The 288,358-nt window shown below is 43.5% G+C and overlaps 1 long non-coding RNA gene across 3 annotated transcripts; it reads left to right on the top strand.

Moving 5' to 3' along the window:
- Positions 1-137,348: 137,348 nt before the first annotated feature.
- LOC308584510 lies at positions 137,349-287,950 on the top strand. Of its 3 annotated transcripts, none has more exons than XR_014006862.1 (3): positions 137,349-137,540; positions 196,379-196,522; positions 287,294-287,950. It is a non-coding gene; the product is annotated as an uncharacterized lncRNA (long non-coding RNA). The 3 variants fall into 3 exon arrangements; XR_014006863.1 differs by lacking the exon at positions 287,294-287,950 and adding an exon at positions 240,677-241,022; XR_014006864.1 differs by lacking the exon at positions 287,294-287,950 and adding an exon at positions 228,630-229,398.
- Positions 287,951-288,358: the final 408 nt, after the last annotated feature.

Genomic DNA, 288,358 nt, shown 5'->3' with positions numbered 1-288,358 from the left:
TTCCGGGTCATGTGGCCAGCATGACTAAGCCGCTTCTGGCGAACTAGAGCAGCACACGGAAACACCGTTTACCTTCCCACCGGAGTGGTACCTATTTATATACTTGCACTTTGATGTGCTTTTGAACTGCTAGGTTGGCAGGAGCAGGGACTGAGCAATGGGGGCTCACCCCGTCATGGGGATTCGAACTGCCGACCTTCTGATAGGCAAGCCCTAGGCTCTGTGGTTTAACCTGCGTCCCTAGTAAGTGTACCTTTAGGATTGCAGTTTTAGTCTGGGTCTAACCCATGAAGCTTTTGCTTCAGGATAAAGAAGAACAAACAAGAGAAGGATCATGTGTGTGTGTGTGTACAAGCATTTCCATGTTATTGATTCGCTTTCTAGGTATGGTAGCGCATAGCTACTCTAGTTCACTTTACGCAAATTAGCCCTGGCACATGGGAATGGTGACGGAACAAAGAATAGAGATGGGGCAGGAGCAGCAAAATAAAAGAATATTTAAATGATTTCAAATGGATTGCAAAGTGTTGAATCATAAAAGGTTGGCAAAAAAAAGAAGCCCTCTCCTCATGAGGTCTGGCTAATATTAGGAATTACTGCCTCAAACGCTGCAGGTGTGGGCCCATTTCTTTCACTGTGAGCAAATGGGGTTGCAACTGCCTTTGACAATGTAAAAGCTGCAGAAGCCTCGTGCCCCGGGGCAGACAATGATGTTGGGGAGATGCTGATTTTAGGACAGAAAATTACAATGGTTATGTAGTAAACAGCACCTGGAAGTTTACTAATGATTTTTACAATTAACAGCAGCACAGTGGTCTTGATTATTCATGCATGCTTTCTATGAAAGAAAAGAAAAGAAGCAGATGTTGACGAGAGTCACATGGGCTGCGGGTTTTGTTGCCGGGTTTTGTTGTTGTTGTTTTTTGCAACCGGAGGTAGAACCTCCTTCCTGTTATCAGCTTATTCCAGCAATAACGTGCAGAAAGCAGAGATTGGCTGGCTTTAACATGATTTAATGCCATGTTATATATTCTTAATAGATCTTTGTGTATGAGCTGGCACGTCGGATGCATCCAGTGGCTTGTTTGTTTTTCCACTACAAATGGGGTTTAATGTGGAGACAAGAGTATGCGGCGCTCAGGCTTACCCCAAATGACATAATCATACAAGTCTCTTGTGTTCGCACAATGATGAGATGCTTCTGGAATAATAAGTCCGATGATGCCTGGAGACTCCTTTGGAAAGTTCACCAGGTGTTCATCTGCTGCCTTGGTTAATTTTACCAGGCAGAGATGCCCTACCCTATGACTTGCAATAGACATTTGAAATTACAGCAAGGTCTCGTGGAACCTCAGGTTTTGCCAAGGCTATTGTTTTCTCATTTATTTGCAGGGGTCGGGTTTGGTTTACTGGGAATGTAATCTGTTTCCAAATGGATTTGTAGTTTGGAGGAGAAGAGGGACGAAAACAAAGATATGCTGACTAGCCTGGAATAGGACTAGTCAATAGCTTGATTCACCTACTCTCAAAGAAAGGTATTGCAAAGGAAAAACCATATTGTTGTCCTCTTGGTAAATATGAAGGATTTTCTACCCAGGGGTAAATAACCAGTGGCCCCCTAGATGTTGTTAGACTTCAACTCCCAATAGACCCAGCTAGTATGGCCAGTAGCCAAGGATGATGAGAATACAATAAAACCATAGCAAATGATTTGCATATCATAATACAATAAAATGATTATTTATTATTTCCATCTATAGACTACTTTACTATCCAAATGATACTGAAGCAGTTTACATACATAATAAGCACAGGAAAACCTTATTGAGTTATCTGCAAAATAAAATACATAAAATTTATAGCAAAATACATAAAAATGTATTTGTTTTGTTTTTATGTCTGAAGTCTTTACAAAGCTAAATGCAATTGTTTAGCTGTTACATTTGCTACACTGTTATGTTTCATTTACCAAATGGGTTTTGACTGTTAAATTTGATGTGTTAGTGGATAGTCACTAATAAAACAAAGAATCAATCAAGCAAGACAAACCAAGCCTATATATGATTTTTCAAAAATGAAAGTTTTTGAAACTTAAACTTTGAACTTCCCCAAATCATTTACTTTTAATAATCTCCTTGGCAGTCAACACTGGTTTGTGTCAAAAAATACCAAATAACTCTCTTGCTTCTGGTGCACATTAAGCTACCCAATTAGTGAAATTATATTTCTGATTTTACTGTTAATTGTACATTTTTAGAAACACATTTAAAAATTGATGCTGGGAAATTGTTCTAACTTTGGCATTTTAAAATTCATTTTGTAGTGGAGAACCTTTGTTTTTAGGGATTATAGATTTTAAGTTTTTAACTTGAATCATATTCTTTAGTTGTTAATTCAGTGTCTACTTTAAACCATTCAGGGGAATGATCTATCAGTGTTCTATGATTCTGTGATTCCATGGTTGGTATTCAACGTGCTCCATTTCTTAGTCACTTACTAGTGCAAAATTCAAGCATGTGGAGGCCAAGATTAATGCAGAGACTTACTATAGAACACAGCAAGTTGTTTTCTTTCAATGCATTCAATGGGGATTCTAATCAGTTAACAATTGGACAATTGGGGTCTGTAGAGATTAGGACAGTACTTCAGTTTGCTTTTAAGGTTGAATCCGCCCAATTCACACTTCCTTGAAAGTATATGCAAACTGAAACACAGTCATTCTTCAGAATCTAAATATTAGGGGCCATCTAATCTAGGCCACTGAAAATATAATGTTGCATGCCACTCCAAACTCAGAGTGGTGTGAGATTCCGGGAGTTCCAGGCTCCTATGCAGGGTTCGTGTTTCCTCTGGAAAACTGTGGTGTCTTTATGATATATGGTTTACTTACACACACATATATAACCTGAGCCTACGATGGAGGGGCTCACAGCATTAACACCCCAAGAAGGTCTTGTTTCTCCCATAGCCACAGCCTTCATTTCCAGGCTGCAGCCTACAGCCTCCTGCTTCTAGCCTCTAGCCCACACACATCTCAACTCTGGCTTTTGTCCTTCTAACTACCAGCCAATTGAAGGAGCGGGACCTAGCCATCTGTTCTCTGGCACAGAGCCACTTCCTTTGTTACCTTAACAAACCATACTTAGGCCATTATCTCACTAAGAAGCTGGACTAGCTATTCCAGTAATTGAATCCTTGCTGGATCCAGGAATTGGAAGGAGACTTGGGCATACAGCCCATACCAGCTCACAACAACGTGCTCTTAACAGTAATGTTTCTTATAGGTACAAAGCAATGCTTCAAAATAGAATTGGCCATCTCCCCACAGTACTTCATTCTCATGGGATGTGGGTGGCGCTGTGGTCTAAAGCACTGAGCCTCTTGGGCTTGCCAATCAGAAGGTTGGCAGTTCGAATCCCCACAACGGGGTGAGCTCCCATTGCTCTGTCCCAGCTCCAGCCAACCTAGCAGTTTGAAAGCACGACAGTGCAAGTAGATAAATAGGTACCACTGTGGTGGGAAGGTAAACTGAGTTTCTGTGCACTCTAGTTTCCATTGTGGTGTTCTGTTTTGTTATGCTGGCCACATGACCTGGAAAGCTGTCTGTGGACAAATGCCGGTTCCCTCAGTCAGAAAACAAGATGAGTGTTGCAACCCCATAGTTTTCTTTGACTGGATTTAACCGTCCAGGGGTCCTTTACCTTTACTTCATTCCAAACTTCGTTCTACGGCATGGATGGGGAACAGGTGGTTCTGCTGGACCACACCAGCATCACTGACCATTTAGCCATGGTGGCTGCGACTGGTGGCAGTCAGAGTCCAACAACATCTGAAGTGCCAGAGGTCTCTTATCCCAGTTCTACAGGATAAAACCACCACTGCAAGCCACCAGCATGCTAGGATGGGACAATTTTCAAAGTGTCTCTAACTACTTTCAAATGAATTTCTCTCCCTACTGTATTCTCCTGACCTCAACTTCTTTGATCTGAAAATGCTTCGTGCAGCAGGCTGGCACATGTGCTATGTGCAAACATGTCATGTTCTACTTACCATCTGCCTTAGCTAGATGTGTACACACATCTATATGGGCTATTTAAAAATGTATTGGACAGACGCTGTTCTGTGAGAGATGTTGGGAAGGAGCTCTTTCAGCTGGGAGAAGCAAGGCAGGTATAAAATAATTGGAACCATAGTGACAAAAGAGAGGTTTTTCAAGATGTTAGATATAGTATATACACACCCACCCCACTCCTGAAGAAACAGCCTTCTCATTCACTGGACCCTACTGTTTTCCTCGAAGGATTGTGAAATGTTTCTTCCTTGCTTGGAAGAAACAGGAAGAGAACAGATTTTGATCTTCTAATGAGAAGTCAAATATGGTGTCAGTTAACACCATAGATTTTAGACTGATAAACACAAGGCTGCTACCACAGAAGCAGATGCTAATATAAGCACATATCAAGGATATAAATGCTTCTCTGAATATTTTTATGGCACCCGTTTTTGAAACACCTTATCGGACCTGTGATCGCAATGTCTACTCTGTTATGAAGGTAGCCATTACAGGGAAGTTCTTGAAGGGACACAAAGGCTGGGTTTGAATCCCACCTTTTGGCATTAATCTCACTGAGTGAGTTTGGAAAAAGCTAATGATTCACAATCCAACTCCATCACAGGGTTTTTTGTGAAGTTAAATGATAATTACAATAGCCAAAAGTTTCTATTTAGGACATTTCCAGCTGTCAGAGAGCTGTCACACTTTTGTACACTGAAAAGTGGCATATGAGCAGAATCTACAGTTAGGTTGTTTTTTTAAAGGCTTCCATGTTTGATAAAACATTTTGCCCTTTAGCACGTCTGAGTTTCAGGAGAAAATCTCACCTTACAAAAATTCAGTTCAGTGCCAATATATTTTATATCTCTCATTCATTTAGGACGTTGGGGCTGTAATCCTTAACACAAGTATCTGGGAGTAGGGGTGTGGGGGAAAGTTGATTCAGTTTTCATTTAAAGGAAAAGCCTAACTGATTCACACTTTCTGAAACAATCCGTGTAGGATTGCAATGCATGCTGGGGGTATTGCTTTCTATACCACTGAGCTTTACAGTGGTACCTCGGTTTACGAACTTAATTCGTTCCGGAAGTCTGTTCTTAAACCAAAGTGTTCTTAAACTGAGGCTTTCCCTACTGAGGCCTCCTGCCACTGGTGCCATTCCACCATTTGGCTTCTGTTCGTCTTCCAATGCAAAGTTCGCTAACCGAAACACCTACTTCCAGTTTTTAGGAGTTCATTGCCCGAATAGTTCGTTAACAGGACTGTTCGTAGACTGAGGTACCACTGTATAAAATCTAGTAATAATCATTCCTATCCATCCATGATGATTTTTTTTTTGAGGGGGCTTGTTTTTTTGTTTTTAAAATGCTTTTCTTTGTTTTTAATTTGCTTGCTAATATGAGTTACCCAAAAGTTGAGCTGTAGTACTAATTGCAAGTTTCTGAAATGAGTCCTTGGAGACCGCTGCAATCTCCGTCTCTCAGGCCCCCTGTCAAATCAATAGTTTACAGAGTGCAGCAAACAGAATATTTTGCAAGGTTGAAGAATGTCACTCCACATTTCAAGGTCTTTCGGAAAAAGAAATGAAGTAGGATGACAGGTCCTGACACTTCACTCCCACTCACTTATTAGGGTAGCCTTTTACCAAGACTGGAGCCTAGTGGAGAATATTAAGTGCATCTTCCTAATCTGCATAATCAGCTGTCATAGTCTTATTGTCACAAGATATGGGGTGGGTGGGTGTTGCCTACTTGGAGGGAAAGCAAATCTAGGCCAAATGCGAGGAGCGTTTTCTTAGCCCTTGGGAACTTCTATTACAATATCCTTGGGGATTTCTATTACTGAAAGTCCAGCATCCAGTCCAAATATTTTTTTTTATTACATTAATATCATCCAAGGTTTGTTTTAATGTCCTCCAAGGAGCTCAAGGTGCTATAGGCCTGAGTTCTCCTCACGCACACACATTTTTATCATTGCAGCAATGCAGGCGAATCACTGCTTGTTTGAATAGTGTTGAACAGCAACACCTTACTCTCTTTGGAGCAACCTAGCTTCTTCCAGTGTTGCCTCTCTGATATGCTAACTTCTGGGCATCAAGTTTACATGCAATATGAAGGGGATCAGAGTCACTTCCAGATTTTGGAGTGTCTTTGGGCAAAACATCTTCTATGGATCCTCTCCCTCCACAGAGATGAGCTCCTCACAGTCATGGTTTTTCTCTTCTGCTCTTGCTCCCACCTCACAATTGCTACCACTTTTTCATTTATCGGGCAGAAAGCCGGCGAACAATCAACCAGTGGCATCTACCGTTGGCGGCCATTTTGCATGCATCCGATTGACACACAGCTGCCAACATGTGGGCCCTTTTGGACCCTGAAGATGGCAGAATGGGGCAGAATGGATTAGGGCGGGCCAGGAACTGAACCCCCAAACAAAATGATCACTGCTGGTACCGCTTCCCACTGCTTTCTGCACCTTCATGAGGGGCAGATGAACAAGCAGTTAGATTGTGATGGTGGAGAGAAGACTCAGGACCAGGGGACTCTTGTCAATGCCCCATCCCAATTAGTGTTTCAGTTCATGGGAGATACCTAAGCATCCCAACCCTTGATGTCAGCCTTGTGAAGGATCAAACACACCATCCCACTTGTATTCTGAAGTGGTACAGTCCTGTTGTTGCCCCTCCCATGTGTTATCAGCACTTAGTTGGAACTGAATTTTCACTCCAGGCTTCTACTAAATATTACTCTGATGCTGAAATTGCTTTCTTTTGGATGAGCTATCACACCAAGGTCCTGATCATTTTCTAATTAATGATCTCTTGTCACTTTTTCTATTAAAGATCTCCTGGCACTTTTCAAAAGAGATAGCGCTAGCCTCAGTGCATTGGCCTAATTCCAGCTCGGGTAATTACATCCTGTGTCCCTAAGTACTTTTGGCAATTTAAAGGAGATGGACTTCTTCTTTACCCTTGCACTGACCCTGTCACATTTCTTTTGGTTCTCCTTTGACTCAAACTCTTCTGGATTTTATTTTTAATGGTGATATGCTGCTTGAATTTTTGGATGTGGAGTAATGACTTTGCAGAGGTAGACAGAGAACACTGTGACTAATTGTATTTCTGAGAATGTAAAGATGAAGGGCTGGGCATGAACTTGCCCTCCAAAGAAAGGGATGACAGAAGAGGTCAAAAACTTGTTCCCTACAACTCTAGAAGGTAGAACTAGATTGAAAGGGCTTAAGCGCCAAAGGGGCAGATTTTGGTTGAACATCAGGAGAAGCCCAGCAACAGCAGCATGAACCACCAGTAAAAGTATGAAGTCTCCGTATTTCTGAAGTATCTATTCACAGTAGACTATGGGGAGGATCATGTTTGTGTTGCAATATCTCTGCAAGGTCTGGTGTTGTATCATTTCTATCACCTTACATTGGCTGTTTCCAGCTGGCCTAATCAGAGCAGGGCTTTTCTTATGTCCTTATGTTCCATCTTTAGGAGCAAGAGTGGAACTTTGAATATAAAATCCAGCAATTTGTTATCTCCATCTTTTAATAGTGATGAGAATTTGACAGATTCCTTGCAAAGAAGCAAATGAAAAAAACCAACAATATAGTACAGTGGTACCTCGGGTTAAGAACTTAATTCGTTCTTGAGGTCCATTCTTAACCTGAAACTGTTCTTAACCTGAAACTGTTCTTAACCTGAGGTACCACTTTAGCTAATGGGGCCTCCCGCTGCTGCTGCGCCACAAGAGCATGATTTCTGTTCTCATCCTGAAGCAAAATTCTTAACCCGAGGTACTATTTCTGGGTTAGCAGAGTCTGTAACCTGAAACGTCTGTAACCCGAGGTACCACTGTAGTCCTTTAAAATAAAAACCAAAGCATCACTTCGACAAGCGTTTGTTCTTGCCTGTAATTTTGGAGTTGCTGTCCAATGTTTTTATTTACTTATCAACGTGCCATTCACTCACTATTCATTTCACTGATCTTTCATTTGCATAGTTCCAGAGCATATTATTTCCATTGTATTTTTTTAAAAGTACCCCAAGCTGTTGCTATACAGAAAAATAATAAAAATTGCAGAGAAGTCTGTCATTACAACATTAGCCTGCAATCATGACAAACAAAATAAAATGCTACATGGAGGAACCAAACAGCAACAGGATTATTATTTAAGCAGATACAGGAATCTGACTACCAGAAAAGAGTGGGTTTGGGGCGGGGAAGAGAAAGAGGGAAAGAGAAAATCTAAGCCAAGACTGACTGGCATCCCTGTTTTGAATAATAATCATGTCAAATGAAATCACAGAATCCCATTGAGATCCTCAGAATCTTATACAGGGATGCGGAACCTTTTTTTCCCCATCTGAGGGCCACAATACCACCTGGGCAACCTGAAGAGGCTTGAAGAGGCCTGTGGGACTGCATTCGCCCCCTACCCCTGATGTAGTTCCTTCCATTTATCTTCTTGAGAGTCTGGTGTTCTCACGGGTCATGATTACACAATGTACAGTGGTACCTCTGGTTACATACTTAATTCATTCTGGAGGTCTGTTCTTAACCTGAAACTGTTCTTAACCTGAGATACCACTTTAGCTAATAGGGCCTCCCGCTGCTGCCACATCGCCAGAGTGCAATTTCTGTTCTCATCCTGAGGTAAAGTTCTTAACCCGAGGTACTACTTCCAGGTTAGCAGAGTCTGTAACCTGAAGTGTTTGTAGCCCGAGGAACCACTGTACCTGGCTGTATGTTTGCTTCTGTTGTGGCTGCAACATGGAGATGGGAGACAAGTCTGTGAGGGTGCAGAGTTTTGGCAACTATCCACACCAAGAGTGACAGACCCTCCAAGCGTCCCTATTTTCCAGAGACAGTCCTGGATTTACAGAAGCCGATCCAGTTTCTTATTTCATCCCAGAATGTCTTGCTCTCCCTTAGGACATCCCTATTTCAACTGGAGAAATGTTGAAGGGTATGGAGTTAAGCGACCCCTGAGCCAAGGAGATAAGTAGCTACAGTCGTACCTTGGAAGTCAAACGGAATCTGTTCTGTAAGTCTGTCTGACTTCCAAAACATTCAAAAACCAAATCGCAGCTTCTGATTGGCTGCAGGAAGTTCCTGCAGCCAATCAGAAGCTGTGGAAGCTCTGTTGGATGTTTGGGTTCCACCCCCCAAAAAACCCCACATGTTCACAAACCAGTTTGCGGCATTGGGGAGACAAAACGTCCAAGTTCCAGGGCATTCAACAACCAAGGTACGACTGTATTCACCCTTTAGGAGACATCTGAAGGCAGCCTTGCATGGGGAAGTTTTCTGATGTTTGATGTTTAATTATGTTTTTATATATGCTGGAAGCCTCCCAGAGTGTCTGGGGCAACCCAATCAAATGGGAGGGGTATAATTATAATAATTATTAATATTGTTATGGAATACGACGTCCCTATTTTCATAGGAGAAATGTTGAAGGGTATGAAGTAACATAGAATCTTAGCATTGTAGATTTAAAAGGCACTGTGAGGGTCATCTAGTCCAGCTCTCTGCAATGCAAGACTCTTCAGCCCAAGGTGGGACCCCAACCCTCAACCCTGAGATTAAGCGTCTCATGCTCTACCAACTGAGCTACCTCATGGTGGTTTGTTGTTTTTGTTTTAACTACTTATTTGCATTTTTGTCTTGTATTTTTATCTTGTGAACTGCCCTGAACTCTGTTGATGGAGGACTATCTATAAATCTAAATAACAAGAACAGCAACAGCAGCAATAACATGATGTGAAGTATCTGTTGACTGAGTGACTTCTTGTGATTAAAACATTTGTGGATCAAGTGAATAGGGAGGTAATGCAGACTGGCCTTGGACCGTCCTCTCAGTTAAGCACTGGGAATATCTGTTCAGGCAATCTGGTTCAGAGTTTAGCAGTCCTTTGGAATGACTGGAGAATGGACAGAATTTCCTTCATTTTTAGTTCATAGCCAGCGCACACATCCAGCCAGGACTTATTAAATCATTAATATACCAAAGAAATAATAAAACTTTGCAGAACACAATGCAAATGCATTCCTCAATATATTAAAGGGATTTTAATCTCTCATGGAACGAGAGAAAGTAATTTAAAAGTCACTCTTTATAAAATAGTACTACAGCCTTATTAAACCAATTACGTTTCTGTGTTTTAAAGATAGAATTACTCTTATATTAATGCCTGAAGCACATTATATCTTTGTTCTTAACCAGGAGATTGCTTTAAATCAATTATATCCTATGACAATGGTCTTTTTGTTTGTGTGTGTTACTATAATACGAATAGATCTGCAGCAATGTTGCCCCACCAACCCAGTATTGGCTTGTTCCAAAGCAAGGCCAAATTAAACTGTTCGGGGGCCCTGGTGCAGTTCTCAGAATAGCCCCCCTTCACTTCCCAATAGAGGGCTGCCTTCAGATGTCTTCTAAAAATTGTGCAGTTCTGTTTGTTTTGCACTGATAATTACCCTCCTTTTGGTCCTTCCTCAGAAGAAAGCCAAGGCTGCAATCCTGTACCCACTTATCCGGGAGTAAACCCCATTAAACACAAAGAGACTTACTTCTGAGTAGACATGTAGAGCACTATTTTGTAAGTTAATGCCTGCCTTGACTTCAGCTACTTATTGTGTAATAGCATCCGCAGAAACTTAACTTGCAGAAAGTACCTGATCTCAGATGAAACCACCGTGTTTTCGTTCAGTTTGATAAGTGGAATATGGCCATTGAATGTACATTGAGTGTGTGTGTGTGTGTGTGTGTGTGTGTGTGTGTACCCTGCACCTCTCCACCCAGCAGCAAAGTTGTTGCTGTTTACCAGGCGGGTACAAGAGGCAAGGAGGTAAGGAGTTTGGCACTGTGCAGGTGCGTCAGCAGGAGTAACAGTAACAATAATTCAAGAAATTATTGGTGAGTGTGCCAATACTCTGAACCTGAAAGAAGACTATGCAATTGAGACTAATTAATGTACTTGCTGTCTGAGAAGCAGGCAATCGCTGTCAGCCGGTTTCACATTCAGTCAAGCTGTCAAGTCATTCATTCAGGCTGCGTGATCCTAGAAGCAATTGTACTTGCATTTCAGAAGGAACGAGGCCAGGAGAATATCCCCGAAGCTTTGGGGCTCAGGGGAATTTCTTTCTGCCAAATTCAATGGGAAATTTTCTATTAAGTTTTCCATTTTTTTTACCTCGCTCTTCAGCTGAAAAAAAAGGTTCCCAGTGAAGCTTACAAATAACAATAATAAAAAAGCCCTCGCCTTCAGGTTTGCAATCTATTCTCAAGACTGAAGTCATAGACCCAGCTAGCTGAATACTTCTCAATACATTTCCCTATAGCAGAAGTAGGGAATCTTCTTCACTCCCTGTTAGGGAGCATTGCAGGGGCTGAATGACAGTGGCAGGTCGGGGCAAAGGCCAAAAGTGGGTGTGGCCAGAGGAAAAAAGTGAGTGGAGCAATGGTTTAACTCTATCAACTCCAGGAGCAATACCACCCCATCCTGCTACAACCTGCAGGCATTTCTGGTGGTTGAGCAAAGGGGCATTTTCACCCATAAGACTTTTCCATCCTGTTTCCACTTTTGTATTTAGAACAAAGAAATCCTGATAAAAATTCAAAGTTAAAAGTTTTATATTAAACAGTAGTACATCTTTTAAAACTTTCATTCCTTGCAGAATATGCCTTTTTAAATGTACCATATTTTTCACTCTATAAGATGCACCCGACCATAAGATGCACCTAGTTTTAGAGGAGGAGAACAAGAGAAAAAAATATTCTCTCCCTCTCTGTGCAGCACCTCTCCAGCAAAGCGGGAGGAGAAATGGAAGGGGCTCCGTTTCTCCTCCCGCTTTGCTGAAGGGGCGCTGCGCAACTTTCCCTCTCTGCGCTGCACCTCTTCAGCACTGAAGAGGCGCTGCGCAGAGAGGGAAAGCTGTGCAGCGCCTCTCCAGCGAAGCGAAGTCAGAACAGCAGCGGAAGCAGCGACCCCCCTTGCTGTTCTGGCTTATGGGATAGCCATGCCAAGCCTCTTCAGGGCAGGGGTTGTGTTCATCCCATTGCCCTGAAGAGGCTTCGCATGACTATCCTTGAAGCCAGGAGGGCAAGAGGGATGGGTGCTCACCGATCCCTCTTGCTCTCCTGGCTTCAGCAATAGCTGCACAGCCTGCATTCACTCCATAAGACGCACACACATTTCCCCTTACTTTTTAGGAAGGGGAAAGTGTGTCTTATAGAGCGAAAAATACGGTACTTATTCTCAAAATACACATGTTAAACAAGCTTTTCCACCTTCAAAATAAAACTTTCGAAACATTATACATTTTAAAGAGCTGAAAACTATATAAGAAAATTCAGTAAATGATAAGGCTGGTGGATAACTAAAACTGTGATTCCTACAATCAGATCAGATTTCACAAAGAATGAATTCCTCAAACATTTTAGCTGAACAATCCTTTTGTCATTTCCATCCATTAAAAAAACCCACTGCCAGTTTAAATCCTCCCGTGCATATATTTCAATATAGATATCCAGAATTTTAGAAAAAACAAGAAAGCACATTGATGAAGTTATTTTCCATCAAGAGCTCATGTTTTATATACCGAAATATAATCCTCACAAAATTCCAGTACAGTTTTACAGTGAGAGAGGAGTTAAGAGAATAAAAATGTCTTGGGCAAGAGGAAGCAATTTATTGAATATGATCCAAGTGTTTGCCTAAATTATGGGGGGGGGAGATTACATCCAGGTCAAGATTGTGTCAGATAAGTGCTGAATTCTCTGTGTAGACTCTTATTTTCTTGAGATTTGGTTTCTTTTTTAACCTAGTTGCACACAACTCAGAACAGTTTGAACAAGAAATGGTATCTGCAGTCCAGATGTTCTGAAAATTTTATCACAATGAATACAGTGTCTGAGTTTCATAAATGACGTTATGATAACAGAATGACAATATGTAAATGCTTCAGATTTTGTAACACACATAAAGCTCTTCTTCTCTTGAGGGAATAAAACACTGTTTCCCTCTCATTCTTGCACCACAATGCATTGGTCTGAACTCACTTTTTCTCAGCAAGATTGCCAGGTAGTATGAATAGTAGCAGTGCTTTTTGATGGGGAAAAAGGTGGCAGAATTATCATGAAGTTTGTTTGTTTGTTTGTTGCAGGCCCAGTCGCAGTCCCCCCCCCCCCAAGCTGGGCAGTGGCAAAATGTAAGATGTGAGTTATAAACTCAAGCAGACAATGATCTTTATTGATTACAGATTCATTATTGAATTATTCAATTTTAAAAAGGTAATGGAACCCAGTTCCCCCAAGTTCCTGCTCAAAAACCAATAACACCCTGTGTGGTAGTCAGTAGACCTGTTGAAATTAATGAACATGAAAATGAGGTCCATTAATTTCAACAGGTCTATTCTGAGTAAACTTAGTTGAAGGCCACCCTGCTGAAGGGGAATACCCAGGTACGTCAGCCTTCCAATTTTTCACTCATATATCCTTATGAAACCTCAGGCTCAAGGGCTGGACCTTGAATCTGGACCTCTGGGCATCTCTACCCAGCCCTCAAGACTCTGTCCAGGTCACTGTCCTTGTCCCCAGGCTGCGTCTTTCCCTGGTCTAGATTGAGTTACTGAGACCTTGTGTTTGGATGGGATGTGTCCCTGAACTGTGATGCTATTGCTTACTGGTGTGGCTGGAGAGATATCAGACGATGGTTTAGAAACCTCTGGCTTTTGCATGGTTGGAACACAGCCTATTGTACCAAGGTGAGTTGCCTCAGGGACCTTCTGTCTTCAAAGCCTCCCTCCATATGTACCTACCCAGACCCTGAGATCATCTCCTGAGCCCCTTCTTTGCGTGCCTCCTCCATGAGAGGTCCTGAGGGTGGCAACACGAGAATGGGCCTTTTCTGCAGTGACTTCCCCTTCGTGGAACACTCTCCCCAGAGAGGTTCGGTTGCTGCCTTCATTATACACCTTTAGGCGCAAGGCAAAAACTTTCCTCTTTAACTAGGTCTTTGGCTGATTGACATGGAATGCCCTTTTAAAATATGCTGGGAAAAGGGGGTGGGGATATTGGGTTGTTTTTGTTTCTGTTATGTATTTTATGTTTCTTTATTGTGGTCTTATCTTCTGAACCATAGAATCATAGAATCATAGAGTTGGAAGAGACCACAAGGGCCATCGAGTCCAACCCCCTGCCAAGCAGGAAACACCATCAGAGCACTCCTGACATATGGTTGTAAGGCCTCTGCTTAAAGACCTCCAAAGTAGGAGACTCCACCACACTCCTTGGCAGCAAATTCCACTGTCGAACAGCTCTTACTGTCAGGAAGTTCTTCCTAATGTTTAGGTGGAATCTTCTTTCTTGTAGTTTGGATCCATTGCTCCGTGTCCGCTTCTCTGGAGCAGCAGAAAACAACCTTTCTCCCTCCTCTATGTGACATCCTTTTATATATTTGAACATGGCTATCATATCACCCCTTAACCTCCTCTTCTCCAGGCTAAACATGCCCAGCTCCCTTAGCCGTTCCTCATAAGGCATCGTTTCCAGGCCTTTGACCATTTTGGTTGCCCTCCTCTGGACACGTTCCAGTTTGTCAGTGTCCTTCTTGAATTGTGGTGCCCAGAACTGGACACAGTACTCCAGGTGTGGTCTGACCAGAGCAGAATACAGTGGCACTATTACTTCCCTTGATCTAGATGCTATACTCCTATTGATGCAGCCCAGAATTGCATTGGCTTTTTTAGCTGCCGCGTCACACTGTTGGCTCATGTCAAGTTTGTGGTCAACCAAGACTCCTAGATCCTTTTCACATGTACTGCTCTCAAGCCAGGTGTCACCCATCTTGTATTTGTGCCTCTCTTTTTTTTTGCCCAAGTGCAATACTTTACATTTCTCCCTGTTAAAATTCATCTTGTTTGTTTTTGCCCAGTTCTCTAATCTGTCAAGGTCGTTTGAGACCTGTGGGTATAGGGCGGTATATAAATTTAATAATAATAATAATAATAATAATAATAATAATAATAATAATAATAATAGCTGATGCTATACCACTGAGCTACAGCTCCTTCCTTTCTGTTTTACATCATTATGCTGAGGGTGGGCTCGATTTACATGACAAAGGTTACAGCAGCCCCCTTACTCTGAGAACGTTATTCAGGTTCCTATGATACCAACATAATCCGACCACTGTTATCTGGAAGCAAGTCCCGTTAGCTTTTATGGAAATAAGTTCCACAAGAAAGTAAGTGTTCATAAAACGGCAGTTTTAAAAGCTGAATTTCTGTGACAGTTCACAGGGACTCTTCTTGATATCAACAGAATGATCAGAGATTAATAAAAAAGACAATGCCCCCAAAATAGCATTTCTTTGGTTTTCTTTGCCGTTCATGTACAGAGAGATGTAGATAGCAACTGTTATCGGAGACCACTGAAAAATTATTCAAATGGCACATTTTCCAAGATACACCGCTCAAACAAAATTAGAATTATTAATTAACTGCATGGGAATAAATTTGAATATATTACTCTCTTTTTTTAGAGTCTTTGCTGTTTTATATCTCAACACTTATCTTTTAGGGAATTTCATGCCTCTGCAACAATCCAATTTGGTGGGTTATCTCAGTGGAAGAAGGGGCTGCATGCGAGTTTAAAAGGAAGAGGCTCAGTTAATTAAAAGTGTATTAGCTCCTGCTCATAATTATAATCAAACTACAACTGGAATTTGACAGGTGCTTGGCCAGAAAGGAAGTACTAAATATATGGCAGGGAAGGGGGGGGGAAGGAGAGCTCCAAAGACATTTTGAGGGCATTTTATCATAGATTTTATCCTGTTGATGGTATTTCAGATATGGTTTCCTTTCTCCTAAATCATTTCAGTTTTCGCATCGTCTATATAGTAGGGGTTAACTGGCGTGCTGCTCCTTTCGATTACTGACAATCCTATACAAGGTGTGTTCAGCAGTGTGAGGCGGGGGACGGAATTGCTTGCTGAAAGGAAGACTACAGGTAAGGGGGTCTAATAGAGGGCTGGATGTTGGGGGTTTGTCAGTTAAACCACTTACTGGTTCTGGGAGAGGACAGGCTTCTCAGGCTAGGCATTGATGGAGGAGATGATATCTTCTGCTTTGGAAACTTAGGAAAAGGATGAGAAGAAAACAGACATATCCAGACAAATTTGAAGTAATGCTCTCCAACAAACTTTGTGTGATATTCATCTTGTATTCTCTCATAAATGAAATCTGTAAAATTGTTAATCCTGGTCTGCCTTCCATAGAATCCGCATGTTATGGTATGGGTTGAAGGCACGTGAGACCACCCATTCGCTGAAGCAGATCTCGGCCTGGTTAGTGCTGGGATGAGGCTACCTGGGGAAAATATGCATTATTTCTATTTTGGAAGATAGGATATAAACATAAAAGAATTAATAATAATAGTAGTAGTAGTAGTAGTAGTAGTAGTAGTAGTAGTAGTATATCCCTGGTCATATTCACTGGCTAACTTCTACATCTGAAGCTCTGAAGGAGAAAAAGGTGTCAGCGTGAATTAGTTTTAGATGTTTAGCATTCTTATTTTCATATACAATCTTATTTTCGTTACTTCATCTGAGTGCAAAATTTCTCCTACATTCTCTCCCCTGCAGACCGCCCCCCCATCAATTAATGAGTAAAGAAATTGCATTTGAAGTTACCAAAGGAGAAAATATTTGCAAAATTCTCATGGCTGAGGGGCAAAAAGCCTGCTGCCCTTACTTCACCTCTGAAGTGCCCAAGTGGGTATTTGTGGGTCCTTTCATTCTGCAAATCATCTCACTGGCAGTCTTCACTTTGTAGCCTTTCCAGATTCCTATGTTTCAATCCAAGCCCAGAAGAAGCCATCACAAGATAACTCTTCCCACAGGCTTTTTCATATCAGGAACTGTGGGCAGCCAAGGAGACTGCAGAGTACTAGAGAAATGTTTATTTGAAAGAAAAATGTATACTCCCCCCTTGACCACCTCACACGATTACAGCAAAACCTCACATACTGACTGAAATTCTTAAGAAGTTTTCAGATGAGCTGAGAATGAGGCAGAAAAACAGAAACCTCACGCATATGTTAATAAAATAAAATAACATTATTAGTTATACCCCGGCCATCTAGGCGGCTTCCAGCACATCTACAAACATAATAAAATGTCAAACATTAAAAACTTCCCATTACAGGGCTGCCTTCAAATGTCTTCTAAAAATTGTGTAGTTCTTTATCATAAAGAAACCATATTCCCCACTGTGCTTCATTTCCAAAAGGAAACACAAAGCCTGGAACCCCTGGAATCTTGCACCGCTTGGAGATTGGGGTGACATGCAAGAATATGTATTCTTCTGTGACACAGCCATCACCAACACAGGCCCAACAGCAACTGAACAGAGATAATTGACTGTCAGCAAATAACTCCATTATTATATTCATTTCCTTCAATGGTGAACAAAGGCCATTTGTTTCCATCTTACAGACTCGAGGAAAGTGAAAGAGCAGCCTGTGAGCTTAATTGCTAAAACGATCGCCTCTTTTATTTATTTAGGCTGAAGCCTAATCTAAGTTTTAGCAATGACCCTTCTCACACAACCTCTTAGACTGATACGGGATCCTATATCACTTCTTTTCAGGCCATCTTTTAACCATTCCACTTCCTTTCCTCTTTCACTTGTGGCGCTCTAGGTGCTGTCGGACTCTAGCGCTCATCAGCCCCGGCTAGCAATGGTTGGATCCTTGAAAGGTGCAAGGACATTGTACCATGTACCTTCAGAGCATTCCATGGGTCTGTTTAGGGCCAATGTCCCCCTTTCTTTACAACCTCTACCTCCTTGTTCTCCTGCCCCCTTTTTTTCCATCCAACGGGAAACCCACGCAGCTTTTGTAGAGTAGATCTACAGCACATCTGATTTGAAACAATTTTCTTTTCCCTCCCTTTGGGGATTTCTAAAGATCCTTGTGAGTTGTGGTTTTGTGAAGGTGATTTTAATTCTACACCAGAGGTCTTACAGGACTTGAAGCTCCTACTCATGAAGCATGATGGGTAAACTGGATTGAAACCAGTTGAGTGAGCATGTCCTTTGTCTCATAGCAGTTTTATAGACTCTGGCTTTTTGAGGTGTAAATGCTGCTGGTTGTGTGTGTGTGTGTGTGTGTGTGAGAGAGAGAGAGAGAGAGAGAGAGAGAGAGAGAAAGATTTGTTACTGAGGGGGAGGAGGGACTTCAGATGAGAACCTCTTTCCAATAAGCAGAGATATTGGTATCCTATCAACCCGAGAAAAATTCTGACTAAATAGCAACACCCACACACATCAGCATGGATGCTGCAAAGAGATTTTCACAGGTATTGCGGTGGCAAACACGGAGCGCTTTATTTCAGCAGGAATCTTGAATCACAGTGAATAGAACACACAACACCATTCCTATTAAGAACTTAAGCAGCAGAATGCCGGTGCTGAGACATTGGCCACACATTTGAGATGCCTGTGAACCCTTTCATAGGCTCTGTTTCTAAATGTCAAGGAAATAAATGCCCTGTGTACCTCAGAGTGTCGTCCCCCCCCCCACTAAAGAACGTATGCTTTAGCTTGGAAAGGGTGTAGCTAATTCGAGGACCACTGCTGGTGCCATTATGTTTTCCATCCAGGTCACCTTCGGAAAGTAATTTTAGTTCAGCATGAAACAAAAGCTTGTGATATTGGGGGTGTGGGGTTGGCTGTTGCAAGAGAGAAATATTTCCAAAGCCTTCCTGTTTATTAGTTCTGAGAAAGCAACAGAATAAAGCCACAGCTGGCAGGCACTTATTCCCCCCCCCAATCCCCTTTCTTAGCATTTAATAATAGAATTAATTGGCAACTGTAATGTTTTCAGGCCATTTCCCTGCTATACATTGCCCTCTGCTATCTTTACGAAGAGATGCGGCAATCCAACACAAGGAACATAATTGAATAATCAGGGAAAGAAAAGAGAGAGAGAGAGAGAGAGAGAGAGAGAGAGAGAGAGAGAGAGAGAGGTTTTGTTTTTGTGACGGGGATTCTTCAAAGTTAAAAGTTAATGAGCTATTGAAAAAAAAGGCATTTAAAAAAGTGGGGTTAGTTAGCATAAGTTATTTTTAAGGAAGATAATGGGCTTTGTCGCCTCAGCCTTCATTGTGCCATGCCCTGTTCTTCCTGATTGCATTCAGTTCAACACTGAGGGATTGTCACAGGAGGGTATCAAGCTTCTCCCCACAGTTCTCAGGCCTTTCCATTGTTATTCCATCTCTTTTCCTGCTCATTTTGACCTCCGTGGTGTGCGCCCCCGTTTTCAGTCATCTATCTTTTCCTGACTGCCTTACCAACACAGACATCATAAGTGTCAAAAAGGCTTCACCTGCATAAGTTCCAGAGCAGCTAAAAATGTTGCTTAGCTCCCTGGCAAATGGTTTCACAAAGCACAGCCTTTCAAAATGGCAAAAAAGCGTCCTGTAGCAGCAGCTTAGTGGTGGCAAACTGGTTTATTGTGGCGTGAGTTTTGAATCTGGTGCCCTTCACACCCACCCACACCCATAGACATCGGATTAAGTAGGATGTTTTTTAATATAACATTATTATTATATATTTATTTATACCCTGCCTTTCCCCCTGACTAGAATCATGGTGGCTCATCGATAAAAACAAGAACCATTAAAAGCATAGGAAAATAAACAACTGAAATACAATTAAAAACATTGATAGAATTAAAACTATATACATACAGTGGTACCTCGGGTTAAGTACTTAATTCATTCCGGAGGTCTGTTCTTAACCTGAAACTGTTCTTAACCTGAAGCACCACTTTAGCTAATGGGGCCTCCTGCTGCTGCCACGCCATCGGAGCACGATTTCTGTTCTCATCCTAAAGCAAAGTTCTTAACCCGAGGTAATATTTCTGGGTTAGCAGAGTCTGTAACCTGAAGTGTATGTAACCTGAAGCGTATGTAACCTGAGGTACCACTGTATATAAAATCTGTTTAAAATGCACCAAATTTACAGCCCTTCAATTCCTCAAAGCCTGTGGAAAGTCTTAACCTGCCAGCGGAAGGACAGCACGGAAGGAACCAGTTCAGCTCCTCTGAGGGGAGGACGTCCCATATTGTTAAAATGTAAAGAAGCCCAACTATTTTGAAATGCTTTTGCACTACACTCTGCAGAAAGTATACATATTGATAGTTTAGTGAAGATGCTTATGGTTCCATCATTCCCACCACTACTACCGTTGATGTTCCTCTGTCAGCATTTATTTAGCCTCGGAGTGTACGAGAGACCAAAGTAATAATTCTCGCTGAATTCATTGTGACTGTTCACTGAGTACTGGTACAGGCGTTTTTGTGAAAAAACAGTGTTCACTTGTGCTGCCCAGCTATTGGATGAGGTACACTCATTGAATTTTATGTGTAAACAGCTGTACAAATGGGCAGTTCAACTGCTGCGTATACAGACATCCAGACTGTACACTCATTGAACGCAACATGGGAACACCCCCTTTTAAGTGTCTCATTGTCAACTTTATATCCCATGGATTTCAGGGGGAAATAATCACACTTAACTTAATTTCTTTTTTTTAAGGAGGCAGCCCATGATTTGTACTACTCGTTCTACATTAGACTAACCATGCTACACATTTCTCAAGTTGGGATGCTTTGTGTGAGGAAAAAACTAGTCTTTCTTTCTTTCTTTCTTTCTTTCTTTCTTTCTTTCTTTCTTTCTTTCTTTCTTTTTCTTTCTGTTTGTTTCCAAGCTTGCTGACTCCTCTGGATTTTTCCAGACACTGTGTTTTCCTGGGTGGACGGCACAGACATAACTAATTGACACAGATGAGGTAGCCCAGCAAGTGTTCTCATTATCTGTAAATCACTGTTTCTCAGCATTCAAATTGCTCACTGTGGTTTCTGGGAGCCAGCCATTATTGCTCCAGCAAGGCCAATGATGGCACCATGTTTTTCTATGTGGATTGCGGCTGATGTCATGGGCAGCTATTGGATGGTGTCTGTGACGTCACTGCTCTTTTGAACACCAAGCCTATTTTTGTTTTCCCCAGAGTTTCCCTCCATCCCTCCCTCATTCCATCTGGAAGCCATGCAATCATCGTCTCCACCACTTGAGTTCATGTTTCCTGCAATTAAAACACACACAGAGACACACTAAACAGTCCAGCATCCTAAGCAAGGCTGACTCCACTACTTTCCCTTATATAGAGATGGAGATATCACAATAGTGGGCTATTGCCAGTACAATGCTGAGAGAGGTTCCTTCAGGCCTTGCCTTGTTGTGGGACATTTTGATAAATACGTTTGGAGGGAAGCTTCCCACTTAAGGGCTATCCAAACGCTATTCACTGACCAGCGGATTACAGTGGTGCCTCGCAAGACGAAATTAATTCGTTCCGCGAGTTTTGCCGCCTAGCGAATTTTTCGTCTTGCGAAGCACGGTTTAAACGGCTTAACAAAGTCGCAAGATGTTTTCGTCTTGCAAAGCAAGCCCATAGGGAAATTCGTCTTGCGAGGCAAATCGCGGACGAAAAAACCTTTCGTCTAGCGAGTTTTTTGTCTTGCGAGGCATTCGTCTTGCGAGGTACCACTGTGTATCTTTCTCACATTGTGTATATTTTTCTAACATTTGTTGTTGATTTAGTTTGTTAGTCAGCATTTATTCTATTTAATTATAGCTTTATTTATTCGATTTATATACTGCCCTTCAGCATAAGATCTTGGGTTGGCTCACAGAATAAAATATAGGCTAAAAACAAGTAAATAATTAAAAACAAAACAGCAAAACCATAACCCACACACATTTAAATGGCAGTAGAATATTAATCAGCTGAAGGCCTCATTGAAGAGGAACATTTTCACCTGGTGCCTGAAAATCTATAATGAATGCTGCAGGTGAACCTCCCCGGGGAGAGTGTTCTACAAATGGGGATCCACTACGGAGAAGGCCACTATGCCACTCTCTGGATCTCATGTGGAGGAGGCACATGAAGAAGGGCCCCAGATGATGAACACAGAGTCTGGGATAGTTTATATGGGAGAGGCGATCCTCTCAGCACCCTCACTATTCTGTTTTGGAAGATTTAACACACAAATACTAATGAACATTCAGGTATGTGGTTGGTTGATGCACCAGTGGCATAGTGTGGACCTACACAGATGGTTGCCCCGGGCACAAGATTTCAACACCTGGTGCTGCCTCAATACAGCTGCACACCTCCATTGCTGGGCTTCATTGAAAATGGCTTCTCCATGTGAACCAGGAAGTGACCTCTTTAGACAAAGGAAAAACTGTTCTTTTCTTATCTCTGCAGCTGTGATCTCCTGGGTGACGCGAACACTGACACTGTAAGGCAGTTGAACGTACATGCGTACTCTGTCCATTCCCCCCCCCTCTCTCTCTCACCTCACCTCCTTCTGCACCGCCCTGGGCACTGGCAAACCACACTACACCACTGTGATGCACGATTGAACTTCTTTTATGAATCTGGACATTCCTTAATGAGGAGTTTCTTTAGAAATTGAAATGCTTGGTTGTGATGGAAACCCTTACTGGAGGAAGAATGACACAGCTACAGTTGGGCTGATCTCTTAATACGCACAGGATAGCAAAGGTTTTTAAGACATAGCCCAGTCCAACTGACCCACAACCTCTGGTCCCTGCTCCACCCATCTAAGATAGGTTTCTCATCACTAGTTTGAGGTGCTATTTTTTTCAGCAGCGAGCTGGCATCACTCATATACGAAGCTTTGCATATCCATGCAGCATTAAGCAGCAACTGACTGACATGTTTTATTTAGCAGTAAACTGCTTTTAAGAAATGCAAAATCATCTCGATACCTTTTCAGATTTACCCAGGCGTATTAGATGGTTAAAATAATGCATAGGAAAATGTGCTGGGCTGACAGTAGCGGCTCGTCCGTCTCATTACACTTCTGCTGGAAGGCGATTTTTATCACATAGCATTACTTATGAATCACTGCAATGTACAGAATATTTGAAAGCAGCTTGTGGCCATTTCTCCCCCTTCTCTGTGTACAGAATCGTACGTGGGGAGGGAGACTTAGGCCTCTGCTTCTACGCCAGGGTTAGATGATTTATCGAATTTCCTTGCCCGATTATATTATACTGTTTTATATGGCAACTTATCACCTCGGAGAGTCATTTTGTGTATACAGAGCCCAGGAAAATGCTTTATAGATTGCAACCCTCAAAATATTTTTCATATTATATTAGACGGGTTGCCATTTTCTAAAGGTCTCTGCAGTGTTGGGCAAAATACGTCGTAGATTCAATGCACAGAGGGACCAAGGGAACTTTAATTCAAATCTGATTTGAATGATTTTCAGCAATGCAGACTGGGTTTGCTCTTGATATATTTGTCGCTTGAATTTACATCCCGCCTTCACAGCAAGGTCATATGGTGGCTAGCTGCAACCATATGCATAATAAACAATCAACAAACCATTTTAAAACCCTAAAGATAGCAGATGAAAACAAAGAAGTGAAGAATCTAAAAGCCATTAAATATCATTAAAGGCTGAAGAAAACAGGAAACTTTTCTCCTGGTAACCTTAAAGCACATTATCTCCCTGGGAACAAGAATTTCCGGCACCCTTAACAAACTACAGATCCCAGGATTTCCCATGACTGTTAAAGTGGTATAATAATGCTTTAAAAGTATGGTACGGATGTGAACTGACTGACACACTCTTCTTCCTCTAGATTCGAACTCACCACAAGCTGCTTGTTTGAATTTCCCAGAACCTCTGATCAGTGTCACATTCTGAAGACAGGGGAGAGAGATTTCTAGGCCATTAAGGAAAACATCCCCAGTCATTAAAGAACATTAATGTTCTTCCGAGAAGCCCCCAACAACCCATTAGTCTCCCAGGCAAAAACTATAGTGATCGGGCCATTCTTGCTAATCAAGACAGCAAAATTCATAAAATATATTCAACACATTAGCACAACTTCCAATTAAGACAGGGGAAAGGGTGGGAGTTCAGCATCTTTTGCTAATGGAATCATCAAAGAAAGCTTGTGCTTGTGGTAATACAGCCACGTTGTAATTGCATTTGCGTCACTGTCAACTTTGCGGCGTCGGAGGGGGATTGTTTCATTTGAGAGCCAACGCAAGAAGCCAACATAATAAATATACGGGCAGCAAAATGCGGTGCATTAGAGCAAGTTCGCCTACGAAAGACGGGAAATACAGATGACGACTTTGGACAGGGAAACTGGCATCAGAGATCAAATGCGCAGGCTGAGCTTTCCCATCACTTCACATCAATAAACTCAAAGTCAGCGCAGAGTTCTGTGTGCTCAAACTCATTGATTTTAAGATTGTGTAACTCTGTGCTGGATTGCGGCTAACACGTCTCGAAAGAGGCAGCTCATACATGCGTATGCGATTTATTGAAAAGGGGTGTTGATGCGTATGTGAACTGTATGCAAGAGCCTAGACATACTGTTCCCCCTCCTCCCGCTGTGGTACAACAGCTAAATAGCCAGGCGTTCCATTGTACCAAATCATCCTCTCTCTTTTCCTTTCTGTGATTTTGAGTCAAACCAAGGATGCCCTCAATAGGTTGTTGGATCTCAGCACATACCAACCTCAGGCAATACAGCGAGTGGCCCTGGGATGATGGGAGCTCTTGGAGGGACACATTGTACCTATTGCTGGATTAGATGACGATCCACAGTGAAATAATTATTGAATTTGACATGTCTGTCAAGTACCTCTCTCAAAAATTATTCCCTCTTAAGGCTGTTTGGCATAATGATATAGAAAGGTTTGTTTCTGTCACCTGGTTGGATCGAATAGTTTTCTGTCACCTTCCAGTTTACCTGTAGGAACCTCTATGACTTGCATGGCAAGATTTTATTTTATTTTATAATTCCGCTTACAGAAATGTGGGTGTTCCAGTTTAACTTCTGCTGTCACAGACACACCATGGTCGCGGTTGGTGCGGGGAGGGCCTAAAGAATGGAAACGGGAGACTGGCATTGGGTTGAATTAGGTCACAACTTTATTGATTACAGGAAAGTGTAGGTTTGGCTAAGGTACTGGGCATGTATCCAGCATCAGGCAGCCCACCTGCTACCTGATAGGAACCTGGTGAGGTCAATCTTGTGCTGGGGAATCATCCCCAACATGGATTGGTGCACGACCCCACACAGGCTGCCATTGGGAGAAGTGTATTGGGCCATCAGTCCTCCTGTGGACTCCTAGACAGTCACTCCCCCTTTCTTTAGTTTACCTGTAGGAACCTGTGTGACTTGCACGGCAAGATTTTATTTTTTAAAAAATTCTGGTTACAAAAATTCTGTTGTCTATTTTCCCCCACTGGAAGGGAAAGCTTGATCCATAGCTCAACGGCTTCGGGCAACAGCAAAGCTATGTTTTCTGTTGCAGGTTCATAGTGCAGTTAGGGATCAAGCAGAAATTTTCATGCAACACTTCCCAATCCACACCTCCTGAAACAGTACATGCAACTGAAGTGGAGCTGTCCTTCAAAATGCTCACCTTCCCCATTTTTGCTAGGCAGTTCTCTAGCCAAATACTGTGTGTAAAAATAATGTGTATACTGTGTGTAAGAAATGTGTGTATCTAAATGGAAAATAGCATGCAGTAATGCATGAATTATGCGTGCAGATGCGTGTATATCTGTAGAAGTTCATGCTAAAATGCTGATGAATTTTCACGAGAACTTTTTTTTAAAAAAGGAAAATGTTCACAAGCTGATGTGGAACTGTGAAGAATGGAACATAAGACAGGACCAATGAGAGAGAGAGAGACACAGAGGTTGACAGATGCATCCGTCTCTAGACGCAACCAAGGTAGCAGCTGGGCCTCCAGCTGTGTGGGGCTATCCAGGTGGCCCCTTGTTCCTGCTGTAGCCTTCAGAACTGAGTCCTCTGTGCCATCCCTGCTGATCTGCAGCTGGGAAACAGCTAAAAGTTTGTTAGAAACACATACGCATCCCTTTGCATTTGCAGACTTTGCTGCCACCTCTAAGTCAAACCAAGAAACTTTGCACAATTTACTTTGGCATGCATGATAGATTCTTCCCACAATATTTTTGGTTGCCTTTCTTGCAGAACTTGGAAGCTGTTCAGTTCAGAATTCATCAGGGCCGGATTACATGGTTTTAGAATAACTGTTCAAACAGCCTTTTTAAACCATGTAATGGTGGCCCCGATGAATTCAGTTCATTGTGTTCTAGCTGAGGCTGAAATAAACAAGACTGTGACATGGGAGCACGAGGGGATTCTGCTGAAAAGATGCCAAGTTCTAATTCTTTTTGAGGATCAACAATGAATCCCCAGCATAAATGTCAGGTGTTTGATGAACTGTACAAAGTGGCAGAATCCCATACTTAACATCTTTCTCCATCTGGAAACAAAATCCTAATGTTTGACTGTTGTCTCTGAGGTTAGGTGGTTCAGTATCAACTGGTTTGGTGCAATTATCAGGCTTGCTGGTCACAGTGTTTTCTTGCAAACAATCCCTCATCTTTTCCCGCAATAATACGGTGAGGTGACAAGCTGCTCCTGTTGAAATTCCCTTTTTTACACAAAAGATGCTGGAGTCCTATCCACTTTTTCACCAGACCATCCTGTTGCCCACTGAATTTGACCTTGTGTAAACTGCTTCACTGGTAGATGCCAGTTAAATACTTGGTACTTCTGTCATCAAGTGCAATATTTGCAATTGCATTTTCATATTAAACTTCCATAGAATCATTTCATAGAATAATCAAACTGTAGGGTTGGAACTGACCCCAAGAGTCCGCCACCTTCCAAGGTAGTCAACCACCTGCTCCTATCAGAAATACCACCAGAAATACAATTTCTTATGTTCCTTATAATCTTTATAACTTTTGAAGGTAATTTTCAGTGAGGAAACTATGGGAGGAAAGGGTTGAAACCTCCTTTTCATGGGCAAATCTGTCAGCTTTGGCTTCTCTCATTTTCTAATTTTCATAATCTTAAATTTAGTTCCCAGATTTCTACATCAGTTTGCCATTTTTTTAAAAAAAAATCCACATGAAAATTCACCAGCATGTTAGTGCAAATTTCTCCCAATGTGCACATTATTATTATTATTATTATTATTATTATTATTATTATTATTATTATTATTATTATTATTATTATTACAATTTTGCCTAATCTATACACTTGCTGTCCCAGTCCCAGTGCCATCCTCCCCTAGCAGTGACTAAAGTGAGGTGTGATAAAAGAAACTCAAGCAGACAACGATTTGGATTTTTTAAAAATGGGCACAACTTTGTTGATTACAGATGTAGGTGGAATGATGGCTCAGGCATTTGGTGTATATCCATTTTGGCCTCCTGCTAGAGGGTTGTGCCAACAATTATGGCCTCCCCAGGATGCTTATCTACTGAGGTGGCTGTCCCAAGGCCACTGCTCGAAGCTCTTTGTCCATCTGACCGACGCTTGGCTTTGGGACAGAGACTTCCACTAAGAAGAAGTGAATACGCTGCTGGTTCAGGACAGGGTGATGTATCACTTCTCCCAAAAGCTTCAAGACTAGGATTCCACCCAATGCCTGAACAGGCAAACGTTGTGCCGTTTTGCTACGGGGAAGGCCAAACCTCTAGACTGGCCAATTGTCTACAGGGAAATTCCTTCCTGGCTCCGAATATGGCAACCACTGGCAACCATAGCAAGGTCAGGAGGCACAAAGCATCAGAACTGATTAAACAGAATAAAACATAGGGAATAAAGCAAGGTTAAAGCAGAAAGGGGCACGGCTGGCGCTGTGGTCTAAACCACAGAGCCTAGGACTTGCCGATCAGAAGGTCGGCGGTTCGAATCCCCGTGACGGGGTGAGCTCCCATTGCTCAGTCCCTGCTCCTGTTCAAAAGCATGTCAAAGTGCAAGTAGATAAATAGGTACCGCTCCAGCGGGAAGGTAAATGGAGTTTTCGTGCGCTGCTCTGGTTCGCCAGAAGCGGCTTAGTCATGCTGACCACATGACCTGGAAGCTGTACGCCGGCTCCCTCGGCCAATAAAGCGAGGTGAGCGCCACAACCCCAGAGTCATCCGCGACTAGACCTAATGGTCAGGGATCCCTTTACCTTTACCTAAAGCAGAAAACTGGAGAGTGAAATATGTTTAAAATGCATGATAAGGAATTGACCTAAAAAGCAACAAGCGATTAATGATAAGGGAGAGTTTGCTCTTTGGCCAGCTGAGATGTGGAAGGCATGCACAGCTGGCTTTTATGTGTTGCTGCCCAGCTGGGTGTGGCAACAGCCAATGCCTGGATGGTCAGCAAGGCGCTGCCCATTAGGTGGGGCCTCTGAATGGGCCATTCGGAGCTAGCCTACTGGCAGGAAATCCTGCGCTGTGATTCCGCCAGTAGGGGGAATTCCCACCAGCCAGCAAACACATGATTTTGGCTATCACGGATGGCGGCCAAGGGCGAAGGGCTGCAACTGCTGCCCACCTGAGAAAGAGGTGAGTGGCCATTTGTGCAAAGCATATTTCCCCCAATATTTCTATATGACAAAATGCACACCTTACCCTAGTACATGTAATTTTGTAAAGATTGTTGGACTGGAGAACTGCACTGCAAAATCTGAAGAGCTGCAGATTTTGAAAAATGACTGGTTTTTGGTTTGCATATTGCAGGCTTCCTCAAACTCAGCCCTCCAGGTGTTTTTGTGCCTACAACTCCCATGATCCCTAGCTAGCAGGACCGGTGGTCACGGATGATGGGAATTGTAGTCTCAAAACATCTGGAGGGCTGAGTTTGAGTAAGCCTGGCATAATGTTTCAGAAAGTGTGAATTAAGTAGGTTCACCTTCAAATGCAAACTGAATTGAACTTTCCCATCCCAGCTCCTGCCATGGCCTCAGTCTGGATTGAGGTACCCTGTGGCTCCTTTCTGTTAAGAAAGAGACACAAGAAGGTCCAAGTACGCTATTACATCCCCCCCTTTCCAAAAAGGCAATGAACATAATGTGTTGTTGGCCCTAATAGTCCATTTTCCCTTCCTCTGGTGCATGAAACCACTTTCTCAGTACTTCAGCAAAGGTCTTCCAGCTTTATGTGCCCCCATATCACAGATCCTGTCGACGTTATGGATGATAATGCTAGCTTGGACTCATAGACCCGTTTTTTAAAAAATAGCTGTTGTACATTATAAAGGCTCCCCTTTGTTATGTGTGCCCTGTGGTTGGTTCTAATTAGAGCACCAAATTACTTAAGAAAACAGAAGGAGTTAGGTTGTTCTCAAGCTTGTAATTATCTAACCACTGCATGAGCTTCACAACACCCCCACAGCTCAGTGATTTCTACTCCATCTTCCTAATGCACAATCTTTGAAAACTCTTCCACATGTTACTACTCACAAACTTTCATACTGCCAAGTCTTCAGCCTTTAATTCTGCATTGTATGGAAACATAGCAGAGACAGTAGTGCATTATTGACTTGAAGCAATGCTTGAATTACAGTGGTACCTTGGGTTAAGAGCTTAATTCATTCTGGAGGTCCGTTCTTAACCTGAAACCGTTCTTAATCTGAGGTACCACTTTAGCTAATGGGGCCTCCTGCCACTGTGCCGCCTTTGCACGATTTCTGTTCTCATCCTGAAGCAAAGTTCTTAACCTGAGGTACTATTTCTGGGTTAGTGGAGTCTGTAACCTGAAACGTCTGTAACCTGAAGCATCTGTAACACGAGGTACCACTGTACTGGAGTCTGCAGAGTGACGATTTATCACCCTTACTTTTTGTGTTCTTGTTCTTAGAAGGCAAATGTATGTGTGTGTGTGTGGTGTGTGTGTGTGTGTGTGTGTGTCTGCCTGACTGTCTGTCTGCGTGATTTAGGCAAAATTGCAGAAAGGCGGGTGATACGTTTTGCAGATTTTATTAATGGTTCACCTGCTCCCCCCTCCAATAATTCAAGCACTGATTGATTCAGAGTGCTTGAAGCAGGTACCTTCTGCAAGACATTGGCACAGAGAAGCAGCAGGATGACAATTAGATTTTCCTACCATTTCAGACATTCAAGTACAGTCATACCTTGGTTGTCGAACGCCTTGGTATGTTTTGGCTCCCAAACGCCATAAACCCGGAAATAAGTGCTCCGGTTTTTGAACTTTTTCGGAAGCTGAACATCCAATGCAGCTTACGCTTGAGTACAGGAAGCTCATGCAACCAATCAGAAGCCACATCTTTGTTTTCAAATGGTTTTGGGAGTCGAAGAACCGAGGTTCCACTGTATAGGATGATTAATCTGTAGTTAAGCATTTATCGGTACCATAGTTAGTGCAAAGAATCTTGCAAGAGCAGATTGATGACTTGTATAGGTAAAGGACCCCTGGACGGGTAAGTCCAGTCGAATTCGATTATGGGGTGCGGTGCTCATCTTCACTTTGAGGCCGAGGAAGCTGGCGTTTGTCCACAGACAGCTTTTCCAGGTCATGTGACCAGCATGACTAAACCACTTCTGGCACAACAGGACACCATGATGGAAGCCAGAGCACATGGAAATGCCATTTATCTTCCTGCCGCAGTGGTACCTATTTATCTACTTGTGCTGGCATGCTTTCGAACTGCTAGGTTGGCAGGAGGTGGGACGGAGCAATGGCAGTGTACCCGGTCATGCGAATTCGAACTGCCAACCTTACAATTAGCAAACCAAAGAGGCTTGGTGGTTTAGACCACAGTGCCACCTGCGCTTGTAATGCAATGTAACAGAGGAATCCTGTGCAAAGGCTGTGCTAGCAGAGAGAGTTGTGAGCTATCTGCTTACACAGTCTTTTGTGCAACAGCGTTTCAAAACATTTCACATTGGACACAAACCCAAATAGGTAAGCTTAAAAGCTAATGTGTGATGTTTCCATCATACCAGTATTATGAGGCTACGCACGACTTCTGAAACCAGCTTTGGTCAAGTACCTAATTGCAGCATCATATAAAGCTGTTCTAGGGTACAAGTACAGGTTGACTTGCCTGGGGGGCTTTTGTCCTCTATCAGAATCATCTGTCTATCAGCAGACTGGAGACAGTTAAAAAAAAAAAAGTTTTGAAGACAAGGGATCACTGCTCATTCTATTTTTGACCGAAGGTAACCACTAGATTATACAGGGTTTTGCATTATTTCAGAAGCTTGCAAAACCTCTTTGACCAGCAACAGTGGATGTGTGTATACAATGGGAACTGACACAACTGTCAAACCACTTTCAGCTCCCTTTAAAGCTATCGTCTCTTTGTCCTTCATGTGGTAGCACGCTATTAACAGAATTCAAACTGAAGCGGCGTATCAGTAGGGGATTGCTTCACCTTTCCTCATCACACAGGAAGTTGCCCTGATAAAGTCTCTGTGCACCGCCACGATGTGGGCTGATCTCAGATATTTTTAAAGCGTGAGCTATCTCCTTCACTTTTTGCATTCCTGAGAAGTGGCCTGAAAAAGTCAAGGTATAAATTTTCTCTCAAGGCAAACAGATCTGGAACTGGTCAGCCGAAGGAGATACTGTCTGCAAACCGCACACTTACAAACTTCTGAGCCCTTTGGAGGGAGTTGTTGTTGTTTAGTTGCTTAGTTGTGTCTGACTCTTCGTGACCCCATGGACCAGAGCACGCCAGGCACTTCTGTCTTCCACTGCCTCCCGCAGTTTGGTCAAACTTATGCTGGTAGCTTCGAGAACACTGTCCAGCCATCTCATCCTCTGTCGTCCCCTTTTCCTTGTGCCCTCCATCTTTCCCAACATCAGGGTCTTTTCCAGGGAGTCTTCTCTTCTCATGAGGTGACCAAAATATTGGAGCCTTAGCTTCAGGATCTGTCCTTCCAGTGAGCACTCAGGGCTGATTTCCTTAAGAATGGAGGGAGAGCAAGCTCCAAATGCGATCAATAATAACATTAAGGATTTGTAAACCCTTTTTGTCCTGGAGAAAATGCTTATGCACTGCTTGAATAAAGAAACTCCAGGAGAATAACTAAACTTTATGCCCAGGCAATATGATGGTGCTGCTGATTCAACTGTGCTATGTCAACAGATGTTCTTTGCCCATTGAAAGGATACTGCCAGTGTAATGCTAGATGATACCATTTGGTCAGCCTTTATTTTATCTGTCAGGTGCTGAGAAACTTCCCAAACTCCTTTCTGTATAGTCAGCTGCTCTTCACCTACAAAACTGATCCATCTTGTTACATATGCATATGACAGCATTAGAATTTAAGGGCATCTATATGAGGGCAAATCTGAAAAATCCTGGTTCAGATAAGTACACCAAAGGGTTTTTTATCATTGACTTCTGGGTCTCTTTCAAATGTAAATTGAGTTACCAACACAGCAGCTCTGTTTATGAGTTCTGCCATATGAACAGGTGCTGTTTTTTTTTTTTAAAAAATGTGATAGGAATACAGGTGCAAAAGGCCCTTTCGCAAAGTATTCTAATATCGTCCTGATTTTTTTTTCTCTTTTCAGAATGGGGAAATGCAGTCATTTAGCGAGAAAATGCAAAGCTGGTAGAGAACAGGTTTGACAGCAAATTGTGGCCTACTTTGCAAACCAGGGACAATCCCCGCAGACCCATCTCTGAGCAGGTTAGAACCATATGTTTCTCTACATTTTCTCTTTATCTCCTTAGTTACACCAGTGGAGAAGGAGTTCTTTTTTCCTTCTTCAAAAAAATCCCCTCTAGCATGGTTACAGCTCCCATCATTTCTTGTCTCCCTATTAATAAAATGAAGCAAACTAATTAACTAATTAAATTAACAGGTGCCAGTCATTCAAACCTAAAGCGCTACTAGATAGGCAAGAGACAGGGAATTCTTTTTCCAGAAGTGTCTGTACTTCAAGTTTTAAACATAATGATGCTGAAACAACTGACTAGGACTTCTTCTTTTCTTAAATACCACTCTGATCAGTACTTGAGGCGCTCACCTGTGAGGCAATTAAGATTGCTGTTCCTACATTTAAATATGTTGGCAGCTTTCCCGCCAAATCCTCTTGATGTCCCCCTGGGTCTCAGAGGTCTTCAGGAAGATAACGGTTGTTTGTACAATGATTCTGACAAGCTTCTGGTTAGAAAAGTGAGGGGGGCTTTGAAGACTTTGTCCATTTGATAGTTGTTTGCAAATGTGGGGGGAAGTAATAGATGCGAAGGAAGGAAGGAAGGAAGGAAGGAAGGAAGGAAGGAAGGAAGGGTGGGTGGGTTTCTGGACTTCCTTTTACTTCTGCTGCACTGCAAGAAGAAAGAAGAGAATAGGGGAGACATGTAAAAGCAACAGAAGGGACTGTTCACCCTCCCTGTTTGCAGAGGGCCGGCTTTACAATTTATATCTTTATTTCAGCATTAAAAAAAATATATTGTAAAGCATCTTGGGGGTCTTAGCTGAAAGGCAGTATATATATACAATACCATATATGTGTGTGTTTGTGTGTGTGTGTGTGTGTGTGTGTGTGTGTGTATATATATATATATATATATATATATATATATATATATATATATGCAGGTTTTGGTGTCTTCGGGTGTCTTCCCGTGTAAGAGTTGGGGTGTCTAGGCGACGTTTCGACGAGGTCTCACTCGTCATCTTCAGGCTGGTGCTTTCGGCTTCTTGTTACTGGAACAGAGCAGGATCTCAGTGTTTGAGTTCCTATAAATACTGTTGAGGGGGTGTGGTGTATAGCCTCCAACGTTCTGGGCAGAGAGGAAGTTTCCAGGTTAGTGTGCCTTTTCTTCTTTTGTTCATTAATTACTTGAGGGATATCTTGAGTGATTTCTTGAGTGATATTCTGAGTACCACTTAGGAGGGTCATTAGGTGTGGATTAGTTGCTAAAGCTTTCGTGTCTTGACCTCTTGAGCTTGTGAAGAGTTTTTTTCTGAGAAGATGGCTGTACTGCACTTAGTTGTGCTCTGGCTTGGCTTCGTGTATAGGGGCGAGCTGTGGTTTTGTGCCCTGTGCCAGCCAGATCTGTGTAGGGATTGCAGGGGGGTGCAGCATCCGGAGGTGCCACTATGGTTTGGCTACTGGATGGTGTCTGTAATTTATCTGTGGAGAGGGTCTGGGTTTGGGTCTGGTGTGGTTGATTGGAGATGGCGTTCTGTGTGCCTCTGGTTCTGGTGTCGGTTTTTGTGGGGAGGGCTAATTTCCAGATGTCTGGCAGGCGGGACATGTCGTCACGCTTGTTCATGTTGTGAGGGTGTTTCTCTATCTCGATGGCTTCCATGATTATTCTCTTGTGGTGATGTTCCATGTTAAAGAGCAATTTGGAATCTGCAAAATTAATTTCGTGTCCTGTTTCTTTCATGTGTTGGTAAAGAGAGGAAGTTTTTTCTTCTTTTTTGACGGCATTCTTGTGTTCTGCGATACGTGCATTTATTCGTCTGTTTGTTTGTCCAATGTACGTGGCTGGGCAGACTTTGCAGGGTATTTCATAGACCCCTTGGTTTTCTAATTGGATTTTATCTTTGGGGTTTCTGAGGATATTGGCTATTTTTTGGTTGGTGCAAAAGGCTGTTTTGATATTGTGTTTATGGAGGATTTTGCTGATTTTATCTGTAGTGCCCTTGATATAAGGAAGGAGGGCCATGCCATTGTTTTCTTCTGTGTCTTGGTTTTTGGGGGGTGTTTCTTTTTGGATTAGCTTCGTAACCCTGTTTTGCTGGTATCCGTTGGCGATTAACACATTTGAGAGATTCTGTAACTCAGTTGTCAAGTGGTCTTTGTCAGCCAGGCGTTTGGTTCTGGAGATGAGAGTCTTGGCTACGGAGTTTATTTGTGCAGGGTGGTGGTGTGATTGTGCATGTAAGTAGCGGTTGGTGTGTGTTTTTTTCCGGTAGATAGTGTGTCCTAGGGAGCCATCAGGTTTTTTGTAGATTAGGACGTCAAGGAAGGGAAGTTGGTTATTGGCTTCTATTTCCATAGTGAATTGTATTTTGGGGTGTAGGCTGTTGAGATGTGTGAGGAAGCTATCTAGTTTTTCCTTCCCGTGTGGCCAAATTACAAAGGTGTCGTCAACATATCTGAGCCAAAGTTTGGGTTTGTGTTCTGACTTGTCTAAAGCATTGGTTTCAAAGTGTTCCATGTACAGATTTGCGATGACCGGTGAGAGGGGTGATCCCATAGGTGCTCCTTCTATCTGTTTGTATCTTTGTCCATTGTGGATGAAGTACGTGTTGGTTAGGCAGTGGTTGGTCAGGTCCAGGATGTATTCGGGGGGATTGTATTTGTTTTGAATGGCTGTCAAGGCTTCATTAATGGGCACTTGTGTGAAGAGAGATACAACATCGAAGCTCACAAGTAGGTCATCGGGATGTAGGTTTTGCTTCTTTATTGTTTCTATGAACTGGAAGGAGTTTGTAACGTGTGAAGCGATAGATTCTGCATAGGGCTGAAGTTGCTTAGCGAGAAATTTAGCGAGATTTTGTAGAGGTGAGCCTATGGAGCTGACTATTGGTCTGAGTGGTGTTCCTTCTTTGTGTATCTTGGGGAGACCGTAGAGTTTGGGGCATCTGGATGATTTTTCTCTGGGGATGATTCTTAGCTGGATTTCTTCACTGATAGGAGAGGCTTTTATTTTGGATTTGGTGGTTTTTTCCAGATAGGTGGTGGGATCTGTTTTTATAGGTTGGTAGGTAGGGTCTTGGAGTAGATTTGATAGTTTTGCTTGGTAGTCCGATGTGTTCATCACAACAGTGGCATTACCTTTGTCTGCTGGGAGAATGATTATGTTGTTGTCTTTCCTCAGGTTGGTGAGTGCTTTCCGTTCTTCTTTGTGTAAATTGCTTCTGGGTGGTTTGCTGGAGCAGAGGATGTTGGTGACTTCAAGTCTGATTTTATTGGCTTCATCTGGGTTGATTTTGGTTAGGCTAGCTTCGACTCCGCATATGATGTTTTCCGTGGGGATGCGTCTCGGGGCGACTGCAAAGTTGAAACCTTTGGAGAGTACTTTGGTTTCGGTTGAGGTGAGGATCCTGTCTGATATGTTATGTACTGTTTGTTTCATGGGTTGTTGTGGAGGGTGGCTGGGCTTCTGGCGTTTCTCTAGTTTGTGGAGTTTGTTGGTGTGTGTGTCCGTCTTACGTGAGGACTCAGTTTCAGCTCTCCAAACGGCTAGTTGTTTGCATTTGTCCCAGAGTGCAGGGTGGATTTTGTTACAGAGTTTGAGGTGAAGAGTGAGCAGATCTTTGTTGGTTTGGTTTAGTAGGTATCTTTTTTTATGTAGTTCGTTTCTGATTAGGGATAGTTCAGTTCGTTTCAGGATCCTTTCGGTAGCTGGGGTTTTAGAGTGGAATTTAAGTTGGAAGCATGTGGGAATTAAGTTGTTGTCTCGGCAGTTGCGTAGGAACAAGAGATCACATAAGATGGTGGCTCTTCGGATTTCTAGTTTCTCGTAGGTTCTTGTCAGCTGGAAGGTTTCCTCCCCGTAGAGGTGAGATATTTGCTTTCGTAGATTTTCACGGGTACAGGAATGCAGGTTTTGGTGTCTTCGGGTGTCTTCCCGTGTAAGAGTTGGGGTGTCTAGGCGACGTTTCGACGAGGTCTCACTCGTCATCTTCAGGCTGGTGCTTTCGGCTTCTTGTTACTGGAACAGAGCAGGATCTCAGTGTTTGAGTTCCTATAAATACTGTTGAGGGGGTGTGGTGTATAGCCTCCAACGTTCTGGGCAGAGAGGAAGTTTCCAGGTTAGTGTGCCTTTTCTTCTTTTGTTCATTAATTACTTGAGGGATATCTTGAGTGATTTCTTGAGTGATATTCTGAGTACCACTTAGGAGGGTCATTAGGTGTGGATTAGTTGCTAAAGCTTTCGTGTCTTGACCTCTTGAGCTTGTGAAGAGTTTTTTTCTGAGAAGATGGCTGTACTGCACTTAGTTGTGCTCTGGCTTGGCTTCGTGTATAGGGGCGAGCTGTGGTTTTGTGCCCTGTGCCAGCCAGATCTGTGTAGGGATTGCAGGGGGGTGCAGCATCCGGAGGTGCCACTATGGTTTGGCTACTGGATGGTGTCTGTAATTTATCTGTGGAGAGGGTCTGGGTTTGGGTCTGGTGTGGTTGATTGGAGATGGCGTTCTGTGTGCCTCTGGTTCTGGTGTCGGTTTTTGTGGGGAGGGCTAATTTCCAGATGTCTGGCAGGCGGGACGTGTCGTCACGCTTGTTCATGTTGTGAGGGTGTTTCTCTATCTCGATGGCTTCCATGATTATTCTCTTGTGGTGATGTTCCATGTTAAAGAGCAATTTGGAATCTGCAAAATTAATTTCGTGTCCTGTTTCTTTCATGTGTTGGTAAAGAGAGGAAGTTTTTTCTTCTTTTTTGACGGCATTCTTGTGTTCTGCGATACGTGCATTTATTCGTCTGTTTGTTTGTCCAATGTACGTGGCTGGGCAGACTTTGCAGGGTATTTCATAGACCCCTTGGTTTTCTAATTGGATTTTATCTTTGGGGTTTCTGAGGATATTGGCTATTTTTTGGTTGGTGCAAAAGGCTGTTTTGATATTGTGTTTATGGAGGATTTTGCTGATTTTATCTGTAGTGCCCTTGATATAAGGAAGGAGGGCCATGCCATTGTTTTCTTCTGTGTCTTGGTTTTTGGGGGGTGTTTCTTTTTGGATTAGCTTCGTAACCCTGTTTTGCTGGTATCCGTTGGCGATTAACACATTTGAGAGATTCTGTAACTCAGTTGTCAAGTGGTCTTTGTCAGCCAGGCGTTTGGTTCTGGAGATGAGAGTCTTGGCTACGGAGTTTATTTGTGCAGGGTGGTGGTGTGATTGTGCATGTAAGTAGCGGTTGGTGTGTGTTTTTTTCCGGTAGATAGTGTGTCCTAGGGAGCCATCAGGTTTTTTGTAGATTAGGACGTCAAGGAAGGGAAGTTGGTTATTGGCTTCTATTTCCATAGTGAATTGTATTTTGGGGTGTAGGCTGTTGAGATGTGTGAGGAAGCTATCTAGTTTTTCCTTCCCGTGTGGCCAAATTACAAAGGTGTCGTCAACATATCTGAGCCAAAGTTTGGGTTTGTGTTCTGACTTGTCTAAATTAGCCCTCCCCACAAAAACCGACACCAGAACCAGAGGCACACAGAACGCCATCTCCAATCAACCACACCAGACCCAAACCCAGACCCTCTCCACAGATAAATTACAGACACCGTCCAGTAGCCAAACCATAGTGGCACCTCCGGATGCTGCACCCCCCTGCAATCCCTACACAGATCTGGCTGGCACAGGGCACAAAACCACAGCTCGCCCCTATACACGAAGCCAAGCCAGAGCACAACTAAGTGCAGTACAGCCATCTTCTCAGAAAAAAACTCTTCACAAGCTCAAGAGGTCAAGACACGAAAGCTTTAGCAACTAATCCACACCTAATGACCCTCCTAAGTGGTACTCAGAATATCACTCAAGAAATCACTCAAGATATCCCTCAAGTAATTAATGAACAAAAGAAGAAAAGGCACACTAACCTGGAAACTTCCTCTCTGCCCAGAACGTTGGAGGCTATACACCACACCCCCTCAACAGTATTTATAGGAACTCAAACACTGAGATCCTGCTCTGTTCCAGTAACAAGAAGCCGAAAGCACCAGCCTGAAGATGACGAGTGAGACCTCGTCGAAACGTCGCCTAGACACCCCAACTCTTACACGGGAAGACACCCGAAGACACCAAAACCTGCATTCCTGTACCCGTGAAAATCTACGAAAGCAAATATATATATATATATATATATATACACACATACATACACACACACACACACACACACACACACACACTCAGGACTTTTTTACAGCTGGAACTTGCTGAAACTCAGTTCCAGCACCTCTCAGGTGGGTGCCTTTGCCATTCTAAGAGAACAAGGGAGGTGTTCATGGTGACTTCCAGCACCTCTTTTTCTGGAAAAATACCGCTATATATACTGAATGGCAGTATATAAATGCAATATATAAACAACTTCATTTGCGTAGGCAACGGAATTGTTGCATGCAGTGTCAGAAATGGCACCTACCAAAATCTCACCGTTCTATATTTTCTCATCCGTGTTGACTCTGTGGCTTATCCATACTTCCTCTTGTCCCTCTGCTAGGGAAAACTACTCTTTATCACTCAACCGGAGCAAACAGCATTCAGGTTTTCCATGGGATACCATTTGTTCTGATTTAGAGCTAAAGAGCAGACTTTCTCTGGGAAAGCAGCAGGGCAGGGGGGAAACCACTCAGACCCCTGCCTAGAAAGCACAGGATAAGTTGAAAACTGATTGGGTCTATACTTTCTGGGCAGGGGATGAGCCCTTAGATGGCCATGGAAGGTGGCCTTCCTCTGGTGAGTTTTTGGCTTGCCCTGATTACATTCTACCTTTTCCTTCCTGTCTGCTGCTCTGGTTAATCTGACTCCCAGATTGTTTCTTTTATTAGAGGTGCCATGAGATTTCACCTGTGCCTGGCTAGGTTTGAACCCACAGGGTTCAAAAGACCCAAGTCTAAACTGGGCGCGATCCTTCCAAACCCCCAACTTCCTCTCCTGAGCACTCAAAATCTGAGGGTTCTATCTAAGAGTGCCCTTCCTCCACTGATGGAAGGTTCTTTGATCCAACAATGGCTTTCATTGCAGAACTAAGAAGGAGGCAACTTTGGCCAATTCAGCCTCTCACACCACCTCCCACACAATTCCAAAGGGCTTGCCCATCGCACTGGAGTTGATTTGGGGAGTGCAAGAGTGTGAAGGGGGCAGGAATCCATGTAAACCTCTCTCGCCTCTTGTTCCATTGGTGGAAACCAGTGCTGGGTCAAAGTGCCTTCCATCAATGAAGAGACACCACCGGGTTAAGCCCTGTGCATGAGATTGTTATATGAGAACAAACTGCTGGTTGTTTAGGTCAACAATTCTACAGTACTTTTATTAAAGAGGATAGAGGATGTTAAAGAACAGTTCTAGGTTCATTTATATAATTTAAAGCATACATGAAATCTGGTTATTGTTGTTTTTCAAATAAAAGCATGGAGAGGTGCCTTTGGATTCAAGCTGCTCCTCACAAAATTGCAAGTTTGAATGCCCAAATGTGCTGAAATGGCTTGTGTCCTGGTTACACACAGGTGTCAGTCTTCACTTTATTCATTTGTGTTAACCAAAGCATGTCAGCCTGAAAAGTGGTTTATTTGCTGCAATACAGGTAAGACTAAAGGGAGCAAAATGTGGAACTGATAAATATATGAGCAAAAAGAATTCAGGTGCGTCATGCTGACACCCACAGAAGCTTCCTAAAAACAACAAGAAGAACTACACATAACAATGAAGCTATTATTGTTGCTCTTATTTTTTAAAAAACAAAGAGAGTGGCATAATCTATACTCTTAAATATTTAGCTGATTATTCACTGGGGAATAATTTTAATCAGTGAGGCTGAGATCATCCCCCCCCCTCGCTGCCTTAATTTCTAAGGCTATTTTAGTCCTGTTGTTTTATTTGGAAAGGATATGGGAAAGATGTATTCAACATGGCATTTTCTTCTGGCCATGAGTGATACGTTTTCTGCAGTAAATTATTAGTTCGATTAAAATCCTTCATCATCCTGAAGATGCACGTAATAGTGTTTCAGTGATATGCAAATGCATTGAAATTAGATAAATTAGCTGAAGGCACCACAACCTCCAAAGTCTTGTATCAGTTTCAGCCCTTTCTTTTGAATATTGTCATGAGATTTGTGACGTATCGTCTATGTTCAAATATGGGTTCATTGGGAAAGTTGGGGCAGTATATAATGCTAGCACTTTTGCCTCAATTTCTAATGTCCCATTTGTGCTGCAATGCCTGTCGCATGACGTTATGCTCAATGTTAAATGGTGGGAAAGAACTCTATGCTGGGATACTGCCCCAAATTTGTTACATGAAATTACAATGCAAAACTCCCAAGATCTTTCAGAGTTAACTGGGGTGCAAATGGATTATGTTTCCTAGAAACCGCTGACACAGACATGAGTGCTGAACTAGATTCCACTAGATTTCCAGAATTGGCTTTATGTCATGTGAAAGATCACTCAACGCCCTCCCATCAGATGTCAAAGCGATAAACAACTACCTGACATTCAGGAGACATCTGAAGGCAGCCCTGTTCAGGGAAGTTTTTAATATGTGACATTTTAGTGTATTTTTCATCTTTGTTGGAAGCCGCCCAGAGTGGCTGGGGAAACCCAGCCAGATGGGCGGGGTACAAATAATAAATTATTATTATTATTATTATTATTATTATTATTATTATTATTATTATTATTATACAGAAATTAATGTGTAAGGAAACAGGGTACCTTCTGCATGCAAGGCAGATGAGCTACAACCTTTACCTACATAAGTGTAAGAAAGAAAGCATTGTGACATGAAAAGCGAGGCGTAGGCTTGGGAAAAAACAAACAAAGCAAAGTATTTCATTAGGTGAGCTCCTCACAAAATATTTGCTTCATATGATGCTTCTGAGGTGTCAAATGTGTCTCTGTTATGATGGCCTCTCAGATCCCTCCCCCCAAAAAAAAATCCAATTTGGATATCAGCAGGTGTCGAGTCTAGAAATGTTTTAATCAGTCATAGGACTGCTTAAAATCAAATGAGTGGCATATCCATGATATACAAAACACATTACGTTTTATGGAGGGGGGAATACAGTGAACCTAATGACCCATTTTAAGATCTGCCCCACTTAATTCCTACTGACTTGCCAGTTGCCATCGCTTGGCCCTCTTTCCAACTGAAAAGGATTTCCTTTCCGCAGAAGTCAGCATAGCATTATTCACATTAAGCATTATTACCCGCTGGATTCAATGCTGAAGTTGCTGACCAGCTGGCAAAAGAAAGATGGCAAATCTGAAAAAAATAAGTGGTTTTATATGCTGCCGTAAAACTCATTTTGTAGCCCATGACATACAGGATCAAAGAGCTATTCAGCATGCACAACTGCTATATGCTTACATTAATGTCTAGTCTTTTGGAAGGAAAACTTGGGGTGCACAGAGATATCCATTTCCTATAATCATTGTTAGATGCTGCCTGAAGTCAGACTTTCTGCTGATGCAGTGGCTGAGGAATTTGTTCAGTCTGCTCGGGGGCAGACCTTGAGAATACGGTGCCCTCTGCAAGGCAGACATTTAACACACACACACAAACACACACAGAGGTGCTGGGCTTTGGAAAGGAGGCACAGGGCTCTGGCAGGGCCCTAGAGCCCTCCGGCCTCCTTCCCAAAGCTGAGCAAGTTCTAACTCGGCTTTGGAGTTGGAAGACTCTTGGACCCTGTCAGAGCCCTCATGTCTCCTCCTTTTGAAAGCAAGTACTTACTAGGTTTGGGGAAAGAGGCAGCACCGTGTGCTGGGGAACAGGTTGTACTGCCCTATATCAGCCTCTGATCTGCTTTTCGTAGTGAACTGACCTGATCTGACACTCCTCAACTTGCTTGCAGAGTGGAGTGCAGCTCTCAGGCAGATTGGACACTTCTCCAGATTTTTGGATACCGTTTCGGTGCACATAAGAGATGTACGGAAATATGCATTCCATGTGAAAAATGAGTACAAAATGGACATTTTATGGAAAACTGCATTGAAAAGTATTCAAAATGTGTACAAAGAACATAACATTCAAGTCTAACTTTGGATTAGATTTGTTAATACCAGTACAAGCTGAATTTAAAAAACTGCAAAAAAAGAAGATCCTAAATGTATATATGTATATTTGCAATAGTTACAATTTGAGGTGTCTGTTTGGTTTTGATTCTTTTGATTCTTCTTTTACAACTCTGTTAGCATGGGGGGTGGGGGTGGGGAGAGGAACCACCAGAAATATTTCCACAGCATGCAGATAATGTTTTTTGTTTTCATATCTTACATCCTTTTAAATTAATGAAGCTAATTTGAAAACTTTGCTTAGACGAAGAATAATGAGAAGCAGGGGATTGGAAATGTTTTGTGGCATATTTGGGAAGAAATACGTTATATTTTATTTCCTCAGCAGAATTATTTTCAAGGGTATTGTAGCCCCCACTGATCCCTGAATGCCATTGATTTCCACTGCCCTTCTCTTAAAAGAATTTATAGGAGAAAACTATCTGAGGCCTGTATTCAGCGCCTCCTTCTGAATGGTGAAACAGTGCTGAAACATATGGTATTGCAGTGCTGCCTGTCAGCTGTGCTTTTTGATAATACAATACTTAGTAGAGAAGTAAACTTGTCGGGAACAGAATATACAGTTGCTTCAACATAGCCATTTAAGGCAGCATGACAGTGTTGTATATTCTTGCATTTTGGAGCTTTTTCAGGTTTTTAAATGTAGGCTATAAATGGAGGTCATTCACTTCATGTGTGCTGTTTGATTTAGGTTGTGTGGGTGTGGGGTGTGGGTGTGCATGATTGCAGATGGTAAATTGAAGCTCCCAGGTTGTGAGGTATTCTCGAGCTGGTATGTAAATGTATATGGGCATACTGAGGGTGTCAACTACAAAACCCCCCTATGCTTTTTGACAGTGCATAGGTCCACCATATCACTGAAGCTTGGTGCTAGTAGACTTAACTGAAACTGAGCCAAGCAGAGCATCCACATCTAACCGGCTGCATTTTAAATAGCTTAATTAATTAAAAGATATCTGTGATCAATTATAATAATGAAATCTGAACTGAGGTAGAATTTTCTGGGGGGGGGCAGGGGCAGTACAAAAAATATGGCTTATGCAAAAGTTCCAAAAGTTCCAGTGTAAATTCTAGAGTAGATGTTTAGGTATTGCAGGATGTGTGCGACAAAAATGATTATAGTGATTGTTATTTACTGCACCATCTATGGGCCCAGCACCGTAGACAGACAAAAGCCACAGAGTAGCATCCTCAAAACTGAAGCTAACCAGCGTGAGGGAGAGCCATAGAAAGAGGAGGAAAGGAATAGATGTAGTCGAAACAAAAGTTAAACACATACAGGTAACACACTCTTGGTTTGGGTTGCTTTTTCAGCAGTAATGCTTTGTGGCTGATTTGTCGCACCTCTGTGTTCTTAAGAATACAGTGGTACCTCGGGTTACATACGCTTCGGGTTACATACGCTTCAGGTTACAGACTCCGCTAACTCAGAAATAATACCTCGGGTTAAGAACTTTGCTTTAGGATGAGAACAGAAATTGTGTTCCGGCGGCACAGCAGCAGCAGCAGGCCCCATTAGCTAAAGTGGTGCTTCAGGTTAAGAACAGTTTCAGGTTAAGAACGGACCTCCGGAACCAATTAAGTACTTAACCCGAGGTACCACTGTATTTGGTTTTCATACATTTTCATGGGTTTACAGCCCTTCCCCTCCCACTGTGAAGCCGTCTCCTTCCTGAGCACAGAGCACAGTTTCTGATCCAATACACACATTGAAACAATCTCTACTCCAGAATCCCCACTTCTCCATATTTTACAATGCAGTTCCTCAACAACAAAAAATAGACATTGCGATGAATATATTTGGGGAAAGTGTGCACAGAAACTAGAGTAAGGGCAGCAAGTTGTGTCTTCACTCCAGTGCAGAAAAAGGGGGAAATAGTACAATGTGGCATTATAAAGCATGGTTGCTCCCACACCAGAACCAGAAACGAACTGTGAATATGGACTGAACAAGGGGAGAAAGTGGAATTTTTGTGAAACTTTTCACAAAGTCCATCTCTGTAGCAGCAAACTTTCGTTGGAGCTCAGCCCAGACCATTGCTTCATAACTGACAATAACTTTCTGAGGTCCAAGAGGCAAACCTCTTTTCTTTTACACCCATACATTACGAGCAGAAATTGCATCTAGATCTTCTGAATGAACATTGTAAGCTCTGCTACTGAATTATATCCCATGGCTGTTTATAGGTGAAAATTCTTGATAGGCCTTGTTGCAGTGTACAAATGTTGTTCTAGACATTTTGTTTCCCTATACAGAGTTTGCTCTTTCTGCAGGAAAGTATAATATAAGAAGAAGCCTCTAAAACCATAACCTGACAGAATTTGCACAAGCAGAATACGTACCAGCAGATGTTAAGCTTCATAAGTAGTGCAAGAGTCAGGAAACTGTGACCCTTCAGAAATTGCTGGACTTCACCTCCCATAATCCCTAACTCTTGGCCATGCTGGCTTGGAGTCCATCATTAGTGTCCAGAACCGGCTGGAGAGTCACAAGTTCCTCACCCCTGAAATGGTACTTTCCCTGTTGTATTTATCTTATTTCAGCATTCGCTTCAAGCAGTGTAACCTGTTGCAGCTGTTAAGTCAGGGCCTTGATTTCCTACTGTTTTGCTTGTGAGAAGAATTCCACTCTGCCCCTCCCACCCTCCAGAAGTTTATTTGTGACTGGGGCGCTGGATTCCCTTTTTAATGGTTTCCTGCTATTTTTATGTACAGTACTTAGTTTTCCAGACTGATGAGAAGGAGCCTCATTTGTGCAGATGGGAAATGCTTATTATGCTAATAGTGTTCTGCATTGTTAGCAGAGATTATTAGACTAGTTGTAAGAATTGCCTCCAGTGGAATTAAGTAGGTGACAAGGTAAAACGAAGAGATAAATGACAGCAGCCGAGCAAATGGATTGCACTAAAAGAACGCGGCTCGGAGTCGAGAAGTCAGAGGCTGCTCAATTTCTTACAGAATGGGTTGATCAATACTGCCCTTTCATGCACGCGAGGAGCAGGTTCAGCTGAAAGGTAATCGACTCGACCACTTCATGGGTTACGATGAATCTGCGAGAAACGGGGCTGTACATTTTAAACCCCATAGCCAAGACAGATTGCAATGAGTCACTAACAGTGATGGATTCTTCTGCCAGAATAGCTCCATAAAGGGCTCTCTCCTGTTAAAGATGTAGGACCTTCCAGGACAAGATGCCGAGAAGAACAGGTTGCAGCAAGGCATCCTGGCCATAACATTAAGCTTGAAGTCACTGCAGCATCTTACTCATGTCCAAAACCCTGGTAATATTTGAAAGGAAGGAAATCTAAAATGTCAGAATGGTCAGCAAGGAGGAAAACCAGAATACTTAAAACATGTTCTTGTTTTTCTTATTTTAAGGAAAGACAGCCAGATCTTTTAAATAGTCGAGCTATCCTGCCAAATATTTAGAACATGTGCTTTGCAATTGGGTTGGCTCCCCCCTCCCATTTAAACCAATGAATTGTAAAAAGTACAACTCAACTCGTCAGGACTTATAAGAAGTTGGAGAAACCTTTACATTAGCGGCAGGTGTGCTGGCTCACCATATCAACTGTGTTGCATCGCTAAATTAAAGGTGCACACACTACATCTAAGTTTTTTCCACAATTATCTTCACTGTTCGATAGAGGCTATCAATTTAGAGTCATTAAAAGCTCGTGGTATATGATGCAGTGCAAAGCTATTGCCTGCTAGCCCAGACCACTCTTTTTAATGTGTGTGACTCCTCAGCAGCAAGGAAGAGAAAGCAGTGTGCTCCTCAAACTAGCAGTGAAGATGTGTGTGCATGTAGGGTCACCGCTGGAGACAGTCAACATATATTTTATTTCCCTGCATTTATCACCCGCCTCTCCTCCGACATTCCCCTATTTTAAGTGACTATGAGTAGTGTTAGAAAGGTGGGGTAATAAATCCCGGTGTAGAACAAATTCATGACTTGAGGGTGGATGCAGTCTTGCCTTCCCATGGATGGAAGAGATCCTTCCAATAACAGAAGGGCCCTGTGATCCAGAAGGGGTTTCCCATGGGAGGAAGAGGATGGAGGCAATTCCCCCTGAGGTCCTAGCACCAACTCCAGTGCGTCTCCAGAGGGTCTCCCAACACCCCCAGAGAGCCGCTTTTGGAGGGGCAAAAGGGCCTACGCCACCCTTTAGTGGGGGTATCTTGTGATAGGAGCAGCACTCGCAGGAGATTTGGATCCAACCCCCTGGAAATTTAACTACTGTATGCATTCGACAAAGAGACCTGGGGGCCAGCAGCCCAGCCTGGCAACAGAGGAGAGGCAAATCACCCAGTGTCATGTCCGTGCTTGATTGAAGACCTTTGGGGCTTTGCAGCTAGCTGCGGGGCCACTTATTCAGCTGCAAAGCAGCATTTTGATTTGTCTGAGGAAGTGGACAATTGAATAAAGAGGTGAAAGAGAGGCCATCGCACTCTCTCTCTCTCTCTCTCTCTCTCTCTTTCTCCTTTTCTCAGGCACAGAAAGGTCAGGCTTCATCTGTCATGCTTAATCAGCTGATGAAAAGTCTGCAGATGCCCAAAGTTCTGGCTCCTCTATTTTCGGCATAAATCTTAATGGGAGAATCACTCTGTAATGTGTTACTTCCTGAAATGTGGAGCTGCTCTTTTGAGGAGTGTGCTGGAGGCTCCTGGTAGCGTGGGGAGTCTCCCTGGGTGCCACACTTTGGTCTGGTGATATATGTGACAGCTTCCTGAATACTGATTTGCTTATGATAAGGCTTGGGTATTCAGCCTTTGGTGAGGGATTTTAACAAAGCGAAGAGCTGTCTCTGCCTTGCCTGGAATGTGAGGCAGATAGTTTAAACATTGTTAATTAACAGGCGGCTGCTTAACGAAGGAAAGAAAAAAACAAGAAAAAACCAGGAGGCCGACTGACAGGAACCCTATGTGGGGGACCTCTCTTTAATTTAAAACGACAAAGGAGTGACAGTAACGTCTTCTGACAACGCTGTGTACAGTAGGATTCCAGAGATAGGAGCAGGCTGGTTGAACAATGCTCTCTCTCTCTCACACAGAAACTCTTCATGTTGACTGATGCCCTGATCCCAAACCTTCTTACTCAAAGAATGCTACAGATTGCAGTGGGATTTAATATGAGTTGGAACGATCGTGTTGTCGTTGTTTTATTTAGCCAGTCACTTAGCAGTGAAAGCAATAGTTACGTCAGCATTATAACCCTATGTGGTTATTGCTCTCACACAAATAGGGTCACCACCTTATGAGGACCCACATTTGCCTTCCCTCCTCCAGCATCAGGAGACTAAAATGGCTTCTTAAGGAGATAATGGAACTGAGACTTTTTATGGAGGTAACAGGGTCCCATGCCTATTGAAACCCTTTCACATGTGGAGTGAGCAGTGTTTAGCTACTGAATCTTGGCTGGAAAGCAGACTTTGCCTGTTCGTTTATTGCATTAATATCACACCGCCTTCTCCAAGGAGCTCAATATGGTGTACATGATTTTCCCCTCCTCATTTAATCCCCACAAGAACCCTGTGAGGTCGGTCAGGCTAAGAGGCAGTGATTGGCCAAAGGTCAGCCAGGGAGTTTCTTGCAAGCACATACAGTGGTACCTTGGTTCTCAAACTTAATCCGCTTCAGAAGTCTATTTCAAAACCAAAGCGTTCCAAAACCAAGGTGTGCTTTCCCATAGAAAGTAATGCAAAATGGATGAATTCATCCCAGACTTTTTTAAAAAACCCATAAAACAGTAATTTAACATGAATTTTACTATCTAACGCAGGCTTCCTCAATCTCAGCCCTCCAGATGTTTTGAGACTACAATTCCCATCATCCCTGACCACTGGTCCTGCTAGCTAGGGATCATGGGAGTTGTAGGCCAAAAACATCTGGAGGGCCAAGGTTGAGGAAGCCTGATCTAACGAGACCATTGATCCATAAAATGAAAGCAATAAACAATGTACTGCAGTCACACAATCAATCAATCAATCATTCATTCAATCAATCAATCAATCAACCAACCAACCAACCAACCAACCAACCAACCAACCAACCAATCAGTAGCTGAACTGGGTTCCACACAGTGACAAAAACAAAACAAAAAACCCCACAAAAACAAATAGCAAAACCAGATAGAGCTCAGTGTAACACTCAAAATGGAAGTGTGGCACTCAAAAAGGAAGTGTGGCACTCAAATCGGAAGCATAACACTCAAAATGGAGCATGTTCTGCTTCCGAAAAAAGTTCGCAAACCGAAGTGTGAGAAGAAGAAGCTGTAAACAGGGTACAACCTAAGATGTATCAATCTAAACAAGATTGATTGTTTAGTGACAGGTCAGTGGCACAGAGATAGTCTAGAAATGTGGGTGTCCCTCATTTTATCTGAGGTCCAAGAGGCAACATAAAGGTAAAGGTAAAGGACCCCTGACAGTTAAGTCCAGTTGCAGACCGCTCTGGGGTTGTGGCGCTCATCTCGCTTTACAGGCTGAGGGTGCCGGCGTTTGTCTGGAGACAGTTTTTCCGGGTTATGTGGCCAGCATGACTAAACCTCTTCTGGCGAAACCAGAGCAGCGCACGAAAACGCCGTTTATCTTCCCGCCAGAGCGGTACCTATTTATCTACTTGCATTTTTGGTGTGCTTTCGAACTGCTAGGTTGGCAGGAGCTGGGACCAAGCAATGGGAGCTCACCCCATCACGGGGATTCGAACTGCTGATCTTCTGATCAGCAAGCCCAAGAGGCTCAGTGGTTTAGACCACAGCGCCACCCGCATCCCAAGATGCAACATATATGCATATTAATTAAAGTTTTGTGGAAAGATACATTATACTACGGGATATAGGATGCAAAAATGCTTACTTTAGGCAAAGCTGTATGCAAAAAAGTATGTATTAAGATGAATGTTCTAAAAAAAGAATAAAATAAATCCATATAACAGCTTCATGTAGAATTTCCTTTTACAAAATTCACAAACTGAGGCAAAAATTGGGCAAATGGAATTTCCAATTGGAAAAAAATGAGAAATAGAGAGAAACTGGGAAATGCTTCCATTCCTGTTCCTATTTTGTGCACAGATAGGACAGAAAGTGTTGGAAAAGGGTCATTTCATCATGTGTGTGTGTGCATGTGTGTGTGGTGTGTGTGTGTGTGGACAGGGGAGTAGTCTGTAGTGGCTACATGGGTTGGTCGTTAGTTTCCCAGAGCTCATACAGCCAGAAATAGTGAATGACATTCCATCGTGTCCATTTGTCTCAGCCTTAATAAAACACAGTACAATGCCTAGCAGTCTGTCCTTCATCCTGACAAGTAGAGGTAGCTGCGATCAATGTGATTTAACCCTTTCTGTGCCCCTGACCATTCCAATGTAGGACAATGGTGGTCCCAACCACAGAAAAGTTAAAAACAGGTCAAGCTAGAAGCATAAACAAGGTAATACCCACAGCCATGTAATACCCTATTGGCAATGCATATAAAACACTGGAGCTGTTTTCTTTCAGTTTTGTTTTGACTACATTCACTTTGGCCGGCAACCGTTGACCACCATCCTTTGGACTGGCCTGTAGGACTGTCATCATTTGTGAGCATTTATTTAATAGTATTTCAAAGGTTCCATTTCCTGCCAGTTCGTCTCTATTTCACCAGCTCCACCCACATCCTTAAGTATCATTTCCTTCTACACTATCTATAGCAAATATCTTCTATAAGGTGGCAACCACAAAAGAGAAGTATTATCTCTGTGCGCAGCACCGTTTTCAGGAAGTGTAGCATCAGTTCTCTCCCCCCCCCCTTTTCTTTTGACACAGCCTTGCTATTAAATTCAAAGAAGACGTAAGCAAATACTGGACTAAATTTGTGTGTGGATCTCAGGGAATTCTATAGAATCAGATTAGCTCCTTGGGTCTCATTCAGAACGAAAGCTGAATGGTGAGAGGTCCATGTTTACTCACAGCATTACTACGTCCAAATGAAGGAAAACCCCATTACTTATACAGGCAGTGAAATAATGCAGTCGTCCCAGTAAAATCAAATCCAGGTACTCATCTCCCACCATTGTGATAACTATCTACCTATTCAAAGTGTTGGTGTTGACCTTTAAAGCCCTAAACGGGCTCAGTCCAGTATACCTGAAGGAGTGTCTCTACCCCCATCATTCTGCCCGGACACTGAGGTCAAGCACAGAGCGCCTTCTGGCGGTTCCCTCACTGCAAGAAGCAAAGATACAAGGAACCAGGCAGAGGGCATTCTCGGTAGTGGCGCCTGCCCTGTGGAATGCCACCCCATCAGATGTCAAAGAGATAAACAACTACCTGACATTTAGAAGACATCTGAAGGCAGCCCAGTTTTTAATGTGTGTCATTTTAATGTATTTTTAATCTTTGTTGGAAGCCGCCCAGAGTGGCTGGGGAAACCCAGCCAGATGGGCGGGGTACAAACATATTATTATTATTATTATTATTATTATTATTATTATTATTATTATTATTATTAGAAAGTACAGGAATGTGCACCATTCTACCCTCAAATGTTTTGCGCTAGTGGCAAAAAACTGCCCTCTACGCAGCGGTGCTTCAGTGTTTGCTGGTGCCAGGTGGTAGCCAAGCCCTTGCCGCCGATGCTGCTGGGAGGGAAGGAGTGGGGTGCCTGCCCAGCCCACACCACTGAAACCAAGCAGGAGCACGCTGACTGCCTACCTGTGCAGGGAGGAGTCTGGCTGGCCAACATGGCCCTTGGCAGGCGTATCCCCCTGACGCTGGCCAGGTGGCTGTGGCGATCACACAGGGTCCCCAGACGTTTCACCGTCTATTGATCCCTGTGCCACCTCTTTATTTCTTGCTGCCACCACCCCAGCCCTACCTGGGACAATACTGAGTCCAGTCAGGGTTAAATTGAAACATAAACTTTTGTTTATTTATTGCAGTTTAACAAGCATGTGGTTTCATAAACAGTATCAGTCAGTTACATTCATGGGGTGCCTATCCAGTCCTATAACTTTCGCTACCTGCTCTCACTCACTAAACCACCTCTCCGATATTTACCTGTCTGCCTAGCCCCTAACTGTTTCTGACTCAGCCTATTTCGTTACACTAACTCAACCTCCCCACAACTCTAGCCCAATTCACTCCCACTCCAACCAACCACCCAACTCCCAATGAACTCCTCCACGAACTCCCCCCAGAGCTGGTTTTATAGTCCCTCTGACTCCACCCCCCTGGGTCCTGATTGGGTAACCTGTTTAACTATTTCACCTCCAGCACTCTTGTGTTAATGTCACAGTGGCCATTCAGAAAGGGGATTGGGGATGCAGCAGCAAAGCCAGGCCAATCTCCAGGACCCAGAGACTCGTGGCGGAAGGCAGGATGGGATAGGGATCCCTGTGAGGGGCACTTGGTTCATGCCCCCTCAAAATTGTGCACCTGGGGCTACAGCCCCCCCCCATGCTACGTCCCTGACCAATATAATTCCCGATTCCGCTTCATACCTGAGATAAAAGCTTTTTTTCCACCTGGTCCATTAGAGCATGATGGCCTGGATACTTCTAGTGCTAATGTCTGACTTGGAGCTTGTCTGCCTGCAGTAGTAGGTCAGGATGTTTATTTCGTTCCAGCTGCTTCTTGAAGCATGCTCAGTTCCCCCCAAATGCTGCCTTAGACCAAAAGGGAAAAAAGAAAATAATAACCGTGAGCGTTAAACCATCATTAGGAAAAATGGTGACAATTAAATGTAATTAATAAACACTCTCCCATGACAGGGCATATGCATGCTGTGTGTCTTGAGTGGACAATACACGGAAATCGGCACACCTCATTACCCAAATGAATGGCTATTGCACAGCCCATCTTCTACTATAAATAATGTACTTGAGAGAAATCTTCTATTTTCTCAGGCATTTCCCACAATATTAGGCTCTTTCTAGTTACAGGATGCTAGGAGGTACCTTGCTAATCACAACGGTCCAGATGGTTGGCTCTCTTCTTGCCAAGGAGGAGCACTGGGTATCCTTTTAATGTTCATTTACATAAGTTGCGTGTTAAGGAAGGCGCCTCTTCCAACCCAACTTGGTTTTTTGGATTCAGTCCCAAAATGTGTTGCGGGCAACCTGAGAAACATAAATCACTGGCAGCCACTGAGGCAGCCTTGCAGAAGCTGGCGTCAACGTACCTTTTAAGAGATTTACTGCTTCTTTTTAATGGATCGCTATCTACCTTTTTGGGGTTATAAGCCTTCTTGGGTGCAGACATGTCAGTCTCGGTTAGAACTTCATCGCCAGATTGATGCTCATGTTAAAACTCAGTAAAACCAAGGTTGGATTTTTCTTACGGCCTTGGCTGTGATTTGTATTGCCTGACTTCCTTTCCCTAAAACAAAGCCAGTTTTTAAAATAAACTAATAATAAAAACAGCAAGAATAACAGAATTAACCCCTTAAGCCGCACACTGAATGATCCCTGCTGTTGTGCTACCGACAAGGGTCTATTTCTGGTCTGTGCCAGCTTCAGATGTTTTCATAAGTCTGACCTGTCCCATTTCAGCACCGGCCTACAAAATCTGCTTAAAATCGCACTGAGAAACAGTCACATTTTTTGGTCTGTGTTTCAGCCCCAAATATGCATCTAGATGTACATTTTTTGAGCCAAGAAAGGTAGTGAAAGTGCAAAAACTATAGGATAAGTGCATTTGAATCTCCCATATTAGTGCAGTGCTAATCAATCTGAAGACAGGAGTGCCTGGCGTGCTCTGGTCCATGGGGTTACGAAGAGCCGGACACGACTAAACGACTAAACAACAACAATCAATCTGTTTGCTTGAAAATGTCGACTGGAGTGATTCCTTCAGCATCCGTACATTTGCGTTATAAGGGGGACCTGGAGACAAGACGGGTTTGCATAAATTGTGACAGAAGTAGTGACCCATTCAGAGGCTCAATTTTATGTATTTATTTATTTTACTGCTTGCCTGGTATTGCAAACAAATCAACCAACCAACCAACCAACCAACCAACCAGGGCTGTTGTCAGGCTCCTGTCAGGGCATGTTCCATGACTGCATCTAGCTTCGTGGGTCACAAGTGGTGCACGCCTAAGGGGAAGCTGTTTGAGCTATTTTGAAGCAAGCTTGTGTCTGGTGTTGCATCTTGTTTCAAGGGGTAATATTTAGCAAAACATCGGGAAAATGTTCCTCCCATCCACAGAAAGATCTGAATGATTTGTTATCACCAGGGGAGAATTAATTCACATAGCTACTTATTGTGCTGCCGCTAATGCTCCTGTTGCTCTTACCTCTGTCATGCTGCAGAGCTGTGATAGCGCTACATTTTAATCATTTTAATTAAAGAAAAATCTAATGTACTACTTTTCTTTTTTTTAAAAAGTAGAAGGACAAACTCCAAATTATCTATCCTGGTAGGATGAAGTGGTGATGAACAGCAGGGAGGATGGGTAGGTTCCCCCACTCCCTCCACCCTGGGGAGGAACAGTGATGCCACTCCTGAGAGACTATTTCTGAGGCACCACTGGCAGTTCCTGGCTCCACCTTTGCCTAAAAGAATTGGCCAGGGATGGTAGGTACTGTTCATAGAAACTTCTCTCCTTTTTTTGCTGTAGTCAATTCCTGACACATTGGAGGGTGAAAGGGGGTCGCCAAACTTTTTGGTCCATGCAAACAAGTGAAACTGTTGTGGGCAGGGCATAAAAAAGGTAAAGGTAAAGGACGCCTGGATGGTTAAGTCCAGTCAAAGGTGACTATGGGGCTGTGGCACTCATCTTACTTTCATGCTAAGGGAGTCGGTGTTTGCCCACAGACAGCTTTCTGGGTCATGTGGCCAGCATGACTTCTGGTGCAATGGAACACTGAAAGAAACCAGAGAGCACGGAAACGCTGTTTACCTTCCCACTGCAGCAGTACCTATTTATCTACTTGCACTGGCGTGCTTTTGAACTGTTAGGTTGGCAGGAGCTGGGACAGAGCAACGGGAGCTCACCCAATTGTGGGGATTCGAACCGCCAATCTTCTGATTAGCAAGCCCAAGAGGTTCAGTGGTTTAGACCACAGCACTACCCGCGTCCACAGGGCAGGGCACAACACAAGTACCCACCACCACTATTATATGGCCAACAACAGAATGCTTCTTTGAGCCTAGTTTCAGTGGGCAGTGGGGAGCCTGTGGGCACCAAGAAAGACCTCTGAGGGTGCATGTGTGCTCACATGTACTACATTGGCAACCCCTGCTAAGAACTTTGATTAGTAGTTAAATCGCTACAGCATGTGGTCTGCATCAGGGCGACTCATTTTGTGAGAGGAGGGCAGCTACCAGCTATAGAGCAGAAATATTTCATTGTTTTAGATATTATGGCTGACAGAAATTGGACTTCACCGACAGCACTATAGGAAGCCTACGACACAACTGGAGGGTAGATTCTATGCCTGGATTACTCTCAGGTAAATACTGCAAGAGGAATTATGTGGTCAATTCCACTTTCTTGGCCTCAACCAAAATATTTCCAGGGAGGGCAGCTCTGTCAAAATCCAACCAGTTCCCTGAGTTCATTAGTACCTCAGTTTTTCTATCTAAACCAGGCCCTGAGCAATGCTTTCATTCAGGGACAGCCCAAAGTAGAATAGCAAATGGTCTCTCTAACCGCAAGCCAATGTGCATACAGCTGAAGGCTGGCCAAGTTATGCTGGCACCTGAGGCAGAAAATCCCAGAAGAGCTTCTGGGAGTAAAACTGAAACGACAATCAATTAAATAACTATCCATTCACCGCCCATTTGTGACACCAAAAATCAGCTGCCTAAGGTGTCTGCCTCAATCTGTCTAATGGTAGGGCTGGTTTTGCTCTCACTTATAGATGAACTTCATCCTTGTTTTTGAACTCTTAAACCTATATAAACACAACTTCATCATTGTTATGCATGTGTCTTGAACTCGAGTTCCCCTGTCAATATAAACTGAACTTGGAGCAGAGTTCATCTCTTAGGGTGAAAGTTACTCTTGGGGTCCAATGGACCTATGTAATGTATAGTAGTGGCTTTGTTTTTTGTAATCACAATAATGTATAGACTAGTGGGGAGGGGATATAATTCACTGCTCTGAAAGTGATCTGATCACATAAAAATGGAATTTGTGGTAAAGGGTTTTCCCTACCCTATTTTGCGAAATTATTGCAGCAGAATGGACCCCAGCTAGCTTAGCTATTTCACAGATTCAGGTTCTATTCATTTCAATTGGTTAAATTATTGATAGTTGATTAGTGAGTTTTATCTATTTTTTAAGGCCAACATTCTAGGCATTCTTGGCTTTGTTCTCTCTTCTGTAATGAGCCCAATATTTCAAATATGCTTCTCTTTAATTTTCTCCTCCAGGGCTTCCTGAGAGTCAAGTGAGGAACTGAGGTCAGCACACCAGTTTTGCATTAGACTAGATGGGGAAGCGTTGGTCCTCCAGATGTAGAGTTCCATCAGTCCCAGCTAGCATGGGCAATGGTCAGGGATGCTGGATGTCATTCTCCAGCAACATCTGGAAGGCCACAGTGTTACATTATGTTAGTCTAAAACAGCTGTTAGTCTTTGCTCATTGAATGTGGTGCATATAACATCTTTTGCTCCTTGCTGTTGTTAAACTGGAATAACTTTGAAAGCAATTAGAATATTAAGTTCAAGCTAGGATATCAAAGGGTCTGTTGGACTCAAGTACTCTTAAAAATGATACTCTTGATACTCTTAAAAATGAATGGTGGAGGATGGTTAAACAGATATTTGCACAAAACTGAGAGATACTGAAGAATCTGGTGAGAATCTAGGAATGGTATGGCACAAAATGGTTCGCTATCATGACAATGCATAATATGTAAGCATAACAAAAATAAATAAATAGATGTTTTGGTTGTCCATAGGAGCAGGATTCGGATTTGCTAAAACTGCAATATTCAAACCAGATATTTTCTGTGGCATTCTTGCTAAGACCACATATTAATTGGACCACTTATTAACACAGGACAGGCTTGGTTAAAAAGAAGCAATAAGGGAACAATATAAAATAGTGATATGCTGCATGAGTTAAAAACCAACCAACCAACCAACCAACCAACCAACCAACCAAACAAACAAACAAACAAACTCAGAACTCTAAAATTTCATATCCTTATGGGGGGAGTTCTCGGAATTAAACCTATATCTTTCAAAAGCAGAACAAGAGGTTTAAATACTCCTCACCACCACCATGAACAGAGTGAATAAGGTGGATTTTATTATCACTTCTCTGCTGCAACTGACTTCCCCTTTTGTGGTGGTTAAACTTTTCTATTTGGCATGCAAGAGAATCTGAAGAAAATACTTGCTTTGCCCAGCCACTTTCCACCAATAGGAGGATGAACAGTAGTTCTGTCCAACGCTGTCTAACTGTCTGCATTTAACACTAAGTTTTTTCTTTTTCTTCCTAAGGGAAGAGATGCTGTTTCCCTTGTTCATGTCTAAACCATGCGAATGTTGATTTCCTAACATTTTAGAGTTACTTTTCACTTTTAAAACATCTCTGTGACATTAAACTCTACACCTTAAAAACAACAACCCCAAAAATCCACACCAAGAATGGTTTTCTTCAAATCTATTTCTGTCTTGCCTTAAGTGCTAGAAGATAACCCCTGAACTGTACTTAAACAATAAACTTTACAAAAGTCCAACAGAAGCTCATTAAAGCCAAGTAAAACATTGTTATATTCAACACATCCCCTGCTATATTTACATATTTCCTGAACAGGATGTCATCAAGATGCTGGTGCTGATAGCACATACAATGCTATAATATACTTGCCAACAAGTGCAAAATAAAACAAAAATATCCATGTCTTAAGACATAGCAATCATTTATTGACTAGGCAAAAATGTTACTTTGCTATTGTCAAATGAGTTAGCCAAAATCACAGTAGCATGCGTAATCACAGCAATGAGAATAAGCAAAGTTCTACATTTGCTGAAGTCCAATGTTCTACAGTGATTGGGTTGGCTGTCTCTTGGAATTGATATGTGTCCTAAAAGGTGATATGTTGGTGGACTTAATAGTAATGATTTTGCAACTTTTCAGTCCCACTGATTGTTAGATTGCACATTTCCCCAAAGCATAGGAACCGGTTGTCTAAAACGATTGTAACCTAGATATTTTTTATATATATATTCTAAAAAAAGTATTGCGTGTTGTGTGTTGCTTCCAAAGGAACACTATAGATGTAAAATTAAGCCACTGCGCATTAGTTTTCAATAGGCCTTGGGCAAGGTCTTAGAGAAGTAACCCAGAGCCACTGTGGAGTCCCTATTCCCCCACCTGGAAAACCAATGTATAGTTCTTAAACCTGGAATGGTGATCAGATAGCTGTGGGCGCATCAAAGGATTATTACATTGCCCAGTGTTTGTTTGGGCTAATCTTGGAGTGCGGTTTCTGACAGGATGAGGAGAAAACTGGGCTTGATTACAGTGGTACCTCGGGTTACAGACGCTTCAGGTTACAGACGCTTCAGGTTACAGACCCCGCTAACCCAGAAATAGTACCTCAGGTTAAGAACTTTACTTCGGGATAAGAACAGAAATTGTGCAGTGGTGGTGTGGCGGCAGTGGGAGGCCCCATTAGCTAAAGTGGTGCTTCAGGTTAAGAACAGTTTCAGGTTAAGAACGGACCTCCAGAACGAATTAAGTTCTTAACCCGAGGTACCACTGTCGTTTCTTTCAGTTTTGCTGGTGGGCCAGTTCTAAGGAAATCATTATGTGATTGACAGAAGACCTGTGAGGTGCCATGGTGCTTCTCTCCTCAGTCTTATTGATCTGTGCTTCTGTATATCAATTTGTTCCTGGTGTCTCCAGAAGCAGGGCCAGCTCACCCATGAGGCAAAGTGAGGTGACCACTTTGGGTGGCAGGATCCACAGGGGCAGGAGATAAGGTCTCCAAAGAATTCATCATGTGCTGCAGCATGTTCCATGGAGGCAGGATCTCGTGGCAATTCCCATCCCATGCCACTTCTACAGTGGCCATTTGGTTCCCAGTGTAGATCTATTTCCCCAGCTTGCCCACAATGCACATCTTCACTCATCCCTTATTCCCTGGCAGGGGGGTGGATTTTGTGTTTCGCCTCAGGAGCCAAAAAGTCTTGGGCTGGCCCTGTCCAGAAGTAACTGGGCTCTGTTTTCTTGCTTTGCCACCACACCTTCGCTACCCTCTTCCTCCTGGCCCAAAGAGCTCATTCCCCCCATGTCCCTAAATAACAACCTTTCAGCTATTTTATTGTTGTTGTTGTTGTTGTTGTTGTTGTTGTTGTTGTTGTTGTTGTTGTTGTTGTTGTTGTTATTTCAAGATCTCACGGCCCTCTCTTCTGCCATTGTGGTGATGTGTGAACAGAGAGAGAGAGTGTGTTGCTCTAGTTGAAACTGGAGTAACTGTGCTTTTCAAATTCACATACTGTGAAAACCTTTAAAAAAAATAAAAATCCCCAAAGCAGTTCTGAAGACAGACAGCCATTCTTCCTTAGGAACCAGCTGCTAACATCACAAAACAAGAGACAAAGAGAGAAGACAAACGTAATGGATTTTCTCCCAATGAAAGATCTTTCAAGTGTCTATAATTGAGGCCCATAAACACAGCCTGTTGCATTTGATTATGGATTTTAAGTGTGATTGACGTTGTTGCATGCCATGCATTAGCGTCACAACATAGTTGTGTGCGGAAAGGCCATGTCAAATCCCACATCTTTGAGGAGTGCTGAGAAATCAGCCCGCTTGCAGGAAGGTGTGAAGGATGTTTTTAAAAGCTGCAGAATTTTAGCAAAGGTAATGAGGTGGGCGGCGGCACAGATGATAATGTGTCAGTGTTGCTGCATGTCACACAGATGTGTGGGTGTGATGAAGACTGCTAGATATGTGGGCGGAATGAGTCTTTTTGCAAAAGGATGTCAAAGCTTCAGCATCCTGTCTTGGGATTGATTTTGTAAAAACCAGACATAGAAAATGCTGCTTTCTAGCAAAAGAAAAATGCCGCTTTTGTGCATTTCAGCATTTAAAACCTGATGCAAATACATTGTGGTGTTTATGGGAACCTTCTGCAAATTCCTACCTTCATAAGAAAGGCATCTGTTAAATTAGAGATTGCATAAGAAGAGCTATATGAGCAGAATAGTAGCTGGGAATGGAACGAATGCTTTAGACTTCCTAGAGCAGCGGTAAGCTAATGTGGAGCCCTCCTGGTGCTGTTAGACTCAGGAATAATTGGGAACAATGGGAGATGCAGTCCAATGATGTCTGGAAGGCACCATTTTGGCTACCCATCTTCTAAAGTGCTAAAATGATTTATTTAGGAAATCAGAATAATGGAACTTCATCAATGTCTTACACTGTGCTATTTTTCGAGAAAAAATGGTGCTGGAAATTATAGTGGTACCTCAGGTTACATATGCTTCAGGTTACAGACGCTTCAGGTTACAGACTCCGCTAACCCAGAAATAGTACCTCCGGTCTGTACTTAACCTGAAACTGTTCTTAACCTGAAGCACCACTTTAGCTAATGGGGCCTCCTCCTGCTGCTGCTGTGCCACCGGACCACGATTTCTGTTTTCATCCTGAAGCAAAGTTCTTAACCTGAAGCACTATTTCTGGGTTATCGGAGTCTGTAACCTGAAGCATATGTAACGTGAAGCGTATGTAACCCGAGGTACCACTGTAGATATGGCATTGGGTATGCATCAGGCAGTGAAGGATCACTAATTGTATTGTATAATATCCAGCATTTTAAAACCAGTCTTCCCAAGTTGGTGCCCTCCATATGTTTTGCACCATAACTTCCATCAGCCCCCGCCAATGAAGCTAGAGGGCACCGGGTTGGGGAAAGCTCTTTTGGAAAGACTAAAATAAGTCTCATACGTTATGGCCCAGGGCTCCCAACAAGGCCTTTTGAATTAAAGTTCTAGTTCCACGGGTTCAAATTCTCTCCTCCGCTTCTCTTTTCCACAGACCTGTTTGTTTTTTTGTTTTTTTTAAGCTGAAATGATAAAATGGAACATATGTATTTTTCTGAAATGAAATCTCAAGGAAATAAAAAAACCCACACCAGTCTTCCAAATCATTTTTCATATGTTTTGAAGTTTCTAAAGAGAGCATCTTCCAGGAATTTTATTAAATGAAGCCCTGGGTAGAGAAAAATCTCCCATTAAATGTCAGTTTCGGGTTACTACAAAATTGCTTCCAGCACAATATATCAGATCGTGCATTATTTCTGCATTACCCTCTTCACGTGTTTCTTCCTCACACACCATGGCGTTGCCAGGCCTGGGGCTTTGTGTTTTTTTGTGGTGTGTGTGTGTGTGTTGGCCTTTGCTCAAGACACTTAACATTTGCCACCTACTGAGGAAGGAAAGGCCACTTCTCTAGAGCACAGTGGCAAGTAAGTCACTTGGGTTATGGGGGACTGCAGTCTTTCTGAGATGATGCTTTCATCTCAATGAGCAACAGTTATTCGTTCTTCTGCTCACACAGAATCAGTAGATGCACTTAATGGCTCAGTGTTTAATCTTATTTCATTTATTTATTTGTTACCCAAATTGCCACACCTCTCATCTCCTTACAACGGTGATGGGGAACCTGTGGCCTCCAGATGTTTATTTTTATTTTACAATGGTACCTCGGGTTAAGAACTTAATTCATTCTGGAGGTGTGTTCTTAACCTGAAACTGTTCTTAACCTGAGATACCACTTTAGCTAATGGGGCCTCCTGCTGCCGCTGCACAATTTCTGTTCTCATCCCGAAGCAAAGTAACCTGAAGCATCTGTAACCCGAGGTACCACTGTATTTGATTTTGGAGCTTATATCCCACCTTCCTATGGTAGATTGCAATAGATAATTAAATTCACAGACATAACAGGGTAACTTAGCTTGCAGAAGCTTTATGCTTCCAAATTATTTAAAGTACAGTCCACCTGCAATGTTAGACCACAACTCCCATCATCTCTGACCGTAGGAATATTGGCTGGGGCTGATGGGAGTTGGAGTCCAACAACATCTGGAGGGCCACAGATTCCCCAGCCCTGCCTTAGGCTGAGCTTTTCCAACATGCTGAACAATTATAAGGATGAGGAATGTTTGGCCGTCCAGATGTTGTTGGACTACAACTCTTCTTATCTTCAGGCAGCATGTTCAGTGGTCAGTGAAACTGAGAGCTGTAGTCTACCAGCATCTGGGTGGGTGGGCACTATTTTTCCATCTCTGTTTTAAAGGGAGTCTATTTCTTTGTAGGTCTCATACTGACTTACTTGCATAATGTTTGACCTATGAGACATGACTCCCAAAAGAAGCTTCAGTTTTTGCTTTGATTGTGTCTGAAATTGATATTTGTGTTGGGCTTCTCTTGTTGAACAGAGGATAGGAGTATATGAGGCTACCTTATACTGAATCAGACCATTGGTCCATCTTTTGTGGCACTGCCAGATTGTTGTTGTTGTCCGACTTCGTGACCCCATGGACCAGAGCACGCCAGGCACTCCTGTATCCCACTGCCTCCTGCAGTTTGGTCAAACTCATGCTGGTAGCTTCGACATCACTATCCAACCATCTTGTCCTCTGTCATCCCCTTCTCCTTGCGCCCTCCATTTTTCCTAACATCAGGGTCTTTTCCAGGGAGTCTTCTCTTCTCATGAGGTGGCCAAAGTATTGGAGCCTCAGCTTCAGGATCTGTCCTTCCAGTGAGCACGCAGGGCTGATTTCCTTCAGAATGGATAGGTTTGATCTTCTTGCAGTCCATGGGACTCTCAAGAGTCTCCTCCAGCACCAGAATTCAAAAGCATCCATTCTTCGGTGATCAGCCTTCTTTATGGTCCAGCTCTCACTTCTATACACCACTACTGGGCAAATCATAGCTTTAACTATACGGACCTTTGTTGGCAAGGTGATGTCTCTGCTTTTTAAGATGTTGTTTAGGTTTGCCATTGCTTTTCTCCCAAGAAGCAGGCATCTTTTAATTTTGTGGCTGCTGTCACCATACTGAGCCCAAAACCTTTTAGGGACCAGTTACAACAGATCAAAATAATATTGATTTGATCTTGAAAGAAAATTACAAAAGTGTAATCGGAGATAATTTGCAAGGGGGCGCCCGAGATTTCGACTGCCTAGGAGCCTGCACAGGGTTTAATCCTGCACTGCTTTTTGGGGGGGAGGGCCCCCTCTTTTGTCCTCTCTTTTGGCAATGCATTAATTGGCCATCCCAGTTATAAATTAGGAGCATTCTTAGAACTTGTATGTGGCAGAGCAGTTTTGGGAATCCTGATTAATGGAACTGAAACTGAAGAACCATTGAGTATGATATACTGGAGAGTGAATCTCCACATACCTTCGTCCTGTTGTAAGAAGGTTAGTGGCTGAGTAAAGGTATGAGCTTGTTTTGAAACTGGTTGTCAGCAGACAACGCTGAAGGTGGTCGTCTGCCAAATGGGAAGTGATTCTGTAACTGAAAAGTGAAGTCAGGAAGGACAATCAAATCATGCAGAAGTGATCTGATTCCTTTCCTCTTTCTTCTTCCCCATAGGACCCCTCTTTTGGAGTGGGATGATGCTCTGAATTAAGCAGCAGAAAGACACTTCCTAAATAACCCAGGACTCTCATTTCTCACAGCAACATTTAGAATGATTCACATTTTTTTTTCTATTTTAAATTGATTATACATTGTCAGTGATGGGATTAAAAGGGGGTTGTAATCAAATGATTTCTACTCAGGGCAGACCATTGAAAGTAATGAACCTATGTTAGTCAAGTTCATTCATTTCAATGGGTCTGCTCTGAGTATGACTAGCATTATATGCAGCCCATAATATTTACAAATAGTTCAACAAAGTTTCTTCATCTGATTTGAATCCCTACTTAAAACACGCACATTAGCATAATCAAAAATCAAGCTGCAGCTTTTACTTTTCATAAATTGTCAACTTGCCTTCACCCCAAACCATGGACTCCACGACGATGTACTCTCCCTGTGCGTGTGTAATATGTATTCTCTAACACTATTTAGAGATTTTTGAAATGGCATATAAATGCTTTTAAATAAATGAAGTTAATAAACTATTAAAGGAATTTTTTTTTTAAAAAAAGCAGAACAAAATCTGAGAAATAAACCAAAAGCTATCTAACGAGCTAAGGCAATACAGTACATGTGGAAAAAATAAATATTCAGAGATACAATTCAATAACTACAATCTCCTTTTAGATACAATGCATATATATGAGCTGGTCAGAAAGTTCCATCTTTATTTATTGTTTTGAAAATCTTGCTCTTCAAAATCAGAGAGGCATCTGAAAACTGAGCAATCTTTCCTCCCTCCCCCCTTCTCACACAGAGGATTGTATAGCTGGCAAGTAAAACTATAATTTATTTTTTCCCCTTTTCGGTGAAATTTCAGGGATAAGCTGAATTGGAGGGTGCTTTCAATCGGCAGAGCAATTGAGGCTCCCTTTGCTTCTGGCGATGCTGAGAACTGGATGGAACTGTCTCTTTGCTAGTCCTGTCAGCCTTCGTGGCCCTCTGGGAATGGGGAGGATCACACAATGGCATCAAGTTCAAGGTGGTCCCATTACCTTGGACCCAGGTTGCTGCGCATAGCTGTGTTGTGGATGGAAGAATGGTGGTCCTAACATTCTGTAAAGTGTTGGTGGGTGGTGGGGTGGGGTCCAGTTTGGATTGCTCCCTACACCATTTTGTTGTTGTTTAGTCGTTTAGTCGTGTCCGACTCTTCATGACCCCATGGACCAGAGCACGCCAGGCACTCCTGTCTTTCACTGCCTCCTGCAGTTTGGTCAAACTCATGCTGGTAGCTTCGAGAACACTGTCCAACCATCTTGTCCTCTGTCTTCCCCTTATCCTTGTGCCCTCCATCTTTCCCAACACCAAGGTCTTTTCCAGGGAGTCTTCTCTTCTCATGAGGTGGCCAAAGTATTGGAGCTTCAGCTTCAGGATCTGTCCTTCCAGTGAGCACTCAGGGCTGATTTCCTTAAGAATGGAGAGGTTTGATCTTCTTGCAGTCCATGGGACTCTCAAGAGTCTCCTCCAGCACCATAATTCAAAAGCATCAATTCTTCGGCGATCAGCCTTCTTTATGGTCCAGCTCTCACTTCCATACATCACTACTGGGAAAACCATAGCTTTTACTATACGGACCTTTGTTGGCACCTACACCATTTAGCCACACACAAACATGAAATGCACCCCCTTTCCTTATTTTTCTGACCTTTGGTGGGATCAGCTGGACAGGAGCTAAAACATTCCCTTGTGGCAATCCACCGCAACATGCAGCAGAGCCTGATCCTCTTGGCGGTTTCCCTCCATTAAAAGTGGCACTTGCAGCCACATTACAAAAGGCAATCTGCAGCATTATGCTCAGAAATGCTTTGCCACTGCCAGGGGGAAGGGATCCCAATTTCACAGCGAAGGAGGGGGGTGTCTCCCCTACTCCCAGCCATATAAAAGGTTTTGCTCCCTGAAACGTCACCTCTTGACAAGCAAACCTCGTGGAAATTTGGGCCGGCCCTAAATATATCTTTGTACGAGGATACTTGAAACTTGGCAAGGGTTCTTGTAATATCACTGATTCCATCTCTTTGCCATGTGAGGATCATCCACTTGGTAGGCGCTGGCACAGAAACAAATTTCAGTCACAAAATACAGAGGCTGAGAGAGGCCCAGGAATGGTTCCAACATGCTGGCAATGAGTATCCTAATAGATTCACAGCAGCCCACCTTCCTCTTTCTTTCAGAGAAAATCTCCATTGTATTAAAAGTGCTTGGAAAGGTGTTTGTGATTGGTTGCCATATTTTGGAAGACGGCACTTCAGCAGATAATATTATAGGAAGAAACACGGGGGGAATGTCATTTCCTCAATTAATTTTGCTAATGAATGAGCAGTGCCATTCTGTCCGTGTCTACACAGATGCTGTGGTCTAAACCACTGAGCCTCTTGGACTTGTCGATCGTAAGGTCAGCAGTTCAAATCTGCATGATGGGGTCAGTTCCTGTTGCTCTGTCCCAGCTCCTGCCAACCTAGCAGTTCAAAAGCATACCAGTGCAAGTAGATAAATCGGTACCTCTGTGGTGGGAAGGTAAACAGTGTTTCTGTGCACTCCAACACTCGTCACGGTGTCCCGTGCACCAAAAGCAGTTTAGTCATATTGTTCACATGACCCGGAAAAGCTGTCTGTGGACAAATGCCAGTTCCCCTGGCCTGAAAGTGGAATTGAGCGCTGCACCCCATAATCAAATTCGACTGAACTTAATCGCCTTTACCTTTTACCTTTACCTTACTCAGAGCTGAGTCCCTCTGAGTAAGTCCCCCTGAGTAAGTCGGCTGCTGGATTGCAGCCGAACATGGCCTTCTGTAAAGTAATATCTCATTTTAGGCACATTTTGCTTGTACAGTTTCAACCATACACATTTTAAGGCAGGCTGGTTGAAATTGTCCCAAGCAAGGCAGAGAGCTTAAAAGCTCTATTTGCACCCAGTCTGCTTGGGGTGTTGTTGGACTGGGAAGGAATCTGAGTTCCTGTGACATCTCATGCAAGCATCGCTGGCCTACCAGAATCAGAATGCTGAGTAAGCCGTGCCCCCCAAGCAAGGCAAATACAGTCATACCTCATGTTATGTTTGCTTCATGTTGTGTTCTTTCAAGTTACGTCCCGCGGTGACCTGGAAGTACCAGGAAGGGTTACTTCTGGGTTTTGCCGCTCGCGCATGCGCACAAGCACCAAATTGTGCTGTGCACCTGCGCAGATACGGCACTTCAGGTTGCGCTCTTTTCATGTTGTGAATGGGCCTCCAGAATGGATCCCATTCACAACCAGAGGTACCACTGTATCTTAAGACCTTGTATTTCACCGGGTTTTAAGCTTTTGAGCTTTCCCCCTTGCTTTCCTGACAAGGCTTACTATGAATCACACGTGCATTTAAAACTCACCTGAGGAATGACAGTTGTCTTCCTTGGTGGGATAGGAGATTGCTCTGCACAGGGCAGGATGGGGTGGAGGGATAAAGAAAAAAGGCAGAAGGTCAACTGGGCAAATAATTGTGATTATGCAGTAGCTTAATTGGTTCGTGAAGTATCACTACCTCTTGAATTGGATTTGGAGATGCCACCCTCAACTTTTTGGCAAATACATCTATCCATTTGTGGGGATAAAGACTCCAACTGCCTTCAGATACTAGCTGCATGAAAGGGGTTCCATGTGTTGAATGGGATTCAACATGTCACAATAGATGGTTAGTTTAGGATATCACAAGACTCTGCTGTATTCACTACTGTAGACTAACATCACTACCTGTCCAAAGCTGAGCAGATAAAGAAAAAGTTGTTGCTAGACCATGGATGCTTAGAAATGTCCTTGAGATCACCGCGTTTACTGATCTAATCTAGTAGTTGCCAAAAGTGCTAACAGAGATTTAAAAAATCATGATTGTGGAATATTGAGATTATTTGGAATTTAAGGCCAGAATTACACCTTTAACTGACTTGCAAAGGATGCATGAAACAAATTCTCCTATTACTATCTATAGTATTAGGGAAAATAAGAAGGATGAGATAACTGTTGCTACTGGTAACCTCTCCCTTTGTTAGAAAATTTGTCCAAATAGGTGAAATACTTCCTCATGTTGGGAGATTCTGAAGTTCACCTGCGCCTCAACATTTGTGCTGAAAGTTCTCAGTACTTTTAGTCTAAACAGTGCAGACTCTTTCTAGAAAATGGCACTTCTGCGTAGGAATTCCTTTCCTGCTAAAATTAATTTGGCCAAATCTCTGTTGCTGTTTTGGAAGCTCATGACAACATGGCTTTTCAGGAAACCATTTTATACTGGAAAACACGTGGATAATTTTTTATCATTTTGTCTCTGCTACAGCAATATTAATTGTTTATAGGCTTTTAAAAAAAAAATCAGATAGCTTCGTCATTATGTTTTTAATGCATTTTGTTGTTTTATGGATGGGTTTCATACTGATGCTTCCAGTTACGGTACTGTATTTATGTTCTCCCCCTTGTCATGTGCTGTGCACCACCTTCGGCGCCACCTCTTGGCATAGAATTGCTGTGTGTACACACTTGATAGATGCTTGAAGTACATCTCTAAAGTGGGGGAAAGCTGCTTGCATATCTCAGGTACCATCTTCTCCAGCTTTATACAGTTCTGACACCCAACACCAATCCAAAACATGCTGTCCAGACATAGCAATACACTTTACAATTGCTTAAATGTGTCAGGTCCATGTCAGTATTGTAACAAAGCCACAATGAGAAATACTAGCCTACAAGTCATAACAACATGGTTCTGAATGGTTTCTGCTAAGGATTCTCATCCTTACGCCTATCCTTATCCCACTCTATGATTCTTGATACATACAGGGCATCCATTTTTTCAGATGGGGTAGGGACAGGGATGGGGGGGGGGGGAGTTGGGTTCAGTTTGCCTCTAAAAGTGAGCCTACCCAATATGCACTTCCCGGAATACTGCAATAATTGAAACGCAGCCATCCTTTGAAATTCACACTTCATAGAATTTTGCGGTGCAATGCTCCCGCCAAACAATATGTACAAAAATGTATATTGTAGGGTAAAGTGTGCAAAAAAATGTGTATATACAGTGGTGCCCCGCAAGACGAATGCCTCGCAAGACGAAAAACTCGCTAGACGAAAGGGTTTTGCAGTTTTTGAGCTGCTTCACAAGACGAATTTCCCTATGGGCTTGCTATGGGTTTTTTGGGTTTTTTGCAAGTTGGTTTCCTTTTTCTTAACACCGTTAATACAGTTGCGACTTGACTTCGAGGAGCAACTCATAGAACGCGGTGTGGTAGCCTTTTTTGAGGATTTTGGCGATTTTTGAAGCTTTTCCAAAACTTTTCCGACACCGTGCTTCGTAAGACGAAAAATTCGCTAGACGAAAAAACTCGTGGAACGAATTAATTTCGTCTTGCGAGGCACCACTTTATGTGTATTTGGAAGTAATATATACTATGCATTATATTAGGAAATTGCTAGAAGAAAAATGGGTATATTCGGAGAAATTTGCAGTAGAATGCTGATTGAATTTTCGGAAGGACCTTAAAACACACACACACACACACAGAGAGAGAGAGAGAGAGAGAGAGAGAGAGAGAGAGATATGTGGAAATGTGGAGAGGTTGAATTTAAGATTGGAAAAATGAGAAACTGAGAGAAAAGAAAAATTGCTGGATTTGCTCATCCCTAGTTTTGTTTTTTTTAATAATGTCTTGCCAGTCACATCTGTACAGGCATCACCACACCAGCTGTGCCCTATTCTTTGTAAAACAGGGCTTCGTGGAATAAAAAAGAGTTGCCTTATTTGGTAGAACAAGTGGGGGAATTATCCAGCTTGGCTGTCCTCCTTTAGCCTTGCCTTGGGAGTCTGTAGTTCTTCAAGGTTTTTTTTTTTTGGGTAGTTTTTTTCACTTGGGCCTGTACTTCTTCACTGTGAAATAACAAGCCCTTCAAAATGCCGGCCCGGCTTGGCAACTGACCACTGCCAGAACTACAACTGGCACAAGGACTAATTTGGGAATGTGCGGAGTTTACGGAGTGACAGTTGTGGTATCTTTCTTGGTCCTTCTGATAGAAAACATGAAAGTCACGTCAGGTCCTGCACAGTTGTTTGCAAAGTGTCAGCTTGAGAGAGTCAGGCTGTTCTCCTGTCGGCTGTGGGAGGCGATGGCAGCCCGCAACCCATCAGATCAATCTCCAGAAAGTATAAACGGAGATCCCCTCCCCTTTCCACAATGTCAGTTGCCTGTGCCTCTACTTACAGGTCATATCATATGTCAACACAGGGAGTCACTGATAATGGAGAAACAGGGAGCCTGAATAGATATGGGAGATAAAGGAATCCTTGAAGAAGCAAAACACAGTGAAGATTCAAGGGTTTGTTTGGCTGGTATTGTTTTTTCTCAGGGAAATCCACCACTGGAAAGTTTGTTCTTCTTGATATGCCTATTAGCCTATGCCTATTAGCATCAGGATTTACTGGAGGGAAGATTTCTGTATACCTGAGAAATTCATTAATATGTTAGTTACGGCAGCCTATACGAACAACAGCTTTGGGCAGTAAAAAGACTTGTAATCTATTTTTCAGTGTTCCCAGCATCTCCCTTAAGGACCAAGTGTCCGAGAAGTGTTCATTTCAGAATCCTGTGCAGCCATTTCACGTTTCTCCATGTGTAACAAAAAGCGATGGTGGTCGAGGGGAGCTATACCCCCCTCCTTTTTTTGGGTGGGGGGGGCATTTCGCCCTTATCACCAAAACAGCCTGTTTAAACAATACAACATGTTCCATTCTTGCATCTTTTCTCCACTGACTTTCTGCCAAGACTTAATGCTTAGATCTCAGTTACTCAGCAGTCTGTGTTGTAATCTATCTAGCGCAGTTTTCAATGGTGGGGTATCTAGTTTTAGCAGTTGCCATCTCCCCCAGTCAGAGACTTGCTCAGGAACTAGGAAACTGCTATCGGCTGCACTCCTTGCAAATGGAAGGTTAACTGCACAGCAGCAGCTTATACCACAAAGACCTGAAAATGGCATAACAAGAAACCAATACCCTTTCACTTCCTTCTTAGAAATGGTTTCAGAATTAGGAGAATTCTTATCTTCCAAGAGCACTGCTGGTACGGAGTCATCGGCAGCTCTCGGAGTGTTGCCTCCCTCCTTTTCACCAAGACTGCAGGGATGCATTCCTTGGGGGGGGGACTGGCATATCGTTCCATGAAACATGGGGTGCAGCAATCCTGCCGGTACTTAACTTGGGAGTGAGTCCTATCAAGATAAATGAGACTGACTTCTGAGTGGGCATGCAGAGCAGTGTGCTGCGCATGAAGCATAGCCAAACTATGTGTACAAATCAGGTGTCTTAACCAGTTTATAATCATGTGCAAGCCAGCCAGAATAGAAGGAATTTGATGAATAAATATGCAGATAGATAAATTATAGATGACAGATAGATAGATGATAGATAGATAGATAGATAGATAGATAGATAGATAGATAGATAGATAGATAGATAGATAATAGATACCAGTAGGTGGAAAGAGCGAGGAGTGGGTTGAATCCAACTAAACCATTACACGGGTGGAGCAATTTCCATGCCCACAATGGGCCTTCCCCTCCCTCCCCTCCTACCTCCACGCACTCACATTTCCCCAAATCTGCTCCAGAGGGTTCAAGGACGGGCCCCCGCCAAGCTGATTTTGGAGATGGTAGGTAGAAAAGGGAAGGAAGTTTCATAGTATGAACAGAAGATACTCCATTCATGCAGTGGTAGTTGGATTCAATCTTCTGTTTCAAGATTTCTGACCACTGGAAACAATTATTTAGTAAAATCCGCTCGTATTCTTATTTTTAATCAAGCAGCAGTCATTCTACCGTGGTTAATCTCTCATTTCATGGAATGCTGGGCTGAAATTCCCTTTCTGAGCCTCTCAAAAAATGTGCCCCTACTGAGAAAATGGAGTCTGATTTCTTACAGGTGAAGGAACTGCTCTGAGATGTTCGGGAAGAGGTTGCTCACCTCCCTGAGTCTCACCAGGAGGCATGGCCAAAGGAGAGAACCTTGTACCATTCCCCATGGTTTCTGGTAGGCCTTGCATGCAATGTGATGCAACTCTACTCCCAATAATTTGAGGAACAGTAGATAGCTCGAGAGAGAGCCTCAAACTGCTGTGAGCAGCAGTTTAAAAAAACAAAAACCATACACAATAAAAAGAAAAAAGCAAGAAAAAAATGGAAACCCCTGGCCACCTCATAAGGTTAAGTAAGGTTAGTGTTAGTCCCCCCTTTTTATCCACCCCCATCTACCCCACAAATGGCTGCTGCTGGAGAAATATTTGGGGCAGATTATTGAAGGATGTGGCTGATGTCAGGCTATCTATCTATATGCATGAACGTTTAATTAAAACAGTTGCACTTTTGACATGCTGCTCACAATACCTCATTGAAATTTTCTAAATACGACAATTGGTAGTCTTTGCACATTGCTGTGATTATTAAATCCAGTTAATGCATACTTGGGAGAGCATTCCAGATCTTTCCCCTCTGGTCCCGAGAGGACACAGTTCTGGAATTACATGCAATTTTAACCAGCAGTTTGGCACATCTTTAGACTTTACCTCATTTTGTGGTAGAAAACTACAACAATGTGTGCAAGTCAAATCACCAGGATAATTATCCCATGAGAGAAACATTGGCTATGCTTGTATTACAGTTTTACAGTTCTCTAAAATCACATTACTTCCATTGTTCTGCTATAAAAGTTTTTTTTTAAAAAACTTGTACTTCAAAGCATTACAATGCAAGAAACATAAATATCTGGTTTCATTTTATGAAAGTTAACAAAGAGACTCTTATTTCATTATCTGCTCTGCAATCACCTTGTCTTCTCCTGTTCTCTGTTTGTGATGCACTGTGGTCTAGATTAATCCCACATAACTGGGTGAGTGGGCGGGGGAGATATGTTCCACAGGTGAGCCTGGCACGAGGCATACCTCATGATCTTTGGGTGCCTTCCAATCCTTCTTATGCAGGGCTCTTACTCAAAATATGCTAAAGAGTAACATTTGACAAGGAATCTTAGCCTTAGGAATTGACTCAGACTTGATTTAGGAATCTCTCAAAGCCTAAGAGAGTGTGCCAGAATGTTCTCCCTTGTGCAGTAATGTTCGTCCTAGCTCTGTGATGGTTTTAGTGCTGTGGTATCTTTGCTTGGATATTTTCTCTAATGGTGGAGTGAATCACCCATTTGAAAGGAGAGAATTCAATATACCGTATTGGCCCGAATATAAGCCGCACCTGCATATAAGCCACGCCTTTAAAATTGGGGGGGGGGGGAACACACTTGAATATAATCTGCTCGATTCCTCATTGCTCCTAGCTGCAAACGGGGGGGGGGCATGCTGCTTTGCTGGTGGCCTCACTCTGTCCCTTCCCAGCCTTGGGGGAGAGGACGAGGGACTACGCATGGGGTGGGCGCTACTTTGCCACGCTCCTGGCTGCATACCATAAGGTTGTGAATATAAGGCACACTTTAACTTTTCGTGGTTGGAATTTGGGGAAAAAGTGAGGCTTATATGCAGGCCAATGTGGTGTTCCATTTTGAGTTGTGCCTGGAATTCCTCAAATGTGGGACCAGCAAGGATTGCTGTTTGATTCTCACATCCCAGCCTTCCCAGTCACTTCCCTCTCCATTTTTTTTAACAGCAGGGAATAGCAATTCCATTCTGATTAAATCCATCCTGCAGGTGCCTATCTTACTGCTCTACGAGGGGTAAGGTGACTCTGTCAGTTTCAGGTTTTTTCAGCTTCTCATTTTTCCAACCTTAAATTCAGTTCTCTACGTGTCCATTCTTTTTAGGAGGGAGATGGTAGTGGCAAGAGTTCACCAGAATCAGGAAAAGTCCTCTCAGGCCTCCCCTAGCTTAGAAAGATACTCCTTAGCACCAGGAGCATGGTATTTTAGTTTCTCTTTCTTCTCCTTTTAAGAGCCATGAAAATGACAAATCTCACAGTCCACTTCAGGAAATGAAGTTTCTTAAGAATATTCGAGGTCTTGAGCCTTTTGCATTGCTCATTACCCACTATCCTCTTTCAATGGGAAGCATTCTGGAACACACACTTTTTTGTGTGCACATTTTTAAGGAAGAAAACTATCACAAAATCAGGAGGTGTATGTCATTCAACTGATAGTCCAGGACCAGAGGATTAGACTGCTTTGTTTTAAAATGTGAATTGAATGAATTTCTCCCCCAACCCTAAATCCAACCAATTATCAGACGAACCCTTCACACATCTCTCATCTGATCAGCAATTCCCATTGCTTTGCAAGTATTTTGTCACAAAACATGAAGAGAGTGTGGAGAGAGAGAGAGAGAGAGAGAGAGAGAGAGAGAATGTATAAATGCTCTATGAAAGATTTGACTCTGGCCTGGTAGCCTTGTCCACACAAAAACACTACCATAGTAACTGGTTTTATTTTCATGTTTTATTGAGCTGAAACGATCGTCTTGGAGGAGACAACTCTGGGCTAATTCTAACAGTGAATTCCCAGTCAAACCAGCTTAAGGTCAGAGGTTTCCCCTCCTTGCTGTTGCTGTCATCCAAAGGAGAGAGGAATCATTGCTTTAATTATTTGCTAAGCTTTTCCTTCTTTCAATTCTGCCGCTTTTAGATCATTTACCTTTTGGGCATTTTGGATGCAGTGTAATGAGGCAGTAGACACTGCGAGCGGTTTAATATTTGCACTTAAGAGTGAAGTATGAAAGCATGAAGCTGTAGCTATAGCTGTGCCTGCTTAGAAACTCCATTAGCAGCCTCAGACAAGCAATGCCTGCAGAGCCTGATGGTGATATATAATGGAAATTAGAAAGGCAGGAGGGATGAAAGCCAAGTTTTGTGTAGTTATGGGACATTACTGACGTAGCTGTGACACTGCTGACAAGCAGTCATAAGACACCTTTTGTATACAGGCTTCGAATACCAGCTGGCAATTAGAGCACCGCCACCCAGGCAGCTCCAAACTTTCAAGCTTGCTGGATAAGTTCCTCCATGCAAATGGGATGTAGAAAAAGCTGCCTATGGTGGTCTTACAAATGTATCACTATCCTTGTGTACCAAAGTTTTGATTTTAATAATTTCCTTCGGATCTGAAGGTTTAGGCCTAGGTCCACAGAACCGTGTTACTGTTAGGTTCTCATATCTAAGGGGGCTTTGGATTAGATTTTTTTTTGAACAGCAGCTCCTCCGTGTGACACAGAAACATCTTTAGAACTGCAGGGTGCTTTCAAAAACAGTTTGTGGTACAGTGTGGTGGTAGTATCTGTGGTTCAAGGGGTGCTGGAATCAAAGATTCTACTGGGAACGCCAGAAATAGGTCTTTGGATGGTTGCATTTTCTAGAGATGCAATCTGCCAGAATAGGAATAGGGTGTAATGATCCTTGTAATATTTTGTGGGGGGTTTGGTGTTCATATTTTAATTAACAGATTATCATACCACCTCTGATCCTGAGTTTCCAGGGCACTTTACAGCAGGGTTGGAAAACCTCAGGCCCGGGGGGCCAAATGAGGCTCCTCCACCCACCCTGACCTTTGGGGCTCTGATTAGGCCACACCCCCTCATTAGCCACACCCTCTTTCTCCAGGCCACACCACACCACCTCACCAGCCTTGCTTCACATTCTTGTTTTCTGTTAAAATCTATATTATTGAGTGTTTTCAACAGAAAAACAATAAAAACCTAACTGATCTAAAGAAGATAGATAGAAGCAGGGCTTTGTTTCAGGGGGAGCTTACAGGAACTCAGTTCCTGCACCTCTCAGGTGGGCGCCATTGTTATTCTAAGAGAAGGAGGGAGGTGTTCATGGTGGGTGGGTTTTGGCACCTCTTTTTCTAGAAAAATAGATAGAAGAGAAGCAAGAATAAGCTAGAGAAGAAAATAAATAGATAGAAGAAGAAGAAGAAGAAGAAGAAGAAGAAGAAGAAGAAGAAGACGAAGAAGAAGACGAAGAAGAAGAAGAAGAAGAAGAAGCAAAACATATATCATGATTATATCTTAATCCTTTTTCCACAAATAGGCGAGTGAATCCACCCCTCTCTCACTTGGGAAATTTCCCCTCTTCTCCCAGCCTCCCACCCTGGGAGAGCCTCTCTACCTCGCCTCTCACACAAGGCGGCACACGGAGGGAGAGATGTAATTGAATTGACCATGTAAACCAGACTGCAAACACAGAGGGTAATTTGCAGGTGTGACGCAGCCGTCTCAGGTGGAACACTCCCCTCCACCACCAGTGTCTCTTAAATCACTCATGCCATCGCCTTACAGAAACAGTTTAGGGACTGCAGAAGTACCAGTGTGCCTAAAATGCCTTTGGCGTGCTCCTTTTTATTATAGAAGAGCAAGCCTGACACCTCAGCGCTCCCAGGTATTAGAGAACTGTCGTGCTGGGAAGTGTCTGTCGGCGTTTATTGACTTGCCAAGATGAATGCAACTGTTTTGGAGGGTTATCTTGTCAAGCTGAAGCACAATGATCTCACATAGCACATTTTGTGTCCTCACATGGTGTGTGGAACTTAGAAAACAGTCCCCCCCCCCCAAATCATACTCTTCAATATGTTTCAGGAAATGTTTACCATGGGAGCGCCCAGAGTGAGGAGTCTGCTACTTCCAAACCCTACAAGGCAAACTTGCATACAGGTGTGTGGGTGGTTGGGGTTTTTTATAAGGGAAAAAAGGAAGCAGAAGGAACATATGAACCACACAGTGGGACTATATATACTTTGGGGTACTTAAAAAATTCAGAGCTTGAGAGCTGTATGAATAGAAACTTCCTATAACGCAATTGCTACATAACCCATTCAGTGTGGCATAAATTTTACCTTATTATCATTACCTTATTATAGTATCCTAAAATGAGATACCTGCTTGCCTGACACAAAAACATTCCAGATTTCCAGGTGCTGTGTTTAGGATTTTTGTATTTGCTCTGTTTTGTAAGGATTTGAGTCAAATTATTCCATATTATTCTACCTGTGTGCTTATATTCCCTGCATTCCACTTAACTGGGTAGCATGCTTTATAAATTCTTGAAACTTGAAATGAAAGGGTATTCTGAATGGGATCACATTTGTGTGAGCCGAAAGATTAAAAAATCCATTTGTGCTTTTTTAGAAGTTGTCAAGACACAATAATCTGTTTTCCTGCTGTGTCTGTATGATATCCTCAATAATAAGTCAGTTTTATGTGGAAAACAGGAACAGAAATGACATAGAAAGCACTTCCCAAAGATGATTTTTTTTTGTAGCTGTAAACTGTTTTCATTCTGCTTTGTCGAAAATCAAACAACTACACTTTGCCATTAAAGAAGCTGTTAGTGAGAATCTATTAGCTAACTAGCTCCCCCTCTTGAAAATTATAAAATCTGATGGAAAATAGCAAATTGCACACAGATTAGCAATGAAATCCAAATATGTTGCTACGTTGTTTTATCCACATATTATTTTTAATGCTCCTAATGTACAATTATGTATGGAGTTGAAAAGAATGCTCAAAAATATTTCGATATTCACATAACTTTTTCATTTTCAGTATGAACATTTTCAAAGGAGAAATGGGAAATGAAAATTTGGAATGTGAATTTTTAAACAAAATCTAAATCCTTTGGGCTACGATTCTCTGCATGCTGACCTGAGAGCCAGTCTCATTGAACTCTTCTTGGTTGTTTTCATTTTTGACTGTTGCAAGCATGAAATGTGTTAAGATACAAACTGTAAAATACTACTTATCATTTCATGTTATCCATCAAATGCTACAAAATTCTATTGTTTTGAAACCACACATTTATAAAATACCAATTGCATTTAAAATATGGATGTATGCTGGTCATTTCTCATCCAGAACTCTAAGCCACCTTATGATGAAAGATTCAGGAGAGAACAAAGAAAATATTTATTCACACAATGCATAGTTTAACTATGGAATTTGCTCCTATAAGATGTAGTGATGGCCATCAACTTGGATGGTTTTAAACGAGGATTAGACAGATTTATGGGTGATAATGACTGCTCCCCACATTAAAAGGGGCACGCCCTTTGCTTGGTCACACGCACCCCCTGGACCCTATGCGGCACCATTAGCACAGGCTTGGCTTCGCCTTCCCCAGGTGGGGTATCTGGAGGTCTCTGCCTACCTTGCCCAATCCCGCCTGGGGAGGCATTGCCAAGGTGATCAGGCCAGGTAGGGGGAGGGACCACCTGCCTACACAATAGGGGGAGGATCTTACCTGGGAATCATCAGTTGGGATTGTTTGAGGAGAAGCTTTGGCTGTACATCTAGAGGTTGTCATTGCTCTCCCCTGCAATGGCGGCGTAACGGGGCGGGCTCTCTATGCTTGAACATATGTTCCCAGAGCCAGCCCATCCCCCCCAACACTGGGTAACCCTGATGTTCCCCAGATCCCCGGTGAGGGACCGGGAGGGATAAACGCCCACTGCCTGAGCCAAGGTCTACCCACATCTGAAACATAATCAAATTGTGGCCAATTTTATTTCCATAGCACGTTGTCTTGAGTCGTTATTCCACACGGGGCCGCCCAGGGTTTGGGGGACTCCGCCTGTCCACGCAATGCTATCACTGACCACTAGCGACCATGGCTGTTTTCTATTGCCTTCACTGCCCAAGGCAGTATGCCTCTAAATTCCAGGTGCTTGGAACTGCAAATGGAAAGAGCAGTGTTCTACCCAGGTCCTCTTTGTGGGCTTCCCAGAGGAATCTGATTGGCCACAATGAGAGCAGGCTGCTGCTGGGTGAGGCGACCTTTGACCCAACCAAGCAGGGCTCTTATGAATGTGCAAGTGTGCAAGTGATTGTGGCTGCCTTTTTCTTCTCTGGTCACTTTGTTGCTGTGCTGTTCTGAGCTAAGTCATGGTTTAACTCAGCATGTCATTCAATTCTGGGCTCATGCTTTTAGATACACTTTGGTCACAGTTCATGATTTGTCTGGAGAAAGCCAAAACATAAACCTGGGCTAGGATGGCATGCTAAGCCAAACCACAGTTTAGCTCCGTGTATCAGAGCCGCAAAAATGAGAGAAGTCAAGTGCCCGCAATCTCTGCAGGAACTTGCTTGTCCAACTATGCTGTGGAATCAGCATATTGCATCTTTACTATACAATATGTACTATACAGTCTATGCAGGCTTCCTTAGTAGCAAATTCATAGGGGACCACACAACAAAGGATTATAGTCTTTAAAAAGAGTTTTAAAACAACAACAAGCCCAAAATATGGAGCAGTGTTCAGTATTTTTATTTTTTTTACCGGATGCACTTTTTGTTATAAAGAGGGGGGCCTTTTGGCAATCAGTGACTCCCCAGTGCAGAGGTGACACAGAGAAGGTCATCTACATTAAGTAAACCAGTCTGGGCGCAGGAATACAGTGCCATTCTATAACTACAAATGACCATCTGGATTACAGATGCAGCATCCAGATTGCCTGTTGTGTCCACCAAGTGAGTTGTCTTACCCTGGGACAAAAACTGTCATCTGTCTGTCTTGCCCTGTAGACACAAGCTTTTCTTCCAACCTGTCCACATAGATTTACTGGTGGCAAGGTCATCCAGTTCTCTGAAACATCACTCACTCAGTGTTTTTCTGTCTGGTTAGCAGCTGCCAACATGTTTGGAACAGAAGAGGAATCAGGAAGTGGCATTGCATTATTTGGGACAATTTCTTTCCCCATATAGTCCTCTCTTTTTTTTTGCTGTACATCTGACACTTGAGAGAAAACAAGCACAATGCCTTAGCTGAATAGCAATTCCATTATGATTAAATCTATTATGTGGGTGCCATCTCTATAAGCCATGGGGGAATCTGTCCATTCCAGCTTCTCATTTTTCCAGTCTTAAATTTAGTTGTCCATATTTCCACATCGCTTTGAAAAGTGCTTTTTTTTAAAAAAAAAAAGTTCTTATGAAAATTAATCTGCATTTTAGTGTGAATTTCTCCTAGTAGTATATGTAATAAATATATGTGTTTATATGTAATTTTCCCCAATATATATTTTGTTGAAAAGCAATTTCACTTAATATAATCCATTATTGTATGTTTTCCCACTAATATATAATCATCCATACTTTATCCTACTCTATACGTTTTTGTACCCATAACTCAGCTTACAGTGGTACCTCGGGATGCGAACGGGATCTGTCCCGGAGCCCCGTTCGCATCCCGAACGGAACGCAAGAAGCGATGGCGCGTCTGCGCATGCACAGGTCGCGTTTCGCCACTTCCGTGCATGCACGTGACGTCATTTTGAGTGTCTGAGCATGCGCGAGTGGCGAAACCTGGAAGTAACGCACTCTGTTACTTCTGGGTTGCCGTGGGGTGCACCTTGATCGCACTCAACCCGAAGCACATTCAACTTGAGGTATGACTACTTGGGTGGAGAATTGTGTTGTAAGAATCCTAGCCTTCTTTCCAAATACAGTGGACGCTCGGGGATGCGAACGTGATCCATGTGGGAGGCACGTTCACAACCCACAGCATTAGCAACCCACAGCGCTGTGTCTGCGCATGCGCGGGTTGCGATTCGGCGCTTCTGCGCATGCGCGAGTGTTGAAACACAGAAGTACCAGAACAGACCGCTTTGGGTTGTGCGGTGCGCAACCCAAAAACGCACAACCCGAAGCGTCTGTAACCCGAGGTATGACTGTATGAACTTCTTTCGATTTTGCAATGCAGCTCTCCAGCCAAGTAATGCATACAATAATGCATATACTAATGTATGCATTTACATATATTAGTGAAAATAACAGACAGAAATGGACTGTATTAGGGAAAATTACTTTGCAAAAATATGTGTATTGGGCAAAATAGAATAAACCATTTTACATGACTACGTATAAATGAATGGTCATTCATTGTAGCAGTCCATTATTGGCAAGAAATAATTAATGGCTAAATTAGAAGTGCTACCTGCATTAAATAGCACACTGATTCCAGAAGCTTAATTGGGTAAGCTAGATGTTGTGATCCATGCCAACATCCATTTCCAGGTCACTGCAGGGAAATGCCTTTGTATAGCACCCACGTGATAGCGTGATGGGCTAAGGGATATTTGGTGATAATTTCTGCGGCATTCCCCAATAAAATGACACACGATTGAAGCTTATATTTGTCACAGCCAGTCAGATATAAATAGCATGGAATATGACACATGATTTCATGACTTCTCCCTATTTTAGGATATCTAAACATGAAGAGGTCAACACAACCAATTAGACTCTATTTGAGCACTATCCTGGCCTGGTGTTCAATAGCAATACACTTCCCGGGCAGGGGCCTAGTCCTCTGTGGCTAGTCCAAAGCCAACAAGGCCACAACAGCATCAGGAAGGCTGAGGCGAGGACTTGTTGCATCACTCTTCCTCACTCTTCCACCAAGAGTTCTGATGACTTAAGGAAGAGTGCAGAAGGAATTGTAGGATTCACATGTTTTAATTGCTGCCCTAATTTACTATGCAAACTCTGTTGAGAAACTTTGGTGAAGACTCTCTCTCTCTCTCTCTCAAAACTATTGAGAAAATAAATGAACCAGGCCCTACTCAATCCACTTTAGTTGTTCTAACATTTGGGGGGCAAAGTGAGGATGAGTTATGTAGTGAATTTTGGCAGCCGTTAAAGAGTGAGAGAGCCATTAAAGGGAATTATGGTAGGAATGAGATTATCACTGTAGTAGTAGTAGTAGTAGTAAAACATATTACCCTCCTTCACCAGGAGGTCCCTGGGTGAGTTACAACATTTAAAATTAAGAATTCAAAATAGTTAAGACAGATTTAGGGTTGGCTCTAAAAACACACATCTCAGGTGTCAGGGTTAAAGAGGTGTGTTGTGTAGCTGAAGGCCCCCTCATTCGAATACCACAGGTTGCTGGGGACTGGAGATCCTGATGAGTGGCTTCTCTTTTGCTTCCACAGCTGACATCCAATCTCCTCACTGGCTGCCCTTTAACCCCTTGCTACTGGTAAGCCTGTCCCATGGACCTATATAGCTTTAGGTCAGCCATATCCAACATGGTGCCTTCCAGATGCTGTTGGTGTCCAACTCCAATTGATCCCATCCAACGTGGCTGATGATCAGGGATGATTGGAGTTGGTGCACAACAACATCTGAAGCAGGCCAGGCTGGGGAAGACGGCTTTCAGCCTGTAGCTTTCCTTTCCCCTCTCCACTTACTTATGCCAAGATGACTCTGGAAACAGAAAGTCCTCTCTGTTCTCAGTCCTGCTTCTGACATCTCAGGAAGTAGCATGCAACTTTCAAAAGCTTATGCTGTATTAAGACTAGCTATGTGATATATATGTGTGTGTTGTGCATCACACTGAGGCCTAGGTTAACATGAGGCCAATAAAATAATTGATATGATTTTGCAGCATTCCATAGGGATAAGAGGAAGCTGTGCTGAACTGCACCTTTCTAGCTTGGTTCCCTGCTTGCATGAAGGGAGGAGCAAACCCACAACAGCAGGAGACTCATTCCTATCTTGGTTTGTTAAACTGAGATTTGATCGGCCAAATCCAGGCATTCATCCACAGCTGAAAATAATGAATGCAGAAAATGTCAAATTGCTAGTAACCAGCATATGCTAATCTGGACATTTTTAAAAGTTAAATGCAAGTTCTAAATTTCTTGGAATCACGTTTAACGTTGGATTAGATTGATTGTAGAGCTGCTTTATGCTGCCATCTCTGTATCTGTTTTATCCACTCTTGAAAAAGAAATACCCTGCTCAGTTGTGTGTACATCCATGAGGAATAAGGCTAGGTTAGAACCTTCCTGCATTTCCATCTGTATTTATTACTTACTATCCACCCTATATCTATGTGTGGCCAGCTATCCTAGTGAAATAGAACAAGACAAACAGAAAGGCTAGCGAGGAGGGTGGATTTACTATGATTATCTCTATATTAAGAGACTACTTTACATTGCATGAAGGATCAAATGATACATATGGAGTGATCTGTTCTTCACTGCCCACTCCTGTTGCCATGGTTTTATACCACCTGTCTCCTCTTAGATTAACATTCTCAATACAGGATTGTATTATTTTAGAGGAATATGTCAGCAATGACTTACTTTACATTGCCTGTCTAGATATATGTCATAAGAATCAGCAAATCATGTTCTCGTGTATCAGCTTCTTTTGCCGATGCTTATTATTTGAAAGACATGATCAGGCTTTTCAGTTCACTCAAAATAATTGAATTGATGTTTATAAAGAACACCTGCCCTTAAACACACACAGAGAGATAATGTGAGCAATATTTTGATTACAAACTCCATACAGGCATAAGGGTTCAGAGGAGAAATTATTAGTTGTCCATATTTCCACATCACTTTGAAAAGTGATTTTTTAAAGTTCTTGTTAAAATTAATCTGCCACTAATATTTCAGGTATCTGATTTAAATATATATATATATTCAGATGTTCTGCATCATGGTGCTTTTTCTACATGCGATAGCCATTTCGTCAGGTGTCATGTTCAGCACAATGTACAAAAATATGATGCCCCACATTTATAGCACTGACGGAACAGGTGCATCTAAAAGCACACAGGGATAGTGGTATATAAAAGAGAAGGTAAAGGAGATCTGGAACTAGTTGCAGAAAATGTTTGATTCTGATTCTGGGGCTCCTTTTTTCCATAGCAGCTGAGTTGTGAAAGTGGGGCCATGGCAGGACCGGCCCTATCATTAGACAGAGTGAGACAGCCACTTGCAGCTGATTTTGGGTGCCATGAAAAGGTGGCAAAGGGTTAGTCTTTTATTTGTTTTGCCAGGGACTGGAGTGAGAGAGGCACCTATAGCATTTTCTGCCTCATGTGCCAAAATAACCTAGTCAGCCTTGCGAACCTTAACAGAGTAAGAGTGCGTGTGGAGACCCTGTTTTCTGCTTTGACTCAGACGGCAAAATGTCTTGTGCCATTTCACACTGCATACAATGGTAGGGCTTTGCTTGCTCTAACAGGCAGCGGCTCAGTAAAGAAGTGCCATGCAGAGGTCTTTCGTAGACTTACTAGAAAACAAGAAGAGCCCTGCTTGACCAGGCCAAAGGTCCATTTGGTCCAGCATCCTTTTCTCATGGCAGCCAACCAGAAGCCTAGTGACCAGCTTGGAAAATATTTGGTAAAGGGGATGGGTTTCTGAGCTATGCCCATCTCCTCTCTGTACAGTTCATTTTAAAACCAGGATCTTTGACCCTTCATGCAGAACTATATGAATTTAAATAGCTTGGAAGATTTAAACAATGTATAGACTACATTGATAATTGTGCACTTATGATAATGGGTGTGTATTTTCATTTCTAGTGGGGTGGAGAATTTGTCGCACATCACTTGTTGGAATCAAGTGGCCCAAGATCAAGGGATGATGGGACTTTGAGTTCAGCAACATCTGGAAGGCCACAGTTTCCCCAACCCAGAGCTATAGATGCCAGCTCATTGATAATCATTGATAAGGGCAACACTGTGTATACAATAGAAAACGCTTTTAGGATTAAAATGAGAACACAACAGAACAAAACTAGGAAATCCATAGGGGATTGCCTAGTAATATTTAACTCAATAGGAATGAGGAATTTGATACTTAAAACAAGTTACCACAAAAAACTAATAATAGGCGGTAGACCAATAATTGTCCTGAAAGAGATCCCGGTCAGGTTACTACGTAAGAGGGAAGGTTACAGACACATAATAGGTGTCCTGAGGTGTCCTGAGAAGGAATAACATTCAATACAGATGGGAATTCCCAGAGGGAATTGCTTTTTTCTTCAAGGACAAGAGATTTAAACTGACCAGTTCTCTGGAGGTAGAGAAGTTCCTGAGAAGATACGAGAAGGAGCTAACTAAAAAGGAGAATGGAATATCAGATAGGAAGGATGCTAGGGAGGGGGGAGGTGAGGGAGGGGGGAGGGTGAGGCTACAGAGAGGGGAGGGGGAGGGAGAAGGAGAGGAGGAGGAGGGGGAAAGCGCAGCGGAAGGAGAGGAAACAGAGGAAGAGGAAGAAATAAAGAACTGAAAATCGGATATAAACGCTACGCTTTTCCTAAATAATGTCTTTAACTTTTTTAACATGGAATGTTAACGGTCTAAATGAGAAATTAAAAAGAAATAAAATAGTGAAAGTCTTGAAAAATAAAAAATGTGATGTGGTGTGCTGCCAAGAGACCCATGTGGCCAAAAAACACAAACATATATTGATTAACAAAAAGCTGGGAAAGGAGTTTATTAACTCAGAGGTGAATAAAAAGAGAGGGCTGGTCATTTATGCTAAAGAGAAATTGGAACCCAAAATAATATGTAAAGATGAGGAGGGGAGGATCCTAGGGATCCAAATTACTCATCAAGGGGAAAGATTCAATGTAGTATCGATATACGCCCCTAATACAAATAAATCTGAGTTCTTTAAAAAACTGGAACAAATATTATTAGAATTAGAAAATTACAAATTAATTTTACTAGGGGACCTGAATGGAGTCCCTGAACCCAATATTGACAGAAGTGAAAAAAGAAGGAAAGGGAAGCAGGGGAAACTACCAAAAACCTTTGACGATCTCCAAGAAAATTTAGATCTAATAGACATCTGGAGATATAAAAACCCTACCGGTAAACAGTTTACCCATTTCTCTGGGGTACACCAGAGCTGGGGTAGAATAGACCAGATCTGGGTCTCCAGGGAGCTTACGCTGAGAGCGGGGAGGTGTATAATAGAACCCAGAACACTATCGGACCATAATTCAATCCTTCTGGAAATAAAAGGCACTCCATCAGGCCCGTACAGATGGAGGATGAACGATTATTTACTGGAACAGGATGAGATCACTGATAAGGCAAAGAATGTGTTGAAAGAGTATTTTGTCCATAACCTACATAAGGAAACTAAAATTAATGTGGTCTGGGATGCTAGCAAAGCAGTCCTTAGAGGTTTTCTGATCCAACAGAACAAATACAGGAAGAATTTGAGAGAAGTAAAGAAGGAAGAGCTAGTCAAGCAATTAAAAGAAGTAGAGGACAAATTAACAACAAACCCTGGGGATGAGAGGTATAATCAGATCTACAAATTATTACAAACCCAATACTCAACCCTGCTGAATCACGAAATAGAGTGGGGAATAAAGACGATGAAACAAAGGTACTTCGAATCAGCAAATAAAACTGGTAAGCTGCTAGCGTGGCAATTGAGGAAAAAGAAAAAACAAAAGGTGATTAATAAAATTAAATTCGAAGATCAAATAATAGAGGATCCCAGTGAGATTAAGGGAAAGTTCCTCCAATACTATGAAAACTTGTACAAAAAGAAGGAGGCAGAAGATGCAAATGAGATAGGAAGGTATTTAGAAAGGAATGGGAAAGAAGACCTGTCAGATGAGGAAAAGATAGTGTTAAACGAACCAGTAACTATGGATGAGGTCAGGGAGGCAATCAAAAAAATGAAACCTGGAAAAGCCCCTGGCCCAGATGGCCTCTCCCAAAAATATTACAAAACCCTAGAGGAACACCTGACCCCGGTACTCTGTAGTGTAATTAACAACATACTACAAGGAGGGGAAATGCCTGATTCGTGGAGAGAGGCACATATCACTCTAATACCTAAAGTAGGCTCAGATACGCTTAACATATCAAATTACAGACCAATATCATTGCTCAATAATGATTACAAGATCTTCGCAGGAATAATGGCAAATAGATTAAAGAAATACTTGAGTAGAGTAATCCACAAAGACCAAGCCGGATTCCTGCCTGGCAGGCAGATAAAGGAGAATGTGAGGCATGTAGTTAATATAATCGAATATCTGGATCTCAGGATCGATATCCCTGCCGCCCTAATCTTTATAGATGCCGAAAAGGCCTTCGATAATGTTTCCTGGCAATTCCTTATTAAATGTATGGAGAGGATAGGAATAAGAGGGCCATTCTTAGAAGGAATTAGAGCAATCTACTCAAACCAAAAAGCGAAACTTATCATTAATGGTAACTTAACAACCTCATTTAAGATTACAAAAGGTACAAGGCAGGGGTGTCCATTATCACCCCTGTTATTCATTATGGTCTTGGAGGTTATACTGAATAAGATTAGAGGAACTTCGGATATAAGAGGGATTAAGATAGGCAAAAAAGAATATAAAGTCAAGGCCTACGCTGACGATCTAGTAATATCAATAGAAGAACCTCTAGAGAGGATAAATACAGTCATCGATGTAATGGAGGAATTTGGGAAGCTATCTGGGTTCAAATTGAACAAAATAAAAACAAAAATGTTGGTAAAGAACTTAGACGAACAATCAAAAAATAGAATGGAATTAGAATCTGGGATAAAGATATCAAAAAAGGTTAAGTATTTGGGTATTTGGCTTTCAACGAAAAATATAAATTTGGTTGAGGACAACTACAACAGGACGTGGAGAGAATGCAAAAGAGATCTAGACAGTTGGAGTAGATTACACCTCTCATGGGAGGGGAGAATGGCTGCCATCAAGATGAACATCCTCCCCAAAATGATATTCCTATTTCAAAACATCCCGGTAATCAGGGGCACAACAATGTTTAAGAACTGGCAGAGGACCCTTTCCAGATTTATCTGGCAGGGTAAAAGGGCCAGAATTAAATATAAGTTGCTCACTGATAAAAGAGACAGAGGTGGGTTTGCGCTCCCGAATTTACAATTATATTATGAGGCCTCGTGTTTATGCTGGGTGAAGGAATGGATAGTTCTGGACAACACCGACTTGCTGGACTTGGAGGGTTTCAATGCTAGATTTGGGTGGCATGCTTACCTATGGCAAGATAAGGGAAGAGTACATAAAAGTTTTTCTAATCATATTATAAGAGGAGCACTGTTGGAAGTGTGGAACAGATGCAAGAACTTGGTAGAAAAAGATACTCCATTATGGCTGTCACCCATAGATATTCTGGCAATTAAAAAAGTGAATATGGAAGGTAGAAGATGGACGTATGCTGAATGTCAGGGGTTCAGAAGCAGAGACGCAGAGAAGGGAGGAGACAGAGAGCGAGGGGGAGGAATACGAAGGAAAGATGAGTGGGGATGACGAACCGAGATCGCCGAGCTTATCCAGTGAGTCCGAGGATTCCCAGAAGGGAGCGCCAGCAGTCAGAGCAAGGGGGGAAAGCAGGGGGACACCCCAGGAAGAAGGGTCCAGAGAGGAATCAGAGAGCAGCAGTTGGAGATCGGGACCCACGTACCCAGACGGGAACAGCGGGGAGAAAGGGGACCAGATATCGGGTTCCGGAGGCTTTCAGAAGGAGGGAGGGCATGAGTCAGGAGTAGTCACGCCCACCTCGGGGAGCGACGAAACGATCAAGAGGAAGGTTGAGAGTTGGGCGCGCGCGCCAAGTTCAAATGTAGCGGAAGCTGGCGCAGTAAGCAGCCCAGAGAGTGAACCAGGTCCCAAAGCCCGCCGCAAGGAGGCGGAAGGGTCAGGGGGGTCCGCGTCAGAAGAGAGTAGGAAAAAGGAGACCCGGGGGGCAGAAGGACCCAGAGACGGAGGGAAAGGCGCAGGAGGTGGAGCAAGGCTAGGGTATTAAGCTGGTGTGCTAGAGGCGGAGACTCAGACGGGTCTTCGCCGGTCTGACCTAGAAGAAGTAGGGCTGCATATTGCAGTTTGGAAATGGAAGCTGTAATCCAATAAAGACTCTTCTAACCTGAACGCTGGCTAACGTGGTCCTATGTGAGCTGGGACTGAGTGGCAGCCCTGACAGTAAGACCCGTCTCCTTTAAGCTTCGGACACCTGATACCTCGCAGCGGAGGCAGAAGCAGTGAGAGGAGGAAATTGGTGTTTGGGAGCGAGCTCACAACGGTTGGCAGAGATGACGGAAGCAGAGAAAATTTCAGCGCTGCAACAGGCAGTGACCCAATTGAACGCGGAGGTACAGGCATCCAAGAAAAGGGAGGAGGATGCGGCAGCCGCCTACAGAGATCTCCACGCCAGGTTTGAAGCATTGGTTAAGCATGGGCAGCCAGGACCCAGACCGGAGGGGGTTGGGTTGGCACGGAGAGCAGGAGGGCTTGTGGCTCACTTCGATGGGAATTTACAACAGTACCCCAATTTTCGAGCAGACGTAATGTGCGCACTGCAACTGCTGGCGAAAGACTTTAGGGATGAGGAAGAGAAAGTGGGGTTTATACTATCCCATTTGCATGGGGATGCTAAAGCGTGGCTACGCAATTTGTGGAGGGATAAAGATCCGGCGCTTCAGAATGCAGATGCCTTTATCAAAGCGATGGATGCGTGCTTTTTATCTACCATTGACGTGGATCTTGCCCGACGGGAGATTCATGGACTGAAACAAGGGAGGGCGAGCGTACGCCAGTATCACGCCCGCTTTTTTGCGCTGGTCAGTGCCTTGGAATGGGACCGGGATTCGCCCCCAGTCAGAGACCTCTTCTGGGAGGGATTAAGCAGTGCTGTTAAAGACGAAATTGCGAGGGGGGAGAGGCCCCGGAGCACGCAGGAGGTGGTCCAAAGGGCGCTGACTGTGGGGGTGAGGCTGGAAGAACGTCCGTGGTGCAGAGACGAAGGACGTGGAGGGCGCGAAGCAGCGAGAAGTTTCTCTTTCGTTCCCAGGGACGCTACGCGTGCGCAATCTACACCTCCGCCAGGAGGGGGAGTGGAACCTATGGAGGTGGGAGGAGCCAGGGCTCAGTCAGCTACCAGAGCCCCTGCACCGGCGGCAGTCAAGACTAAACCTCCTAGAGGGACCAGGAAGTGTTATATATGCGACAGCTCTCAACACTTGGCGAAAGAGTGTCCCCAGAGGAGCTCCAAGCACACTGCAGCCTCCGCAACGGTGAAAGCGGCCACGCAACACAGCGAACACCAGCAGGGAAACGACGATGTCTGGCTGGAGACAGAGGCACTGGGGCCCAGCCAGACGCATCACTGAAGCAGTCCCCAGCGATCTTGCAACCCACAGACCCCCTCCCACCCAAACCAGTAGTGCAACTCACAGCATCTCTCCAGCTGCCCGATGGCGTCACTATCGAAGTCCCGCTTTCTGTGGATTCTGGAAGCAACGCAGACTTTATAGCACAGGATTTTGTGGAGCAGCACGCTATACAGCTATTGCCGGCCACTCTGCCCCTGCAAGTCGTCACAGTGGATGGCAGAGAGTTGCTGGGGGGGCAGGTGGTGAAGCAAACGCCGCCAATGGTGATGCGCCTTGGCAACCACAGGGAAGTCATCAGTTTTAACGTCACACGACTGTCGGACACACCCATTGTGTTGGGCATGAGTTGGCTGGACAGGCACAGTCCGACACTGGCTTGGTACCAGCGACAGCTGATCTTCGGCTCCTCTTACTGCGCAGAACACTGCATCCTGCCCGGACAGGAGGGAGAGGAGGAGGAATCACAACTGCAGTTGGGAACGTTGCAAGCAGTCCCCCACAAATACGCAGACTTTCTGGAGGTCTTCTGCGAGAAGGAGGCAGACAAGTTACCACCGCACAGGCAATATGACTGCAAGATTGACCTCCTACCAGGGGCGACGCTACCGAAGGGGAGGCTGTATTCCATGTCTGAGGATGAACTACAGGAACTCAAACAGTTCATAGATCACAATTTGGAGCGCGGTTTCATCCGGGAGTCCAGGGCAGTAGGGGGCAGTCCTGTTTTCTTTGTGAAGAAGAAGGACACGCCCCAAAAGAGGCTGGTGGTGGATTTTCGCCTCTTGAACAAGATGACCAAGCCCTCTGATTTCCCCATGCCCAGGATTGACGACCTACTGAGACTTCCGGTCGGTGCCAGCGCTTAATGGCGGTCCTGCCTCCGAGCTCCGGAGAAGGACTGCTTCGCAAGTTCGGGTCTTACCCGCTACGGCGAGCGGGGGACCCCTAAAATCTCAGGCGCTGAAGCCTGAGAACAAGGAGACTCGGTGGGCACCTTCGCGCCCCCCGGTACCGTGAAAGAGCCTTTTTAAAGGCTACGGATCGACATCGGGAGAGAGCGCGGTGCTGAGAGTCGCTACCCAGCCTGCGAAGTGAAGCCGCGTCGCCATAAGCGGAGAGCGCCGATTCCTTCCTGAAAAGAAAATCTGGACTGAATTCCCGTGAGTAAGAGCTGGAAAACAATCGGGACCCTTTAAATTTCAGAAATTGGGCTAAAAACGGGGAGATTTAAACAAAGGAAGTCTGCCTCCCCCCGACTGCATGAAAGTGAAAGCAACGGAACTCTAAACTTGCATCCGTTTAGACCTGCTCTTTGATCATATAAACCGGACATTTAGACCCTTGATCTCCCCTCTAGCAAGCAGGGCAGAGGGGAGGTGAATTCGACTAATAACTGCATGATTTATTTGGAGGAAAAAACCTCTGCTATCTCATCTATTTGAAAGCTTGAAACGGTCTGCCTTTTTAGTACACTGAGCTGACTTTTCCCTGTGAAGTGACACCTTGATACAAAGTTTCCACAGTGCCTGACTTTGGTACGTTATAAGAAGAAACAGTATAAACAGTATACTGGGTAACTGTGGCAATTGGAAGTTATAAGACTTTAGCAACATTGACTTTGACTGGGTTAATCTCCTTTCTTTCTACATCTTGGACTGTCTCCTTTGTTCTTGTATTTGGAAACTTCCTTCTATGGCCATTTTGATTTGCTCCCTCTAGAGGATAAAGTAAAGTCCGGCACGGCCTAAGACAGTGGAATTTTCCAAGGGAGAATAAATCCCGTGGGAATTGACCTTGACATGAGTGGACCACAAGAAGAGATAGCTACAAGAGCCAAGACCAAGCAACAACAACAACAACAACTGTTGCAGCTGCAACAAGCAAAGAAAAGAGGCTCAATCTCAGGCGCAACAGCCGGATTAGCTGGAACAACAGGACAAGACAAAGGAGCAGCCGTTTCTATGGAAGCTGTGACAGAAGCCTTGCTTAAGATAAACCAGACTCTGGAGTCTCTGACAAAACAGACTTCAGAGAACACACAAAAATTAACAGAAATATCAACAAGATTAAACCAGAATACAGAATCTATAAACAAACTGGTCGAGGAAAACGCTACCACGCGTCAAATTGCCGAAGAGGCCAAAGCCACTGCTGGAGAGACGCAGGAGAAATTAGAGCCACTTGCCAAGAAGGTCTATGAGCATGATGCAACTTTGGCCTTGTGGGAGTTACAGAGGAAAGAGAGAAACTTAAAATTAAGACTGATTCCGGAGAATGAAAGAGACAACCTTGTGGAATATTTGACACGGGAGTTTGCGGATTGCTGGGACCTTGAGGAAGACGAATTCAAAATCACAACTGCCTTTAGACTGGGTAAAAAGCAAGATAGAAAGACACCGAGAGATTGTCTGATCACACTCAGATCTAAGGAGGAAAGAGATAAAATTTTAGGACTACACTTTGAAAAGGCCTTGCAAATTGGAAATTCAGCTGTACAGATCTTTAAAGACATACCAAAATACATTTTGGATTTAAGAAACTTCTACAAGGATTTGGTTCTTTTGTTAAAGAAAAATTCTATCCGCTTCAGGTGGGAGTTCCCACAAGGACTGTCATTCGACTACAAGGCAAAGAAAGTGAAAATAAAGACAATTCAAGATAAAGACAAATTTTTGGCAAGATACCAGGAGGACCTACAGAAGGGGACTGTGGACGTACTTGCAGAACAGAGGAGAGCACTGGATATCCTGAATCTCTCGTTTGGACAAAAACCACCACCATCAGAAGAAGAGCAACAACTTGGAGCTGTTGGAGGAGCCTTAAGAAAATAACAAGATGGCTTTGCAATTCCTTAGTTGGAATTGTAATGGACTGAATGGGCCTTTGAAGAGAAGACAAGTATTTCATATTTTGAACAGAGAACAACTGGACTTGATATGTTTACAAGAAACTCACATAACCAGAGCCCACAGGAGATTACTCACAAATAAAAGGCTAGGACAAGAATTTATTTCATCAGACAAAGTTAAGAAGAGAGGAGTGGTAATATATGTGAAGGAGAAATGGGCTCCAAAAATGATATTCAAAGATGAACAAGGGAGATATCTGGCTGTGGAGATACAAGTACAAGGAGAAAAATTTTTAGTTGTTGGAATTTATGCACCAAATGAAGGCAAATCTGACTTCTTTAAGAGACTTCATGAAACTTTGACGGATTATCTGGATTACAATATGATAATCATGGGAGACATGAATGGCGTGGTCTCCACTAATATGGACAAGGCACAAAGACTAACAGTCACTAAAGAAGGGAGACTCCCTAAGACTTTTTTCGAAATGACAGAAAACATGGACTTGATAGACATTTGGAGAACAAGGAACCCTCTGGAGAGAGAGGGAACCTTTTTCTCCCAAGCAATGATGACCTGGACCAGAATTGACCAAATCTGGGTTACTAGTGGACTGGCTCCAAAGATTAAGAAAGTGGAAATCTGCCCAAAAACTTGCTCCGACCATAACGCCGTGAAGATGGAGATGAAACTCACAATAACTGGTCAATTTAGATGGAGAATGAATGACACCCTCTTTCGAGATAAGGAGATTCTCACGAAGGCCCAAAAGACCCTAAAAGACTATTTTGAAATAAATTTGAGGACCGACGTGGAGAAAAGAGTGATCTGGGACGCAAGTAAAGCGGTTATGAGAGGATTTTTGATTCAACAAAATTCAATAAAGAGGAAAAAACAAAATGAGAAAAAAGAGAAGATCTTGGAAATGATAAAGGAAGGAGAGAGGAAATTAAGAACAAAACCAAAGTCTCAGGACATTTTAAGAGAGATCAAGTTATATCAAACTCAATATATGGAATTGATGAACCAAGAGATTGAATGGAAGATAAAGCAAATGAAGCAAAAGACTTTTGAATCAGCAAATAAATGTGGCAAACTTTTGGCATGGCAATTGAAGAAAAGGCAGAAACTAAATACAGTTACAAGCCTAGAGGTGGATGGAAAGAACATATCTAAACCCAATGAAATTAGAAATTGCTTTTTAAGTTATTTCAAAAAACTCTACACCCAAGGCCCGCAAAATGAAGAAGATATAGACAAATTCCTTGGAAGATATGGATTACAAAACATCTCTCAGCAAAGTAAGATGGACTTGAACCAGAGAATCTCAGAACAAGAGATAGAGGCTGCCATTCAGAATATGCAACTGGGCAAATCTCCGGGACCAGATGGACTGACTTCTAGATACTACAAATCGCTGAAGGAATGGCTGATTCAACCACTAAGAGAAGTTTGTAATGAGATTCTTGAGGGAAAAAGGGCACCTGAATCGTGGAAAGAGGCATATATTTCACTCATACCAAAGTCAGAGACTGAAAAGACCCAACTCAAGAACTACCGCCCAATATCACTCCTTAATGTGGATTACAAAATTTTTGCAGACATTTTGGCAAAAAGATTTAAAAGAGTTTTGATGGAGAAGATTCATAAAGACCAAGCAGGCTTTCTCCCTAAAAGACACCTAGCAGACAATGTAAGGAATGTAATAGATATCTTGGAAAAGCTGGAGGTGAATATAAACACTAAAGCAGTATTGATCTTTGTGGACGCGGAGAAAGCCTTTGATAACATCTCTTGGAGTTTTATGAGGAAGAATCTTCATGGGATGGGGGTAGGCCAGGGTTTTGAGAATGGTATGGCTGCAATATATTCTGAACAAAAAGCTAAACTGATTGTAAATAATGTTGTGACTGAGGAACTTAAGATAGAAAAAGGAACACGACAGGGGTGCCCAATTTCCCCATTACTTTTCATTTCGGTTCTGGAGGTGTTGCTGAATATGATAAGAAATGACCAGCAGGTCAAAGGTGTGCAGGTCGGAGCTAAACATTATAAGTTAAGAGCGTATGCAGATGACCTAGTATTGACTTTGCAAGAGCCAAACACTAGTACGAAAAGGGTCTTAGAAATAATACAACAATTTGGCCAGGTAGCTGGATTTAAGTTGAATAAGCAAAAGACTAAAGTTTTAGGGAAAAACCTAACAGATATGGAAAAGGAGAAATTTCAGGAGGAAACAGGTTTGACAGTGGTCAAGAAGGTCAAATACCTAGGGGTTTATTTAACACCTAAGAATGTCAATTTGTATAAGGACAATTATGAAAAATGTTGGTCAGAGATTAAAAAAGATTTAGAAATATGGTCAAATCTGAAACTGTCAATGTTAGGCCGAATTGCAGTAATTAAAATGAATGTATTGCCTAGAATGTTATTTTTGTTTCAGACCTTGCAGATTCTTGACAAGATGGAATGTTTTAAGAGGTGGCACAAAGACATTTCGAAATTTGTCTGGCAGGGCAAAAAGCCCCGAATTAAATTCAAAATACTGACTGACGCTAAAGAAAGAGGGGGTTTTGCCCTGCCGGACCTAAAATTGTACTATGAGGCAGCAGCTTTTTGCTGGCTGAAAGAATGGATGCTCCTCGAGAACACGGACATTTTGGATCTGGAAGGTTTCAATAATGCTTTTGGTTGGCATGCATATCTTTGGTATGACAAAGTTAACAGTACTTTTAAAAATCACATTGTTAGAAAAGCATTATTTAATGTCTGGATAAGATACAAAGACCTATTGGAAAATAAAACCCCTAGATGGGTGTCACCAGTGGAGGCTAAAGCAGTGAAGAAACTCAATATGGAGGTCGGATGGCCGAAGTATTGGGAAATTTTAGAACAGGATGGAGACAAGTTTAAACTACAAAGTCAGGAGAAATTGAAGCACAAAGTAGAAAATTGGTTTCAATATCGCCAAATAATGGAATTTTTTAAACAGGATAGGAAAATCGGTTTCCAGGTGGAGAAATCAAAACTAGAGACCGAATTGCTAGAACCCAATACTAAGAATTTATCTAGAATGTATAACTTGCTGTTGAAATGGAACACACAGGATGAAACAGTTAAATCTGCTATGATTAAGTGGGCGCAGGATGTTGGACACAACATTATGTCAGATGACTGGGAATGGTTATGGAACACCGGTATCAAATTTACGGCATGTAATGCCTTGAAGGAAAACATTATGAAAATGGTTTACAGGTGGTACATGACCCCAGTCAAACTGGCAAAAATCTACCATTTGCCCGATAATAAATGTTGGAAGTGTAAAGAGACTGAAGGTACTTTCTATCACCTTTGGTGGACATGCCCGAAGATAAAGGCCTTCTGGGAAATGATCTATAATGAAATGAAAAAGGTACTTAAATGTACATTTCCTAAAAAACCAGAGGCCTTTCTCTTGGGCATTGTCGGCCAATTGGTGACAAAGAAAGATAGAAATTTTTTTATGTATGCCACAACAGCAGCAAGAATACTCATCGCAAAGTATTGGAAGACACAAGATTTACCTACTCTGGAAGAATGGCAGATGAAAGTGATGGACTATATGACATTGGCTGAGATGACAGGCAGAATCCGTGACCAACGCAAAGAGACGGTGGAAGAAGAATGGAAAAAATTTAAAAGCTATCTTAAGGACTACTATAAACTGAATGAATGTTAAAATGTTGTGGTTGCCAGAAGCAATAGGGTACAGGGATACAAGGTTAGACAATAAAAGAGGACTAAGATAACAGAGATTAGAAAGTAACAATTGGGAGTTGCTAGTTCAAATATGGACATTGGGATGCAGAGAGGGGGGGTATGGGGAAGTCCAAGAAAAGAGGTTTATGAAAATATCTTTGAAAATATTTTGTATGTTTGTCATTTTTTGTGTTTGTTTGTTTTTCTTAAAAATGTTGTAAAACCAATAAAAATTTATTAAAAAAAAAAAAGGATTGACGACCTACTGGCGACGGTGCGCAAGGGACGCGTGTTTACCAAGTTGGACCTGCGAGGGGCGTACAATCTCATCCGCATGAGGGAGGGCGATGAGTGGAAGACAGCCATGTTCACGCCTCTGGGCACCTACGAGTACAGAGTGATGCCATTTGGATTGCAAAACGGTTCTCACTGTTTTCAAGCTTTCATGCATCATGTGTTGGCGGGACTCCTCTACAAGAAGTGCGTCTGCTTTCTGGATGACATCCTGATATTCTCCGAGTCGCAGCAAGCGCATGACCAAGACGTTCGGGAGGTGCTGGAGAGGTTGCAGCAGCATAGACTGTACGCCAAACTGGAGAAGTGCCAGTTCGACACGACGGAGGTGGATTTCTTGGGTTACAAGTTGTCGGACAAGGGGCTAGCCATGGACAGCGCCAAGGTGCGAGCGGTGTTGGATTGGAAGAGCCCGCGCAACCGGAAGGAGGTCCAGCGGTTTGTCGGCTTCGCCAACTTCTATCGCAAGTTTATCAAAGGGTTCGCGATGCAGACGGCGGCTATTACGGACACGCTAAGCTCCAAGAAAAAGAAATTCATCTGGACGGAGCAGGCAGAGCAGTCCTTTCAGGCACTCAAGCGTCTCTTCGCGTCGGAAGAGCAACTGCTGCATATCGACCCCAGCAGACCGATGCGGGTAGAGACAGACGCGTCCGATAGAGCAGTGGGAGCTGTCCTGCTGCAGAGGGACCCACAGGGGGTCTGGAGACCGGGAGCGTTCTACTCCAGAAAGCTCAGCAAGTCGGAGCAGAACTACACCATCTGGGACAGGGAGTTGCTTGCCATTCATGCAGCATTCAAAGCATGGAGGCACTTCCTGATCGGCGCCAAGCACACGGTGCAGGTCTGCACGGACCACAAGAATCTGGAGCACTGGCGCACGGCGAAGTTCCTGAACCAGAGGCAGATACGTTGGGCGGAGTTCTTTGCTGACTTCGATTTCCGAATAGAGTACGTCCCAGGCGACACCAACATCATGGCGGATGCACTGTCCCGAAAACCGCAATACCTCGAAGAGGCGACGCCAGCGGCAGCCATGCACATCTTCGCGCCAACAGCGTGGGCGTGCGCTTCAGCCACAGTAGACCTGGAGGCGGTGCGGCGGGCGTTGCAGGACGACTCATTCGCGCAGGCGAAGATGGCCGAGGTGCACAAGGGCACGGCGAAGAGCGACGAGTTCCAGATACGGGACGGCTTGCTCTTACGTAAAGGGGCCATCTACGTGCCTGGAGATGAACTTCGCGCCAAGGTACTGCAGCAGTTGCACGACGCACCCACGGCCGGGCACTTTGGCACGGAAAAAACGGTGGAATTAGTCGCAAGGGACTTTTGGTGGCCCAGACTGAGAGGGGAAGTCGCGGACTACGTCGCGAGGTGCGACACCTGCCAGAGGGCCAAGCCGGTGCACAAACCACCGGCGGGACTGCTCGAACCGCTGCAAACGCCGTTTGAACCGTGGGAGAGGGTGGCCCTGGACTTTGTCACGGATCTACCCAGCTCGAGAGGCAAGACGGCTGTACTAGTGGTGGTGGACTTGTTCACCAAGATGGCACACTTCATACCGTGTGCGAAGGTGGCCACGGCAGAACAAACAGCCAAACTGTTCATAGATCACGTGTTCAAAGTGCACGGGCTGCCGCGGTCTATACTGTCCGACCGCGGTCGCCAGTTCATCTCGAATTTCTGGCAGAAGCTGATGGGCTTCCTGAACGTCAAAATCAACCTGACATCAGCGAGACACCCGCAGACCAACGGGCAAGCGGAGAGGGTCAATGCCATCATGCAGCAGTACCTGAGATGCTATGCCAATCAACAGCCTGCGACGTGGGTGGATTACCTGCCGCTCGCCGAGTTCGCCTACAACAACACGAAGCACGTGTCCACAGGGGTGACACCGTTCTTCGCCAACAATGGGAGGAATCCCAGAACCTTCCCGGGACTGGACAGAGTGGGGGAAGGGGAACCGCAGACGGCGGACGCTTTCGCGTCTGAGTTGCAGGAGGTCCACGATCAACTCCGACGGCAGCTGGAGCTAGCGAAGCACGCATACAAGGTGCAAGCGGACAAGCACAGGCGGGTTGGCGAAGAGATCCGAGTGGGAGACTGGGTCTGGTTGGCAGCCCACGCAGTGCCGACCAGATCGTTAGCCAAAAAGAAGTTGGGGCACAAGCAACTCGGTCCATACCAAGTCGAAGCGCAGATCAACCCAGTAGCTTTCAGGCTGGTGCTCCCGGAGGGTTCCAGGATGCATCCGGTGTTCCACAGGTCGGTGCTCACTCCCTACAGGACACCTCACAGGTTCCAGGAACCAGGAACAGCACCGAGTCCGTCTCAGGAGCGGTCGGAGGCGGGAAGATTGCCACAGCAGGACCCCATCAACGAAGTCACGGAGATTTTGGACTCCAGATGGGGGGAAGACGGAGTGGAATACCTCCTAGCCAGGGAGGGCACCCGGGCTAGTGCTAATAGCTGGGTGCCAGACTACGCTTTGGAGGAACCCCTGCTCAAGGACGAGTTTCATGCCCTTTTCCCACACAGACCCATGCCAGCAGGCTTCTTCGACGACTGGTTGTTCATGCCCACACTTTCCTCCAGCACGTTCCATGGCTTCGACTCGGACGGGGAGCCCGCACAGCGCACACATTCCCCGGAGGGGTCACCGGAGGGTTCGGCGTCCGACACCTCGTATTGGTGGGACGATCGGCCAGAGGAGCAGTGGCGCCGGAGGTGGCTGGAGATGCCAGGTCAAGCGACCGACGCAGAGACTGACATGGACGTGTGCGGGGAGGATCTCGGTTTCGAGCACGGCGGCACTGAAATGGAGGCGGAGCAGCTCACCGTTGACGAACGCGAGGAGGAAGACTCGGAGGTCTTCAGTTGGCGGCCAGCAACGAGGAGCGAACTGTATCCGCCATTCACTCCTGTGATGATGGAGCACCCTGCAACCACCCTTGAAAGTGGGGAGGGGGGAAGGGGGGGCTTCGAGGGGGGGATGGATGTCAGGGGTTCAGAAGCAGAGACGCAGAGAAGGGAGGAGACAGAGAGCGAGGGGGAGGAATACGAAGGAAAGATGAGTGGGGATGACGAACCGAGATCGCCGAGCTTATCCAGTGAGTCCGAGGATTCCCAGAAGGGAGCGCCAGCAGTCAGAGCAAGGGGGGAAAGCAGGGGGACACCCCAGGAAGAAGGGTCCAGAGAGGAATCAGAGAGCAGCAGTTGGAGATCGGGACCCACGTACCCAGACGGGAACAGCGGGGAGAAAGGGGACCAGATATCGGGTTCCGGAGGCTTTCAGAAGGAGGGAGGGCATGAGTCAGGAGTAGTCACGCCCACCTCGGGGAGCGACGAAACGATCAAGAGGAAGGTTGAGAGTTGGGCGCGCGCGCCAAGTTCAAATGTAGCGGAAGCTGGCACAGTAAGCAGCCCAGAGAGTGAACCAGGTCCCAAAGCCCGCCGCAAGGAGGCGGAAGGGTCAGGGGGGTCCGCGTCAGAAGAGAGTAGGAAAAAGGAGACCCCGGGGGGCAGAAGGACCCAGAGACGGAGGGAAAGGCGCAGGAGGTGGAGCAAGGCTAGGGTATTAAGCTGGTGTGCTAGAGGCGGAGACTCAGACGGGTCTTCGCCGGTCTGACCTAGAAGAAGTAGGGCTGCATATTGCAGTTTGGAAATGGAAGCTGTAATCCAATAAAGACTCTTTTAACCTGAACGCTGGCTAACGTGGTCCTATGTGAGCTGGGACTGAGTGGCAGCCCTGACACTGAACTTTTGAAAAGATCTGAGAAAGGATGGGAAATTAGACCTTATGAAGAGCTAAAAGATAAACTAGCGGGGTGGATACAATTCCACCAAATTAATTCTTTATGGAATGAACATAAAAAAGCTGGAATAAGTAAAAATAAATCCAAATTCCAGTTAGAAATAATAGAAGGGAAGTCTAAGCTTCTAACCAAAATGTATAACCAACTACTAGATTGGGATACTATGGACGAGGAAGTCAAAGAGGTTATGATCAAGTGGGCCATAGACGTAGGACACCCCTTAGAATATGAAAAATGGAAAAAACTATGGACCAAGGATATGAAATTCTCAGCATGTGTCGGCCTCCGAGAAAACATGGAAAAGATGATGTACCGCTGGTACATCACCCCAACAAAATTAGCTAAAATGTACAAAACCGGAGATAAGACCTGTTGGAAATGTAAAAAGAAAGAGGGTGACTTCTTTCATATGTGGTGGTCCTGCGATCTAGTAAAGAAGTTCTGGGGATCCGTTTATGACGAACTTAAAAAGATGCTAAAGTATACCTTCCCAAAAAACCCCGAGGCATTCCTCTTGGGAATGGCGGGTAGTGAGATCAATAAGGATGACCAAACCCTATTCCAGTATGCAACAGTAGCCGCTAGGGTACTGTTAGCGCAGAATTGGAAAAAACCCAGCATCCCATCAATTACGGACTGGCAAAACAAACTAATTGAATATATTGACTTAGCAATAATGACGCAGAAGATTAGGCAGCAGAAGAATACTAAATTTATTAATGACTGGAACAAATTTTTTTCATACATGGAGACGACATTGGGAAACACCAAAATCACAGTAGGTGTAGTATAAAAACTACGAGGTAGAACATGACAATTAGCAAAAGACACTGCTGTACATATTGTTGAGATAGCGGTCACGTTGTGGTGGTGGGAAGTCAAAGAATGTAAAGATTGTATATTGATTTTGAATTACTATATTGTTCTTGTTTTTTCTATGTTTTGTTTTATTGTTAATAATGTATATGCTTCTTTTTTAGACGATGGATTATAATAAAAACTTTTTAAATTAAAAAAAAAAAAGATAAGGGCAACACTGCAGTGCCTTGGTTTTAGCAGCCTTCGACTTCCTGTGCCCTCCAGATAGTTTGGGCTGCAGCTTCCCTGTCCAACAACTTCTGGTTTTACTGTACTGTGCAACAGACTCTAATAACAGAAGAAAGAGTTCCTTCACAAATTAATCTATGCATTTGAAAATATTTGTTTTAGATTTCAGCGCATATACTGATGGATACCATAGGTTGGGTTCTGAGGCAGTGAATGTAGCATGAATAGTTCAGTTGAGGCCATATTATCAATTTAGATCAGTCAAAGATCGGGCGTAGAATTATGCATTTTTTTATTTAAAAAATACTGATTGGTTGGCAAGAAGGACAAGGATGCAATTCCTTTATTGCTGAAACAATCAGATCACCCACCACAAATTAGGTGAATACAGTGATTCCCTACACTGTGCACCTCTGTTGACTTTTAGAACATGAATTACTGAAAATAACCATATTCCATTAGTTAAATGGAAAGTATTTGCTAATTGAGTTTTCCACAGCACTAATGCATATGGTTCACAACAATTAACTTAACCTAATTCCCTGCCTTTAATAACTTACCATCAGTAAATTGTCTTTCCATCACAGCATAGTATTTTAATGGTCTGTCTCAGATTATTTCACAAAAGGTGATTTCATTTTCAGCTATTAATGTCAACGAATCTCTCCCATTTAATTAATACAAAAACTCTGTTGACACCAAACTCTTTGACCTTTCCTGTGACTCATCTATACTCACACAATGAAACATTCCTGTTCATCTGGGGAATCCTCTGATGAGGCCCCAGTTGAAGGGGTTTGCTCAGTTAAAATTAATTTAGAAATTCAAATTTTATTCAAAACGGCGGACAATGCAAAGTTCCATCAGTTTTGATGAGAATCCAATAGGCGCATCAAAACTGCTTTGTTATGAGAAACTAGGCTGATCTTGAAAGAATCAGCAACAGGGGCCTTTAACTGGCAAAGGGAAAAGCTCCTGAACTGATCTGAAGGTGAAATGCTGCTGAAATTGTCTGGATTCGTATGTTTCCCTGGGTGGAAAAATACGACTCCTTCTTCCATATTTCAGGTGTGCTATAGCTTGTCATACTAAATTAATTTTTTTCTCACAACCGTGTAGTTTTTCTAGCTGCGTGAATAGCACATTTGCAAGCTTTTCTGAAGACCCCCGTGTTATTTTGTAGAAGGGTGTGGGTATCTTTCAGTAGGAAAGCTGGAGGGAGTGAAACTTGTCTGGACTTCAGGCCTCCAATTTTTCTGCCTTTCTTCTTAGTCTCCATTCTGTCTCGATCTGCGAAAATAAGTTATGAAAATTGGATTGCATTTTCCAGGGGCAGTACCAACCCCCCACCCCTTTTTACTTCTCCCCATAGCAATAATATCATTGGCAGAGCCGAGCCTGTAATCTCATCTATTATAACATCTATATAAAAACACCATTTGTCTGAGAAGGAGGGCGCCCTCCCCTTCTTATTTCTCTGTCTTTTCTTTGCTACCACTCGTAGTTCATGTTCTGTATTGTTTACACAACAAAGAACCGTTACCAAAAGGAGGAACAAAAAAGCAAATTGTTGCAAAGATCCAAACTGCCAGAATTAGACCGTCACGTTGCAAAGTGGTAATTCTCTTTGACAGCCTCAGCTGTACCAATCATGACATTCAGCAAATTAGCCCGGCCAAGAGCAAACAGAAAGAAGAAACAGGTGTGAAACCAACTTCCTGCCTTCCAGGATAAATACATTGTACACTGAAGGGCAATGCACCTGCAGTATTGTTACGAGGCGTGGGGCCTGGGGTGGGGTGGGGGGGAGAAGCTTTTAAAGTGCAAATACACTCAATTCTCAATAAAGACAAGTGAGTTCTCTATAATTTGAAAGAAAGTGGCCATTTCCCCCTCTGGTTTTATTAAAAAATAAATAAATACAATTGACAACACATTAACTCTTTAAGGAAAGATTTGATACACTGTTTAAACATTCAAAGGTTTGAATAGGAAGATGCCAGAAGCATTGCCTGGATTCAATTAATTTATAGGAAACTTCCTTATTGCCCTCACTACGAGAAGTGAGGTTACAGGGAAACAGAGAGGGGGCCTTCTCAGCAGTGGCACCCACCCTGTGGAATGCCCTCCCATCTGATGTCAAGGAGATGAGTACAATGGTACCTCTGGTTACGTACTTAATTTGTTCCAGAGGTCCGTTCTTAACCTGAAACCGTTCTTAACCTGAGGTACCACTTTAGCTAATGGGGCCTCTCGCTGCCGCCACACCGCTACTGCACAATTTCTGTTCTCATCCTGAAGCAAAGTTCTTAACCCGAGGTACTATTTCTGGATTAGCGGAGTATGTAACCTGAAGCGTCTGTAACCCGAGGTACCACTGTAACTATACAACTTTTAGAAGACACCTGAAGGCAGCCCTATATAGGGAAGCTTTTAAAGTTACACTTTTTTATTTGCTGGAAGCCACTCAAAGTGGCTGGGGCAACCCAGCCAGGCAGACGGGGTACAAATAATAAAATTATCATTACGCCAAATTAGATCATTGGCCCATCTAGCTCAGGACTCTCTATGCTAAGTGACAGTTGCTCTCTGGGGTTTCGGACTGGGAATATTCTCAGGCCTGGCTCGAGGTCCCAGGGATTGTACCTGAGATCAGTTGCATGCGAAGGAGATACTCTGCTGCTGAGCCACAGCCCTTCCCCATACACTTAGCCTTTATCAGACAAACTTCACAATAACACACAACGGCACTAAAAATACCTGATTCCCAAGTCAGAAGGATTCTGGACTTCGGTGCTAGCAACTCAGTTAGAGTAATAATAATAATAATAATAATAATAATTTTTATTTATACCCCGCCGTCCCCAGCCAAGACTGGGCTCAGAGTGGCTAACAACCAATGATAAAAACAAGTTGATTGAAATACAACGTAGAAAACAAGATCAAAATGCAACATTAAAATATTAAAATGCAGCCTCATCATAGGAGGAGAAAGGGAAAAAAGAAAGAAAGAGGTGGAGGGAGTCAAATTGATTCTAAGCCAAAGGCCAGGCGGAACAACTCTGTCTTACAGGACCTACAGAAAGAAATCAGATCCCACAGGGCCCTGGTCTCATGAGACAGAGCGTTCCACCAGGCCGGAGCCAGTGTTGAGAAGGCCCTGGCTCTGGTTGAGGCTAATCTAACTTCCTTAGGGCCTGGGACCTCTAGGGTGTTGCTATTTATGGACCTTGAGGCTCTCCCTGGGGCATACCGGGAGAGGCGGTCCCGTAGGTACGAGGGTCCTAGGCCGTGAAGGGCTTTAAAGGTCAAAACCAGCACCTTATATCTGACCCTGTACTCCACCAGGAGCCAGTGCAGCTGGAAAAGCTGTAAGAATCGCAGAATTATAGAGTTGAGATTCTTACGTTGCAAGAGCCATCTACTCCAACCCCCTGCAATGAAGGAATCTCAGCGGAAGCATCCATGGCAGACGGCCACTCAACCTCTGCTTGAAAGCCTCCAAGGAAGGAGAGTCCACTACCTCTAGCGGGAGTCTGTTCCACTGCAAAACAACTCTTGCTGTCAGAAAGTTCTTCTTGGTGTCTAGTTGGAATCTCCTTTCTTGTAACTTGAATCCGTTGGTATAGGTCATACCCTCTGCAGGAGAAAATGTGCTTGCTCCATGCTCCCATTTTGTTCCTTTAACCAGCAAGGCTGGTGTATCAGGAAGTAGGGATTAGGACAGGGGTCAGCAAGGTTTACCTCGCCTAGGCTGGTTCCCTCCCATGGAGATCTCTCTGTGGGCTGCATCGCATCTGCGCAGATGTGATTTCCGGCGCCATGAAAGCGAGTCCCTGCTCTGCTCTGCGCCAGTTTAGTTCGGTTCGGGGGCCGTTTAAACGACCCCCGTGGGCAGCTTGTCACCCATGGGCCGCAGGTTGCTGACCCCTGGATTAGTAGATACATCTATCACATTAGCTGTTGAGGCTGCTTGGAGCACAGTAAGACCGGCTCCAGCAGTGGGAATTTTATTTTTTATTCCCTTTATTGGACTTACGAATTTAAATCTAGAATATAGTGTTTTGGGTAACATTAAATTTATTTATTTGCCAGTTGTTGATTTTTGACTGACTGGAATGCATTTATAGGTTTTGTAAGGTGGCTTCGCTCTCCCCACCCCAATGCATTTGATGTGAATGTTTGCTGTAAGCTGCTTTTGGCACAGCTCACTGTGAAATATAAATAAATCCAATCGGCTAATCAATCCATTAAATTTTTAGTGAACATCAGCTAGAACAGAATAGCAGAGAGAGGATTGTGAATAGATAAGATGGTATCTTCTTTGGCTTTTTTTTTCTATAGCAAATGGATGAATTTGAAACAGCAGCCTAGTTTGAGGGATGCTGTTCCTTAGCTTATCCTTACATGTACTGAGGGAGCAATGTCACACCTTCCTGCCCCTGCAGTGCTCACCAGGCATATTTCAAAAAATTGTGGCGCCAAAAGGGACCACAAGTGTCATCTAATCCAACCCCCTGCAATGCAGGTATCTTTTGCCCAATGTGGGGCTCTAACTCACAACCCTGAGATTAAGAGTCCCATGCTGCAAACAACCAGCACTATCAACATGCATGTGTGAGCGGTGGTGCTGCCAGGATGCCCCCCAAAAAACAGGATGCCCCCCCCCCAAAAAAAACCACAGCAGGGCCATCTCACCACATTTTGAAATAAGTGATGTAATACACATTGCCTGTTGTCTTTGTGCATGGGGTTTTCTTGGCAGGGATACTGGAGTGGCTTGCCAGTTCCTGCTCCAGGTGGATCACGTTTGCTCAAAACTCTCCACTATGACCTGTCCATCTTGGGTGGCCCTGCACGGCATAGCTCATAGCTTCTCTGAGTTATTCAAGCCCCTTCGCCATAGCAAGGCAGTGATCCATGAAGGGGATCACTGTGGGAGGCAGTGGAAGACAGGAGTGCCTGGCATGCTCTGGTCCATGGGGTCACAAAGAGTCAGACACAACTAAACAACAACAACAACAACAACAACAAAAATACACATTGCCAACTAAAGACCGGTGTGTTTAGGTGTGAATCCATTACGTATAGCCTAAAATTACCTAGCTGCACCACTGTGTGGACCGTAATCTTTGAACAGGGTGCACATATGCAAAAATTAATTGAGGTCAATCTCCCCCTCCATTTGCAGAAGTGGGTTGTGCGATTTTGATCTTCACAGACTAGATTTTCAACAGGACACACTCTGCTAAAAACAACAACTCAACAACTTTCGGGGAGTCCCTAGTTTTTACTTTTTGAAATATGGCAACCCTAAATGAGGGTGACACCATCATACGCAGGGAAAAGGTAATCTGAACTGGGTCACCGTAGCTCTTATTGACCTTATCTGAACATTAGTCCAAGGTACATATTATGTAACCCAAATTAATCTTTCCCACCATCTGTCGATGTGATGTGTTTTTCTCTCGTATGAAAGAAGGCTAAAGATTCTCTAAAGTTCTGTGTTGAACAACACCCACACTTTCATAATGTTTCACATCTTGTAGAGTACTGAATGGATGCTCATAGTGACTGTTATTATAGTATCCACTTAACCGTCCTAGCCATCTGGGGTTTGTGATGCACACAGAGGATTATCAAATTTTCTAGAGCACTGCTCCCTCACCAGAAGTATTTCTCAGAAACGGTTTTTTATTCACCGTTGTAATAATTGGGTTGATTCTGAAGCCTCTTTTTCCCCAAAATAAATAAATAAATAAAAACACAACAATACAGGGGAAAAATTCCCTGCTGCTCTTAAGTCGAACACCTGGCCCTTTTGAATCTGATTGAGATGCATTTGACAAAGTATTATTTCCTCCCTCCCCCCCAGGCTGTATGGTAGTTGCACAAATGGTAGGTTAGCGTTCTTGGAGGCAAGGATGGATCTCGCACAAATGCTCACAAATGGCTTTTAATTTCGGTAAGGAAACAATAGGGTCCTGTTCACACACACACACACACTGCTGCCCCTCATCCCTCGCAGTGCATTATTGCTGTTTGCAGAGGTAAATGTCGCTACTGAAAAGCCCGGTGAGACATTTTCAAAAGCAACAAGGTACATCCACTGTGTAGTTAGAAATGAGGGGGATTTTTTTTAAAGGATATGCCTTGTAGGATGACTATCTATTTGTCTGGATGCCAGCTCCCAAAATGCTTTCAGCAGGGAGAGTGAATAGGCTGAGTGCTTTGCAGAATCACATCCTGGTCCTATGGAAGTGACAGAGAAGAGACCACTTCTCTATGTTAGGTCCAACCAATGGATTCAATTTACAAGAAAGGAAATGATGATGATGATGATGATGATGATGGTGATGATGATGATGATATAGTAGTAGTAGTAGTAGTAGTAGTAGTAGTAGTAGTAGTAGTAATTTATTATTTGTACCCTGCCCATCTGGCTGGGTTTCCCCAGCCACTCTGGGCAGCTTCCAACAAAGATTAAAAATACATTAAAATGTCACACATTAAAAGCTTCCCTGAACCAGGGCTGCCTTCAGATATCTTCTAAAAGTCTGGTAGTCGTTGTTCTCTTTGACATCTGGTGGGAGGGTGTTCCACAGGGCAGAAGCCACTACGGAGAAGGCCCTCTGCCTGGTTCACTGTAACTTTGCTTATCACAGTGAGGGAACTGCCAGAAGGTCCTCGGCGCTGGACCGCAGTGGGGGTGGAAACACTCCTTCAGGTATACTGGGCCGAGGCCATTTAGGGCTTTAAAGGTCAACACCAACACTTTGAATTGTGCTCGGAAACGTACTGGGAGCCAATGTTGGAAAGGAGATTCCAACTCCACAATTCTATTATCATGTACAGTAGGAAGTACTTTCTGATGGTAAGAGCTGTCCAACAGTGGAATGGACTACCTTGCAAGATGATGGACTCCCCTTCATTGGAAGATTTTAAACAGAGGTTGGATGGCCATATGTTAGGGATTCTTTAGCTATGATTCCTGCATTGCATGCAGTTGTATTAGAAGATGACCCTTGCACTGCTTGTTGAGTTTTGTACATTATTTTTTTACTAATATGCACATATCTGTACACACTGTCCCCTAATATCAGCATTTTTCTTTACATAATTTCAAGTTGGAGGAATGCACTGTAAAATTTGGAAACGGGCAAATTTTGAAGAGCAGCTGCATTTCAGTTAGCATATTGATTCTATAACCAGACATTAAGGAGGCTTGCAAACTGAACTAATTTCCACCCCCTCCCTTTAAGTGTTTCCTGATATTGTTGGAGGCAGGAGCACAGATTATCGCATAGCTGTAATGTATCCAGCCAACTCTACATGGTTTGTGCTTTTTGTATCTAGAGTGGGCATGTGAAACCTGTTGGACCAACTCCATTGCATGAGCAATGACTGGGGATGATGGGAATTGTAGTCCAGCAACATTGGAAGATCTACAACCTCCCATGTTCTGATCTAGAGAGTCCAGGTTGCATAAATCTGCCATGCCTGGTTCCCTGTTATGGTTGGTGAAGACCTTTTTCAAATTTGAGTTCTGGCAAAATTGAACAGACCTGATCTCTGAAATGAGAGAGTCACAGGGGATGATCAGAGCTCATCCTTGTTTGAAGGCAAAATGAAAAGTATATCAAAGGAATAATAGAACTATCGGCATTTTTAAAGTGCTTGTCTATGGGCCTTCCTTCTCAGGTAACATGATAATTGTCTTGTCTGCAGAAATTCTGCACAAGGATTTCCGCTTGTGCAATGGGTCTTGTTTTGTCTGGCAAGGCCAAATGCTTGTGTTGATGATGGAATGATAGCCTTATCAGACTGTTGAATTCCTCCTGTGATTATTTCAGTTTCTTGGAACAATAAAACAGAAAAAAGTTATGTGGCCAGTGGAGCTTCTTAAGCTCTATTTTTGTCTATTGTCCAAAATCCCCACCCGGATCCTAAGCATCCACTTTTTGACAGCTAATGGTGTGTGTTCAGTCCCATATCACACAAATAATCAGGTATGTGTCCTGTGCCATGTAAGCAGGATGAAATCATCCATATTTGTGTGAGAACATCTATTTAACCTAGTCTTCGGTACTGGCTAGCTTTCCAATCCTTTGCCATATTGGCTAAACAACCCTTTCTGCCCAACCTGATTGGATAAACTTCCAGTTCAGTGGAAGATATAAATAAGTGTCTCTTAGCAGATGTGAGGAGAAAGCTTTCTCTCTCACTTGGATGTGTTCAGCTGAAGAGTAGTTCTAATATTCCATGCCCCAAGCAAAGGAGAAGCAAATAGACAGCCAGTGCAACGCCTTGAGCTGGATGTAAGTATCAAGGCAGGCCAGTTGAAGCAGACAAAGGCTGGTGGATTGGTGCCCAGTAACCCTAACGGACCAGCCTCCAATGAGCTTTCATACAGGAACTCCCAGGTTCAGTTCCTGACAATGCTGGAAACATATTCTAGCCTGGTATAAGGCAATTCCCTGTGATCCTATAGCCCAGCTTCCAAGAGTCTGCAAGCCACTCACAGTATTAAAAAACTGGCAGTGATCTACCCATTGTCAGAGTTGCTGAGCTTTTTTTTAGGAAGCTTTTTGGGGGGGGCATTTTGATGGGGGTACAAAGATCGACAAGGATCGACCAGGGACAACCCACAATCAACCACTGTATTGCAATCGACCTGTTGGACAGCCCTGCCATAGCCTACCCAAATTATTTTTTACACCTCTCTTTTCTGTCTTAAGTCTGTGGAAACGTATGACTATCAGCGACTGGTCTTGATTGCTTTATGAGTGGATTTAGTATCTTGGCTATATAAATGGATGTGTGAGGTACTCACTGAAGCATGTTTAAGCAAGCTATGGACTGAATAGGAAAGTCTGCATTATTATTATTATTAAAAATTTGTTGTGGCCATCTTCTCTTGGGCAAGTTGCAAGCGTGCAACCTGACAAGTTAAACAGTAAAATAAAGGATTGGGTGGGAGGGAGGGAGATGTGCTCCTTCTCTTTCCACACAATTATCATTTTCAAGTGGGGCCGAGTTAGTCAGAGCAGATGGTTTATCTTTCCTGGTAGTTCCTCTAGTTAGACAAATGAGACTCATATCATTTCAGCATCCTTACTCTGTCTTGCAGTACCAATGGAGCCATTCCAAATCTGACGCGCTGTGTTTTGACTTATTTAATGCCGCTGTACTTTTCCCGCAGTAAACATGATTATCCAAATACTTTAACTTGAGAGCTTCTGCTTTCCTCTGTGGTGTAATTAGTCACACTGCACTCGCACTGCATTTAGGAATAAACACACAATTGGAGCATCTTCCAAATGTGCCTATATTCCCATACAGCTGCTTACTTCACTTTATTCTTCTTTGATTGCTTCAAATACACAGCGCTACAGCTGGGCAGCAAATGAGGAAATCTGCAAAGACATTCCCTTTCCCTTTTTCATTTTGCAAGAGCCCACCTCTTCAGGTATGTAGGCGTCGCCCCATGCGAAGCGAGAGCTGAGCACAAGCTAAGTTTTCTTGGATTCTATTATTGAAGAACTTGGCAGGATATCTATTAGGCTTAGATTTCAAAGCCAAAAGAGTGATCTGAGATCACACACTGGCAGTTCTACAGTGGTAATTTCCATGTTTAAAGAATACTTATCACCAGCACTGCAGCGAAAGAGGCAACGTTTCACAGAAAGAGCCTCTCGTGAAATTAATTTTGTGTTTATTTTATTAAGCAGCAGTTTCCAAATGACTTTTTCTCCCAACAACATGAAGTCTTTTTCCTGATTTTCCTTAATGTCGTGCATTTTAATGGTTTTTTTAAGGAGGAAACAAATATATACGCCGAGTTTGTACAGAAATCTGGAGAGCTCTTACCCAGACACCTTTCCCTGAAATTCTTTAGTTGTCTTCCTAGAAATAAAAGAACGATTGGGAAAAGCAAGAAAGGAATTGGAAACAAAAGATTGAATCATTTGTAGGTAACCTAGAGCGTGGCTCATGGGAATGTGCCTCCCCGCCCTGGCTTCTACCTCTTCCAAAACACATCTGGAATCATATCACACTGATCCTGCTGTACAAAACTCAGGGTATGGTCTGGAGGTATACATGAGGACAGCACCTTGCTGAAGCTAAGCAGGTCTGGTTCTAGTCAGTGCCTGGATGGGAGATGGCATGGGAACCATGTGCATACCAGCCCCCTGGAGTTAGAAATGTGAGCAGATTATTCAATAAATAAAAATAAGCAATTCTGGAGATTTGACTACCCTCTTTTCTGTGGCCTTTGCTGATCTCAGTCTATATTAGGAATTGGAGAGAATTCCATTTAGCTATGGGGCTATGTTCAAGGTGCTGGTTGTGATGTAGAAAGCCCCATACAGCTTGGAACCAGGATACCTGAAATATTGTTTCACCCCTTTTATACCTAGTTGATCAGTTCACTCTGCAGGTGAGGGCCTCCTGAAGATCTTCTCAGGAGGTCTGTTCTGTACGATGTAGGAATTGGGTCTCTAGTGTTGTGGCCCCAACCTTTTGGAATTCCCTTCCCTTGAATATTAGACAGGTGCAATCTCTGTTGCCTTTCTAGTGTCTACAGAAGACCTTCCTTTTCCAACAAGTCTTTCAGGTAGAGATCTTCCCCAGTCTCCATTGGTATGGAAATTGTTTTTGAGATGTTTAAACATGCACTTTAAGGGGTGCAGCTTAAACTATATAATCAATATCCTCAACTAGTTCATCTCCCCTCAGTCTTTCTCCTAGCACATTCATTATGCTTAATTTTTTCATAGTGATTTTCAAATGGTGCTCTATCAATGAAAAGGAAAAGCTCAAATATTCCAAATAGTGTGGTTTTAAAAAGAGATGTGCCTTAGGCCAGGCTTCCTCAACCTCAGCCCTCCAGATGTTTTGAGACTACAATTCCCATCATTCCTGACCACTGGTCCTGCTAGCTAGGGATCATGGGAGTTGTAGGCCAAAAACATCTGGAGGGCCGAGTTTGAGGAAGCCTGCCTTAGGCCATGATGGTGCCTGATACAAATCTGAATATTTGTGTGTGACAGAAGTCAAAGATACCTCTCTCTCTCTCTCTCTCTCTCTCTCTCTCTCTAACTAAAAAATGCAGATATAATTTTACTAAGTTTGTGACTTTTGCAATATTGTTCTTGTTCTCTATTTTTTTAAAAAAAACCCTTAACATTTAAAATAAATCTCTTGGCTAATCCTTATATTAACTATGTTTGTTCTTGAAAATTAAAATTAGATTTGACAATCTTTCCCATATTTTTTTTTTAAAGTAATACACTTTCTTCTTTGGGGCACAGCAACAAACTCAGTGGCATCAGTGGTGAGGTATTGAATCTGCAGCCTAAGAAATTAGGTGAAATGCTTTTGTCTATCGCCGCATGTAAACAAATTGAATGACTTCCTTATTTGGGGCTTTGTTCCTTCAGCAGAATAATTTGCACTACTTGAGGGAAGCAACAGCTGCTAATTAACAGCAAAGAAGAAGCACTTTATCAGTAGCAGAGAGTCATTTTTCTCTCCCAATTTTCAATACAACCTTTTTTCCCCCTCCCCCTCCCCTGCCAAGATGTTTTCATGAATCATTGTTGAAAGAAAACCTTGTCGTTAACAATGGGGTTTCAGTGAGACTAGCTGTGCGCTCCTGCCGGGGGTCAGCCAGGGAAGGCTGTCAATGCATCTGAAAGTGCCATTTCCCCAGGCTTAAAACGCAGAGCTGACAATTAAGCAAGCATAAACCAGGTCAAGAGACGATGACTTTCTTCATCTTAAACACACAGGAAGACATAGACATTCAAGTCTACTCGGCCAATTTCCTACAGGACAATCACTGCCATGTAGGAAGTAGTTTATTTACAATTTGTACACATATCGTGTGGTGCCTGAGGAAATGCGAAGTGGCTTGCAGGCTGGGGGAGAAGTCGCTGCAATAGCATCCCAGCAGGTGAATCGCTGCTGCTTCCTGGAAGGCAGGAACCATGACAACTTGCTTTTGAACCATGACAACTTGCATGCCACCTCACCAACCAATGGGTGGGGTCACAAGGGGCAGTTGCCCTGGGCTCAAAATTCTTAGGGGCCCAAAATTTCAAATGGAAAAGAAAGTAATAATAAAAAAATAGTGCGCCCTCCCCCTCACACAGATAATTGTCCAATGTGTTACATGGGTGGAATTGGGCAACGGTCGGTTGCTAGGGTGCCTTCTGCAGAGATTTAGAAAGATACCCACTCCCAGTCACTCCCCTGCCCCGCTCTCTGCCATGCTTGATGCTCACAGGCACCACAGCTGCCACTTGAGTAGGCTGCCAAGCTATTGCCCCTTTATTGTTGTCTTGCCCCGGGCACTGGCAGCCCATGCTACACCACTGCCTAACCCTGCCCATTCTCCCTCTTGATAACCCAGAGTGACCTGTCTGCCGGGAAGCTGGCATAGCAATCCCACCTCACTCTGCAGAACACTTCTGAAGAAAATGAGCATGGATTTTTCTGGGCAAGACCAAAGGTCTCTCTAGTGCAGCCCTGGATTCCCAACATGGCCAGTCAGAACCCTTTTGAGGATAAGGCAAAGGTGGCTAATTGAAGGGCCATATCTAGCATTCAAATATTTTTGTAGCCACCGAAAACATTTAAAAAGTTTTTTGGGGGGGGGGGGCAGGAATGACAAATGGGAGAGAGGTGGCTACATCGCTAAAAAGCCCCAAACATCATAACCTTTATACAGAGCTATAGATCTACCAGCCATGTTACAGGTAAAGGGACCCCCAACCATTAGGTCCAGTTGTGGCCGACTCTGGGGTTGTGGTGCTCATCTCGCTTTACTGGCCAAGGGAGCCGGCGTACAGCTTACGGGTCATGTGGCCAGCAGGACTAAGCCGCTTCTGGTGAAGCAGAGCAGCACACGGAAACGCCGTTTACCTTCCTGCCGGAGCGGTACCTATTTGTCTACTTGCACTTTGACGTGCTTTCGAAGTGCTAGGTTGGCAGGAGCAGGGACTGAGCAATGGGAGCTCACCCCGTCACGGGGATTCGAACCGCTGACCTTCTGATCGGCAAGTCCTAGGCTCTGTGGTTTAACCCACAGCGCCACCCGCGTCCCATACCAGCCATGCTAGACAAATCAGATATTCTTATTTTCTTTTAAATGTGAAGTATTAATTTTAAAATATACATTCTTAAGTATAATAATAGTGGACACTTCTAGTCGAACGGCTAGATTTTAAGGCTGCAATCTGAACAGGGTTATTTTTGGACTTAGAGAACAACTTTGTATTTGATGTCTGTCACCAGGCACTTTGAGAAGGCTGATCGTAAGGTTTTCACTGCCACCTACCCATGTCTAGCACAGTTTATTTTTGTCAGTTTCTGTTTAGACATTCTTCTTTCCTTCCTCCACAGTGCTACTGTTTTATTTTTCAAGAACAAATGGAGCATAAGAAGAAATCCAGTTCCATTACTCTTTGGGATATGCCCAGTAAAGGCAAAAGGCAGCAAAAGCAAGCACCCGAACGTCCTATGAATTTCAAGGGGGTGGGGTGGGGTGTAAAGCATGTATTTCAGTGATACTGAAACCAGTGAGAGTTACTGAGGGGTTGCATATGCCCTACAAAAATCATCACCCCTTTTCAAATAGACTTGTGTTGGAGTTAAAGAGTAGGACAACATACATCTGCTAAAGAATTAAGATGTGTGATTTTTTTGTTTTTAAGTTTATACAATGATACAGATGGGGAAAACAAAATTGTGCTACTCAGAAATGAAGGCTGCAGTGCTACAACCAGTGCCGGATTTATGTATAAGCTGAACAAACTATATCTTAGGGCCTCACTCTCTTGGGCCCCCCCCCAAAGGAAAAAAAACTGGATGTACATTTCCAAAATATAAGATAAAAAGCAAATAAAATAAAACCTACATACAGCAACAGTGTTTTGTGTTGTGTAGGCTCCTATTAGGAACATATTTTGTTATGTGCAAATGGCTTTAGGTACCTTTTAGGTCCATAAATGACCATATAGCATATATTCAACACAAAAAACTGCGACAATTTGTTGTTGACAAAGGACAGCGGGACAGCTACCTTCAGTAGCTTAGGGCCTCATCAAACCTAAATCCGGCCCTGGGAAATTGGTCCCAATGAACTCAACTCAATCTCATATGACACACAAAGGATCGCGCTGAAAATCATCGCAAACCTGAGGTGTGTGGAGCCGGCACCACTCCCACTCTTCCTCACTTTCTTCCTCACCTCCTTTTCTTCCTCAGCTCCTCCAATCTCCCTTCTAGGACTGCCTTCTTTATTTCTGTTTTGGTACTGCTGCAGCAGAGAGCTCTACTCCTCCCTGCCATACTTTGGGAAAAGGACCTGGATGGACCTCCCTCAGAAGGATCCACACTAAGGACCACCTGTGATACTGCTTTGCTGCGTCACCTTGTCATGTTTGATGACACATAGGTAAAACTTTTAAGAATCTTTAATGCAATGTTCAAGTCTAATATTAAGCTAAACTTCTAGCCACTGCAGCAAAGTGTTGCTGCTGCTGGTGGTGGTGGTTTTCTTCCTCCAACCTTGCCCAGAATGCCTCACTCTCATTGTTGTTTAGTCGTGTCCGACTCTTCGTGACCCCACGGACCAGAGCACGCCAGGCACTCCTGTCTTCCATTGCCTCCCGCAGTTTGGTCAGACTCATGTTTGTAGCTTCGAGAACAGCGTCCAACCATCTCACCCTCTGTCGTCCCCTTCTCCTTGTGCCCTCAATCTTTCCCAACATCAGGGTCTTTTCCAGGGAGTCTTCTCTTCTCATGAGGTGGCCAAAGTATTGGAGCCTCAGCTTCACGATCTGTCCTTCCAGTGAGCACTCAGGGCTGATTTCCTTAAGAATGGATACATTTGATCTTCTTGCAGTCCATGGGACTCTCAAGAGTCTCCTCCAGCACCATAATTCAAAAGCATCAATTCTTCGGCGATCAGCCTTCTTTATGGTCCAGCTCTCACTTCCATACATCTCACTCTCATACGCTCCAACAATTCTCCAATGAAAATAGGGATGTCCCATTTCATAATGTTAATTTACCTATTTATACCCCACACATCTTACTGGGTTGCCTGAGCCACTCTGGGTGGCTTCCAACACACACACACACACACACACACACATATATATATATATATATATATATATATATATATATAAACATTGAACATTCTGAAACTTCCCTATACAGGGCTGCCTTCAAATGTCTTCTGAAGGTTATATAGTTACCGTACATCTCCTTGGCTCATAACTCCATACCTTCCAACATTTCTCTGTTGAAATAGGAACATCCTGCCATACCCTCCAATGAAAATAGGGATGTCCTAAGGAAAAGCAGGACATTCTGGGATCAAATCAGAAACCGGGATGATTTCTATAAATCTGGGACTGTCCCCAGAAAACAGGGGCACTTGGCAGACCTGCATTCCATCCTCTAATCACAATAGCAATGAAAGTACCGACTGGGAAAAGCGCACAGCTACTAAATGTGGTACCCTTAAAACAAACGTGTAAACGTGATAGAAAGTAGGACAAGTGAGAATCAAATACAATCTTTTTAAAAATATTTATTAAATTTTATAACAATTAATGATACAAATCTCATTCATCGTGTTATTTACAATTATTCTCCCTCCCCTCCTCTGGACTTCCCTCAGCTCCCCCTCTGCTGAGCTATTTAGTTTTATTTATCGTATCCTGCTTTTTCTACACAAAAATAAAATCCCTTATTATTTCTCTAAAATATCTGTTACTCAAATGAAGTTGTGAAAGTTTATTCAATGCCTGCCAGTGAATCCAGTCCATTCTGTTGTTTCTGCAAATAAACTGTAAATGGTTCCCAGACTCTTTTGAAGTCCTTTTTGTCCTTCTCTCGTAGTTAGTCTGTTAGCTTCGCCAATTCTGCATAGTTCATTCCTTGGTATTTAACTTTTTTATGAATTTTGATTCCTAATTCTTCAGATAGTTTTTTCTTCTCTTCTTCTTTTTGATTTTTAAGAAGTAGCTTAGTTTTCTTCTTAAGTTTAAATCCTGCTACTTGACCAAACTCCTGTATTTTTTCTATTACCTTTAGGAGAGATATCTTTGGTTCTTCTACAGTAATTACTAAATCATCTGCAAAAGCTTTTAATTTGTATTCATATTTACCTTTCCTAATACCTACTATTTCTTTATCCTCTCTAATATTCCTTGCTAAAACTTCCAGGACCATAGTAAATAAAAGTGGTGATAACGGTCATCCTTGTCTTGTTCCTTTCTGAATCTCACGCTGTTTTGTTATCACTTGATTTACAATTAGTTTTGCTCTTTGTTCTGAGTAAATAGCTTGGACTCCCCTCTTATCTTTTTCTCCAAATTCCATCTCTTCTAGGACTTTTTTCATAAAGTCCCAAGAGATATTATCAAAGGCTTTCTCTGTGTCTATAAACATTAGGGCCGCTTGTTTTTCATTTCTAACTTTCAGGTATTCTATTATATTCAAAATATTTCTTATATTATCTTTCATTTGTCTACCTGGTAGAAACCCTGCTTGATCTCTATGAATATATTCCTCTAAAGCCTTTTTAAATCTGTTTGCTAAGATGTACACAAACAGTTTGTAATCACTGTTTAATAGAGAAATAGGTCTATAATTTTTAACTGACATCAAATCTGGCTCTTGTTTTGGAATTAGTGTTATATATGCTTCTTTCCATGTCTCTGGAACCTTCCCTATTTTTAAAATTTCATTCATCAGATCTTTTAGAGGGTCCACAAGCTGTTCACTCAGTTTCTTGTAATACTTAGCTAATAGCCCATCCGGTCCAGGCGATTTCCCAACTTTTGCTTGACTTACTGCATTTAAGACTTCTTGCCCTGTTATTTCTTCATTTAATACTGCTAACTTATCTGTTTTTATTTTTGGTAAATTATTCTTTTTAAGATATTCCTCTATCTTTGGTATCTTTTCTGTTCCCTTTTTATATAAATCAGCAAAGTACTTGACAAAGGCTTCCCTAATTTCTTTTGGTTTTTCTGTTATCTTGCCATTTGCCTTTATTTTGTTGATATAATTTTTTGACTCATTTTTCCTTATTTGCCATGCTAATAATTTTCCTGACTTATTGGCATGCTCGGAATATTTTTGTTTGCATCTTTTAATTTTCCATCCTATTTCTTCATTAATAACCATTGAATATTGTGTTTGCAACAACCTAATTGCAAATACAAGCTTATTATGCAATAAAATTACTCTGCACAGAGGCCCTAAGTCTGCTAAATCCCAGGGAGTATTTTGGTCTAAAGAGCATTTTTATGGATTTAATCAAAAAGTAGGAGAAGGAGTTTTCATAATGAGGCACACAATGATTGCTGGAGGAGGTGTGAGCTCTTCTCTGCTCTTTTCTGCCAGTTCTTGCATATGTGTTGATTGAGCCATGTTGTGGAGTGTCAAACAGTCCCATTCCGTTTTGAAAGTTAGAGAGGATTCACACTTTGCATGGCACTGTAGTTGCATCAGTGTTTGACCAGTGTTACCACAGTAAATACATTCAGAGTGAAGGAGATACAGATCACTAAATTCACTTGACACATGGCAGGAGGGAGGGTGGCATTTGGTTGAACTCGGTTGACTGGCTGACTCTGCGTCTCACCAGCACATCTCTTTCTGTTCCTTTAATATGTCGATGGATTGTACTTGAGATACAGGTGAACGGAACAGGACAGTTCTGCTCAAGAAGTATTCCAGAATTCTGGCATTAGTCCCACCCTAGCTTAATTCTGCTTGGAAATTCAGGTCCCTGGAATTGGGCTGGTGGAATTCTTCACATGTGCTGTTCACAAGACCACCATTTTAATTTTAGTTAAGGCCGAAATCCTGTACCCACTTAGGTAAAGGTAAAGGGACCCCTGACCATTAGGTCCAGTCATGGCCGACTGTAGGGTTGCGGTGCTCATCTCGCTTTATTGGCCGAGGGAGCTGGCGTACAGCATGACTAAGCCACTTCTGGCGAACCAGAGCAGCGCACGGAGATGCCGTTTACCTTCCCGCCGGAGCGGTACCTATTTATCTGCTTGCACTGGTGTGCTTTCGAACTGCTAGGTTGGCAGGAGCAGGGACTGAGCAACGGGAGCTCACCCCGTCGCGGGGATTTGAACCGCCAACCTTCTGATCTGCAAGTCCTAGGCTCTGTGGTTTAACCCAGAGCGCCACCCGCGTCCCTGTACCCACTTACTTGAGAGCAAACACCACTGAACTCAATGGGACTTTTGAGTAGATGTGTATAGGATTGTGCTGTTGGTTGGAATCAGCAGTTTTTTAAACAACAACAACATCTTTGGTTAGTTCTTTAGGTAAATCAGAATGGAAGATTCCTAATCTTATGCTGATTATTGCTGCCCCCCAGCCCAGGTCTCAGAATGAATACACAAGTCAGAGCAAATGAGCCGAACTAAATAACTGCCTTCCTAATTATTCAGTGCAGGTTACCCACTGTCAAGATGTGACCTAGGAATCAGTTGCCTTCTGCCATCTGCTTTACTAGGGTCACCCCCCTCCCAGCTCAAAGCAGTAAGTTACTAATTGATCTTTATTGCCCAAATGCCAGGAGCAGTGTTGGACCCCCAGACAGCAATGGTTGCATTCAATGACGCCATCCCAGATTAGTAGTGCTTCTCATCGCAGATCCCACATGCTAGCAAGTGTTTCTTGACTTGTGTTAGCCATGCAATACCTTGGGCTGCTCACCAATGTATGTTGTGTTGAGCCTCTCCTCTGACCTGCAGAAAATCTCCCAGTTATTAGATAATTAAACAGCAAGGTGGCCTAACTTTAACAGGACAACATAACTATTAGGGCTGTGTGAGGCCTATCCCCACTAGAAGCAAACACTTCAGAAAGTCTGGTACTGTATGCTATTTAGACCAGGCTTCCTCAAACTTGGCCCTCCAGATGTTTTTGGCCTACAACTCCCATGATCCCTAGCTAGCAGGACCAGTGGTCAGGGATGATGGGAATTGTAGTCTCAAAAACATCTGGAGGGCCAAGTCTGAGGAAGCCTGATTTAGACACCCATCCTATGGTGTCTTGAAGCAGACTACAGCACCCTTCCTGGTGTTTCCTTACTACCTTGCTTCCTCTCTATCATTGCAGCTCCTTCCCTGCATCATTTATTCTATTATCACCAGGTTGGCCAGTTTGAAGACAGGGGCAAAGTAGATGTTGCAGAGTTCTACTTCCTCTTTGTCACCCAAAATAGCATTTCTCAGTTTTTTCCCATGCAGAAGACCTATTACTTTTTTCTGCCTCTTGCTTTGAACACAGCAATCAATCAATGAAACAGTAGATAGATCCTGAATATTATTTTTAACCTCTCTTGCAATCCTGAGCTCATTTTGAGCTTTAGCCTGCCTGACTTTCTCTCTGCAAATGCTGGCTGCTCATTTATCCACTTCCTTCATTATTTGCCCCTTCTTCCATTCCTTATAAATCTATTCCCTTTTAAATCTCAGCTCATCTGTAAGCTCCTTATGCAGCCACACGGGTTTCTTTAGATGCCTCCCACTTTTCTTTCATGTGGGAATTGTTTGTGATTGTGGCTTCAACAGCTCACCTTTAAGAAACTCCCATCCATCATGTACTCCCTTCTCTTTGAGTATTTCTAGACATGGGATCTCAGCCAGTAGTTCCTTAAGATTTTTGAAATCAGCTTTCTTAAAGTTCAGAGTGTGTGTCAAACCACACTCAGCTTCCCTTTCCTATGTATAATGAATACCAAAAGAACATAGCCACTTCTTCCCAAGGTTCCCACTACTTCTATCTCATTGATCAGTTCCTCCCTGTTGGTGAAGGTCAGGTCCAAGATAGTCAATCCATTATTGTTTCTTCCACCTTCTGGGAAATGAAATTGTCAGCAAGGCAATTGAAGAATGTGTTGGACCTTACATTCTTGGCAAGAGTTTGAGTTCCAAGAGATATCACGGAAGTCTCCAATGACTACTGTACATCTCCTTTTTTGAATGTTTGGTAAGTCATAATCTAAGTCTTCAATCTGGTTTGGAGGTCCTTTGTGGGAGAAAATACATTAAAAAATTCAAATTTCCATGCAAATTTATTTTAAAATGCAGATTAAATGGGATAGAACTTTTTTGTATGGGTGAACACAAGCAGAAGTGACCTGGACAGGAAACAACCTGATTCCTACATCTCTAGATGAGAGCAGATTTAGGGTGCAGTCCTATTCTAACCTATGAGTGAGTCCCATTGAACGCCATGAGAATTACTTCTGAGTTCACACTGTGAGGCTGCTACACTATACGCACTTAACTGAGAGTCAGTCCCATTGAACTGTATACAATTTAATGTTGTGGTGTTTGTTTATTTTAAATTGTCCACAACGGTTATTATAACTGAAGAGGACAAATTGACTATGGGGGGGGGGAACCTTCTCCTATAAACCTTTTACCTATCCTCTACCAAATATGGACCAGAAATATAAATATAAAAAAGAGAATTGTAGATCTGAATACTAAAAGGCTCTCATAAACTGTTTTGAAAAACTAAAATAGATTAATGTAAAGGGTTACACTGAAATCCATTTATCTGAACTGAGATTAGTTTTGTTTCTTAAGGGTAGGGAAGAACATATGAATATTGGTAACTCAGAAGCAAATGAAACAATCAGAGTTTAATGAAAACCCACAGTTTTCAGCTAATCAGTTCAGCTCGGTGACTGTTGGACTGTTATTTTGCAGGGCAAAGCAAAAAACTAAAAACCGCAATTCGATGCCGCTTAAGTTATGGTAAAAATATTAGTGAGAAATCGGTGCCACTGTCTGAATGGCATTTAAACGTTCTTCGCAGGTTGCCATAGCAACACACTTTGATAACTCACATATCGGCACCGGAATTAAACAAGGGGGCACGAGGAGATGAGGAAGGTGCAGTCTCCTTTAAGCAGATCTATAAGCATCACAGATGAACAGAACGCGAAACATTCCTCCATGAATATTCATGAAGTAAGTTGTTTTTTGTTGCCTGCCTAGTCAGCAGTCACAAAACACATGGTGTGTGTTGGCAGCATCTTGCCTAGGTAGAGGGCTATGGACTGAGGCAATGGCAGGAACCAGGACCTGTGAGGCTGACTGACATTTCCATCTGTAGCTAAGGCTGGTAATTAACAGGAAGGAGTGTGCCTGCAGCACTGCACCATCTGCTAGGGAAACGGCTCAATAAGAAAGGAGCTGGATATCATCTCAGTGGTGGCTCGAGTTGGTTCCGACATGAGGCTGGGCATCTGTTAGCTGAGGAGATAGGCTATTAGGAAATTCGACTGGGAATGAACCACATGGAAAGAGCACTCTGACCTAGCCCATAAAAGCATCTCTTCAGAAACGGCGCCTTTTTATCTTACTTACACAAGACTTCTGAAAATGGTTTGCTGAGGGACCATTACGGGTCTGTTTGAAGTAACACAATGATTCCCCCCCCCCAAAAAAAAACAGCAACAAAAAAAAAACCCCACCACACTGCTTTATTCCAACATGAAAATTCTTGAAATCAGGATACAGCTGTCATCTTTTGACAATGGAGCTAATTTGAGAGTGAGGATGTGAGGTTGAAATCCTTCTTCTGCCGCTTTCCTTTTTCAAAAAGAAGAAGAAGAAGAAGCTGGAATTGGCTATTTGCATTTAAGTATTTTACCATTTAACTCCAAGAACACAGACTCATCAGGGACAGAAGACTGAGAGAAAACATACCAGGCCGTGGGATGAAAATGGACATGAGCCTCTGTGGCTTTTGAAGGAATTGGCACATAAACACATGCCCGCCCGTCAAATACTCCAACGTACAGGACATTCCACTCAAACTTTGAGTAGATTTGGATGACCAGCTTGCCCACATCACGAGACAGGCGCATTTACCCCATGTGGGAAGCTTGGTTACCTGGATCAGTCCCGTGTGTGAGGGGCTCTGTAGCCACCATATCAGCAAGTACGGCTTTGTTTGCAGCTGTACTAAACACCAGTGGCCGAATACTCCACTGAGCGTGACATTCCATCAGACAGCCTAATTCCATGGAGACCCTGCCAGGCAGTGAAAACACAATGCCGGTTGGAATTATCAATTACTGTAGAAAAGCTGTGCTATTCCTGAGGTGGTGAGGGATATAGGAGGGCACAGGCCCCAGAGAAATGAGAGTAGCAGTGACACCGTCTACAGGGGGATTCCGAGAGAAACCGGGAGTGCATTTAATTGATGCATGTGCAGCGCTCGTGACCCATGTACTTGTTCAGCACCAGCCCCCTTAAATAGCACGCAGATGGAGCTGTAGCAGATGGAGCTGTAAGATCAACTCCACCCATGCAGAATGTGGAACTGAATTTCCAATATCATCTTGGGAATCCTCCGGGTGGAAGGGAAAAAAATCTCTCCTCTTAAATTGAGGGACAAAATTCACATTTCTGGTTTGCTGCTAAAGTGCTGAACCAAGAGAAGAAGGGGACATGGGTGGCGCTGTGGGTTAAACCACAGAGCCTAGGGCTTGCCGATCAGAAGGTCAGCGGTTTGAATCCCCACGACGGGGTGAGCTCCCGTTCCTCAATCCCTGCTCCTGCCAACCTAGCAGTTCGAAAGCACAAAGTGCAAGTAGATAAATAGGTACCGCTCTGGCGGGGAGGTGGGCAGGGGTACCTTTACCTTTAATGGCGGGAAGGTAAACGGCATTTCCGTGCGCTGCTCTGGTTCGCCAGAAGCGGCTTAGTCATGCTGGACACATGACCTGGAAGCTGTACGCCGGCTCCCTCAGCCAATAAAGTGAGATGAGCGCCGCAACCCCAGAGTCGTCAACGACTGGACCTAACGGTCCGGGGTCCCTTTACCTTTAAGAGAAGAAGGGGCTGCTGTGAAACTTTAGAACTACTGTTTACATCAGGGATAGGAAATGTGTGGCCCTTCCGATGGTGTAGGATTACAACTCCCTTCTTATTCTCCGACCATTGGCCAAGATGGCTGGGAGAAGGGACACATATTCCCTCTCTCAGGAGGGCATGGAACAAGGAATGCCGCTTCTTAGAGCAGAGATGAGAAACCTGTAGACTTCCAGATGTGTTAGAAATAAAACTCCCATCTTCCCTGATCATTGGCCAAGCTGGCTGGGACTAGTGGATGTTGCAAGTTCAACAACTTCTAGAAGGCTCCACATTCTCCCCCCCCCCCGGATTTATATGATTCCAACCTACTCTGGGCCAAATTGGTTTGTGACCATGTGTCAGGCATACTTTTTAAAGGCTTGGGGTTGTTTTATCACATTTATGTTTATCTTGGATTAGTCCTTAGTGTTACGGAAAAGGAGCAATGCAGCAGCGAGCTGCAGCTGGCTGGAAAGCAAAACAGGAAGGGAATGTTTGGGACTGGACCGTGGGAACAAAGGGACAGTCTATTCACTGTGCTGAGCACCGGATTTAGCTCAGAGTGTAATCTGACCTGTACAGGAAGTACAGGGGTGGAGTTTGTCTCTCTGCTGATGGTGTTTGAAGAGAGCAGATGCGTTTCTCTGTAATGCTGCAAAGACAGAAATAAAGGCATGTAAATACATTTCTGTCTATCTCTTTCCCCTCCCTGGGGGGAGCAGGGAGCAGGGAAGAGTGGTGTGTTCTTCTCACACTTGAGGAGGATTGCCGATCGTGACCTGGCCTGTATCCTGCCGGGAGTGCAGACAGGGAGGTCAACCAGGAGATCAAGCCAGGTGGCTGGAGAGTGGCCAGTTTCTGCTGATAAGGCTCAGATTTCCTCACACTTAGAGCCACCTGTCGATTTGCAACTGACTCTGTATAACACTTTCATGTAAGTATTTTGTCTGGGGTGATATTCATATAAACAAGATGGATGCCCACAAAGAATGTGGTTATCCATTTAAGCCATAGGGATGGAGGGGGGATTATTTGGGGTCATCTGAATATGCATGAATCAAGTCAAGTAACATCCAGCCTAGGCTGGGTTCAAACCACACCCTGTCTTCAACATGCCCTCCTCCATCTGTTAAGCCTTCCCCAAGGCCCCAGAACAGGGCTGGCCCATCCAAGAGGCAAGGTGAAGCAAACACCTCAGGCGGCAAATTCCAAAGGAGCAGCTGTTTCCCAATGTAGCTCTTTATTCTCCTATTGTTCCTGATACAGATATTCACTCACCCCTTCTTCTATGGCAGAGAGCGGGTGCAATTTTGTGATTTGCCTCAGGGACCAAAATATCTCAGGCCAGCCTTGCCCAAAAGACTCCGTTGAGAGTTACATTCATGGAAAGATCCAAGGGTATCATGTGCCAAAAGGTGCTATTACAGACACTTGAAGCCCTATATAATCCCTCCCCAACTGCAAATAATTGGTGGAGAGTCATTTGAAACAGGTTCTCCAGCCAAGGAGATGCCTGGGACCTCTTAGCTGCAAAAGGATATGTGGAATGTCATTTCCAGTAGAGGTCCTGCAAGGTCTCCCTCATGTTGTAGTGAACACTATGCCCATCTTGAAGGTAAATCTGTTTTCAACTGGGAAAGTGGCAAAATTTGTATGGAGCACAAGCGCGTATCAGTCATGGAGCAAGAAACAAACCAAGAGAATACCATTTCCAGTTGAGCCCAGCCTGAAAGGACCTGGGAGAGACTTCAAAAGGGGTCAGACGCTTTTTGAGTTTGTATTTCAAGCTCTCCTTATTCAGAGTCTTACACCATCTTTACATATGACAGGATGTCTAGACTATGCTTTTGTGAGTGGAATTAAAAGTGCTATTACCTCAAAGTATGTGTGGTGAATATACCTGGCACAATAACTATAGAGTTAGGGAAGAACTTCTGATCAAAAACCATGTAAGAGTGGTATATAGTTTAGACCAAAGCCACAAATTGTAGTGTTTGCTCTCTGGGAAGACTACCCTTACCCTCCCCTCGGATCTTAAATATGTTTAAAACTTGATGGTTTCTGTCCTTCTGCACACCCTCTACTCCTTTGTTTCAAAGGAACTCTTCAGGTGCAGTGTGAACTCCACAACACACACACACATCTTGATTCTTGGAGGAGAGAGATGGGGGGGGGGACTGGATTCCTGTGTGCTGGCGGGTAGAGATGATTTTAAAGTATTTTTCTAGCTTTTGTGTGTGTGACAGTCGGCATGCCAATTCCGCCTCTGATGATCACTTTCCTGACATTTATGTGGGCTGCCTAAGGTCTGATAGCCCAACACATCCCAGTTGACTGAATGCAGATAAGAAAGTCTTGTAGGCTGGTAGATTATGTTTGCATGTGTATGCTGCTTTGTGAAAAAAAAAATAGAGAAAGGGAGAAGAATCAGGATCATAGCAGCAGAGATGCGGAACCGTAACTTTTCTATCTCATGGAAAAAAATATACTCCTAGCTTTTACAGCCATTTTACCGATGTCAGTTTATTTCCTTTTTTTTATTTAGCCTCACTAAATTGCAGGTTGGGTGTGGCTTAGAGTTACTTAAAATTTGAAGACATAATATTAAAAGAAGGCTGAGAAAGACCCAAGGAGGATCATTTTGAAAGAGCAAATATATATATTACACACACACACACACACACACACACCTCAATGGAAAATATAGACCATCACAGGGAGTTGGGGCGGAGGATAGGAAATATTTCAGACTGGAAATAAGAGAAACCACAAAGCCATCTGAAAGAGAAACTTATTGCCTTAAGACTAAAATGATAAAAGCAACATGCCTCTCACCTACTTTGCCTTTTCTAAATCTCAATGCCCCATGCTCAATAAAGCCCCAGCCCAGGTAATTCACCCATCAGACTGCAGCCAACAAAATAACATGGGATTCCAGGTTAGCAAGCATAGGAGTCAACTCCTAGGGGCTCCTCAATAAAATATTTGAGGGGGCCGCCCCCAAGTTGATGGGCATTGCCATTCAAATCGTCTGCATGCATCATGTGATCAATTATGTATGGTGGGACTTACTTGCCCCCCCAATATTTTATTCAAGTTGGCACCCCGATGGCAATTGCAGTCCAGCAACCTCTGAAAGGTCACAAATGTTCCCATCTGTGTTCTCAAATAAGCGTTGCTCTTTGTTCTGTCAATTTCCCCCCTGCACCTGTGCTCAGTCTGCAGATAGCTCACTATGGTAGCTCAATTGTGATTTAGGGTTGTTGCAGGCTGCCCTGAGTAGTGCATAAAAGGCACTGGAAGGGTGTGGTAGAAATCTCAAACTGAATGAATAAATACGGCTGCATCGTCCTCAACTCTTTCTTGTAGCAGGTAATTGAATGGAGCCTCTTCAGTGGGATTTTGGAACATTCGTGATTATTGCTCAGGTCAGGTCCCTCTTGAAAAGAGCTTCGGTCGAACCGGAAAACTTGGCTAAAAACAAACAGATCCTCGAGGGCAGTCTGGAAACCCATTGGATCCAAACTGGCATTCATGCTGGCAAAGGGGGCAGAATGAGCAGCACCTGCCCACAGTATATTTGGCTTTAGGCAATGTGATTAGCTATTCATTTCCATGAGCACTGAAGTCCCTCTATAAATTAAACAGAAGGGGCAGGGAAAACATTTTAGAATTCAACATGAGGGTTTAAAGAATTAATATTTGAAGACCATATAGGAATTATTTACAGTTTGTTTGTCTTTTTTAAAAAGGTCACTGTTCTCTAATTTTTGTTGTTGATGTTCTAATCTCGTACAGATTAGAAAAGCATCACATAGCCTAGTTTTATATAACTCCCATTGCTATTGGAGACAACAAAGAAAGGGAATATCTATGAAAGACATGCTGGAAACTGACACAAGAATATTGAAAGCTTATAGCATTTGAAGCATTTTTTTAAAAAATAACCCCAAAAAACAAAACCCTGCATAGAACATGTATTGGTCTGTGGGCTTCTCAGCAGCCTTAAAAGAAATAAAAAATACAAGGAAAATGGATATTCCCCACCCCCACCCGCTTCCCCAGCACTAAATATTTAGTGGTCTTTTCAAACCTTTTGTAATCTCAACTGGAGAAAACACTGAAAGATATTAATTCTTAGCCATGTGTCTCATAAATGAAGGCCATTCTGCTATTCTTAATGGCAAGGCTGAGGCAGCAAGATGTCATTTGCTTTTTTACTCGGTTTTTAAATTGCTTTCTAAATGAACTACAGCTGTGAGGGCCAGGTGCTGTGATCCCTTTAGAAAGATCAGGAAATGATGAAATCCAAAATTTCAAAGTGTGATGGATGTCAGCTCCCGATTTGGTGTGTGTGTGAGGTCACCCTCATGCACCTGGTGCTATCTCCACAACAGCAGCAACGCTTTTCTGTGAAGAGAGAGAGGAAAAAGAAAGAATTAGAGGCACATGTCGAATATCAGTCTAACAATACGAGAAACAGTTCAGAATTATCCCTTTGTTTTCTCCTCGTTTCTAAGACAGGAGTGCTGTTTATGCACACATACTCTTCTTAGAGGTACAGCAGGGCATTAAAATCAAGTTAGCAGTGAAATATCAAAGGTTGGCTGAACAGCAGCAATGTTAAACAGCCTAACATGCAGGAAATCCAGCCTTAGAAAAATAAAGGTTTATTGACTGTTTACTTAATTAGAAACAGTAGCTGCAAGGTTAGGCACACTATTGGCTGAAATTTATGATATGGAATATAGATGGGGTGGGATCTACTATAGCAGTCCTCTTGCTGCCTAGATGCCAGCAATATTAGCTTGCACCAGCAAAACGGTAGCCCAAGGCACATTTACGAGGGAGCAAGTCCCATGTAAAATCAGTAGGATCTATTTCTGAGCAAAGCTGAAATTCTGACCCCACTTAGCTGGGAGGAAGCCCCATGGGACTTACTTCAGAGTAGACATAGAATCATAGAATTGTAGAGTTGGAAAGGACCCCTAAGGGGTCTCAACTAGCTCATACATGACAGATGGCCATCCAACCTCTGCTTAAAAACCTCCAAGGAAGGAGTGTCCACTGCCTCTTGTGGGAGCCTGTTCCACTGTCCAACAGCTCTTATGGCCAGAAAATTCTTCCTGATGTTTAGTCAGAATCTCCTTTCTTGTAACTTGAATCCATTGGTTCGGGTCCTACCCTCTGGAGCAGGAGAAAACAAGCTTGCTCCGTCTTCCTTGTGACGGCCCTTTAGATTTTTTGAAGATGACTATCATATCTCCTCTCAGTCTCCTCTTTATCAAGCTAAACATACCCAATGCATCCTGTTAATAGAATTGTGCGTTTTGTGATTACATACATATTTCCTCTGAACTAAAACCCACTGGATTTTAACATGCCTTACTCCCAGATAAATAGGTCTAAGGATTGCTGCCTCAATGTGTGCTTATCTGCTGGAAAGGAAGTAACAACAATGAATGGAAGTGAAAACAGTGGACAGAGAGAGAACACCCACCCACACCCACCCACACTCTTACACTTAAATATTTTATCTTCATTGTTCAGTCTCATATTTTTCTAAAACACAAATGGGACTTTATTACAAGAAAAAAATGCTTAGGGCAGCATGTACAGTATGTGTATGATCTTTAAAATAGCAGCACACCTGTACTCTTAATGGCAGCATTACAAATGTATGGTTGACTCAGAAGTCATGAATTTACCATCTGGATAAATGGGCCATGCCCTAAGATCATGCATTGAAAAGGTGTGGAGTGAAGTCTTTTAACTACACCATCCGGCAGCTTTTGCACAGTGTCTGTATGTATGCATATGTCAGTGTGAAAACCAGGAGTGCTATCTAATATTACGTGGTTCTGCAGCATCTGAAGAGACTCAGATTGCCCACACCTGGACCGGATCAACACTCATTGTTTTTAACGTTAAGGAAGGGTTAAGGAATGGTTTTGATAATGTAGATGCACACATGACGTCCTGCTTTTAACATTCATAATGTGTTATTACCCTGTCTTTTTTATCGCTTAATTGTTATACAGTGGAACCTCCGGATACGAACTTAATTCATTCTGGGGGTCTGTCCGCACCCCAAAAATTATGTAAATAGAGGCATGCGTAGCGCGATTGAGCACTTCTGCGCATACACGCTCAGCGAAACCCGGAAGTATACACTTCCAGGTTTGCTGTGGCCAGAGGGATGCGTAAGTAGAGATACGACTGTATTGCTAAATTGGTAGTATATCTGCTATATGCACAGGTAACAAAAGACCTGAAGAGAAGGAGGGATGTTACTGCTGAGTAACGGACTGTAGTTTAAAGGGGATGTGTTTTGTTATAGTTACCTTCTTTGAAATGCCCTCATTTCGATATTATGACTTGCAGAAATAATTTTTCGAGAAATGCAATTTGAGTGCAGTTTGGTTACAGCTGGGAGGAGAGTTGAGTCGATGGTTCCGTGGATCAGCTACTTGGTAATTCTGAGCAGGGCTGCTGTCTCTCGTTTTCACATCTCACAGTTTGGGCACAACAGGAGGTGACACTGTTAACTGTTACTCTTTTCACTTACTTCTCTCCCCCCCCCCCAGCTGAACGTAAACATATCATTAGGCAGTTACACTACTCTATATTTAGAGTAGGTTTTTAATGATCTATTAGATAAAACATTGGAGCACAATGGAAATAGCTGAAATGAAATCAGATGACTTGTAAGGATTTGGAAGGGCCTCCTTAAAATTTCGAAAGAGTGCAGGTAAGCTCAGCCTTTTAATTTTGCCGTCCCTGGGATGTGTGGCTTTTGGTCTGTGAATTGATGCAATACAAGTTGAACAGAAAGAGGGTGTGTGTTCTGTGTTCCTTAGCTGCAACTCCCATTTCAAGAACACAAGCAAATGGTCCCATCTGTGTGAGTCGCACTGATTTATTTGTCTACTTGTGGCACATTGCAATCTGGATTATATAAAGTGAAGTGAGTGGGAAAGGCTTGTGGGTGCTTCTAAATTTCGGTGGCTGGAAACTGCAAGAGAGGAGCGTGCTCTAGGACTCAGGTCCTGCTGCAGTCTTCCCATAGGCATCTGGTTTGCCAGTGTGAGAACAGGATGCTTGGCTAAAGGAACCATTTGCCTGTTCCAGAAGGCTCTTCTTAAATTCTTAAAGCTACTACCTTGTGTCAGGGGTTGAAACTAGATGGATTTTTGGGACCCTCATTTTTTAAAAAAGTGTTATAGAAATGATGACACAAATAATCATGCTAAGACTCTGGGAGCCAGTGAAGAACTGATAAGCGTGTGTGTGTGTGTGTGTGTACACACACTTCATTAAGACATGTACACACGTACACATGTGTGTGTACACACACACACACTGTGATGGAGAAGTGAGGTATCTGTGGACTTCCAGATGTTGATGGCCTCTGTTATGTACTGAAGTTCTCACCCTGGGCCAGCAGGGGGATACTGTAGATAGTTATGCAAATGAAGGATCGAAAGTGACGTTCAGTGATTGGATAGTTTTTATGCAAATGAAGGATTGAAAGTGACGTTCAGTGATTGGATAGTTTTAGAAAGTTGCTACAGCAACGTTGTACTGGAGCTCTATATAAGCAGGCTGACTGAGCCCTTCAGTTCAGTTCTGTTCTGGCCTCTGAATAAAGAAGAGCTGTTTGAAGAATTGCTGTGTCGTCTGATATGTTCACCCACAACTTAACAGCCTCTTAACTGTCCTCATCCTCAGCATGGCCAATGATCAGGGATGATGGGAATTGCAGTCTAGCAACATCTGGAGATCTGCAGGATCTGCACCCCTGCTGTGGTTGTATTATATATTGAAAACCACACTGCAGGCTTCACTCTTCACTATATATCTATAGCCAGTCTATGTCTTTTTTTAATAATAATATGTTTTGTGATGGTTGGGTTGTTGCTGTTTTTATGTGCACTTTTATTTGTGAGCAACTTCCAGCAACTCTTACATAGAGAGGAAAGGCAATGATAGGATAGATGAGATATAAATAGGCTATTTGTGTTTGCCCTTACCTTAATTTATAGTAAAGGTAAAGGTAAAGGTACCCCTGCCCGAACGGGCCAGTCTTGACAGACTCTGGGGTTTGTGCGCCCATCTCACTCTATAGGCCGTGGGCCAGCGCTGTCCGGAGACACTTCCGGGTCACGTGGCCAGCGTGACAAAGCTGCATCTGGCGAGCCAGCGCAGCACACGGAACGCCGTTTACCTTCCCGCTGGTAAGCGGTACCTATTTATCTACTTGCACCCAGGGGTGCTTTCGAACTGCTAGGTTGGCAGGCGCTGGGACCGAGCAGCGGGAGCGCACCCCGCCGCGGGGATTCGAACCGCCGACCTTTCGATCGGCAAGCCCTAGGCGCTGAGGCTTTTACCCACAGCGCCACCCGCGTCCCTAATTTATAGTAGCCAGTGACAAATGTGGATTTTGCATTGACTTTTTCTGTGCACTCTGCTGCTGATTAGCTTCTCCAGTCTTTATATTCAGTTTGACCTATCCAACTCAGCTTTTTGACTTCTAATCTGGCAGTTTTCCCAACCATGTGTTTAATCATATGACTCTGTATATTGGCTAAATTAGTTTCAATTCTGTGTGCTACTTCTTCAGCTGGTGTAAATTGGAACAATTCCATTGAAGTCAGTCAAATAATTATTCCAATTAGCATGCGTCGAATATCTGATGCTTAAAAAAAAAATCCTTCCACCTACACAAATTATTAGATCATCCTAAGAGAGTTCAGTTGTTTCATTTTTTTACATTATATTTCAAAACAATGTTTGCAATTCTATGTTCCTGAGTGGGTCCCCCTCCCCCACTTCTCTTCATACTTCTATATCTCTATAGCTTTGGGTGACAAGGATATAACTTGGTTAGTTGTTCAAAAGAAGCAAATATCAGTTCATCCTATTGACTCATTGTTTTTTCTTGGAGATCATTAAGTATACAAGTGAAACAAACTATCCCACACTGGGAACATCCAGATTCAGGTATGTAGCCATGTTGGTCTGATGCAGTCGGGGTGGGGGGTGAATTGTCCAGTAGCACCTTAGAGACCAACTAAGTTTGTTCTGGGTATAAGCTCTCATGTGAAGAAGTGTGCATGCACGCGAAAGCTTATACCAAGAACAAACTTAGTTGGTCTCTAAGGTGCTACTGGACAATTATTTTATTTATGGGAACATCCAGTCACATTTCAAGGAAGTATGCCTGAGCTGAGTGTCAGCCATAGGCATAGAATCATAGAATCATAGAGTTGGAAGAGACCACAAGGGCCATCGAGTCCAACCCCCTGCCAAGCAGGAAACACCATCAGAGCACTCCTGACATATGGTTGTCAAGCCTCTGCTTAAAGACCTCCAAAGTAGGAGACTCCACCACACTCCTTGGCAGCAAATTCCACTGTCGAACAGCTCTTACTGTCAGGAAGTTCTTCCTAATGTTTAGGTGGAATCTTCTTTCTTGTAGTTTGGATCCATTGCTCCGTGTCCGCTTCTCTGGAGCAGCAGAAAACAACCTTTCTCCCTCCTCTATGTGACATCCTTTTATATATTTGAACATGGCTATCATATCACCCCTTAACCTCCTCTTCTCCAGGCTAAAACCTGGAGCATGGAAAATTTGAACTGAGCATACAGTTGCGATTACCCAAAATTGTTTTTGTATTAGATGAAGAGATTTGGCATTTCAAAGGAACCTCTCATCACACCCAAAGGCTTCTTTGCCCCAGAAAATCTAAATGTGGCTGCTCTCTTCAAACACTTCAGCTCATGTTTCTCTTACACCTGATACTTTTATTCCATGGTGAACCCATCTCCACTGTACTCTAAGGATGTGGTTGGCAGGTCATGCCATTAGAAATGGAGAGTTTGCTCAGACACCCACTTCACAAAGGGCAAAGTTTCACATGAACCAATGCTTGTGCGAGTACAGTGGTACCTTGGTTCTCAAACTTAATCCGTTCCGGAAGTCTGTTCCAAAACCAAAGCATTCCAAAACCAAAGCATGCTTTCCCACAGAAAGTAATGCAAAATGGATTAATCCATTCCAGACTTTTAATAACAACCTCCCAAACAAAATAAAAAAATTCCTTCCAGTAGCACCTTAAAGACCAACTAAGTTAGTTCTTGGTATGAGCTTTCGTGTGCATGCACACTTCTTCAGATACATTGAAATAGAAGTTGCCAGATCCTTCTATATAGTGAGAAGGTGGGGAGGGGTATTACTCAAAAGGGTGGTGGGAATGGGAGATTGGCAGATAGCTGAGATGAGCCTGTTGACGACTCTTAACGACTGTAATAGGTCTTACAGGAAAAGGCAAGGGGTGAGAAGGTGAGAAATGGCTTAGTCATGTATAATGGGATAAGAATCCAATGTCTTTGTTCAAACCAGGTCTCTCCATGGTTTTAAGTTTGGTAATGAGTTGCAATTCAGCAGCTTCTCTTTCCAGTCTATTTCTGAAATTCCTTTGTAGTAAAACAGCTACTTTGAGATCTTGTATAGAATGTCCTGGGAGACTGAAGTGTTCTCCTACTGGTTTCTCTGTTTTGTGATTCTTGATGTCAGACTTATGTCTGTTTATTCTTTGGCGTAAGGTTTGGCCTGTTTGTCCAATATAGAGAGCTGAAGGACACTGTTGGCATTTGATGGCATACACAATGTTAGACGATGAGCAATTGAATAGTCCCGAGATGGTATGTGTGATGTTGTTGGGGCCAGTAATGGTGTTGTCCGGGTGTATGTGGCAGCAAAGTTGGCATCTGGGTTTATTGCAGGCTCTGGTGCCAGTGTCCGTGTTAAGTCTGGTTGTAGTATTATTGTGGGTTAGGAGTTGTTTAAGATTGGGTGGCTGTCTGTAGGCTTAAAACCATGGAGAGACCTGGTTTGAACAAAGACATTGGATTCTTATCCCATTATACATGACTAAGCCATTTCTCATCTTCTCACCCCTTGCCTTTTCGTGTAAGACCTATTACAGTCGTTAAGAGTCGTCAACAGGCTCATCTCAGCTATCTGCCAATCTCCCATTCCCACCACCCTTCTGAGTAATACCCCTCCCCACCTTCTCACTATATAGAAGGATCTGGCAACTTCTGTTTCAATGTATCTGAAGAAGTGTGCATGCACACGAAAGCTCATACCAAGAACTAACTTAGTTGGTCTTTAAGGTGCTACTGGAAGGAATTTTTTTATTTTGACTATGGCAGACCAACACGGCTACCTATCTGTAACTGGAACCTCCCAAACAGCGATGGAACATGAATTTTACTATCTGACAAGACCATTGATCCATAAAATGAAAGCAATAAACAATGCACTGCAGTCACACAATCAGTAGCTGAACTGGGTTCCTCTCTCTCTCTCTCTCTCTCTCTCTCTCTCTCTCTCTCTCTCACACACACACACACACACACACACACACACACGAAGAGCCACAAAAAGCAAAATAAATAGCAAAAAGAGACAAACCTCAGCGTAACACTCCAAATGGAAGTGTGGCAGTCCAAACGGAAGCGTAACACTCAAATTACCAGCGTAACACTCCAAACAGAAATGTGGCACTCCAAACAGAAGTGTGGCTCTCAAATCAGAAGCGTAACACTCAAAACGGAGAACGTTCGAATTCTGAAAAAAGTTTGCAACCCGCAACACTTACTTCCGGGTTTGCAGTGTTTATGTTCCAAGTTGTTTGAGAACCAAGGCATTTGAGAACCAAGGCACCACTGTACAGTATAGGCCCATCAACTTCAGTTAACATTAAATGGTGTAGATATGGGATTCACTGGGTTTTTTTCTAGCTGGAACTCACCAGAGCTCAGTTCCAGCACCTCTCAGGTGGGTGCCATTGCCAGTGTGAGAGAATGAGGGAGGCATTCAGGGTGAGTTCCAGCACCTCTTTTTCTAGAAAAAAACAGCACTGAGGGTAGTGGTTTGCACAAAAGCTTGAAGCTTGCCCCGGCACCTTGCTGCATGTAGAGCATGCAAACTGGAGCTGTGTGCAAATCTCCCACAAACTAAAAAGGCTTTTCAGTATCCAGAACTTTAAGAGCACTATTTCCCCTCACATAAATTTCCCTAACTCATATATCATACTACCATTCTCCCAGCCTCAATCCCAATTGGTCCAAATATTTTAAAAAAACATTTTATTACCTTTTTGCATAACTTGATTTCCTTTAATATAGTATTTACAGAGTCTAATATTTGATGTCCAGGATGTTAAACAAACCTGTGGACACTTGACTAGACCTGGAATTCACCTGAGCTCAGAGTAGAGTTGTACCTTAGATCCCAAACGCCTTGGTACTCGGACGTTTGGGCTCCCAAACGCCGCAAACCCGGATGTGAGTGTTCCGGTTTGCAAACGTTCTTTGGAACCCGAATATCCAACAGGGCTTCCATGGCTTCTGATTGGCTGCAGGAGCTTTGTATTTGTGTTAGTTGATAGCACTGAGCTAAGACAGTCTTGTTTCTCTAAGTCAGGCCTAGGCAAACTCGGCCCTCCAGATGTTTTGGGACTACAACTCCCATCATCCCTAGCTAACAGTACCAGTGGTCAGGGATGATGGGAATTGTAGTCTCAAAACATCTGGAGGGCCAAGTTTGCTTATGCCTGCTCTAAGTCATTGAAAGGACTATGCAGGCAGTGGCTGTGTGGCTCAAGAAATGTGTAACATCCATCTTCTTAGTGTACCTAGTAGGAGTGTGCATTAGTCCTGAGTGTACTCTGAATACAAATGCAAATTGTGCTTTGGGGGACTTTTTCTGAAAACATTTTTCTTTATTTTTTATAACGTTTATATACCACTTGATTGTAACCCCCCCAAAAAAAACCCCTCAAAGTAGTTTACTAAGAACATGATCACATCATTAACAAGGAGGTGGGTTCAAATTGGATCAGTTAAAACCGAAACTCTGTTTTGCCCACCATGACATTAAAAAGGAATCTTAAAAAGGCTACTTTCCCCTCCTTACACAAAAGTGGGTGAAATTTGCAGGTAAACCTGCTCCTCCGTAGTGGACAGAGCCTGTCAAACTGAAGACAGGAGATTTCATTCATTTATGTGAAAAGGAGGGAAAGTAGCTGTTGTTTTGCTCCTATGTTATAGTCAAAGAAGTTTTGGTTTTAACTGATCCAGTTTGGAGCAAAGGATGAATCAGAATGGCAACAGAGCAGATTCAAAACAAGACTGAGCTGCTTCCAAATGCTACAGATGTAAGGTGAATCTTGTGACTGCTTGCACACCCCAATATTTGGGGAATGCCCAGACTCATCTGTTTGTGCTGGCAAGGGTGAGGGTTGCAGGAACAAAGAGAGCATTGTAGGCTAAATCACACTCTAAGTTTCTAGACAACTTCAGTGATGATCCCTGAACAGAACTGGCACTTTTTCCTAGATGGAAATATTGCCATACTGTTGAATAATGAATTCTGCATCACATTACTGCTGCTGCTGTTGCTGCCATCTTCAGCAATATGTTGTCTACAGAAGGGTACTTTCGCAACTCTTTTTATACTGATTTCTGTTTATTATTAGCTCTTCTTTTCTGGACAGTTGACATGCATGTTTGAATGAGGGGAAATGGCAACAGAATGGTTGCACGCCTGGAATACTTCACTAGTAAGTGGAACTTTTATGAAGTCCAGTATGTTGAAAGATACACTGATTTTACAGTGTGGTGAACTAATTTTTTAACAAGGGGGGGATGGCTTTGGAGTAGCAAGTAAACTCTACTTGCCAAAGAACAATTTGGAGCACGCTTTAAGGTCTCAATTGTTATTTTGCTGCTGAATCTATACTTGCCGCACACCTGATGTTATATATGATGTCAGGTGGGGAAGGGCGAGTAGGTGGCCATTGTTGGTGGCCAAATTGCAAGCATAGAAGCCCCCCACTGCTTTACAGGGAAGGATTCCTTTATGAGTCCCATCAGGGCAAGGACTTCCACTTCTACAACCAAGTTTCCTCCCTTGCCATGCCAGTGTGTATATAATGTTTAAAGATCTTTCTCTCACACAAGATGATTTTTAAAAACCAAATCTTTGATAAAAGCTTCTAAGATGTGCTTGGTGTTTGATTATCATATCTGATAATACAATTCTGTGATAATATTAGTCATGGCATGTGGGACGGGAGTGTCCAAGGCTTAAAGCTACAATGGGAAATAACTTGCCTATAAGATGAACTGGATGGGACTCAGCTGAATAAATGCTTCAGTGATTCCTGGATTCATAGGAGAGTGCAAAACGAGCCAGGTCTTGTTGAGACCTTGAACGCAACCGTCGAGCATTACCTTCTCCGTGCATTTCAGAAATGACTTGGGGAACCCGTGTTAATCAGCTTAATGCCACCATAAACGTTTTGGAGCATCCCTGCTGTAAAATTGCCAGGTGTTGTCGATTTTCTTTTTTAAAAAATCAGCCACCACAAATGCAACATTTATCTGAGAAGGGGAAACAGTATGCGTGAGCAGCTTCAGAAAACTGAAAAGCATGCACTCTGTTGTTTTTAAGTGCAAGAAACTATTCATGAAGTTGACCAAAAGCTTTGGTTCCAAGGCAGTTATGTGTCTGCTCCGACTTCCAGTAGTAGAGCATCTCCTTGGCATGTAAAATATCACAGGTTTAATGAGTGCTATTTCCAGGCAGGGCTGGGAGAGATCCTGTCTGAAACCCTGAAAAGCAGCTCTCAGTGTATGCAGACAGTATTGAGCTATATGGATCAATGGCTGCCTTATATTCGATATAAGGCAGTTTTCCTATGTTCCTCTACGAGACAAAACATATATGAAAAATCTCATCTTGGAAATGCAGAGGAACATGGAGATGGTCCAGTCAGTGATAGTTCAGAATAGAACACTTCTGGTATTATACATGAAAGAGCCCACAGGTGAGATCTGTTTGGATGCCATCATTAGTTCCTTTTAGAGTTGGCACAGCTTTTCTCACCTTTTGAACATTTTCTTGAGTGTTGAAAAATGGTTCCTTTGTTCCCTGCATTGTGAACATATTGGCAATGTTGGGATAATTATCTCCTCTGTCTCATTTTTATTCATTACCATTGCTGTCCTCAGCTTGACTTGTCCCCATCACCATTTAATTGGATTGATTGTAGCTAGCAACTCAACTTGATGCCACAAGGCTGCACCTAATGTGAAGATGTCAGAGATGCCTAGAAACAAAATCATGTAGGCCATTACAGTCAATAGGATTATAGAGGGATATGAGGTAAATGAGTCTAGTGAGAGTGGAGAAAACCCCAATTCCAGTCCACCTTGGTAAAGGTAAAGGACCCCTGGACGGTAAAGTTCAGTCAAGCTTGACTATGGGGTATGTTGAGGAAGCTGGCATTTTTCCGCATACAGTTTTTCAGGTCGTGTGGCCAGCATAACTAAACTGCTTCGGATGCAACCGGACACCGTGACGGAAGCCAGAGCGCACCGAAACGCTGTTTACCTTCCTGCCTCAGCGGTACCTATTTATCTGCTTGCACTGGTGTGCTTTTGAACTGCTAGGTTGGCAGAAGCTGTGACAGAGCAATGGGAGCTCACCCCGTTGTGGGGATTTGAACTGCCGACCTTCTGATTGGCAAGCCCAAGAGGTTCAGTGGTTTAGACCACAGCGCCACCTGCTCCCTGGGCATCCACCTTGACACCTAATTGACAGCAAGGCTAATTCTATCATACAGAAACTCAAGCAATGGCTGATGGTGCCTAATATTGGTCTTGGGTTGGGTTGTTTTTTGGGTTGGTTTTTGTTTGTTTGTTTGTTTGTTTGTTTTGCATGTTCCTGTGGCATGCACATAGTTGCCATTTCACCAATGAGCCAACCTCCACTTCACATGCATTTTCAATGCCATATCGCTGTGGTCCTCCTATTAAAAAATAGCACTTTGGGCAAAGTCTCCCACTTTGGGTGCTTGGTATTGTTTTTCAAGGAGATCAGACATGATGATGATGATTTAATTAATTCATTAATTAAATGGATTTCTAGCCTGATTTTTAGGTTGTATATAAGGACTGTCATTGAAGGCTGGCTAACCCTCTGGAGGCTATCTTCCAAAGTATGTGTCTGACAAGTGCATGGCCAATGTGACTGATACATGTTGTCCTCTGTGAGTGCAACACACCCGCTTACTCACCACATTCAGACCACAATGTCCCTACACATTCAGCCAGTTAGACACACAGAGAGAGAGAACTCTCCCGACCCTTCTATCCCATCACAGTGCTGTGAGAGGAGGAGATGCCCCTTTTGTCCCAGCACTGCATTAAGGAGACCAAATGTTGTGGTTTTAATTCCCTGTTGTGTTGGCCTTTCCAACACTTCCATTATTAAAAGTAAAGAACAGTAAAAGATGACTATTCCACATGATCTTGTGGAAACCTTATAATAAATAAGCTGTGGAATTAACACAATGGAAAGCAAGTCCTGCTGTCTAACAAAGGCACATGTGAGGCATTACCGAAGAGTAGGATGCATTGTCTAACTCTTCGTGACCCCATGGACCAGAGCACGCCAGGCACTCCTGTCCTCCACTGCCTCCTGCAGCCTGGCCAAACTCATACTCCGCTCTTCCTCAGTAGCATGTTGGACACCTTCCAACCTGAGGGGCTCATCTTCCAGCGTCATAACTTTTATATGCCTGTTGTCTTTGTCCATGGAGTTTTCTTGGCAGGGATACTGGAGGGGTTTGCCGGTTCCTGCTCCAGGTGGATCACGTTTGGTCAAAACCCTCCACTATGACCTGTCCATCTTGGGTTGCCCTGCACGGCATAGCTCATAGCTTCTCTGAGTTATTCAAGCCCCTTCGCCATGGCAAGGCAGTGATCCATGAAGGGGGTCACAAAGAGTCGGACACGACTAAACAACAACAGGGTACATTGTACTCAAATTTTGTGAGCATGGCTTTTGTACACAATTTCTTGGGAAATGGATTAGCTGTGAAAATTGGTTTGAATGGCCAGTGACTCATTGTGTGGGTGGTCAGGTATTTCAGTTCTATCTTCTGGGTGCCCCTAAACCTTTTGGTTAGCAGAAGTAGGAGGTAAATGGCAGTGAATAGAAGTCTCTATAATTGTTTTGTGGATTTCCATATATGCCTCCATAGCATCTGGTACCAGATTTTATCGGGAACGATACTGACTGAATGGATGATTGGCCTACCTCACTATGGCCATTCTGATGTTCTCATTCTATATTTGCCCCTCCTTCTCCCTACCATTTGCTTTTGACATGGGATCGATTTGCTCATTTGAAAGTCAGCTTTGCAGTTGAGGACCTAAAAGGCAAATTATGTTAACTATAGTTTTAAAATCTGGATGAAGCAAATCCACTTGTCATTATAGAAAATAGAAATCTCCCGAACTGCCCTAAAGTAACTCAGGCAGGAAGCATTCGCCAGCTTGCAAATTCTATTGATACATCCGTTTTACTACTTTCTATCCATCTGCCAAACCCACCTGCTTTTCAGATGGGTTATTTGCAATCTCTGTTAATGAGAAGCTACCATCTAATTCTTCCCTCCCCGCGCAACTTTTCCTGGGATTTTATTTTGTTACTAAAAAAGAAGAAATGTTATGATGTATATTAGTAAGTCATGCTGTGTTAGTCTGAATTACACAGCAAGCAAAATGCTGTATAAACTAATGTGCCAAAGAGTGTATTTCCATATATCTGCTATGGGTTGAAATGGGAAACATTTCGTCCAATGCGAGAAGCCAAAATTAAATAAGTTCCTGCTAAAACATAATCAAATCTATTTTTATTAGGCACCTCAAACACAAGTAAAGTAAGTTGCATTGTGAGGAGATGCGAGAGCCTTGCCATGCTTAGGCAACTGTGTGACGTTTTGGAAGAAGACTTTCTTATGTTATCTGTAGTAAGAATGACACAAATAAAACAGAGGAGCTTCAGTTAAGTTCCAATCAGGAAGTTAAGTCTGTGTCAAGTGAAGCCTCCATTGATACTTTACCCAGGTAGAGCTAGAAAGGTTTCCCAAACACAGATGGACTCCAAAGGACATCTTTTTCAAGGCAGCCAGGGCTCAAAAGCATGGTTCTAAAGAAATTCCACTTGCCTTCTACTGCGGGTTTCATTGTGGCATGCTGCTGTCCCACTGGTTCCACAAGTTGTATCCCTGACTGACGGCGTCTCCCGGTGTCTGGGGCCTGGGGAATCCACCAGATGCCTAATTTGGTCAATAGCATCCGGGTTGAAGGGTGAGCTCACTCATGGGCAAATAGACTGATTCCATCAAGGACTTCCTTCAGGTCCGCTCCTGGAATTTTTAAAGGGTGCCAACCATATAAACAGCACCTCGAGATCTTGTGGATCTTTCACCAGCTCTCCCTGTATTTAACTGTCACTCATCATGAGGTGAAATGGGATATTGACCTTGCTATGGAATATTATTGGTTGCTGTATTTAGGGCCAGGGACAAATTTGTCCTTCAGCCTGGGTTTTTTTTGCCTCCCTCAAAGCAACTGCCACAACTTTGGTGGATAAGGCATTGGGTAAAGTCTTGTAAGCCTTGGCCTGTCCCTTCAAGGGAATGGGGTAACCTGTTAAAGGTATCCTTGAGGGGATGCTCCTATCTGGATGCCCAGTTGGGGCTAGGGCCATAACTCTGCTCTCAGGTGAACTTGGTTTGGAGTTCGTACTTGTCAGGGATGTCTAAGTGGTCGATCGCAAAAGAGCACCCGGCCCCGGCCCCTCGCCCTGTCCTCCAATTGCACATGATCGCTAGAACAGAAGACAGAGTTTTCGCTGTGAGGTTGATTGTATCCTTAGTGATCTTTTGTTGAGCGACTTTTTCCCTTCCTCAGGGGAAAATAAAAGTGCTTTCTTGAAGAGAACAAATATGTTTCTGATCAGCATTTTTGTCTCCCCTCCCTAAAAAAAAAAAAAGCTTAACAACTTTGACCTGCACCCCAGAAAAAAGGGATAGATCACTGCCAGTTTTTTTATTCTGTGAGTAGATCACAGTCTCTTGGGAGTTGGACATCCCTGGTGTATGTCATAGGCTTTCCTAACCATCAAATTCGACCCCATGGGGAATTGACCAGCAGGTGGGCTGGTTGATACGGGATATGCCCAGCGCCTAAGCCAAAGCCACTTACGTCTGTAATTAATAAAGTTGTTGCCTAATTTGCACCAAAACAAGTTTGTAATGTGTGGTCATTTCATTCATGTTGTGGGGAGGCGGGTCACAGTGCCTGGATGCTCAATGGACAACTTCACTGGACTATTACACATTCACATCATTGACACTGCACATTATTTGAAATAGCCCCCCCCCCCAAATTACCTGAGAGTTGTCCATTTCTTAAGAACCATGGTTTTGAGCAATGCCTGCCTTGGAAAATATATCCTTTGTAGTCCATGTGTATTTTGGAGACCTTGTTACTGAGCAATGCAATGCAAAAGCAAAGAAACAAAGGAGTGCCATTTTACAGTTTCATTGAGAGCTCATTACAAATATGTACGGGTGACTTCACCTAATTACTGTTGTTTGAGTAAATCCACCAGTAAAATATGCAATAAATAATGAAAAAGAGGTCATTATTCATTGTCCCCAGACATTCTATTTCTTTTTGTAGAAAAGCCAATGACAGATCCTGAGAATATTTTTGACATTACTTTTGATTCATGCTTGGCACAATCTTTTTTTTTTTTTTAACAATCCCTCTTTTGAACTGCGAACATTAAAGAGCAACACTTAGCAACTTAAGAATAATACAGTACATATATTTTTAAATGGGTGTAAAAGTTTCTTCTCATTCCTTACATGGTGGTCCATTGAACACAGTGGATTTACTTCTAGGTAAACAAGAATAGGATTAATCTGATTAATTACTTAAATCTGTATAAAAAGTTGTATTTCAGTAGGCCACAGAATGCATATTTAGATGCATATATTGTATCAAAGTGCACATTTCTGAACTATGGTGTCCTGAAATATGGGCTGTATTGCAAAATTCAGAGAAGTGTGAAATCTGAAGGGAAATTATGCTCAAGGCCATGTATTAGCCTCAGAGGATTGAATGGGGTGAGTTTGCTTTAAAATGTGGATCAGACAAAATTATCCTGCATTCCTACTTATCTTTGAGTAAATATGCGTAGGGCCAGACTTTTTGTGCAAGGCACTGCTTGGTTCAGTTTAATTACCATGCTACTATTAGGAGTGGAAGAAAATGTAGCAGTGGATTCTGTTTTCTTTTTTAAAAAAAGTTTTCAGAATGAAATCTCATACAGCTGGGATGTGTGTTTCTGTATAAATGGGGGATTCTGAAGAAAGAGGGTGAGTTTGGGCTTTGGTTTGTTACAGGGACTTACTGTCACAGAAGCATGTATAGCAACCGGCACGGCTTTTCTTGGCCACTCCGAACTCGCTGGAACACCTTTCAGGTAGGCGCCATTGTCATTACAGTGGTGCCTCAGGTTACAAACGCTTCCGGTTACAAACACTTCGGGTTATAGACTCCGCTAACCTGGTAGTAGTACCTTGGGTTGAGAACATTGCCTCGGGATGAGAACAGAAATTGTGCGACGACGGCTCAGCGGCAGCGGGAGGCCCCATTAGCTAAAGTGGTACCTCAGGTTAAGAATGGTTTTGGGTTAAGAACGGACCTCTGAAATGAATTACGTTTGTAACCTGAGGTACCACTGTATAAGATAACAAGGGAGAAATTCATGGTGAGTTCTGGAACTCCCCACCCCCACCCCTAGAAAAATAGTACTGGTAACAGATTTTGTGGATACTGGACCGTTTCCTGGATTGCTAATGTGACTTGAGGCAGATGGGTGGTTCAGAGTTAGTCCAAGACTAGAAGCTGGGGACATCATTCAAAGTTTCATTGTGGGGCAAAGAGATTTCAGTTGGCAGTGCAAGATTTACAGCAAGATCGAAAGACAAAGCTATCACACCCACACAAAGTCAATAAAGTCTAAGAGCATTTATCTCTCTCCCCACCTCTCTCATAATGAACAGAGATAGCCATCATGGTGTCCTCCAGACATTTTGGAGTAGAATTCCCATTATCCCATTCTGGCTGGAGCTGAAGGGTTCTTGTGGTCTGAAGCATCTGGAGGGCACTGTGTTGGGTACCCAAAAACTAGAGGTAAGTTGCCTCTGAAGAATAATCACATGGACCTTAAAATATAGGAATTTGGTGGCTTTTCACAGCTGTGTTCCCCAAGAGAAACCTTCTTCTTTTGCTCTGACCAAATCTTAATTGTATCCTGGGCCTGAGGAACTATTTTATATCTAAACTATGAACATTAAAGCAGCAACTGAGGAGTGTTTTTAATTGAAACAACAGCAACTTTTTATTTTTTTAAAACTTTCTTTTTCTTCCAGGAGAATTGAAATATACTTTTAAACATTTGCTCTTCTTTCAGGGACATTATCTTTTAGCATAGGTCCCAAACAAACCTGGTAACTACAGTATTGTTTTATTGATTATTTTTACTATATATAAAAAAGCTCTTTTATTTTAATAACTAGCTAAGGAAAACAAAAACAAAATAAACACTATAAAAGACAATATGAAAACCAGGCGGGAATTGGGAAAGTAGCGTGTTATCTAAAAAGTCATTTTGTCGTCCCCCCCCCTTTCTTTAATTTAAACTGCCTGTACAAAACATATATTAATTTTAAATTACCGATTTGAGATAGCATTAGTGGAACAGTTTTATTATATTTCTTTGTTATCCTTCTGACTTCAACTCTGGCTCAGAAATGCAATTAATTCTGCAACTTGCGCTCACTGGCGGGTGCCATTCAAGCTGCGGCTGCTTATGGGGTAGTTAAAAGGATAAAATCAAGTAGTCATTCTACTAATCCCTTTACAAGGAAACAGCTTTCTGCATAAAAAGTAGAACTTATGTGGTCATTAGCAGATGCTACATCAAGCAACCCAAAATATACACATTTAAATTCTTAAGCACAATCTATGAACACCACACAGATGGTTTCCAAGAAACTGTACCTAAATTGATTACGATAAAAATGATCTGCTGCAATTGTTTCTGTCAAAAGGGAGAACAGAATTTGTCCCAATGTGTCGCTCTGCCCACTCACGCAGAGAACCCAGCTGCTGGGACAGATGTTGCTCTAAGCACTTTATTTTAGGGTCATTAAAATGGTTACAGGGGTTAGTCATTCATTGTTTTATAAATTGTGCTTACTAGCTGAGCTCAACAGACGCTCGGCAAAAAGTTCCTTTGTAGCTGATCAGAAAAAAGTTGCGCTTCAGATCCCTGTCTCGCGCAAGCGTGGTGTCTGCATGTGTGCGCGCGTGTGTGTTTTAAAGTTGCCAGTGGTGATATGCACAAAATAAGGTCAAAATGATGTACAGTGGTACCTCAGGTTACATACGCTTCAGGTTACAGACTCCACTAACCCAGAAATAGTGCTTCACGTTAAGAACTTTGCTTCAGGATGAGAACAGAAATTGTGCTCCGGCAGCGTGGCAGCAGCAGGAGGCCGCATTAGCTAATGTGGTGCTTCAGGTTAAGAACAGTTTCAGGTTAAGTACAGACCTCCGGGACGAATTAAGTACTTAACCTGAGGTACCACTGTACTTTGTTAATTGTTAAGCTTAGTTTATTTGAGGGTGGGGTTTTTTTGCAGGGGGGGTAGGCACCATCACATCCCAAAACTGATGAATCTCACTTCGTTAGGATGTATGTGGACCACAGATAAAAGTTGTATTTCAAAGTCTTTGTCTTTTGGCTAGAAATATTATTCCTTTATTCATTACCAGCCTATTTGAAGCACTCCTGAACAATCTGGTCTACAAGAGATTAGGAGGCAAAATGGTCAGGCAGCCGAGGCTTAAGATTGGTCGATTAGCACAGAGCAAAATGGGTTCAGGTACCTTCACGCTCCCTTTGAAACAACCATGTGTTGGCAGGTTGCGTTGTGTGCACCAGGCTTCCCTTAGAAATATTTGGCTAAAGTCTTTCATCGCTGGCAGGTTCTGTGCTTTTCCACAGCTTATCTAATTAAAAAATAGACTTTGCTTGGTGGACTTTTTGTTGAAGCGCTTAGTATGCCGATGAGAAGCGGAAGCATAACAAGATGGAGGTTAGAGAAGGACGGCTCCAAACTCAGTAACGGAGTGAGATTTCAATGATGGGATTTCAGTGGAATGAAGTTCAACCAGTTGTGCTATCCCAAAGACCATTTGTGCCAGGCTGGGAGGCTTTTGATGGCCCTGCCAGGCTCAACCTATGGAGTGACACCGCTCCGCCAGTATGGAGCTCCCCAGTCTGTCTGAGGAATGTGTGGGAAGGTGGAAGTACCACCACTGGTGGTAGCCCATGGGGAGACCCACAGGGGGATGTTCTGGAGTGGGAAGGGGCTGGATTCTGAGCAGGTGCAGCTGCCAACACCAGACCATGTTGGGCTCAACCACTGCACTCGCTCCAGGCTGGCAGAGCAATTTGCCTGCACCATCACCTTCAGCCCCAACCGGCATGAGCAACGGTGCTGTGAATGTGGTGGCAGTCCTTTCACTCTCCCATGCCCAGCCATAGGCCATCTGGATCCAACCTATTCTTTTTAATAGCGCCAACCTGTGAAAAAATCTACTCCCAGAATCCTCAAAATTTTGTGATGCAATGCTGGAAAGTATTGCTTCAAGCAGAACCCTGTTTGAAGGGTGCCCGAGGTGTTTTTTTAATTCTGTTTTTTTTTAAAAAAAACACCTCTTAACAATTGTTGTTTGCATCTGGAACTCTCGAGAGACAATGAAGTGTGAGGTTGATGTTGAAAAATCATTGCTTTGGCAATGGTGATCTTTGCTTCTTCTAGTACACTGGCATTAGTTCACCTGTCTTCCCAAGTGAAAAAAAAAATTCGGAGACACCATTGACGGAATCTTTCAAGGAGTTGGAGATGGCATTTATAAATAAATAATAGAATAGAATAAAATTTCAGAGGCAAGGCTAGCAGAATATGCTTCTCCCTCACAGGTTAGTCTGTCTTCTCCCCATGGCTTTGTGAATATGAACTTTCACAAATGGGAACCGAACTGAAGTGGAAACTGGGCTTGGCACCTCTAAATACCACTGTCTGGAAGATGTCAGCAGCCCCCGGCTGGTTGCCCAGGAAAGTATAAAGACAAGGGAAAGTTTCTTACAGCCCTTTTTTATTACAAGCTTTACAGAGAGAGGCAGTAGAAACCAGCCTCGTGGATAATGGCGTTGTCCCAAGTGAATCTCCACACCCCCCTTTTCTCCTTGTTCATCATCCTCATCACCTCCTCTATGGGTGCTATTAAGTGCCTTCTGTCTTTGAGCTCTTTGCTCTCCTACTTTTAAGGCCTGTCAGGTTCTGGGAGATGGTGGGTCTGGAATGCTTTCTAGTGACAACACGTCAGCCAGCTGCTTCTCCAGCTCTGCCTGCTCCTCCTCTCCCATTATTCCCCAACTTTTCCCTCATCTTGCTCTGAGCTATGACCTCCCGCAAACCACTGTTGTAAATTTATATTGTCTTCGTCTTCCTCCTCCCTGGAAGGGTCAGGATGGGGAGGCAGTCTCTACCACTGCTCCTCCTCTGCCCAGCACCAGACATCCACTGGAATAAAACAAAAGCCAAAAGATTAACTGAGGTGTTTGGTGATCACTATTACCCAAATTTCACTTTATCTTAGCAGACATAATAAACTCAGAAACATATTTGTTCTCTTCGAGAAAGCCCTTTTATTTTCTTCCGTAACATCTGTGATTCATTATATATATATATATATATATATATATATATATATATATATATATTCCTGATGATAAAGCAAGCTAGATTTTTTTTTTATGCAGCACACAGCAGACGTAGCAAAACAAAGATGCTCACATATGCCGCTCAAAGTTCTGTTATGCATACACTAGAATCTGTTCTTTTTGTACGTGCACAGGCAGATTTCAACAGCCCCGTGCATAGCTCGTAACTGAAGCGCACAGAACCTCTGTAATTTTTAAATTCCAACTCAACCTTTCAGACATCAGCTCTTTTAAAGAAAACAGTGGTACCTCAGGTTACATACGCTTCAGGTTACATACACTTAAGGTTATATACGCTTCAGGTTACAGACTCCACTAACCCAGAAATAGTGCTTCAAGGTTAAGAACTTTGCTTCAGGATGAGAACAGAAATCGTGTTCCGGCAGCGCAGCGGCGGCGGGGGGCATTAGCTAAAGTGGTGCTTCAGGTTAAGAACAGTTTCAGGTTAAGAATGGACCTCCGGAACGAATTAAGTACTTAACCCGAGGTACCACTGTACCGTATTTTTCCGTTTATAACACTCCCCCTATTTGGAGGGACTCCAAATTAAGAAAATGGGGGGAGATTGCCAATAGTTGTTAAGTTTTTTGGGGGGGATTGCCCAGAGTTGTTGAGCATTGAATCAGCAGCAGCCCTTGCCACGGCAACTAATCACTTGCCCAATCGCCACTGACAATGTCCTGCTCATGGCTGCAGCCAATCACTTGTCCCCATCTGCACTATCCATGTATAAGACAACCCCCAATTTGTAACATTTTTAAAATAAAAAAACCCTCGTCTTATACATGGAAAAGCAATATACTTCCTTTCAACTAGGACTCAGCAATCACATCATTCCCTCGCAGCCTAGACCCACAATATTCTGCTTTGTTGTTATTCAAAGCTCAGTGAAGAATAAGGTTGAAATGTCCCCCCAACTTCTACCTGCTAATTTCTGCCCAGTTTCAGTAGTGTATTTTATCTTCCTTCTTCTCAGACTCCATTGCTCTCTGCTCACCTTGTTTCCCACACTTCCATGAGATTCACAATACGGTCCTGTTTATTCTTCTCCCATCTTCTTCTCATTTTGATAGCACTGCCTCCTTTATCTACCTCAGGGGTAGCCAACAAAATACTCTCCAGATGTTGTTTGACTCCTGACTCAAATCAAGCCCATCCAGCATAGCCAATGGGCAGGGGTGATGGAAATTGGAGTCCAGATCAGGAGGGCATCACATTGTCTACCTCCCACAATCCATCTCTTCTCTGTAACCATCAGGATCACATTCCGCCACACACACCCAAGGTCAAGGCTGTTGGTGCCATTCACTGTTCAGCCTCACACCTGAGAGGCTGGGAGGAAGCCGCTGTTTTCTTCTCTAGATTTCCAACAGCTAACCATTGGAGGTGTTGCAACAGGCAATAAGAATATGGGATTGGAAGACAAAGAAAGAAAAGCATTTATAGCCCTGACTCGCTGCAACCCAATGACATTTCTTGGTGAATATATCCATAAACAAATTCTTCTAAGTGTTATTTTCCTGCAAAATAATAATAATAATAATAATAATAATAATAATAATAATAATAATAATAATAATATAATATCACATTATATTGTGTTTTCTCCCCAGTATTTCCAAATATGACACCAAATAAACAGAACTACCACTTCTTGGAAGAAGGAAACAAGCCTTAAGGGAAAAGCTTGGCAGAGTTCTTGTCACAATTCCAGCAGTTTTTAAGTGGGAAATACATTATTTCATAACTACTCTCACCTTCTAGAAAAGTTAGGGAGACACGATGTATTTTCGCTTGTGTTTAGGAGTACAGTTCCTAGCAGCCTGGGTTCAGAAACAAACTCTTGCTTCCACATGCAAGCAAAGGAAAAACTGACAAGGGCACGTTAAGTGAGTAAATAAAAACTCATGATAGGGGAAAGAGAAATGTGAATTTTTTCATGAAAATTAAAACTTAACCTTTGTATTAAGGAGCTCAGTGTGGCATATATGGTTGTCCATGTCTCCATATTATCATCACAGCAAAGCTGTGAGGGAGATTAGGCTGAGGGCTGGTGACTTGTCCAGTGTCACCAGTTCATGGCCAAGTGGGGATTTGAACACTGATCTCTCAAGTCAAACTCTGGCACTCTAACCACTCCACTTAGCAGTGTGACTGGAGACAACATTGTTATCATTTGGGTGGCTAACCAAGGCTTATTTATTTGTCCAGGCATTTAAAGAGTTTTACTGTTTTGACCTAGTCTACTATTTTATTGAACTCTGGTCTCCCAAGTCTTATTCCAGTGCACTAACTACTATGTTACAGTGCCTCTCAGTGCATCTATGTATGCGAAGCACCTTCTAGTTTGGCTGAGGGGGTGGACTCCTTCCAAACTCCAAATACCAGGTAAACATTTTAGGTGCTAAGCATGAAAGGAAAATCTGGGTAACACTCCATGATATTTTCCCTTGTATAATCTTTCGTCGCAAATCCACCTAGAGTGATATCCCATCATTTCTTGTGTCTACTGTTAGAAAATGATGCTAATTAATGGACAATCAGTGTATAAAATATTTTTTTGACCATGTGGGTCTAGGCACCCAGAATGGAAGAAATTGTGAGACTGGGTGTACACTCTTAGTGTGGGATGAACGTGCAATGAGAGAAGGAAGAAATATTGCGTGGTTTGCTGTTGACTCTCGGCGTTGGTGAACCATTCGTGTAGAGAAGCAATATCAGAGTTTCAGAAATGTTGCTATCCCTTTGGAACTGATGCTGATGTGAATTTAGCACTCCTTGCATTCTTCTCATGAGACGTCCACTTTCAAATAAACAACATCAAACAAAGCCACCATTAAAAGTCCAGAATAGATGCCTCTCAAAAGAAGCTGGTCCTGTCAGCTCTCCTAAACACTTCCAATTTCTGGGTGGGGAAAACAGAGCATGAAGCGACGTTCATGCATTTGGATCACTTCTAGAGAGCAAACTTCTGGCTCAGAGAAGCACCAGCTGCTGCCTAGGTGTGTTTTTCCACCCATGTTGATTATCTTATCTAAGGCAGCTTTCCTGGTAACCGTAAGCTTTTCACTCACAATCAGGTTGAGTTTAATTAAGGTAATTAAGGTAGTATGTAATAAATCTCTCCGTCAAATGAGAGCCTCCGTATTGTTCCGTGTCTGCAGCTTGTAAACACAAGCCTTTCTAACCTCTGCACATCAGCAGTTATATATATATATATATGCTTTTTATTAATTTTCCAATAAAAACAAATTTATAACATCATTAAACATCCAAAAACTCATCACATATCTTTTTTCTTTTAGACTTCCATCAACATGTCTGATAATTTTCCGTAATTATCACAAATCTTCACATTTCTTAATTTATGTTGCACTATATATATCTTATCTTACCATGTTGTTTAAACAATATTTCTACCAAATCTTCTTACAGAGCTTTTTGAAAACTTACAAACGTTATATCATTATCACAAATATTTTTAATATATTCTGTAAATTTACTCCAGTCCTCAGTGAATCTTTGGTCTCGTCGGTTGCGAATCCTCCCTGTCAATCTGTCCAGTTCCGCGTAATCCATTAATTTCGATCTCCATTCTTCAATCGTAGGCATTTCTTCTTGTTTCCATTTCTGGGCCAAAAGAGTTCTGGCTGCTGTTACTGCATACAGGATGCACATCAGCAGTTCTTAAGAGATGGAGCTGCCTTGGGCTTGGTCTGGAAGCTGCAGCCGGTGGATGATGTGGCAGAGATGAGGACATGGGACACCTTTATTAGCGCCTGCACTCACTGCCCATCTGCTACCAAGCCACGCTTGAGGGTCTTATTGCAATTTACAAAGCTCTAAACAACTTGGGTCCAGCGTACCTTAGGGACCACCTGAGCTCAGCTTATTGGTGAATGTTCAGTTTGCAGGTACCAGGAACAGGGTCTTCTTAGTGGTGGTTCTACAGTAATAGGATTCTCTTCCCAGGGAGATCCGACAAATCCCCTCTCCCCCCAGTTAAATGTTGGAAACCTTCCCTCCCCCCTTGCAAGGCATTTTATGCATGCTTTCAGCAGTTCTAATTGACTATTTTCTGCTGGTTCAGTATTGTGTTTACTGCCTTGTGTTTACAACTTTAGTGTTTATATATTAGTATATTTTATTTTATATGGGAGCTGCTTTGATAACTGTTGTTAAGAAGGATATAAATTACTTGAAATCAATAGGGGGAAAAATTAGAGGCAAGATGTGCAGAACATCTTGCAACAGATGTTTATATCTTCCATCCTCCCATGCATTCTTTCCACTTCTATAAATACTGATGTCTGTGGAGCCTTTGTAAATGCTAGTATAATAATTTATCACCATATAATAGTCATGCCTCATTCATATGCCATGCTGCATGTTCTCCATTAAGTGTAAATGCCAGGCTTTGGGGTCTTGAAGGAAGAGTTGCAAAAGTGTGGTGTGTTCTAGTGGACTTACTTTTTCAGGACTGGCAGCCTGGAGATAGACATGTACTGACAAGGCCAGGGATTGGACAAAAGATTCCTGCAGGGCAGGGGGTTGGACTAGAATTCTATGGGTCTATGGGTTATGGGCATTCAGCTAACTTTTACTCAGACTAGACCCATTGGAATAAGACACCTAAGTTAGTTGTGTGGTCAGTGGGTCTATTCTGAGTAACAGCTTTCTGGATAAAACCCTGATGTTGTTGGACTCTCTTTCCCATAAGCCCGAGTCAGAAACCATAGAATCATAGAATTATAGACTTGGAAGGGACCCCCAATGCAGGAATTCTGCCCACAGTGGTTCCTGGATATGCTCGAACCACCAACCTTTTGGTTAACAGCCAGATGATCTGACCCATTGCACCACCAGTGATGGGAGTTAATTCAGAAAGGAAAGAGGCAGTTAGTGGTGGCTCATGGGGGTTGGGTGACGCTGCATGCATTGGGACTGGGTGGGGCAAAGCAACAGCAAGGGGGGGACACACCCTGAGATGGCAGCAGCACCGCAAGAGTGCGCACACAAGTCGGGCCACTACCACTAACCCAGATGTCCTCCAACTTCAAAACTGCCTCACCTGTAGAATGCAGAAATTAACAGTTAGGGAAATACAGTGGTACCTTGGGTTAAGTACTTAATTCGTTCCAGAGGTCTGTTCTTAACCTGAGACTGTTCTTAACCTGAAGCACCACTTTAGCTAATGGGGCCTCCCGCTGCATGATTTCTGTTCTCACCCTGAAGCAAAGTTCTCAACCTGAAGTACTATTTCTGGGTTAGTGGAGTCTGTAACCTGAAGCGTATGTAACCTGAAGCGTATGTAACCCGAGGTACCACTGAATCAGGAAAGCAGAATAAACAGTTGTGTGGATGCAGCCCAAGTTACAGACCATCATGCCTTTTCAAGAGGACTCAGTTTATAGTGCTCTTCCAGGCACAAAGCAACCAATATGGAATATTTATATTTATTTGTTGTGAACAACTTTGAGAACAATGATGGCGCACAAACCACTCTCACGTTCAGAATGCATTTGCAACTGCAGTTGTTGTATAGAACTTGAGCAACACAGAAGCAAGAAGTTTGTCGTTTTGGTTTTCAGGAACTTTTTAAAAGCAAAACTAGTAAGTAAGGCAGACAAACTGAGTACAGTGGTACCTCGGGTTACAGACGCTTCAGGTTACAGACTCCACTAACCAAGAAATAGTACCTCAGGTTAAGAACTTTGCTTCAGGATGAGAACAGTAATCGCGCAGCAGCGGCACTGCGGCAGTGGGAGGCCCCATTAGCTAAAGTGGTGCTTCAGGTTAAGAACAGTTTCAGGTTAAGAACGGACCTCCAGAACGAATTAAGTTCTTAACCCGAGGTACCACTGTAGTTTATTTATTTTAAAGGAAAAAGAAGGGTGGAAACCAGTCTCTTCCCTCTTTAGGACACAGCCAGATTCATGCAGCGATACTGTGAAGCTGGTCCAAGTCAGGTTTATCATTGTTTCACATATACTTGAAAGCTTTCTTAAATAATCAGGAGGCAATGGCGAATTTGGCGTTTTTTCTGTCTTTGTTTCTCTTCTGTATTGACCCTTTCCCACCCTCCATGTTTGGGGAGCCTGAACTTTGAGTAATTATCATTCCAAATAATAAAAAAATCTGTCTCTTCAGAGTTGGGCCAAAACATGTTTTAGGCCAACCTATAATTTAAAAAATAAGGAAAACAGTTGAACGGGTCAGGAGGGCTCCTTTGTACTTTTAAATGTTATGTTGGTTTGGATATTGGCAGCATTAAGGTTTTCATATGTGACTCAGTGCCAGTTGATAGCCTGTAAGTTGGATCAGTTCTTAGCTGATTTGTGGGCCTATTTTCTTTCCACTGGGTCTTCCTAAACTTATGGTTCTCATTTGAGATTTATATATATTATATACAGGCACACTTGCCAGTTGTTGAATTTATCTCCTTCTCTTTGTTGTTAACGGATGTTGCATTTTATTAGGATTTTTAAGTTTATTGTCTCTTTTCTTCAGCCACATTTAATTTACATTTCCCCCCAGCCATTTTCAAAATACTGGTGCAAAAGAAATGGTTGTTGTCACTACCAATTCTATTTTCAATTTATACAGAGAGCCTGCGGTTCTTTTATTAATTGCTCTACCCATAGCCAAATCCTTATCTTTGCTCAAATAAACCTAATTGTATCAATAATCATAACAATCTTTGATGTGTTCACTACAAATGCCTTTTATGTTGATTAACCTAAAATTGTTGTGCCAGGAAGCAGAAAGTCATTTGGTAGTCTGTCAAAGAAGCTAACCTCAAAATATGGCTTCGTACAGATTTTTATATACAGAATGCAAACCAGTAACCAGTTTGTAAATATGAGAAAGACTTGCATTCTGGTCATAAATGCATTTACTTGGAAGTAAGTCCCGATGGTGCCTACAAACTTTTACTAGAAAGTGTGTGCACTTAGGAGCTCGGTCAAAGGCAATCATTTATTTAACATATTTAACATATTTATATTTGTTATATATTATATTAACATATTGATATATGACCCTTCATAAAAATAATAACAATCTGGGGTTGTTTCACAACATAAATACATTTCCATAGACTGAACTATCGTAAACAGTAAATAGATCAACATCCATCGTAAGCATGACAGTACAATGAGCAGCAAGTGCCTGGGTGAACAAATGAGATTTCAGTGTGTCCCAGAAACTCACCACAACTTTTCTTGCCTTATTTCAGAAGGAGAGTGATTCCATAAACCAGGTGCCACAACGGGAAAAGGCCCCCTATTTATGTATACGCTGTTGGATTTTCTTCTAGTAACACCCTATTGCAGACAAAACCATTTGACCACAAAAAAACATGGCAGCCAAATGTAAGCTTGTGGGACAGTAGCCTAGGGGCTATGGCTATAGGCTTTGAGAGGCCAAGGCTGGATCTACACTGACCTTTTTAACAATACAGTGGTACCTCGTGTTACAGAGGCTTCAGGTTACAGACTCCGCTAACCCAGAAGTAGTACCTCGGGTTAAGAACTTTGCTTCAGGATGAGAACAGAAATCATGCAGCAGCAGCAGCACGGCGGCAGCGGGAGGCCCCATCAGCTAAGGTACCTCAGGTTAAGAACAGTTTCAGGTTAAGAACGGACCTCGAGAACGAATTAAGTTCTTAACCCAAGGTACCACTGTATTGGAATGATATTAGCTGTATTGTTCTAAAACATCACAGGGCATACTCCTCACAAAGCATTACTTACTTTAATGTTGTCCCTCCGTAACAGCAGTTCCCCTTCCTGCCTGGTTCCTGGTTGCTCTGCAGTGCCTTCTGGTGTCACATTTTAATAACACATTCTTAGCATTCTTAGCAAAACGTAATGTGACCCTTACGTTTTGAAAAACATTCTTTCTTAATGTTATAAACCATGAGTGTAGATGCACCTCAGGAGGAGGGTCATGTTGCTGCTGTTTGCTGTGGTTATTCAGTTCTTAGGGTTTCTTTTTTTATACTGGGTGGGTGTTTTTTGCCTTTAAGCAATTTATTGGAGGAGGTCAACATGCATTAATCCCTATGCCTTGACCTATTCTGGCACACCTTTGTAGTTTGACTCAGTGCCCTGGTTTGCCCCAAACATGTAAACCATTGTTTAAAACAAGCTATGGTTCAGTGTGTGCAAACATCCTGTGTGCCACATGGGGAAGGAAACAAGCCAAAGTCTGGCACGTCCTGATCTCTCAACCCAGGTTCACAGTTTGCTTCTCTGCAAACACACTGTAAATGAAATCCGTTCATGGTTTGTCTGAAAAATAACCCAAATCAAAGCCAAGATTTGCTGGTCAATGACCAGCTAGGCTCTGGCTTGTTTCCTCTTCTGTATGGCACAATGCACAAAGTGGAGGAGGATCAAAACACTTGTTTGTGTTAAACCATGGTTTGTTTAAAACCATGGGTTGACACTGCGTGCAAACCAGGTCAGTATATGTGAGCCACTCAAAGAATACATGTCAATAGGCAGCCATACAGATATAGTAAGGAGATGATAGATAGATAGATAGATAGATAGATAGATAGATAGATAGATAGATAGATAGATAGATAGATTATTTCAGCTGGCTTAAGGCTGTGCTTTGTCTGGGCAGCAGAGACACATCTGGAGTCTCAGGTCTATGGAGGGTCTTTGTAACACTGCTAAGGAGTTACTCTGCTTCTTTGCTCTTTCTTTGTAGTCTACCTTAGCTTTTTGGAAAACACACTCTGTTGATGCAACATATGCAGAGAGATACTTCCATTCCTGCTGCATTCCAGCTTCTAGTGGGACCTAGAATAAATAAAATAAAATGATAAGCTGCTGCAGGTAGATTCTAGTGTTCCCACAAACCCTCACTCCATTGTCTGCCACTGATAAGTTGGTTCACATGTGCTGTGCCAAGCAACATGCATTGATCATACCCTTTGCAAGTAAAGAGAATATATTTTGTCAACACGTTTCCCCCCAGAGTTAACTTTGAGACGTTTTGACATGCCCTTGCCTGCGTACATGCCGTACACTCGAAGCACGTATAAAGCATATCAGTTCCCCTAAAGAATCTTGAGAACTGTTGTTTACTACCCACAGCGCTACAGTCCTTAACAAACTACAGTTCCCAGGATTATTTTGGGGGTAGTTGTGCACTTTAAATGTGCTTTAAATGTATGGTGTGCACACAGCTAAAATGGCAAAGGATGCCACTCTGCAATGAATAGAATGGTAATAATTCAGTCTCTCGAATGTAAGTCCTCACTTTCATTGTGCAGTAAGTAACTCGCGTCTATAAAGGATGGTGAAAATGCCTTCTTGCTTCCTTTGGTGTTTATGAGGGGAAATCAGGGCTTGCTTGGTTTCTAATGATGTGGAAACTCACTTTGCTCCCACTTTGAAGCAAACGTCGTGGTTCCAACACTGGCTGATTTTGCCATTACATCAGGCTGCGTTGAGCCCAAGCTCATGAAATGTCCTCGATTTCTTCCAAACCCTTCTGCTATTCCTGTTACTATACAGGACATAGACAGCATCTGTCAGTCAGCATCTACAGCTGTATTGGTGCCATTCGCTTGAGCGGCAGCATCTATGCTCATTTCTCTTCTTGCCACATTGTGGTCCACTCTGTGTGGGCAGCTGGTCTCCGAAACAGCGTTGGTGGCAGGACTGGAAGAATGACCCCCTTCCCCCTTTTCCTGTCCTGACAACCATGACTCCTTGGTTATGAGAAGATTGGTTTTGATCACTAATTTTCATTTTTGTGGCGGTGACTTGATCATTGATTGTATCCATTCTTTCCACGGGAGCCATCCAAAACTCTGTTTCTTGTTAAAACGTGAAACTCTAGCTCAGTACACTGTGCTGCTTCTACTTCAGATTATACTTTAAATGAAAATGTATGTTTTCTACATTAGATGGTAGTATAATGGAAAAATCATGCTGATCCTGGATCTCCTGCTAGCTTTGTAGTTTTCAAACTGAAGTATTTTTGCAGGGTCTTTAAAATCTCTAACCATTTCCCCCTTTTTCTTCTAGTATTGGTACCTCAGGTTATTCAACCCCCATACCTATTTTTTTCCAAAAAAAAAGGGTGGGGAAGGGAAAAAAAAGAAAAAGGAGAGGGATGGGAGGCCATCTGAATGCTGAGCAGGTGGCACTATCACTGTCCACTCAGTACACTAGAGGCCTCTGTTTAGACAGGGTAAAGGCCTACGGTGACCTGAGAAATGTCCAATAGCCATACAAGGCCCCACCTTGTCTCCTCTGATACCTCTGCTCCTTTGAAGGACCATATTTGGCACTCCTGAAATAACAGAAACTGCCCTGGTTTCTGATTTGATCCCAGAATGTCACACTTTTCCTGAGGACGTCTCTATTTTCACCGGAGAAATGTTGGAGGGCATGGAGTTTTGCGATCCCCAAGCCAAGGAGATAATTAACTATATAACCTTTAGAAGACATCTGAAGACAGCCCTGTAGAGGGAAGGTTTTTTTAAAAATGTTTAACGTTTTCTTGTGTTTTTATATATGTTGGAAGCCACTCAGAGTGGCTGGGACAACCCAGTCAGATGCGTAGGGTATAAGTAATAAAAATTGTTGTTGTTGAATAGGATGTCCCTATTTTCATTGGAGAAATGTTGGAGGGTATTTCCTATGGCATCTTGCACAACCTTAGTGTTACCTCACTCTTCCCACCAGTTCCAATCAAGCCTTTCTCCCTGACCGTCTGCACTTGGGAGTGATAGTGAAACACTGTTTTAGATTCAGGTAGGTAGCCATGTTGGTCTGACGCAGTAGGAATAAAAAATAAAATATTATTCAGTAGCACCTTAGAGACCAACTAAGTTTGTTCTTGGTATGAGCTTTCATGTTCATGCACATACAACTGTGTAATGGTGTCCGCATCACCCAGGAGATTGCAGTCACAGAGATAAGAAGAGTCGTTCCATTGTCTGGAGAGGTCACTTCCTGGTTCGTATGGAGAATCAATTTTTAATGGAGCCCAGTGACGGAAGGGCACAGCTGTATTGAGGCAGCACTGGGTGTTGACATTTTCTGCCCCCTAAGAATTTTGTGCCTGGGGCAATTGCTGGGATAACAGTGTTGTTTCCCCAACAAATCACATGTTAGGGCTGGTTGTGATTATGCCAATGGTAGCAGTTGATACAGGGATAGCTATTATTGCTTCCATGGTTAGTGGGAGGTAGATTTCCTGCTCCAGGGGCTGGTGTGAAGTGATACTGCCAATGGGGGCATGATCGTGGACTGAAAAGGGGCAGTGTTGAGGGTTCTCCTTCCCCTTGTGGCTCTCCTTCCACCCATAACTTATTCTCATTCCAGCCATTCATTTTCACTAATGGAGTCTTCTGTCAGTCTGTCAGCATATCAAGTGACTTCCATATCAGGCATGTGGGGCTTCTGCCAAATCCTAAAGCCCATCAGCTGGCACAACACCAGTGTAGTATTAGTGCTTAATAAAAGTGTGTTAACCTGGCACCTAAAACTCAGCAGAGTTGGCATTAGGTAGATATTAGTCGGGTGTCTATTCCAAAACCAGGTCACTGCTACAGACAAAGGCCCTCTCTCTGATCAGCTCCTGTTTAAAACTGGATGACAAGGGCACAAAGAGAAGAGTCCCCAAGGATAATCTTGGCAGTTAGCAAGGTTTGTTCTTTGATTTGATTCTAAAGCAGGTGCAAAACTAAAATGGGTCTTAAATTGTGGTCGTGGAGGGGCAGCCGGGCCCATCAGACTTAGGATGCTCGAATTGTATTGAGTAAAACAATAAAAAATAAAGGAAAAGAATCACCAGTCCTCAAAGTTATGAACATGGATCAAGTCAAAGTTAAACACATTGAAGTTGATTGATTTGTATTAGTGAGTTTTAAGCACATCCTTAATTCTCTTCCATTGGAATCAACGGCACTTTTTAACAGTCCACAACCAATGCACCCGCAATGTGGAAAGTTAAAGATATAATTGTACTGTATGCATTTAATGGAAATGTTTTCCCTATGAAAGGAAGTTAATAAGTATTATTTCCTTTGGCGCTCATTTTATGACTTTAATCATGGTGGCTGCATTTAGTATCACTGTGAATGTAATATAACCCTTTGGGCAACTGATTGTAATTAAGCTAATTTCAGCCTTTCAAAAACAACAACCAAACAAAACAAAAAAATGAAACCCACTACTCGTGGCTCCCCCCCTCCTTACTTGTATCTTTTTTTTAATGTAGACAGTGCATTATATAATTAAGAAATTGGTTTATTCCAGTGACTTTGGTACAAAGCAAAGCTGTGCAAGAAAAGAGATAATGGCTACAGTAGCCTAACCATGGAAGCATTCATTGGGTTACATTGTTGATGCGATTTGCAAATATAACAGAAGAAAACGGAAAGGACATCACCAGCTCACATTAAAAATAAAAATATTTCATCAATCCTATCTTAAGCATATGAATGCTTAAGAAGTAGTCTATACAGAAGTAGTCTATATGTCCAAATAGGTATCTTCAATGAGACTGATGATGTTAAGTAATGCATTCAAGGGTAGAAACTGCAATGAGATCTTCGGCTTACTTTTGGTTCCTTCCATCCCAAAGGATCAGAGGAGGTAATAATGTACTAAGAGACCACATATATTTCCTTTAAATGCCATTGAAAAAATGAAATTAATTTGGGGCTGAAAATATACGTGCAACCTGATCCTGGAACCTTTACAGTACAAAATGCAACAACCTTTTTGTGTGTGCAACAGGACTTACACTTTGGCAAAATTGCATGGAATTGTACCTAAATCACCCAACCCTCTATGCTGACTTAAACCTATGATACGCCCCACCAAGCCAACCTAAACAGAGAAGTTTTACAATACTTTTGAAAGTCTTTCAGACTTTGGCAAATCTCCCTATGTACCATCACCAAAACGTATATCTGAGTGCTCTTCCTATCTGAATGTAGCAGACAGTCTAGGCTAGACTGAAAAGTTCAGTTTGCCACACCTCCAGTTCAAAGTTGTGAAAGTCTCCCCTAAACTGGAAAGAGATTTCAGATAGAGATGGGGAAGAAAGTTGGTTTTGTCCACATTTTAACATGAACCTACCTACTCTGCACTTTCCAAACTGATGAGGGAACTGAAACACAGCTATTCTTTGAAAGCTGCATATATTGGGAAAGTTGTGTGAAAAAAATTATGCATTTGGCAAAACTGCATGCAGACAACTCACCATTTACGAGCGTTCAAAACGCATGTGCATAACAGCAAACCCAGAAGTGGCACAGAAAGGGGCAAAAACAGCCCTAAAAGAGTTCAAAAATGACAAAATGGTGTAAAAATACTGTCTAGCAATTCAACAAGCCATTTCAAGCACAATCCCAGGAACCTTTGGAACAACCTTTGAGGCCTGTGGAGAGTTGGAGTTTGAGCAAGGACATTTTGAGGAGCAATTGTGGTGGAGCCAGGTGGGTTTTTGGGTTCTTAAAGGGGTTTCCAGAGGTTAATAGGGTGTTTGCAAGCTTTTTCAATGGTGTTCCCAATATACACAATTTCACTTAAATGTGTGGTGCCTTGGAACATAATTCCCACGTAAATGGGGAGCTGTCTGTACAAAATTTCAGAGCGGTGCCAAACTTTTATTTATTTATTATTATTTTATCTTACATTTATATCCCACTTTCTTCCAAGTAGCTCAAGGTAGTTCTTCTGCTCCCCATTTTATCCTCACAACAACCCTGTGAGGTAGGTTAGGCTGAGAGTGAGTGACTGGCCCATGATCACAGTGTGAATTTCATGGCCAAGTGGGAATTTGAACCCTGGTCTCCCAGCACTTAGTCTAATGCTCTAATCACTACACCACATTGGCTCAAATTATTATACAGGTTTCAGTGAGGGCCGCTTACTTTGGAATGAGTAGCCGTTTTTCCTCTCCTTTTTCTGTCTGTATCATTCTGTACTTTTAAGTCATACAGAGGTCTTGATGAGCCAAAGCCAACAGCCAATCTTTTATTGTCTAAATTCGCATCAGATTAGACCCATATGGCATTCAGTTCCTACTGCAGCTGATGAAAGGCTGAGGACTTAGATAATACTTTGACAAATCCCAAGTCTTGGAAAGAGGTCTCCTAAGCCAGTCCGTGGGGTGGCTCAACTTTCTTCTTAGCTGCTTAATCCATTCCTAAGGGTTCTGGCATCACAAAGGTCCTGGAAAGGAGGAGAGCATTCCCAGCATGCATCTTTACTCTGTCAGAGAAGGCCCATCTGGCATCGCATAAGCATAATCACCACTCTGAGCTATCTCTCCCCACTGTTTCCACCTTTGCACCACTGCAGCATAAAGACAAACTAGAAGCCAGGGGAGACATGGCAGGAGAAGTGGCCCTCCAACCCTTTCCAAAGTCAAACTTTTTCTCGCTACGTGCACTCGGCCTATCAGTGCCTGTTGCTGAATAAGTGAGCAGCACACAGATATACTCATCTTGGGTTTTTTTTAATGCCAGATTTTACAATTTGGCTGAAATGGACTGAGTTTTGAAACTCTGGCAGAAGTATCAGCACTCCCCTCACTTACATGTATTCCACTTGCAGATCTCCTTTCACATAGAAGGGGGAGGAATAGCGGAGAGCCAGACAAATTAATTGGAACTCGTGAGACGGTAATTGTCATGGGAACCTTGCGCAGTCCCTAAATCAATGGCTAAAAAAATAATAATCACTTAATGTGTTTTATTTTGCCTTTCTAGTCTCCTACCGCAGCATTGTCTCAAATGGTATGTGTTAGTGTGCTTTATGTATTTTGAAACGGCATCATATTGAAGATTTGTTATCAGTCATCTCAGTTTTGCTGTGGTCATTGTCCACTCCCCAGGGAAAGAGCAGTTTGAGCTGTGGCGCCCAAGATACTGAGATGACAAGGAACGAAGATGTGTGCAAAGCTCAGAACTGCTGTCTCCTGGCTAGGGATGGCGAAGAAATTTGATTCTGTTTGAATTTAAAGGTGAATCTATCAAATTTGCAGGACCTGAAACAAAATCAGAACTGAAAGTCATTTTTTCACAATTTTCACTTATCCGAATTTTGCGATGCAAAATTCTCCAAGAAACCAGCATTTACAAAAATGCATATATTAAGGAAAGATAGCATTAAAATGAGCACCAAATGAGGTTTGGTGTGTGTGTGTCAGTAAATGAGGGGAATTAAGACCAAGAGAGCGGCGTGGGGGATGCTCGTGTAATCTCACTGTATACAAGTTGTACAAGTGACAATAAAGTACAGTGGTACCTCAGGTTAAGTACTTAATTCGGTCTGGAGGTCCGTTCTTAACCTGAAACTGTTCTTAACCTGAGCACCACTTTAGCTAATGGGGCCTCCTGCCGCTGCCGCCACGCCGCCGGAGCACGATTTCTGTTCTCATCCTGAAGCAAAGTTCTTAACCCGAGGTAATATTTATGGGTTAACAGAGTCTGTAACCTGAAGCATATGTAACCTGAAGCGTATGTAACCCGAGGTACCACTGTATTTCAATTCAATTTTCAAATTCAATTGTGATTCAACCTCTTCAACCTCAATCCTTAAGTAACGTATGGATATGAAGATAATATATTTTAGTTACACACACCCACACCCAGAAATCTGGAGGGACATTCCACCCAGCGATCTCCTTCAATGAAGAGATTCTGCAGAAATGACTTTTACTGAAATTACCCTGAAATGACTTATTTAAGGAAAGCTTTTTTTCATTGCAGCAACAGAAAACTGTCTGGCATTTCCCTGAGCCGTACCGCATCCCGTTTCGGCGGCGTGCACCTTGCACGTGAATAATGTGTTGTTGTCTCTTTTGAAAGCGGCAAAACAGCTTTCTGATTAATTTACTGTGCCACAAATGAATCCTTAAGATATAGCTTTTTACGCTTTGGAACTAGGCGGCAGAACAGCCTAACTAGTAAATTAGCGCCCATTATGCATTCGTAAGATGAAAACCCGTAATTCTTTGTGAAGGTATCTTTGACCTGTCAAACAAAATATCCTTTCTGTGAGGATGATTAGGTGGGAAATGTATTGTCCAGGTGCTGGTTTCTGCTTGTTTTAAAGAGAGAGAGAGAGAGAGAGAGAGAGAGAGAGAGAGAGAGAGAGAGGGAAAGGGAATCACTAAGCTACTGCTGCTATTGTGGTCTAATCATTGGTTTTCGGCAGTAAATGACAAGCCTGCTTCCCTGTAAGTGGCAGCCACCACATTGGTATTATTTCTTTCTTTTCATAAAGCCTAATTGTTCTCATACGTTGACAATAGCAAGAACCCTATAGATTCCAGCATAGATTGAGCAGGTCAGAATTCCATTCGCAATGTCATTTCTTTGCATAGGTGGCTTGAAACAGGATGCAGAGAACTAACAATGGTAAGGCCGACACCCTTACCTGTGGCTAAGTCTCACCGATCGTTCTGGGATGTAGGTCTTGAGAAAACATGCACAGGATAACCTGAATGTTCCAGACGGCCTTTTCTTTCATGATTGTGATGTCTTTATCATGCAGCACAAATTATTTTGCTGTTTGCAGGAATTATTATTGTTATTATTGTTATTATTGTTATTATTGTTATTATTGTTATTATTGTTATTATTGTTATTATTGTTATTATTATTATTATTATTATTATTATTTTATTGAATGTGTTTCTATGCTATTTTTCATCACAAGTGAACCTCATAGCAGTTGACATTAAAATCTTAATATGTCAGGCACTGCTCAAAATCAAACGTTGGCAGAACAATAATATTACTCCGCTGTAGCGGTTAGAGAGTTAGACTAGGACCTCAGATGCCAGGGTTCAAATTGCCACTCAGCCATGAAGCCCACTTTGGGTGATTTTGGACCAGCCGCCATCTCACAGCCTAGCCTACCTCACAGAGTTGCTGTGAGAATAAAAAGGGGAAGGGGAGAACCTTGCATGCCACTTTAAGCTCCTTGGAGGAAAGGGGGAATTTAGCTATAAAGGAAATAAGTGAAACTTTAGAAAAGACTGCACTTATGTCAGGCTTCAAGGAATCAGCTTCCTCCTCCACCCCACCTTTGGCAATAGATAAGCAGAACAAAGAGAAAGAAGTCTTCTTACCGGTTAGAACTTTAATGATCACAGCAAGAGAACAAAGAATCCATTTCCTAGTAATGAAGTTGCTCCCAATTAAGGGTTCCACTCACTTCCTGCCTAGTTACCCACATTACCGCATCTTGTAACCTGATGTCACAACCACTGTGCTTTATGTGCTGCCACTTTATCTGCTCTTCTTGACCTTGGGCTGAGTGGATGAACAGCGGAGTGTCTGTTAACTCTCTCTCCCAGTTCTCCTCCTCCTAGCTGTTCCCCATCCAGTACTTCCCAGCTTCTGCCTTCTGAACTATGTCCCTCTGCAAACCACTGTTCCAAATCTATACTGTCCTCCTGCTCCTGGGAAGACTCAGGATGCGGAGCAGGAGCAGGGGGAGGAGGAGGCTCCCACCATTCCTCCTCAGAGCAGCCCTCCTTATGAGATAAAATAGAATACTGGGGAAGCCAACAAGCTTTCATCAGGAATGTCCTGAGAAGATACAGAGAGAATACTGAGCTGATACTGAATCAAGCCAAGAAGAGTTTGGCTATCACTGGTACTGAAGGTACCAAACCTGATTACTCTATATGGGCTTATTCACCCAGAGAGGCCTGCACTTCATTTTGAACAAAAGGAGATGATATGATAGAAGCTTGTGGGACCTCACAAGGAAAGGAATAATGATTGCTCATCCCCAATATCTGTGATCTCCAAGTGCAGCTCCACTGTAAAATACTGCTACTACTGCTACTACTAATCTCTATGACAGATGAATATTCTATAGGAATCTCCATGCCACAATCAATTTTCACTTTCCTATTATATATTGTAACATATTCTGTATGCTAATAAAATGAGGTTTGCTTGGGGTCCCTCCCCCTTCATCTCCATGCTTTGAGGTTGTCATTTCAGCAAGACCTTTGAATTTTTTCACAGTTATCACTTTATTTGAATAATTTACAATGCAAACACATCAAAAGTTTATTTATTTATTCAGTAACGGCAAAACGCCAGAGGCTAAATTCACTCTGAATACATGGTGATGGAAAACTAGTCACTGGGAAAAATATGTATGCATTAACACTATCAGAACATCATGTGATAAGATGATAAATAAATAGCGCTGGCAACTTAATGCAGTGGAGGCATCACCTCAAAGATATCTTTATGCCATTCAGTTTTTCATAAAATCTCTTGCATGCCCTTTCTGGATAATCTAGTAGAGCTTTAAATTTACTTTCAAGTTTCTGTTTTTCAAAAGAGTCACTCCATGTGTACCATCAAACATTTAGAAAATGTACATGATGGTCCACAAAAAGTGCAACACTCTGGATTCTAGGAGATGCCCTGATTTAGGGGTGAGTGCACTCAAATTATGCAGTCTTTGATGTCCAAGGCAGGAGGTTACTGCAGCCAATCTTGTCTGGTACATATATGAATTCTGCAAAGCATTCTGCAGCACAGATGCTAGAAAAGAGAGGCAGGCAGGTGAGAAAACGCCCTCAGAAATGTAACAAATCAGTTCAGTTCAGATTGATTAATTATAACCATTGATCATCACAATATAGGCAGTTGCATACGGTGTGGTGAGGAATTTTCACTCACCTGAACACCTATCAGCCATGTTGCTGCTGCTTATAGGGAGATAGAGGGAAGGGGTAAGGTGGAGCCAATCTGATGGTCCTGTTGGCACATGGGTACCGACTTTACTGCCATGCTCTTCCTCCTCTCCATCCCGGGTATGTGGCAGTGAGGCAGCTAGAGAGATGTCAGCTGAACAGTGCATCTCCACGATGCTGTCTGCTACTGTTCAAGAGAACTGTTCACCAGAATAAAAACAATGTATGAAGTTAAGGTCAAAATAAATGATCAAGCTTCTTTGGTAATGTATTTTATATATTACCTTATGAACTGTGACTTGGGCTTTGGCTAGCACCATCAAGAAACCAGCAACTGTCCTCAGTACCCTGATAACTTTATTAAAAATCCAAAAATAGCAACTTTTGACACACTGACCAATCAGACGCTAAGATCAGCAAGGTGTTTTTTACCCTCAACCAACAAAAAACAGGTAGTGTATAAGATTCTCATCCTCATCTAATCAGCAACAGTAGAGGCATAGTCTATGTCATATCTTTGTTCATCTGCCATCAAAACATATAGCCCAGATGTGCCCCTTTAAAGACCAATGAGAGGGGGACTTTAAAGAAAACAACAACACTGAAGAGGATGTGGGAAAAAGAGGGGGAACACCTTTCTGAAGGGACTTGGGTAATGGGGTAAAAGGACAAAGTAGGGCTGGGTCACAAAACTTCACATTTGCTGTAAGAAAAGGATCGCAGGGTTGTTTACAACATAAAAGCACAAAACTGCCCTATGATCCATGGATGAAGGGTGGTATAGAAATTTAATAAATCATAATAGTAATAAATAATTACACCCTTACTGTTCCTACGTCAAATGTGAAGTTGTGTGAGCCAGCCCTTCTTTGCCCTTATGCCACATTACACGTTGTCCTTCTGGAAGGATATGGAAGGAACCTTCCAGAAGGATAGGGAAGGATTGGAGAATGTGGGCTAAGGGAACTAAGAGACAAAACCTGGCCATTGTAGACAGAAGATTCCCCCAGTGGTGGCTTCTGTTGTCATTCCTTAAGGGGGCAAGGAGAGCCTAGAAGTGAGAGAGGGAGGGAGCTTAACTGGCTTGGAAACAACACATTTTGCCGTAAACAGGAGATTAGTGTGCATTTATGGTGATGTGGTAATTACTGCTTCAACCACTTTCTTTACTTCAACCATAACTACATCTCTGCTATCATCTGGTGGCAGTTGTGGGCCATCAAAGTTTTCTGAGGCTGTTATTGGGATGGGTGGAGTTGTTATGCACATTTTTATGAATTGTGTGTGTTTTCATATGAATGCATTGATGTTGTGATGCATTTATGTTTTTCTTTGTAAATGGGCTGTAAGCTGCTTAGAGACCTCTGGGTAACAAGAAACTAGCTAGATGACCCTTGAGGTCCCTTCCAATTCTACAATTCTGTGATTCTGTGATTCTATTAACAAGTCTAAATAAATAATGGTTGCTGATTCTTTTTTTGTTTTTTGGTTTTTTTAAATAGAAAAATGGACTTTTGATTACTAAAACATATTATGGCCAGCGTGTGCATATGTTATCATTTAACCAAAACAGTCCAGAAGGCATGCCAAATGATGACAATTCACAGTACAGATTAACAAGAGGGATGTTTTCATAGTGTCTTACACAGATGAGCCACAGGGGAAAATACGTCATAATTTCAGGTTATTGGTAGATTTGAATTTGTGAGGCCCACATAATAGAGTATCTCCTGTTGATCTGATTGTGAAATGCAGCACTAAATCCACCCTGCTCCAAATCTGCCCAATGATCACGTTGCTCTTGCCTTAGCAAATGTCAAATTTCACAGGCCAGATCCTGTGGGGATTTCAGAGAGCTTTCTTGATGCTGCTGTCCATGGTAGACGTATATAGACTTTGGCTCGGTGCCCATAAATAACCACACCACATCATAAAAGACCTAGCCACAAACGGCCTCAGGTTTTCTGGTTATTCAGTGAGATGTGAGTAACCACTTAACCTTGTGTCTGATGGTGCCTCCTCAAATAAAATAAGTCTTGCTCCCTCCCTCCCTCCCTCCCTCCCTCCCTCCGAATCTTGCTTCCATTCATACTTTCCACTCTGTTCTACACAGAGTGGTTTTCAACAAAGAACCACATGATATGGTCCTCCCGGGACTGTACCTGATGAATACAGTGGAACAACAATATCTAAAGCTCTGTGACTGGTGTGTGTGTGTGTGTGTGTGTGTGTGTGTGTGGATTTTGTCAGAAAGGATTCTAGTCCATCCTTTTCCTAGATGTTCTAGTTTTCCACATATAGGAAGCATTTCATCTGCTGGGCAAGTACTCTGTTGTGCGATGTCCACCTGTAGTCTGAAGTTGTGTCTCTCAGGCATCCCCTGACTGACTAGAAGCAACCTGTATCTCTCCAGGTAGATTTGGAATACAACATTCATCATCCCTGATCATTGGGCATACTTGGGGGGGGGGGGTTGATGGGAGTTGGAGTCTAACAACCACAGAATAGGCATTCCCTGTTCCAGTTAACCCTGGTAACTTGATGCACAGCATGTTTGAAGGTGAAGCAAAGATTTGAAGATGGATTCCACAGGACTATTGATAAAATCAAGTTAAAGACTCCTGGTTCATATCTACCCGCCTCAAACCCCATGCTCAGAGTTCCCTTTCAGTTCTATCACATTGTCTCAGGAAACAACAGGACTCGGTGGCTGGAAACATGTCAGAAGGTAGATGAGCCAAGAAGTGGCAGGGTTCCTGCTACTATTATTTGTCATGCTTCCCACCAGCATCAGTACCTCTTCTTCTTCTTCTTCTTCTTCTTCTTCTTCTTCTTCTTCTTCTTCTTTGCAAAATATGCATTTCTTTGCTCTAAGTTTCAGCAGGATCATATTGTAAGTTTGAAAATTAGAAACTTATTTTATGTGATATGAATTACATGTTGCCTCTCCACTTCGATTCTTGACTCTTAAATCTGGCAGCTTACCTTGAGCTCTTTTCAGTCTCTGTGTGCTTGCAGGTCTCTTTCAGCGGCATGTGTTATGTGTTAAAGCCAGCTTTTTCTCATGTACACAGCCAACAAAGCTGGTTCTTTTCCTTGCCTCAAGTCAAAAAGGTATGGTTGCAAGATGCAGTTGCATATTTTGAAGATGCCACTCCACAAATGTCAGACAGTGTGTCTTATCCCTAAATAAATCAGCTTAACTTCATCCCTCGTAAATAAATTCCTTCATTAAATAGATTATAATTCTTGCTCAATACATAGATATGTGGGTGATTTCTATCCCTGCAATGTAACTGTATACCTTGTGGTCAAGATCTAAGATATAAGGCTTTAGTATACATACAGGGTCAAGAGACAATAAATCTTCAGAACACCATCAGGGATACCAGGCAATTATTGCTGCTAAAATCAGGGCAGGCACCAGCTTTGAAGGGGTTCTGTGACTTGGTAGGTCACCAGGGTCCTGCCAGGGAGTGATGGGGGTGTGAAGTGGTGCACATTCCAATACTCTGAAATGTTGGCCAAGTCAGCTTACATGCTGCTACAATGGGACCCAGAGGCATTCTGAAAAAATTGAAATAGTGGCAGTCAGGACATACTTTAAACAAAAGTTCAGGGAGAAGAGCATCTGCAGGAGAGGGCCATCTGAGACCTGGCATTTGCCTCACTGTGCCAGATGCTGATACCAGGCCTGTCAAACCTCACATGGGTTTTTAGTCCCTAGTTATTTCATAAGATTTATATACCACTTGGTTGTAAGAGAACACCTTGCAGTGCCTTAGCGCCCCCCCCCCCAATGTTGGATGTTCCCCATGACCTATTTCCATGCAGCGTTGACTACAAAACTTTCTCTCTATGTCTTGGGGGAAGGAAGGAAGGAAGGAAGGAAGGAAGGAAGGAAGGAAGGAAGGAAGGAAATCATGAATTCACCTTGACTTTTCTTGCTTAAAGTTTTGTGCAAACTCGGGTATCTAAGGACCAAAAGATTTGAAACCCAAAATGGAGACATTGAGGAACAAGAGGAAAGTATCATTCGCCTGTTTAGGATCCCCAAGGTATTCAAAAGTACATTTATGTGTACTTTATACAAGCCTAAAAAGAGTCCCTCCTCTACATTTTCTTATGTACACATTAGTTGTGAAAAGAAGGTCAAAGGAGATTGAGGCCTCTTTTCTACCCTCTATATCAGTGTTTTCCAAACTTGGGTCTTTAGCTGTTTTCAGACTACAGTTCCCATTATCCCTGACCCCAGTCTTGCTAGCAAGGGTTGATGGGAGTTGTAGTCCAAAAACAGCTGGAGACCCAAGTTTGGGAAACTCTGCTCTAGGTCCTGCCAGATGAGAAGACTTGAAGAAGAACCCTCCTGAATTCATAGTTTTGACAACTCTCTAAGAAGGGATATGAGGCCATCAGAAGAAGGGCTTGCCCAGAATACAGTAGGAAAACAATGAAAGAGGCTGGCGTTTCTCAAAACAATTGTTACTAACAAATGCCCAGTTAAGTTCCCAAGCGCTCTCAGACAACTTTGCTCAGGATGAATTTCATGGATTTGCACGGTTTAAATTCACGCTTTCAAACATAAATGAGTATTCCAATTTGGCTGGCAAACACAATTTTTTTCAGCTTTAAAGGTAAATTAGTAATTCAAAAAATGATATGTAAAAGCTTTAAGAGGACATACTGGAATACACTGAAGCAGAAAATAAGGAATAAATATTTTGTTCTGCTAGTCTCTACATAATAAGGCATGTCTGTTTACCAAACTGGTTCTTCAATCCTTTTATGATAAACATGTTCTGAAAATAAATTGGGACTATAGATAGTATATCACATATTCTTCTCATGCTACTGTGTTTCATTCCATCAGGGCAAGTCAGCCCCAATGAACACAACAGGGCTTACATCTGACTACAATTGTATTGGATTCTGCTGCTCCCTCCCCTCCTCCCTCTTTGGCAATAGATAAGCAGAACAAAGAGAAAGAAGTCTTCTTACCAGTTAGAACTTTAATGATCACAGTGAGAGAACAAAGAATTTCCTAGGAATGAAGTTGCTCCCAATTAAGGGTCCCACCCACTTCCTCCCTAGTCATCCACGTCACTCCTGCATCTTGTAACCTGATCTCACAACCACTGTGCTTTCTGTGCTGCCACCTTATCTGCTCTTCTTGACCTTGGGCTGAGCGGTTGGATGCTTTCCAGTGACAGTGAGTCTGTTAACTCTCTCTCCCTCCCAGTTCTCCTCCTCCTAGCTGTTCCCCTTTCAGTACTTCCCAGCTTCTACTATGTCCCTCTGCAAACCACTGTTCCAAATCTATACTGTCCTCCTGCTCCTGGGGAGATTCAGGATCCAGATCTGGATCAGGGGGAGGAGGAGGCTCCCACCATTCCTCCTCAGAGCAGCCCTCCTCAGCACGGTCCCTGACAGTCATAGAAAAGAAGAAGAGGATGAGGAAGAGGAGGAGGAGGAGGAGGAGGAGGAGGAGTTTGGACTTGATATCCTGCCTTTCACTCCCCTTAAGGAGTCTCAAAGCGGCTAACAATCTCCTTTCCCTTCCTCCCCCACAACAAACACTCTGTGAGGTGAGTGAGGCTGAGAGACTTCAGAGAAGTGTGACTAGCCCAAGGTCACCCAGCAGCTGCATGTGGAGAAACGGAGAATCGAACCCAGTTCACCAGATTACTAGTCCACTACTCTTAACCACTACACCAGTTTGGGATATAAGAGGGAGGGGAGACCCTATCATTATTTCAAGTCAGCTGAAGGAGTGAGAACTTTAAAAGAGCTTCCAAATGAAGGTCTTTTTTAAAAAAAAAACCACACACACAAACAAACCACACTCCTCTTTCAGTTGATGCAAGCCATTGTTTCAGTGAAAACATGGGGACTCGATGTGAAAATGTTTTAACATAATCCAAAAAACGGCACAACATTTCTCTGGAGCCTTGACTCATTTATTTCTTGCCTGGTCTAAATTAGCCAATTAAACATTTCAGAAATATCATTGTTTGGCCCACAAACTATGTGGACTGAACTGTTTGAATAGCTGGAATCCATAAACCCACCTATGTAACATAAGACACGAGTCATGTTTTTACCTATCCTTTTTATGGGATTAACAGGGAACTGGCAAAAAAAACATGGTGATGTTGATAGGAGTTTCCAGCTGGGGTTGATTAAAGGCTGCAGACTAATGCAGTAATGCTTTGTGCTAGCACAACAGTTTAACTCAAGAGTGCTCACACAATGCAAATCCTCCCCACCGTCTGCCTGTCGAGCTGTGGCATAAAGGAAGAAGCTAATTTTGTTGTGATCTTGACCTTTGAGCTGATGTGTCCCCAAATTAATTCTCGGGCAGACGCAGGGTCCTTTGCCTTGGTAAACATGACCAATATTTGGCCAGTCACATAGCCTGAAATGCTCAGCTCGGCGTCATGTGGTTAACATGTTCTTAGCAGTGCATACAAAGACCTAGAACTTATTTCAGCAGGCAGTTTGAAGAAAGTTTTCTTCCCTGATTTTTACGGTTCATTTTAACTGATCTTATCGCTAACTTATTGTACTATATTTAGAGCTCGTGATGTTAAATGTTTTAACTGTTACGTTGCTTTAATAGACTTGCATGTATTTGAATTACGGATGTTTAAATTTGGTTGTCTTACCAATGTATTTTCATATAGGATTGCTATAGTTTTGTAATTGGTTTTCTTCTTGTTACTTTGCTGCCAGCTCTGTTTGTGAACTGCTTTAATACGACTTCTTGAAATAAAGGCAGTATAATGTCTTTTTAATGATAAATAACTAAAAAGCAGAGACATCACCTTGCCAACAAAGGTCCGTATAGTTAAAGCTATGGTTTTCCCAGTAGTGATGTATGGAAGTGAGAGCTGGACCATAAAGAAGGCTGATCGCCGAAGAATTGATGCTTTTGAATTATGGTGCTGGAGGAGACTCTTGAGAGTCCCATGAACTGCAAGAAGATCAAACCTATCTATTCTTAAGGAAATCAGCCCTGAGTTCTCCCTGGAAGGACAGATTGTGAAGCTGAGGCTCCAATACTTTGGCCACCTCCTGAGAAGAGAAGACTCCCTGGAAAAGACCCTGATGTTGGGAAAGATGGAGGGCACAAGGAGAAGGGGACGACAGAGGACGAGATGGTTGGACAGTGTTCTCGAAGCTACCAGCATGAGTTTGACCAAACTGTGGGAGGCAGTGGAAGACAGGAGTGCCTGGCGTGCTCTGGTCCATGGGGTCACAAAGAGTCGGACATGACTAAACGACTAAACAACAACAACAACAACAACTGTGTTGTTGAAATAAATTATATTAAATAATAACTGAGGCTTCAATCTTAAGCATGCTTCATACCACTGAACCTGGTGGGATGGACTTCTGGATAGACATGCAGAGGACTGCATTCCAGTAAGTTGCGACAATGGCTTCTTAATGTTTCATCATTGTGTCAAATACTTCACTACAGAGATGAACAGAAACTCCATTTTTTTTATCAGCTGCTGGACTGCGACAATAGTTTCACACCATTTGCAGGTATAGGAGGGTGTGTGGGTTGTTGTTGTTTTTTTAAATGTAGCCACACGTCAACTAAAGGATTGGTTTAGCTGAAACACCAAACCATACTTTGGACTAATTTGTAGCCACGTTTTTATTCCAGCTAAGCCATGGTTTGTGTGGTTCCTCAACTCTCCCAAGAATCCCACCACCCATAGATCCCTGAATGCTATCACAAGCACTAGCCTCAGAATACATGAGCAAATAATAATAATAATAATAATAATAATAATAATAATAATAATAATAATAATTTATTATTTATACCCCTCCCATCTGGCTGAGTTTCCCCAGCCACTCTGGGCGGCTCCCAATCAGTGTTAAAAACAGTACAGCGTTACATATTAAAAACTTCCCTGAACAGGGCTGCCTTAAGATGTCTTCTGAATGTCAGATAATTATTTATCTCTTTGACATCTGATGGGAGGGTGTTCCACAGGGCGGGTGCCACTACCGAGAAGGCCCTCTGTCTGGTTCCCTGTAGCCTCACTTCTCGCAATGAGGGAACCTTCAGAAGGCCATCGGCGCTGGATCTCAGTGTCCGGGCTGAACGATGGGGGTGGAGACGCTCCTTCAGGTATACAGGACCGAGGCCGTTTAGGGCTTTAAAGGTCAGCACCAACACTTTGAATTGTGCTCGGAAACGTACTGGGAGCCAATGCAGATCTCTCAGAACCGGTGTTATGTGGTCCCAGCGGCCACTCCTAGTCACCAGTCTAGCTGCCGCATTCTGGATTAATTGCAGTTTCTGGGTCACCTTCAAAGGTAGCCCCACATAGAGCGCGTTGCAGTAGTCCAAGTGTGAGATAACTAGAGCATGCACCACTCTGGCGAGACAGTTCGCGGGCAGGTAGGGTTTTAGCCTGCGTACCAGGTGGAGCTGGTAGACAGCTGCCCTGGACACAGAGTTAACGTGCGCCTCCATGGACAGCTGTGAGTCCAAAATGACTCCTAGGCTGCGCACCTGGTCCTTCAGGGGCACAGTTACCCCATTCAAGACCAGGGAATCCCCCACACCAACCCGCTCCCTGTCCCCCAAAAACAGTACTTCTGTCTTGTCAGGATTCAACCTCAATCTGTTAGCCGCCATCCATCCTCCAACCGCCTTCCAAAGAAGGGAAATTACATATCCCAGAGTTGTTCGCGACTGGACTTAACTGTCAGGGGTCCTTTACCTTTATCATTTATGTTGAGACTGTGGACAGAACAACCAATTTTTCCCAAACCTGGGTCTCCAGTTGTTGTTGGACTACAACTCCCATCATCCCTTGCTAGCAGGACCAGTGGTCAGGGATGATGGGAGTTGTATTCAAAAAACAGCTGGAGACCCAAGTTTGGGAAACCCTGTGTTAGATTTTGGCCAAATTTCTATTGAGTCCAGAACTCTGCCACCCACACTGGTGAACCAGTTGCCCCAAGAAAGCTCATAAGCACAGCAAGGTGGCCGTTCTCTGTTTGTTCTTGACACCTAGCAGTTAGCATCACTCACACTCTTTCTTTGGTGGGAGAGGAGAGTCAAGATGGTGATGTGAGCAGCAGTTTCTACCTTTTGCTCTGCTGTTTTTTGTTTTTTAATTTTTTAACTTTTGCTGCTGACCGTTTTAACTGTATTAGCTGTTCCACCTACTTCTATTTACTCTTAATTGTTGAGGTCCTTACCCCCAAGGAAGGTAGCCCCACTACTTAATTCTGGCTAAAGGTAAATGACCTTGTCCCATTTGTTTCAGTGGAACTTAACAGCAACTGTTCTCTGGATTGGAATTCAGTTGTTTTAGGTTTAGGAGATGCGAAAAATAGGTCACCAACTTGATCGTTCTTTCAACTCTGATGGCTTCTTGTTTGGCTTCTGTGGGTTCTTTTGGCTTGACCGCAGCTGTGTCTTGGACAATGACAGACATATGCAACACATAGAAACATGAGAACTATCCTCCTGCTCCAAATAAATGTTTAAGGCCACGTTTTAACAAAGGAAATAAAATAATATGTTTTGGGATCCATCCATTTCACATTTTGTTTGTCCTTTGCTCTTGGGAAGATACTAAAATTGCATTTGAATGTTTCTTGTGAAATTCAAAGCTGAGATTCTCGTGATTTCAGGCAGCAGCTGAAAACATTGAAAAGGGCTGTAAAAAACCCAGAGCAAACCCAGCATTTTGTCGCAGATTAGGTAAGTAGGTAGGTAAAGATAGAAAAATCTGTCTGCTTCCAGTTCAGGCCCCTTTTGCAGCGTTGTGCCAGTAATGCCATCCCATTTCCTCAGTAATGCATATTTTTTTTAAAAAAATCCTCTCCAAAATATTTTAAATACATATTTAAATTTGTAGTTCTATGTGTTGAAGCTGCTGGGAACTATGTCAGAATATTTGGGAAATGCAAAATCTGGTGGATATCCTACCTAATTACAGAGTAATCCAAACCCCTCATAGATGGGCAGGCTCCAGCCTCTAGCCCATGCTGGTATCAGAAGAGACTCAAGCGTGGAGGAGGGAAGAGGAGAGGTCAGGTCGGGTTGGCGGAGGGGCCCAAGCTGCCAGCTCCATGCTAGGCCAGCAGCAGGTGCTGAGGAGGAGCACCAGAGAGAGGGAAGGAAGGAGGGGGCAATGGAGGGAAGAAAAGGTCACTCTTACCCCCTTCCCTCTATTGCCAGGTTCCATGTCAGCCACACCAACAGCAATACAGTCGCCATTGTGGGCCTGCTGGACTGGAATATGGGGAAAAGACAGAGCTTTCCAAGGACCTCCAGGACTGATATAAAAAGCAGTGGGGAGATTGGGCACCCCTATCGTGTCCCTTTTTCTATTTTAAATTCTTCCGTAACCACATTATTTACAATTAATTTAGCCTTTTGTTCAGAGTATATTGCACCTATACCATTTTCAAAGCCTTGGCCTACCCCCATCCCATGTAGGTTCTTCTTCATAAAACTCCAAGAGATGTTGTCAAAAGCTTTCTCCGCATCCACAAATATCAAAACTGCTTTAGTGTTTATATTCACTTCTAGTTTTTCCAAAATATCTATTATATTCCTCAAATTATCAGACATGTGTCTTCCTGGGAGAAAGCCCGCTTGGTCTTTATGGATCTCTTCCATCAATACTTTTTTCAATCTCTTGGCCAAAATGTCTGCAAAAATTTTATAATCCACATTAAGTAACGATATAGGGCGGTAGTTCTTAAGCCGAGTCTTTTCAGTCTCTGTTTTCGGTATAAGTGTAATGTACACCTCTTTCCACGACTCTGGTGCCCTTTTCCGACAGAGCTTTCTTTCCCATTGGTGTTAGTGGTTCGTTGTGCCAGGGCGCCAGCCTCTCAGGGGCACCCTAACGAGTGGGGAGAGAGAGAGGAGAAGCAGGTGTTACAGAGAAGAAGAGAAGAAAAAGAGTTTGGATTTGATATCCCACTTTATCACTACCTGAAGGAAGAAGAAGAAGAAGAAGAAGAGTTTGGATTTGATATCCCGCCTTTCACTCCCTTTAAGGAGTCTCAAAGCGGCTAACATTCTCCTTTCCCTTCCTCCCCCACAACAAACACTCTGTGAGGTGAGTGGGGCTGAGAGACTTCAAGGAAGTGTGACTGGCCCAAGGTCACCCAGCAGCTGCATGTGGAGGAGCGGAGACGCGAACCCGGTTCCCCAGATTAGGAGTCCACCGCTCTTAACCACTACACCACGTGAACCCGGTTCCCCAGATTACGAGACTACTGCTCTTAACCACTACACCACACTATAGATCCATATATTTGATGTAGCCTCATCCTTCTATGCAGGGGAAGAGTGGGTTTTAGGCAGGGCTTTTTTTCAGGGGAAACTCACAGGAACTCACTTCCGGCACCTCTCAGGTGGGCTCCATTGCCATTCTAAGAGAATGAGGGAGGCATTCACGGTGAGTTCTGACACCTCTTTTTCTTATAAAAATAGCGCTGGTTTTAGGGAGGCGTTGGGAATCTTTTTGAAGTTCCAGCGTGGCATTAAAAACTAAGCTAAACTAAAAAAAGCTCCTTACAGATATGCTACATTGCTATTTCCCCAACACTGCACCCAATTGTTCAAAAACAGTTTCAAGCAATTTAACTTCCCATTGAACCTCCTAAATTACTGATATTAAGCACTTGGTTTCACAACAAACTTAATGAATAGTTCTGACAATCTACGAGTATGGCCACTGGAAGCACACGGGCCAGATGGAATCACAGATTACAGAATTTTCCAATTGGCCTGCAATTTTCTGGCACCTGGTGCTTCATTGCTTTGATATTATGTATTATAGTTAGAACGGCAACCTCTCCTGACAGCTGAATCTAGACTTGAAAAGCTCAATTTTGAAAAGAGAAAAAGCTGCCCACAACCGTTCTGATTCCCAAGCACAGTTGATCTTTGAGAATGGGAGTCAGCCAGGCTTCAGGGGATTCAAATTAGTCCTTTGGGTGGCTTTGCCTTCTGCCTTCAAGCATCTTAGGGAAGGAAGATTAAACTGAGACCAAATATTAGAGGGGCTGGGGGTAAAAAGAAGGAAACATACCTGTGAAAAGGAAGAGAAGAGGAAAATTAAAGAAGGGAAATGGAGCTTTCCTCTAGCTTGTGAAGGCTGCAGCTTTCTAATTGCAAATCTGAAGTGATCTGAAATCCCAAGAAACAAATAGTGAGATGTGGACTGAAATGCAGATATCACTTGAAAACTGGGCGCCCTAGTGCTAAACCATACAGCATAGTGCTTGGTCTGGTTCAGAATTTGCTACAAACCATCATCTTTAGCTTCAGCTGCCTAAGATGTGCAACCTCAGAGCCCAACTGCTTGTTATGTTAACATACTTTGAAAGCATCATGCTTACATTGGCCCCTTCCTTTCTGAAATAACATGATTTGCAGAGCTCCTAGACCCTACCTATATTGCATGCATGACCTAATCAGGACCCTATGTCTGCAAACAGTGTCTTCTGGGGCAAATAACAGCCAGGGATCCATGATTTTATTTTATATTTTATAAAAGCATTTCTATGGTGCAAATGCAGCAGCGGAGCCAATTCGGCATTCCCGCTGATGCAATTTAAACCCCTGTATCCACAAAGATAACTGGAAATGCAATGTCATGATGATAAGACATTCTTGAATGGACTACTTGCTCTCTTATTTGACTAATATACCCAAATGCAACACATTAAGCTTGCACTGTGGTCAGCCATTCAAGTCAAAGCAGGGGGGGACGGCAAGAGGTTTACAGCCCTGCTACAATCCATTGGTCGGTCACAAGTTTTTAGGTCTGCTCTTGTCAGAGATCTACAAGAATTTCAGTTCTCTGTCTGTCTGTCTCTCTCTCTCACACACACACAAACAAACAAACAAACAAACCACCTTGCACTTGCTAAAGCATATTAGGGATGAAAATGGCAAAAAAAATGTAAAATGACCCCCAAAAACAAACAAGGAAGCAAGCTTTTGAAAAGCCTAACACATTGCCACCATCCCTCCCATCATAGATTTTAGGTACATTTATCACCATTTTATTTTTCCGGCTGGCTCAGAATATTGTATTCCACAGAATTCAAATTGCAACTCTGGACTCAGCTATACAGATGCAAATAAAACTTTTAAAAGTTTTTTTTAAGTGCAATATACAATGTGACACCAGATAGCGAGCCTTATGGAAAAATATGGAAAATTTGATGTATTTTTAAAAACATTTTTGGAACAGTTTTTTTATATCTGTGTAGATTCCACCTTGATAAAATGCAATATAAGTAATAACAGGAGCAATAAAAATGCAATTAAAAATCAATGTGAATTTTTCATGCAGAACACATGAATTCAGGTTATGGACAATGGGTAGTCCACAGCATAAAGTTTGGGAACCTCTGCTCTTAGCGCTCAAGTGTGAGAGTCACTGGTCTTGAGCTCAGACCAAAGCCCATTACAGTTTAACAGCTCATCTACAAATCACTTGAGAAAGAGAGTGTGGATTTGAGCTGGCTTAATGCCGCTGAAGTCAGTAAGACCAAATCATCCTCCGCCTGAGTACTGTGGCCTTGGTGGTTTCTCGCGTACTTTATTCCCAGGGCGCCACAAGTGCAGATGGAGATTCCCACAAGCGGCAGCTCCACTCATCCCTATCCATTATCCGGAAAGAGCAGGTGCTTGAAAAATGAACAAGCCGGCACCCAACACACTTATAGCTCTTCATGCACTTTTGGGGGGTAAATAACAGATTGCCTCTATTACTCCTGACCTTACATTTCTTTGTCAAATGTATCAATCACTTCTCTCTAACCTTTAATGGGAAAGGCTAAAGTTGTTTACTGCGGCGGTTCACGTGTGCGCAACCGGCAAGGACACTGCCTGCCTTCGGTGCCATTCCAAGGAGTGGGCGTTTTTATCTCGCAACTAACTATATTTGTCCTTATACATAAACGGGTGCTTGTTTTCGTGTGTGTGTGTGTGTGTGTGTGTGTGAGAGAGAGAGAGAGAGAGAGAGAGAGAGAGAGAGAGAGAGAGAGAGAGATTTCGCAAGGAGGTCAGACATTGCCAGGAAGGTTAAATGAAAAAGTCAGCAGTATTTGGCAGAGATTTATGTGGAAAACGGATACAGGTCTGTCGAGCTCTCAGCCTGATTAAATAAAGGGTGCCCTGGGAATAGAACACAACTATGTGGATACTCTGGTAAATGAAAGTACTGCATTAGAATGCAGCTTTAGGGTCTAATTTAAAAATATAATTCATACCCGAGCAGAAGCCTTTAAAATATTGGCAGATGTCTTTATACTGTTATTTTATACAGAGGACAAAGTGGATTAAAGATAAATGTAATCCAAATAATGGTGCTGTTTCATTATTTTCACTTCTGTTTTATTTCCTTTAAAGAAATGTAATTTAGAGAGGAATATATATTCTGGGAGATCCTCTTAAATGGAGGAAGAGGAAAGCATTTGCCCGCAAATGGATGTCACAACTTGGAAGCAAGCAACAGTACCAAGTCCAGGACTGCTTCCCGCAGCCTAGGCGAAGTAAATAATGTGGCCTTTTGCAAAAAGAAAAGGAAAGAAAAAAAGGGCACTTACATAACTGGGAACTTGAATTTTATTCCCAATCACATTGTTTTGTCAGGGTGATTAGGCTCAATTAATTACTCTCCACTCAAAAGTTCCCTGCTTTTATTGTTATCTACTGACAAAGGACAGAGGGCACAGTACTTGCTTCTGTTATACTTTTTAATTTCTCCCCACTGATAATCAGGCTGCTGGTGGAAAGTATTTTTATTTTTATTTAATTACTGTCACTACCCCTGTTTCTGGTATGGCATAAAGTTCAAATGCAGCAAAGTATCATAGAATACATTTGACCCATTAACATAGTTCATCTTATGGATTCCTTTTTATTAATACAATTGTTGCTAGCAGTGCTCTTTTTCTTGAAAAAGAGGTGCCGGAAACTCACCATGAACACCTTGCTCATTTTCTGGTGCCCACCTGAAAGGTGCTGGAACTTAGTTCCAGCTGGGAGAAAAAAAACCTCACTTTCTTTAGGCTGTCCCTATTTTTACTGGAGAAATGTTGGAGGGTATGGCGTTATCCAACGCCCGAGCCGTCTGAAGGTAATCCTGTACAGGGAAGGTTTTTAAAAAACGTTTAATGTTTTATTATGTTTGCATATATGTTGGAAGCTTCCCAGAGTAGCTAGGGCAACCCAGTACGATGTGGGTGGTATAAAGAGTAACATTATCGTTATGGAATGGGAGGTCCTTATTTTCATCAGGGAAATGTTGGTGGGTATGAGTTAGGATCCAGCATAAGTCCCGCCTGCCCAGTACTGCCTTTAGTTTAGGGATCAACAACCTGTGCTTTTTTAAAAATTTTTATTAACATATAAAACACATACATATACATTTACACAATACACATATACGACACACTACCTTATTTTCATAACATAAAACATACCTTCATTACTCTATATAATACCTACCTATACTATACATATCAACATACCTACACACCTACCCCACATGGACACCCACCAAGTGACTTGACTTTCAGCCGTTCTCATTATGCTACTTTATTTTTCAAGCTAGCTTAAACACATTTCATTATTTCTTTAATCTCTTCTTCTATCTTGACTTTACTCTCCTTTCACTCTAATCATTTTCTGGATTCACTCAATATCTGTCAGAAATTCTACTTTTTCCACATAAATTTTGATGTATTCCTTAAAGACAGCCCACTCCTTATTCACTTTTTGTACCATATCTCCTCTTATCCTCCCTGTTAGTTCGGCAATATGGAAGTATTCCATTATTTTAGATAACCAGTCTGTTTTAGTTGGGACGCTGCTGCTTTTCGAATTTTGGGCAGTCAATAACCTTGCCGCCATAGTTGCATACATAAATATTGGTCTTACTGTTCTTTTTATTTCCTCTGACATGATACCTAGGAGAAAGGATTCTGGTTTTTAAAAAATGAAAATCTAAATATCTTTTTCAGTTCATTATATACATTTTCCCAGAATCCCACTATCTCTTTGCACTCCCACCACATATGTAGAAAGGTTCCTGCCCCATTGTTGCATCTCCAACATCACTACAGTTTTAATACATTTTTGCCAGTCTGACCATGGTCAGGTACCATCTGTATTGCATTTTCATTACATTCTCTCTTATTATAGAATGCCGTAAATTTGATATCTCTTTCTCACAGGTGTTCCCATTGGCTCATCAATATATTTTCCCCTAAATCCTGGGACCACTTTACCATGATCAACAACCTGTTTTTTTGATGAGGGCCACATTCCCTCAGAGGTGATCTATCATGGCACTGGGTGGAACCAAATCTGGTAATGGACAAAGCCAGAGGTAAAAGTGGATTAACTAACCTGAAATAGGTACTGCCCTGATTTCCGGTCGGCGCCAGCGTTAATGGCGGTCCTCTTTCCGAGCTCCGGAGGAGGACTGCTCTGCGAGTTCGGGTCTGACCCGCTACGGCAAGCGGGGGACCCCTAAAATCACAGGCGCTGAAGCCTGTGAACAAGGAGACTCGGTGGGCACCAGAAGCGCCCCCCCTTACTGCAGAAAGAGCCTTTTTAAAGGCTCTGGAACGGCATCGGGAGAGCGCGGTGCTGAGAGTCGCTACCCAGCCCGCAGGGTGAAGCCGCGTCGCCATTGACGGAGAGCGCCGATTCCTTCCTGTAAATCTGAAAACTGAAAACCTGTGAGTAAGACTGAACATTAATTTGGGACTCTTTAAAAGAAAATTTGGCTGAAAACAGGGAAGGTAAAAATTAAGGAAGTCTGCCTTCCCCCGACTGCATGACAGCTAAAGCAACGGAATTTAAAGCTGCATCCGTATGAGACTTTTTCTGACTATTTAAACCTGACATTGGATCTAGATCTCCCCTCTAGCAAGCAGGGCAGAGGGGAGGAAAAAGGGATATTAAGAACTGCACGATTTATCTAAAAGGAAAAGAAGCCTTCTGCTGCCTGCTCCCTGAAACGATCTGCCAAATAAGACATTAGGGCACTGAACTGTCTTTTAACTTCTGGGAAAGTTACATGGTTGAAGCTTCGCTTGATACAAAGTTTTTTGACCTTGTTGCTACAGTATATTGGAGCATGTTGAAATAGTATCTATCGGAAAAAGTGCTGTAACACATATTTACAAGCCTCCTGATATACTTGTCTTTAACTTTTTTGTCTCCGTACTCGGACATTTTGGTTTGCTCCCCCTAGAGGGCCAAAGTAACGGCTGTAACAGTCCAGGACAGTGGAATTTTCCATCAGAGGACTATTCCTGTGGGAACGACCTTGGGATATGAGTGGCCCAGCAGAAGAGATAACCACAAGAGCCAAAGCTAAGCAACAACAACACCAGCAACAGCAACAAAAGAAAAGAGGCTCAATTACAGGCGTAACTCCTATAGGAATAACAGGACAAGAAAAAGTGACAGCTGCCTCCATGGAGTCAGTGACACAAGCGTTACTCAAGATAAATCAATCTTTGGAGACCCTGACAAAGCAGAGTACAGAAAATACACAGAAATTAACAGAACTAACAGCAAGATTGGACTTGAATACAGAATCTATAAACAGGCTGGTTCAAGAAAATTCTGCAACACGTAAAATTGCAGAGGAAGCGAGAACTATTGCCGGAGAGACTCAAGAGAACTTAGAACCGATCGCTAAAAAGGTTCATGAACATGATGTAACTCTGGCTTTGTGGGAACTACAGAGAAAGGAAAGAAATCTGAAATTGAGACTGATTCCTGAGAGCGAAGGAGACAATCTTGCGGAGTTTTTAACACAAGAGTTTGCTGATTTCTGGGAAGACTTGGAGGAGGAAGAATTTAAGATAATAACAGCATTTAGACTGGGCAAAAGACTGAACAGAAAGACCCCGAGGGACTGCTTGATTACCCTTAGATCTAAGGAAGAAAGAGACAAAATATTAAAATTACACTACCAAAAGGCCTTGCAAATTGAAAATTCATCTATACAGATTTTTAAAGACATCCCTAAACATATCTTGGAGTTGAGAACCTTCTATAAGGATTTGGTTTACCTGCTGAAGAAGAACATTATTCCTTTCAGGTGGGAGTTCCCACAAGGACTGTCTTTTGACTACAAGGGGAAGAAGGTGAAAATAAAGACAATACAAGACAAAGAGAGATTTCTGGAAAGAAACCAAGAGGACCTACAAAAGGGCACTGTGGATCCAATTGCAGAACAAAGGAGAGCACTAGACATTCTGAACCTATCGTTTGGACTTAAACCACCACCATCAGAGGAAGAGCAACAACTTGGAGCGGTAGGAGGAGTAACAGAGAAACAATAAGATGGCCCTGCAATTCCTTAGTTGGAATTGCAATGGGCTGAACATGCCTTTGAAGAGACGCCAAGTGTTTCATATTCTGAAAAAAGAACAATTGGATTTGATATGCCTACAAGAAACACATGTAACCAGGGTACACAGGAAACTACTTATAAATAAAAGACTGGGACAAGAATTCATTTCATCGGATAAAGTTAAGAAAAGAGGAGTTGTGATTTATGTAAAAGAGAAATGGGTTCCAAAAATGATGTTTAAAGATGAACAAGGAAGATATCTGGCAGTGGAAATACAAGTACAAGGAGAAAAATTCTTAATAGTTGGAATTTATGCACCAAACGAAGGCAAGGCGGAATTCTTCAAGAAACTCCATGAAACTCTGATGGACTATTTGGATTATAATATGATAATTATGGGAGATATGAATGGTGTGGTTTCTACAAATATGGACAAGGCACAAAGACTGACAATCTCCAAGGAAGGAAGACTTCCGAAGACCTTCTTTGAAATGACGGAAAATATGGACCTAATAGACATATGGAGAACAAGGAACCCTCTGGAGAGAGAGGGAACTTTCTTCTCTCAAGCAATGATGACCTGGACCAGAATTGATCAAATTTGGATCACTAGTGGGATGGCTCCAAAGATTAAGAAGGTAGAAATCTGCCCAAAAACGTGCTCCGACCATAACGCCGTGAAGATGGAAATGAAACTTACAACAACTGGTCAATTTAGATGGAGGATGAATGACACCCTGTTTCGAGATAAAGAGATCCACATGAAGGCCCAAAAAACTTTAAAGGACTATTTTGAAATAAATCTAAAGGCCGATGTGGAAAAAAGAGTGATCTGGGACGCAAGTAAAGCTGTGATGCGAGGATTTTTGATTCAACAAAATTCAATAAAAAAGAGAAAGCAGAATGAGAAGAAGGAAAAGATTTTGGAAAAGATAAAAGAAGGAGAGAAAAAATTAAGATCAAAACCAAAGTCCCAGGAGATTTTGAGAGAGATTAAGTTATATCAAACACAATATATGGAATTGATGAATCAAGAGATTGAATGGAAGATAAAGCAAATGAAACAAAAGACATTCGAATCGGCAGATAAATGTGGCAAACTTCTGGCATGGCAATTGAAGAAAAGGCAGAAACTAAATACAGTTACAAGCCTAGAAGTGGATGGAAAGAATATATCTAAACCCAATGAGATTAGAAACTGCTTTCTGAGTTATTTTAAAAAACTTTATTCTCAAGGACTACAAAATGAAGAGGACATAGATAAATTCCTTAATAAATATGGATTACAAAAAAATCTCTCATCAAAGCAAGGTGGATTTAAACCAGAGAATAACAGAACAAGAGATAGAGGGTGCCATTCAAGACATGCAATTGGGCAAATCTCCAGGGCCAGATGGATTGACTTCCAGATACTATAAATCTTTGAAGGAGTGGTTGGTTCATCCGTTAAAGGAAGTCTGCAACGAGATCTTAGAGGGGAAAAAGGCACCAGAATCGTGGAAAGAAGCGTATATTTCACTCATACCAAAGACAGAGACTGAAAAGAATCAACTTAAGAACTACCGCCCAATATCATTACTTAATGTGGATTACAAAATTTTTGCAGACATTTTGGCAAAAAGATTTAAAAGAGTGTTGATGGAGAAGATTCATAAGGACCAAGCAGGCTTTCTCCCAAAAAGGCACCTATCAGACAATGTAAGGAATATAATAGATATTCTGGAATTGCTAGAGGTGAAAATAAACACTAAAGCAGTGCTGATCTTTGTAGATGCGGAGAAAGCCTTTGACAATATTTCTTGGAGCTTTATGAAAAAGAATCTTCATGGGATGGGGGTAGGCCAAGGATTTGAGAATGGTATGGGTGCGATATACTCTGAACAAAAAGCCAAGCTGATTGTAAATAATGTGATAACTGAGGAACGTAAGATAGAAAAAGGAACACGACAGGGATGCCCAATTTCCCCATTGCTTTTCATTTCTGTTCTGGAGGTGTTGCTGAATATGATTAGAAATGACCAGCAGGTTAAAGGTGTACAGGTCGGAGCTAAACATTATAAGTTAAGGGCATTTGCAGATGACTTAGTATTGACCCTACAAGAGCCAAACACTAGTACGAAAAGGGTGTTGGAGATAATTCAACAATTTGGCCAGGTAGCCGGATTCAAACTGAACAAACAAAAAACTAAAGTCTTAGAAAAAAACTTAACAGTTATGGAGAAGGAGAAATTTCAAGAAGAGACAGGTTTGACAGTGGTTAAGAAGGTGAAATACCTAGGGGTTTATTTGACACCTAAAAATTGGAACCTGTATAAGGACAACTATGAAAAATGTTGGTCAGAAATTAAAAAAGATCTAGAAATATGGTCAAATTTGAAATTGTCAATGTTAGGTCGAATCGCAGTTATCAAGATGAATGTACTGCCTAGAATGTTATTTTTGTTTCAAACCTTGCAGATTCTTGACAAGATGGACTGTTTCAAGAGGTGGCAGAAAGACATTTCGAAATTTGTCTGGCAGGGCAAAAAGCCCAGAATTAAATTTAAAATACTGACAGATGCTAAAGAAAGAGGGGGATTTGCCCTGCCGGATTTAAAATTGTACTATGAAGCAGCAGCGTTTTGCTGGCTGAAAGAGTGGATGCTCCTCGAGAACACAGACATTTTGGACTTGGAAGGTTTTAATAATGCATTTGGTTGGCATGCATATTTATGGTATGATAAAATCAAGGTGCAGAGGACCTTTAAAAACCATATTGTCAGAAAAGCATTGTTTAATGTTTGGATAAGATATAAAGATTTGTTGGAAAATAAAACCCCTAGATGGTTGTCACCTTTGGAGGCTAAGGCAGTGAAGAAACTCAATATGGAGGCCGGATGGCCAAAGTATTGGGAAATTTTGGAACAAGATGGAGATAAATTGAAATTACAGAGTCATGAGAAATTGAAACCAAAAGTACAAGATTGGCTCCATTATTATAAAATAATGGAGGTTTACAAACAAGATAGAAAAATTGGCTTCCAGGTGGAAAAATCAAAATTAGAGACTGAACTGTTAGAACCCAATACTAAGAACTTGTCAAGAATGTATAATTTGCTGCTGAAATGGAATACACAAGACGAAACAGTTAAATCGGCTATGATTAAGTGGGCACAGGACATTGGTCATAACATTATGTTTGCTGACTGGGAATGGTTGTGGAACACCGGTATTAAATTCACGGCATGTAATGCCTTAAAGGAAAATATTATAAAAATGATTTACAGGTGGTACATGACCCCAGTCAAGCTAGCAAAAATTTACCATTTGCCTGACAATAAGTGTTGGAAATGTAAAGAAAATGAAGGTACTTTCTATCACCTTTGGTGGACATGCCCGAAGATTAAGGCTTTCTGGGAAATGATATACAATGAAATGAAAAAGGTACTTAAATGTACTTTCCCTAAGAAACCAGAGGCCTTTCTCTTGGGCATTGTCGGCCAATTGGTGTCAAAGAAAGACAGAACTTTCTTTATGTATGCTACAACAGCAGCAAGAATACTTATCGCAAAGTATTGGAAGACACAAGATCTACCCACCCTGGAAGAATGGCAGATGAAAGTGATGGACTATATGACATTGGCTGAGATGACTGGCAGAATCCGTGATCAGGGAAAGGAGACGGCGGAAGAAGAATGGAAGAAATTTAAAATCTATCTTAAGGACTATTATAAACTTGATGAATGTTAGAATGTCGAGGTTTTAAGAAAGAAAGGATTACAGCGATATAAGACTAGACTGAAGGAAAGATTAAAAGGACAGAGACTTGACAGAAATATTTAGAAGTTGCTAAAAAAATTTGGACATTGGGATGCAGAAAGGGGAGGTATGGGGGAGTCTGAGAAACAAGGTTCATTGAAAAAAGAAAGGTTATGAAACTATGCGTGTTTGTATGTCTTTTTATATGTTTGTATTGTTTTAAAAAAATTTTGTAACATCAATACAAAATATTATATATAAAAAAAGAAATAGGTACTGCCCTGCTTCAGTTTTCATTATAGCATTTCTAGTCCTGCACAGATCTACTCAGAGGTAAGCTCTGCTGCGTTTGAGGGGAATACGCTGAAATAAGTATACAGAAGTGTTGTTTTTTTAATAGTACAAAGAAACCAGTATGACTTCTGTTCTGAAACAGGATTGAAAGCAATTACTTTGTTGTGCTACAGACAGAGCAGATGCCTGCCAATTTGTTCTTAGATAGCCGGCAAAAAAAGTTAAAAATAAAAGTAATTTTTAATCAAATAAAATACTGCTCCCTTCCAAGTTCTGAAAGTATATCAAAAAATGGGAGGATGACACTTTTAACAGCCAGAGGAAATAAATAAAAAGGAAGTCTGCTAGGGTGGGAAAATGAAGCAGCTTTAGGAGTTCCAAGGGGCCACATAAAATGAGAAAGGGCCCACAAGCAGCCCACCTGGTCTCTAGCTCTTATAGAATCAGGTATATCAAGCAAAGAGTCCATGATATCGCGCCAGCTCACCCAGTCATTGCTACAGATTAAAACAAGCTTTCCTCCTTATTTCATGTAGCCTTACTGCCACCCATGCCTTCCAGCATTCCTTTTCGGCTACATAAAGTATATGTTTGTGAAAATCATGTGACACTGCACTTATTCCTGGTGTTGGGCCCTGCCTGGTGCCTGTTCTTGTCTTCACTTGCCACTGCACAATCCGCTTTAATTGAAAACTTGATCCAATAACTTTGCTTGGGAACTATTTCTCAGGATTTTGAAAAGGCTGGAAGGGGAGAGGTTTACGTGCGAATCAAAAAGTTGCACTTTACGGCAGCCTTCTCAGCAATAAGATTGGCTTAAGGGTTAACTTTGCTCCTTTTTTTTGCCCCATTTGAAAAGGCCTTGCAGGTGCCCAACCATCACCATAAAGGAGGGATTTGAATTAACACAACCCAGTCACTGTTGTTTTTCAGAAACAGTTGCAGCTAGGCAGCTGAATTTGCATGGGCAGCAATTCCTGTTTCTGCTACGCAAATTACAAAGGGGCACCACTCAGATGTGGCAGACATCTCTATTAGCATGCCTTTCTATATTTTCAGAAATAATTTGAACTGCTTAAAAGATAAGCCCATTGAAAACAAAGGCCATATAAACTCCAGCTGCCTCTGTTTATTAGCGTCAGTTCACAATCCCTGTTTTGTTCCTTATTTGCCCTTTAACAAGATCTGGGATGTGCTCTTTAGCACTATGTTAATGTGTACTAGATTTATGAACACAGGAAACTGCCTTAATACAGAGTCAGTACATTGGTCCATACTGTCTACATAATATTGGCAGTACCTCACCAAAGTTTCAGACAGGAGTCTGTCTCGGACCTACCTGGAGATCCTGGGGACTGAACCTGGGAACATGTGAATGTAGTCGTGCCCCGGGATTCATCCTCCTCCCAAGGATCCCTGGAATTCAAATTATGATAGGGTGGAGGAGATATGCCATGAAATCTAGTGCACAGTGTATATGGCATAGACAGAGAATGCCAGTAACATACACAAACAATGGCCCAATACATTTTGTAGGGGTGTGTGTGAGAGAGAGCTGCTCTGTGCTGGAGCTGCACAAAAAGGCAATTTGAAGGCTTTCTGAGTCAAACAGTGATGTTGATGAAGCGCCTCAGATCGGATCAGGGCCTCCATGAAACCTTCTGCTGCACAGTTTTCTGTACTCTCCACTTTTGCTCCGCCGTGACCTCCCTGCCAATTTGGATACAATAATGGAACTGGAGGCCCCTCGACTGTCCTCGGGTCCAGTATTGGAACACTTTGACCGGATATCCCCAGCCAATGTGGACAGACTCCTCCGAGCTGGAAAGCCCACTACCTGTCCTCTTGACCCATGCCCATCCTGGCTGAATAGAGCGTGTCCAGACGAGGTGCGGGCCCCCTAGGGGATATCATCAATTTCTCCCTTGGCACTGGGACATTCCCAGGGGAATTGAAGGAGGCAGTGGTGTGCCCGCTCTTAAAGAAAACATCATTAGATCCTTTAGATCTATCCAATTACCGCCCGGTTTCGAATCTTCTGGGTAAGGTGATTGAGAGAGTGGTTGCTGAACAACTTGGTGGGTTTCTGGATGAAACATTGGCTCTGGATCCATTCCAATCCGGCTTCCGCTCTGGTCATGGGACCGAGATGGCTCTGGTTTCCCTAACAGATGATCTCCACAGGCAGCTGGATTGAGGTGGGTCGGGGCTGCTGATTCTTTTAGACCTGTCAGCAGCCTTTGACATGGTCAATCACAAACTTCTGGACCACCGCCTTGCCAACATGAGGATACAGGGCACAGTCCTTCAATGGTTGCGCTCATTTCTCTCTGGTCGGGGACAGAGGGTGGTGCTTGGGGGGGAACTGTCATTGTGCCACTCCTTGGTGTGTAAAGTGCCACAGGGTCCGATACTCTCCCCGATGCTTTTCAACATCTTTATGCGCCCCCTCGCCCAGCTTGTCTGGAGTTTTGGTTTGGGCTGCCATCATTATGCTGATGACACCCAACTCTATCTGTTGATGGATGGCCATCCTGACTTGGCCCCAGACACACTGATCAGATTTTTGGAAGCTGTGGCTGGATGGGAGCCAGTTGAAGTTAAATCCTTCAAAGACAGAGGTCCTTTGGCTGGGTCAGGATGATACGGGTTTGGGGGACCTACTCCCATCTCTTGCAGGGGAGCAATTAGTGCCAGCACCGTCTGTTAAGAGTTGGGGTATAATCTTCAACACTTCCCTTTCTATGGAGGCACAGATTGTAGCTATAACAAAGGCGCCATTTTTTCATCTCTGCCAAGCTAAGCAGTTGGCTCCTTACCTCTCTTGCCCTGACCTAGCCACTGTGATCCACGCAACAGTCCAGGCTTGATAATTGTAACTCACTCTACGTGGGGCTGCCCTTGAGACTGACCCAGAAACTCCAGCGGGTGCAGAATGCCGCGGCGAGACTCCTTACAGGGTTCTCGCCATGGGATCACATTCACCCGGTGCTATACCAGCTGCACTGGCTCCTGGTGGAGTACAGGATCAGGTTTAAGGTGCTGGTTTTAACCTTTAAAGCCCTATACGGCCTAGGACCCTCGTACCTACGGGACCGCCCCTCTTGGTATGTCCCACGGAGGACCTTACAGTCTTCAAATAAAAACATCTTGGAGATCCCGGGCCACAGGGAGGTTAGGCTGGCCTCAACCAGAGCCAGGGCTTTTTCGGCCATGGCCCCGATCTGGTGGAACGCTCTGTCACAAGAGACTAGGTCCCTGCGGGACTTGACATCTTTCCGCAGGGCCTGCAAGACGGAGCTGTTCCACCAGGCCTTTGGCCAAGGCACAGTCTGACTCCCTCTCTCCTTCTGTAATTCTCATAGAACTCTAGCCCAATGGTTGCCATTAATTTGATTCTGAATTGACTTCAGAATGTATTTTAATTAATTGACTGTGATTTTATGTAAACTGTGCTCTTTTTACTGTTGTTAGCGGCTCTGAGCCCGGCTTTGGCACTGGGGAGGGCGGGATATAAATTTATTTATTTATTTATTTATTTATTTATTTATTTATTTATTTATTTATTTATTTATTTCTGTTCTTGCAGAGCTATGGGCTGGCAGTAGGGAAACTCCATAGCAAAACTGCAGTGAATGGAAAAGTAGAAGGTATTGGAAAAGAGAGATACAGAGTGACATGAATCCTTTGGATCCCCAGTGCTGTTCTTCTAGAAAAAAAGAGGTGCTGGAATTTACCATGAATGCCTCTTAGAATGGCAATGGTGCTCACCTGAGAGGTGCCGGAACTGAGTTCTGGCGAATTCCGGCTGAAAAAAAGCCCTGAGGACCTCCAGTCTAAACTCTGCCTGTGGAACATTGAAGAGCTCTGGGTGATTTTGTTTGTTTGTCTATTAATGCTGAATAGTAGATGATTGGGGTTTTGTTTTTTGTTTTTTAAAAACTTAAAAGCATCATTTAATGTTTTAAAATCTACCCACTGGGAAAAAGAAAACTCCTCTGGAACTGATCAACATTGCACTGGTAGTTTTTAGGACGGCCTCACCTTGCAATGCCTTTCCCAACACAAGCAAGCTCTAAGAAAGCCAAACCAGCCTGTATAAAGCTGCTAGTTTAACACACACACACACACACAATAATAAGCCCCTCTTAGCCACCTCCTGATTATTTTAATGTAAGAAACAGTGAGAGACAAGTGCCACCACACCCTCCAAAAGTATGAAGCTAATATGTTGGCCTAATATTAGTTGGCCTGGTAAAGGTATTGATCTAATATGGGTTACGGATGACAGTAAATCCCATTCACTTCACAAACAAAAGCCCCTAAATGTTTTTGTCTGCCATTCAGCAAGTTTCATCAGCTAGAGGGGCTTCTGTGCCTGCAAATTTGTTCTACTTCTTCCAGAAAAGCGGGGAAGCACGTTACAGCCATTTTAAGGTTCCCTATTATAGTGAAGCGGGAACACATAGCTTTGTCTTAAGCCAAACAGCTAGGAACGTGAATCACAGGTTGAAGCAGAGAGAGCACACCAAAGCATATTGAGTATTCTTTGCTGCCTGCATCAAAGGACACTACAGTGGTACCTCGAGTTACAAACACTTCAGGTTACAGACTCCGCTAACCCGGAAGCTGTACCCCGGGTTAAGAACTTTACCTCAGGATGAGAACAGAAATCATGTGGCGGCGGCACAGCAGCAGAGGGAGGCCCCATTAGCTTAAGTCAGTGTTTCCCAACCACTGTTCCGCGGCACACTAGTGTGCCGCGAGATGTTGCCTGGAGGGAGGCGAGCGAGTCGGGCGGCGAGAGGCGGGGCGGCGGCGGCGAGGAGAGGCCACCCAGCGCGGGGCTCTCGCCGTTTGCCTGCCTGGCTGCCTGCGAGCTCGGCGGGCAGCGCCTCCGTCCGCAGCGCCCGCCTCGCGGCTCTCATTCCCTGCCCCTGCCAAAGCTCACCCAGCCAAGCCGCGCTCTCCTTCCTGCCTCGCTTTGCTGCCTCCTCCCCCCCACCCCCAAAGCTTGGAGGTTCCCCGGCAAGGGGGAGGGAAAAAATTTGAAACTTACACTTTCGTGCGTCCCTCCCGGCGTGACGCTGCGCGCTGACGTCACGGGGCTGTAATGGTGGTGTGCCTCGAGATTTTTTTCATCAAACAAGTGTGCCTTTGCCCAAAAAAGGTTGGGAAACACTGGCTTAAGTGGTACCTCAGGTTAAGAACGGTTTCAGGTTAAGAATGGACCTCCGTTTGTAACCGGAGGTACCACTGTATAGGGAATAACCAGAGGGATACCACTGGCCCACTGCCTTCCAGCATCCACCACCTGAGGTAGCTGCCTCACTCTGCCTATCGGTGCATACACATCACCTTTCCCCGCATCCAGACGATAAATGTTGCCCACTTCTTTACCACATTGGTGGATCTTGTCTACCTGATGTGCAATGTATTCCCCTGTTTGTCAATAACCTGTCCTGCTCTCACTTCCGCAGGGTGTAAAAGGTAACGGTAAAGGACCCCTGGGCAGTTAAGTCCAGTCAAAGGCAACTTTGGGGTGGTGGCGCTCATCTTGCATTCAGGCCAAGGGAGCCGGTGTTTGTCCACAGACAGCTTTCCGGGTCATGTGGCCAGCATGACTAAACCGCTTCTTGCGCAATGGGATACTGTTACAGAAGCCAGAGCATCCTGCTGCAGCAGTACCTATTTATCTACTTGCACTGGCGTGCTTTCAAACTGCTAGGTTGGCAGGAGCTGGGGCAGAGCAATGGGAGCGCACTCTGTTGTGGGGATTCGAAACGCCAACCTTCTGATCTGCAAGGTGTGGGTGATCAGTGGTGCCCACCTACTTGTGTGGTGGACAGTTGCCTAAGCTACAGGACTTCTGGTTTCTCTTCTTCAGCCTCTCTGCACACACCTCAAAATCTGTGCCGGAGGATGCAGGGGAGAAGAGAGGAGAGGAGAGGAGAGGAGAGGGAAAAGATGCCCTTTTGTGCAAGCAAAAAGGGCAGTTGCTTATGGGAATGCATTAACATGATTGCATCTCTTCACTGAAACGTGAATGCAGAGAGCAAACCTTTTAAAATAGCAGCATCTTATTAAATGAGATTTACCAATGAGTGCAAGGCACCATGAGCTCTATATGTAATCTCTGGAATGTCCCTTTGATTTTGTTTTAGCCGGCAACAGTCTGCCTTGTCAGGCAGGAGGAATTATTCTTAGACTAATAATGAAAAGTATGCTCACTTGGATTGGAGCAGCACTATTCGTAACAAAAATACGAATGCCTTATATATATTTTTTCCAGCCTTTGGCACATCCCTTAAGTCAATCGGAGTTCAGGACTCTTCAAAGATAAAACCAGTGCTTATTACAGTGTTTAACCACCCGTCCACTATGTAGAAAGTTTGATAATATTGTTCTAATTAAACACCATTTATTGACGTTCACCTTCATTAAGCCAAATTAGTTCCCTTGGAAACATGCCAATAAATCAGCAGTTCCAATTAAGCATATTCTGTTCAAGCGGAGTATTCTGTCTTTCCAGAGCCAGTGACGTTAATGCTCACAGTATCCAATGAAGCCGGTGACGAACATGGAAAACTTGGCATGTACACAGCAGTCGAGGTGCCTGATATTGCAGGATTTACAGACACACTAATTGACGGAGGCTCCTAAAACTCATTATGTGGTAGGTTAAGTGTTATTACTTGGATTATTATGATTTATATTTAAAAAAACCATGAAGGTTAATCACAACAAAGGCCTTAACCCTATCTTTAAATCAGACATGACCCAAGGAGAGAAACTATTTCACCCAGATATGTTAATCCAATGGTTTTCAAATGCTATACTCTGCACATTAATTTATCTGCTTGAGCATCTGTGACATGTTGCAGGAGAAACTCTGGCATACGTGTCGAGGACAGGGTTTTTTTCCAGTCACAGCTCACCCAAATTCAGTTCCAGCTTCTCTCAGGTGGCTGCCACTGCCATTATAAGAGAACAAGGGAGGTGTTCATGGTGAGTTCTGGCACCACTTTTTCTAGAAAAATAGCACCGGGGCACCAGTGCAGGTCTTCATTTTCACTCTCCCTCTTCTTAATTTCCTCTGGTCCTTCCCCTCAGAGGAGGGAGACATCCTCTTCTCCCTTCCCTTAATCTCCGTGTCTCCTGGCCATCTTTACTCAGCATGCAAGTAGTTGCTGGTGCTGAGACTGATCCAATCAAAAGGTTAGAAGTCATTGAGCAGGATGTAGCCCTAAAGCCCACTGGTGGGTCCACTGTTTGGGAAACACTGTTCTGGCCGAAGCACAATATTTTTGTTGCTGTTTAGTCATTTAGTCGTGTCCGACTCTTCGTGACCCCATGGACCAGAGCATGCCAGGCACTCCTGTCTTCCACTGCCTCCCGCAGTTTAGTCAAACTCATGCTGGTAGCTTCAAGAACACTATCCAACCGTCTCAGCCTCTGTCGTCCCCTTCTCCTTGTGCCCTCCATCTTTCCCAGCATCAGGGTCTTTTCCAGGGAGTCTTCTCTTCTCATAAGGTGGCCAAAGTATTGGAGCCTCAGCTTCAGGATCTGTCCTTCCAGTGAGCACTCAGGGCTGATTTCCTTAAGAATGGAGAGGTTTGATCTTCTTGCAATCCAATATAACCCCTGGTAAATTTCCAAGCAGGGGTGGCCTTTCCCATTTTGCCGCCTGAGGTGAAATGGGAAGATGCTACCACCTCCCTCACCCAAGTCTCACTTAGTGGGGTCACGGATGAGATCTCACTGGAAGCTGCTGCACGACCCCCGCAGTGGCAGTAGAGGTGGGTGGGGCATCATCCCATTCCACCACTCAAAGCAGCTGCTTCAGTCTGCCTCATGGGTGGGCCAGCTCTCTTGCCAAGGTCTGTTTTACCCAGGCCCACTGAATGAACTGTGCACTCTTTCCTTAAGAAAAGTCTTGCTAGTGCCCAGATCTCCCCATCCCTAACTGTTAAACTAGGGTAAACAATATGGCAGGTGTGTGTTGGGAACCCTGCTAGGGAACTGTGTAAAACTTTGTAAATGTGTTATTTACAGTACCACAATCTGGATTAAGTAGTCAAGAGGTCCAAGAAACAAAACACAAAGAACCTGGAATCCTACCACTCCCCCCCCAAAAAAACCCCCCTCCTCTGAGTTAGAAAACCACCAGTTTAGGGCAATATTTTTGAAGGCTGTCTTCTATTTTCCACGTGTTAAGACAATTTTATATGGTTCGTGTTATGCACATGTTATGTACGCGATTCATGGATTATACTCCTGAAGTCCCAATATATTAATGGGTTATTTTCCTGAAATCCTGAATCACGTTGCATGTCAGCAACGCTCGTTACACCATAAGGCACAAATGAATTTTTGAAAAGCCAAAAAGCCAAACAGAGGTCTTCTACGTAGAGCACCGCAGCGTGTAGCATTCTGAAAGCCCTTCCTTCTGTTTGATAAATGATAAAGTACCATTCTGGCGTGGTGATTAACCTTCAGACCTCTGGGAATCTCGGCGGGTCCTAGGATTTTATGCAGCAGTTATCAGAATAACTGAAGCAGAGTTCCTGATTGGATTCTAGAAGCAGATAGAGAGGAGTGTGTTCCCTCTGCTCAGGGCATTCAGTTCCATGCAGGAGAGCTTCCATCTTCATTTCAGCAGAGGAAGCTTATACACATGTGCATTTTGTTTCAGGGCTGGGAAGTACCGTACTCATATTACCCACAGTGCATGCAGCTCTCTTAGTAGGGACATGGGTCTATAGGCATGAAGAAGTGGGATCATCTTAATAGATGGTCCTGGTTGTGGGCAGGCCCTCAACCCGGTCCCCCCACCCTGGCATGGGTGGAGTAATAATAATAATAATAATAATAATAATAATAATAATAATAATTTATTTATTTATACCCCGCCCATCTGGCTGAGTTTCCCCAGCCACTCTGGGTGGCTTCCAATCAAGTGTTAAAAACAATACAGCATTAAATATAAAAAACTTCCCTAAACAGGGCTGCCTTTAGGTGTCTTTTAAAGATAGGATAGCTACTTATTTCCTTCACATCTGAAGGGAGGGCATTTCACAGGGCGGGCACAACTACCAAGAAGGCCCTCTGCCTGGTTCCCTGTAACTTGGCTTCTCGCAGTGAGGGGAAAATGTGTTTATCCGGAGAAATTGTCTCTAAAATGCTGGTGAATTTTCATGTGGGTCCTTTTTGTAAAAAATAATAATAGATAGATAAATCATGAATTCCTGTGAAATGTGGGGAACCAAATTTAACATTGGGAAAAATGAGAAATTGACAGAATTTGGCAGATTTTTCCATCCCTGCTCCCAGGTAAGTGTATAGAGGATTGTGGCCCTAAACTATTTTATTTTGGGTAATAAGAATGGCATGAGGAGCATGTGAAACATAGTGAGACGAGAGAAATTTTACTAGGCACAAATGGGTGATTTTTCATGCAATATATTCTTTAACAAATTACGGCGATCCTGAAAATAAGAACCATATGTCATACCAACCAAGAGGTAAACATAGCCAATTAAAATGACTTATTTTTGGTTAATGTATCATATATTGTAACATGAGTAGGCGGCTATAACATCTATCAGAAAAGGCAGTGGTACAGCTGAAGGACAAGCTGATGAAACTCAGCAGTGTGGAAATAGCTAGCTGTGGAAAACATATCTTATGTCTTGTAAAATTAAGACTTAAAATTAAGACATAAAAACCAAGGGCATATTGATCTATTAATCAAAAACTTTTCTGGGGTCTTCTGCAACTGTACGTTTTTATATTCCTGCAAGTTTTTTTGTCACCTTTCCAGAGAGACATGGCACAGGCATTAAATGTAACAGCACTGCCTTGTCTTGTAAGCGGCGAGAATCAAGGAATAAAATGCACCCTTGTCAGTAAGCCCGGAGCGGTAGCTCACCCTGTCGCAGGGATTCAAACTGCTGACCTTCTGATCAGCAAGTCCTAGGCTCTGTGGTTTAACCCACAGCACCACTGTGATCAGTGTAGATCAGTGTAGATCTATCAGTGTAGCCTTAAACTGAGTCAGATCATTGGTCTGTCTACTGGCAAAATGTTCAACAAAACCCAGATGTATGGCAACAAATAATAACAACAGCAGCAGCAGCCCAACAACTTTGAGATGAACAATTTTGTCCGGATTTCCACTTTTGGGAATGTGGCAACTCTAGTCTAGCTCAATATTGTTTACACTGAGCGGCCACTGTTGTCCAGGGTTTCCAACAGGGATGTTCCCAGTCGTATCAGGAGATACTGGGAACTGAGCCAGGAACTTTGGCATATGAAGCAGACGCTCCGTTGTTGCCAGTCAGTGTGGCCAATACTGGGCTAGATTGACCAATGGTCTGATTCAGTCTGAGGCAGCCTCTTATGGTCCTGTGAAGCTCAGGGCCAATCGCTATAGCAACAGGGTTGTTGTGAGGGGGGAAAAACGGAGGGATACTATGTACGCTGCCCCGAGCTCCTTGGAAGAACGACAGGATAAAAATATTGTTAGTGAATAAATAAATATTTGGGAAAGGGTCCCTTTCAGGCATGCCAACTCCTAGGGGCAGAGGTGTCTTCGGCCCCCTCAAAATCTGCTGGCACAGGGTGGACCCCTTCAATGTTGAGGTGGAAGAGGAGGCCTACCGGCAAGCTAAACACTGCACAGTGCAGGTTAGTGGCTGGCTTCTCCTGAGTGCGAGAAAGGAAGTTGAGATGCGCACCAGGCGCATGATGTCATGCACACACTCCGCCCCCTGCCCCCAAGTCTTGGGTGCTAGATGGCGCTTCTGGTCCCTTGTGTGATCCTTTGTGTTGGCAGTGTCACTGTATGAGGGTGGTGAGATTGCTTGTCTGCTGCCATTACAGATCATAATGGTGTGGTTTGTTTTTTAATGTGTCAGTTGTTTAGTTGTGAAAAAATGCTTCCTCTCCACTTCTACCCACTCATATACCCCTTACCTCCCCTTAGGGGTCAGTTTATGTGAATTTCAATGTGAACCACCCTGTTTTGCACCTCCCAGGACTAATGTTCAGCAGATAATTATCCTTCTTCCATTATTGCAGTTCTTTGGGTTTTGCAATATCGTTGTCAGCTGAAGAGGGGTGAGGTACCAAACTGCATTTTAAAACATGCGTTTTAGGAAAGAGTTTGTTTAGAAATCTGTGCAATTATATAACATATATATTTAGATATTTATTTTGTGATACAATCAGTATTAAATGTGAATTTCAATATACAGTGGACGCTTGGGTTGCGAACCTGATCCGTGTGGGAGGCATGTTCGCAACCCACAGCGATCGCAACCCGCAGTGCCGCGTCTGCAATTCAGCATGATTTAGCGCTTCTGCACATGCACGAGAGCCCAAACCCAGAAGTAACCCATATTGGTACTTCTGGGTTTGGCACAGTGCGCAACCCGAAAACGCAGTGGCGTAGCGTGGGGGTGCAGGGGGGGCCGGCCGCACCGGGCGCAACATCTGGGGGTTAGGATTAGGGGGCACAAATCCACGAGTTAGGGGGCGCAAATCCACGGGTTAGGGGGCGCAAATCCACGGGTTAGGGGGCGCAAATTACTTGCCTTGCCCCGGGTGCTGACAACCCATGCTACGCCACTGCGAAAACGCACAGCCTGAAGTGTCTGTAACCCAAGTTATGTCTGTACATTTTTTAAAAAAAGATTGCAGATTTACTTGGAAACAGGATGGGATTGCTTTCCGAATAAACTCACACAAAATTGGACATGGGCCAGAAATGCAATGCTCCCTGCATCTCTTAAGCACCGCCCCATGCTATCTTAACTGTGGGAAATAGGTTTAGCACGGTCAGTCCTGTGTGACTTTTCCCTTGCTAAATCACACACAGCGCATCATGGAATGCATGGCTGACGCCGCTGGTGAAGCAGGAATGTGAAGTTGCCGTTCTTTAACTCCCTTCTCCCTTTTTATTGCACACAATATTCACAACTAGTCAAAACAAGTGTGCTAATCGTGGAAACAGGAACAGCAATGAACAGTTGCTTCTCTTTCCCAGCACTCATGTACTCATAACTGTAATCCTAATTGGAGGCAGTAAATAAAAGGGGGATAATTAATGTTCATCAATTTTCACTAATTCCCTACTAAACTATCAGTGTCTCTCTCTGTCTCTCTCACTCACACACGGAAGGCATATGCTCTGTAGTCCTCAGTCTGTCAGAGCTTCAATGTGTGTGAGCATTCTATACTGTCACATTCGCTTTGAGCAGATAGAATATTCGCAAGCATGTCATAAAATCACACCAGCTTTGCTAATAGCTCAACGGACTCTCAGACAAACAGCTCTATGGAGAGCCCCTGTCCACTTCACACTTAACACACCTCCCTGTGTACTGTATTTCAAATAAAATGCTGACTAGCGCCACCCAGAAAAAAGCATTGACCATTTTATTGCAATTCTCTCTGTGCTCCCCTTCCTGCTCCCTTCCGCCCATTGGCAACCTATTCAGAAATCTGCAAATCCCTGAAGAATATAGCACTAATTTTCTTCCTGCGGAGGCTGCAGATTTTCTATTTGCATTCATTTACTGAAGTTTCACTTTCAAAGAAAGTTTCACTTTCATTTGAGTATGATAATGCCTTAATGTGAAAAGTCTGTGAATATGAAAAAGGTCCCTCTAGGGTGTGTTTCAGTAGCATGTTGACAAAGACACTGTTGAGGGTTGAGTGGCAGAAAGTAAGTCTTTAGTTACGAATGCTTTTTTTAAAAAAGTGTAATGTCAAGGAACTAACTGAACATCATATTGTTTGGCATTGACCTGATTTTTCAAAAAATGTATTCATAAATTAAACAATTTCTGCTTCTTTCCCTCCAGGACAGGAAAAGAAAAATAATTAGGTAGCACTTTAACTTGCAAGAACATTAATTACCCTAAGCTATATGTGAAATGTTGCTGTATGCAGATGAGGAGGATTATAATCTATTCAACTTTATAAATGTCCCACACTTGCATGAGTGAGCTGTGCATAATTATTTGAGATGAGTTGAAATGGGGTGTGTGTGTGTGTGTGTGTGTGTGTGTGTGTGTGTGTGTAGTTTTACAAATATTTCATCCCAGAAAAACACTCATTTTGCCCAGCAATTTTTTAGGGAAGACTTAATAAGGAGGTGGATGTTCCCATTGCCAAGACAACCAGGCTAATGCTCCCTGCCTTGCAATGTTGTGATGTAATGGGGATCGCTCCATTGCCAACACAACTCTTTCCTGCCTTCCTTTACCATACTGAAAAGGAAGAGTATCAACCTGGCTGCCATGGTAATGTGGGAATGAGGTTTCCTCCCATGCAATGAAAGCAACACAGCTTCAATTGACATCAGAGGCATTGCCAGAAAGCAAAGTACGATGGGCTGCATAGCACCATGACATTATTTCGGTCACTACGTGATCCCTGATTGCCTGGGATCGTTCAGTGAAAGAAAAATTGACCTGAATCAGAAATGGAGAAAAGTGTGGTGGTAAGCAAGCCTTTTCACATAGAAGATGTGTGGCTGTGACGTTAACATATGAGAGTGCTGGAGGGGAAATAGTTAAGCAGGTTACCCAATCAGGACCCAGGGGGTGGAGTCAGAGGGACTATAAAACCAGCTCTGGGAGGGGCAAAGGGAGGAGTTTGTTGGGTGTTGGGTGGTTGGTTGGAGTGGGAGTGAATTGGGATAGAGTTTGGGGGTAGGTTGAGTTAGTGTAGCGAAATAAGCTGAGTCAGGAACAGTTAGGGGCTAGGAAGACAAGTAAATATCTGAGAGGTGGTTTAGTGAGTGAGAGTAGGTAGTGGAAGTTATAGGACTGGATAGGTACCCCGTGATTGTAATTGACCGATACCGTTTATGAAACCACACGCTTGTTAAACTGCAATAAATAAACAGGTGTATATGTTCCAATTTAACCCTGACTGGACTCAGTATTGTACCAGGTAGGGCCTGGATGGCGGCAGCAAGAAATAAGTGGTGGCACAGGGATCAATAGACAGTGAAATGTCTGGGGACCCTGTGTGATCGCCACAGTGGCATTCTGCAATTTTTTCTATTTCTATTATTTATTTCATTTATTTATTTTATTTTAAACAAACATGGAATTTGGACTTTTCCAAGTGCCATATTATGTTTGCTCCACACCTGTGAGGAGTCAAATTTTCTATCTGGCAGTACCTATGCCTTGGAAATCCCTGGTTATTGACATCTGGGATAGCTCAACTGGTAGAACATAAGACTCTTAATCTACCGGTCATGGGTTTGAGCCCCATAATGAGCAAAAGATTTCTGCATTGCAGGGGATTGGATAAGATGACCCTCATGGCCCCTTCCAACTCTACAATTCTATGATTCTATGAGGTAGGCACCCTTGCAGTACTGCTGCAGATGCCCACCTTACTCAAATCGTCCATTTCCCCAGCTAAGCTGCAAGTCTCTTTAAAACAGAGAGAGCAAACCGATCAGATTGCAAACCTGCCAGTTCATTAATACTGGAGGCTTTTGAGCAAATACCAAATCCATTCATTGTCAAGAATATGAAGGAGGACGAACAGAATGCAAAGTAGCACAGGACCATCAAAGGCAGAGCAAAGCAGAAGCTTTACCCTGGGATCTCCTGTCACAGTCTTCACACCTCCCTGTGTGCGACAGCAACTTCCGTTTGACATACTGCTGAACAAAATCCATGGGGGATCTACACACCCACCACATTCGATCCCCCAGAGTGCTGCAGTTGCTGTAAAATCTTGGGCGAAATCTCCAAGGCCTGTGACTTCCCTGCTTCCAAGAGGAAACCATTCACAATTGTGAAATGCTACCTAATCAGCATCTTAAAAAGCAGAGACATCACCTTGCCAACAAAGGTCCGTATAGTTAAAGCTATGGTTTTCCCAGTAGTGATGTATGGAAGTGAGAGCTGGACCATAAAGAAGGCTGATCGCCGAAGAATTGGTGCTTTTGAATTATGGTGCTGGAGGAGACTCTTGAGAGTCCCATGGACTGCAGGAAGATCAAACCTGGTCTTTGGTTTGGACTTGGTCTGACCCTTATGTTTCCCTCCCCTTATGGTCTTGATTTATCGGCTACTTTAAAATGAGGCTGCATTTTAAATTGCATTTTAACCAGTAAAATGGTACCTCGGGTTACATACGCTTCAGGTTACAGATGCTTCAGGTTACAGATTCTGCTTACCCAGAAATAGTACCTCGGGTAAAAACTTTGCTTCAGGATGAGAACAGAAATCGTGCTCCAGCGGTGCAGCAGCAGGAGGAGGCCCCATTTGCTAAAGTGGTGCTTCAGGTTAAGAACAGTTTCAGGTTAAGAACGGACTTCCAGAACGAATTAAGTTCTTAACCTGAGGTACCACTGTGTTTAAAATTTCTTTTTTTCTTTTCTCCACCCCCCCCTCTTTCCCCCCTATTATGTTTTTACTGTGATTTTATTGGTGTTAGCCGCCCTGAGCATGGCTCTGGCAGCGGAGGGTGGGGTATAAATAAAATTATTATTATTATTATTATTATTATTATTATTATTATTATTATTATTATCCTATTGCAGGAGTCAAGCAAACACTGGGAAGCAAAGGCTATTGTGAAGCTACATTTTTTTAAATGTAGAAATAAAAATATACATATCATTTGCCTACCTCTTAATTATGATAGGGTAAAACCAAGCAGAAGACAAACCCTATTCCCCCCCATAAGGGATTATGGAAGAATGGCCCCTAAACTTATTTGTCTTCAATGTGAGGCACTTAATCCAGTCTGAAGAGACTTCCATTCCTTCAGTGTTCATCTACTTTTTACAAAAGACAGGGAAATTATAGCCACTTTTAGGTTCCCCGTTATAGTGAATGGGCAGTGCAGAGCTTTGTTGGGCTTGGATCCCAAATTACACTGGAGAGAGCGTAGAGTGGCTCAAAAACCTATCAGAATTTTTAAAAACACAGAGATAGAAGGCAAAAAGGGGGGGGGGGTGGAAGTATACTTCGTACAACCTTAGTATATACATCTCTCTTCACACAGGAATGTGATGCATATGATTCCTACATCCACTCTTCCCACTAAAAAACATCAAACACCCTTGAGATTGAAGGTTGCCAAATCACTACTCAGAAAAGCTAGTCTTGATTGAGCAAAAGCTTAAACCATGAAAAAGAAATCTGCCCAGCATGATAGCACTATCATCTTGAGAGTGGTGATCTCTAATGCCTATTTATTTCCTGATGCTATTTTAAGACACCCATAGAAAGACTGGGCCTGCCACACAGCAGTTTATATCAAAGATCCAGTTCTTTATGACTTCCTGGAAGAGTTCTGTGTAGTTTATCCATGCTCCCAAAAAAAGGAAAAAAAGGATGCTTCCTTTCTGTAACGGAAAAGCTGAAGTTGGCACCTGCAATGACGTAAGGCTCATGACTCACCTGCCTGAATGGAGGTCTCTTTTAGGATCAAAATGTGTCTGGAGAATAGACCTGTGAGGTCCCCAATAAAAGACCTTCTCAATGAAGCCATCGGCCCTACCACCGTACAATGCAGAGCCCTTGTGAAGGCTGAGGTGGAGCAGCTGGCCAGCAGCTTTTGCGTGAGCCCTCAGAAAAGCCACTCTCACAGCTGGAGAGAAAATAGCCCTGGCAGCATTGGCGTTCCATTATGGGAGCTGAAAAGTCCTTTTCAGGGCGGAAGGGAAACTTCACCAGCTGTCAAGTAGTCGAGATGTTTAAAGTGCACACGCACACACACCAAATAACCGGCACTCACAATGGGTAGAATGCAGAGGCCATGCCACAGGAAATTAGAGCTCCTTTGGGAAATGAGGATATTGTGGGCTGATGAGTTCGCTTTTAGAAATCAATAAGTCTTTCAGTAAGTGGTGATATCAAGCACTTTTCTGTGCTCTGGAAAAAACGCTCCCTGGCTGCTGGCTCCATCTTATTCATCTCTAAGCAACCCGAAAGGATGGCAGAGATCTTAAAAAGCTGTTGACCTGTGCGCAGGTTGTAGTCCAGATATATTGATCGGGAAGATTAATGTTTCTGGGAGAGTAAGAATGGCACCGTGCAGTGCAATCAGTTCCAACCTTGTTTCCTTCTTGCCCACTTTCTGGAGTGTCCATTTATTGAGCGGGTTGTCATATAAATCAGTTTGAGCTTATGGGTTGCTGAATCCACACATTTGCTATGAAACACATGGAGATAGCAATCTGGGGAGGAGGGGAATCCATAAAATGCACCATGGGTAGAATTGAAAATAAACATTTAGAGGGGGAGAAAAATCTGATTGGGTTGATAACTTTGAAGATTCCTTTATGGGAGCATGTTGCATAAACCTTAGAAAACGAAAATGCCTAGGGATGAGACCATACCATCCTACTGAAATCTGTTCTCCCCAAGAATCAGTGTAGTTCTTAAGCATCTGTAACTGTGGTAGAATCTGCTTTCACCTGGAAGGGTGCACAGTTGTCACATCAGTTGAAACTGTGTTAAGACACTCTCGAAGCCAAGCAGCCATCTGGCTGCCCCAGAGCAATGTGGGGACCAGGAGTATCCCCAAACTGCAAACCTATGTAGAACAGGAGTGCAACCCTACATAAAACAGATTGGGGTTCCAGTCCCCAGTCGGCATTTCTACCAATCATTTCCCCGTTGTCTAGAATAACCCATATCCAATCCTTCACTGTGCCCAGATTGTGGTTCAGAATCTCTATCGCCTCCTTGGCACCAGCTGAAGAGGGTCACCCCATCCTCTTGGGCACCAGCTGAAAATGAGAGATAGACTGATGGCACCCATGTCTATCGTTCTGGATGACCTCTCCAAGCAGTTTCATGCAGATGTTACAAAGAGTGTAGGAGACAATCACATTGGAAAATTGAGGCCAATGGCCAATAAGTCAAGTAATAGTCCTCCAGCATGACCTTCTGGGAATACCCAACCAGCTAAGGGCATAGCCACTATAAAATGGTGCCTCCAAAGCTCCCAAACCAGCCAGTTGCCCCAGTAGCTGGTGGTGCTGAAAGCCACCGAGAGGTCCAGCAGAACCAACATGAGCACCCTCCTGCTGCCTAGTTCCTGGCATGAATCATCCACAAAAGAAGCCAAGGCCATTTCAGTTCTCATACCTGGCCTAAACCCAGATAGGAAAATGTCTATACAATCTGTTTCATCATGGAAGTTTGGAGTTGAGTTGCCAGCACTCAATCCAACACCTGACTTAAAAAATGGTCGGCTACAGACTGGCCAATAATTATAAAGGATGGTGAGATTATATACTGCATGCAGTATATAACTGTGTGTATTACAGTATACAATAATGCAGTATACAAATGCATATTTCAACTGGATATCCCTCGTGGGTAGTGGGTAAAACAAAGAATGAAGGAGGCATTTCTTTTTCACCTTTCTGTTTCCCTCTTGCACCCTCCAGATTTCTGTGTCTCAACAATTATAGTGCATAGTGGTATACTGAACATTTCAAGGGCATTGAATTCTTTCGCAAGTGTTTCCTGTAAAAGTGGGGAGGCGAGAGAGATTGTGGCAGCAAATAACAAAAATCAAAGTACTATGTAGAGAAACTTTTCCCCCAGTGTAAGTGTGTGTGAAAGAGAGAGAGATTGCAGAAGTTAATACACTGGAAGGACTCTTAGGAGTATGAATATCTCCAGTTCTGGAGTTCGTCTGTATTCCAGGACTAACTGTGAAATCAGTACATTTGCTATTGATTTTTTTATAGAAAATTAAACACACACACACACACACACACACACACACAGTATCTGTTTGACAGAAATGGGAAGAACATGTGGGGTTTTTTAATCTATGAAGTTTAGTTTTTATTCATTTACATATATTACATTTATTTTAGGTGTTTTATTCAAAATAAAGTTTTGGGGGAACTAAACTGAACAGATGAAAGTAGGTAAAACCTGGTGATTTCCTCCCTCCCCTCATGAGTAGTGTTTGATGATAAAAGCATAAAAGCATAATGTGGTATCATTTTACCAAGGCACAATATGGATCATCCATATGGAGCAGAAGTTGATAATGCCGCAAAGAAGCAAAAATAAACAGAACAGATGTACTTGTAAAATCAAGTCTGCATCCACCCTTGGGTACCTGCTTCTGAGCGTTAAAACCGCCTAACTTTTATCAGATTCCGAGCCCGGCTGTACTCCTCGCTGTGTCAGAAACAGTGAATCTCCAGATCCCCAAAACACCCTTTAAGGAAGAAGTGATGTATTGAGTATATCCAAAGATAGCGTAGAAGGAGGTGCTACGCGACTGAAGCTAGCACAAGGCGAGTCATATCGTAGAGCAGCATCTGGTAAGCTGATGGAACCCTATCGGATTCAATCAGAAGCTGAAGGAATTCTATTAGTTTCAGCGGGCTTTGGAGCAGGTCCCAGAATACTACGTGCAAGCAGAAGCAAGAATCTTTAACATAACATTTGGCAATTTAACATTTTTATATTTTTTATTGCATAGGCTGTGATTAAGAGCTGGCGCAATGTTGGGGAGGAATTCAAACCTGGCTGAAGCAGGGGGAGATATGAGCGTGTCAGGGACTGGGCAGAGGAGGAATGGTGAAGACCACTTGCCCAGCTTGACCTTCTTCCAGAGAAGAAGGAGACAGTTCAGAATTACAACAGGAGGTTGAGGGAGGTCACAGCTCAGAGGCAGATGCGAGGGAAAGCTGGGAAATAATAGGAGAGGAGGAGGAGGAGGAGGAAGAAGAAGAAGAAGAAGAAGAAGAAGAAGAAGAAGAAGAAGAAGAAGAAGAAGAACCAGGGGAGAGGCAGCTGATGGACTCAGTGCCCTTGGAAAGCTTTCCTGACCCCCCCCCCTCCCAGGACTAGGCAGGCATTGAAAGTAGGAGAGCAAAGAGCTCAAAGGCAAAAGGCACTTTCCAGCACCCGTAGTGATGACTCATGAGGAAGTGGGAGAGACGAAGGGAGTGGGGTTTCACTTGGAGCAACACCATTACTCCAAGAGACTGCATTTCTAAGCCTCTCTCTGTGAGTATTGAATAAAAAAGCATTGATAAGAACTTTGCTTCTCTTATCCATTCCTGGCAACCTACCATGTGGGGTTGGATCTTCTGATGCCTGACAGAGAGTGTGAGACCTCCTCCAAGTGTTTCTCTGGGGCTAACTGCCACTTAGGGGCCTTAGACCAGGGGTCAGCAACCTAAGGCCCATGGGCCACAAGCGGCCCATGGGGGTCGTTCAACTGGCCCATGGATCCCCTCCGCCTGCTCGGGGACCCCCACCACCCACTTGGTTGGCTCCCATGTGCTGTGACAAACCAGCACGGAACAGAGTGGGGGCTGCCTTCTGCGATGCTGGCTAGCTTCCCATTGGCTGCAGGAAGCTCCTGCAGCCAATGGGAAGCTGTGTGTGCCTCCTCCACACCGGAAGGAGCACCAGAAATAGCGTTTGTGAATGCGCATGCAGGCACTCCGGCCCACCGTGGCTTCTGAGGGACCGTGAACCAGCCCAAGCCACAAAAACTTTCCTGACCCCTGCCTTAGACCAAGGAAGGCCAGGGGCCCCTAAGGAAAAGTGGGACATTTTGGTATCAAATCAGAAACTGGGATATTTGTGGTCCATCCTGAAAAACAGGGACGCTTGAAGGGTCTGTTCTGAACCTGGGACCTTCTGCATGTGAAGCGGATGTTGTACCACTGAGCTGTGGTCCTTCCCGTGCAGCTATTTGGTTTCCCCAACCCATTTCCGGGCTGTTTTCTATAGAGTTGCGTGCAGATAGCCTCTTGCGATTCTGCACTCTATATGTAGAGACATTTCTACTGTAGGAGAACAAATTATCCAATGACTTATTCAGGGTGTGGTTCATCATTAAGAGTGGCAGTGGCACAGTGCTTTCCTAAGGGTTTGTGTGTGTGTTGCTGCAAGTGGCACGAGCAACAGCTTAGCCACTACTTTGCATTCTCCACGAAGCCCAGGGCGTTATGTCCAAGCTGGTATCTTGATATGCTTGCTTTCCTCTTTGCTCCCCATTCTCCTTTCCCTTTGGTATCATGCCTATTGGATTTCTAAGCCCTCATTCTAAATGGTACATCACCTTGAGTGTTTGGGCAGGGTGACATATAAATAACAGTAGAATCTTGCCCAGTTGGTTGCAAAACCATAAGATCGTATGAAGAGCTCTGCTGCATCAGGCCAGTTGCCCATCTAATCCAGCCTAACCCAACTAATCCAACCAGATACCTGAGAGAAATCCACAAGCAGGACCCTGGCACAAGAACAGTCTCCCATCCTGTGGATTCTACTGTGGCTAGTAGAAAGCAATAGCCTTACCCTCCATGAATTTGCCCAATCTTCTTTTAAAGTCATCCAAGTTGATGGCAATCACTGTCTCCTGAAGGAGCAAGTTCTGTCATAGTTTAACTAGGTCCTTTAGTGGGGCTTACTTCCCAATTCAAATCTTAGGCCCGCCTCAAACTTGGGTAAAATAAACAGGATTGCATTGCAACCTCTAGACTAACAGTCAAATGCTGGTGTTCTTAAGTGCCCAGGAAATGTGTTGACTCTGAACATGAGAATGTGGGATCGTTCAATCTCCTGTTCTTTGGATAATGGGAACCAAAAGAGAAGTGAGAATGTGATTCATAGTGCTCTGAACTTAAATTAGAGATTAACTGTAAGCCTACAGGGAAATAAGTGTTGGTTGAAGGGAATCAAACTACCTTTGCATTGGTTGTGGAGGGGTGAATCATGGATAGATAGACTATTGGAAAGGTAGCCAACCTCGTGCCCTCCAGTTCTTTTGTACTACAATTCCCAGCATCCCTAACTATTGGCCATGCTGGCTTGGGCTGATGGGAATTGCAGTTCAACACAACTTGAGGACACCATATTGGCCACTCCTTGATAATATAATATAATATAATATAATATAATAATATAAATATAAATATAAACCTCTGATTATCTCAGAGGTACTGAAGGACAGCACAGGACAAGGAAACTGGGGTGCATTTACAAAATGTACTGCTGCACACATATAGCTGGAACCTGAATAGCCCTCCATAAATGTAGTTTAACAATGGCTGCAGTATATTTTTCTGCACAAACACTGGTGGCATAGATATGCACACTGACACACACACACACAGAGTCCCTTCAGCACCTTGAGTGCCACCATTGCAAAATTGTCAATCAGCTTGATGCCTCTAAACTTGCCGTCCTGTGCACACTTTCCCCGGGACAAAACCATCAACACAATGGGATTGTGATGACAGCAGTCCTTGCACTGAAGCAACGGACAACAACAAACACAACTGGTTAAAAGCACTTAGAAACAAATGGGAAGCATTTGTTTTTCTTTTTTAAGCACCTAGAGCCTATTCTAACAAAAAAGGTTTGGTTTTTTAAAAAAAGATTTTAAAAAACATGATAAATCCCCAGACAGATGTGAAATCGGAAGCTTAACAGCAGCAATTTGGGGGAGATGCATACTTAGGATGCAACGTTTTTTAAATTGGACGTAAGGGTATCTACTTTTATGCTTGACAGTCAAACTGGTTACATGTCCAACAGCTGGAGGTTACTGTAGATGGGCTGTGACATAAGAGAGTAGCCACCCATCTGCTGCCTTCCCAGAGTGGAGGAGAATAAATAGCATGCCACATCCCACACACTCCAGCTGTCCCCAGCATCCAGTACTCTGCGACTTGTCTAAAAATAAAATAAGTAACTTTGCTGTTTTTCAAACAAAGGAGGAGGGGAGGGTGCTAGTTGCAGAAAGAAAGGCAGAGGGAGAGGGAAATGGGGTTGTTTTAAAGTATACCTGGGTGGTTGTTTTTTCCCCAAAGCAGGAAAGGAACAGATCCTCTTGTCCAAAACCTGTGCTTCTTGAGAAGCTTTGCCAAAATATGGTGAGTGCATTTGATAAGTTTTTTATCCTCCCTGCTTTTCCTCTTCCAAGACTGTCATTGTCAGTGCTCAGCTACAGGAAGAAAGTGCTCAGCTGAAGCCAGTGGCATAGCGTGGGTTGCCGGTGCCTGGGGACAGAGTATGCATGCACATTCAACTGCCTAACGGCGTCCACATCACACGGGAGAACGCAGCCACAGAGATAAGAAAAGAAGGGTTGTTCCGTTATTTGGAGAGGTCCCTTCCTGGTTTGCCTGCAGAAACCATTTTCAATGGAGCCCAGCGACAGAAGTGTGCAGCTGTACTGAGGCAGCATCAGGTGTTGAAATTTTGCACCCTCTAACAATTGTGCATTCGGGGAAACCTCCCCTGTGCCTTCCACCATGCTACATCACTGGCTGAAGGTGGGGCAGAGCCGCTACACAAGCTTGCCAGCAGGTGGGTCGCTGTTGCATCTTGGGCGGGAGAGGGGATGCAGGGAGGCAATGGAGAGGTCAGCATGGTGCCAACACACCAGCAGGAATGGCAGATTGGCTCCACCAGTGCATATGCACCATGCCAGCCTCCCCCCACTCTCGGCTCTTCCTCCCTGCCTGCAAGCAACAGCAACCCACCTGCTCCTGGTGCTCAGTGAAATGGGGCAGCAGCTTCCCTGCAGTGAAGAATTCACTGGGCCCATGAAGAATTTATACCCCTCCATCCTGTGCCAAAGCCCTTCAGTGAACTTTCACTAAAAGGTGAGGCCAGGTTAAGGGGGTTGTCTATCAGTTGCCAATCCATGCCTTGAGAAAGCATCCCATGCACTGCAATCTCTACATTTAAAACTACAGAGCTGTGCTACAAATAATGTCCCAAAATTCTCTCTCCCCCCTCCCCTCCATATTTGCAGGCAAAGAAATGGGAGGCAGGGGAGATGTTTCACCAAATTTCTCCTGGGATTAAACCAGGGATATATGAAACCGCCTACTGAGTCAGAACATCAGACCATCTTGCTCAGTATTGTCCACACTGATTGGCAGTCGCTCTCCAGGGTTTGGGGCAGCAGGCTGGACAAGCTGGGGACTGAAACTGGGACCTTCTGGATGCAAAGCACATGTGCTACCACTGAGCTACAGCTCTTTCCTTCTGCAACAGTTGCTCACGGGTGGGAGCCTTTCTCTTTCCCCCCTAAGAATTCAGTGCTGGTGGTTGGAAATGGCAGCATCGTCCACCGTCTTGGCAGCCTGGTTGCCATTTTTCATCCTCCACAAAGCCCTAAGCCCTAAAGCTCATGGTTCCCAAATGCCCCCCAGTCCAGGGACCACGTGAAAACTGCTGAAAGTCTTAGCAGACCCCTTAACCATTCTTCTGCCTGCGGAAGCAATTGCCGTGAGCTGTGCTAGATTTTGTATGTTTCCTATGTGTACTTCCATTGCTTCTTTGATTTCTTTTATTGCATTAAAATTTGAATTCCAATTGTAAACATTCTTCACAGACACGTTGCAGACCACCTGAACGAAGCTTGTGGACCACAGTTTAGGAAGCCCTGTCCTAGACCGTTGGGCGGGGGAGGGAGCAGCTGCTCTCCCCCCGCCACCAACACACACAAATGGTGGATAATATTTGGAGAAAGTTCTGCAAAGTGGCCTTCCTTTCTAGAAGAGTGAGAAAAATAAGAATATCAATTTTCTCAAGGGGGAAGTAAAACCCTTTTCTGCTCAGCTCTAGTCAAAAGTTCATGACTCTGATCTGCTGCAAGAGCCCATTTGCTATGCAAGCCATGCTGGTCCATTTTCATCAGCTATGTCAACGAGAAAGGACAGGCAAAGAGATAAATACGGAGCCTGGGTGCCTTGCTGAGTGCTGGGCATATTCCATCAGTCCTTCTCACATTGGGTGGGTGAAATCTGACTCCAAAATAAATCTGGCAATAGGTTATGGGCCCATCTACCTGCCCAACAGATGGTTAACACTATTGCCAATCAATTCTTCGGGGAAACTTAGTGCCGTTTCAAGCTTAGGATTGCTGGCTACAACCTTTACCTAAAGGCATTTGCTTTTAAATGGTCCAACAAAACAAGAGAAGAGGTGGCCACAGCTGTTTCTGCCTAGTGTGCTCCTGGTGGTTCTTCCACCCTGTGATAAACCAGCTACGTACTTCAGGCACATTTGACCAAAATGGGTTTCACGTTGTCCCCAAACAAATTAACATTAGGACTGAACTAAAACAGGGGAGCAGGATTTTTCAACATTTTCAATAGATGTGAAAATATCCTACTGGCAACAGCCAGTGGCATTTTTCGGGGGCCACACTGGGAAAGTGGTGTGTGTGTGTGTGTGTGTGTGTGTGTGTGTGTGTGTGTGAGAGAGAGAGAGAGAGAGAGAGAGAGAGAGAGAGAGAGAGAGAGAGAGAGAGAGAGGAGTATATGTCTAGAGTAAAAGAAGCCACAAAGAGCCAGTGAATAGCAATGGGCTTCTTCTACACTGTGATCTCCAGTACAATCCCTCATCCCACCATACCAGTTTCAAATACAACTTTTCTCCACTGGCTTGGAAAAGAAGCAACGCCCTCTGACTTGGGTTAGGATTACACATACGTTCAGTCCATCAAACATCACCATCATTCCATCTCAGCCTTAAGTAATTCCTCTACACATGCTACAGGGTCCCTAATTGGCTGGGATCATTCTAAGAAGGAAAGCTTACTGGGGCAGGGGGGGAGAGAGAGATGGTGCCAAATAGCAACCGGGGGGGGGAATACAGAGGCAAAAACACCTACCCCTTAACAAAGGCTTCCAAGTGAATGCCTAGCACTGCCTATTGAATATCTCCTCCTCAGCTGTTTCAGCACAACAGAGGTGTATTGATTTACGGCAAGCTACATTTAAATGATTACTTCATATATTATGATATGCTACATTACATCCTGTTTCTTTTCTACTCCTGTAGCCCAAAGACTTAACTGGAATCAGCGTGTGTCTCAGCTTCATAAAATATGCATGACTTCAGGGGGGAAATATTGTATAAAATTCACCCGCCTTGAGAAATTGCAGAGGATTTGCAGTTGATGATGCTGAAATTCACTTTTGTTTTCTAATGCAATTTCTATGTTTATCAGCCCTCTGCTCTCTGAAACAATTTTAAAAAAGGAGAATAAAACAGATTTTGAACTGGGGGGGAAATATATTAAGGAAAGCACACAACCCGAAAGCATGATGTTCAGCTCAGAACAGCACTAAGTTATTTTCGCATTTCAGAAAAAGGGAAATCTTTGATAAGCAATTCCTGCAATGCTGTGCACATGGGCTGCTATGCTTAGGATTTGTTCCAAAAATAATTATGCATGTACATAAAGGTTAAAAGGCTTTTTGTAACTTTGGGGATCTCACCAGTCTTTCAATTCTCTCTCTCTCCTACATTAAAGGATGCTTTTCCACACATGGGCACAGGGAACGCACAGTGGATCATGTACTTGGGGCAGTTTCCTTATCAATATGCTAAATATCACTTTGGGGTGTGACTGTTGCTCTCTGCCACAAATTCACAAAGGCACATTTGCAAAGTGGTCCTTTCTACTGACACAGAAAGGGATATGGCAAGCGGTGCAACTCCAGATGTCATTGGACTCCAGATCCTATCATCCCTAAGCTAGCATGGTCAATGGTTAGGAATGATGGGAATTGTAGTTTCCCACCCCCATTCCTGTTGCACAATGTGTGTCTGGTTGTTAACCAGAAGGTTGGTTGTTCGAGCCCACCCAGGGATGGCTGTGAGCAGAATCCCTGCATTGCTAGATGGCCCATGGGTTCCTTCCAACTCTATTATTCTATGATTTCAGGTAATTTTCAAAGAGGTTTCCCTTGACCATACATGTTTCCCAGTTGTGTGAAAACAAAGAGAAAGGACTAGGCAGTTAAGATGCAGCCAATGTTTGTGTTACCTGCATATCATGGAAAACTCTAACCAGAGGAATATTGAAATTGTTGTTTGTTCTTCTTTTAAATATTTGAAAGCAGCTTCCAGAGGCATTTCTGCCCTGGTTGGCAGGGTATAAATTTACTACGAACAAAATGAACTTGGTAGTATATCAGTTCTGCTAGCGTGAGCTACCTTATTTGTTCCAGGCAGATCAATCAAACTTTTGTTTTGATTACAGAACATTATTGATTGCTTTAAAAATAGGGGAACTTCATAATATACGATGATTGCTCGAGGCAGTTCTCCAGCTATCCTTTATAAACTCTGAATATCTAAAAATCACAGGCAGAACTGGGAAAGACTCGAAATGATATGGAAAGAAGTTGGAATTGAAATAGTCTTAGAATAAAAGCACAGGAGGAGATGGAAGACTTTGCATTTCTCCCAGTTCTAGTTTTTTTTTTTGTTGTTGTTTGTAGAGGTGAACTGAACAAGAATGAGGAAATTATTCCACCAACATCTCTGCTAACAATTGGCTTTTGTCAGGGAGACACTGCTTCCTTGCCAAATGAACTGAGCTCTCAGCCTAGCCGGTCCTCTCTGGGTTGGTATATCATGAGGTACTGATTCAATAGGGAATTGGTTTTGCTGCCGGAATTCAAACTGGAACAAGCAGACGCTGCATTGAGATAAGAAATGCTCTCGCTATGCTCTGCGGATTCATTGTACGTCTGTGCAGTGTTCAGTGTGTGAAATATTCTTTGGCATCCCAGCCATATTCCACATGCCAGCAAGCTCTTGTGTGCATCTTTGTGCCGCTGCCTATAGATTAACTGCACTTGAGTGAATAGGGAAGGGGGTAAAAAAAAAAAAAGGCCACAGAAAGTATGGGCATGGTGGAAAGAGTATGAGAAACATGAAAAGGGAAAAGGAGACTGGCAGTGTAGGTGTAAGGAAGGAAGTGACACTTATGTCTCAATCTTGGACAAGTTATTAGGGAGCTCTCTGTGCAGGTTATCTGTCGGTAACACAAGACTTCCCCATGTTTGGCGGCGCTATAGTGACATCTGAGGTGCTCTGGGGAAAGGGACCCCCCAATTCACTGGCCATGGCAAAGGGCAATACAGAATATGTAGGTTCCTTCGATTTACTGTCATGGATGCTTTAGCTGAGATTCCTGCATCACAGGGGAGTCAACTAGATGTTCCTTGGTCATCCCTTCCAACTCTATGATTCTATGATTCAATAATAATAATAATAATAATAATAATAATAATAATTTATTATTTGTACCCCACCCATCTGGCCAGGTTTCCGAAGCCACTCTGGGCAGCTTCCAACAAAGATTAAAAATACATTAAAATGTCACACATTAAAAACTTCCCTGAACTGGGCTGCTTTCAGATGTCTTCTAAATGTCAGGTAGTTGTTTATTTCCTTGACATCTGATGGGAGGGTGTTCCACAGGGTGGGCACCACTACTGAGAAGGCCCTCTGCCTGGTTCCCTGTAGCTTTGCTTCTTGCAGCGAGGGAACTGCCTCGGTGCTGGACCTCAGTGTCTGGGCAGAAAGATGGGGGTGGAGACACTCCTTCAGGTATACTGGACCGAGGCCGTTTACTAGACATGTATCGCTATAAATATATAGTCCTGAAGAGGTTTGCAATAAAATGCAACAACAACAACAACAAATGAAACAGTGCGTAGTTTCATTGTCACAGATTCTAAGGCAGGTTACAACATACACATAGGGCTGTGTGTTGGCTCCCAAGGAATCCTGGATCCTGAAGTAAATCAGGTTGATGCGAGCCAGTTTAGGATTCAGCAGAAAGGGAGTGAGGTAGCCAGATTAGGTTCACGTGGAGAAGTGACACACACGTGCCACTTATGTGCGCACATCCTTCTTCTACCTGACCACATGTGCAGTCAGGGTTTCCTGTGTATGTCTGCATCTCTCTCTGCCTCCCAACCATATGCTTTTTGACTGTGTGAATTAGCTCTTCATGGTTGCACAACATCATTTCGGTATTAAATAATGTCATTTTATATCTTTCACATTTGGCTAATCATATAGGGACTGGGGTTTGTTTTCCCATGTTCCTCAGTCTGTGTGAGGGTAGCTGGATGGCAGTGAAGGTTTCTGCAGCTACAAATAAATGCTAGGCAATACTGGTCTCCAGGTCATGTGCCCTGCAATATATCACAGCAACCTGTATCGGTATTGTAGACAGCATTGACCTTTCAAACCTCTAGGGCAGAGGTTTTCAAACGGTAACCTTTGAAATCGCCTCGTATCAAGGCCTTTTTTTCCCAGCCGGAGTGCAGTTCTGCCACTTCTGTGGGTGCCATTGCAAGCCAGAGCTACCACCCCTCCTTGCTTCTTGCCTTTATGTACTTCTGAGAAGTCTGTTTGCCCCTGCCTCTTCCTCTGTGAACCAGCCTATTGCAGGCCGGATCCTCCTCCTACCGCCAAAACTGACCAATGGCGGCAGGAATTGGAGGGTGTTCCTCTGGGCACGGGACCAACAGACCAATAGCGGCGCTTGGCCCTACACCCAGGGCAAGTATAAACTGCCAGCCTGCTGGGCCTTTCAGCCTCTCTCTCTCGTGTGTGAGTCTACACTTTTTTAAAAAGATCTATGAGTTCACTTTGCTCCTAGCCATGATTGGCCAAGCTACGGGGCAGGGCCAATCTATATTTCTATTTCTTCAATTCATCTCCCATGAAGCAGTGGCTACAAAACAAGCGAAGGCTCGTTTGCATGAGGACCCTTCCCAGCTGCCCTAGCCATCTACCCGAATCTAAGAGAATGAGGGAGGTGGGGGCACATTTATTTGACCTGCTCCAGAACCAGAGGCACCAGCATCTGTTCAGGGCTTGTCCCAAGTCACTCAGTGACTTACTGCAACAACTTCACTACTGTAACACTGCTCACACCAAGTTAGAACATTGGACCATCTCGCTTAGTATCATCTGCGGCATCAGATAGTGACTCTCCAGGATTTCAAACAATGAGTTTGCCAGGGACCGAACCTGGGACTTTTTGCAGGCATGTCAAGCATGAGTCCTGCAGCTGAGTTACAGCCACATTGGCTTCCTGGATGTCTGCACAATCGTTGCAGTAGACTTAGCTGAGGCACTCAGTTACCAAAAAGCACCAATCAGGCCTGTTAGGTTTCACTGCAATCCCTGTGAAATTACAACACAGTCAACATGCACCCAGTAGACCACTAGTCAGGGAAAGATCAGCATACCCTCCAACATTTCTCCGATGAGAAACAGGGATGTCCCATTCCATAATGATAACTTTACTATTTATACCCCACACATCTTACTGGGCAGCTTCCAATATAATAAAACATTTAACATTAAAAAAACCCCTTCCCTATACAGGATTGTCTTCAAACGGCTTGGGGGGTTGGATAATTCCATACGTAAAGGCAGTGGCGTAGCGTGGGTTCTCAGCACCCGGGGCAAGGCAAGTAATTTGCGCCCCCTAACCCATGGATTTTAGCACTCGAGTCTCTTCCGCCCCCCCAGATGTTGCGCCAGGTGCACCCCAAACGCTACGCCACTGCTCCCACCACAAGTCTTCAGGACAGCCATCCGAAGGCTGGTGCGGGGAGAAGGTCTCTCCGCCCCACCGCCAGGCTTCGGAGCATCCTTCCAAAGCCTGGCGGCGGGAGGAGGTCTCTCCGCCCCACCGCCAGGCTTCGGAGCAGCCTTCCGAAGGCTGGCGGCGGGAGGAGGTCTCCCCGCCCCACCGCCAGGCTTCGGAGGAGGTCCGAGGCCAGTGGGGAAGACGCGCTGCGCTTCCCCGCTGTCCTGGAAATTTCCCTATGGACTTTCGTCTTGCGAAGGGCCGGCCAAACGCGCCCCCCCAATGTTGCGCCCGGTGCGGCCGGCACCCCTGGCACCCCCCACGCTATGCCACCGCGTAAAGGTAAAGGGACCCCTGACACTTAGGTCTATTCGTGGCCGACTCTGGGATTGCGACGCTCATCTCGCTTTATTGGCTGAGGGAGCCAGGGTACAGCTTCCAGATCCTGACTAAGCTACTTCTGGCGAACCAGAGCAGCGCACAGAAACACCGTTTACCTTCCCACTGGAGCAGTACCTATTTATCTACTTGCACTTTGACGTGCTTTTGAACTGCTAGGTTGGCAGGAGCAGGGACAGAGCAACAGGAGCTCACCCCGTCACAGGGATTCAAACCACCAAGCTTCTGATCGGCAAGTCCTAGGCTGTGTGGTTTAACCCACAGCACCACCCACATCCCAGATAATGCCATACTCTCCAACATTTCTCTGATGAAAATAGGGACGTCCTAAGGAAAAGCGGGACATTCTGGGATCAAATCAGAAACCAGGATGACATCTGTAAATCAGGAATGTCCCTGGAAAATAGGGACACTTGGAGGGTCTGGATCAGTAGCATTATCCAGCTGTCTCCTAGGGAAGCTTGTTCACTATTCCGTGTCTTTTCATTACAGAACCATAACTTTGCAGGCATTTCAGCAATAATTTTTACAGCATCTGTACGAACCCAAATCTTTACAAGAACTTTTACAGACTCTCACCAAGTACAGTGCATAGTGCATAGTAGTTAGGAAAAAAAGACCCCTCTTCATTTCCACGTCTAATCAGGTTCCAGACCAGAATCTCCCCTGTGCTGCTAAATCCGGATTATTGGACGTATCTGAACATCTAATAATATTTGCTTAAGCCCACTCGAAACACAAGCAGCTCTCAAGGAGCAAATACATTTTTTTACTGCAGCTTCTTGAGATCTTCTTTGCATAATGGTTTTATTTGGTAATTTAAGTTGAACATCTATAAGAAAGCAAGCTGTCTTGTTGCTCACTTCCCTTAAAAATGCACCCTAAAACTAAAATATACCGCACAAACAGCAGGCCCGTTTTCTTTATCAAGCTGCTGCTTATGCCTTAAGCAGGACGCTTATAGTCTGTGTATTTTTATTATAGTCGGGTAAAAAAAACCAAAAACCTTTCAACCTAAGAGACTCAAGCAGCTGTGAATCAATATCACACGGCTGTGATTTCTATGGCAACCAACTCAGATATTTGGGGGAAAAATAGTACGTGTGAACTTTCTCCTTCTCGAACACTTACACAGGGTTCTTTGATCTGAGAGTGACTTTTCCAACTAATTATACACACATCTAAATAAAATCATATGATAGTGATGTGATGTTACGGCATTTCTTTCCTTTTTTTGAAAAAAATGAGGTTACTGTTTTAATTAAATGAGGTTATGCTGGTACAACTCAGTGCAGCTTATTGTGGGTTTTTATGTTCAATCCAGAGAAAAGCATGCATGCAAAAGCACCACTGAAATCAGCAGCTTTGATTTATGTATTAGATCAGTACCCTACAACATTCCGCAGATGAAAATGGGACATTTCTCGCTCCCCTCCCAACTGACCCTCCTCAACCCCCACCCCATTTTTGCCCCCACCTCCGCAGAGCATTTCCTTTCTGAAGCAGGGCAAGTGCCGTCACCACTTCATCACTGGGACACAGCACAAAGGGCCCCCACCATCCTGGGAAAAAACCCTTAATCCTGATTTTGTTTTATTTTTTTCTTGGATGGGTAGATTTAAAAAAAGAAAAATATACACCAAAAAATAAAATTTAGAAAGGGGCAATATTAGACAAGGATGCACAAAGCACATACATACAAATCAAGATTCCTTGCACTCTGCTCCACTCCCTCTTTCTTCCTGCCCAGGCAGGGGTGGAGGAAGGGGTGTGTGGTGGGTGAGGGCCACCCTGGGTGTCACCACTGAGGGGGGTGACAAAATGCCAGGCAGCACTCACAGTGAGGCCTGCAGCGCTCCCGAGCCTGGGAGAGGCGCAGTGGCTTGGGCGTGTACAGGCTCTGCACTGTCCAAACAGTCCACCCGCTGCCTCCCCCCCAGCTGTAGGGTGGCTGAGTGGGAGCAGGCAGGCAGACTCTGGAGGCCCCATGGTGCGCCCCACTCCTATGGCTGCCAAGACCATATAACACCGGTTCTGAAAGATCTTCATTGGCTCCCAGTACGTTTCCGAGCAAAATTCAAAGTGTTGGTCTGACCTTTAAAGCCCTAAACGGCCTCGGTCCAGTACACCTGAAGGAGTGTCTCCACCCCCATAGTTCAGCCCGGACACTGAGGTCCAGCGCTGAGGGCCTTCTGGTGGTTCCCTGACTGTGAGAAGCCAAGTTACAGGGAACCAGGCAGAGGGCCTTCTTGGTAGTGGCACCCTTCCTGTGGAACGCCCTCCCACCAGATGTCAAAGAGAACAACAACTACCAGACTTTTAGAAGACATCTGAAGGCAGCCCTATTTAGGGAAGTTTTTAATGTCTGACACTGTGTTGTTTTTAATATTCGGTTGGAAGCCGCCCAGAGTGGCTGGGGAAACCCAGCCAGATGGGTGGGGTATAAATATATTATTATTATTATTATTATTATTATTATTATTATTATTATTATTATTATTATTCTGCTGCTGCTGCTGCTGCTGTGCCCAGGGCAGCTCTGTCCTCTGCCTGCACCTCAAAGCCACATGTGTTATGTGGGGTTGGACCTCCGTGGCGTCGGCTTTCTCTCCTCTTCCTTGCCCACTCTCCAGCAGCTGCTACAAGATGCCCAAAGGAGAAGGCTGGCAGTGGCAGGCGTGAGGAGGCCATGGAGAGGCGGCGGATGATCTCTCACAGCTGCCACTGCTGCCACCGTGGTTGCTCAGGACGAGTGCAGGTCCATCGTCCCCCTGAAGTTCGTCGGCAGCAGCACTGGCAGAGAAAATAAGGACATTCTGGGATCAAATCAGAAGCTGGAATGGGTTTTTGGTTTGTTTGTTTTTTGTAAGTCTGGGACTATACCTGGAAAATTGGGACACTTGAAAGGTATGTAGATCCAAGCACATTACACACATCTGAGCATTTCATTCTGATGGATCTTGCTGATACATTTAAGTTCATGTAGGTTTGCAGTCATGTGTACATCTGTTTCCTGTAATGCGTTGTGAACCACCCTGAGTTCAGTGGGTTTTGGGTGGAATCATCATCATCATCATCCGTTGCACAGGTGGTCTTTCATGTACAACAGTATCAAACACCATAAAATAAAGAAAACCACATGTTTCTGTTCCTTTTTGCTTCTTTTCCTATCTAAGGCCTGACATAATCATTTTTGGAATAACTATTTGGACATTGCTAGGTTTTGCTACCCCATAACTTTTATGAACCTCCGTGGTTCAGGGCAGCAGACTTCCTGTCAGGTTCTGTTACCTTTCACTGATTCTTCCACACTTTTTCTAGGGGCAGGCAACTCACTTCAAATTTTGTCAAACCCTCCATACCACATCTGTTCTCCGCAATGTGCTTGATCAAGGAGATGAGCAAGACGGGAGGGAGTGTGTCTGTGGTGTCTGTGTGTTAGCATTTTATTTATTTTGGTGCTGGAACAACGTCAGCACTCAGAAGTTCCTAGGTATAGCCAGAGAAAGGATAGGAAGCTCTGAAAGGCAAAACAAACCTGGAAGGGTTTGAAGAAATTGTCACACTTAGGCAAGAGGAGACCACAAAAAAGACCTAAAACAACAGAGTGAAGCAAGATTCAAATGGAGCATTTGCAATTTGCTACCCATTATGATAAGCGGGGACAAACCTAGACAGCATCTTAAAAAGCAGAGACATCACCTTGCCGACATATGTCCGTATAGTTAAAGCTATGGTTTTCCCAGTAGTGATGTATGGAAGTGAGAGCTGGACCATAAAGAAGTCTGATCGCCAAAGAATTGATGCTTTTGAATTATGGTGCTGGAGGAGACTCTTGAGAGTCCCATGGACTGCAAGAAGATCAAACCTCTCCATTCTGAAGGAAATCAGCCCTGAGTGCTCACTGGAAGGACAGATCCTGAAGCTGAGACTCCAATACTTTGGCCACCCCATGAGAAGAGAAGACTCCCTGGAAAAGACCCTGATGTTGGGAAAGATGGAGGGCACAAGGAGAAGGGGACGACAGAGGACGAGATGGTTGGACAGTGTTCTCCAAGCTACCAGCATGAGTTTGACCAAACTGCGGGAGGCAGTGGAAGACAGGAGTGCCTGGCGTGTTCTGGTCCATGGGGTCACGAAGAGTCGGACACGACTAAACGACTAAACAACAACAGCAACATGATAAGCAGGAGCTAGCAAAAATGGACATGATATACCCTCTGACATTTTCATCCCCACAAGCAGGATGTCAGAGTGCTTCTGTGATTCCAGGATGTCCTGCTTAAAATGGGGCAGTTGCGGGTGTGGCATGATGTTGATACTTCCATAGCATGGAGGGGAGGGACATCAAATGCAGCCTAATCTCCCTTGTTTCATTTGCTGCTAAGGATGGGGGAGAAGCTTCACATTTATACACAGACTGACTTATTTAGCATTTCCCATTCTCTCTTGCAAAACTATAGACAAATTTTAAAGGATGTCTTTCCCAAATCCAGTCTTCCAATCTTTAATTTGGATTGCTATACCTAAATCCTGTTCTCATGAGATTTTGAGGAGTTCCAAAGGTGACTTCAACCAATATAGATTATATTTCGGAAACTGAAGTGTTTTTCTCCTCTTTCGTTGTGTTTAATAAATTTTCATATTGTGTTAATGATCTAAGTGCTTGTGCCATCACATGTACTTGTACAATAAAGCTATGCATTTGATTAAAAATGAGCCAGATTGTGTTGGGTGTCTTTCATTGCTAATTTCATTTGACTAATAGATATATTATGATAGATGATAGATAGACGATAGATAGATAGATGATAGATAGATAGATAGATAGATGATAGATAGATAGATGATAGATAGAGTGTGTGTATGTATAAAACGGATATTACACACACATACACACACATTATAAAAATCACATACAGTGGTACCTCGGGTTACATACGCTTCAGGTTACATACACTTCAGGTTACAGACTCCCCTAATCCAGAAATATTACCTCGGGTTAAGAACTTTGTTTCAGGATGAGAACAGAAATTGTGCTCCGGTGGTGCAGTGGCAGCAGGAGGCCCCATTAGCTAAAGTGGTGCTTCAGGTTAAGAACAGTTTCAGGTTAAGAACAGACCTCCAGAATGAATTAAGTATTTAACCCGAGGTACCACTGTAATGTATATAGGCCATTGGATTCCATCCGTTCAAATCACTTGTCTCCATTTTGAAAACAAATTGAGAAGCACTGATATACTATTGAAATTAACGGGGAAATAATAAGTGCTAATTTGGATTTCCAGTTTTCCCAAATTTGAAAAGTGCTATTTATAAATGGATTTCATACAGAATTTATTATATTTTAGTTAAGGGTTTTAAATAGTAAGACCCATAGGGGGAAATTTACTGGTTTATAGTTTCTATATCTACCCAATGTCGGGTTATCTCTCCCTTGCTGATGTATAAAAAGGTAAAGGTACCCCTGCCCGTACAGGCCAGTCGTGTCCGACTCTAGGGTTGTGCGCCCATCTCACCAGCGCAGCACACGGAAATGCCGTTTACCTTCCCGCTATAAAGCGGTACCTATATATCTACTTGCACTTAGGGGTGCTTTCGAACTGCTAGGTGGGCAGGAGCTGGGACCGAAAGATGGGAGCTCACCCCGCCGCGGGGATTCGAACCGCCGACCATGCGATCGGCAAGCCCTAGGCGCTGAGGTTTTACCCACAGTGCCACCCGCATCCCTTCTTGCTGATATATAGCAGCTCTCTTAACTGGAATGCAGAACAATACAAATATGAATTCACCCCACACCTGATATCTATACGAGGAGGAGAGGTTTAAGATTCTTCATGGCACTGAGATCACAGACAGATAGGAACCCCATTGCCTTGCACTGCATCTTACATACCACCAATATGGATATCAGATTGACAGTCTTTAAATAGTGGTGACGAGAAAAATAAAATCAGGCAGGCAGAGAGCAGCTGAAGAGGCAATATTCGTGTTTGTGTGTGTGTGTGTGTGTGTGTGTGTGTGTGTGTGTGTGTGTGTGTGTGTGAATGCAGACTGTGGAGCAATTATGCTGTGTATCAAAAGTCTGGCCAAATGGCACATCCTATAAAGGTTCAGTCTTGCTGAAGGAAGGATAAAAATAGCCAACGGCCACTGCAGCTAGTGAAGCTTCAGTAGCTTAAGTGAGATAGGAGGGAAGCCAACAGGAGGAGGAAAAAGCATGTTCTCCTTCATGGAGAGCACGCGTTGCAGTGGGGGTTGACAAGACACTCCAAAGTTGTGGGGCGGGCTAATTGATCATTGGTCACTGTTGTGATTGGGCTTCCCTTGTTGTTGGGAAGAAGTTAATGTTGCCATTCTGTGATTGACAGCCAGAAATGCTAAAACTCCTTGCATGAAGCGTAGAGCTTCCTCTTTTCGCCCGTGCATCGGATTGCCCCCCCTATATTTAGGGTTGTTCACATTGACCTTGCTATGCCTGTCATGGGGTTGTCTGCTCTTGGGGCAGGGGCCCGGTAGGAATTTTGTCCATCTGGCTGATTGGCTGGTGCCATTTGTTTTTTTTGCCTACTGCGTAGCAAATCGTCACAACTTGTAAGGTTGCGGTTAGGCATTGGTTTATGGTTTGGTTGGTGGAGGGGCATGGATTGGCTGTGCCTGCCCCTCTAATGCTGCTGCTGCAAGGGCTTCTGTTAAAGGAATACAGGGGCTCACCATTGCTTTTGTCTGAACCCTGTCAAGGAGCTAGGGCCACGCAAGAGCCCCTGGTTGCATTTGGGGAGGGCTGAGGGCAGGTTCCCTGCTCCGTCGCTACCCCCAAATGTATTCCCCTTTTCTGACTTTCGCAGGCTTGCGACTGTCCCCCACTGGGGGGCAGATAGTCGCAACCAATGCCTAAGCAACCACTCACATTTTTGTATTTTAATAAAGTTGTGGCCAAAAATTATGCCCAAAACCTTAAACAAAAGTTCTGTGTGATGTGTGAGTTATTTGGGGTGGCTTGAGGACCTCAACACACAACTGCTAAAGAAGGTGTGCATCTGAACTGAGCAGGCTATGTTGAGGTTCAGAAAACATTTCCCTAGCTTAGGAATATATTGCCACATCTTAATAAAAATGTCTTTCTTGGGATCAATAGCCCAAAAAAACCATGGGTGCCATCCTTCAGAGCTTTAAAATTTGTTGCTGTGTTGTTACATATCATTCCTGGTTTCTACCTGTTTTGAAAGGCAGAGGTCCAGCAGGATGTCTAAAAAGAAGGCTGGACTGGCCCAGAAGTTCAGTTTAAGCTGAGAATTCAGAGACAGATGGGTAAGGAAAGCAGCACTCCCATGGTAGCTACCCGTATTCAGACTGCCAACTTGCCAGCCATCTGGTCAGAATTTCAAACCACACAGCAGAAAAAGAAAATGGAAAGAAAGACGAGAGAAAGGATGGATTTGAGTGCAACGAGGGTCAAGAGGGAAATGAGGCCGTTTGTAGGACATGCAGCTGGGATGCTGATTAAAATGTTCATACACAAAAATATGGTGTTTTCCATAAAAAATAAACAGTATTTACAAAGCCTGTGGTTCTATCATTTAATACTGTCCTGAACCAGTTCTTTATGATGCCATTGCTTAAGCAGTTCATTAAAAAAACACACATTTAGATGACCATTTTTGAAACTGACAGGAAGTTTGGATTCCCAGCCCCCAGACCTCAATAAGGGGAGAATCTGTTTATTTTTCAATTCATTCAGGTTTCACTGATCATGTTCCAATATGTCCTCAATTATTCATTTTAATTCAATGTGCTCAATGTATGCATGTGTGTGTTTTCACTTGTGGGTAAAAAGCACCACAAGATTTGTATTGTTAAGATTTGACTGATGCTGAAGTCTTGTGTGTGCATACCTTACTCAAGGTTGAATTCTGTTGAGGGTTATAGTCCAATGGTTCTCAAACTGTGGGGGCATCCTCCTCTGCTTGTAGGACATGGAGCAACTGGAAGACATTCAAATTTCATGTGAGGCAAAGAATACTGAGGCAGGAGAAACCTTTCACCCATCACCAGCCAAAGGCATGGATGGACTAAACATCATCTGTCAGAAGATCCTTGTTATGGGAGGATGATTCCACAATGGCATGTTGTTGCCTGTGGCAAAGGACAAGATGAGACTCGCTCCCAGACCTCCATTTTATGTACTTGACTGGCTCTTGAGACTCATTCCAGCGATAAAAACATGGCAACATTCTCCACCACACCTGAGGGCAGGCTAGATTTGGGGGTACAAGGCAGGCATCAAGGCCAGCAACAATCAAGGACCTGAGGAGAACTAGCCAGGTGGGGCGAGTTGCTGCCACACACCACTATCTACCACCTGAGGCCTCCCATTCTGTCTAAGGGTAGAACCAGCCCTAATTATTGCTCCGACACTTGACCCATCATCCCAATTTGATATGATATATTCCTGCTTTGTTCTTCATTTGGGTTTTTTTCTTTCTGTAGTTTTATGCGTTGGAGGCAGAGATGTCTTGTTTTATTCCTCTTTCAGATTGCATTGTTGAATTAGCATCCTAATACACATGGTTGGCGCTGTGGGTTAAACCACAGAGCCTAGGACTTGCCGATCAGAAGGTCGGTGGTTCGAATCCCCGCGACGGGGTGAGCTCCCGTTGTTCGGTCCCAGCTCCTGCCAACCTAGCAGTTCGAAAGCACATCAAAGTCCAAGTAGATAAATAGGTACTGCTCCGGCGGGAAGGTAAACGGCGTTTCCGTGCACTGCTCTGGTTTGCCATAAGTGGCTTAGTCATGCTGGCCACATGACTCGGAAGCTGTACACCGGCTCCCTCAGCCAATAAAGCGAGATGAGCGCCGCAACCCCAGAGTCGTCCGCGACTGGACCTAATGGTCAGGGGTCCCTTTACCGTTTTACACACAGCTTTGCACATGACTGTGTGAAAGGATCTTTGTATGTCCTGCTGTGGAATGCAGATGCTGTGGAACTGCTGAGGTTTGAGAAGTATAAATTTAAAAGGTGAGTGAGGCTCAAAAAGCTTAGGGAAACACTATTGACTCTAAACTGCAGATATAGGAAGTCTGTTGAAGTCTGGAACCTAGGACCATCACTCATCACTGGACAAGCTTGGGGCACAATCCAACCCTCTGATTTGCCAGTAGTATATGTTGGAGGACTTCCTTCATCTAGTCTAGAATAGCTCCACTGGCTTCTGGCAGTACAGAGATACTAGTGTCACTTCACTGGTGCTGAGCTTCCCATCCTGTCCTCCAGCATGCTCCCTGCCAGCAGTTGTCCAGGGAAAGCTCTGAAACAGGGACTGGAGAGGAACTGAGCTGGCCCAGAATCCAATGGATCCTCCAGATGGAGCAGAAAAGATTATTTATGTATGCGACCACGGCTGTACGGATGTTACTGGCCCAGAAATGGAAAGAAGATAAAGTCCCGACTAGAGATGAATGGCAGATTAAGTTGATGGATTATGCCGAAATGGCAAAAATAACCAGAAGAATCAGGAATCAGGAAGACCAGAAGTTTAATATGGAATGGGGGGGAATTGATAATTTATCTAAAAAAATCATTTGTAAACAGTTAAAATCATTAGTAGGATTGTAATAACACTTGTAGTTTAACACAATAGAGATGTAAAATAATTTGGATCATCATAAAAGATGCAGGAAGAAATGATTAATAATAAGACCCACAAAGGGGAGGATGAAAGTCCAGGAGATTTCAAGGAATCTTGTTTTTATGATGTATGTTGAATATATGAGCGTAAAATGTTGATTTGAAAAACCAAATAAATAAATTTACCAAAATAACAATAATAACCCAGTGGTTCCTGGACCTGCCCCCTTGCCATCACTTAAGGATCCTGATCCTGATCTCAGTGTTATACCAGCTCCGGGCTGGCACAGCTCAGATAAGGCTATTGCTTGCCTCGTGTGAGAAACAGAGATTATGCTGCCATGTCACACCCCATTGCTGCCTGGCCAGGGTTTTGGATTAGTCTGTAAGCCATTCATCTTTAAATACATTCCCACCCGCCTCCCCCAATTAAAAGAGTTGCATTTGAATATATTGCTGGTGTCAATAGAGGCTGCTCCTCTGTTCGGCTGAGAGAGAAATCCGGATGTCATTCGCTGATAATAAGGAAGGTGTTATCCCATTACTTTGATTCACCCATTCAATTATACTTGCTTCATAAGGCAAGTGGGGAGATGGTGGCTGCTTTGCTGTGCTCAGTTCCCTTTTCTCTGTTTTTAATGAACTGCTTGGAATTAAACTCTTGCTATATTCTAGCTGGAAAACAATTAACCTCCAGATTCTCCACTGGATCTTCTGAAAAGCCTTTTTCAATTTCGGAATGCCACAATGAGAGTGGGGCTATGCCTGAATGGCCAGCATTGATCAACCTCGTGTGTGTTGCCACAGGCATCTAAGAACCGTTCCTCATTATCAATTCCCTCGAGCAAATGAATGGACAAATTCTTGAGACTGAACATGACTCGATATTGGCAGAGTAAACGTGCCTTGATATATTGGTGATAAGAATGGCTTCCTGAGGTAGCAGCTGTTGGGGGGCTTCCAGATTTCAGTCCAGAAAATGGTCTGGAGCTAGCTAAGCCCTGGTCATCACAGGAAACAGAAGGAGAAGGCAGAGTAGAAGGTACCACTTCAAGCTGCAGGGAGGGACTCACCTTTTTAAATGCTCCCCTTCATGAAAACACTTACCCCAACTACAAAACTAGCATAGTAAGCATACTGTATTCCTTTCCATGCAGTCTAAAGCAGTCAAGCCCACTCTACCACCTCCTTTTGTTAATGCATGTGGAGACGCAAACTTAAATCTATTTTTACCAGATAACCAAAATTTATATTGGCCATCTCTTTGACTTTAAAAAATATGTTTTATGTGTCACTTTCTTATTTGTTTCTACATCCCCTTTCCCCCCTTGGCTTCTCCAGCCTTGAGGAATTCCTCTTTAAATTTTCACCCCGTTCCTTTTTCTGCTGTCTCATCTTCTTCTCTTTCCAATTCTGGCAGGAACTTTGTCTCATTAATAAACCATTCTTGCTCATTTATCTTCCTGACTACCTCCTTCCTCCTGTTCAAGCTCTTTCACCCTCAGCTACTGTAAAGATTGCTTACTGTTACATATCCGCATTGTACCAAACTGAATTCTCGGTAGGCTTCTGACTCAAAGGAAGGCGAAGAAAGTTCTGCCAATCCACTGATTACCCTGAAACTCACCTTAGTCCATTGATATTCTCGATAAGATGAAATATATAGCCCCTCTAGCATTGGTGCAAACACACACACGCAAAAAAACCCAGGTGATAACCAGGCAAATGGAACAAATACATAATAAAACTACTAAAAATGCTTACTAAATGCAAATAGTTGAAGTTAGAATGTAGAAGCAGGTAAATAACTACATTAGTAGTTCCCTTCCACCAAACCCCCTGCTTCTTCAGATTTTCATATCTTCAAATCTGTCACAGGAATGGGGGAGAAGTGTTTTCATCATGAAGTTCATTGTGTGGGTGCAAATAGTTTTTAGAAAACTAAATAAAAGGATTGTAGTGGCTGCAGAGAAAGAACTTAGCCCCCCTCCCTCCCCCCTTCCTTCCTCTCCGTTCCCCCACTCTCTCTCTCTCTCTCTCTCTCTCACTGCCATGAACCTTATGATAATCACTTCCCTAAAAATGGCAGTACAGTGGTATCTTGGGTTACAGATGCTTCAGGTTACAGACTCCGCTAACCCAGAAATAGTACCTCGCGTTAAGAACCTTGCTTCAGGATGAGAACAGAAATTGCATGGTGGTGGCATGGCAGCAGCGGGAGGCCCCATTAACTAAAGTGGTACCTCAGTTTAAGAACAGTTTCGGGTTAAAATGGACATCCAGAATGAATTAAGTACGCCAGTGTGGTGTAGTGGTTAAGAGCGGTAGACTCGTAATCTGGTGAACCGGGTTCGCTTCCCCGCTCCTCCACATGCAGCTGCTGGGTGACCTTGGGCTAGTCACGCTTCTCTGAAGTCTCTCAGACTCACTCACCTCACAGAGTGTTGTTGTGGGGGAGGAAGGGAAAGGAGAATGTTAGCCGCTTTGAGACTCCTTCGGGTAGTGATAAAGCGGGATATCAAATCCAAACTCTTCTTAACCCGAGGTACCACTGTATTTGCAAAGGTAGGGAACAGGGAAGCTTTCCTCCTTCCTTATCCAAATGGCAGCTTCAGGGTTTGTTGGTTTGTTTGTCCTGGCCATAGCAGGAAGAAAAAGGGTAACCTCTTGTTCCTTATGGTGTCAGTTCTGCTCAGATGCCCCCATGACTTGGATGACTGAATACAGAAAGGACAAGGCTTGTGCATCTTTTAATTAATCTTTTAATGTATATGCAGAGGACTTTCCGCAGGTGTATCTGACATGGCAAGGCACACCTGCTGAAATTCTCTCTTCTATGCAGTATGCAGGAACCCTGGCCCCTTATACACACCTGGGTGCCCTAGTAGTCATGGCTTCTATTTACATAACAAAAATGCTAACATGCAGTTAACCCCACGTCTCATTTTGCCCTGAGTGACAGTAAGGGATGGGCAAATTTGTCAACTTCACTTGCTCTCCATTCCTCTTCTCCCCACCCCCCATCTTAAATTCCATTATCCACATTTACTCTCCACAAAACTCTAAACTGGTTTTTAAAAATGGAATATTAATGTTTCATCAAAGCATACATATTATAAGAGAGCAGAGATTAGGCAAGGTAAAAGATTTCAAGAGAGATGGTCTTTATTTACCATGTTTTGGAATGATAAATACTTGGGGAATAAATATCCATATAATATAGTTGCATTGTTCCAGAAACATACAAGATGTAATAATAATAATAATAATAATAATAATAATAATAATAATAATAATAATAATAATAATTTATTTATACCCTGCCACTCTGGGCTGCACCCAACAGAATATTAAAAGCACGATAAAACATCAAACATAAAAAAACTTCCCTAAACAGGGCTGCCTTCAGATGTCTTCTAAAAGTCAGGTAGTTGTTTATTTCCTTGACATCTGATGGGAGGGCATTCCACAGGGTGGGCGCCACCACCGAGAAGGCCCTCTGCCTGGCTCCCTGTAACCTCACTTCTCACAGTGAGGGAACCACCAGAAGGCCCTCAGAGCTGGACCTCAGTGTCCAGGCTGAACGCTGTTACATGGGTGTTAAAAGTATTTTGCTTCATTATGTAATGCAGTATGCTGTAAATGGTCAACTGGTTTAAAAAATGAAATGCGCAGTGCACTGGTCAGTAATTGCTGGGAGCTGTAATCATCTAAACATATTTGGGACCCACATACTCAAGCAGCCTGGCTGAGTTTGTTCTCCTTTGTAGTTGCTATGGAAAAGATGCATGAAGATGATGATTTCTCACAAGTGAAGTCACAGGCAGACCAAATGAGGCAATTCCTCTCCCTTCTGTCTGATCTTCCTAATGGGGCATCTCCCACAAGAAAATGGACAGACAGGTCGACAGATTACTTAAAGCATTTAGAAGGGGTATAATGCTTATATAGGGAAGCTAGTTATGTGGAATGAAACATGCTGGTATGTGGAAGTCAGCAGCAGCTGAACCCCTGCATGTTCTCCAACAGTGCCAAAGTGGAAGACATCCGCTACAGATTTTAAAACAGTGTGGCAACAGGAAAAATCCGTGGTTCATATTGGGGAAAGGCTCAGCCTGCTGCCGAAATGAAGAAAACCCAGTAGAGAACAGTAACCAAATTTCATTGTGGCATTGTATGTTAGCCACCAGGGACGCAGGTGGGACTGTGGTCTAAACCACTGAGCCTCTTGGGCTTGCCAATCGGAAGGTCAGCAGTTCGAATCCACGTGACAGGGTGAGCTCCCATTCCCCTGTCCCAGTTCCTGCCAACCAAGCAGTTCAAAAGCATGCCAGTTCAAGTAGCTAAATAGGTCCTGCTGCATCAGGAAGGTAAACAGCTTTTCTGTGCACTCTGGTTTCCATCACAGTGTTTCGTTGAGCCAGAAGTGGTTTAGTCATGCTGGCCACATGACCCAGAAAGCTGTCTGTGGACAAACACTGGCTCCCTCGGCCTGAAAAGTGAGATGAGCACCGCTCCCCATAGTCACCTTGACTCGACTTAGCTGTCCAGGGGCCCTTTACCTTTACTTTTTACCCTATTTTAGTCATATTATCTTTGCTAATTACCATTTCTTCACTTACATGGCTAAGCTTTCTCTATGATACTTAGATTCCTGTGGCTTTAGAGAAAAACACACCTTTGATTCACCCTTCATTCCTGTCACTCACTTCCAGGGGGGCCAACTTGAATAAAATATTGGGGTAAGCCCCACCCCACATTATTGATCACAAGACATGGCACACACATACCATCAGAATGGCAATGCCCATCAACTTGGCGTAAGTGTCCCCCTCAAATATTTTATTGAGGGGGCCAAAGGAACCTTGGCCCCTAGGAGTTGGCTCCTATGGTCACTTCTATAGTCTGAATTCAGACTGTATACTGCTGCTTGTTGTTGCTTTACTGGTTGCTTGTTTGCTTGTTAAAAACAGTCTGCAATGTGTCGAGTCATCAATAATGACATATTGAAGTTAAGCACACCATCCAACTCTCAGTCTAAGCATCTTCAAGAAACAACACCTTGGTTGCTTAAAGAGAGAGAAATAGAGATCTGTCTGTGGTCATTTTTCCGGCCCTTAAGTCAGGGGTGGGGAAATATTTTCTGCCTGTGGGTCACATCTCCTTTCCTTCTCAAGGTTGCATGCCTGTGGAGAGCAGGGCCAGAGGAACTGCAGTGTAATCTGATTTCAAGTGTACATTCCAGCCAGGCAAAAACACACAAGGAAGGTGCACATCAGGGTTCATGAAGGGTGTGGCTTAGGAGAGTATAGGACCTGGGAAGATCCTGAAGGACCAGATAAAGAGGTCATTTGTCTTCTGGGCCAAAAAAATACCTGTCCCCACTTTAAGGGATGCTCGGCACTTTTGTGTTACTTCTGCTTAACAGGTAAAGTTTCTTGTACAATTCTTTTTTAAAAAAACACAGCTGTTTCCCAGCAGATCTAAAGCTAATCTTTTGATGTGCCTAGTAGTTAATGGATTTCTCAAAATGAAAACACAGAGATGTTAACCAAAAAGGTTTAATGAGTGTTTTAATTATGGGAACACTGGCCGCAATGCACTGAACGACTCTGACCTTTGGTCCAGCCTCAGAAAGTCTCATGCAAAACGAAATGTCCCAGCCGTGGCAGCAAACAAAGGTCAGCTCTGTCGAAAGATCCTTATCAGCCCCTGCTGTCAACAACTCAAGGCAAAATTAAGTCCGCAACTGGAGCTCTCGGTTCGGTTTGACCTTGAATTCTCCACTGCGACGTCCCAGAACGCAACTTGTATAATACCATAAAACTGAATGAAGAACTGGGGCTAGGCAAACAGTTGTTGTTTTTCCATCCAAACAAGGCCAGAGGGCCATCATTCAAGTTGCTACATGTTGTAATTAGAAAGAGGAACAAAGACAAACTAATTAGCCTTCTGCTTGGGATGCCTTTTACCTTGGCACTGAAAGGTCAAGGGAACCAAATCTTTTCATCTGACTGTCCTTCAAGTGGTCATTCAAAGGACCATGCCATACATTACCCAAGACTCAGCTGACCCAGGCAGCCATCTGTCTATACAAACATATGGTTAGCTGAATGTTTCAGACTTTGCTTTTGGGTAAATGACGTTAATCAGATGTAACCTGAAACTTTGTGTAGAGAATGACGGATAGATCCATTCAACGCTACAACATAGCAAATTCTGACCAGTGCATTAATGCTCATTGGATTACATAACACCAAGGTCTCCAGGAGCCTCATCGAAAGCAGCAATCATGTACCCAAAGGCCCAAGCAACTTCTACAGAAGGGACAGAGACATGGCATTTGTTGTTGTTGAGTCGTTCAGTCGTGTCCAACTCTTAATGACCCCATGGACCAGAGCACGCCAGGCACTCCTGTCTTCCACTGCCTCCCGCAGTTTGGTCAAACTCATGCTGGCAGTTTCGAGAACACTATCCAACCATCTTGTCCTCTGTCGTCCCCTTCTCCTTGTGCCCTCAATCTTTCCCAACATCAGGGTCTTATCCAGGGAGTCTTCTCTTCTCATGGGGTGGCCAAAGTATTGGAGTCTCAGCTTCAGGATCTGTCCTTCCAGTGAGCACTCAGGGCTGATTTCCTTCAGAATGGATAGGTTTGCTCTTCTTGCAGTCCATGGGACTCTCAAGAGTCTCCTCCAGCACCATAATTCAAAAGCATCCATTCTTCAGCGATCAGCCTTTGTCAGCCATTTTGATCCATCATGGCTGCTCTATAGTGTGCATGAAACACACCATAACTGCTGGTTCCGATGGATATGTTGTTCTAGCAGTGCCCAGATTAAGAACATGCAACTTGAAAAAGGAGCAAAGGAAAAGCATCGCGGGTCAAGGATACAATGTGGACAGCGGTACAGTGTTATCTAAGGATGCAGCCAGAAGAGGCCTGAAGGCAGGTTGGTTGGAATCTCCCCTCTGTAAGATATTCCAGAACCCTTTCCAGCATTTTCAGCTTCTGTTATATAAAATGGTAGCTCTTTTATTGCTATAAAGAAAACAACACAGAGAGCATTCTACTCAAATGCTCAGAGTTAAGCTGTTTTGTTGCATGTGTACATCAGAACCCCCATGTGTTGGATCCCAGCCATTTGACCCTTAAGAAACATCTTTATGCATGAGGAGAATCTTTCGCTGGAGTCAGCCATGCACTGGATAGCTCAGTTGGATAGAGCTCGGTGCTGATAACGCCAAGGTTTCAGGTTCGATCTCTGTATGGGACAGCTGCATATTCCTATATTGTGCGGGGTTGGGCTAGATGATCCTCAGGGTCCCTTCCAACTCTGTGATTCTATTCTATGGGTACACACTCAGAGCAGCTATCTGGTTACATTATCCATTTCTCCTGATCATCAAGGGCTGCCTTCTCCAGCTCCTTTCACCCACTGTTGATACTCTAGTTTGCTTTAGAACTTTCCTGCATCTAATCTAGAAGACATCTCATTCTGCTGCCTTCTGTGGCCGATGACAGGGTTATTATTGACTTTACGTGAAAATAGGGTGAGATCTCAAGCATCTCAGCAGGTCTCAGTGGGTGCCCGAAGTTCTGCCCACCGCATCCGTATCAGTTTGTCAGCAATAATGTTAGGAACACTTCAGACCAAAGATTAGGAAGGGTGATGGGACTGGGGATGCAGAGGGTGATTGATTATATGTGGCATGCATTTTGGGTTTATGCATTCATGAAGGCCGTGCCTGCAAGATCTGTAATGCCAGCTTGCACACACTGTGCAAAGATGAATAAATGAATAATTGTTTTGATAATATTAAACAGCATGTGTGATGTCGCAGAGCAACATCTGTTATTAACAGTATAAACAAAAGGGGGATTTTTTCCATTTTTTTTTTAAAAAAAACTGATTACGTGTCATTCCACGGAGAGGAACAATGTGGTGCCTCCAACTGCCCTGCTGTGGTAGCCATGAAAGAAGTGTAAGCAGGCAGAAAGAAGTTACTTTGGTAAAGAAGAAAGTCCTCTTCTGAAAGTCAAGGAAAGAGATACAATACAAATTAAGCATTATAGAATTATTAAGGTCTCGTATTACCTTGTGAGTGTGCGATGACACCATCATCCATTTTACAACCCAACAGTCCATAGTGATTAGAGATGGGTCAGTCTGTCAGTTTTACCCATATTTCTGTTCTTGTCCATTAATTTACATTAAAAAAAATTAAACAAAAACCCAAACGCACCATGCATATTTTGATATGTTTAAATTGTCAAGAGCCACGTCATAACATTCAGAGATGTGTAAAATCTGGCAGTCAGCTAAGTTTTGATCCACAAATTAGTTTTGAATGTGCAGATTAGGAATTCGTAAATACTGAATACCTCAAGCACATACCCCCTCAAGTGTACTGGAAAAAATTGGGACATCCTGTTTTATCCCATGAGAACACGGCAGCCCATTTGGGTGCCATGATATTGTGTGATTTCGCATCAAGATCTCTCTGGACATTGTATTGGAGCCTTAATTTTCATTTCATTTAGACCTATTTAAACTTGCCTTTGCCTTTGTTTTATTATTTGCTGTGTCTTATTTCTTATAATACTTCTGCCCTTCTATTCCATTTTAGGCAGCCTAAAGACACACACACACACACACACACACACACACACACACGAACAATATGTATCTTTGTTTGTAAATCAGTATATATAGTCCCTGAAACAGGCTGTATTTGGCAAGTGAACTGAGAGGCAAAAGCATTATAATGTATAGTCCTCTACATTAAAGCTGAGTTATTCCTGCATTATTTTACTCTGGAAATGCTAATATAGATGCCTGCTGTTTAACATATAAGCAAGAGGCTTACAAACTATCCTTAAGGGCTTGTATTATCTTAGATCTGAGCTATTTGGCAGCTCAGCTCAGTTTTATTCTAACTAGCTAGCAAAGATATCCTAAGCAACCCTGCTCTGGTGTGAAGCAGCACTCCCCGACCTGGTGCCCTCTAGGTGTTTTGGACTACAACTCCCATAAACTCTGACCATAGGCATGCTGGCTGAGACTGATGGGAGCTGAAGTCCAGCCACTGAAATTGGCTCTGGGGTGGACTTGGGATAGGTAAAAAAAGGTAAAGGAGCCCTGGACGGTTAAGTCCAGTCAAAGGCGACTATGGGGCTGTGGCACTCATCTCACTTTCAGGCCGAGGGAGCTGGCGTTTGTCCACAGACAGCTTTCTGGGTCATGTGGCCAGCATGACTAAACTGCTTCTGGCACAACAGAATACCATGGCGGAAACCAGAGTGCATGGAAATGCCATTTACCTTCCTGCCACAGCAGTACCTATTTATCTACTTGCACTGGCGTGCTTTCAAACTACTAGGTTGGCCGGAGCTGGGACAGAGCAACGGGAGCTCACCCTGTCGCGGGGATTCGAACCGGCAACCTTCTGATCAGCAAGCCCAAGAGGCTCAGTGGTTTAGACCACAGCGCCACCCACATCCACTTGGACTTGGTATAAATTCCAGAGAGGGGAGATTGTTCCATCCGGCAAGCAGGAATTCTTGTGCAGGCAGAATGACTGGAAGAGTACAACACTGAATTTCACCCTGTGAGTGGGTTAATTTACCCAACTGTGTTCACCCTGGTGCAGGTGACTGTCCAAACCAGGAGATCATATTTTAAAAGTGGAGGATATAAAAACCAGTCTGAAAATCAGGGTGCCCTGTTTCTTGCTCTGAGCTGACAGGTCTGCTTCAGTGAAGGTTGTGTCATCTGAAAAAAATATGAAAAGTTGTACATGAAGATTTGGCTACATGGCCACTGTGAAAACAGGTAAAGGTCCAAAATAATTACCATAACACCACAATTTAGAGAGGTAAAGTAGTTATGTACCTTTTTCAGAACTATGGAAACCACAGCGAGAGGCTGCAAGATAATGGATCTGTTCCAAAGACTTGGTGTTCTTCGACAGAAATTGTGATTATTTTTTGCCAGTAGATTCTCCCTCAAAACACTGAACTACATGTCAGCTGTTGCCTTCTTGTTAATCAGATAATAGTACTTTTACTTCTTTGGACAGTTTTAGCTAATGGAGAAACGGAATGAGAGGGCAATTACAGTTCATCAGCGTTGATTTTCGTGAGTGTGTGTGCCTTAACATTGGCTAAACTGCTACACTTAGGGCTGACAAGGTCACTGAAAAATTCCAAGAGCGTACTTCACAAACACCATGCCATCCCACACTCCTGGACCACATTCCTAATGGCAATTGCAGGGTTATCAATCTAGCGGGAGTCAGGGTGCTTAAAGTCACGTATGTTAGCTGTCAATGGTATTATATGGTTCGCTGGTTCTGTGAATGTGACTGACATTATTTCTGTTGCTTTGGCAGCTGTAAAAGGGAGTTTCTTTTCGAAGCAATGAAGTGCATGGACCCAGAAATGGATTGCCACCATGGATGTATAATCAAGGATATAATGGAGCGGACTGAAAAGGGGGCAGTGTGGGAAAGCAGTCGTTTATCAGGGAGGCAGAGTCATTATTCGGTCTGGATGCTGATACTCGAAACACGGGAACAAATTTTCAGGTCTCTAATGCGAACATCTTGGGGTTTTGTCTTACTGCTGATTTGAAAATAGCTACCTGCCTCGTCAGCTGTGGGGAGTCTGAGAGCCAAGATAGGTAGGAAGGACGGTCTGTAAAACAGAAGAGCACCCCCATTGTTCTACCCAGACACTGAGGTCCAGCGTCAAGGGCCTTCTGGCAGTTCCCTCACTGCGAGAAGCCAAATTACAGGGAACCAGGCAGAGGGCCTTCTTGGTAGTGGCACCCGCCCTGTGGAACACCCTCCCATGAGATGTCAAGAGAACAACAACTACCAGGATGGTAGTTGATGGGCTACTGTATTTTAATATTTTGTTGGAAGCCGCCCAGACTGGCTGGGGAAGCCCAGCCAGATGGGCGTGGTATAAATAAAAAATTATTATTATTATTATTATTATTATTATTATTATTATTATTATTATTCAGCCTTTATATATATCAGGCATAGGCAAACTCAGCCCTCCAGGTGTTTTTGGCCTACAACTCCCATGATCCCTAGCTAACAAGACCAGTGGTAAGGGATGATGGAAATTGTAGCCCCAAAACATCTGGAGGGCTGAGTTTGCCTATGCCTGATATATATAAAATCTCCCCAGTTCAAATCCATAGGAATGTAAACAGCCGGGCTGTAGCTCCGTAGTAGTAGTAGTAGTAGTAGTAGTAGTAGAAGAAGAAGAAGAAGAAGAAGAAGAAGAGGAGGAGGAGGAGGAGGAGGAGGAGGAGGAGGAGGAGTTTGGATTTGATATCCCGCTTTATCACTCCTCTTCAGGAGTCTCAAAGCGGCTCCTTTCCCTTCCTCCCCCACAACAAACACTCTGTGAGGTGAGTGAGGCTGAGAGACTTCTGAGAAGTGTGACTAGCCCAAGGTCACCCAGCAGCTGCATGTGGAGGAGCGGACACGCGAACCTGGTTCCCCAGATTACGAATCTACCGCTCTTAGCCACTACACCACACTGGCTCTCACACTAGAGCATTTTCTGTTGCACACAGAATGTACCAGGTTCAATTCCCAGCATTTCCAGGTAGGACTTGGGTAAACTCCTACCTGAAACCTTGGACAGCTGCTGCCTATCAGTGTAGACAGCACTGAGCTTATGCACCAATGACCTGATGTGGTATAATGTGGGTTGACTGAGTTGAACACATACCCCAACAGCACTGGAAGGGGGGAAATAACAAAGCTTTTTGTGTCAGTGTTCTATGACAAGATGTGAGTTACTGTGCAGTGTTCTTCGTTCTTCCCAATTCATTAATTTAGTAGGGAGAAAATCAATGTTTTCATTCTTATGGCTTTGGGGTCAGTTTTACCTCTATTCATTGGAAAGACTGAGAAAATCGAAAACCGTGCACATATGGTGCTAGAGGTCAAAGGGATCCTGCCAAATGCTGTTTAAATTTATTAGTTACTCATCCTGTCTGCAAATGCTCATTATGTCTACAAATGCTTAACCTGGTCTACTCATTTAGTGGGAGAAAGAGGCAGAGAGGTTTAAAAAACAACAGTAGTTTGACTGTTTTCACAATAGTCAAAACATTTGCTTTTCTTAATATATAAGTGGTGTGAGTATTCATACCTGAATTTAGAAAACTTTGTTTTACAAGGAAAGCATTCCTTGTGATTCAGGAAAACTGTCTTCTTTTTCATCATCATTCAGCACAAAACAAATTCAGTTTCTTCCAATTGCACCTGCAAATTTTTGCAAACCACTTGAGAGCCTTTAGATGACAATTTTTCTCTGCGCATGAAAAAGGTATTTGCAAAATTTGGTGATGTGGGCGACCCTCAACATTTCCAAGGCACAATGTCACTGGCTTGCTTTAAGTGGACCAAGCAAGCCTTCCGATTGGATGATTGCTTCAAATGCTGCCCTACCAATGGGAGAGGTAAGCTTGCCTTTCTGTGGGACCTGTGGAAGATGCTTGCAAACATGCTTCATGCCGTGCAAGAATGTTACAGTTGGCGAACCATTTATGCCACTTAGTGAAAAATGTCTAATAAGGGCATTTAAGTTATCTAAACCTGAAAAGTAAAGCATGAAATTCTGGATATATTGTGATTCCAAAACACCACACCTTTTTATATACGTGGGAAGGGGGAAAGATGCTCCAGGACCTCAAATCCTTTGCCAGGCAATGGCTGAGAAACTATCAACAGATTCAACAGATAATTTCTTTATCAGTGTGTAAGAATGAAGGATAAATTCCATTCAGTTCACACTTGAAGGCAAACCTACCTCTTCTCCACACACAATGTCAGAAGCAAAACATAGCTATCCTTCAAAATTCACAGCTCTCTGAATTTTATGATGCAATTGTGCGATGCCCAATTATGGTTCATTTCTTTTTGCAAATAAACTCTCTCTCTCTCTCTCTCTCTCTCTCTCTCTCTCTCTCTCTCTCTCTCTCACACACACACACACACACACACACACACACACACACACACACACTTTCCAGTGGCAGGAAGGAAGACTTATGCCTCCATTCTTTCTCCAGAAATTGTTTTCTACAAGACTACTTAATATCCTAGCTCAGAATGAAACCCGGGGTAGATAGTGGAGGAAAAATGATGGCCATATCTGGCGAGCTGGTTGTTTGTTTTATTGGCTTTAGAAGATCTGTCTTCCTCACAGTTTGAGAACTCTGCCATAAATATCAGCCCCAATAGGGATCATTTAATGATGACTTAATGATCCTGAATGAAGAAGAGACTAGGTCAAAAGCAATTACTGAGACTGATGTAGGGAGCTGCCTTACCAAGCAAGAGGGACGTCATTGGTCCATCTAGCTCCTCTCCAACCTTCAGCAGACACCCAACGTTGCAAGCAGAAGCCTTTTTGAGGTCTATCTTACTGTGATGAAAGCCAATGCTCCAAAGTGTTGTCTCTTTAAGCAAATAATGTCAACAATAACAAAGCCCTCTCCTTCCAACATAGATAAATCATGTAGGCACTCTGCTTTGCTTGAATACACAGAACTATATTTCCCCCCTGTTCATCTAGGCTGACATGAAGCAACAGGAGATCTCCCAGACTTTAGACCTCCCTTTTCCTGGTCTCCAAGAATTGTGCTAAGGACCCCATCTCTGAGGGATCGAGCCTACTTGCCAACATTGCACCCCTCCATGGCCTCTTTTGATTAGATAGTTGTCCCCCCATCTGCCCTCAGCCTCCTAATGCACACAACATAGCACTGTAGAATTGGAAGGGACCACAAGGGTCATCTTGTCCAACCTTTCCCTCCCCGACCTGGCCACAGTGATCCATGTAACGGTCACCTCCAGGCTTGACTACTGTAATTCGCTCAACGCGGGGCTGCCCTTGAAGCTGTCCCAGAAACTCCAGCGGGTGCAGAATGCAGCAGCGAGGCTCCTCACGGGGTCCCTGCCATGGGAGCATATTCACCCAGTGCTTTTTTAGCTGCACTGGCTCCCGGTGGAGTACAGGGTCAGATTTAAGTTGCTGGTTTTGACCTTTAAAGCCCTTCACAGCCTAGGACCCTTGTACCTACGGGACTGCCTCTCCCGGTATGCCCCATGGAGGACCTTAAGGTCGATAAATAGCAACACCCTAGAGGTCCCGGGCCCTAAGGAAGTCAGATTAGCCTCAACCAGAGCCAGGGCCTTTTCAACACTGGTGGAATGCTCTGTCTCATGAGACCAGGGCCCTGCAGGATCTGATTTCTTTCCGCAGGGCCTGTAAGACAGAGTTGTTCCACCTGGCCTTTGGCTTGGAATCGACTTGATTCCCTCCCCCTCTTTCTTTTTTTCCTTTCTCCTTCTGTGATGGAACTTCTTTTTGGGGACTTCCCTGGCTTTTTTCTGGCCCACGTTGGACCAGTCTGGATAGTTAGCGTTGGTGAAGACTTGACATTTTCATCCCCCAAAAAGTTTTTGATTTGAGTTTCTGCTGAAATTGAGGCTGCATTTTAATGTTGTATTTTAATCTTGCTTTTTAAGTTGTATTTCAATCAATTGTTTTTATACCTGGTGTTAGCCGCCCTGAGCCTGGTCTTGGCTGGGGAGGGCAGGGTATAAATAAATTATTATTATTATTATTATTATTATTATTATTATTATTATTATTATTGCATGATCCTTTGCCCAACATGGGGCTTGAACCCATGACCCCGAGATAAAGAGCTGCATACTCTACCAGCTGAGTTATCCATGTATAAAATGTGGTTTGTGTATGCCAGGGGTTGTCAACCTGGTCCCTACCGCCCACTAGTGGGTGTTTCAGGATTCTAGGTGGGCAGTAGGGGGTTCTACGGCACAAGCTGAATCCTCCTTCCATTGAGCACTGGTGGGCGGTAAGGAAAGTTTACCATCAAGAAAGATGCATTAGTGGATGGTAGGTATAAAATGGCTGACTACCCCTGGTGTATGCCTTTGTCCCTCTCTGCCCTGAAGATTTTATTATTTATACCCCGCCCATCTGACTAGGTTGCCCCAGCCACTCTGGGCAGTTTCCAACATATATAAAAGCATAACAAAACATTAAACATTATTATTATTATTATTATTATTATTATTATTATTATTATTATTATCTGGCTGGGTCTCCCCAGCCACCCTGGGTGGCTTCCAACAAAGTATTAAAATACAGTGGCCTGTTAAACATTAAAAGCTTCCCTAAACAGGGCTGCCTTCAGATGTCTTCTAAAACAGTGTTTCCCAACCGGTGTTCCGCGGCACACTAGTGTGCCGTGAGACACCGGCTGGTGTGCCGTGGGAGGGAGGCGGGCGAGAGGCGGCGGCGGCGAGGATCCGCGTCGAGCCGGGGCGGCTCCGCGGTGGTCGTGCCGAGCGGCGGGGCAGCGCGCACAAAAGGGAGGAGCGCGAGACAGCGGAGGAGGAGGAGGCCGGCATGTCCGGGCAGCAGCAGCAACAGCAGCAGCAGCAACTCCCGGCGACGGCTCCTCCTCCGCCCGCTATCGCAGCCGCCGCCGCCTCAGCTGCCGCCGCCGCCTCAGCTGCCCTCGCTCTGCTGCCTCCTCCCACCCCGGCAAGGGGGAGGGAAAAAACGTTCACTTTTGTGCGTCCCTCCCGGCGTGACGCTGCGCGCTGACGTCACGGGGCGGGGCTTTAATGGTGGTGTGCCGCGAGATTTTTTTCCGGTAAGCAGGTGTGCCGTTGCCCAAAAACGTTTGGGAAACACTGTTCTAAAAGTCTGGTAGTTGCTCTTCTCTTTGAAATCTGGTGGGAGGGTGTTCCACTGGGCGGCTGTCACTACCAAGAACGCCCTCTGCCTGGTTCCCTGTAACTTGGCTTCTCACAGTGAGGGAACCGCTAGAAGGCCCTCGGCGCTGGACCTCAGTGTCTGGGCAGAACGATGGGAGTGGAGACGCTCCTTCAGGTATACTGGACCGAGGCTGTTTAGGGCTTTAAAGCAGTGTTTCCCAACCACTGCTCCGCGGCACACTAGTGTGCCGCGAGATGTTGCCTGGTGTGCCGCGGGAAAAATTAAAAAATTCGAAAGATTTTTTTTTTAAGTCAAATTTTCGATTCGGGCACCGTCACTAGATGACCCCTGGGGTTCCCTCCCCCCCTCCTGCTCTGCGCCTCCCTCCTCCTCCTCCTCCTCCTCCGGGGAGGCCCTTCCTGGCTCTCGGCCAAGGCTTGGCGGCTGCCACTCACTCACTCGCTCACCCACCCATCCCTCCATCCCTGCACCCGGCCTGTCCCCCTCCGTCCCCGGGGCGGGGGCTGCCGGGATCCGTAGTCCCCTCGCCCTTGGGCTCCGCGCCCGCGCGGGGTGCGCTAACTACGTTTCCCAGCGTGGCCTGGCGGGCCGGGCGTTTTGTTTGAAGCGCTCTTCTCCCGGCCATGGAATGAGCGCAGCGGCGGCGGCCGGGCGGGCAGGGGCTCTTCCGCGCAGACCCCGCGCAGCCTGCCTGCGCCCCCGCGGAGATCGGGCGGCAGGATGGAGCCCGGGGATCCCCACGGAGGCGGAGCGGCGGAGGCGGAGGCTGCCCCCCAGGTAGGGCTGCGTCGGGGGTTTTTAATTTTTGCAATGCTGCATCCGCGCCGGAGGGGACGCATCGGACCGCGGGGAGACCCCTTGGCGGGCGTGCAAGGCAATGCATGCATGCAGGCGTTGCATGGAGTGCAGTGCAATGCAATGGCAATGCGGCGCCCTGCATGCATGCATGCAACTTCCACCGGCGCTCCGGACTTGGCAGGTGAGGGGGGTCCCCAGTGGGCGGCAGAGAGAGCCAGGAGGGCGAAGGGGAGCCGGGGGGAGCAGCGCTGCTCCCCGAGCCGAGCCCGGGGGGAAACTTCGGCGTCGTTGCGCCGGGTGTTGGAAGCGGAGGCTGGCGGGGGCCCCTCACCTGCAAAACCTGGTCGCCTCTCATATATTTCGTGCATTGCATTCATCGCCCGCTTTCTCCTCCAAGGAGCTCCCGGGGGCGCGCGTGGTTCTCCCCGTGTTATCCTCGCAACAACAGCCCTGCGAGGTGGGTCAGGCGAGTGGCCCAAGGGAGCACCCAGGGATTGTCCTGGCCAGGTGGGGTGATTTGAACCCTGCTCTCTGCCCGGTCTTCGTCCTCATTTAGCCCCCACATGTGCATGACTGTGCATGACTGAGGTTTTCCCCCCTCGTCTTGGCTATGGTGTGAGTCTGTGCTGTTAATTAATGGGGTTCTGCCTTCGGAGAAGATGAGCCAGCCCTGAAGGAGGTGATTATGTAATTTGCTAGCAATTCATGTCCCTCCCGGCGTGACGCTGCGCGCTGACGTCACGGGGCTGTAATGGTGGTGTGCCTCGAGATTTTTTTCATGAAACAAGTGTGCCTTTGCCCAAAAAAGGTTGGGAAACACTGCTTTAAAGGTCAGCACCAACACTTTGAATTGTGCTCGGAAACGTACTGGGAGCCAATGTAGGTCTTTCAAAGTAAAAACTTCCCTATGCAGGGCTACCTTCAAATGTCTTCTAGAGGTTGTGTAGCATCACCTTGGCTGGGAGGTTGCATAACTTCATACCCTCCAACATTTCTCCAATGAAAATAGGGACATCCTAAGGAAAAGCAGGACATTCTGGGATCAAATTAGAAACCAGAACAGCTTCTATAAATCCGGAACTGTCCCTGGAAAATAGAGACACTTGGAGAGTCTGCAGCCACTGTTAGGAAAAGTGAGGCAACCCGTTTCAGGAGACAGATTTTAGGGCACCCAGATAGGGCAGTAAATTGCCAGTGGTCCAGTTTGTTATATTTTTACCACCACCACTCCCTTATTACATTTCAATTTTCTGCACCAAATATATTGTGCCTGTCACTGGCTGCCTTAATCTAGAGATGGCAAGTGATAGAACACGAGACCTTGTGCTCTGTATTTGTTAATGTCAGATTGGAGAGGGGAGGAGTCCCATTCTCCAGCACTTTAAGAGGAGGCAAAAGCTTTTTCAAGACTCCGTGATAGACAATGTGCAAAAGGCAAGCAGGCCGTGCTTAATAATATGCAGAGGGGTCGACAACCTTTGCAAATCAACGGAGAAGGGAGTGTGCATAATTTGGTTCCCGCTCAAATATTTTACCTTTCCGTCGTGCTGGCGAAAAGGGCTTGCTGCAGAGCTTGCATCTGAGACTTGCTTCGCACAAAGAGGGGGGTTGTTATGGCAGCAAAAAGCAGCGATGCCAATCCCGCCACACATCTTACGTTAATTAATGTACTACTGTGCGTGTGAAGTAGCTCTCAGCAAACTAATTCTTTAAAATTCTTGAGAGTAATTGTGGGGGCACACACAAAAATGGAAACAGGTGCTGGGCAGATCAAAGAGCATAGGAAGAGCTATCTAGCAGGTTTGCTAATGGAAAGATAATGGCTTTTATAAGGATGACGGGGAGGGGGGAATAAAGTGACAGACCTAAGGGTGAATTAAAAGAAGAGAAGAGTCCTTGTAAAATGAAGCTGTAACACAAATCCATTAGCTGTAAACACTGGATAATAATAATCCTGTAAATGGTACTCCACTTCCATTTTGTGCAACATTGTAGGTGAAAGGTGGCAGCCTGCCACAGAGAAAAAGGCTTTGCTTTTTTATTTTATTTTTTATTTTGAGAATGGCACTGGGTAAGTCTACTGGGCACACTGGGGTGTTGTTGGAGGAGAAAGGTTGTTTAATGTGCAGCATGGCATCTTGGGGTACCTGAAGTGAAGGCTTCTCACGTGGTTTTGGAAATAGCTTCAAATAAACAGATTGTGACTTTCTCCCAATGTATGCTAGCCCAAAGGGCACTTCTTGCATCTTCTCCAGATGACCTATTTATTGAGCATTCATCCTGATTTGCCTGCACAAAGCTTATATGGAAGTTAGACGATGTCTGCTCAGCCATTACTGAACATTCGTTCTGGTATGTTCATGGGGCAGGTATACAAGAATGAGTATTCATCCAGCCTTCTCCTGATTTGCTTGAGGGGTGCAAATGTGTCTTCCTGTTGGTCATTCATTCACCCCATGCTTTTCAATGCATTTCCCTGTCATTTTCCTAACCACAAGAAGTGGGTTTGTAGAGTGAAAGAGCACTTTAATCCACTTTAAGTGCACTACCCTAAATTTACAGTATGTCCTTGAATCCCTCTCACAAAACAGAGACTGCCTGGAAGCACTCTGAAAGAGATGACAGGTCCAGCAACCAATTGTGCTATGTCAGCCATCCTCGGCCGAACTGCAGTCCTGATGTAGTGAAATGATCTGACAATCTCTTGGAAAAATGAGGGTTGGATGTATACATTGGGTGGGTTTCTCCCAAGAAGTCCTGTCAACAGAAGGTCTGCACAAAGACTTCCGCTTGCACAACAGGGTTTCCCTCCTCCCCCCCCTGTGTGCCCCCAGAGCCCCCCAAATTGGATCAGAGGGTCAGGGGAACACTCAGAATAGTGTGCAAGGAGAGAAAAGAAGGAATTGTTTCATCTGGCAAGCTCCAATGCTTGTGTGGATAGAATGTTCATCATGGCACGACTTTGTATTCTACTGTACAAATTTGTAACAATTGGGAAAGCATTGCTTTCTACATATATTTATTAGATTTATTACCCGCTTTTCACTAGGGCAGGTTACAACAATATGATCATGCAATGGGAAAGAGGAGACTGAGAGGAGATATAGTAAAGGTAAAGGTACCCCTGACCGTTAGGTCCAGTCGCGGACAACTCTGGGGTTGAGGCACTCATCTCGCTCTATAGGCCAAGGGAGCTGGCATTTGTCCTCAGACAGCTTCTGGGTCATGTGGCCAGCATGACTAAGCAGCTTCTGGTGAACCAGAGCAGCGCACGGAAACGCCGTTTACCTTCCTGCTGGAGCGGTACCTATTTATCTACTTGCACTTTGATGTTCTTTCGAACTGCTAGGTTGGCAGGAGCAGGGACCGAGCAACAGGAGCACACCCTGTCGCGGGGATTTGAACCGCCGACCTTCTGATCATCTCACAGCTTAGAAAATGCATTGCCTTTCGGCAATGTCACACAGTTTCCTCCCTACTGCTATAGATTTTTCTTCATTGAAAGACTCATTCCCATATGCATATTTGTCCCTTGATCATGTCTCCATAAAGTGATGATTTTCACCTAAAGGAGTAATTAAACGCTTCACATGAACTCAAACACAGAATAGTTCCATTGAAAACATGGGAGTAGGGCTAACTTAGGTCCATTAATTTCAGTATCACTTAGTTGCATACAAGCCAATGCTCTCAACAAGTGTAGTTAAATTTAGTTCCCAGATTTGGCTGAACTAATCAAGCATTGCATAAGAAAGTAACATATGGTTATTTGAACCATGGCCCTCACAGATTCTGATGCTCACCTTTACATCTCTCTCTGAAGGTGAGATGCACCTCTGCCCTCCTGCTAAAGTTAGAAGTGAAAGTGTGTGAGTCATTCACTCTTCTGATTTCTGCACTTTTTGCATGGAAGAGGCTGCATTCAGATGGAACTTTATTCCATTCTCCCAATATTTCCTTACTTGATAATCTTATGTGATCTTTCATGTGATGTAAAAGCAGTTTCCAGAAATCTAATGGTATGTAGCAGAAGTTTAGTGCTCATTTCCACATTGTTCCCAGAAACAAATCCATTTATAACCCCGCTAATTCATATGAGTTTTGCATTGTAATTTTCGTGCAATTTTTAATGATTGTGCTGCTACTACTCACATGATGAAAATTGGGCTGGTATTCTGGCATACAGCTCTTATACACCATTTGAGAGTTAACACAACATGGCAGTAGTAGACCAATCAAAAAGGCCACAGTTCCAAAACGCAACAGGGAAAACGAACATTAGCAATCAGGATAGAGCATTATAACCAATAAAACTGACGCAATAAACCCCACGTCTGAATGCAGCCAAAGAACTCAGAGAAGCTGTCTAGTTAATTTGCAAAACTAATATGACAATACATAAGCATATTTATTTCTCTTTCTGTGTCCCTTAAATGTCGCTTGAACAAGAACTAAGTAAAGATCAAAGGTTTGTATTATTCTGACACGTCAATCAACAAGTTGGGTCATTAAAAGATGTCATATGTGCAAGTCCTTTAATGGTGTCTACACTTCATTTCATTTTCGTTCACTTCTCTGTTGTGTCCTCATGGAATTAAGACAAGTGTTTCCTGTGCAAAGATGCTTCCTCCTTATGGAACTGCAGCCTCCAAGTTTAATGTGTCCCCTGTCTCTCTCTCTGGAAAATGCTGAATTTGCACCCTCCCCTGAATAAATATGATAAAATATGCCAGAACAAGGGAGCAAACACCGAGAGAAGATTGCAAGGCAGTAGCTACATCACAAGAAATTCGGGATTTTAGTAGCTCCTAGGGTGTAAAATGAGCCAGAGTGTGAATTTGTCCTAGCAAAGAAGATTTGTGAGTGAAGGAGCTAGGCACATGGCACCAGAGAATGCAGGGGACAGCATGAAATGTTGCTCAGCATCAACTGCAACAAAACATTTTACCTCTTTAATCTAATAAGCCAGTGGTTAGCTAGGTTCTGCAGACCCCTTGTTTTTCAAAGTCAAGCTATGGACTCCCTACTTTTGAAAATTTTGATAGCTCTATGGTAGTGTTTGTTATGTGAATGGCACCACAGATCCCCTGGGTGGGTTATGCAGACCCCCTCAGATGAAAAGCGCAGGGTCAGGGGTGGTTCATACAGGGAGAGGCAATCCTTAAGGTATTGAGGTCCTGAGCCATGTAAGGCTTTATAGGTCAACACCAGCACTTTGAATTAGGCCCGGGAATTAATCGGCAGCCAGTGTAGTTCTGCCAGAATTGGTGTTACCTCTTTGACTGCTGTGAATAAGCTCCAAAATGTTTTCAATTTTCATCAGCAGTTCCAACGATACCACCCCATTGTGTCCTGGGTGGGGTTGTCCATGTGACTTTTCTCAGGATCCTGGAATTAAATTGGGGGCGGGGGCAGAATTGGGGCTGATTCATCAGCAAATTGAGGCACCATGATAGAATCAAAAGGAAGTGTACCGTTCACACAATGCAAAGTTTTCAGGACAGTATTCCTCGTCTCTCTCTCTCTTACTCTTACTACTACTACTACTAATGTCAAGTCTGACTTGAAAATCAAAATGGGTGATCATTTGATGCAACCCTGTACAGACTTCATCTTACAGATTTTCTAAATGAAGGGTCAACCTCAAAGCGTTAGCACCAACCATCAGAAAACACGGCAGGCAGCTTTCCTAGAGCCTGCAGACAGTCCAGCTGCAGCAACAGGAAAGCAAAGAAGCCAACCCAACAGATAAATCAAAAGCCAGCCAGCCAAGCCACCAGCAGCAGGACACCAACAAGAATAGTCAAGGGCAGCCAAATATGGAGACATCACAACACTTTGCTGCAGGGGTCTCCATTATGTGGTTGTGGTAGCAGACACTGGTTGCTATCTGAAGCAAAGGAAATAAAACGTGGAAGACATGAAAAAATGTTGTTCTCGCTCCAGGCATTTCCATCGACTAATTTATAGCAAGGGTTTCTTATGCGTCTGATCCTAACATGGTAAGTGGAGGTAGGGGCGCAATTGTTTCAACTGAAGAGGTGACATCCATTGGTAGTCATGCTCAGAGTAGACCCACTGAAATCAATGCTACTTAAGTCCATTCATTTCCTTGCAAAGGGAACACAAGGCAATTGCAGGGAAATGTAATTATGTAACACTGAAAGACTGAAAAAGCAAGAACAATAACGAATACCAATCCCATTCCAGACATGGGAATAAATAAAGGGAAACCAGCAATTTCTTCAACTGTTTCCTTTTTCACTGGACTTCTCTGACATCTTTACTCACTGCGGTGGCTATATGCTACCACCAGTATTAGAGACAGACAATCTCTGAGCACCTGGGATGCGGGTGGCGCTGTGGGTTAAACCACAGAGCCTAGGACTTGCCGATCAGAAGGTCGGTGGTTCGAATCCCCGCGACAGGGTGAGCTCCCATTGCTCGGACCCAGCTCCTGCCAACCTAGCAGTTCGAAAGCATGTCAAAGTGCAAGTAGATAAATAGGTACTGCTCCGGCGGGAAGGTAAACGGCGTTTCCGTGCGCTGCTCTGGTTCACCAGAAGCGGCTTAGTCATGCTGGCCACATGACCCAGAAGCTGTATGCCGGCTCCCTCGGCCAATAAAGCAAGATGAATGCTCTAACCCCAGAGTCGGCCACGACTGGACCTAATGGTCAGGGGTCCCTTTACCCGTTACCTTATCTCTGAGCACCAGTCTCTAAGGATCAACAGTGGAAGGGTATTATTGACCTCATGTCTTGCTTCTGGGTATCCCATTGGCAACTGGTTGGCCAATGTGGGAACCTTGATTCTAGATTAGATGGGTCTTGATCTGATCAAGCAGGGCTTCTATTAGGTTCTTAGGATTCTATTTTTTCATGGTTGTCTACAATAAGCTGTTTTCTTTTTCTTTTTAGAAGACAAGACGAGAAACATTATATAAATAATTGCAGCACTTCCCTCTGTGCTCTGGTGCACTACAGAACTTCCTGACTTCTGCAGTAATAGCTTGCACTCGGCGGCAGCACCTGTTAAAAATGTGCTGTGCCCTTTAGAATATGTCTTAGCCGATCACAAAAGATGCTCCACTTTATTGTGCGATTATTACCCGCTCTCTTTGGAGCCCCACGGCTTCAGACAAACTAATTCAAGCCATTGTTGCCGGCCAGCTTGATCCTGGAATCGCACAATCCTTAATCAGTTTAATATGCTTCATGTTTGCGATTTGAAAAACACATAAGAAAGCAGCCTGCGCAGTGCAGATACGACAATTGGTGAAACAATCCCTTTTTTCATTGTGTTTGGGTAGTGCAAATCTTACCCGTCAGTAACTTTGCCTTCCTTTGCTTGGGAGAGTAAACGAGACAGTTGTTCTCATGCCAACAACTTTTGGTGCCAGGCTAGTGATCGAAATATGTTGCCTCTGGAGGTTCAAGTGCATTTAATAATCCCCCACAACACCTCCCACTTTTATTTTCCGTGACTGGTCCCTCTTCCCTCATCCCCGTTATCATGTTGTGAGCAGACAAAATTTGCCTATACAAACAAGGGGAGAGAAAAAACTTTAAATATATTTTGCTATCTGTCAAAATTCAACAGCTCTCTTACTTCCCCCTTCTCCGAAATAGACAGAAGGAACAACAACAGCAGCAAAATCCTCAGCCAACACTGTCATGCTTAAAAACTTTATGTAATGTTAAAAGTACAAAGACCAGGGGCCTTTGTTCTCATTCAAAATAGCTTGCCAGCGTCTTTCAATAAACAAATAAATATTCGATAGCATATCAGAGTACTTAAAGCACAGTACTTACCTTTGTCTAGCTGTAATCCTCAACTCACCTCAACAGTCGTAGGTCTGTGTTACTATCAGTATCCTTCAAGGCTGGGCCTACCATTAAGAAGAGTGAAGCTTTTGCACTTCAAGACCCCCATGCCACCTCCAGGAGAACAAAGACACAAGGACACAGAATTTAGGTTAATGTTAATGGGCAAAATTTAGGCCACAACTTTATTGGTTACAGAATGTGAGAGGCATTGGCATCAACAGACTATATCTGACTCCTGTCCACCTTGCAGGAAGTCTGGAAGGGTAAATCACCAGTAGGGGCCTTCCAGAGTCCTGCTGATGTTTAAATGGGCCCTGGCCACGCTCCCACAGCGCCCTGATTGGCTGCCTGGCAATGGCGTGGTCAGGTCACCCTCAGCGTGATGCGGGACACTACCCCGCACCACGCTGAAACAGGGGCGGGACCTGGTGGCCCAAGCGCAACCCATTCCCACTTGGAAGCAGAACCAATTTACCTCATCTTGGAGATGTTGCAGTGGGAGAGGTGGGAAGATGGTGGAAGATGAAGCTTTGTGTACTTCACAGCCTGACCTGGAAATTTTCTTATTGCTCTCTGTTTTATTAGAGGACAAAAGCAGGTGTTTAAGAAAGATTCAACTGTTAGTCCAGCTGATCGCTGTACATAGAATTGGTGGTGCTGTCTCATCCTTAACCTCAGGATGCAAAATGTCTCGGGCCAGCCCAGACCACAGCATTGCAGAGGCTGTAAGAAGTGCTTTGTCTAAGTAAGTTAATGGCAGGTGGAAGATTCAAGCCATGGACTGATTAATGGTGTAGATAATACGCCACACCATCCATCCATACCCTCCAACATTTCTCCAATGAAAATTGGAAAACCGGGACATTCCGGGATCAAATCAGAAACCAGGGCAGCTTTGGTAAATCCGAGACTGCCCCTGGAAAATAGGAACACTTGGAGGGCCTGCACATTTGTCAGCTTCTATCATATGGAGTATTACATGTTCTGCAAGTGGCCCAGGCAGCCAAATGTTGTGGCCATCCTGTACTGGAGCAGGAGGGTCTGTGGTCTTGAGTATAGCCTAGAGTTAGTCCTGCAGACCAGGCATCCTCTCCATATTTGCACTGCTGCTTACTACCTCACCCAGAGGACCAAGCTAGAATCAAAATTACCCCACGTCATAAGAGCTAGTGCTCTAAAAAGCCTTACACTTAAAGAGCAGGTAGGTGCTATTACTAGGGCCGTGCACTGGATGCAGCCAAGGCTTGAGCCAAGTCAAGCATGTTTGGAGAGTCTTGGATGAGATGCATACCCACAGCCTGGAGGTGAGGCTTCAGGCAAGGAAGGAGAGGCAGGCGAAGCTGCAGGAAAAGTTTGAGACCTATCTGACTAGTAGGTGTGTCTATTTGGGAGAAGGTGTCTCATTGCAGCAGCAATCCTTCCTGCTGGACCATACAGAATCAATGCGTCTGCTGTTTTGTGCAAATCTGGTAGATTATTTAAAAAAATAAAAGAAAGGTGATTTCCAGCAAGGTCATGCAAGATCTCATCAAAGTCTTGCAAGATGTCTAGGAGAGCAAACTATCTCTTGAGATTTGGGAGAGATCTTGCAAGCTCTTTCAGGGATCAGCGCCAGCAAAGCTTCTCCACAAGCGGTGGAGGTGAGTGTCCCACTAGCGGTGCTGGTGTTGTGGTATGGCAGAGCAGGATGGCATTTCCTGTTTTGCCTAAAGTGGCAAAATGGGATGTACCACGCCTGACTTCAGGGTTTCAGAACTAACAGCTGTCAGTTCTGAGGGAAGCAGGCAAGGACCCACAACCCAGGTGGGGCTCACTAGCTCGGGAAGCAGTTGTCTGATTTCTCAGCTGGAGAAGGCTTAGGACAGGTGAGGCTCACATGCCTCGTCAACCCCAGAAACTAACAGGAAACTAACAGGAACTAGGAAACCCCAGAAACTAACAGGAAAGCTGCCCTGGCCTGGGCAGGAAATGGGAAGGAAAGGCTGTGGAAATGAAGCAACAGGCAACCTTTCTTGGGAACAACTCCAAATCCTTACCTAGTTTGGAGTGAGGCAGCTCCTATTTTTATTTTTGGACTGCTCTTTTGTGCAAGCATGGTAGGTCACAAATGGTATATGTGCACATGTAAACAAATACAGAGTGGGTGCTGCATCACACAGGATCTGATCCTCCCATTTACCACTGATTTTGGACAGCTTCTTCATGAGCTGCTTGTTTTCTTTGATTGTGGAGAAGCCACTTGAAAACACGCTGCAGATCCGATCCTGTGTGATCCCAGGTCACTCCCCCTTCAAGCTTTTATAAACTCTAAAAATATAGTTTTAAAATCCTTTAAAAAACCTTTAGCCCTACCCCTCCAAATTGCTTTAGGGTCAAATCTGAGGTGGCGCAAGTGGTTCCCAGTGCAGCAGACAGCAACTCAACCTGAACCAGAGGCAACAGAACATGACCACTATCCTCACTATCACTTGAGTTACACCAAATGCCACCCATTTTGCTTTCCATACTGAAAACAAAGCTTCAGTATAGGGACATAGTGTTTCTAAACAAAACAAAATTTTAATGGTCATCATTTTTCAAGCCTGGGGGGGGGAGAGAAGTTTCACCTCTGCTTTCTTCTTTGTTTCAGCACTATTTTCATCTGGCAAGACCATTTTTCCTTCCTATGGTGACTCCAATCCATCAGGAACCTCGTAGTGAAGCTGTTGAAATCACTGTGCTATGCAGCCAATCAGATGTGGCTACATAGCAATGCCACAGGGAAGGGGGGAGACAAAGCCAATTGCGAGTCAGGACAGTGCTTCCTGTATTGGTCACATGGGTTATCCCAGCCACTTGGCTGGCCTGTTGCCATCACTCTGTACGGGGAAACACTTTCACCTTCTTTTGGTGCAATCTCTGAAAAAAAATCACAAAAAGCGGATAGGTAGGGCAAGTTTGGCCTCTATAGAAATGAAGTTGAAAGACTGTAACTTAATTCTGGGACTTTCAGTTCTGCTTGGATGCCAAATTCCCTTAACTGGATGCTGCAACTTCTGACACCCTGACTTATAAACACATTGGAGGGATGAATAGGAAGCAGGAAATGGCTATGATTGGAGATGCAAACTTTTTTGATTAATACTTCACACATTGTAGGATTGACTCCTTGTTGTAAACAGGTGTCCCACTACTTCAGGGCTGAGCAGTAGGTGAGTGTTGGCTGTAATGAAACAAAAGATACTTAGTGCTATGTTATCAGCACCAAGAGCCAAGGGAAATCATCACACAGTTTATTAGCACTGGAATGCTAAAGGTGAACACAATGCTAACTGTTATCCAGTATATATTAATACCATCATCATATCCATGATTCCAGCATCTCCATCCGACACAATGAAATCCTGTTGACTTCAGTGAAACATACTTCCAAGTAAACGTGCTTAGGATTGCAACCTTGGAAGCTTAATCCCTGGACATTTTACAGTTCATTAGCAGCAGCATCCACAGCCATCTGACAGTTGGCCAGAACACTGTGCTAAACTCGAGGATAATGAGGTTTAGAAACTATCTTAGAGGAATGCGAAGTCTCTGGAGTATCATTGGATTGTACATGGGAAAAATTGCAAATTGTTTCACAGATCTTTTTGTTTGGGAAGTCTCTAGGACGGTGCCTCGGTGGCACAATTGAACTAATTCCATTTCAGAATGTGCGCTGATGAAAAAAAGTCCTCCCTCTTCCTCCACACTTCCCTAGTTAAAAATTGAAAATCCCGTGTCGTGAGTATACTGTCATCTCAATGGACATGGCTTTACTTGAATTGCCTTTGTCCCAAAGGCCAGGGGGACTTTTAATTCCAGAAATAACAAATCCCATTTATTTGGACTGCCTGGTTCAAAAGTTTTGAAAATATAGTTTGCCTCAACACCTCCAGAATGAAGACACCAAACAAGTAGTAAGATTCAATGGTTGCCACTTATTAAACTACAGTGGTACCTTGGTTTAATAACAGCTTAGTTTATGAACGAGATGATAAATAAAGCGAGATGAGCACTGCAACCCGATGGACCTGATGGTCAGGGGTCCCTTTACCTTTACCTAAGAAGGATTCATTGCATTGCACTGCCCTCTCATTCCAGGGCATTTCAACAGCGTTGCTTGCTGGATGGACAGTTCTGTTTTATATCTCATTCTGATGGCACAATTTCTCCTCTCTTGGCTTACCAGCCCAAATGCTTAACCATCGAGCAAAGACGGGTCATCTGAAAAGGGTTCTTAAGGAGGAGGCATTAAAGCACCACAAAATCCTTTTAAAACCTTTGCTAGCACTGTTTCCTGGGGATAAATCCTTTTAGGAACATTCTAGCTGAATACGGGGCTTAGGACTTGAAACTCACAAATAGCTACTCTCTTTCTCTCTCTCTCTCTTTTTTTCTTTTTGGCACCAGCTGTGTTCATGTTTCTGAAACAACATCACCAGCCGGACTGAACATTCGCTATGAACATTTCGGCAGTAATTTAAATGTTAAAGGGCAACATGATTTTTTTAAGTGCCTTCCCTCCCTCCCTCCCTTCCATGGCCAGTTGTGGCCTAACAGCTTGTGTGAGAGCAGGAGGCAGCACGCAATTTTCAAGAACAGTAACAAGGGCAGCTTGTGTTTACTGCAATATCTTCTACACCACAGAATGTGAGGTGTTGAATATGGAAATGTAAGCTGTGCCAAGGAATGGTATTAATAGGCAGTGAGAATGTGATGTTCAAAGGAGGAAAAAAACAATGGTTCCATAATATATATTTTTATATATGTAGAGATAAAGTAGTACACTTTTCATTCCTTGTATACAATACCTTCTCAGCCTGGGTTGTTTTCATTCCAGCAAAGTTGCCAGTTTGAAAGCCCAGGGAAATACAGTTCCATTATGTGTGTGTATATTTCCTCCTATCGTAAGTGGTTCCTGGTATTAGTCCAGTAATGGAAGCCCTGTGCAAAGGCAACTATATCTTATTGTATGTTTTGGGCTGTGGTGTGTGTGTGTGTGTGTGTGTGTGTGTGTGTGTGTGTGCGCAGGGGGCTAGGAATCCTTTAACTTTAGACACAAGGTTTAAAGGAATTTTTACATGCTGTGCAGAACTGATTTTAAGGTAAAATACCTGGCTTCTTGTGCTGGTTCAATAGTGCTGCAACTCCAGGTGAGACATGGGTGGCACGACCAGGGACCCAGGTGGTTGTTGTGGCCCAGGAGGCATATCAGCAAACCTATACTCCTATACACCTATACTCACACTTTCTGTCATAGCACACACCTCTGAAACACAATTGACCTCAGCCTGCTAAGTGCTGAGTCTGCATAAACACATTATCTCAGCCACAACCACAAGGTATCTGTGCCATTGCCCTGTATTGGTAATGTACTGGACATATAGTAATCTTTCTCCAGCCTGCTTATTTTGCAAGGAATTCAGTGCTGCCTTGAAGCTCTAACAGCTTGCTAATTCTCCCCGAACCTCCTACCTGTGAATAACAAGGTGAATTTTCGCATTAGTCACATTAGCCGAGATAGTCACAAGAGCCAAGATCAAGCAACAACAGCAACAACAACAGCTGCAGCTGCAACAGGCAAAGAAAAGAGGTTCAATCTCAGGCGCAACAGCCGGATCAGCAGGAACAACAGGTCAAGACAAAGGAGCAGCCGTCTCTATGGAAGCTGTGACAGAGGCCTTGCTCAAGATAAACCAAACCCTGGAGTCTTTGACAAAACAGACTTCAGAGAACACACAAAAATTAACAGAAATATCAGCAAGATTAAATCAGAATACAGAATCTATAAATAGATTGGTAGAGGAGAACGCCACCACGCGCCAAATTGCCGAGGAGGCCAAAGCCACTGCCGGAGAGACACAGGAGAAGCTAGAGCCCCTTGCCAAGAAGGTCTATGAGCATGATGCAACATTGGCCTTGTGGGAGTTACAGAGGAAAGAGAGAAATTTAAAATTAAGACTGATTCCGGAGAACGAAAGAGACAGCCTTGTGGAATACTTGACACGGGAGTTTCTGGATTGTTGGGACCTTGAGGAAGACGAATTTAAAATCACGACTGCCTTCAGATTGGGTAAAAAGCAAGATAGAAAGACACCGAGAGACTGTTTGATTACACTCAGATCCAAGGAGGAAAGAGACAAAATATTAGGATTACACTTCGAAAAGGCCCTGCAAATTGGAAATTCAGCTGTACAGATCTTTAAAGACATCCCAAAATACATTTTGGACTTAAGAAACTTTTACAAGGACTTGGTTCTCTTGCTAAAGAAGAACACTATTCGCTTTAGGTGGGAGTTCCCACAAGGACTGTCATTTGACTACAAGGCAAAGAAAGTGAAAATAAAGACAATTCAAGACAAAGACAAATTTTTGGCAAGATACCAGGAGGATTTACAGAAGGGGACTGTGGACGTACTTGCAGAACAGAGGAGAGCATTGGACATCTTGAATCTCTTGCCTGGACAAAAATCATTACCATCAGAAGAAGAGCAACAACTTGGAGCTGTTGGAGGAGTCTCAAGAAAATAACAAGATGGCTCTGCAATTCCTTAGTTGGAATTGTAATGGGCTCAATGGGCCTTTGAAGAGAAGACAAGTATTTCATATATTGAATAAAGAACAATTGGACTTGATATGCTTACAAGAAACTCACATAACCAGAGCCCATAGGAGATTACTTTCAAATAAAAGGCTAGGACAAGAATTTATTTCATCAGATAAAGTTAAGAAGAGAGGAGTTGTAATATATGTGAAGGAGAAATGGGCTCCAAAAATGATATTCAAAGATGAACAAGGGCGATATCTGGCTGTGGAGATACAAGTACATGGAGAAAAATTCTTAGTTGTTGGAATTTATGCACCAAATGAAGGCAAATCTGACTTCTTTAAGAGACTTCATGAAACCTTGACGGACTATTTGGATTACAATATGATAATCATGGGAGACATGAATGGCGTGGTCTCCACTAATATGGACAAGGCACAAAGACTAACAGTCACTAAAGAAGGGAGACTCCCTAAGACTTTTTTCGAAATGACAGAAAATATGGACTTGATAGACATTTGGAGAACAAGGAACCCTCTGGAGAGAGAGGGAACCTTTTTCTCCCAAGCAATGATGACCTGGACCAGAATTGACCAAATCTGGGTTACTAGTGGACTGGCTCCAAAGATTAAGAAAGTGGAAATCTGCCCAAAAACTTGCTCCGACCATAACGCCGTGAAGATGGAGATGAAACCCACAATAACTGGTCAATTTAGATGGAGAATGAATGACACCCTCTTTCGAGATAAGGAGATTCTCACGAAGGCCCAAAAGACCCTAAAAGACTATTTTGAAATAAATTTGAGGACCGACGTGGAGAAAAGAGTGATCTGGGATGCAAGTAAAGCGGTTATGAGAGGATTTTTGATTCAACAAAATTCAATAAAGAGGAAAAAACAAAATGAGAAAAAAGAGAAGATCTTGGAAATGATAAAGGAAGGAGAGAGGAAATTAAGAACAAAACCAAAGTCTCAGGACATTTTAAGAGAGATCAAGTTATATCAAACCCAATATATGGAATTGATGAACCAAGAGATTGAATGGAAGATAAAGCAAATGAGGCAAAAAACTTTTGAATCAGCAAATAAATGTGGTAAACTTTTGGCATGGCAATTGAAGAAAAGGCAGAAACTAAATACAGTTACAAGTCTAGAGGTGGATGGAAAGAACATATCTAAACCCAATGAAATTAGAAATTGCTTTTTAAGTTATTTCAAAAAACTCTATACTCAAGGCCCGCAAAATGAAGAAGATATAGACAAATTCCTTGGAAGATATGGATTACAAAACATCTCTCAGCAAAGTAAGATGGACTTGAACCAGAGAATCTCAGAACAAGAGATAGAGGCTGCCATTCAGAATATGCAACTGGGCAAATCTCCGGGACCAGATGGATTGACTTCTAGATACTACAAATCGCTGAAGGAATGGTTGATTCAACCATTAAGAGAAGTTTGTAATGAGATCCTTGAAGGAAAAAGGGCACCTGAATCGTGGAAAGAGGCATACATTTCACTTATACCAAAGTCAGAGACTGAAAAGACCCAACTCAAGAACTACCGCCCAATATCATTGCTCAACGTGGATTACAAAATTTTTGCAGACATTTTGGCAAAAAGACTCAAAAGAGTTTTGATGGAGATGATTCATAAGGACCAAGCAGGCTTTCTCCCTAAAAGACACCTGGCGGACAATGTAAGGAATGTTATAGACATTCTGGAAAAGCTAGAGGTGAATATAAACACTAAAGCAGTATTGATATTTGTGGACGCGGAGAAAGCCTTTGACAATATTTCTTGGAGTTTTATGAAGAAGAATCTGCATAGGATGGGGGTAGGTCGGGGTTTTGAGAATGGTATGGCTGCAATATACTCTGAACAAAAGGCCAAACTGATTGTAAATAATGTGGTGACTGAGGAGCTTAAGATAGAAAAAGGAACACGACAGGGGTGCCCGATTTCCCCATTACTCTTTATTACAGTTCTGGAGGTCTTGCTGAATATGATAAGAAATGACCAGCAGGTTAAAGGTGTGCAGGTCGGAGCTAAACATTACAAGTTAAGAGCGTTCGCAGATGACTTAGTATTGATTTTGCAAGAGCCAAACACTAGTACGAAAAAGGTATTAGAAATAATACAACAGTTTGGCCAGGTAGCTGGATTTAAGTTGAACAAGCTAAAAACCAAAGTTTTAGGGAAAAACCTAACAGATATGGAAAAGGAGAAATTTCAAGAGGAAACAGGTTTGACTGTGGTCAAAAAGGTCAAATATCTAGGGGTTTATCTAACATCCAAGAATCAGAATTTGTATAAGGACAACTATGAGAAATGTTGGTCAGAAATTAAAAAAGACTTAGAAATATGGTCAAATTTGAAACTGTCAATGTTAGGCCGAATTGCAGTAATTAAAATGAATGTATTGCCTAGAATGCTATTTTTGTTTCAGACCTTGCAGATTATTGACAAGATGGAATGTTTTAAGAGGTGGCACAAAGATATTTCGAAATTTGTCTGGCAGGGCAAAAAGCCCCGAATTAAATTTAAAATACTGACAGATGCTAAAGAAAGAGGGGGTTTTGCCCTGCCGGACCTAAAATTGTATTATGAGGCAGCAGCTTTTTGCTGGCTCAAAGAATGGATGCTCCTCGAGAATACAGACATCTTGGATCTGGAAGGTTTCAATAACGCTTTTGGTTGGCATGCATATCTTTGGTATGATAAAGTTAACAGTGCCTTCAAAAATCACATTGTCAGAAAAGCATTGTTTAATGTTTGGATAAGATATAAAGATCTATTGGAAAATAAAACCCCTAGATGGGTGTCACCAGTGGAGGCTAATGCTGTGAAAAAACTCAATATGGAGGTCGGATGGCCGAAGTATTGGGAAATCTTAGAACAGGATGGAGATAAGTTCAAATTACAAAGCCAGGAGAAATTGAAACATAAAGTGGAAAATTGGTTTCAATACCGTCAAATAATGGAATTTTTTAAACAGGACAGGAAAGTCGGCTTCCAGGTGGAAAAATCAAAATTAGAAACCGAATTGTTAGAACCTACCACTAAGAATTTATCTAGAATGTATAACTTGTTGCTGAAGTGGAATACACAGGAGGAAACAGTCAAATCAGCCATGATTAAGTGGGCACAGGATGTTGGTCATAACATTATGTCAGATGACTGGGAATGGTTATGGAACACCGGTATCAAATTTACGGCATGTAATGCCTTAAAGGAAAACATTATGAAAATGGTATACAGGTGGTACATGACCCCAGTCAAGCTGGCAAAAATTTATCATTTGCCCGATAACAAATGTTGGAAATGCAAAGAGACTGAAGGTACCTTCTACCACCTTTGGTGGACATGCCCGAAGATTAAGGCTTTCTGGGAAATGATCTATAATGAAATGAAAAAGGTACTTAAATGTACTTTTCCTAAAAAACCAGAGGCCTTTCTCTTGGGCATTGTCGGCCAATTGGTGCCAAAGAAGGACAGAGCTTTTTTCATGTACGCTACAACAGCAGCAAGAATACTCATCGCAAAGTATTGGAAGACACAAGATCTACCCACTCTGGAAGAATGGCAGATGAAAGTGATGGACTATATGACATTGGCAGAGATGACAGGCAGAATCCGTGATCAAGGAAAAGAGACAGCGGAAGAAGAATGGAGAAAATTCAAAAGATATCTTAAGGACTATTATAAACTTAATGAATGTTAGAGTGTTTTGGTTTTTAGGAACAAAGGGATACAGTGACATAAGGTTAGAATATAGAGATGACTAAGATGATTAAGGTTGGAAAGTAACAATTGGGAGTTGCTATAAAATTATGGACATTGGGATGCAGAAAGGGGGGGTATGGGGAAGTCTTAGAAAAGAGGTTTATGAAAATATGTTATGAAATTATACGTGTATGTTTGTTTTCTTAAGTGTTTGTTTGTTCTTTAAAAATTTCGTAAAACCAATAAAAATTTTATAAAAAAAAAAAGAATTTTCGCATTTTGCTGGCATAGCACCCATTATGGACCTCTCTTATCAGCTTCCAAAAGCAGAGAAGAGCAAGCTAACCTTGAGCAGGAGAAATACTGGGGGATCTTCAAAGAAGCGAAGCAGTAAATTCTCCCGACCTAGACAAGTCTTCATGTAGCAGATAGCAGAAAGGCAACATTTGGTATGAAATTTGCTTAAAGATACCTGTTGTCATAGTAATTAGGGGCAGGCTGTTCTGACCAATGAAATTTGTTTTAGGGGTCTACAAGCTGCCCATGCATTCTGTTATCCAGTGATATTACAGTGGTACCTCGGGTTACAGACGCTTCAGGTTACAGACACTTCAAGTTACAGACTCCGCTAACCCAGAAATAGTACCTCGGGTTAAGAACTTTGCTTCAGGATGAGAACAGAAATTGTGCAGCGGGAGGCCCCATTAGCTAAAGTGGTGCCTCAGGTTAAGAACAATTTCAGGTTAAGCATGGACCTCCGGAATGAATTAAGTTCTTATCCCAAGGTACAACTGTACTGGAAAGGATCGTGCACGAGGTGATCACACATGTAAATGTTATAAAAGTTTCTTGAATTTTGTATTCGGGGTCCAGAATTTGGAGAATTCCTCTGGGTCATTTATTCTTGTTGCAGCCTGTAATAAATATGAACTCTTTCCTGCTGTCTTTATTTGGCTAAAGAGGACTGTCCTGTTTCCAGACCCCCTTTGTAGGATAGCACAGGCAGATTGTGAGGTAGGATTGTGTGTTTTACCCAGAAAGGCCTGAGAAAGCGAAACTATAGAATAAAAGTTTTTTAGGAAAGGTAAGCCTGTTCTGTTTAGAAAAGCTTTTCATGACATTCTTGCAATTAAAGTTTAAAATTGTTTGTGCTGACTGTGGAAATTGTTTTTAGATATGAAATTTTTTATTTTTAATGATTTTATGATATTTCTATATTGTCTTTGGTGCCAGTTACTGAAAAATGGATTATAAATGCTTTCAGTGAGCAAGCAATTGGCCACTTTCAACTTCTTTGTAGTTTGATTTTCTGAACCACAATATAGAAAAACTATTTAAGTATAACAAAGACCTTGGGAATGTGTCTGACCTTTTTTGGAAGAGCAAATTCCCATAATGTCAAAAATGGGTTTTTGAACTTTTCGCCAATTTCAAAAATTTGCCCTGTTTCTATCCAAGCACAAATCTTTAACCCTTTTGGGTGCTCTGAACTCTGAACATTGACCCTGACCAAGCTAAAGTCTTAGAGTACTGTAATGGTTCTAGGGGTTGCTCGTGTGTAAGCCTGTGCCAACACCTGGCTGGGTTGCCTGAGTGAACCTTTCCTGTCCGGACAGCCACTCACCCGTGGCTGTCTCAATCACTGGCAGAATCCGTCAGTGGGCATTTCTTAAACTTCTTCCAGCAAAGAAGTTCTTTGACGCCCAGTCTCCTCCTACTCTCCCTGCGCGGAAGCCTTCTGTGCAAGGAGGGCGTAGGCAGCGGAGGACCCTTCCTCTCCCCACTGGTCCCTGGCAAGGAGTCATGTGACCGCCTCTCTGATTCCCCCATCTGCCCCCCTTCTCCACTGGAGCTAAGCTGATTCCCTTCCCCAGAAGATGGGCTGCCTCTCCCAATCCCGGGACACTCTCTGGGATCCCTCTGGAGCTTGCTCTCTCCCTCCAGCACTGATGGCAGTTCCCTGACAAGTACCTTCACCAATACGAACCTACTCAGACCCTTCAAATTTCTCTAAAAACCCTCCTATGAGTAGGATGAGTGAATCTGTCAATTTCAGATTCATTTTTCTAATCAATTCTCCACGTTTTCTACATCAGCTTGCATTTTTTAAAGAAAAAAAGATCTTCATGAACATTCACCGTGATTTTATTGTATTTCCCCTATTGTACATATTTTGTATGTAATTTTGCCTAATAAACACACTTTTGCAAGCAATTTTCCTCATTATAATGCTTTTTGTACATTGTTTTCATTAATACATGTATTTAAGGCACACTTAACCATGCATATATTGCCCAGCTGGAGAAGTCCTTTGCAAAATTTGGAGAAATGCACTTTTCAAAGGATGTCTGTGTTTTGGTTTGCGTATTGTTTTGGGAAGCACCAACTGTAATTGCTGTTCTTTTTTCTGATTTCATTTTCATGCTTTATGCTTTTAAAACTGAAGAATCATTATGTTGCAAGTGACCCATAAATTGAAAATAATAGTAATAATACCTAAATACCAATGGAACAAGTTAGTCATATAAGCTAACTTGAATCTTGATGCTTTTAATGGGACTTTGGCTTTGATCCTATGCCTAATTTAGCGCTAAATTTAGCACTAACAAGTAGGTTTTTCTGAGAGAAAGCAATGGGGCAAAGGCGAAACCGCTCGGACCCATGCCTAAGAGAAGCAGAAAACCACAAGGCATCGGGCAAGCAGAAATGTGGACAAACCCTTAATCACAACTGAAAAAAAGCAAGACAAAGGTCCTTATATATTAATGGGAATAATGGTTCTTGCAATTTGTACATCTTTTTAAAAGTAGCAATCCATTACCCTGGAAATGTATCCTGGTCTAAATATTCTCCAGATGAATAAGCTGAATTCATTTTTGCTTCTTGAAAAGATGAAGCAGTGATGGGGAGGGACAGAGAGAGAGAAAACCTTTCCCATGATTTGAAATGAAGTTGTTGCTGTTTTTATTAAGGGATGACCTTTACTTTCTGTATGAAGACTTACTCGTGATTAAGGTTTTGTAAGTAGGCATACAAGGATACAGCAGAGAAGACTTCCCCAACACAGAAGCTGAGAATGTTATTTTCCCAAGAAATGCTAGCACAAAGTTGCTATGGTATAACTAAACAAGTTCCAAAGGAAATAACATTTACAACTTATATTCAGCTGCGCTGTTTTTCTTTGGAGTTTGTGTGCTGATGATCTGAGTCAGAAGCCTGAGCTTGAAGCAATTCCGAAGCTGGTATTAATCCAGCAAATTCCATCATCTATCGCTACTGATCTAGAATATTTGAAACTCGTGACCTTCCAGCATGAATTCACCATTTGCTGTTGGCTTGACTTCTGAATGGAGCCTTTCAACTGGAATTCTTTGCCGGGCAAACAAATAATGATAAATCACTTGCAACTCAAAACGTGTGAACCCCAATTGCTTTTCTCTTTCTATCTTATAAATGTCAGGCTGATCACAGGCCCAAGAGGCTGCTGGTTGTCGTTTTCTCCAAGGAAGAATGGCTTTTCGCACACTGAGTACTTTGTGAAAACAAGAACAATTTGTTTCCCCAATACACTGGGTGTAATTATGTTTTCCATTGGGAGTGGGTGCTTGGGAGCCAACTTTTGGGGCAAGTGTGATATGAATTAAGCTCAAAGTATGAGAAAGGTCATCAGTTACAGTGGATACTGCACTACATACACATATAGTGGATACACTCTGTGGGGTGATTTCTCTCTAGCCTACTCATGGTGGAGAAATATGCTTGAGAAATGGCATCTTCAGATGCATTGTGGCAGGAGTGGGAAAACTTCAGCCTTGCTGGATTTACTTCAGTTTTCTTGGTTGTTCTTGTTTTTTTCCTAAAACCCCAAGATCCACAGATGTCATATACAAAATATGGTGTAAGTACCCTTCCAGGGGAAGGCTGGCTCTGAACACATGATTGATTGTATTTCTATGCTGATGCTTTTGACACCTGGATAGCTCAGTTGTTGAGAGCATGGTGGTGATAACGCCAGGGTTGCAGGTTCGATCACTGTATGGACCTATTCCTGCACTGCAGGGGGGTTGGACTAGATGATTATTGGGGTCCCTTCTAGGAGTCTATGATTCCAATGAATCCCAAAGCGGCTTACAAACAATAAACAACAGTATTCTGATACAGCATAATAGAACATCACAAGTAGAGCATAGTAGATCATATAAAATATTTAATTAAAAAAGAAGCTAAACATCAGACTTACAGCAAAAGTCATATTAGATGATTAACCAATACGGTATTTATAATCTATAAAACAATATTAACAACATTAAGCAAATAGCAACTCCAAAAAAACTAAAACCAAGCTAAGCACTGTTAAGGTTATACACACATTCTCCATGCCCCTATGACTCATAATCTTGCTCTCTATTAAATTCATTAAAATACACATAAAATACACAACATGCCCATTGTTAAGCCAGCTCAGTCCAATGCTGAGGTCCCCAGGTGGAGGCAAGGGTCTCTTGGGCCTATCACCAGTGGTAAGGGTGGGTGTTGACTCTGGGTAGCGCACCCAGGTGTCATCAATGAGGAACATCTTCACGTCTCCACACTCAATAATAAGGAGGTCCATTCCTACTCGAGGAAATTCAAGACATGGTCATTCTTTGAGCTCCTAGTCTTGTTACACACAAATCCACTCCTAGTCTCCCAATCATCTTGCAAAACAAGCTTTCTTAATCTCAGCAATCTAATTTAGAAAAGGGGGTGCTTTTTTGTTGGTGTTATTGTTAAAAAAGTTGGGAGACTGAATCATTGCTGTTCTACAGCAAATTGCTCAGAGATCTATCAGAAGATGCCAAGCCACCTTCCTCCTACTCCTTTATTATAGCATGTGCAAAGGAACGCAGGTATCAGTCACAACGTGGGAAGAAACCCAATACAGTTTGATTCATTCCTTCATTCTCTTTATCTGCCATCCAGCAGCAATCATCTTCTGGGCACTGTGCAACATAAAGCAGATTAAAAATCACAATTGCAATCAAACATGAAATCAATAAAGCAGCGAATAAAACAACTATTAAAAACAAAGCAGCCATTCCAAAATCGCTGATAATACAAACCGCAGTCACTTGATGAAATTAGCAGGCATCACGGTTAAATTGAGGGTGACAAGAGGACGTACCTCTTTAACATAGCGGATAATCAATAAGTGGGAATCAATCCCTTGTATCGTTCTAATACTTTCATTTGTATCTCTCTCTCTTTCCAAAAGCTCAGCCAGCTTCAGAGCACTTTACAAATGGTTTCCATAAAATCTATCCTCCAGGAAGTGTTTGTTGCCAGAATTTATTTCTTTTATATTATCTATATTAATGCTCCATCATTTACTCCTAATAATAATAATAATAATAATAATAATTTATCTGTACCCTGCTCACCTGACTGTGTTGCAGTCAGGTAGGCAAGACTGAGGAAATAGCTGCAATATGAACTTTATGGCTAAGCAGGAATCGGAACATGGATTTTCCCACTTCCTAAGCTTATCAACACCACATTGGCTCCCAAGCAGTAGAATGCCATGAGATACATTCATTCCATGAAATTGTGGTCCCAAAGGTACAAGGGTATACCTTCTCCAACCTGGTGCCCTCCTAATGTTTTGGACTATAATGCCTATTAGCACCAGCCTAGCTGGCCAATGGTCGGGGCGATAGTAGTAGTAGTCCAAAACATCTGGAGCAGGGGTGTCAAACTCAAATTCATCGGGGGCCGCATCAGCTTTTTGGTCACCCTCAAAGGGCTGGTTGTATCTGTAGGACTTTTTCAAAGTTATTTTTCCATAGGCACTGGTGTGTGTTGTCTTGAACCTATACACTATTTAATATACCTATTCCAGTACGATTTTAAATAAGAATAGAGGAAGAAATAATAATGATTTTTTAAAAAGATGACAAGATGGGCTTCCAGGCAGACTGGAGCTCCAATGGGGAGGAGACAGGAGCCTGTCCCAACAGAGCAGAGCAGAAGCAAATGTTGCCTCCCCCAGCCCTGCCGCTGCACTGAGGAGTCGGAGGTTACGGAGCTGCAGTTTGGACAGCAGCAGTTTCTTCCCTGCAAGGGAGCCCCAGTGGCACTGCGGGAGCGGGTGGCCAGGATGTCCTGCTGGGGCCCCGAGCTGCTGCAGTTGCTCCCGGGGAGGGGGCTATCCGCCAAGTCCTCCGGCCCGGAGAAAGCCGATGTGTTGGCGTGGGGAGGGGGGCGGTGTTTCGTAGCCAGGCTCCCGCAGCCAAGTTGCTGGCAGGCTCCCACTTTGCTCCAGCCGCCCAGATGCCGGCGCAGTCCTCTTCAGGGTGGGAGGCGCCCCTGCTTTGCGGTGTGGCACACCGCCCACCCGCCCGCCCGCCTCCCTCCACCCCACTCTGCGCAGCTGAACCGGCAGCAGCCTCGCCTCTCCCAGCCCAGCCGGGGCGCGCTGCCTGCTGCAGGATCTGCGCCTGGTCCCTGCTCTCCACCCGCCTCTGCCGTTCCCTTCCCCGCCTGCCGGCCCCGCTATTTACCCACCAGAGCCACCCCCAGCCAGCCCCTGGCCCCGCCGCCCACGCCCCCGGCCATCTCCTCGCCAGCTGCAGCGCTGCAGTGGCCTCTATTTGCGGCCCGAGCGAGTGAGTGAGTGGTGTCCCAAGCGTGGCTCTCGCTCCCTGCCCTCGCTGCCAGCCTCCGCGGCTCTCTTGGGCTCCAAAAGTTGCCGCGCGCACGACCCGCCTCCTCGAGCAGCCGCGCCTGGGAGGCTCCGAGGGGCGGAGGCAGCCGGCTCCGAGCTCGGCTTTGCAGGACCGCCTCTTCCGCAGCGAGCCCCGGACTGGACCGAGCGAGCAGAAAGCCTCTTTGCCCGGCCCGCAAGGAGGCGAAAGTTGCGGTACCAGCCAGTAGGCAGCGCCGTTGGGGCGCGTTGGTTGGAGCCCTATCTGCAAGCAGGCAGGGAAGGCTGTTCACGTGGGTCACTTTTTAGAAAGGCAGAGAGCCTCCGCCGGAGTGCGGACCCTAAAATCTGGGTCGGGACCAGTAAAAAGGACGAGAAGCTCGCTTCCTCGCCCTTGATGCCACGGGCCACATGACAAGGTTTGGCGGGCCGCCTTGTGTTTGACACCCGTGATCTGGAGGGTGGTTGGAGAAGGCCCATAAAACTGGGTTCAAGAAAGGAAAAGACAAATTAATGGGAGAAATCAGTCCATCCATGACCACCATAGGGTGGAGTCAAGGTGTATGCCTGATGGCAGTGGTGGGAAGCTCTGGCTCACCAGACAGCCACACCCATCTTTTACTACACCTGATGATGTAGATCACGGGTGTCAAACACAAGGCCCGCGGGCCGAATCCAGCCCGCCAAACCTTGTCATGTGGCCCGTGGCATCAAGGGCGAGGAAGCGAGCTTCTCGTCCTTTTTACTGGTCCCGACCCAGATTTTAGGGTCCGCACTCCGGTGGAGGCTCTCTGCCTTTCTAAAAAGTGACCCACGTGAACAGCCTTCCCTGCCTGCTTGCAGATAGGGCTCCAACCAACACGCCCCAACGGCGCTGCCTACTGGCCGGTACCGCAACTTTCGCCTCCTCGCGGGCCGGGCAAAGAGGCTTTCTGCTCGCTCGGTCCAGTCCGGGGCTCGCTGCGGAAGAGGCGGTCCCGCGAAGCCGAGCTCGAGCTGGCTGCCTCCGCCCCTCGGAGCCTCCCAGGCGCGGCTGCTCGAGGAGGCGGGTCATGCGCGCGGCAACTTTTGGAGCCCAAGAGAGCCACGGAGGCTGGCAGCGAGGGCAGGGAGCGAGAGCCACGCTTGGGTCACCACTCACTCACTCGCTCGGGCCACAAATAGAGGCCACTGCGGCGCTGCAGCTGGCGAGGAGATGGCCGGGGGCGTGGGCGGCGGGGCCAGGGGCTGGCTGGGGGTGGCTCTGGTGGGTAAATAGCGGGGCCGGCAGGCGGGGAAGGGAACGGCAGAGGCGGGTGGAGAGCGGGGACCAGGCGCAGATCCTGCAGCAGGCAGCGCACCCCGGCTGGGCTGGGAGAGGCGAGGCTGCTGCCGGTTCAGCTGCGCAGAGTGGGGTGGAGGGAGGCGGGCGGGCGGGCGGGCGGTGTGCCACACCACAAAGCAGGGGCGCCTCCCACCCTGAAGAGGACTGCGCCGGCATCTGGGCGGCTGGAGCAAAGTGGGAGCCTGCCAGCAACTTGGCTGCGGGAGCCTGGCTACGAAACACCGCCCCCCTCCCCACGCCAACACATCGGCTTTCTCCGGGCCGGAGGACTTGGCGGATAGCTCCCTCCCCGGGAGCAACTGCAGCAGCTCGGGGCCCCAGCAGGACATCCTGGCCACCCGCTCCCGCAGTGCCACTGGGGCTCCCTTGCAGGGAAGAAACTGCTGCTGTCCAAACTGCAGCTCCGTATCCTCCGACTCCTGAGTGCAGCGGCAGGGCTGGGGGAGGCAACATTTGCTTCTGCTCTGCTCTGTTGGGACAGGCTCCTGTCTCCTCCCCATTGGAGCTCCAGTCTGCCTGGAAGCCTATCTCGTCATCTTTTTAAAAAATCATTATTTCTTCTTCTATTCTTATTTAAAATCGTACTGGAATAGGTATATTAAATAGTGTATAGGTTAAAGACAACACACACCAGTGCCTATGGAAAAATAACTTTGAAAAAGTCCTACAGATACAACCGGCCCTTTGAGGGTGACCAAAAAGCTGATGCGGCCCCCGATGAATTTGAGTTTGACACCCCTGATGTAGATCATGGGTAGGCAACCTAAGGCCCGTGGGCCGGATGCGGCACAATCACCTTCTCAATCCGGCCCACAGAAGGTACGCAAATCAGTGTGTTTTTACATGAGTAGAATGTGTCCTTTTATTTAAAATGCATCTCTGGGTTATTTGTGGCACACAGGAATTCATTCCTCCCCCCCCCATAAAAAAATATAGTCCGGCCCACCACATGGTCTGAGGGACAGTGGACCAGCCCGTGGCTGAAAAAGGTTGCTCACCCCTGATGTAGATAATGGAAGGTGTGGAGACATGTAACATTATGGCTGAGCCAAGAGGGGTCAGCTGATCAGCGATACCTTCAAAGCCCTGTTCAAACCATTGTGCACCTAGCGCTGGAAGTTCCAAATATCAGCTGGTTTTTTGAGCTTCTGAAGCCCCATGTACAACGCTGTGCAAGACCCAACGATCATCTGTGATTGCTGAAGCTATGTGGACTATGCCTTTGCTTGCGTGGTTTGGTTTCAAAGCATGTGGTGGCAGAAATGGATCACCTGCCCACCTGTCAAACTTAGTCACTGGGGGGGAGACAACAATTTGGCCTGCCTATCAATTGCAGTCCCCCTCCACTGTCTTATTAAAACAGGAACTGGACTCTTTTAGAATCCCATTGCCCCTGCTTCCCTATTTACCTGCCCGGTCTTTATGATTTACATGAGAGGCCCTGCTTCAGGTGCTACATTAGAGATGAGGAGATTTAGAGCCTTTTAAGCAATGCACCTCAATTGCAAAACACGGTCCCCGGAGCCACTCAGCTGGTGTCTATATTGCCAGCTTTGCTGAGCTTATAAACATTGGTTTCATTTACTCCTGCTGTCATGATTGCTAGCTGGATATACCTGCTGGGTGCATTCCCAGGCAGAACTGGGGTGGGGGGTGGGGGTGGAATTTACTCATGGGGAAATTAGAAAAGGCAAAGGTTTTAACTTTGCAATATGAAGAACTCTCACCACCTGAGAGTTACATTGTCAGATTTGAGGGGGAATGGCCCTGTTCTTTCTTTCTTTCTTTCTTTCTTTCTTTCTTTCTTTCTTTCTTTCTTTCTTTCTTTCTTTCTTTCTTTCTTTCTTTCTTGGAAAACTTTCTCAAGCCTGACAAATGTTAATGCACAACCTACGGCTTCCACATGACCTGGCATCCGCCCAGCCTATGCACCTGCGATATTACAGCCAAGCTTCCCCAAACAGTTTTTCTTCCCTAACGACTTTGCTCTCTTTGGAGGGTAGCTGCTTACAAAGTTGCTGGCTTTCCCCTTTTCTTTCTTTCTCTTTCTTTCTTTCTTTCTTTCTTTCTTTCTTTCTTTCTTTCTTTCTTTCTTTCTTTCATGTCAAGCACTTTTGAGGCAGGCACCATTTTCCTTCCCTGCAACTGTTGTCTTGGCAAGCTTATTGGAGCTAATCATATCTGTCCCCGGAGAGGGACTGCGAGAGTGAGACGGGCCCGCTCCGAAGCAAAGAGAAAGAGAGTTCCAGCAAAGATGGTGCTGGAGAGAAGCGGCAGCGGCGGCAGCAGCCACCTGCTTTGCCTGAAGGGCAATGTAAGATTCTGCTCAAGAAAGGCAGAACGAACATCTGCTTTCTGCTCAGGCCATTCTGACAGTTCCCATTGCACCAATAAAACATAAAGCTATCAATTCCTAAATAAGGCCGGGCAGAATTTCACCAGTTTCATCTCTCTCTCTCTCTCTCTCTCTCCTCACCCCCCCTTCCCCAAAAACCCTCTCTACTGAAAATGGTTCCACATCAATGCATTGTCAGGTGTGTGTTTACATACAGTTCATTTGCATGAATACACACGGTCCACCAAGGCAAACAAAGGAAATGAGCACCAGCTTGAGTTGCGACTCTTCCAAAGCAACTGTGATCATTTCGGGGCTGTATTCAGAAACAGAAGCTAAAATCCGTCACTCAGAATCCATCAGCGGAGCTTCCCCTTGGGTTGGGTTGGCTCCCACGACTCCTCTGGAAGAAAGCCCACTCCTAAAGTCATGTTCATGGATAGCAATGGAAACCACTTTCACGTTGATGAAACAGAGCCCTGGGGATGGGCTATGCATATCGAAGGGCAGGGCTATTCAAATTAGATCTGGCTTTGTTCTTTGTCATTCTGGTGTGGTTCTGTGGGACAGAGCCAATGCGTTGTGACTGGAGTCATTTGCCCAGGAGTATAGTGAGCTTCTACATCTCAGAAGTTTGCTCCTGCACACTTCTTTGTTCCTCCTCCTATAAAGGAATGGCTGCCATGGAGAAAAGCGCAGAGCTGTACTATTATTATTATTAATTATTAAATAAATAAATTTATACCACCCTTCAGCAAAAGATCTCAGGGCAGTTCATAGAATAAAATACAAGATAAAACACAGTAAATAAGTAAACCAAAACAACAAAAGAATAACCCCGCTTCCCGCAGATGCATTTAAAAAGCTGTAGAAATCTCCTGGTAGCGCTTGCTGCTGTCATAGGCATCAGGCTTCCACCAGGTTTACAGGTGAGACCCAATGTGCCAGGTGCAATGCGTCTCCATGCAATATACAGGTCTTCCGAGCCCCTCTGCATGGTACAGGTTTTCCCCCCCTCCTTAGACCTTGCCTTTCATAAACAGTTCTTCAGTTGGACCACTCGGGTCCCGTTTGCAGACTTCTCATAGGCATCTATGAGAACAGGATGCTGGTCAAGGTGCGCCTTTGGCCTGATCCAGTAGGGCTCATTTATGTCCTTACGTCCTTCTGTCATCTGTACTCCAGGCAGTCTTCATCATGGATGAAATGAGGAGTGGAGGCATTTGACAACTCAGATCGCCATGATTTGTATGTGCCACCTACTGATTCACTGATAATGGTGACACACTGACCCCCCAACAGCAAGACAGCCCCAAACATTTTGGATGTGCTGTACATGCCAATAATGAGGTTCTGCACCACTGCAACCTCTCTTCCAAGAGAACTTGCTGTGCACATTGCATGTTGAGATTAGAGCATTCTGAGACAACCATGCACTTACACGTGTCTTGCTGTCAATGGTGACAAATTTTCATGAGGACTTTTAAAAACATAACTGATGTAGAAATGCAGATACCTTGATATTGGAAAATGGAGAACTGGGAGAAACTGAAATTGACAGATTTGCCCAGATCAAGTCCTTTCCTTAGGAGGTTGTCTCACCTTCCATCCCTCTCAGTGTAAACCTTCTACCAGTCACATCATCAAATCTTAGGTCTGTTCTGGGTTGAGCACACATCTTAACACCAAACAAGAGGCACAGAATAACTTACTAAGGGAAACATTGGACAACATACCCTTGCCTTATGTATATTTGCCTAGTAGCTATGGATTCCAACCTTGTTGTCAGGCAAATCCTCTAACACTTCATAGATGTTAACCACAAGTGCTGGGAACATTAAGAATCTGTGTGAGATCATTAGTGTGCAGCTTGCTTCCCCTACCTTAGCGACATCCAGATATGACATTAGCGAAGAAGTGGGTGACTTGGCTCAATACAGTATACAAGGTCACAGATGAGACGCTCACGGTTGAGTCTCAGGTACACAAACCAGGCTTTGTTTGATGAGAACAATGATTCACAAAGAACGCTGTCAGAAGTGAAAACAGAGGAGTGTTTAAGCCTCTTGTGTTTTCGGTCCAAACTGTCTGCTCATGAAATGCATTATAAAACACCCGTTCCAGAGATGTGTACCCTCATTGGTGCCAGACCTCAAGTGGAGTCAGATTCCAAGTTTGAAATATGTCCCTGGAATATGTGCACCAGATGTTCCCATGATCATTAATGCAATCATATAGAAGATCGGGACAAACATCCCTCCCAACACTTTTTTGAGGCCCACTGTCATTGTCCGCTGACCCTGTGTGAAAAGGAAGATCTCTGGCAACTTCTGCTGTGCTTTAATAAAGATCCTTTTGAGGGCAATGTGCCTTAGCATTCTTATGTGGTGGATGAGGGTATATAATAATGGCAACGTAGAAGGAGCCAGCTTCAACTCCCAACATCTTCAGGTAGGGCTGAGAGAGACTCTCTCCCTGAAACTGGCAGTCAGTTTAGACAATGCTGAGCTAAAGTGTCAGGAGCTAGATGAGGAGGAATGGTAGGAATGGTAGGAAGCCCCCAGAGAAGCATCAGAGAAGAAAGACTCTGAGCCAGGAGAATGGTGGTAGGATATAGAAGACAGGTCAGAGGAAGGAGAGCAGATGGGTTGAAGGCTGAGTAGGAAACAGGTTTGAATGAGGGTGAAACAGGAGGAGGAGGAGGCTGAGGATATGACAGATCCTCAGCCTGCCAGTTCCACTGTTTTCCTCTCCTCTCCTCCCCTGTCTCCAAGAATGAGGAGGGTGTTAACATGTAGCAGACCAAAAGGCACAGAGAACCTCTCCTCGAAGGAGTCTGAGACTGTTGGGAAGACAGTTGCCTGGGGAGGAGCCTTTAGGAGGAAGTGGGAGGCTCAGAACCACAGTCCTGTCAACTGCTTCATCAGGTTAGTCCTTGCCAAGCTCAGCATGAGGTCGGGGTGGCATCCTTCATAAATGTTTGGATACCAGGTGCCATTTTGAGACAAGATGGTGGACTGAAACATGACTTGGCCTTACTCCACCCATTTTTCACATGAAAGGTCCAAAACCACAAATTACACTATCTATTTAAAATTCATAAACAAAGATTTCTTAAATTTCCCAGGCAGCACCAGGCACTCCCCGTTAGTGAGAGTATATAGTACAATTCCATTTATACAATTAGCATGGGGAACTTCGAATGTTTTCAAAAAATTAAGAGCTCGGATAAAGAGGAGTGTTGCTTACGTAGGGTTTAACTAACATCTGAATACTTAGGAAATGCGCAATGAAATTTAATAACCAATAGCAAAATATTTGCTTAGCATTGCCAAATAACACAAAAGACCACCACTGCTAAATAGAAGCCCCCCACCACCAAGCAAAAAACAACAACAACACAAAAAACCCCACAATTTTTCTTCTCTAATAAACAATTTTAAACAAATGACTGTTTTACAATTTGTTTAAAAAAGCAAATTTCCTGGGTCAATAAAATTGCATTTTTGAATGGAAGAGATGCCTGGATATGCTGACTAAGAACCCAGTAAAATATCAATTTTAACACTTTACACTTTAATTAAAATGTATACCAGTGCTTTTTCATTTCCCTCAGCACAGCAGTATGGTAATAAAACCTTAAATGTTGAGATCATTCCAGTTTCATTGCAAGTTGTTCAAACTGATGATTTTTTTTTGTACTTTATGCACATGATACGTTTTATTTCATTCCTTTATAAATTGTTACTCTATATTCCTGATGCACTTAAGAACACAAGCATGATTTGAGCTTTCGATGCCATCACAAAATATGCAAATAAAAGCCACGCTACCTAACTCTAACTTATATTTCCAGTTCTGTTTTTGGAGTGTTATTATTTTACATTTAATATATATATTATTCTCATTTCAACTACCCCATCTTTTGTTTTTCTTTCTGCCCACCCACTTGGGATTTTTCTGCTTTTGTATATGAATCCAAAAGGTCATCAAAGCATACATTATAAAAGAAGTGCAAAATGGAAACCTAGTGTTTGGCCTACCAGAATTTAACATGACTGCTTGCTCATCTCCATCCTGTGAAGAGAGACTGGGCAATTGGGACAATCTTGGCTAGATCTCCTGCAGTTAAAAATACCACAAAACATGAAATCAGGGGTCTAGGAAGAGACTTGCAAACATTACACTGAATTGGTGTTGATAAGCATTATATTTTCCATCATTTACAGAAGAATTTCTCTCAGTATGAAAAAGGTGCACATAATAACCCAATATTCCCTTGTATCAGGGGCATTTTTAAACATCCTGATCTGTTTCTGTGCTCTCTCCATTTCAACCTGCAATTCATGTTCCAAGATGTTCTGCATGAAACAAAGCTCTATGCTCCCCCTTCACTCTTATGGGGAATTTAAGAATGGCAGTAACTTGTTCTCCTGTTGGCAGAAGACTATAAAATTTGCAGGCACAGTAGCCTTTCTAGAGTGGATTACACATACCATTTTTTTCAGGGCACCTTTAAAGTTTGATTTCTTAAAAACAATGGGAAAGTTTATAACTTTTAAAAAATATATGCCAAAATTTGTGCATGGTGATGGTGGGAAAATCCCCAGGAAAGACTGGAGTGGGGAAAATACCACCCCACAGCAAGGAACTTGTTGTTCCAAGAGTATTTTGGCCCCCTCCATGGATTTTGGGGGATACAAGGCATAGATCCAAATGAAAAACAAACACGGTTTTTAATCCCTTCCCCAAACCACTGGGATTGGAGTACCCTGGGGAAATAAATCACTGTGATTAAGAGCTAGACCTATCCATCTAATCAAAATATCCCCCCTCCCAGCTTTGGGCAATTCCCCAACCAACTTAATTTTGTTTCTCAGGGAGAAAAAGGCTGTGTCTTTTTTTCTGAGAGCTTAAGCCCCAGAGCCACACAGAATTTTAGGAATATCCTGATCTGCCTCACGATACCTTGTTAATGGTGCAATCCAACTCATATATGTGAGAAATTTCCCCAAATCACTCCAACTGGCTTAGAATTCAGGGTATACACAGAGGTGATACACACCCCTAATACGTAACAGGTATATGGGCAAGTTGGATGACCAGAGTCTTAATATCCACTTTTCTGTTTCTTCTCTTCTGTAAACTCCTCTCATTTCCTCACTGTAGAAGAGTCGGATATCAATACTAAATAACAAAATGGCAGCTAAACATCCACTGTAGTTGCATGTTTAGCAGCAGCGCCATGTGGAGACACCAGCAAATGATAAAAGTTTCCCTCCATGATGCCATAAGCTTCACCTGCCAATTCTTATTGATTTATTCATTTTGCTCAGCAAGCTGCTGTGACAGGCGCAAGAGCAGTTCCCGATCAGTTGGCAACCCCAATGTGTATAGTCTGAGCTGGAAGCACCCTTAAAAACCAAAATGCTCAAATGAACTGAAATTCCCTATTGTTTTCATACACTGTTTTTTAATTTAATGTTTTCTGCAAGAGAAAACACATTCCTGCTGTTGCTTCAAAACTATGCTTTGTCTGAATGCCCTTACTCTTCCACTATAGCATGCTTTATGGTGGGAAATTGGGGAGGGGGAGAAAAAAGCCCTGCTTGGTTTAAGTTGCAGGAAGTGCAATGTATGGTTGTACCTGGGTTACTAAGGCACCAAAAGATATGGTTTCTTGGCTGGAATGGAGATTTGCTGTCTTTGTCTGGGGACAGTGCCGAGCTTGTTGTGGAACACCATCCATTTCAGCCCTAATTGTTCCAGAATGATTGCTCTGTATGTTCCAGATTGAACATGCCAGGGGTTCGTGGGTCAGGATTCAGGGAACCATCGGTCGCTGTCCAGCCATGATAATAGTTGGCTGCAAGTTCAGTCTAAAATTCTGCAAACTGGAAGATGAATTCTGCAAGAGTGTTGACAACAGAATAAACCATGCTTTGTGCACACCTAATTTAGAGATTATTTGCAGGGCAGCAAGCTTCAGTGGCCTTAATTCATGCATCAAATAATTAAAGTTTGATTGGAGACCTTTGCGTGTACTTGAGAAACTATCAAGCTTATTTTTATAGGGCTAGAATCTTAGTCCCATAAAAAAATTTTTTTTAAAACAATTCATCACAATCACAATCTTAGCCCCAGCAAGAAATTCATCAATTTAAGGATTCAAGAAGTTTAAAGGGACATTGAAACAAAGATGTTTCAATAAAAGGCCCTGTAGACTGGTGTTGCATCCCCGTCCCCCTTTCATGTTTGTGTTTCCCGGTCTATTCTGCAACATGTCGTCGACATGATAATAGTATATTGGTGGTAGATTTATACTGGGCTATCCACTTACCATTCATTGTTTTGTGATGTTACCACAACATTGTTACAACAATATTGTCACTTGGAGGGGTGCTTTTGCCCTGTACCACAACAAAAACTATACAAAAATGGGACAAAAAGAAATGAAAGATTTCTGAAATGCAAAGTTGCAGGATTTTAGCAGGAAGCAATAAGATATACACTGGTTAGATAGGATAAAGGATGTCTGCTCGGAAACTTTTGCAGGCACAAACAGCATTGAAAGTGGGATTGTGTATAACCACCCCAACGTCATCATGAGCACAATTCATTATGATTGCATTATAATAAAAACTAAGGTGTCTGGAGGGGTCTCATTCCCCAAATAGTGCAAGAACTTAACCTAGCCTTAGCAAGCTCTTAGTTTAATATTTATTGCTGTGATTTGCTACCCATTTGCTTCGGTTCATGTTCTTAATAGGGCTACTTGAGATAAATGGGTTTTGATGTGTGGAAAAGAAAGCTTTATAAATCACAGTAAGAGTGGATTTTTTTTAAAAAAAATAAGACTTTTAAAATCAAAGTAAATTTGACAACTTTCATGTGCATCAAAATAGGAACAGATTCTGAAAATGTGCCTGTTTCCTGTGGAACCCTTTTTCTTGTGCGAGAAGCTCTCCAGTGTAAGAGCAATGGACTCATAATCCCAGAGACGTTCCTAATTCACTTAATGTTCTCTTCCAAATATGTGGGATCAATATCTAATTCATACTGTAGTCTGTCACCTCATCTGTTGGTATGTGCCAGTGGGGACTTAAATATTCTGTACTCTCTCTGCTTTGAATGAAAAAATGTCCCCAACTGCTATTTTTGTTTAATGTTCCTTGTTAATGTGTGTGTTATTATTTGGGACAAGCTGAATCATAACAACATCTGAATTTCTGGATTTCGGCTGCGTTTGTGTTTCATGCTTGGCCATTCCTGTGGTTGGCTTTAATTGTTTCATTGTCCTATCTGTTTACCTCCCTACATATGGTCTTCTTCACTACAAAGAACGATAAAATGTATACACAATGAGTAGTTCAAACATAGGCCCACAGAATTTGCCAATGGGGGGAAAAATGCTGGCGTCCATTTTACTCCTTACCATAATTAGCACTGCAATATAAACCAAATCCCTAATTAAGGAATGGAATGCCAATGTACATATAATCAGGACTGATTGCACTCTGCACATATATGAAGAAAAATCTAATCCTAGACTTGGAATAAATTATGCACTTTTTGAAAATTTTGCCAATATTGCTTTGCATAAATTATTCTGACTTTGTTGTGGTAGTTTCCACAAAGTGGGGAACGGTTTCTCTGATGCCGAAGCATTAAAGATCCAAGAGAAGAATAAGAATAGCCAGCAAAAATAATTGATGGACTAGAGGTTACAGGACATATCCACAGGAGAAAGAAGCTCTTCCTTTCTCTGACCGTGGGTATCTGTATATTTTAGATTCTTATCTGTAAAGCCTTGAGACATTAAATACCTAAGAAGGAGGTGGAAAACCCGTGACCTTCCAGATGGTGTTAGATTATGGCTACCATCAACTCCAGCCAGCAGGGCCAGCACGTTTTGGTTTATGACTTCTTTTCCAGGAGGAATAGAAACTTGTTTCTTTAAAAATTGAAGCTCTGAATCTGTGCACCCTGCTGGCCATGGGCCCAGTACATTTGTACCCACCTCTGAGCAGCCCTGAGTCCAATGAGAGTTGTACAACATTTAGGGATCCTCAGGTTCCCAATGCATGATGTAACAAAATTCCCAGCGAAACTATAAAATGCCACATCAAGAACTGGATTCAGGCTATCTTACACTTGAGCCTCTCCAAGAATTGCTGAGGCAGCAGAGCAGCCATCAAGAGCACCTCACTATAGACTCTTTTGGCTTGACCTCGGAGCATGGGTCAAGTGGGTGCTCTGGACCAATCTTAGAATTCATGGTGGAACATTAGGGAGCTGGGTGTCTCTAAAGTTCACAGGAACCAAGACCTTTCCTCTGAACCTATGTCCAATAAGCTTGCTAATTTCTAATACGTCTTATTAATTTTGGGCTTCAGTGTGGAAAAGCTACCAATTTTATATACTGGTTCTGCAGCAGCATAGGCAGGCAGCCCAGTCACCCAGGCACTTGGCTGGTCCTGAATGGTGGTTTCACTGTTTCATGTATTTGCTTGTGGCAATAAACACACACCTCAGGCTGTACGTTTGAAAGAGTCCTGACCACCTCAGTGCATTGATTATGATGACTGATCTTGCCAGATACTGTGTGAGAGAACCTGGGCGTTTTTAATAACCTGAATCACATTCCTACAGAGGCATATCTCCTCATAAGTAAGTCCTACTGAGTTCAGTGGTATTTACTCTCAGGTCTACGTCAACATATCCATCCTTCTTCCTCTGACATTCCGTCAGGGGAAGGAATTCTTCCATCACAGGAAGACTCCTACCTTTGTAGGAAGGCAACCTTTGGGCCTAGCCCCAGGTTAGGGAACATCCTGCAACCTCCCCTCTTCTGAAAAATAAAAGAACTATCCTGACAAAAAGCTAAGGTATCAAGCAGCCATGGTGGGTATACTGTTACGTATTCAGTGGTCTGTGGTTGCCTGAGCTTGAGTCTGGACTAAGGATTCTGAACTCCTGTGTTCTGATTCGATTGTTGTTGTTTAGTCGTTTAGTCGTGTCCGACTCTTCGTGACCCCATGGACCAGAGCATGCCAGGCACTCCTGTCTTCCACTGCCTCCTGCAGTTTGGTCAGACTCATGTTTGTAGCTTTGAGAACACTGTCCAACCATCTCGTCCTCTGTCATCCCCTTCTCCTTGTGCCCTCCATCTTTCCCAACATCAGGGTCTTTTCCAGGGAGTCTTCTCTTCTCATGAGGTGGCAAAGTATTGGAGCCTCAGCTTCACGATCTGTCCTTCCAGTGAGCACTCAGGGCTGATTTCCTTAAGAATGGATAGGTTTGATCTTCTTGCAGTCCATGGGACTGTCAAGAGTCTCCTCCAGCACCATAATTCAAAAGCATCAATTCTTCGGCGATCAGCCTTCTTTATGGTCCAGCTCTCACTTCTATACATCACTACTGGGAAAACCATGGCTTTAACTATATGGACCTTTGTTGGCAAGGTGATGTCTCTGCTTTTTAGGATGCTGTCTAGGTTTGTCATCGCCTTTCTCCCAAGGAGCAGGTGTCTTTTAATTTTGTGACTGCTGATTCGATACATGATATCAAATCACAGAACATTTCAGGATTTCATCCTTTGCCATTGGCCCTTAAATTCTGAGTCATGATTCGCAGCTTGGAAGTTTAGACAGCCAATCATGTTGGGAGTGGGAGTGGCCCAGGCCTTCAGAAATGTATATAAGCAGTCGTTTTGCCCCTGTTGTCCAGTTCTGTTAGTTCAATAAAGGTTCTTGCTGTTATCACTGTGTCTTGCCTCGTGGGAACCCACCTACACTTCATATACAACTACCTCCAGCAATCATAAGCCCCCCCCCCCCTTTGAATCTCAATGGACAGGGAACAACAGAGAGAGTGCTATTGTGCTTACATTCTGCCTATGGACTTTCCAGGAGCACCTGGTTGGAAACTGTGGGAACAGAGCTCTGGACTAGAAGCTCTTTGGTCTGACCCAAGAGGGATGCTCATATTTTCTTACAGTCGAATCTCTATAGGCTAGGGTGACCAGATGCAAATGAAAGCAGGGGGCTTTTAGCAGATGCTGCCTGTCAAGCCTGGGTCAGGATGCGTGTGCACAAACATTAAAGCACCATGTAATTTTAGTGCACAGCTTGCCGCTTCACACCCTGCAGCTCTTGAAGTTTGTTTCGAATTGCTGATGACATATACTGTGCTGTTCACCCAAAGAGCAAGCAGTCTCTGGGCTTTCAGATCATGCATAGGAGAAGCTAACTAATTGCTAACGGACACAGAAATACAACAGGAAGTGATGAGCCTTCAGTGATGTGAAATAGCCAAGCGAGGAAAAAGGGTGCAGAGTTGGAGATCCTCAGCCCCTCCCTTCCCCTCTGGCCCAAGTTATTAGTGGTTCAATATCCACAATTTTCTAGGTCACGACGCAGGCCTAGGAAGTCGACTGCAAGTCGGGGAATTACAGTGAGTAATATTAAGTGGTGGTGGGCAAACTTGGGGAAAGTCCTGAAGACTGGCACACCCCATCATTTAATTACTAATGTGGTTTCACTTTTCTAGGCCACCCAGGTTGAATGTGTCCTCAACCTGAACCTGTTGCCCTAATGGTTCGCCGTGAGAGCTTGTGTTATGCCACAGCCTGAACAACACAGCGTTACCAGTTAATTGCGGTGAACCACACAGATGAATAAGCTAATTATTCAACCCATATTGCTTAGGGTGGGTGTGGAAACACATGAATCCAGGTCGAATAACAAAACAACTGGCATACTGGTTTTGTCTTTCAGCATAGAAGCAGAATAAGAAGAAAATGTTGCCGTTTCATGTTGAATTTAAACTTCTATAGAACGCCACCACACTACTTCGACTGAGGCCCTGCTTTGGGGTGTTCAAAGCACTTTACAGGCATTTTCTCAAAGAGTCCTCTAAGCTAGGTCAATGCTATCTGCCCCATATTTCAAACTGGAGGAGGGGCTGAAGCTGAAGGTGACAGGCAGCAGAGGCAAACATTCAAAAACCCATAGTTTTAATTAAGCGGAGTCTGTGGGCATGCAAACTCAAGAAGTAAAATGTTTAGGGCAGGCATAGGCAAACTCCAGCCCTCCAAATGTTTGGGACTACAATTCCCATCATCCCTGACCACTGGTCCTGTTAGTTAGGAATGATGGAAATTGTAGTCCCAAACATCTGGAGGGCTGTAGTTTTCCTATTCCTGGTTTAGGGCTACTTACAGGGCTATGAACATTTCAAGGGAAATGCTTGCCATTTGAACAACTAACACATTTCAAGTAGTTTGCCGCTTGAATAACTAACACATTTTATTATGGCATCACCTTTGCGATAAGTAAAGTCCACTTTGCCAGGTGCAAGTTCCTGCGATTTTTCAGCCTCTAAGGTGCTATAGCAAAACGCTTTTCATGATTTTGCTGTATCTACTCATTTGGAAACCAGAAACTTCTGCTGATAATTGCAGATTATTCAGACCTCTACCCAGAACCATCCAAGTTACCTTCTAGACTGTGGTGATCCGACTCTGGAATGTTCTTCCGAGGCAGGCCCAACTGGTGTTTGCTCGGACATTCTTTTGGCATGCAGGCAAAGTCCCTTTTAGTCTCCGCCAGTATTGCTTTATTATACAGGTCTGGCTCTACCATTAGACGGAGTGAGGCCACCACCTCAGATATCGAATGGTGCAAGAGAGAGAGAGCGGAGCGGCAAGGTGTTTTAAGAGAGCCTGCCTGTGGCCCCTAAGCTACCCTGTTGCCCTCAAAATGATGTTGTCCCATCACCAGCAGCGTCAAAATAAAATACAACTGCCAACTTCTGTATCTCAAATGTGGGTGACATCACGTCCTTCGCCTCAGGTGGTAAAATGTCTCGGGCCAGCCCTATTTTTATGCTGCACCTTTATCCTGCTGTTTCCATCCTTGTGTTATTTTTTTCTTTATTGTTACAGATTTACGGTAATTCCAATTGCTAGCTGTCATGAGGAGGCTCATATTATTGAAAAACAGGGTAGAAGAAACATAAAGCAAAATGAGAATTATATCGAACAAGACCACTTTCCAGTTACTCTGTTGGCAAAGTGACCTTCCTCTCTTGATGGGGTCACCTGAGGGAGGCGGGGGATGCTGACAATAATTAATGTGACCACAAGGCCCTGGCTGAGGCAAGCAAACATGCAGCCCTTTTTCATTGTTGGCAAATGGAGCCTTGGAACGTGAGTTCGGCAACCCGAGCAAGTCTTGACATGAACGTAAAAGTTCTTGAACAAAATCTATGATCTGTCCATTTTGTCAGCAAATTCATCTCTGTTATGACTTTGCAGGGGCACTTACAACCCTCTGGAAAAAAAGGAGCCACAACATCACCATCGCTTTGGAACTTTTTGCTCACATTTTCTGACTTTACATGAACATGTGCTGCCACCTCTAGACGATTGCATGAAATTACTCTTTAGGTTTCCTGTTTTTAACCACACAGTACTTTTCTCCCTCCATTATATACTATTAGAGTTACATTTCTCTCTGGAGAATGAAGAGCACTCCTGTAAATTGTCTGTCAAAATGCCTAGGAATATGGGAAGCTATTCTGAAGGTGTCGATATTCGAGATGGAATGTGGAGTCACAAGCTTTAAACTGGAACGTGGATTGGTGTTCTCTTCAATAAATTGCAGCTATATTTGCACAAAACTCCTGGCTTATTTTGGTGCACTACGTTCTGATAAGGAAAAAGGGGAGAGGCCAGTCCTACTGTTAGGCAGAGTGAGGCAGGCGCCTCAGTCGGTTTGGGTGTCACGAGAATGCAACAAATGGTTAGTTGTTTAGTTGGCTATTATCAGTGCTTTTTTCCTATAAAAATGTTTAGGGGTACTCTGATTTTGACTCAAGAAAATCACCCTTTTATAGTTCAAATCGGGAGAAATAAATACAGTAAATGGACAAAAGTACAAAGATTCACAAAATGTTTAGGAGTGTGCATACCCCTGCGTTCCCCCCAGAAAAAAGCACTGGTTATTAT

This window comes from Podarcis bocagei, assembly GCF_964188305.1.
Source record: "Podarcis bocagei genome assembly, chromosome: 3".
In the NCBI taxonomy this organism is placed as follows: domain Eukaryota; kingdom Metazoa; phylum Chordata; class Lepidosauria; order Squamata; family Lacertidae; genus Podarcis; species Podarcis bocagei.
This window is presented reverse-complemented; position numbering and strand designations above follow the sequence as displayed.